Genomic DNA, 271,695 nt, shown 5'->3' with positions numbered 1-271,695 from the left:
TGGGAGATTCAGACTTTTGAAAAATCTAGACTTCTTTGATCGAGGACAATTTCATTTCTATAAGGGCGGGGCGGACGTTCAGTAAAATGGTATGATACTAGGACAAACATTACTGGTTCTGAGCATATATCTTCAGAACTCGTGAACGTTATTATCTGTCTCCGTTTAGGCGAACCGTTCCAACAAATATAGCTGTATGTAAATCGTTTGCGCATCTGCCATTACCATTTGTGAAAACACACATTTATTTTGTAGGCTTAAAGTTCGGATACTGACATTGATAAAACTAACATATGTGGTGATTATTACCAAGGATGGTGACACTGTCATACGAAAGAACTAAAGACCTAAATGTTTTCGTTGCTATTTTGCATGATAAATGTTGTTTTTTTTATTTTATATATTTTGTTTTATCAATCTTTAGAAGTTCTACATAATCCCATTAAATCACCTTACAAAGTATCAACCGACATGGCAGCAAATCCCTTGTGCTCAAACTGTCGATCCTGTTTACCTTACTTAATGCGCGTTACAGCTTCCAGCAGTTGCGACGTTACATCAAATTCGTGCTGTAAACAATTCACGCAATAGGGAATGCACAGAACGGAGACGTTGAGTAAGGTATTGTAAACTGCGTCCTGTAACATAACAGGCAAGACCTGATCAATGAAAGCCGAGAAGGAGCAATACCGGCATACGCTGGTTTACGCTGAAAAGGGAGGAGCTTGATAAAATCGTCCATTGGCATTAATGCCCATGTCAAATAACAACCTTATTTGGACAGAAATACGAAATTTAGAAGGCGTCATATAAACGTCGGGGTTTTTCCAATGACCATATACGGAAAACTACCACGCCAAGCTATTTCAGAGGCTACACATGTTACACATCAACCATATAAAATCAGTCCGTCACCTGCAGCAGCAGCACACTGGGTACAACTCTTGACAATGGAGAAGGTAAGTTGTTTTCTTTATGTTATAAAGTTATATGTAAGGCTCACTAAAATATATTCTGCAGGGGAACCTACACTATGTGCGAGTATTTAAGGAAACCCTGAGCCTAGACCTGGAAAGGGGATGAGTATAGGCTACTACAGTGAAGAAAGGTTAATAGTGGAATAGAGGTGAATGTTTTATTAAATATATGTTCTGGGATCTGTACGAGACACAATGTTTACCGTTACCCACATACTTAAAATTTATACTTTGACTTTAATTTCGAATCTCCTTTCCTCACTCAACACATTGAGAGTTTCTTAACATTGCAGATTTTATTTTTACCTAGATGCCTATCTGCTGTAATTATTTCAGTGGAATTTGTCCAAATCTGACTTTAACTAATCCGTATCCCCACTAAATTAACGGCCCCGAATTAACCAAACTGCCGGGCTAAAGAAAGTACACATCCTTGTTTGTGTGACGTAAATGAAACAAACAAGAAATGGATATAGTCGATGGGGGTGTATTTGATACGGGTAACTTAGTCGTGTTTGGGGCCTTAAGTTGTCAGTGTTTTGACAACTTTATTTTCAGCCAGGTAACGTATTGATAACGTTTGTAATCCAATTTTAAGTGTTAACTTCTTTTGCCGGGTAGCTTACCTTCATTGATCACGAACTGAAATCTGCCTGATGCGGACTTCTTTTACTCTTAATTACTGATTGAAATTGTGGAACAATGTATTATCGCTCGCAAACTCGGAATTCATGGTTACACTCCGTCGCACATCCGGTAGGCTGCTTGTCAATATAGATTGAAGTCGACAGATGCCTAGACTCAAATGTAGCATTATATTACGGCTAATGACTAATAGAGGAAATTAACTCTTTGTCAAATCACATATACTCCAGTTTGTTTTATTTCTATCTGCTTGTTGGACTATATACCTACTTGTTAGCATATATACCTACTTGTTGGAATATATACCTGCTTGGTGGAACAAATACCTGCTTGTTGGAATAAATACCTACTTGTTGGAATGTATACCTGCTTGGTGGAACAAATACCTGCTTGTTGGAATATATACGTACTTGCTGGAAAATATAAACCCTTCCAAAAAAGAAACGCATAATTAAAAAATAAGGATATTTATTACGCGGATGTAAGTGTTTCTACACAGAATATGCGTGAACACAATCAAATGAAATTAGACACGTTTTCTTCCATCCCTTCGTTGAAGAGGAAAACGTGACTCATCGCTGAACCAAACGCGTCGCCAGTTCCTGAGATCCCATACCTGTACTCTGTTGCAACACCGGACACGTCGTTGACGGTGTATACGTCGCAAGACAGGTCCAACTTTTGGTCGTCTCGCTCGAATTCCCACTTCCCTCAGACAGTTTCTGATGGTTTGGTCGGAAATTCTTCACATACCAGACACTTGTCCTGCAGTGTCCGTTGCTGTAGCAAATCGATTCCGAAGGTGATGCAACCGGATGTACCGACCCTGAGTAGGGGTGGTCACTCTTGGTCTTCCACTCCTGGGATGATCTTTAGTCGAATTAGTTCGGGTATATCGATCCCATAGTCGGGCTTTGGTGAACGTTGAAGTGTCTTGCAACGGCGAACTGGGACTCCCCTGCTTCCAAACGTCCAGTGGCGATATTTCGGTCAGCTGCAGTTAATCTTGGCATTTTTCGATCTCTGTTCACGTCAGAAAATTTGTAATCAATTGATGAATTGTGTACGTTTTTTTATAGTCAGTGTCTCTACTCTTGTTTCCAACATTTTGCACGTGCATTGTGCTGAAAATATTTTCTGAAAGCAATGTCCGTGCATCCTTGGCATTTTTGCTGATAAACATTTACAAAAAAGACATTTTGAGATGTGTTTGCGCGCAATGCACAACAAACATGACATGACTAACGGGAATCAAACATAAACATTGTCTTAATGACGATTGCTGGAAAAAAAATATAATTGGAATTCTCAAAACACCTATGCGTTTCTTTTTTTGAAGAATGTACCTACTTTTTTGATATATACCTACTTGTTGGCATATGTACCTGCTTCTTCGAAATCATAATTTATGGATAACAACTTATTTAATACTGTAAACGTGACGTTTCCGTATAGATCCTTATACCGTTGTCAAGCAAGACTGAATGAGGGACATAGTACAGAATATATATGATTAACAGTAACAACAATTGCAGACATGAGTGGGATAACATGAGTAAGTAATCATGATCATGAACTGAGGGGCAACAGAAACGGTGGTTATCAGCTGATTTCTTTTTATGTTTGATTTATAATTGAAAATATCTGAAGTTAGCGATAAAAAAAGGAACTGTACTGATGCATTATCAGCGTCGAAAGAATACTTGGAAATGGTTATATTTTAAAAAGTATAACTTAATATAAACCTTTGAAAACTTAAAAAAAAATAATTCGCATAATATACAACTGCTGATGGGTATCTTAGATAAATTATCTTTGAAAATAAATATATTAAGATTTTTTTGGCTCAAATGTACATGTCAAACCTGGTAGGGGTCATGTGGTTGCAAAATCATTTCGTAGCCTTGTCGTCAATATAATTTTACACGAAATACACAGCCACAGATTACATTTTACAAACTGTTGGTTAAATAGACATAATCAACTTTGACAAAATTTCAATTACATAAAAAACACTTCTGCCCGTCAGTTATCTTTTTGGTTCGTATTTTCATATGATACTGATGCTGAGAATTGATAGAAAATAAATCTCACCACTTATGTCAACCATAGGTTTGCCTGCCTCGATTTTCTTATAAAATATAATTGCTATTATTTTAAAGCCGACTTTCAATTGTTTTAAATGTTGATTTTTGAAGGATCCGATAATACTGCTGCTTCTCCTGTTGATTTGTTACTCGTGCTACAGCCAGGGTAAGTTGGTTACTGTCGCTCACTCGTATCGAATATCTCTTGCCCTATTGACACTTTACGTGTTATTCTATGGAATAACCAACACCAATTAGTTTGAATAAAATCATTAGATCATCAAAGTAAGTTAGGTACGAAATATTGGCGTCCACATATTGAATCAGACGTGATCAAAGATCCGCATTATTATGATAAATGAATGTTATTATAGACCTGCTGCAATATCCCCATATCGAAAAAACAACCGGATTCAAACCTCTTGAACACATTCAGATGTCATCATTGGTGTGAGGAAATATGTGAAGTTTCAGCTACATCGATCACGTGGTTTCCGAAGAGAAGAACATTACGTTGGCAATCTCATTAAAACAGATCTAAGTTCTCGCTGCCGCAAAACAAAGATCTGAGGATATCCCATTATAGGGCACATCATAACGAACTTGCGCGAACTTTGACCAACGACTAAAATGACTAACAAGAAGTCGACATCAGTCAATTAGAAAGCAGTTTTCTCGAGCTTTACGGCACTCGTTTCAACCTGGCGACCTTAATTTCTGTCTACGCATGAAAAATATAATGACGCAGTTCTTGATTAACATTTCTAAAACTAAACAAGCGAACATTTTGGGATGTCTAATATATATGGTTGAGAGTGTATGGTGCTGTGCAACGTCTCCTCCGTTCAAATGTTAGTAGTTGATGGCTTCTAAATGGTCGGTTTCTGTGATTACGTTACTTCCGGTGTCGGTTTTACGTCATCAGAGGTCACGTGACCTGCGCAGGGCATTGTGGGTTATGCGCGCTCATCCAAGATGGCGGCACTTCCGTTTCCGGTGGCGCGAGCATCCAACATGGCGGCATTTTTGTTTCCGGGAAGCGTTCGCCTCCAAGATGGCGGCAAGTCCGTGTCGAAGGGGTCATCTCCCCATCCAAGATGGCGGCTCGGCGCCGAAAAGAGGGTTGGGGGGAGAGAGAGCGGAAAGGCGTGAGGAGGGAGCATTTTTTTTGTTTGTTTTTCTTTTGGGGGGGGGGGGGGGGGGGGGGGGGGAGGGAGGATGAAGAGGAGGAGGGAGACGGTGGTGGAGGAGGGAGGAGGGTTCTTTGTTTTGGTTTGAGGGTAGTCAATGCAATGGATGAACGCGTTCTTTATGATGGGTGGCCCTGAAAAGGGCCGTTGGTGTGGCAGGGTTTGTGTGGAGATGGCGTGTGGAGATGATAGATCACTGAGACGAGCTTATACACAGTCGATGACCCAGCAACTTTGTTGCTAGGCTGACGTCACATCGGCGAAGGATTTTGCAACAAAATTCCACAAATCATGTCATCGGGTATGATGATGTGATTGTAAACTTTGAGGTGCAAGGTCTCGTTCCACAAGGCGATCGTATTGTAGCGCAATGAGTCGTTCGTCTAAGTGAAAGTAGGTGAGCGGCGATCACCTTAGCGCTACGATCATGTTGTGGAACGGACGACTGAATTCGAAAGGTGAATCGACATGCACAGATATAAACGTGATGTAGGTATGCCTACGTGATGTTTTTCGTGTCTCCATGCAAACGTGCTGCCACGCGTGACTACAAACAGACGTTTATAAATATGATTATTCGTAATATTTATATTTATAAGGAGCGAGGGAGTATGGTTTTACTCCGCTTTTAGCAATATTCCATCAATATCACGGCGGGGGACACCAGAAATGGGCTTCACACATTGTACCCGTGTCGGGATTCGAACCCGGGTGTTGGGCGTGACGAGCGAACGCTTTAACCACTGGGCTACCCGCCCGCCCCGGATAGAGAGAGATCGGTAGACATACGTGGTGTTTTACTAGTGTCTCCATGCGAACGTGATGCCACTCGTGTACACATACCATCTTGGGTGGGGAGATGACCCCTCGGAAACGCACTTGCCGCCATCTTGGAGGCGCACGCTTCCCGGAAACGAAAATGCCGCCATCTTGGATGCGCGCGCCACCGGCAACGAAAGTGCCGCCATTTTGGATGCGCGCGCATGACCAACAATGCCCTACGCAAACCGAAACCGGAAGTGACGTCATCACATAAACCGACCAATCAGAAGCCAGGAGCGGTTCCAGGACGATGCTATCAACTACTAATGTTTATCCCACAGATAATTCGTGACCAACTCGTGTTATTCCGGGACAAGCTGAATACCGACTCGTGCCCCTCGCGTGTCTGTTTATGCTACCGGGTTCCGTCTTAGCGCAAACGGGCATACCCAAAACAATTGTAAACTCGTTGCGTAATGGTTCACATATATTTCCCCATATATGTTATATATTTCAGATGCAATTCAAATCACATCGGGACATACGGAATTATACAGAATGATTGAACACATTTATCTGTGTCTTGGGTATATTTTTAGATGCAAGACATATATTAAATCAAAACTTATTCCTGAGGGATGCTTTGATGAAGAACTCGAAGTCTGATCGGTTTGTCGTATTTTCGCTCATAACATTCATAGATTGGGGGACGAGTCTTCTTGCAGGTTACGGAAAGAGGCGAGAGATGACGAATGCACGGAAGCGAGAGATAGACGATCGTTTTGACGGAATCATTCGTACGGGCCGTAACTGACGTTCGGAATAACGTTTTCGAGGTTGCATGACTACAAAATACATTCTGACTGTCACTTTCATGATCTGGTAAGCGACGCTTTGATTGGTCGGATGAAAGGTCGTTCTGACGTGTGGGATGTCATCAGATCTTTGTTTAGCGATAGCGAGAACTATGATCTGATTTTAATGAGATTGATTATGATGAATGATGTTTTGTACTTTCCAGTATGGCGACTGGCAACCATATTGTATTTCCGATTCTCTTGAACTATTTTGGTACTTCATAAAGTGACTATCTCACCCACCACGTTTCTGACCAATGGTCATATAATGTTTTGAGGATATTTTTTACTGAAAGAACTATCAAAAATGGCTGGTTTCATATAGAAATCCCATTGTTCGTGCTTTGAATACACTTGAAACTCTTTATGGCAGCAAACACCCACTGAGTCCACTGAGTCCATGAAGCCAACCAGCACCTGAAGTTCACAAGATCGGTTCGACAATTGTACAGTTTGTGTATCGTAGTTGTTCCTCCAGACACATGTCCTGTTCGGATTCACCTGTGAAAAGGACAACGGACGAAATGTCGACAACGCCCGACCCACCAGTGGCGATTCTAATTTACCCACCATCATTACTTAGCTCGCAAGTGTGTACGGACAGTGGAATACGTTGTATGCACTTTTCAACAACCCATGCTTGTCGTAAGAGGCGACCGGTGGGAGTGATGGTCAGCTTCGCTGACTTAGTTGACGAAAGCCATCTTACCCAATAGCACAGACCAGTGCTTATGGTGTTAATTACTGGTATAAACAAACAAACAAACAAGCTCACAACCAAATACACAAACAGATTTCTGGGCACATCACTCCTTTTAAATCAGTAAACAGAACTGATTGATACTGACTTGAGCTGTGTCCTGTGTGATGCAGATCCGTGTGAAGACTTCACAGAACTTGACAACATCGAGTCTCGACAACCCACAATGACAGGAAATTCACTCACCATCGATGACAGCCAACTGCCCCTGGGGTGGTATGCGGCCCCAAGGAAATGGAAGCTGCTCAGCCGGGACCCTGGAAATGGCAGCATGTGTGGAAACTCAAGCCCGCTTTACAGAATGAGTAAGCCATGTGGTTGCATGGTGTGATGGTGTGTGACAACATAGTGGTGTGGTAACATGGTGTGGTGGTGTGTGGTAGCATAGAGTGGCATGATGTGACGGTGTGTGACAACATAGTGGTGTGGTTACATGATGTGGTGGTGTGTGGTAGCTCAGAGTGACATGGTGTGACGGTGTGTGACAACATAGTGGTGTGGTTAGAATATGTGGTGGTGTGTGGTAGCTTAGAGTGACATGGTGTGTCGGTGTGTGAGCGCAAAGTGGTGTTGTTACATGATGTGGTGGTGTGTGGTAGCTTAGAGTGACATGGTGTGACGGTGTGTGACAGCACAGTGGTGTGATTACATGTGGTGGTGGTGTGTGATTGAATAGGATGACGTGGTTACATAGTGGGGAAGTGTGTTAGTTTGTGCTGATGTGTTGTGATATGTGTTGATGTGTGTTAGTTGTGTTGATGTGTTCTGATGTGTGTTGATGTGTGTTAGTTTGTGTTGATGTATGTTGAGGTGTGGTGATTGGTGGTGATGTGTTGTGATGTTTGCTGATATATGTTGATGTGTGTTGATGAGTAGCGATGTCTTGTGTTGTGATGTGTGTTGAATGTTTGGTGACGTTTGGCGGTGTGTGGTGATGTATTGTGTTGTGATGTGTGTTGATTGTTTAGTGACGTTTGTTGGTGTGTGTTGATGTATTGTGTTGTGATGTGTGTTAGTCTGTGTCTATGTGTGTTGATATGTGTTGATGTGTTCTGATGTGTGTTGATGTGTGTAAGTTTGTGTTGATGTATGTTGACGTGTGTTGATGTGTGTGGATGTGTTGTGATGTGTCGTGATGCGTTGTGATGTGTTGCGATATGTTTTGTAGTATGCTGATATGTGGTGATGTGTAGTGTCGTGAGGTAATGTGTTATGATGCTTTGTGATCTGTGTTGATGTGTGTTACGTTGTTGTGAATGGTGGTTTTTTGTGGTGATGTGTTGTTTTGCGATGTGTGTTGAAGTGTGTTAGGTTGTTGTGAATGGTGGTTATTTGTGGTGATGTGTTGTTTTGCGATGTGTGTTGAAGTGTGTTAGGTTGTTGTGAATGGCGGTTATTTGTGGTGATGTGTTGTTTTGCGATGTGTGTTGAAGTGTGTTAGGTTGTTGTGAATGGTGGTTATTTGTGGTGATGTGTTATTTTGCGATGTGTGTTAGTTTATGCTGATGCGTGTTGATGTACAGTGATGTATTGTGTTGTGTTGTGAAATATGGTGATGTGTTGGGATGTGTGTTGATGTGTGAAGATGTGTGTTGATTAATGGATATGTGTGGTGATGTGTAGTGATGGGTAGTGATTTGTTGTGTTGTGTGTTAATTAGGAGCGTGAGGTTTCAAATGTTAAATTTAGTGCGGTTAAATCTACAGGTAACCTAGCTCTACGTTGAAAACACAGTATGTCTATCTCCATTCTACCATGACTAAATAAAACGCGAACTCTTTGGCGTTAGCAAATATACTGAGTGAAGCGGCATGGGTTGAGTTCAGTGTTTTGAGTGGGTTATCGATCTGAAATACGGAATCACTGAACTAAATATGGTGCTGTATATACTCAGGCAGTTTGTTAACACCGTAATACTTCACTCGAACATATGACAGGCATTGAAAGCATATAAGCACGGCAACTTGGTAAGCTAACATGAGGTGGGCATCCCTAAAGAAAACAAAGCAAGCTTTGCATGGCTTTCGCTCTACATCGCACGTCACCATTATGACGTCATATCGCTCATTGTGACGCAAAAGATATGACGTCACAGTTGTATATTGAAACGCGCCAAAATTCCAAGCTCTCTGTTGTCTCCAAAACGTAAATACATTCCCTTTGTTGATTTCTGTCGTGTTTTTTCTGCAAGAAATGTATTGCCACACATCCTTTGAATATTGTAGTAACCGCATCCGTGCATTTTGTAACCTGTAATTGTAGATATAGTTATTTAAATATGCCTACCGACAATGACTGAAAATAGTACTATTCTATGAATATTAGCTTCCGCGGTGATGCGGCCGTCAAACCGGCTGTTTCAATCAGAGGGGGTTTATTGTGATTAAATAGCCTCTGATTGACCAATCAGAATCGAGTAAATTCCAAATTCATGGTAGAATGTGTGTTGATGCGGTGTAGTGTGTTGATGTAGGTTGATATGTGGGGGTGGTGTGTGGTAAAGTGTGTTGGTTGGTGTTGATGTGTTTGTTGGACTGTGTAAGTTTGTGTTGATGCGGTGTAGTGTGTTGATGTCTGTTGATATGTGGGTGTGGTGTGTGGTAATATGTGTTGGTTGGTGTTGATGTGTTTGTTGGACTGCGTAAGTTTGTGTTGATTCGTTTTGATGTGTGTTGATGTGTGTTTATGTGTCTGGTGGCCTTTGGTTCATTGTGTGATGTGTGATGAAGTGTGCGATATGTGTTGATGTGTTGTGTATGTGTTGATGTATGATATGTGTGTTGATGTGTGTTGATGTGTGATATGTGTGTTGATGTGTGTTGATAGGCGTGATGCATGTTGAAGTTTGTTGATTTTTGTTGGTGTATGTTCATGTGTGTTGATAATTTTTCTGTTTGGTGTTTTGTGTTATCTGCTTTCACTGTAGTTACATTATCAGGACACTATTACACGGCTTTCTGTATTTCATCAATATATTTAGTGTACTGTATTTACTACTGTACAGAAAGTCATAACTGAATGTTTGTTTCTAGGCAAATTTGGGACCACGTCTTTCATGTGTGTTAGGACTAATGGAAGTTGTACCTATGAAGCTGTGATCATTACGAGGATGTGTGGCGGTAGAGAAATATATGCTCTCAAAACGACCTCAGTAAGGACAGCATATTGCTTTGGTAAGTCTTCGGGTACTACTTTACTTTGAATTGTCACCTATACTTGTTGGATAGTGCATAAATGATGTCAGCAGAGTAGTTAATCAAGAAAACAGAAACAGAAATGCCATGAATTCATCATGCGTCCTGCGCGTCCTGATCATCACCCCCCAAGCCCCATCACTCCATCATCACTGTGCAATGACGCCCTGTTTCTCACCCCATCTGCACTGTTATCGCAATGACACCTGATTCTCACCCCATCTGCACTGTTATGGCAATGACACCCTGTTCTCACCCCATCTGCACTGTTATGGCAATGACATCCTTATTCTCACCCCATCTGCACTGTTATCGCAATGACACCCTGTTCTCACCCCATCTGCACTGTTATCGCAATGACACCCTGATTCTCACCCCATCTGCACTGTTATCGCAATGACACCTGATTCTCACCCCATCTGCACTGTTATCACAATGACACCCTGATTCTCACCCCATCTGCACTGTTATCGCATTGACACCCTGTTCTCACCCCATCTGCACTATTATGGCAATGACGCCCTGATTCTCACCCCATCTGCACTGTTTTGGCAGTGACGCCCTGATTCTCACCCCATCTGAACTATTATGGCAATGACACCTGATTCTCACCTCATCTGCACTGTTTTGGCAATGACACCCTGATTCTCACCCCATCTGCACTGTTTTGGCAATGACGCCCTGATTCTCACCCCATCTGCACTGTTTTGGCAATGACGCCCTGATTCAAGGCCCCTGGAAACTGTCACAGTGACCACAGCCTGCTTTTCTCCACCTTGGAACTGTCATGGCAATCACATCCCGATGCTAACCACTCCAAACTGTCATAGCGACAACACCCCGATTCTTATTCCCTCCAAACTGACATAGTGACCACACTCTGATTCTTATTCCCTCCAAACTGACATAGTGACCAAACTCTGATTCTTATTCCCTCCAAACTGACATAGCGACAACACCCTGATTCTTATTCCCTCCAAACTGACATAGTGACCACACTCTGATTCTTATTCCCTCCAAACTGACATAGTGACCACACTCTGATTCTTATTCCCCCTTAACTTTCATCGTGACCACACCCTGATTCTCACCCGATCTACACAGTCATAGCTAGCCACATCCTGATTTTCACATGACCAAACTGACATAGTGACCACACCCTGATTCCCAGCCCTCTTAATTGTCACAGCGACCACACGCTGATTCCCAGCCCTCTTAACTGTCACAGCGACCACACCCTGATTCCCAGCCCTCTTAACTGTCACAGCAACCACACCCTGATTCCGAGCCCTCTTAACTGTCACAGCGAACACACCCTGATTCCCAACCCTCTTAACTGTCACAGCGACCACATCCTGATTCCCAGCCCTCATAACTGACACAGACCTCACCCTGATTCCCAGCCGTCTTAACTGTCACAGCGACCACACCCTGATTCCCAGCCCTTTTAACTGTCACAGCGACCACACCCTGATTCCCAGCTCTCTTAACCGTCACAGCGACCACATCCTGATTCCCAGCCCTCTTAACTGTCACAGCGACCACACCCTGATTCCCAACCCTCTTAACTGTCACAGCGACCACACCATGATTCCTAGCTCTCTTAACTGTCACAGCGACCACACACTGATTCCCAGCCCTCTTAACTGTCACAGCGACCTCACACTGATTCCCAGCCCTCTTAACTTGCACAGCGACCACACACTGATTCATAGCCCTCTTAACTGTCACATGGACCTCACCCTGATTCCCAACCCTCTTAACTGTCACAGCGACCACACACTGATTCCCAGCCCTCTTAACTGTCACAGGGACCTCACCCTGATTCCCAGCCCTCTTAACTGTCACAGCGACCACACGCTGATTCCCAGCCCTCTTAACTGTCACAGCGACCACACGCTGATTCCAAGCCCTCTTAACTGTCACAGCGACCACACCTTGATTCACAGCACTCGTAACTGTCACAGCGACAACATCCTGATTCCCAGCCTTCCTAACTGTCACAGCGACCACACCCTGATTCCCAGCCCTCTTAACTGTCACAGCGACCACACCCTGATTCCCAGCTCTCTTAACTGTCACAGCGACCACACACTGATTCCCAGCTCTCTTGTCATGGCAACCAAACCCGTATCTTCATCCCCGCGAAGCAGTCATTGCCACCACACACTGATGTTCAACGCTTCAACTGTCATGTTGTCCAGACACTGATGGTCAACCCTTCAACTGTCATGCTGTCCAGACACTGATGGTCAACCCTTCAACTACCACGCTGTCTAGACACTGATGGTCAACCTTTCAACTGCCATGCTGTCCAGACACTGATGGTCAACCCTTCAACTGTCATGCTGTACAGACACTGATGGTCAACCCTTCAACTGTCAACCTGTGCAGATACTGAAGGTCAACCCTTCAACCGTCATGATGTCCAGACACTGATGGTCAACCCTTCAACTGTCATGCTGTCTAGACACTGATGGTCAACCCTTCAATTGTCATGATGTCCAGACATTGATGCTCAGCACTTCAACTGTCATGCTGTCCAGACACTCGTTGCCAACCCTTCAACTGTCACGCTGTACAGACACTGATGGTCAACCCTTCAACTGTCATGATGTCCAGACACTGATGGTCAACCCTTTAACTGTCATGCTATCCAGACACTGATGGTCAACCCTTCAACTCTCAATCTGTCCAGACACTGATGGTCAACCCTTCAACCGTCATTATGTCCAGACACTGATGGTCAACCCTTTAACTGTCATGCTATCCAGACACTGATGGTCAACCCTTCAACTCTCAATCTGTCCAGACACTGATGGTCAACCCTTCAACCGTCATTATGTCCAGATACTGATGGTAAACCCTTCAACTGTCATGCTGTACAGACACTGATGGTCAACCCTTCAACTGCCATGATGTCCAAACACTGATGGTCAACCCTTCAACTGTCATGCTGTACAGACACTGATGGTCAGCACTTCAACTGTCATGATGTCCAGACACTGATGGTCAACCCTTCAACTATCATGCTGTACAGACACTGATGTTCAACCCTTCAACTGTTATGCTGTCCAGACACTGATGGTCAACCCTTCAACCGTCATGATGTCCAGACACTGATGGTCAACCCGTCAACTGTCATGCTGTCCAGACACTAATGGTCAATCCTTCATCTGTCATAATGTCCAGACACTGATGGTCAACCCTTCAACTGTCATGCTGTCCAGACAGTCATGTTCAACCGTTCAACTGTCATGCTGTCCAGACACTAATGGTCAACGCTTCAACTATCATGTTGTCCAGACACTGATGGTGAACCCTTCAACTGTCATGCTCTCCAGACACTAATGGTCAACCCTTCAACTACCATGCTGTCTAGACACTGATGGTCAACCCTTCAACTGCCATGCTGTCCAGACACAGATGGTCAACCCTTCAACTGTCATGCTGTACAGACACTGATCGTCAACCCTTCAACTGTCAATATGTGCAGATACTGAAGGTCAACCCTTCAACTGTCATGTTGTCCAGACACTGATGGTCAACCCTTCAACTGTCATGCTGTACAGACACTGATGGTCAACCATTCAATTGTCATGCTGTCAAGACACTGATGGTCAGCAATTCAACTGTCATGCTGTCCAGACACTGTTGGTCAACCCTTCAACTGTCATGCTGTACAGACACTGATGGTCAACCCTTCAACTGTCAAGCTGTCAAGACGCTGATGGTCAACCCTTCAACTTTCATGATGTCCAGACACTGATGGTCAACCCTTCAACTGTCATGCTGTCTAGACACTGATGGTCAACCCTTCAATTGTCATGATGTCCAGTCACTCGTTGCCAACCCTTCAACTGTCACGCTGTACAGACACTGATGATCAACCCTTCAACTGTCATGGTGTCCAGACACTGATGGTCAACCGTTTAACTGTCATGCTATCCAGACACTGATGGTCAACCCTTCAACTTTCAATCTGTCCAGACACTGATGGTCAACCCTTCAACCGTCATTATGTCCAGACACTGATGGTCAACCCTTCAACTGTCATGCTGTACAGACACTGATGGTCAACCCTTCAACTGCAATGATGTCCAAACACTGATGGTCAACCCTTCAACTGTCATGCTGTACAGACACTGATGGTCAGCACTTCAACTGTCATGATGTCCAGACACTGATGGTCAACCCTTAAACTGTCATGCTGTACAGACACTGATGTTCAACCCTTCAACTGTTATGCTGTCCAGACACTGATGGTCAACCCTTCAACCGTCATGATGTCCAGACACTGATGGTCAACCCGTCAACTGTCATGCTGTCCAGACACTAATGGTCAATCCTTCATCTGTCATAATGTCCAGACACTGATGGTCAACCCTTCAACTGTCATGCTGTCCAGACAGTCATGTTCAACCGTTCAACTGTCATGCTGTCCAGACACTAATGGTCAACGCTTCAACTATCATGTTGTCCAGACACTGATGGTGAACCCTTCAACTGTCATGCTCTCCAGACACTAATGGTCAACCCTTCAACTACCATGCTGTCTAGACACTGATGGTCAACCCTTCAACTGCCATGCTGTCCAGACACTGATGGTCAACCCTTCAACTGTCATGCTGTACAGACACTGATCGTCAACCCTTCAACTGTCAATATGTGCAGATACTGAAGGTCAACCCTTCAACTGTCATGTTGTCCAGACACTGATGGTCAACCCTTCAACTGTCATGCTGTACAGACACTGATGGTCAACCATTCAATTGTCATGCTGTCAAGACACTGATGGTCAGCAATTCAACTGTCATGCTGTCCAGACACTGTTGGTCAACCCTTCAACTGTCATGCTGTACAGACACTGATGGTCAACCCTTCAACTGTCAAGCTGTCAAGACGCTGATGGTCAACCCTTCAACTTTCATGATGTCCAGACACTGATGGTCAACCCTTCAACTGTCATGCTGTCTAGACACTGATGGTCAACCCTTCAATTGTCATAATGTCCAGTCACTCGTTGCCAACCCTTCAACTGTCACGCTGTACAGACACTGATGATCAACCCTTCAACTGTCATGGTGTCCAGACACTGATGGTCAACCGTTTAACTGTCATGCTATCCAGACACTGATGGTCAACCCTTCAACTTTCAATCTGTCCAGACACTGATGGTCAACCCTTCAACCGTCATTATGTCCAGACACTGATGGTCAACCCTTCAACTGTCATGCTGTACAGACACTGATGGTCAACCCTTCAACTGCCATGATGTCCAAACACTGATGGTCAACCCTTCAACTGTCATGCTGTACAGACACTGATGGTCAGCACTTCAACTGTCATGATGTCCAGACACTGATGGTCAACCCTTAAACTGTCATGCTGTACAGACACTGATGTTCAACCCTTCAACTGTTATGCTGTCCAGACACTGATGGTCAACCCTTCAACCGTCATGATGTCCAGACACTGATGGTCAACCCGTCAACTGTCATGCTGTCCAGACACTAATGGTCAATCCTTCATCTGTCATAATGTCCAGACACTGATGGTCAACCCTTCAACTGTCATGCTGTCCAGACAGTCATGTTCAACCGTTCAACTGTCATGCTGTCCAGACACTAATGGTCAACGCTTCAACTATCATGTTGTCCAGACACTGATGGTGAACCCTTCAACTGTCATGCTCTCCAGACACTAATGGTCAACCCTTCAACTACCATGCTGTCTAGACACTGATGGTCAACCCTTCAACTGCCATGCTGTCCAGACACTGATGGTCAACCCTTCAACTGTCATGCTGTACAGACACTGATCGTCAACCCTTCAACTGTCAATATGTGCAGATACTGAAGGTCAACCCTTCAACTGTCATGTTGTCCAGACACTGATGGTCAACCCTTCAACTGTCATGCTGTCTAGACACTGATGGTCAACCATTCAATTGTCATGCTGTCAAGACACTGATGGTCAGCAATTCAACTGTCATGCTGTCCAGACACTGTTGGTCAACCCTTCAACTGTCATGCTCTACAGACACTGATGGTCAACCCTTCAACTGTCAAGCTGTCAAGACACTGATGGTCAACCCTTTAACTGCCATGTTGTGCAGACACTGATGGTCAATCCTTCAACTGTCATGCTATCCAGACACTGATGGTCAACCCTTCAACTGTCATGCTGTACAGGCACTGATAGTCAAGCCTTCAACTGTCATGCTGTCCAGGCACTGATGGTCAAGCCTTTAACTGTCATGATGTCCAGACACTGATGGTCAACCCTTCAACTGTCATGCTGTCCAGACATTGATGTTCAACCCTTCAACTGTCATGCTGTCCAGACACTAATGTTCAACCCTTCAACTGTCACGCTGTCCAGACATTGATGTTCAACCCTTCAACTGTCATGCTGTCCAGACACTAATGTTCAACCCTTCAACTGTCACGCTGTCCAGACACTGTTGGTCAACAATTCAACTGTCATTATATACGGACACTGATGGTCAACCCTTCAACTGTGACGCAGTCCAAACTGTCAAGGCATTTACACACTGCTTACCAGCATTTAACAACTGTCATGGCGTTCACAAACTAATTACCTTCTTTAAAAAATGGCATGGCGTCCTCACCTGCTTATTACCCTTTACAAGCGATCATGTCGTTTACACACTGATTACCATCTTCAAAAACTGTCATGGTGACCCAACCTGCTTACAAACTGTCATGTCGTTTACACACTGATTACCAGCCTTCAACATCTGTTGTGTCGTTTACACATCGATCACCATCTTTAAAAACTGGCATGGCGATCCAACTATAACCCTTTAAATAACGGACATGGTGACCACACCTGCTTATCACTCTTTACAATCCGGTCTGCGTTTACATACTGATTATCAGCCTTTAACAACTGTCATGACGTTCACACTCTAATTATCAGCCTTTAACAACTGTCATGGCGTTCACACACTAATTACCATCCTTTAACGACTGTCATGGCGTTCACACACTAATTACCAGCCTTTAACAACTGTCATGGCGTTCACACTCTAATTACCATCCTTTAACAACTGTCATGGCGTTCACACACTAATTACCAGCCTTTAACAACTGTCATGGCGTTCACACACTAATTACCAGCCTTAAACAACTGTCATGGCGTTCACACACTAATTACCATCCTTTAACAACTGTCATGACGTTCACACACTAATTACCAGCCTTTAACAACTGTCATGACGTTCACACTCTAATTACCATCATTTAACAACTGTCATGACGTTCACACTCTAATTACCATCCTCAAAAACGTTCAAGGCGACCACATCCTGATTATCGCGCTTTAAAAACTAGTATGGCGACCACACCTTGATTATAAGAATAAACAAAAAAAACTGTCATGGCATTGAGATACTGATTAGCAACCTTCGAAAGCTATGGGCTGTAACTTTTTTTATTCTTATTTTAAAACTCTTTCTGGAAACTAATTAAGCTTATTTTTTGTCAATTTGCAGAGGAATACGTCTGTGATGAACAGAAACCTTGTGCTAATGGAGGCACATGCACGGAGATATGGAACGGCTACAGCTGCGCCTGTCTGCCTGGTTTTTCGGGCGTGAACTGTACAGGTAGGTTTCAGAGTGGCCATGATGGAATGACTTCGCTTCAACGCACCTTTAAGACGTTTTGAGCTGCATGACGGCGTGTCAGATTGTTTTTATGTGTTTGTATGTTTGCTGTATGACACCACACTCAGTAACATTCAAGCTTGATTATCACCATTTAAAAACTGTCATGGCGTTCACACACTGATTATCACCACTTCGAAACTGTCATACCAACCACTCCCTGAGATTCATGCTTTGGAAACTTTCATGGCGATCATATCCTGACTTTCAGCCCCTTGATACTTTATTTTCGATTATTCGGAACTGTTATGAAACCATGCCCTGATTATGACCCTTTAAGAGCTGTCGTGGCGTTCACACCCTGATTATCACAAACGAACTACCACCCTTTACAAACTGCCATGGCAATCACATCCATACTTTTACCCCTTCAAAAAACAGTATTGGTATTGACTTTTACTCATTCAAAACTGTCACAGCGACCACATCAAGATTTGCAACCATTCGTAACTGTCATGGAAACCATCCACTGATTTTCATCCCTTCACAACCTTGATCTTTACCTCCTCAAAACTGTTTTTTGCGTCCATATCTTGATTTCCACCCATTCGAAACTTTCCTTGTGACCACACCCTGATTCTCACGCCTGCGAAACTCTCACATTGACCGGACACTTATTTTCACCCCTTCAAAACTGTTTTGGCGTCCAAATCTTGATTTTCAAGAACTCAATCCTGCCATAGAGACAATACCCTGATTCTGATCCCTTCAAAACTCTCCTGGTAACAATAATCAGAGACAATACCCTGATTCTGATCCCTTCCAAACTCTCCTGGTGGCTATATTCAGAGACAATAGGCTGATTCTGATCCCTTCCAAACTCTCCTGGTGGCTATATTCAGAGACAATAGGCTGATTCTGATCCCTTCCAAACTCTCCTGGTGGCTATATTCAGAGACAATAGGCTGATTCTGATCCCTTCCAAACTCTCCTGGTGGCTATATTCAGAGACAATAGGCTGATTCTGATCCCTTCCAAACTCTCCTGGTGGCTATATTCAGAGACAATACCCTGATTCTGATCCCTTCCAAACTCTCCTGGTGGCTATATTCAGAGACAATAGGCTGATTCTGATCCCTTCCAAACTCTCCTGGTGGCTATATTCAGAGACAATAGGCTGATTCTGATCCCTTCCAAACTCTCCTGGTGGCTATATTCAGAGACAATAGGCTGATTCTGATCCCTTCCAAACTCTCCTGGTGGCTATATTCAGAGACAATAGGCCGATTCTGATCCCTTCCAAACTCTCCTGGTGGCTATATTCAGAGACAATAGGCCGATTCTGATCCCTTCCAAACTCTCCTGGTGGCTATATTCAGAGACAATACCCTGATTCTGATCCCTTCCAAACTCTCCTGGTAACAATAATCAGAGACAATACCCTGATTCTGATCCCTTCCAAACTCTCCTGGTAACAATAATCAGAGACAATACTCTGATTCTGATCCCTTCCAAACTCTCCTGGTAGCTATATTCAGAGACAATACCCTGATTCTGATCCCTTCCAAACTCTCCTGGTAACAATAATCAGAGACAATACCCTGATTCTGATCCCTTCCAAACTCTCCTGGTAACAATAATCAGAGACAATACCCTGATTCTGATCCCTTCGAAACTCTCCTGGTAACAATAATCAGAGACAATACCCTGATTCTGATCCCTTCGAAACTCTCCTGGTAACTATATTCAGAGACAATAGGCTGATTCTGATCCCTTCCAAACTCTCCTGGTAACAATAATCAGAGACAATACCCTGATTCTGATCCCTTCGAAACTCTCCTGGTAACTATATTCAGAGACAATACTCTGATTCTGATCCCTTCCAAACTCTCCTGGTAGCTATATTCAGAGACAATACCCTGATTCTGATCACTTCCAAACTCTCCTGGTAACTATATTCAGAGACAATACCCTGATTCTGATCCCTTCCAAACTCTCCTGGTAGCTATATTCAGAGACAATACCCTGATTCTGATCACTTCCAAACTCTCCTGGTAACAATAATCAGAGACAATACCCTGATTCTGATCCCTTCCAAACTCTCCTGGTAACAATAATCAGAGACAGTACCCTGATTCTGATCCCTTCCAAACTCTCCTGGTAACTATATTCAGAGACAATAGGCTGATTCTGATCCCTTTCAAACTCTCCTGGTAACCATAGTAACTATATTCAGAATTTCGCACCTTGACAGTTGCTACTGGAACCACTACCTGGTCTCCAATCCTTCGAAAGTATTGTCCACTCACTGATTGTCTGAAAACTGAAAACTGTTTTGGCGTCCATACCTTGATGTTTACCCATTCGAAACTCTCACAGTGACCACACCCTGATTGTCATACAGGAAGAACTATCACGGCGGATATACTCTGATGTTCATACAGGAAGAACTGTCATGGCGGATATACCCTGATGTTCATACAGGAAAACCTATCATGGCGGATATACCCTGATGTTCATACAGGAAGAACTATCATGGGGGATATACCCTGATGTTCATACAGGAAGAACTATCATGGCGGATATACCCTGATGTTCATACAGGAAGAGCTATCATGGCGGATATACTCTGATGTTCATACAGGAAGAACTATCATGGCGCATATACCCTGATGTTCATACAGGAAGAACTATCATGGGGGATATACCCTGATGTTCATACAGGAAGAACTATCATGGGGGATATACCCTGATGTTCATACAGGAAGACCTATCATGGCGGATATACCCTGATGTTCATACAGGAAGAACTATCATGGCGGATATACTCTGATGTTCATACAGGAAGAACTATCATGGCGGATATACCCTGATGTTCATACAGGAAGACCTATCATGACGGATATACCCTGATGTTCATACAGGAAGAACTATCATGGCGGATATACCCTGATGTTCATACAGGAAGAACTATCTTGGCGGATATACCTTGATGTTCATACAGGAAGAACTATCATGGCGGATATTCCCTTGTGCTCATACAGGAAGAACTATCATGGCGGATATACCCTGATGCTCATACAGGAAGAACTATCATGGCGAATATACCCTGATGCTCATACAGGAAGAACTATCATGGCGGATATACCCTGATGTTCATACAGGAAAAACTATCATGGCGGATATACCCTGATGTTCATACAGGAAGAACTATCATGGCGGATATACCCTGATGTTCATACAGGAAGAACTATCACGGCGGATATATCCTGATGTTCATACAGGAAGAACTATCTTGGCGGATATATTCATTGAAACTGCCATGGCGACGGTGGACAAATTTTCCCTCATTCGGAACTGTTATGGAAACCATATTCTGATTATAACCCCTTTGAAGCTGTCATAGCGACCACTACCTGATTATCACCTTTTACAAACCGCCATGGCGTTCACACACTAATTCCTTTACAAACAGCCATTGCGTCCAAACACTGATTAACAACCTTCAAAAATATTTACGGTGTTCACACACTGATTATGACACTTCAAAAACTGTCATGGCGCGCAGACACTGATTTCCACCCTTCTAAAACTGTCATGAAGACCATGTCCTGATTATCTCAACTTTTACAATTGTTGCCTCTATGAACAGTGGTTCAGTAACACTAGTCATAGGAAGTGCACTCTTCACGGTTGAGAACTTATTTTTGTAGCAGAAGTAGTTGTAGTTGCAGCAGCAGCATATGTGGAAGATGCTCAATACATTTAGTGTCAATAATAATTATAAACTCCAAAATAGCCATATCAAGGAAAACCTTCGGTAAGAATATAAATGTAGACTGAACGAAATCTGGAGTTTAGAGCTGAATGCTCGCAATAAAGTTGAAGAAACAAATCCTTTTGCTATACCTATCCTTTCGTATTCTTTTGGTGTTTTTTATTGGACAAAACAAGAAATTCACGGTATTGACACCCTCACACGGAGAATCATTTCAGACAATAGAGCCAACCATCCTCGTTCTCCTTAATCGCTTATATTGATAAATTTATCTTTCTATTTATCCTATCTATATATGTGTAACATTTTAACAAACAACAAAGTCCCTTCATCTACAAACTAGGAACAATCTTTACCTATTGTACGTTTGTTTTCCAGTCTCCAGTGCCCGGAAGCTAGACATCCTGATTGTAGAAGATGTGTCGAGCTCCATCGGCAAACCCAACTTTGACGAAATGAAACGATTCCAAGAGAGTATGGTAAACTCTACCACAATAGGCCGTGATGCTGTTAACGTTGCATTGATAGCGTTTTCTTCAAACGCTAGGGTGGTATTCAGATTCACTGAATATAGCAACAACAAGTCGGGGGTTCTGGCAGCTCTCCAGCAGCAAACATACGAAGAGGGTCCCTCTACGAACATTGGAGATGCCATCAAGCTGGCTACAAGTACAATTATAAATGGCGACCGCAATGACGCTGACAACAAGGTCATCATGTTTACCGATGGGTACACCACAATGGAAGACCGGGGGGCCATTGCTGCCAGTATTAGTTCTCTGAAAGCCAAAGCTGAGGTATTTGTCGTTGCTATCTCGGAAGTAGATGCCAATTCTACAATCCACCTAATTGCTTCGGGACCGTCCAACATCATCCAGATTGGCTCCCCTGATGCAGTCAGTGCTGTCGTACAGAAGATGATGGCTCCATCAGGGGAGATGAAATAACTGCACTAAATGTTATTTCATAACCAATAAATGATCTGCATATGCTGCGAGTTTGTTGTTTTGCGAGTGATAAGGGGAAGCGTGCGTGCGTGTGTCAGGGATTCCACGTGTCACAACAACCGTCTTCCCACGATGTTTATCTTATAAACAAATTCTACTGCAGAATAAACCTCACCATTCATTACTGACTGTTTAGTAAAGGAACACCAACAGCAGAGACACAACTGACTGTTTAGTGAAGCACAGCCAACAGTGGCATTACTAACTGTTTAGTGAAGCACAGCCAACAGTGGCATTACTGACTGTTTAGAGAAGCACAGCCAACAGTGGCATTACTGACTGTTTAGAGAAACACAGCCAACAGTGGCATTACTGACTGTTTAGTGAAGCACAACCAACAGTGGCATTACTGACTGTTTAGTGAAGCACAACCAACAGTAGCATTACTGATTGTTTAGTGAAATACAGCCAACAGTGGCATCACTGACTGTTTAGTGAAGCACAACCAACAGTGGCATTACTGACTGCTTAGTGAAACACAACCAACAGTGGCATTACTGACTGTTTAGTGAAGCACAACCAACAGTAGCATTACTGATTGTTTAGTGAAGCACAACCAACAGTGGCATTACTGACTGCTTAGTGAAGCACAACCAACAGTGGCATTACTGACTGCTTAGTGAAGCACAACCAACAGTGGCATTACTGACTGCTTAGTGAAGCACAACCAACAGTGGCATTACTGAGTGTTTAGTGAAGCACAACCAACAGTAGCATTACTGACTGTTTAGAGAAGCACAGCCAACAGTGGCATTACTGACTGTTTAGTGAAGCACAGGCAACAGATGCATTACTGACTGTTTAGAGAAGCACAGCCAACAGTGGCATTACTGACTGTTTAGAGAAGCACAGCCAACAGTGGCATTACTGACTGTTTAGTGAAGCACAGCCAACAGTGGCATTACTGACTGTTTAGTGAAGCACAGCCAACAGTGGCATTACTGACTGTTTAGAGAAGCACAGCCAACAGTGGCATTACTGACTGTTTAGTGAAGCACAGCCAACAGTGGCATTACTGACTGTTTAGTGAAGCACAACCAACAGCGGCATTACTGACTGTTTAGTGAAGCACAACCAACAGTGGCATTACTGATTGTTTAGTGAAGCACAACCAACAGTAGCATTACTGATTGTTTAGTGAAGCACAACCAACAGTAGCATTACTGACTGTTTAGTGAAGCACAACCAACAGTAGCATTACTGATTGTTTAGAGAAGCACAGCCAACAGTGGCATTACTGATTGTTTAGTGAAGCACAACCAACAGTAGCATTACTGACTGTTTAGTGAAGCACAACCAACAGTAGCATTACTGATTGTTTAGTGAAGCACAACCAACAGTAGCATTACTGATTGTTTATTGAAGCACAACCAACAGTAGCATTACTGACTGTTTAGTGAAGCACAACCAACAGTAGCATTACTGAGTGTTTAGTGAAGCACAACCAACAGTGGCATTACTGACTGTTTAGTGAAGCACAACCAACAGTAGCATTACTGATTGTTTAGTGAAGCACAACCAACAGTGTCATTACTGACTGTTTAGAGAAGCACAGCCAACAGTGGCATTACTGACTGTTTAGTGAAGCACAACCAACAGTAGCATTACTGATTGTTTAGTGAAGCACAACCAACAGTGGCATTACTGACTGCTTAGTGAAGCACAACCAACAGTGGCATTACTGACAGTTTAGTGAAGCACAACCAACAGTAGCATTACTGATTTTTTAGTGAAGCACAACCAACAGTGGCATTACTGACTGCTTAGTGAAGCACAACCAACAGTGGCATTACTGACTGCTTAGTGAAGCACAACCAACAGTGGCATTACTGACTGCTTAGTAAAGCACAACCAACAGTGGCATTACTGACTGCTTAGTGAAGCACAACCAACAGTGGCATTACTGACTGCTTAGTAAAGCACAACCAACAGTGGCATTACTGATTGTTTAGTGAAGCACAACCAACAGTGGCATTACTGACTGTTTAGTGAAGCACAACCAACAGTGGCATTACTGACTGCTTAGTGAAGCACAACCAACAGTGGCATTACTGACTGCTTAGTAAAGCACAACCAACAGTGGCATTACTGATTGTTTAGTGAAGCACAACCAACAGTGGCATTACTGACTGTTTAGTGAAGCACAGGCAACAGATGCATTACTGACTGTTTAGTGAAGCACAACCAACAGTGGCATTACTGACTGCTTAGTAAAGCACAACCAACAGTGGCATTACTGACTGCTGAGTAAAGCACAACCAACAGTGGCATTACTGATTGTTTAGTGAAGCACAACCAACAGTGGCATTACTGACTGTTTAGTGAAGCACAGGCAACAGATGCATTACTGACTGTTTAGTGAAGCATGAGCAAAGTGGGAACGTGTTATATCAACCACAAGGGCATGGCTATAGTCGGAACATGGTACATCAACCATAGGGGCATGGTTATAGTCGGAACATGTTATATCAACCACAAGGGCATAGCTATAGTCGGAACATAATACATCAACCATAGGACCATGGTTATAGTCGGAAAGTGCTATATCAACCATAAGGGCATGGTTATAGCCGGAGCGTGTTATATCAACCATGGGGGCATGTGTACAGTCGGAACGTGTTGTGTCAACCAATGGTGCATGGTTATAGTCGAAACATGTAATGTTAACCATGGGGGCATGAGTATAGTCGGTACGTGTTATATCAACCAATGGGGCATGAGAGAAGCTCGAACATGTTATATCAAACATAGGTGCCTGCGTAAAGTCGGAACGTGTTGAATCAACCATTGGGGCATGGTTATAGTCGGAACGTGGAATATCAACCGTAGGGACATAGTTATAATCTGAACGTGTTATATCAACCATAGTGGCATAGTTATAATCGGAACGTGTTATATCAACCATAGTGGCATAGTTATAGTCGGAACGTGTTGTATCAACCATAGGGGCATAGTTATAGTCGGAACGTGTTATGTCAACCAGGGGGGGCATTAGCAAAGTCGGAACAAGTCATATCAACCAAAGGTGCTTGCGTATAGTGCAAACGTGTTATATCAACCAATGGGGCATGGTTAAAGTCGGAACGTGTTATATCAACCATAGGGTTATGGTTATAGTCAGAACGTCTTCTTTCAACCATAGGGGCATTGTTACAGTCGGAACGAGTTATATCAACCGATGGGGCATTGTTATAGTCGGAACGTGTAATGTCAACCAATGGGGCATAGTTATATTCGGAACGTGTTATATCAACCATAGTGGCATAGTTATAGTCGGAATGTGTTATATCAACCATAGGGGCATAGTTATAGTCGGAACGTGCTATGTCAAACAATGGGGCATGAGCAAAGTCGGAACATGTTATATCAACCAAAGGTACTTGCGTATAGTCGGAACGTGTTATATCAACCAATGGGGCATAGTTATAGTCGGAACGTGTTATGTCAACCATAGGGTATTGTTATAGTCGGAACGTGTTATGCCAACCAATGGGGCATAGTTATAGTCGGAACGTGTTATGTCAACCATAGGGCATGGTTATAGTCAGAACGTGTTATATCAACCAATGGGGCATGGTTATAGTCAGAACGTGTTATATCAACCATAGGGGCATGGTTATAGTCAGAACGTGTTATATCAACCAATGGGGCATGGTTATAGTCAGAACGTGTTATATCAATCATACGGGCATAGTTATAGTCAGAACGTGTTATATCAACCATTGAGGACATGGTTATAGTCGGAACGTGTTATATCAACCAATGGGGCATGGTTACATTCAGAACGTGTTATATCAACCATTGAGGACATGGCTATTGTCGGAACGTGGTATGTCAAGCCATGGGGCATAGTTTTAGTCGGAACGTGTTACATCTATCTGTTTGTTCTCGACTCAGTGAGTTAAAGTACGCCTTCATACAGGGGGATCACTGCTGAGTGCACCATGAAACAACAACAACAGCAGTATTATAAGTGCTGTAAGGTACTTAAGGTACTTACTAAGTCAAACTGTGAAGGATGTAGCCTCCACCCAGAGAACCTTGCACGCTCACAGCTTGCACTGAATCACATACAGATAACTAGGTATTCTTGGTTGATATAAATATACTAAACCGCAAAAGAAACGTCACCATGGATAGATATATGAGAAACCGTATTTGTCCAAACACAGTAAATATACTTTGAGACATTTGAAAAAGATGAAACTTGGTGCCCATCTACTGCCTACTTCTATAAAGTACTGCCCACTAAATGTCTGATATAACACATTCCAGCTTCGCTCATGCCCCTAATAGTTGATATAACACGTTCCGACTACACTCAGGCCCCTATGGTTGATGTAACACATAACGACTATACTGATGCCCCGATGGTTGACATAACACGTTCCGACTATAACTATGCCCCTATGGTTGATATAACACGTACCGACTGTAACTATGCCCCTTATGGTTGATATAACACTCACCGACTATAACTATGCCCCCATGGTTGACGTAACACGTTACGACTATAACTATGCCCCTATGGTTTATATAACACGTTACGACTATAACTATGCCCCTATGGTTGACATCACACGTTCCGACTATAACTATGCCCCTATGGTTGACATCACACGTTCCGACTATAACTATGCCCCTATGTTTGACATCACACGTTCCGACTATAACTATGCCCCTATGTTTGACATCACACGTTTCGACTATAACTATGCCCCCATGGTTGACATAACACCTTCTGACAATAACCTTGTCCTCAATGGTTGATTTAACATGTTCGGACTTAAAGTATGCAACTGTGGTTGATATAACACGTTCCGACCACATTCATGCCCCTATGGTTGATAGAACACATTCCGAATATAACTATGCCCCCATGGTTGACGTAACACGTTACGACTATAACCATCTCCCAATCGTTGATATAGCACTTTCCGACTATAACCATGTCCCTATGGTTGATATAACACGTTCCATATATAACTATGCCCCTATGATTGACATAACACGTTCCGACTATAACCATGTCCCTATCGTTGATATTGCACTTTCCGACTATAACCATGCCCCTATGGTTGATATAACATGTTCCGACTATAACCATGCCCCTATGGTTGATATAACACGTTCCGACTATGACTATGCCCCATTGGTTGATATAACACGTTCCGACTGTAACCATGCCCCTATGGTTGATATAAGACGTTCCGACTATAACTATGCCCCTATGGTTGATGTAACACGTAAAGACTATACTCATATAGTCTGACTCCCAAATAGTATATATTATCAATGAAGATACCCATCGTTTCACATACTATTTTCTCAGTAAAGCTCACTAAATTGACCCGAACCTCTGAGGATATATATGTAACTATGTGTACGGTCATCCCGGTTTGTCACTAAACCCCATAGATCAAGGAATGATGTTTGTCCTTATCTTTGTCATGTTGCACAGAAGTAAAGTGCACTTTCGCTTTCTTTCCAATCTGTATACCTGTACTCTATCATTCCAGGTGTAGCGTACTTTAACGACTGTGCTAGCAGTTACCTCCTAAACATATATCTGATTGTGCAAGGTGCACTCCTCATCATCTTCCCTATCCCGATGTGCACTGCGTTATGCTGTGGCCCTCGTATGAGGGACGTATACTTCTACACCGTATGTGTCACGGCATGACTTCTGTGTATACTTCTACACCGTATGTGTCACGGCAGGACTTCTGTGTATACTTCTACATTGTATGTGTCACGGCAGGACTTCTGTGTATACTACTACACTGTATGTGTCACGGCAGGACTTCTGTGTATACTACTACACTGTATGTGTCACGGCAGGACTTCTGTGTATACTACTACACTGTATGTGTCACGGCAGGACTTCTATGTATACTACTACATTGTATGTGTTACGGCAGGACTTCTGTGTATACTACTACACTGTATGTATCACGGAAGGACTTCTGTGTATACTACTACACTGTATGTGTCACGGCAGGACTTCTGTGTATACTACTACACTGTATGTGTCACGGCAGGACTTCTGTGTATACTTCTACATTGTATGTGTCACGGCAGGACTTCTGTGTATACTACTACACTGTATGTGTCACGGCAGGACTTCTGTGTATACTACTACACTGTATGTGTCACGGCAGGACTTCTGTGTATACTACTACCACAGCAAAAAAAGTGTAGGTTTCCGTCTTCTGGAAACCTTCCGGAAACCTTCCGGATACCTTCCCATTTTGGATCCGGCCCGGATACCTTCCGGAAACCTTCCGGAAACCTTCCCCAAAAAATGTCAAAATTTGGGGGGTGCATTTTGTTCACTTAAGTGTGAAACACATAAAAAAATTAACTTGAAAATACCAAGCAATTTGAAGGTTGTTGAAGGCATCTGGAAGGTTTCCGGAAGGTTTCCGGAAGGTATCCGGATGCAAATTTTCTTCATGACTTGCTTCTGGTAAATAATGTTAGCCTGTGCATTACAGGTACCTGTTGTAATATTCTGTGTCATTTTAATGGTAAATATCCTCCTAAAACATTTTTGGAGAAGAAAATTGTTCAATTTCATATTTTGTCTTTTTCGGATGTTAATGGTATTTAATGAACAAACATCAGTTCTTGTATAATGATATCCTTAAATTTCATGTCCAGACTTCCAGTTTGTACTGAGAAAAAGAAAAAGTTACAGGTACCTGTTGTAATATTCTGTGTTATTGTAATGGTAAATATCCTCCTCAAACTGAGATATGTGGGCATGCATTGTTCACAAGTTGTTTTGCGACATGGGTCCAATGTGTGAAGCTTATTGCTGGTGTCCGCCACCATGATATTGTTGCAATATTGCTAAAAGTGGCAAAACAGCATTCTCACTCAGAAAAAAATGGAAAGTCATTGGCTATGTGATTTGGCATTTGGCCCTGGTGAGATTAACAGATTAGTTCGGAACGGTATCAGTACTTGTTATATCGGGACAGTGTAGTTTCATGGGAATATAAAACAGAATACAATTGTCCCAAATTGGTGCATAAGACTAATGGCATCCATAGAAAACACCTAAATAAAGTACAGAAAAAATATCAATGTCATTTGTCTACTATGGTGGAACTACAACTTTTGTTAAGTATTTATAGTAGGAAAACATTCAGGGCATTAGTACATTTCATATTTGTTCAGCACCTATGTTATGGCTGATCAGTATTATATATCCTTATGCTAATGAAGCAAAACAAATCATGTTTTTGGAAAAAAATCTTATTTATTGATTATATGGCATTTCATTGGTACATATCACAAATTGAAATTTGATTAAGCAAGAAGAGGAACTAGCATAAAGTAACCAGTGGTGTTTGCAAGACCTTACAGAACAGACGCTTCAATGCCATTTTCTAAATAAACAAATTAGTCAAATCTCAGAAGAATTTTATTGAAGAAGAATATCTAAAGTCAATTATGTTTCTGCAGTAAACCACAAAAGTCATTCAGATTTGTATGGTCAGCATCGGTGTACACAACCTGGACATAGTCACAGTGCTTTGGCATAAATTCATTCAGACTTCATTAGTGTCATAATAAAACCACCTACAGTCACATTAGTGGCAATATTCATTCAGAATCAACACTTTCTGAGGTGAATCTGTTGGTTGTTATTAGGAGTACTGTTCATCTTCCGGCGAGTCCCTTGTCTGAATTGTGTGAGCAAGATCTTCTTAAATGTAGCTGGTGTCAGATTGTGAAATCCAGGTACCTGAAACATTTCATAACATCTTTAGAAACTTGTTAGTCAAAAGTTATGAAACACACACATATAAATTTACAAATGTTTAAAGTTGTTTTCTCAAACAGTGAGGTATTGACAATTTATCTTGCAACTGATATTTAACCAATCTTTGAACATGTAAATAAGCCATTGCAAACAGAAAAGTGTTCAGAAAATACAAAAATGTATGCGGTCTTCGAAAACAATACCACAAGGTTCACCTGAATTTTGCTTGAGTGTTTGCATTACATCAAAATGTAAGGAAGGGTAAACAAGACTATGCAAAACTAAGTTACATAGGTTTTTATACATAAATACATAAATGCAACTATTCATAATTATCAAAACACATGTCATGTAAGTGATCTCAAAATACAACATAATGAGCGAGTGAGTTGGTATAGTTTCATGCAGCTTGTTAGCAATATTCCAGCTATGGGCTTCACACATTGTACCCATGTGGTGAATTGAACCCGGGTTTCAGAGACTGTTTCACCCACGAGGCTACCCTTGCACACCAAATACAAAAGAAAGTATATTAGGAATTCAGACAATAGATATTCTCACCAAATTCATTAATTCATTAATGGAAGCTATATTGAAATTCAAATTTTGACAAATTAGGATGAGACTGTAGAAGCATTTATCTAAGTTATTATGGATATTAAATATCTACCGTTAATTGGTAGTCCATCATAGACAGTGATAAGAAATTCAACTGAAAAGTACAACCTGAACCATCAACTAAAACCTATGTATATTACATTAAAGGGGCCGGTCATGTATTACCGGTATGTTCTCATTCATTTTTGACACAACCCTCACTGAAAGAAAATACAAGGCACTTTATATTTTATTGTCCGTTTTGTCAAAAGTCTCCCCTAGAGACTCTCACATTTTGGGGTGACCCTCCCTGTTTGTTCTGATCTGAATTCAAATATTCATGACTCATTATCATATTTTATCATTCATCCTGTCTTTTTTGAAAATTAACTAAATGAAGATTAACAATAACATGCAAATCTGCCAAAATATTGGCCTGGCAAAGTTTAAATTAATCATAATTACTGTTATAAAGTTTTGGATCCATCGTCTGTTTCTAAATACAGTGAAACCCAACTTTGACTTGTGTGGCATTGTTGAATCATCTACCCAATGTTCTTTATGCATTGATATGCATCTGCACAGAGTGGTCAAAGTCTGTGTCTGACACATAGTGTGCTACAAGGGAGACATCAGTTTCTGTCTAGCCAAACTGTCTGATAATCTCAAGGGCTGCCTTGGTAGCATCAAGGGATGTAGCTAATCCTAAATAAACATAAAACAAGTGACATCATCTCTTCTACAGAACACATGATCAAAGCCTGCCCCACCTTTGATGTTTATTACCTTGCTACTCTAAAAACAGCTAATTAGCAAAATGAACTCAATGTCAACTCATTGTGGACTAGGGATTAACAGGGCAATTAGTGTCGGGTGGGTATTAGTACTTGCAATTGTCTGTTAATTACTTAATTGAGTAGTGACGGCTTAGTCAGTTGTGCCTTTACAACTGCTATTCAATTATCGAGTCAGTTTACTATGTAACATGCTTCTTGGGACCAAGGAAATGTATCTTGCTGGATAACAGTTTTTTTTCTAATTTATCAGAGATCAGAAATAATAATAATGACGTTTTTGATGTGCATTTCTTTGTTGTGTTCACTAGGATGATGGTGATGGTGTTTGAATTATTAGACACTATTTATTCCAAAAGAGGAATAGGGTTGGCGAAGAGGCAAAGCTTATTTGAACAAAATATATATTGAATAAACAGAAACTGTACAAAAAACAGATTAACTGTATCTACAGTTGAAACTATCATGATGCAAATTTTCACTGAATCAAAGTCATATCTTTGACAAGACTCAGATCAAGTTGTAGTGATTGAAGGTCACATTAAACTTGCTAATTTCAAATCATTCATCCCACACTTATGATTTGGTTTGCTGTTTTATGCCGCACTCAAGCAATATTCCGGCTATATGTAAATAATCGAGTATTGGGTTACAAATATCCCTTGTAAAACCTTTCAACATGTTCAAATGACACATCGAAAGGCCATTGTGAAAAATCGTACTTACTTACTTACTCACTTACTTGGGAGATTTAACGTGCGCTTTCCGACTGATGCGTATTTCGCACACGGGCCCGGCCAGGCCATTTAATGTGTTTCCGAAAGGGGCGAAGGTGGTCTGTGCAACCCAAGAGGGGGCTTTTAGGGGTTGCTTATATAGAATTTGGGAATTTTGAGATTTGGAATAGATGCCGATGGGATTGGGGAGGAGAACTAAGGGAGCTGGGTATGGTGGATGTTTGTTTGTTTATGTGATTTTGATTTGGTAGGTTATTGTGTTTTTAGATGCGTTTTATTAGTTCCGTTTTTATTAAGAATACGCCTAAGGCCTTGAAGTTTTCTAGTTTATTTTGTGGGTTTAGTATTTCTTCTAGAGTTAGAGCCTTGTTTAGATTAAGGGTGGTTTGTAATGCGGTTCGATGTGTTAGGTAGTGTGTGCAGTGGATGAGTGCGTGTTCTGGGGTTTCTGGTTGTTTGCAGTGTGGGCAGTTACCTGTAGTGTGTTTTTTAAATTTTTTTAGGTGGTTATTTAGGTTGGTGTGTCCTGTTTGGAGTTTAGTGATTACTCTGTCGATTTTTTTGGATGGATGGAGAATTTTTGGTTTGGTTAGTGGTTTGCTGAGCACTTTTTTGATTTGGCTATTTGAGTTTAGATATAGGTTATGCCATTTTTTTGTGATTTTTTGCTTGTTTACACTTTTAATTTCTGATTTTGAGATGGGTAAGTTTAAGCTTATTTCTGGGATTTTGAGGGATAGTTTAGCTGCTTTATCGGCGTTTTCATTACCGTATATTCCTACGTGGGCGGGTATCCACAAGAAGGTTATTTGTTTGCGTGCCTTAGTTAGGTCGTTGGAGCTTTTAAGTATTTGATTTATTAATTTAGGTCGGTTTTTGGTATTTTTGTTTTGGAGGGCTTGCAGTCCACTTAGGGAGTCGGTAAGTATTAGGATTTTTTTGTGTTTTTTGGATTCTTGATTATGGAGGGCTGAGGCCATGCCCATTAGTTCTGCCGTGAATATTGATTGGTTGTTTGGGAGTCGGAAGGATTGTGTGGTTTTAGTTGGTTGTGTGGTATGGACTCCGAAACCTGTGTGTTTGGAGGTCGGATTTGAGGATCCGTCCGTGTAAACGTGACACCAATTTGGCCAATTTTCGTGTATGTATGCTAGTGTGGTAGTTTTAGCTATGTTTGGGTCGGTTTGTTTATTTATTTGGCTAGCTAGTGTTGTGTCTATTTTGGGTATTTTAAGTTTAGGGGTGAAGATATTTGATTGTTTGCAGTTTTGTTTAAGATTTTTAATTTGGTGTTCATTTAGGTAGTTTGTTATTCTTTGGGATATTGGGGTAAGTAAGGGGTGTTTACTAGCTAGATCTTGGTTTTTGGGTCTGATGTTTTGGTTTATTAAGTTTTGGATGAGAGGGTTTGATTGGGACGCGGCCCAGAAATTTAAGCTTAGCTGTTCCCTGCGTAGACTTAGTGGCATTTCTCCTGTTAAGGCCTGAAGTGAGGTGTAGGAGGTGCCATGTTGGGTGCGTGTAATTAGTTTGAGAGCCTGATATTGTATTGAGTCAAGTTTTTTAGATAGAGAGTTGTTTAGGGTGTTGTATATGGCGCAGCCGTAGTCTAGTTTTGATCTAATTAGTGATATGTAGAGAGAGAGGAGGGTATCTTTGGATGCTCCCCAGTTAGAGCCAGTTAGGCATCTTAGGGTGTTTAGGTCTTTACTGCATTTAGTTGTTAGGTTTTGAATGTGAGCATCCCAGGTGAGATGTTCATCGAAAATAAGTCCTAAGAATTTGGTTTGTTTTTGAAATTTGATTGTTTGATTGTTTAGCTGGAGGATTGGGGAGGCGGGTTTCATGTTTTTATGTTTGAATACTATTCCTGTTGTTTTTTCTGAGTTAAGGGAGAAGCCCCATTTGTCAGCCCATTGTTGTATTTTATTAAGAGATTTTTGGAGTAAATTTTGGACCATGTTCATGCTTTTAGTGCGGATCCAGATGGCTCCATCATCCGCGAATTTTGATGTGTTTACTTTAGGGGATAGGCCCTCGAATAGATCGTTTATCATTTTATTGAAGAGGGTGGGGATGAGGATACTGCCCTGTGGAGTACCATTTTCTAGGGGACATTGGTCCGATAGAGTTTGGTCTATACCCACGGTTATTTTACGATTGTTTAGGAAGTCCTGGATGTAGTTTATTATCTGACCTTTGAGTCCTATTTTTTTAAGTTTTTGTATTAGCCCATCGTGCCATACCATGTCGAAAGCTTTAGAGAAGTCTAAGAAGATGCCTGTGGAAAAATTGTACCATGTTAGGATTCTTAAATACAGTTTCAGCTTGACATTGAGTACTTTAAACTTTAATACATTCACAACAAGTGAGCTGTTTCTGCCAATCAGAGTCGGTGAGTAAATTGGAGTAGGGGACTAATTTCGAAGGTAAACTTGTTTCAACGTTTAACAACTACATGCATTTGTGTTTGTATGAGACGATGTGTGTTTAATTCCATATATTTTACTTCAAAGCATGTTATCACAATAAATTGAGTCGGGTATAGGATAAGTTGGAGTAGAGGCTAATTTCTATTGTAAACTTGTTTTAACATTTCACAATTATTGGTCTTTGCAAGTTATCAATCCTAGTTTAATTTCATTTATTTTACCAAGGTAAAAAAAAAATAAGGTGTCATTTTCGTCAAGCAATAATCGCCGTTTTCGCTTTCGGCGAGTATTTCGCCAGTCAGTGCTGTTTTGCTAAGGTGTCGTTTCAGCTATAACCCGCTTATTGCACATTATTAGTTTCAATTTATATTTATAATCATTTTAACCACTGTAATAAGTAAAAAATGAAATAAAAGTATATAGAAAATAAACAAGCACTTCTTATAAAATGTGCATCCGCAGGCAATATTTATAAGATAATGCTGCATGTAGCTGTGGCCATCACACTGAAGATGCACTTCACTTCTTTCTCATATGTCCAAATTACAATGATTTAAGACAGAATATGTACTATTATGTTAAGGGATATGATCTAAATTCAATTCTATTAGGTAATCCTGAAAGGACGTCAAAAATAAACTTAGAAATTCTTAAATCAGTAGAAGACTACATTCAGCTATCCAATAGGTTTCGTGATTGTACATAGCATCTTAAATTTATAATACTATTCCTTGCCGTATATTGCAGTACACTATTACTACTAAAAATGCGACCTGACAGCGCCGACAACGTAGTTTCTATAATAAGAACATGTATATAATTGTATTCCTTGACTGTACTTTTGTCATATCATATTGTATTCTAATTCTGGAGCGGTATTCAAATAAGTTTTTGCTTGTTTACCCATCCAGTTCACATATAAATGTTTAAAACAATATTTAGTAAACAAATAATTTAAACTCATGCAACAACATAGTGTGTGGAGACGATAGATTCTAAAGGTAGGCCCAAAATTCTACACAATCCAGTGATTGATATTGTGAACATCAATCCACACTGTTAGATGGTCATTGTCAGATGCCATGAACCAGGTCACTGAGCCTGATCACCTGATCTATTAGGTTATCTCTTATGGGTGAGGCTAAAATGGCACCTCAGCAAAATGTCACTGATTTCTCCAACGAAAACAGCACCTTGGTTTGGCAAAAAAGGCTACTAATTGTTGTCTGTTATCTGGAGAGACATGTTGATTCCTGGCCGAAATATATATAAATGAAATTTCTATAAAATTACTATTTATTTCCTACTTACTAAAATAAATATGACATATATAGTATACCTGTTGTCCAGTTTCTTGACATTTTCGCCAGACTCAGGTTCAGCTTGACATTGAGCTAATCTGAGTAAAGCTACTTAAAACTTCAAAGCATGTGATCTTTCAATGATAAGTTTAGTTGCACCTCCCAATCAGAATCATGAGTAAATTTGAGCAGAGGCTAATTTCTAATGTAAACTATTTTTAGGTGACTAACATTTAACAATTATTTGTGTTTGCAAGTTTAATTGCATTTATTTTACTTCAAAGAAATCAAAGCATATTATATTTTCACAATAAGTTTAGTTGCATCTCCAAATCAGAGTCGGCAAGTAGATGTTAGTTTTTAATGTAAACCTTTTTGAACATTTCTCAGTTATTTGTGTTTACAAGTGACCATGCAAGTTTAATTTCATGTATTCGGGCATATTCAGACCCAAGGTAAAAAAAAATAACAAGGTGCTGTTTTCACCAGGCAATAGTAGGCGAGGTACTATTTCCCTTTATAGTATAACCCTCTCTTACAACTAGCATAGGTTGATGGGGACCAAGTCCAACCCGGAATCCCCAAATGAGTGGGTATGGTTTTACGCTGTTTTTAGCAATACCTCAGCAAGGGACACCTGACATAGACTTCACACATTGTACCCATGACAAGAATCGAACCTTGGTCTTCAGCACTTCAACCACTAGGCTACCCCACCGCCAAAATTCCCAACATGATAAAGTTGTCATCACGGTATTCTTCAACAAGTTCAAGTGAAAATATCCATACCTTTCAAATGTCTTATCTTCCACTTCACAATGTTCACTGTTGCAAAACTCCTGTCATTTAATTTGTTCTTGATTATTCACACCTGCAAAAGTAAGTTTAGTCGGTACTGTATGAACTAAAAAAATGAGTCACTATAGAGTATCTAGATAGAGGAATATAAATAAGCAAACATATTTCTACATCATATACATTAGCAAGGATTAACATAAGTTAGGTAGATTGCTTATCCTACAAAAATTAAATCAAACATTTACTAACATATATAAAACAGAATAAGTGGCTTACAGAAGATAAATAACTTTAATACGTGATCAATATTATTAACATATTCCTTACCTGAATCAGAGACCATATAACAGTCTATGTATTATGGTCTCTGTCTGAATATGTCACATCTTCAGCTCCCTGCAATCGAGGTTGTGAAACATTTCTGCTGTAGGAATATTACATCCGCTGGGATATCCCTTGTCACACTGCCTGGCATGGTAGGCAAACGCATATTCCATACACCACATAGGTATACTTCCTAATACACACTGTCGAAATCCCCGCGGCTCCCAATATGGCCTGTATGAACTGTAATCGGCCAACCTCGTCTCTTTCCGTAACTGCTGCAGAAATGACCGCTCGTCATTCGTGACCAACTCGTGTTATTCCGGGACAAGCAAGTCTACCCATAATTCCCTGTATGGCCGAAGGCGCCATTTTGGAACACAAATGTAAACAAACACTCAAACCTCGTGTAATCGATGTACACCGTGATGCTTGATTGCGATATGCTTACCTCGTGTATCGATACATTGTTCTCAATCACCTCTAACTCCCGGTCGAAATCCACCTGAGCCATCCACAACGAGGACGTCAAGTATTTCGAAAACTCGATTGACAGCCGAAGGAAGGAAGAGCAACTTGCAGATGCCAGGTACGTAGCAGGGCTTCGAGACATAATGTTCCATGATTTCTATACAGAGATCTTATGGAATGGATTGATTTAGATATTTTCCTGATCTCCATGTTACTACTGTAAACGTCAAGGGCCCTTTTAGTTTTGTTGTTTTCGGAAACCCTTTGTTATTATTATGATCAAGTGTTTGTTGTGACATGATATTTCTATTTGGGATTGCATAAGAGCTACAGGTGCAGGACTTTTAAGGGTCGTGTCCTTATTCTCAACATAACGCTGGGATTTGATGATGAGGGTTAGTTACCAAGGGTATAAATCTGGCAAAGTGCATGTCAAACAAAACGTGGCATTCAATTCCAATCATGTGTTGCCACCTGAACCACCTGAAAGTGAGATATGGATTACAATGAATAATGACAGCTTATCAATCTTTAACAAATTCACACTGAAACATTGAAAGGATAAAGACAAGTTAGTTGTTTTCTGTTTCAGCATGTTCAGGGTTTGTGGGGAGGTTCACAGACATCCTCAGGGAGGATACCAAGTATTGAGTGAGTATTTTTGTTTGTGATAAATACAAACTACATGTATTCATCATGGTATATTTCAATGTAATGTGAAACATCACACTCACAATAGTCCAGCTCTGTGATGGCAGCCTGTGAATAATTGAACATGGACCAGGCAATCTAGTGATTGTTATTTTCAGCAAAGATCCATGCCCTCAGAGTATGATGACAACCTAGTCTGACCACTCAATTCATTAGTTGATTAGTGTTTGCAGCGGTAGAAACTAACACTTTCAGTCCACTAGTCCTAAAATGATAGCATATAGCAAAACCTTTAAAATGTCAAAATGACTAGTGCCAATTTCTAACCCTGGTGTTTGGATGTTGTGTTTGTGTGTGTATGTATGAGTGTATTTAGGTTGGTTTGTTGTTTAACGCCGCACTCAGCTATATGACGGCGGTCTGTAAATAATCGAGTCTGGACCAGACAACCCAGTGATTCATATCATGAGCATCGAGCCACAGAATTTAGATCAATGACATGCATCAACCAAGTCAGAGAGTCTGACCACCCGATCCCTTTAGTCGCCTTTTACGACAAGCATAATGGCCTTTTACGGCAAGCATGGGTTGCTGAAGACCTAGTCTACCCCGGAATCTTCACGGGTCGAGTGTATTTAACTTAAATCATGAATCTTATACTTGTTTCTCTGTGCTTTTACTATGTAACCCTAATTTTCTCTGGAATAATTTATATCATTTCTGAACAAAGTGTCATATCAAGGTTAGATCTCTGTCAAAACAGTGCCATGGAAAAGCCAAACAAATAGCCTAGAAATAAAAGTAAATACTGCATTGCATTAATCTGCATTTCAAGAAAATGTGGCAATAATTCATGGAATGATATTCACCTCGGTGAGGATCTCTCTGCATTGTCGAACAAGTTATTTCCTATGTAATGTATGTGTTGAATGACCCTGACTTTGTTGTCAAAATATTGTTTTAACATTTGTTAAATATGGGGATAAATGTCATCTCTGAATGTTTGACATGAATTATTATGATTAGGGTAGTTCTAAGTCGGAATCACAACCGGGTTTTTTTCATTTGAATCAAATGTACAACATGTACAGTTTGGACATTTCTGTGATGTGAATGCTACTTATGTTTGTAGAATGTCCGGATGAATAAAAGAGACAGTCATCCGTGCAGCATCAATGCAAAGAAAGACCATAGAAGAGCAACAGTGAGTGGTAAATATTTTGAAATTATTCTGTTTGGTTCATATGGTTATTTTGCAAATATGTCTTCAGTTTGTTCCTTATCGCTGTAGGCACGGATGTCCTATTATCTAAGGCACTACAATTTTCTGTGCAGAGTTGCATCTCTTGGGCTTAGCAGAAACCTATAGTCATGGGTTCAAATCCTGGTTCTCCCCGATTATGTTGCTAGGTTTGTCAGCATTATACACATACTCGTGGGATTCATCAAAGACCTGCATCACTTAGGACTTTCTTCCCACATCAAACTAACATGCGGTGATATATCTGGAATACTGTTCAAAGCAGTGTTAAAGCCAAATCATTTATTTAACACTGCATCCAGCAATAGTTTGGCTATATGACAAGGATTGTGAATATATATTTTTCCATGTTGATGAGTTGAAACAATCACTAAATGACATCTCTTTAAAAGATTCCCAGCATTCCAAGCCTCATTAATAGATAAGGTTGTGATTGAGTAGGCTCATTGATCACATGTAATCATACCACAGTGATGTGGGATATTGTCCATAATAGTTATCATCGGTTTGTCTGGACCGAGTTCATAACATTAGTCACTGGTTTGTCTGGTTGAGATTTGAGATGTGATTATCTTAAATGTTTAGCATATAACAAGACTCACATATGACAACTTAAGTGATTTTGCTGCCTTCTATCTGTAAGTACATGTGGCAACAATTCTTTTTGATTGCTAAAATCTTTTTACATAATGCTGCAGAAACTGAAGTCCTGCTTGAGATCCCTGGATGAGCACTCCAGGTTGACAGTCTGGAAGGACCAGACAAGGGAGTCCTAAACAGAGGCTGCACCCCTTCAGATATCAGAGGTGATTTGCAGACAGCGATGATGAGGGTCCTGTTATTTCAATGGAGGCCGACCGAGAAATTGTATGCCAAATGGTACTGGGACACACAAAGGCTGGTCTTGCTAATGTGAGAAGACCAACCAATGCCAAGCTGGAGTGTAATTCTTCCAGGACATTCAGGAAATTCTTGTAAACACTTGAAAGGAATGATAAATGGGACTTATTGTCTTTAAATGTGGACCCAAACACCAAATGGAAAGTTCACAATTCTACTAACACAATGCAGCAGAGATAGAGTCCAACTGGTATCCCCTCATCCTGGTTCCTGTTCATCCATGGCAATAGAGAAAGAAAAGGAGGATTGAGGGAAAGGAAGTTATCTGAACTGGTGAACATAATCCGTAGGTACTGTCAAGCAAACAGTTATCACACTCTGTTATGAGTATTGAAGAATAGGATGAAATTGCATACTGCATCAGGAACCATCATGTGAACACTGTTCAATGTGCGATATACTATAGGCATATGAATAAAAGAAATTGATAATTTGATTGTTGCTTATGTTTCATTTACCAGCTGTGTAATTGGGGATGTTTCATGATTTTGCCTCAGTTTAATAGCCACACTTATCTTATGAAACCATGCATTGCTTGGGCATCTCAAGATGAATAACACGTGTTTCCTTTGCTCTGAAAACGTCTGATGACACATTGATCTGTTATGTCAAAGGTTAAAGTCACAACCAGACAAAAAGTTTGTTTGTGGTCTAACTCTTCCTTTGGGCAGGGGTCGAAGTTGGAAAAAGGTCGTGTGTGATCTATATATACTACATTTTCCCTTAAATTGCCTTTTCTACAGAAGTCTTAGTAACTCTTATACATATACTGGTTACATTACTTCCATATTTTGGTCAATGATATGTTGAATTCTACCAAAGGACTGCATATTTGGTTTATGTGCTGGATAGCTCTTTGAAATGTTTTTGAAATATTTATCACTGATATTGAAGGTCAAATTCACACTCAAAAGTGATAACTCATGAGGGGTTGAAGTGTAAGATCAAGGCAACAGTGAAGGGGCCATTCATAAAGTATTTCTGCAATTTTAACTAAAATGCCTATTTCTGGAGATATTTGTGAAGTATTAAGCACATCGTTGTTATATTATTTGAATACACATATATGTGCAGTGGTTACAACTCCAGTGTCAAATTAACTGTCAATCCCTTTTGATAAAATAATTCACAGTAACTGAGGAAGAGCTTACTGTAGTACCATAAAACTAGGGTGAGGCAAATGTCAGTGAAGTTAGTATTTTGGATATAACAAGTACATGTACCGTTACAAATAGTCTTATTATCATCTCACTAGGACCAAAGGCCCAAGTGAGTACATTGTCAATGACTTTTTCTTTTTCTCAGTACAAACTGGAAGTCTGGACATGAAATTTAAGGATATCATTATACAAGGGCTGATGTTTGTTCATTAAATACCATTAACATCCAAAAAGGACAAAATATGAAATTGAACAATTTTCTTCTCCAAAAATGTTTTAGGAGGATATTTACCATTAAAATAACACAGAATATTACAACAGGTATCTGTAATGCACAGGCTAACATTATTTACCAGAAGCAAGTCATGAAGAAAATTTGCATCCGGATACCTTCCGGAAACCTTCCGGAAACCTTCCAGATGCCTTCAACAACCTTCAAATTGCTTGGTATTTTCAAGTTAATTTTTTTATGTGTTTCACACTTAAGTGAACAAAATGCACCCCCCAAATTTTGACATTTTTTTGGGAAGGTTTCCGGAAGGTATCCGGGCCGGATCCAAAATGGGAAGGTATCCGGAAGGTTTCCGGAAGGTTTCCGGAAGACGGAAACCTACACTTTTTTTGCTGTGTACACTGTATGTGTCACGGCAGGACTTCTGTGTATACTTCTACACTGTATGTGTCACGGCAGGACTTCTGTGTATACTTCTACACTGTATGTATCACGGCAGGACGTCTGTGTATACTACTACACTGTATGTGTCACGGCAGGACTTCTGTGTATACTACTACACTGTATGTGTCACGGCAGGACTTCTGTGTATACTACTACACTGTATGTATCACGGCAGGACTTCTGTGCACTGGCTGGTTGATCGCAGGTTTGTCTATGACGTGGTAGACTTGTAAACACTAGAGTCACGTACGTATAAAAGCGGCCACAACAACAAGGAGATGCTGAGGTCATATTCTGACAGAACTGCTTGAAACTGACATTTTTATCCAACTTCGTAGTCATAGACGGCCTTATATCATGAGAATAGAATTGGATGAACTTCGGTCATTTGCAATTGAACGTCATATCAGAAATAAATAAAACACCAATATATGAAGATGAAAAGTTATCTTAACTTTTATAACATTAATTGTTTTGACATGCTCTGTTATGCAAATATATCACAATTAGGACATTTTGAAGAACAACTTAGGAACAATTATGTTCAAGAGTATAAGGTCTAAAATCCTATGGCAAATGTTTTCTGTTTTCAGGAAGTCACTGGCACGATGTAAGTGAGTGCAGGTCGTCTACGTTATACAAGATTTCCCTCGGGGCCCTTGTGGCCACCTGGCTGATGAATGGTGCCTTCTTGGTTTTGGCAAAACAACCATGTCCATCGATACTGAACAAAATGACTATACATGTACAATTCTGACATATTTTTCATGTATTAAAACAAACACCATTGCGTTTTGTCGTGTTGTCATCGACCCTCCATGAAAGGGTCAAAATTTGGAATGACAACCCATGTACGTGCGTGGCGCTATTGCGTGAGACAAGGACAAACTGTAGGATTAGGTGTCACTCAAACCAGGTCAAAATGAAAACAACAAATTGTTTAATACATGTGTTAAACATATTAAATCCAGGGTAGAGTTACCAGCATTCAAAGCAATAACACCTTACTGAGGAGTATGGGGACTTATCTGCTACTGCTCCCTGCTTGATTCCCCTGCAGGATTTATGCCATCACTTTGGACACGAGTGATAATATGGAATGCTTTCCATTATACAAAAACATCACAAACTATAATCAAAGATCTAAAACACTAGTCGATATTATATACTGTCAGAGTGGCAATAATTGTATACTACTTTACCATGTGGACCCGTGTTTTAACACGAAACTTGGTCACCTTGTAGGCATCCTAACCAGTGAGAAGACAGATGCGCTTTGGAAGCCGAATACATAGCATGTGATTTCAGCACTTTCACCTGGCCATTTAAATACGATCTACGAATATCATGGATGTTTCTCTCATGGACATTGACTAACACTGTGAAGGAAAATTGATATTCGCAACAAAATCGCAATCATGTATTTGCACTCTATTTGCCCTTGACCTGACCACCACTGATTACCGAGCTGGTATCATTCTCGGGAGAGATCAGCACTTTAAACCCCGAAAAGAGTTTACACCAATTTGTAACATTGACACAATGAGTGAATTGTTCAATGTCTCTACACCATGTGACTGGGGTATTGCTACCGGCCGCGGAACACAGAAGTTCCAGTTTCCTTCAGCTTTTAATACATTTGCCTGTCAGGTTTTCTGGTGTCACAAGGATGAAAGTCGTTATGCGCTGGAATCTAATCTAAGGAAATATTTCCTGATTGTTCTAAACAATGACTTAGTTTCACAAAGGTTAAGCTATACGATCTGGCATGTAGTGAGAATCGCGTGAACCATTATTTGCAGACCAGCCAACATATTGATATCGTATGTTTAATAGATACACGTGACAAAGACCGATGATAGTGGGTTCGAATCCCAGATTTGGCCGGATTCTGGCTCTAGATTTGTTACCACCGAACCACGGTAGACGTCTATAAGTGAAGTGCTGCCCACAACTGATTGAAACAAAACTTGCACATCCATATGTGAGTGAGTGCGGCTTTCAGCAATATTCCAGCAATATCACGGAAAGGGACACCATAAATGGGCTTCACACATTGTACCCATGTCGGGAATTGAACCAGAGGCTTTGTGTGACGAGCGAACGCTTTAACCACTAGACCACCCGACCACCCCTCGTCCATATATAAGCCAAGTTACGTGGGCCAATTGTATGCATATCAAGGAGCGTGGTACTGGTTGTGGAGAAATGATATAACCAAGCATGGCCAAAGCTATTGGCTCAATGTGTAACACCTATATATGATGTGTCTGGGTTATTACTCTCACTCCCGCACTAGTTTCAGTTTAAAACACAAGGAAGCAGTTTACGATATCATGTAGTGCATCATATATTGAATGTTTGTGTGTCAGTGTTTTTGTTTTTTTGTTTTTTGTTTTATTTCAGGCGTTTAGAAGTGTGCTCTTCTTTTATTTGAAACCTGACAGAAGTACAAAAAGACCAGATAAGGTGTTTTACTTCACGTCCGCCGGACACTTTCATATCGGACAATGGTTATTTCACTTAACAATGTGTCATTTAAGGACACTCATATAAGTAAAAATCCTTATTGAATTGAGAGTGTATTCATGATAGCGTCTCAATGATATGGCAATGCATGTCATGCATGAAAACGGCCGTCCAGTCACGTCAATTATATAATTTTCAGTAAGCTAAAGGGTGTTAAGGCGTTCTTTTAATCATGAAACCATTTTCAAGTCGTAGAATATTAGCATACACTAGTATTGAAGATTCAACTTTAAAGGTTTAATATCACCACAGAACAGGAAGTAATGCAGAGCAGGCGGAAACAGTTTACGACTATTTGTAAAATTGACACGATGAGTGAATTGTTCAATGTCTACACCATGTCACTGGGGTATTGCTACAGACCGCAGAACACAGCAGCTCCAGTTTCCTTCAGCTTTACATGCAGCTATAGAAGGCTCGTCCTTGCTTCTAACATATGCAGATATTGGCCTTGTATTGTCAGCACGATGTTCGCGCTCGTTGAATCACAAGGTATTTAAGGCCTCTAGATCCTTGACTAAAATCTAAAATAATATGATCCAAGGTGATGCAGCAATAGTTTCATCCCGCGTTCGGTTGACAAATTTGGGTTTTATCTAAACAAGTTGAACAAACTAGAACGGTGGTCGCTCGCAGCATTTCAATATGTTGCCACTGTGAAACTTGATGCGTAGGTGCAAATCTGCAACTGATACGTCTTCATCCTCTGCTTCTATAACGTCATGATTTTTTAAATACACGACGTAGCACCTACACGCCCACAGGTCATTTATGAGGTTCCCGGTCCAGCTGTGTCAGCATCTTCCAGACCACGTGATATGGTGGTATGCTGCACCGACCTCAGCCCCACATACCCGGAACGACTGTCACAGCCTGCTTGGCCCTCACCAGTGAGCGCATCATACATCTTTACTTCGTCAACAACATCATAGTGAGGAGCATCACTGACCCCTGTTGGAGCATGCATGCTGTGGGTAGGCGTGACGTACAGCTGGAAGCTGAAAGGTGAAATGATTGGTTAGCTTACTCACGTGATCTTAAAAGTAATTGCATGCAAGATTTCTTCACTGAAGATAAATCATGTTACGAGGAAACAATGGAGATATAAGTATCCTGACGGAAAACGAGACTGAGAATATGATGTTTGTTTCTGATATATTTCATTTGTTGTTGTTTTAACCCCATGCTCCGCAATATCCAACTGTATGGCTAAATCGAGTCTGGATCCGACTATTCAGGCAATGATTAGCATCATAAGTATCGATCTACGCAATTTGGCTACGATGACATGCATCAACCAAGTCACGAACCTACCACCCGATCCCGTAAGTTGCCTCTTACGACAAGCATAGTCGCCTTTTGCGTCGAGTGTGGTTTGCTGGTGCCTATCAAGATCTTGTATGAGAGACTAAAGTCACATGTGAGTCCAGTATTTCAGTTTTACAACGTCATGTCTGTGTCACTCACTCACTCACCTGTCGTTTGTCAAGCCTTGACAATAACTGCAGCACCAGGCCACGACAACCATCACAATGAAAACCACAGATGCTGTAGCTAGCCCTGTAGATAGTGCTACCGTCAGTTCCACGTTATCACCTAACAAAGAACAAAGTTAATTTGTAAATGCAGTAGCAGGGGCTTCTTGAACAACTTGACCCAACGAGGAAGATCGTTACGATTCAAGTGGCAGCTCCTGTCGACGGTCCGACATTACCACTGTACATGAATATGAACCCTACAATCACACACAATTCAAATAACCCTTGGGGAGAATATACAATATAGACTTGGGGATAGTATTAGTATTGACCTTGTTATATGTCAACCACCTACCAGATTCACAGTCGGTCCCGAAGTAGGAGTCTACACATCCAGACACACAGGAGGAGCCCAGCTGACAATATCCTCCATCACAACCACCTGGACATGCTGTACAGTTACCTCCTGGACTGTCACATGGCATGTTGCATCTCCTGCCTTGATATCCTGGGACACATCCCTCGGTACAACGTCCACCACCGTCGTCTGACTGAGTACACAGGTTATATTTACAATAACCATCGCAAAAAGACAAACATTTCAGATCAAAATACCCAGAGTCACACTCAGTGAGGCAATGTCCCATCGTGTTGTCACAGTCTGAACAGTGTTGGTTATCCTTACATTGACCAGCTGAAAGTTAAGATGTAGGTATTCATTAATGCATTTTTGAACATTATGTTATGGATAATAAGCACAATGTTTAACATAATGGAAACATGCCTAACTGTGGTAAATAGATTATGCGACTGATTATTCATTAGCAGTACTATTCTGTTGACTTTGATTTTGAGAAAAAAAATTAATAAATATGGAAATGTAATTATTATTTACAAATGACTATATATTTGGAGTAATACTATACTTTACAACCTACATGTTAATATTGATAGTTTAGTGAGTGTAAACTAGTGAATGGAAACTTAGATATCGAATTATATATCATGAAGTAGCAAACAAGTAGTTAGACAAACTCTCATGTAACTGTTGGTGTATTATAATGACTGTTGTCACAATGGGGTCTGCACCCACTCAGCCACCGAGGCCTCCACAAAAATGAATGTCCGACAAAAGCCCCGGTTGCTGAGTGGGTTAGATCACTGACTTTGTGTGCAGGCGATTAGGTGCCTCACTCTGGCAGTGTGGGTTCGAATCCCGGATGGGACTCCCCCCAACCCCCTGCAAGTCGGAGGGTGTGCACTGACAATGTTGAGACAGGAATAAAAGATTAAAATTATAAAAGAGAGGGATTGTAGAAGTTTTGAGATTACCATCGTGTTCCGCGATGCCCTTCAGCTCTTACGTTCATTGCGCAGAAACCTTGTAATAACAGGCTTAGAAACACCAACAGTTACCTGATGGTTTGCTGCACAATATCTTCTCTACTTCATGACAATGTCTGAAACTATGTTGACGAGTTGGGATGTAGAAATAAACAACGTTCATGCCATTTAGGACGAATTGACGTTTTCTGATTTAAATCTCTATTTTACATTTCATGTGTACGATTTCGCAGCAAACGGAATATAGTAACTTTATTAGGTAGGTGATATGTTAGGTTGAAATAATATTTGACATTCACACAACGTCAGCTGAAGGTCGTTCATGCAATTGCCTGACCGCGTCATACCAAAATACATAAAGGGGGCACATGCTGTTACCTTCCGCTCGGCATTAAGTCGATAAAACAAGGACTGGTCAGCTTGTATTCGGTATGCAGTGTCGGAGTGGGGTATCAATGTGATATTGTGACATGGTATCTCAGTGAACTTGGATTACAAAACGAAGTCCGGGCTAGTGCATACACACGTATACACGTTGCTATTTAAATGAAATAGTCTTGAACACGACGATAAACACAATTTAACCTTATCTCGTTAGACAAGCCTGTCTTCAATAATATTATATACTGATGTAAGGGTAGTACAAATAATAAAGACTGGATTTGCAAAGTTAACAATACAATGTTTTACCTTCAGCAGCAATGACCAAGCATGTCATCCATATCAACAGCGAGGCGACCATTATGATGACAGAATCTGATGCGATAGAACAATGACGTAATCAACACAACAATGAACATACACAAGAAAACAACACGTGTTTGATGCCGAAACGTACACAATAAATGGGTATGCAGACACCAAAGAGTTGCGGGGTTAGGCCAGAAGAGGGTGGCACTTTGTGTACTCACTAGTCTGAGAATATACACAGGGTGGCCATTGCAAGGAGCCGAACGCCTTATCAATACTCATCAGTATCACATTGTTTAGTAACACTAGTTGAAAGATGGTACCTGCTGTTTCCAATGGCATAAAGGGGATAACACAAGGTCGGCATTAAACTTCATTCCACAATACATATAAATAACACAGACATACTTAGAGTACAACACATACTTCTAGTACAGCATATACTTACAGTACAGCATATACTTACAGTACAGCCTATATTTACAGTACAACATATACTTACAGTACAGCCTATACTTACAGTACAACATATACTTACAGTACAGCCTATACTCACAGTGCAGCATATATTTACTGTACAGCCTATACTTACAGTACAACATATACTTACAGTACAGCCTATACTTACAATACAACATATACTTACAGTACAGCATATACTAACAGCACATCACACATTTACAGTACATCATATATTTACAGTACATCATATGCGTACAGTACAACATATACTTACAGTACAGCCTATACTTACAGCACAGCCTATACTTACATTACAGCATATATTTACAGTACACTATATACTTACATCACAGCACATATTTACAGTACATCATATACTTACAGTACAGCATATACTTACAGTACCAGCATATACTTACATTACATCATATACTTACAGTACCAGCATATACTTACAACACAGCATATACTTACAGTACAACATATTCTTACAGTAAAGCATCTACTTACAGTACAGCATATACTTACATCACAGCATATACTTACAGTACCAGCATATTCTTACATTACGACATATACTTACAGTGCAGCATATACTTACAACACAGCATATACTTACAGTACCAGCATATACTTACAACACAGCATATACTTACAGTACAACATATTCTTACAGTAAAGCATATACTTACAGTACAGCATATGCTTACATCACAGCATATACATACAGTACCAGCATATACTTCCATGCAAATGTTGGATTCTAGACTCTTGTCACAGACATACAATCGTCAACAATCACCAGGAAGTTGAGAATATAACAGGATGGGCACTGATCATGTCATATTGCGTTGAGTCTAGTGGGAAACAATAGCCCAATAATCGTCCGTTCCACACTTGTGTCAGAGGGGCTGGCGATCTATGTTCTGTTACACAACTAGCACATTTCTTTCCTTATCACATTTTACATCCTATTGAAAGTAACACTTACCTCCTAGCCAGGCGGCGGATATACACCACTGTCACGTGAAGAACAGGACATATTTCCATGCATTTGTGTCTAAACACTTTATTATGAACATGATGTATATTATATTAATGGTCTGTTTTATAATCATTTACCACAAACAAAATATTCAGGAAGATAATATATTTTTTTTCTTGTAATAATACATGTTTTTTCTTTGTTAAGATTCCTTCCTTTTACCACCATGAATATGTCTAAATTAACTCTTCAATCGAGACTAATCATTTTGCAAAGAGCAGTTTTATTGTCACTAGACAGACTTCCTTCGTTTCCGACAACGGCCTCTTGGGTTAGAGAATATGTTTCGTGAAGTTGATTTTTTATATAATGGTATGAAAATGTATGATACAAATTTTTAGTGACATCACATTTTTGTTACACACCTACTCATCTCTACACCCACACCTCGCCATCTCTACACGCACACATCCCCATCTCTACACCCGCACGTCCCCATCTCTACACCCGCACGTCCCCATCTCTATACCTGCACCTCCCCATCTCTATACCTGCACGTCCCCATCTCTATACCTGCACCTCCCCATCTCTACACCCGCACGTCCCCATCTCTACACGCACACATCCCCATCTCTATACCTGCACCTCCCCATCTCTATACCTGCACGTCCCCATCTCTATACCTGCACCTCCCCATCTCTACACCTTCCCATCCCTACACCCACACCTCGCCATCTCTACACCCGCACGTCCCCATCTCTATACCTGCACCTCGCCATCTCTACACCCGCACGTCCCCATCTCTATACCTGCACCTCGCCATCTCTACACCCGCACGTCCCCATCTCTATACCTGCACCTCCCCATCTCTACACCTTCCCATCCCTACACCCACACCTCGCCATCTCTACACCTTCCCATCCCTACACCCACACCTCCCCATCTCTACACCCACTCCTCCCCCATCCCCCCCCCACACACACACATCTCTACATCCGCACATCCACACCCCGCCATCTCTACACCCGCACCTCCCCATCTCTACACGCACACATCCCCATCTTTACACCCCATCTGTACACCCCACCTCCCCCCCCCCCCCCTCCATCTCTACATCCGCACACCCACACCTCGCCATCTCTACACGCACACATCCCCATCTCTACACATGTCCTTCCAATCTCTACACCCGCACCCCGCCCCCACCCCAACCCCTACCCCATCTCTACATCCGCACAACCGCACCTGGCAGAGATGAGGAGATGTGTCAGCGTAGAGATGCACTAACACCTCCTCATCTCCACACCCGTACCTCCCAATCTCTACACCCGCTCCTCCCACTCTCGAAATGAATACTAAACGAGCTCCCGTGTAATACCAATTTTAGGAAACGAGTGTAATACCTAGTTTAGGTCACGAGTTTCATAAACTTGGTTTTACAAGGAAGTGAGTTTAGTTTTTTATTACTTGCTATTTATAACGTTTTTGGAATTATACTGTTGAGTGTGAATAGGCTGACACCTACACGATCCATAATTCAATTAAGCTTAACAGAATAATACTTCAAACAAGTCAGAAGTTGAAACGCATGATTTTAATACCATACAACGATCCACCTTTAAGCACCATTCACACTTGCGTTAGTAGCTGTAGTTATCCTTAGAGATATTATCGTAGCCAAAATAACACTAACGTGTCGAAATATGTAAAAAAAGCTTGACTACGTGGAACAACGTTTCTATATCGAAGTGTTACCAGGAAAAAGTCCGTCAAAATACCAATATGTACGTTGTACTAGAGTCAACAACATTGAAGTACGAAAAGGGTGCTACACATCATCTACGTTTTCCTACGTTAAGCTACTTTAGACGACAGTAAAGTACGGTAGCTAGTACATTCAGGGACGCTGAACTACATTTAAAAGCGTTACATTACGTTAAACTAGGGTAAACAACGCCCATCTCGCACAAAGTACAGGGTATATAAAGAGACATGTGGTGTTCATAATTCTTTCACTTTTGAATTCCTGACAAAACACATGTATATTGCATTCCTTTCGTCATTTTGGTCTTGGTTAGGGTTAACTTAACTAAACTCTAGCTATGATGAAAACAAGAAACGGGAGAGGTCAAACCCCAGCTTCTAACATTGCTGAGGTTACTGAGGTCCATGATAATCCTGAGGTTCCTGGTGTTTCTGGGGTTGCTGAGGATCCGATCTATGAAGGCTTGCAGGACAATTTCATAAGCATCAGACCTCAGTTCTCGCTACCGCTGAACACAAATCTGACGAAATCCCATTAGGCGTCACGTCAGAACGACCTTTCATCCGACCAATCAGAGCGTCGTTTACCAGATTTTGAAAGTGACAGTCAGAATGTGATTTCTAATAATCCAACCTCGAAAACTTTAAAACGGGGTATTCCGAACGATAGTTACGGGTTTAACGACTGAATCCATACATTCTCGCACATCTTTTAGCCGTTCCAGAATATTATTTTGTTCAGGTTTCAAATTTGTAACAGAGAATTTGTCAAAATGGGTTTCGCCAATTTGAAATTAGTGCCGTAAAGCACAAGAAGGGCTGCCTTCTGATTGGTCATTCCATTGGTCGGTCAAAGTTTGCGCAAGGCCGTTCTGACGTGCCCCGTAATGGGATGTCTGCTGATATTTGTTTAGCTGTAGTGAGAACTATGATCTGATTTTAATGAGATTGACTTGTAGGATACTGATAAAGTTGATGCCACTCTCCAAGACCCAGAAAGCTCTCAGAGTTGCAATGTCCAGGAAGAGGCAGCTGGCTCAAGCAAAGGCACATGTACATCAACAACAGTCCTAACCTCATCCACATCAGCTATCACAGACGCAAGCACAGCATCAGCAGCCAAACATTACGGTTTCACAGCAGCAACAGTGCCCAGCGAGATGGATGCCACCCTGGTAGCATGTTTATCAACCGCAGCAGCCACAGCAGGGACAGTCAGAGCGGCCTTCAAGTGCACCTCCAGTACACTCGCTACAGGACTTCCTTCAATTCTAGAAAGTAGGTTTTGAGGAATATATTGACCTTTGTTCCTGTTTGGCAACCACTGTCACCACTGCCTGGAGGATCAAAGACTGTTGATGCTTCCCTGTATTTTTAATTTGTATGTTTGTTTGTATTTTAAACATAAAGACGAAATAAAAAATACAAATGTGATGCTGTTGATATGATATGATATGAAAACAGCCAAAATATTAACGAAAAGACTGTGTGCTAACAAACCAAAACAACTTGCTTGTTCCTATTAAAAGGCCATTCGAAACAATTTTGTAAATGAGGTCCTATTTTCAAATATAGATATAATCTAAATTGAAAATAGATGTTAGAAGACCCTCACTCAATTATAGGTAATGCTTGATATAGTTAAAGCTGCTTCACTGTATTGAATCGGTCAAATCTTACCCTTAAAAGGTTTTCCATCGTTTTGATAGAGAGATCTTTGTTTAGTATTCACGCAAAATCTGAGATCATTTTGTCGAAAAATAAGTGGTGAAAAGGAGGGTCAGAACTATTGGGTCGTACTCTACATCTTGGCTGCAAAGATTTAATAGCACGTGCAACACTGGAATGGTTTCATTAGCCAACTCTACATGGCAAAGGCATCATCTGCAATGATGTAATAAGGTTTATCAACATCATCAACTGTAAAGGCTCTGCATCTGGTATACCCAATATTCCCTGTTGTATTGTTTGGTGGAGGGCACAGTGGTTCCATATTTGGCTATCGGAGCTGGACCCAACATCACCAACCTGAATCCATCGGAATTTGTAGTCTGCATCAACCAGGCCCATTAACACAATGGATCAGAACCCCTTGTAGTTATAATTGGAAGAGCCTGAATTCGATTTTTCTTTTATGGCGATATGCTTGCCATCAAAAGCACCCAAGACAGGTGGAAATTGCCATCTTCCTTGAAATCGCTCTGCCACTTCTAACCAATTTTAGGGTTCGATAGGAGTCTTCATAACCTCGGCTTCCATGATATCCAAAAAAAGCCTTAAACACGGAAACATTAATCCCTGAGATGGTATTGTGAGCAAGTCTTAAATTATACATCAGTGAGGGGTATGAGTCTCCAGTAGCCAAGAACCTTAATGTCACAGCCAGCTTGAGTCCAGAAGACACAGGATCACGCCATCGTGTCCTATTCTTGGTGAGCCGGTCCTCTACCCTTGCTAACAGTTCATGGAATGTGGCCATGTCCAAGCGCAGAAAGTTCATGAAAGCTTCAGGATCCTCAAGTTATTCTTCCATCAGGGCGTCATACTGACCATGGATTGATCTGCGCAGAAGCCAGGCACGAGCCCACCATCTTCTCTGTTTTCTCTGCCTCTCTTCGCCCTCTTCAAATTGCATGAGAAACTGGGCAGAACATAGCAGCTTTTTGTTGACAGCAGCCCAGAACAGACTCATATTTACTCTTCTATCACTCATGTTGTGTCTGCAGAGTTCAGACATCAAATGATCAGACTGATGTCATCATGGGTTATAAATATCACGTGTATCAACCCATACTTGCTACCTATTTATTTGTAGTTTATCTTAGTTTAACTTATTTGAACGTATTTTAACTTACTTGAACAATCATGTGCAAAGAGCACACCTAGCAAGACGTGATATAGCATTTTCAAAACGAAGATTACTTTAGAAATAGTTCGTTCACTGTACTGAAACATTATTTAATGTCAATAAGGTAAATTTAGTGTAGTTGAGTATAACCGGGTCATATGAAGTTAAATAAAGTTAGACGTAGTAGTTATTCGTAGATATTTTATGACTTGATAACTACCATGTTCGTTACCTTGGGCTACAGTATTCTATGGCTATAACTACGCCAAACTACATCTAACTACATTAAACTAAGTTACTTCTACGTTAAGAAAAATGTCAGCTTACGTGGCTATCTGTTGTGCATGCAAAACAAATAAATCCCTAAGGACGCTTTTTTTTCACGTAAATGGCTACGTTATGGACACAGATACCCACGGACAGCTACGATGAACCACGTATGAATACGTTACACTACGTAAGATTTTTCGACGCTTAAGTACCTTATTTAACGCAAGTGTGACTTAGGCTTTGGAATTCAGGCGTCCGTTACACACAATTATTGTAGAGCTAAGGTTATCGCAGCTCACATACTTTAACGTAGACTGACGACTGTTGTTGCGCTACAATACGATCGCATTGTGGAACGGGGCCTTGCGCCTCAAGGTTTACAATCACGTCACAATACCCGATGACGTAATGTGTGGAATTTTGTTGCAAGATCCATCGGCGAAACAATGCCATGTCACGTCAGCAAAGCAACAAGGTCATCGAGTGTGCATAAGCTCCTCTCAGTGATCTGTCAACTCCATACGCAATGTCGTTGAATAAGCCAAGGGATGTTGAGAGTTTTCAATATTTGTTCGTGAAACGTGTTCCGAGAGTACATAAGCACGCGTTTCGGTATTACACAATGTGTAATACAGCTGTATGTTTATTAAACGGGTGATCTCTTCACGGGAAAGCAATAATGTCAAATGTTTAACAGTGGAAAAATAGACTGTTGGATGCAATAATGTAGTCAGCTACACTGGAGCCTGAGTGACTGATGTGCAAGTATAATCACCTATGTCTAAATCCCTAAATACACACCCAAAATCTCACCATTTCCACACGCACACCTCCCCATCGCTACACTCGCCCTTCCCCACCTCCAAACCCAAAATCTCACCATTTCCACACCCACACCTCCCAATCTCTACACTCGCCCTTCCCAACCTCCACACCCAAAATCTCACCATTTCCACACCCACACCTTCTCATCTCTACACTCGCCCTTCCCCACCTCCACACCCAAAATATCCCCAGTTCCACACCCACACCTCCCCATCGCTACACTCGCCCTTCCCCACCTTCACACCCAAAATCTCACCATCTCCACACCCACACCTCCCCATCTCTACACTCGCCCTTCCCCACCTCCACACCCAAACTCTCACCATTTCCACACCCACACCTTCCCATCTCTACACTTGCCCTTCCCAACCTCCACACCCAAAATCTCACCATTTCCACACCCACACCTCCCCATCGCTACACTCGCCCTTCCCCACCTTCACACCCAAAATCTCACCATTTCCACACCCACACCTCCCCATCGCTACACTCGCCCTTCCCCACCTCCACACCCAAAATATCACCATTTCCACACCCACACATTCTCATCTCTACACTCATACCTCCGCAACTACATCCCTTCCTATCTCTACATCCACCACATCCTCCATCAGACTCTGTTGTGTGGAAGTGTCATGGCCTTCCAGTGTCTTATCTTTAGTCCTGTGCGTCTGGGGGCGGTCGGGTAGCCTAGTGCTTAAAGCGTTCGCTCGCCACGCCGAAGATCCGGGTTTAATTCCCGATATGGGTACAATGTGTGAAGCCCATTTCTGGTGTCCCCCGCCATGATATTGCTGGAATATTGCTAAAAGCGGCGTGAAACCATACTCACTCACTCACTCACTCCTGTGCGTCTGTTTGTTGGCTGGTCGCCTATACATCGATCCACTGAAAAAAGCCTTGTGTAAAAGGGAGACAACCATGTATGCCCTACTTGAGAGTCATTGTTTGATTGATGCAGAAAGTCTACCTGACCTTGTTTCTGATAATGTCTGGGTTTTTTCCCCCTGGAACACTTTGTACTATGTGATACACTGAAAAGTGGGGCATGTGTCGTTCCTGAAATACACCATCTCCTAGCTTGTTTGATGAACATTTCTAGGTGGACTTTGCAATGGCTTTACTCACAGAACGTCGTTGCTGTGGAGTAGTAATAACATAAGACAGGTGACCAGGGGGTATGGGATATAGAAGAAAGAAAGAAAGGACAGTTACAAAAACACTCCAAATCTAAAAAAGACACGATAATGACGATAATGTATGTGTAATGCACATGGAATTGAATTCATTTTAATTGTTTGAACATGTTGACCTGAAAATGATAATATACAATCGACTATCTTTATTGTATTCAAGGCCATTGGTCCACATACAAAGATACATTATTCTTCAATAGGCAATAAGCAATAGAGGGACACTTCATTAAGATAGTGCAAAGGAATACTTATAAAAAGTTATTATCTTAATAATAATTTCAGTTTACAGAACTTATTTAGATTGACTGCAACGGAGGTTACAACACAACAGAATTAAATGTACATAATATATAATTAATTGAATGTAATATATTTCTGTAATATATAGATACATTTATAACATGAACAGTTTTCATGTCTTGTGCTAAAATGTATATACACCATGCCCTGTGCTTGTCGAAAGGGTCAACACAATAATTATATCAGGACGACCAGCTCGGTGAAGTGGTTGATTCCATGGCATTACATACCATCTGCGTGGTGCCATACTCCAACAGTAAATCACTGGATTGGCTGGTCCAGACTTGAGTATTTACTGACCATCGTTATTTAGCCGGAACGTTGCTGAAGCGTTAAACATCAAATACTACATAACATGGATTGTGTTCTCTGCCATGAAATAAATAAACACGTTGAGTAAAATCAGTCATATCCCTGATTATTTCATTCAAGTCTACAGTTACAGTAGTATTGTTAGTAAATATTTGATGTTGTCATGATGAAGAAAAACACTCTGAATCAGTGTTACTTCTCACTGACTTCTTGATCGGTCACGTCTCTACCATCTCTCATCCTGTTATTAAATCACTTTTAATGTTTTCTAAGTAACAATGTCTGTTTCATTAGCTAATCACTGGATTGATTACTTTTGTCAGATTGATAGAGGTTATCACGCGTGTGTGTTTGCGGATGAAAATTATCGTGTATTAAGAATAAACAATGTATTTAGATGAGATCAGTTGTTCCCTTACATATTTCAGCCAACATATATAAGTAATATGCTATAGGTATAAGGTGGTCGGGATGAAAGCATCTCTGAAGAATAACGTGCCTGTGTACTGTCTACAGTTGTTTACACGCAATTGACATACACTCTTATATACAAAGGTTGCTCAAATCAATGCCTACATAACTATGTTTAAGATAAAATGTAAAATCAAGAATGACCTATGAATATTGGTATTGTGTTCTATAAGGACCAGTTTTGAAAAAAAAAAACGCAGGAGTATTAATCTCCTCAAGTAACCTAGATGCAAACTGGCATGAATGAAGTTCGGTGTTTGTTTAGTAACTGTTCAAAACGACTATCTGTTAGAAACGACCAAGTATCATGTTTTCTGAACGTAGACACTGATATTGAAAGAATGAGTATAACTGTGATGCCTCTCCACCAGACAATGAAGACTCAACACCTGATGTGTGCTACACTAAATATAAACTTTCTACACATGACTGTAAAGGTCACAAATTTAATTGACAAGAGTCTACACGTTCTTTTGAAAACTGACCCCGTGCATGTATGTTTTACAGAAAATTTTGTCCTGATATTTTGAACACGCTGACATTGAGCTCGTCTGCCCCTCTCGTCCCTCCTGCTACAATTTATGGACTTGGTTTTGAGATCGTTGAAGGAAGGTGGGGTAGCCTAACCATTACAGAAAGTGTTTGTCACGCAAATGGCCAGGGTTCGTTTCCCTAAATGGTCGCAATGTGTAGGATTACATACATTGTACCCCCTTTGATAAACAATCATTTAAACTGGTTACTGTGATGTTTAAACAGGATATTGTATAATATTGTATTGTGTTAACAAGGTAATCGAACGTCGTTTGAGCGATATATTAGTTTGTTTCAACTAATATATACATCTTATTGTTCTTTCTAATCAATGCATGGAGATATTCGGCTTTCATAGTGCATGCGCCCCCAACAGGAATGTGTCAAGGGAACTTTGGGAACATTTTCTTATAAATACTTCGGTTTCCAGACAGGTGAAGAAAACTGATACAATATTACTTAAAACACATCTGGCACAACGTCAGAGTTAACAAAAATCAATATTTTTTTAGCAAACAATTATTTTCGTTCAAATAATTCAAGAGTAGGTAGTACAGACACCAAAACGCACAAGGGAGACATTGACGTCTATTTGACAAATACAGGATACCGAGTACATGTACATGTCATTTTTACAATAGACATATATCAATCAACGTGAACAATTGAAGGTGCATCGAACGAGAAAATAGTTAAAAATGGAATAGATACACTCACATACATAGGTTATGTGCAGTAATAGTTATATGTATTGAAACAACATTTCTTCTTGGTCCAATGTATCTGGTTAAATATCCATTTCTGATTTTATGTATCAATGGGGGAATATTTGAATTCATGAGTAAATTCGATGTTTATACATGGTTTTCATTTCTAAGAAACAAATATTAAGTAATTATTTCTTTGCCATCTCCTGCTGAACAAGAATGCCGATATCGTTTGTCAGACACTAGTAGCAGTAAGGCATGTAGTCCCTTTACCACCAGTGTCTAGTCATACCAGTCTCGAACATCTAGTATCAGATGTCTTCTGGACATGCCACATGTAGTAATGTGTCTCCTTGTTTTAGGACATGATCATAGCTGTTGGTTCTGTTTTTCAGGTTGTGCACTAGCCCTCTCACAGATGTCTTCTGAGTAGCACTGGTGGGGCTGCATTGCCTTCTTATCAGGGACAGACACTTTACCAACACACGGATTCATCGCCGCAGACAATCGCTTGACCTTCCTGTCTGCCTCCAGTAGTTTTATGATTTGTCTGCATCCTACTTTATGAGCGTGATCTAAAGAGTTATTCCCTGCATTGTCAACTAGCGACAAGTCTGCCTCCCTTCCTCGAAGATATTCGAACGTAGCGACTTTGCCATATAATACTGACGTCATGACAGGTGTCAAACCAGCCTTGTCTTTAGTGTTGATGTCAAAAGAGTCTATGATGTATTTCACTATATGAAGCTGACCATGCTGAGTAGCAAGATGTAGAAGAGTGTGTCCATCCTTGTCCACCAGAGATTGGTCAGCACCACGGGACACCAAGAACCGGAACACAGCAATATGTCCTCCACACACTGCCCTCATTAGCGGTGTCTGGTCATTCCTGCCTCTGATGTTGATGTCAAAGCTCTTTTTCTTGACATCATTCTTTAGCGGTAGACATTCCACAATGGAACTAATTCCACCCTGACATGCTAAATGGAACACAGAATCGCCGTGGTTATCCTTCATGGAAACATCAGCTCCTTGGGACACAAGCAGGTGGAACACGCTCCTTCTTCCATAAGCAACTGCATTCATAAGTGGTGTCCAGCCATCTTTTCCAGGTACGTTAATGACGAACTTATGCAGGAGGTCGTTTACGATGGAACGATTCCCACCCTGACATGCAAGGTGAAGTGCATTGTTCCCGTACTCATCGGTCAGGGTGAGATCTGCATTTCTTGACACAAGTAAGTTGAACACATTCTTCTGTCCTGCCCTCGCTGCATACATTACTGGTGTCCAGTCGTTCCTTCCCCGAAGATCGACATCAAATATTGTCAAAAGATATTCTACAATAGCTGTGTTCCCTCCCTGGCATGCCATATGTAGAACATTGTCTTTGTATTCATCAGTCGAAGTGAGATCAGCTTTCTGACTCACAAGCAAAAAAAAACACATCCTTCCTACCAGACCTTGCTGCATTCATAACTGCTTTCCGGCCATGTCTTCCGTGAGCATTGATGTCAAACTGTGGCATGAGATATTTCACAATAGATTGGTTTCCACCCTGACACGCAATGTGCAAGACCGTGTCATTATAATCATCAGTCAGTGTGGTATCAGCCTTCTTTGACAACAGTAGTTTAAACAGAGTTGGTTTTGCAAGCAGAGCTGCAATCATTATAGCTGTTATCCCGTGGTTTCCCAGACAATTGATGTCTGTCCCTGACAGTAGATGTTTCACTATGGAAATATTTCCACCCTCACATGCTAAATGGAATACATGATTGTTGTAGTCATCCCTCAGTGTGAGATCAGCCCCCTGTGACACAAGCAGTTGGAAAACACTCTCGACTCCACTGACAGCTGCACACATCACTGGCGTCCATCCGTTGTTTCCCCGACTGTTGATGTCAAACTGTGGCAGTAGTAACATCACAATGGAGACATTTCCCCCATGACATGCAAGATGAAGGATATTGTTGTTGGTGTCATCTGTTAGTTTCAGGTCAACATTAAGCGTATCCAGGAAGAGTCAAAATAGATCCGCCTTTCCATTTACAGCTGCAGTCATGACTGGCGTCCATCCATGTTTTCTCTGAATGTTAATGTCAAACTTAGGCATTATTTGCACTACAAGGGACATATCATCAACATGGCAAGCCACATGAATGAGGCTGTTGTTGTCATCATCTGTCAATGTGATATCAGCATTGTGAGAAACAAGAAGGTCGAGAGTTTCCTTTGTCTCAGACAATAATGCACACATCACTGGCGTCTGTCCATTGTTGCCACGTGTATTTACATCTGTGTTGGGGAGCAGACTTTCTACAATTGATGTATGTCCATACCGACATGCAAGATGAAGAGGTGTGTTGTTTTTGCTATCTCTTAATGTTAAATCTACTTTTGTTTGGATAAGATAGTCTAAAACATCCTTCTTGCCAGAGAGCACTGCACACATAACTGGGGTCCAGTCATGTCTTCCTCGAGCATTAAGATACAAATCAGACCGAAGTTTCTTGAGTACCATGCTTATGTGTTTTACAGTGGGCAAAGATCCATGCTGACAGGCCAAATGCAGTAAATTGTAGTTGTTGCTATCACATAACGTAATGTCAGCTTTTCTATTCACAAGGATGTCAAAACAACCCATCTGCCCTGAGACAACTGCATACATTAATGGTGTCCAACCATACAGGTCATGCCTATCAATATAACAGTAGGGAACAAGTCGTTCCAAGATATTCTTGTTCCCAGTGATACAGGCATATTGTAGAATGTTGTGCTTAGCATCATCAGACAGGGCAGCTGGTTCTTTGATCATTTCACATAGGCTGTCAGCTATTTCGTTTTCCTTTAACGTGAGATACATTATGTATTTACTGAATGCACCACTAACAATAGCATCAGCCATCCTCTTAGCAATTATTCCACTGTAGGCCCCTGAGAAAGGAATGCTGAGCTGGTGTTCATTAAGAGGAGTGTCCATGGCTTGCTGGTCTTGTACATGCTCAAAGAGGAACGTAATACTGCAATGTTTAAGAGTAAATTCTGGGTCAATACTGAATAAAACAGAAGCACAGACATCATAAATCACAGAATGTGAAAATGTTTTTGTGTTTCCTTCCGTACAGACTGTGCCACAGAAAGTTCTGATAGCTTTCACAACATCCTTTCTTGCTGCCGTCTTCACAATACTTGAAACAGCCTTGAAGTGAGCCTCTAGGCCGGGGTCAGATGCAGCCTCCAGCTGGCTGATGTTCAGCTGTCCTTCGCACAGCAGCAGCAGGATAAGAGCAGCTGACTTGTCGTCCAATAGGCTGATAATCGTATGAAGTTCATGTTTAATATAAAAATGAGGGTCCTCGAAAAAACGTTCACTGGATGTTTGAAAACCAGTATATCTGGAGAAAAGTTTACATGCTAGAGGAAATCCGACAGTTGTTTCCATGAATGCAATAATTTTGTTCACATCAACATCTGTTCTACATTTGTACTGACGTTTGTGTTTCAACCATATTGCTTTCCTCTCCTCGTGTGTATAGCAAAGAGGTGTAGTCTTTGTCAGGATGATCTCTGAAACGGGTTTGAATAACCGCTGGTCTTCTAGCATTGACAGTGCATGCTCAAGGTTGTTAGTTTCAGAAGTAAATATACAATAGATGTTTGAATAAATCATAACTCTCTGTTCCGCTCTTGATTCCTGCCTCAGACTCTCATATCTTCTCTCAGACTTGGACTTACACTGTTCTAGGAGCACAAGCAGGTCATACAGAAAGTGTGTAAGACGAGGCACATCCGTGTATGATCTGAATGTCTTAAACATGTCGTCAAATATGACACACACATCTCTGTCTTTATCTAGAAAATCAGACAACTGCACTTTATCTACATCTTCAACCAGTACCAGCTCATACCCCTGCCTCCTGTATTCACCTCCCAGCATCAGGGCCATGGATGTTTTACCAGATCCTGGAGCACCGCTTATTGTCACATGGCCAACAATCTGCAATCTTTCTTTCACATCTTCAAAGGCCTCAGTTTTAACAAAGACCCTTTGAATATCCTGTATCTTCTGTTCGTGCGTTTCTGTAAAGGTAGATACACACGTTTAAATAATAAGAAACAAAGTGAAAAATTCAGCATTACCAGTTATAAATATGCAAGATACGGATATATACACATGCACACGTTCATAATTATTGTCTCACTAGATATTGGGACCGTGGGTTAGCCGAGTGTTTAAAACTCAATTCCAACATGAATGCAATAGGTGAAGCAAATTTGGGGTGTCCCCAGCTGTGATACTGTTAGAGTATTGCTAAAAGCGGTGTAAATCATACTCACACTCGCTCACTCCCTACATGTATGCATATTACTATTTGGTTACTATTATTATGAGCATGACATATGAGCGTATATTGTACAGTTACATCGCCAGAGCACTGCCTCGTGTGTTACGTAATACACTCAATTTGTTTTCAATAACGCACGTTCAAAAATACTTGTTTGAAGGCAATTATATTTTTTCAAGGTTACTGATTCATCTAATTCCTCATGATGCAGTTGTGATACATAGACGTATCAATGCACGAAGAAATACTTGAATAATCAGTTTCGATAAAGATATCATGTTCTTACCAGACAGCAGGTTTACATCATCCACAAAACTGCCGGAGAAACCATCGTCTCTCTTTACTGCTGGTGAGATAATTGCAATAAGTGGATTATATAGATGTTTTCTGGTTGTTGTTTTTTAACAATTGTACTATATATACACATTAGCATAATTCACTGCACAATACAATGATGTAGACGAATTTTGAAAACATAGCAATTGCAGCATTTTAAGATATCCATCGTGTTCCATGTATTGGGTTACAGATTATGGAACACGATATCTATTCAATTACTTGTACCTAAGACTCTTGGTCAAAAGATCCAAATCCATTAAAAAGTCACCTTTCAAAATGCTGGCAAACCTTGCTCCTCCTTGCTTTGCCACGAAGGGTTCTAAACATAATAAATATGACTGTTGGATCAAACATCTGCAACCTAAGCTTGATTGTCAATTTTTAGTTTGCATAATATGTTGTACATTGTTCTGAAAAAAGATCATTTCGACGACATTTGTAAGACAGACGGTATTGAAGCTTGCGTCAGAATGTTCAACAATCATGAAGACAAATTCTCAATATTTACTTGTCAGTCTCTTATCAAGATTTTTGTTCTAGCCAAAAGCTAATGAAGTCATACTTTTTTTTTTTAAGGCAATAAGTGCATATGATCAGACTTATTTTTGACTTTGAGTAATTATAAATCGCCTATATAAACACAAATAATAATACACTCTCGCTTTTAGGAGAATTATATAACTGTGTATGCTCACCATATTCACCAATCCTGTAAGTAGAGAATACAAAAAAATCAAAACATTTATAAATCAACTGATCAGCATTAATATATTCAGGAATGAGACGATCATCATTGCATATTTGCGCTTATAGTATATGTTGTTTCTATGTCTTTTGATGATTGACCGTACAAATTAAGTGACGATGATGATGATGATGCTGATGATGATGATGACGATAATGCTACTGCTGATGATGATGATGACGATAATGCTACTGCTGATGATGATGATGGCGATAATGCTACTGCTGCTGCTTATGGAAACGATGATAAAGAAGAAGACACACTGCCTCACGTTCTATTTCTGTATAATCTTTTAGCTGTAGTGGTTCTTCTCCAGCATGGAATTATAGCTGTCACTGCATTGGTATTCCGCCAGGTTTCTCCTCTTTTCCGTTTTCGTCTATAAAGAATGCTGAAGATACACCGACAACTAGTGATGGTTACCAAAGGATATGTAAACTGTTTCGTTGCAATTCAAAAGAGCAGCTCACCTCACACTGGTTAATACGTACTACATTCACGAGAATACGGTAATCTTTACAATACTCTCTTATTATAACCAAAATATTGTAATATTTATGTCGAATGACCTGTATCTAGGGAGCAGAATGAACACTTGGACGTCGACTTACTCAAGAGCTGTCAGCATATGTGATGTTTTCAACAAACAAACAAAAACACGACAGAATGTTGTGCATTAGTTAATAATCTGGACCTTTAAAATATTTTGCCAGGCAAACACTTACAGTATTAACACTACGACAGCAAGGGCAACCAGGATGAGGAAAACAGGGACAAGTATCGCAGCCAGGTCCGGTGTTGTCTGGCCTGGCCTGGATTCACTCTGTGCTATTGAGGATGTGTCTGTGACCCAGGCTTAGGTGAGAAACATAAACAAACAACAAAAAGACGTTCAATATTATCATCATTCTCAACGTATCCCTAGGTTAGTGATTATGTAAAGATTATGCAAAGACATTTAGGCAAGAAGGCATCCTCATGTGCACAAACTGTGCTACCCTTCTTGTGGATCCGTATGTTATGAATCCGAATTTCTTCTCAGAATAGCAAGGTTGAAACAATGTTATTTAACTTAAGCTTATGTCAGCAAGTATATCGAAGACCTGATGTCATTCAAAACATCAAATAGCCAATTCCCTTTCACTGATTTAGCCTCTTGAACTAGTAATTAAGGCGACCGATGAGACCACCTCATCTCTTTAATATTTAGATCTATGGATATCAAGTCAGAAAACACTCATCATGAGATTGTATCACAAGAGGGTGAGCTCAGCATTCCAATAGTCAAATCTGGTGTTTACATTTCACAACGTTTGAGGAACAATCGAGTATGTTCTTTCTGACAAGATTACAAAGACCGCCATACGACCCTTGCTCAGAAGTTGTTGAGTAAGGTCACAACATGCAGTGACTCAAACAAATTACATAAAGCTGTGAAAACGTTTTGTGGTAGCTATGTGGAGGACATTTCCAAATTTGTCGAACAAGTGACATAAAATCATCCACCTTATGTTTCCGTGTTTTTGTTTCAAGTAAACAGTTGATTTGCTGCATTTGCATGTGTTTGTGATACGTGCCACAGGTGGAGCTGGATATGTTCACCTTTCGAAAACACCTGTATCATACCTACTTGACTGATTCATTAGCACATGCTCATAATATAGGCGGAATCGTACAATATACTCACTATCTTTTGATAAAGGAAAGGGTTTTGTAGCGATTAACTATTGTACTCACGTGTTCTGTATTCCCTGGGAGCCGTCGCCGCCGTCACTGTGCAGACATAAATGAAGTTTGCATTATACGTATTCACAGAAACACCACTACCGCATGCATATGTAGTTGCCATGTTGTTTCAGTCCATGACATTCTTAACGTTTGAGGAAATAGGAAGAATTCATAACAATTCATTTTGGTACCTAATATATATAACTTTAATGTTTTAGATATAAAATGATGCTACAGAAGCAATTTGATGAAACATTGCATAACTGTATTTCTCTGGGCACCGTCATCTTAGAATCGGTTGTTTTTTCAGGCACACCTAATTTGATCTGTTTCCTTTCTGGCAATGTTCTCAGAAGAAATGTGATTAGATAATGGTTTCAAATTCGAGTTACTTTATAATTGCTTATATGCCATTCTTAGGATACCATCGAACAAATCAGTAAGCGTATATTTTATTTGATGCATAAATGTATACCAACTGCCTGATTATGTAATAAACAAAAATAGCTATTTTCAAAAATCATGATATTGATGCTAGTTTGTAAGTTGTTTAACACGGCACTAAGCAGTATTTCAGCTATATGACGGCTGTTTGTAAATACTCCAGTATTTGACATCATGATGAGCATCGATATGGTCAAGGATATCGGTACATGCATCAATTAAGTCAACGAGTCTGACCACCCGACAATCCTGGGTTGCTGAAGATCTATTCTGGCCAGATTCTTCACGGTGAAGATTATGAACATGGCAAATGCTGCATTAGGTGTTTTGTGTTTATATGTGGCATTATTATTCCGAAACAGCAACAGCCTGCTGTAGCTACACATCACCATGCACTATTGCAGGTTTAAACATTCAATTTGTTGTCACACCTGGACTTATGTTGCAATAGTCTCCTGTGTAGTTTCCACTACAACCAAACGTGCAGATGCCATTTTGGCGAATACAGATGTTTCTCAAGCAGTTCTTGCTGCAAGCGTGATCACAGATATCCTCGAACCACCCCGGCACACAACCCTCAGAGCATTTCCCTGTCTCCTTGTGGCAGTGGGCGAGCTTTTTTACTGGATGAGGGATGCAGTTTGAAGGGCAATCTTTGTCGCACTTGTCTCCATATTTCCCCCATCCACAACTATCTTCGCTGTATGCTTCAAATACTAAATGTTAAAATAGAAGAACATTTAAATGTTTCCATTCACTGAGGTGAAATCGTAAGCTACAGTTCATTAAGATAAGGTTGACTAAGCTTCAATTTAAGTTAATCAATATAATGGTGAAACAAAAGTATAGCTCGCCAATTATCATGTCCAGCAGTGTTTCGTTAGTATCGTCTGTACGCTAAATTTACATTTAGCTCTACTTTACCTCACAAGGATAAGTGAAGAAATCAATGAATCGGTTTCTTCTGATACTGCCAAGGTAAATGGTGCATCTACCCCTTTCTGGTGGTCTTGTCATTCATGTATATTAGGGAATGTAATCTCGTTGCAAGAGGGCAACGTCTGTTGACTCCTATATTCTACCCATATATTGATCATGTTTCCATAAAATGATTCCTCGATGTTATTGTCCGTTTCGATTCCCCAAACGAGCAACGGTGCCCTGTTATACATCTCAGTCATACGTGCGACGAACCTTTAAGATGACAGCTAGCTATGCAAGTACATATGCCTGAATGAGTTACAAAGACGATTCACAGGACTGGTATAACGCCTTATGAAACTTGAAAGTACCGCCATGCATACACCTTGCAGGTGTAGGGAATGATGATATCAAAGTAATATGTTTTATTGACATGAAGTTGATATGATGAAGTTGGAAGATGTCATTTAGGGGATTTTTAGGAAGAGCGTTGTTTGGATTTTTCGCAAATGTTACTAATATTCCCGAAATAACTAAAGTTGTGTACTCATATATGGAGAAACCCATAGGCGGATATAATGTACCTAACACATATCAATCAACCTACATTAAGCTCAATACCCCACCGAATTTGTTAATATTAAAAGGAAATATATCAGTATTTAAGTTGAGAGAAACATAACGTGTCATCCTTTTGGTGAACACTCTGTTTCAACACTGATTTTCAGATATACCTGCTAATAAATTGTATCACAAATTAGTTTTTTACACTCAATATAATATGTATATTCACTTGCGCTGACGTTTGAAATTGCTGTACTTACTGAATATCAGCAGAACGTGATGAAGTATATGCATGGCTTGAGAGGATGGTGTGTAGCCTGCAGAAACAAATGAAATGTTAGAATGTTTAGATTATGATGCAAATACTTCTAAACAATGAGCTTTATTTTTGTCATAAAGATGATACTTTATACATAATGGAGATTTTTTCTTATTTTGATATTATAGTGAGTGAGTATGGTTTTACGCCGCTTTTAGCAATATTCCAGCAATATCACGGCGGGGGACACCAGAAATGAGCTTCACACATATTTGATATTATAGGAATCAACAGGCAACACATAATAAAACCATGACAAATGAAATCAAAGGATCATTTATTTCTTAGCATCGCTCAACCCAGTAAACTTCGATGGGATATATTTGCCTCAAATACAATCACACTCAGTATATCAACTGATGTCGTCAATCCCATATTGCCTTGCTATCCATAATTATCAAGAAATGATCAGTGAAAATCAGATTTGAGATACACATATGAAACGACTTGGAGCCCCAAGATGTGAATATGAAACTACGTATACTGCGTAATATCTTGAAATTATTTTTTGCAAGGCTGGAATCCGACCCAGAAGACCAGTTACCGTCCCTGTTTTGCAACAGATCCGTCGACAGTGACGCCTGCGTTGGTGCCAACCTTACAGCCTTGGAATTTGAGAAACTGGAGACGAGTGTGGTTTTACCAGCGAGATGGAAGTCAATGTGCTTATCGTCGTCGAAATGAACGTTGTGCCCCACATTGTGTACGCGAATTCGACAATTTCCGTGGCGATGGTGTCATGGTGTGAGGGCCATATCCTAAACATTGCGATCTGACTTGGTTGTGGTTCAGGGACATTTGACAGCAAATCGCTACATGAATCAAATTCTTCAACCTTACCTCCTTCCAATCATTGACCGCCAGAAGGAGTTTTTTTTTTCAAACAGGACAACGCTCCATCGCATACAGCTCGTGTCATGGTAGACTACCTCATAATGCCAACATCAACGGCTTGCCTTGGCCTTTGAAATCCCCAAATCGCAACCCAATCAAACACTTCTGGGATGAACTCGATCGACGTGTACGTCAACGTCAGAGCACGCCGCAGACACTCCAGAGTGTCCAACGCGTTACAAGCAGAATGGTGCAGAATTCCGCAGGACAAAGTTTGTACACTTATCCAGTCAGAGCCGTGATTGCGGTCACAAGAGATACTGAGTTCAGCGCAACCTTGGGGCCTTATGTGACATGACTATGAACAGTTTTAAATGCCTTTGTCCAACGACAACATGTGACGATCAAGCTCCAAAGTTATCTATGATATTAAATTAAATATATCGTCTTTATTAAGTACAATAAAATTTGCTAAAAATCTATTTCTGCGGGTTTTTTTTGTGAAAAGTGTACACGGTTTTGAATATAGTTATTTATGCACGGCCATATGTTTCTGACTCACCAGCTCTACAAACGCACCTTTCAACTCTACAAACACACCTCACCAGCTCCACACGCACACCTCAATTGCTCTAGACATACACCTTGCAAGCACCACACATACATGTCTATTAAAGCCCATAGCCCTGTCCTGTGCCACAACGACCTTACCGATCGTTGTTATCCAGCTGTTACACGTTCGCATGTTGTCAACTGCTGTTGTGTCACAACTACGTCAATAAATGCAGTTGTCGAGGTGTAACACGTTCATATAGTTTTACCGCTTTTTGTCTCATACGCCCAACGCACTGTGTTTCAGTCGACAATCAACACTGCTTCTTCTCTTGCGTCGACGTTTCACATTTCCATAAAACGATCTGCCACTACTACAAAGAACGTATAATCTTTGCTTTGAGGGGTGATAGGGTAGCGTAGTGGTTACTGCGTTTGTTGTGTGTCGTAAGTCGATTCCCATCATGGTAACAGTGTGTGGAGCCCTTTTCTAGTGTCCCCAGCGTTGATATTGCTCATATGTTGATATTGATTGTCATTTACAGTATTCCATAGCTATCGAAAGAAACTAAACTATCCGATTTTCAATCAAAATATAGCTAGCTAGATGCAATACAATGATACATCGGATATCTATATTAAGAAGAGGTGAAACGTGGACGTTAATAATGAGCTCATAAATATTTCTCGCAGCTCACACCTGTATCATTTTAACATTTTAGCTCACAAAGTTCAAACTAAGTTTCCCTAAACTATATCCCATAAGCAGAACCTGATCAAAGCAACTGAAGTTCCATTTCCTAACCTTTGAATATTTTTTAAATGTTTACGACTCTCATTCAAAGTGTGGACTAGAATGTTGAATTCTGGATTCAACCCTTCTTGTGTCATGACCAATCCAGTATATCATGAATATATTGTGACTCAGGGAACCAATGCATGATACATGTTTAACTTAATTGACTACAGCGTATGCACATCTGCAGAAACATGACATAACCCTTCGTGTGTATGTGTAACGAATGCCCCAGACCGAATGTAATTAACTTTTTTTTTTAAAAATAACAACATTTGGGTATTAATGATTTCCCCGAGAACAGCATTCCTGGTTAAGGCTGGATTCATATTTTACCAGGAAATGATCAATATAAACTGGGACAGATGTACATATTTTGATGCGCGTCAGATGCGCGTGGTCGATGAACAATGCCCACAGCCATTTGACCTGCTTAGTTGCACTTCTCAAGACTATTTATGTGGCAAATGCCAACTTCCAGATAGAGGTACACAATTCTATAGGAATGTCAGAGTTGGGACCAAGTCCAATGTTCGATATAGCGCTATGTATCTGCATGTGTTGATTAAGGGGGGGGGGGGGGGGGGGGGGGGTATGTAGGTTACATTTCCTGTATATTTATTGTTTATAGGGAACATATGCGGTATGTTTTTCACCAAAATAGAAAGTGAATAAGTAACTTACATACTTTGTATTCTGAATTGCAGACACATTAATTACTATTACAACAGGTGCACACGATGACTCATTGAGACGTATTTCCCGGGAAATGTTCAAACGATTGACAACAAGTGTTTTTGATGTGTTTCTTTGTGGACGAAGTTAGTCATGTTGCAAGTGAGCTCTGTCCTTGACTTCATCCCCTTTCCACAGTCTGTATCTAGGAGCATTGCTCACAACTATTTGACCTGCTATTTGACCTGCCACCCAAAACTATTAATGTGCCAAATGCCAACTTCGAGATAAAGGGACACAATTCTATAGGAAAGTATCTGATTCTCAAAGTGAACACATTTGTTTGTATTATATTGCGAGATGGTCGGGACTGGTGAGTATGTTCGATATATCGGTGCATTCGAGATTATGGCTCTCGAGATTACGGCTCTCGAGATAACGGGTTTCGACTGCTATGTGTAACTGAAACATTATGTACTGTGTTGACTTCAGCAGAAGCCAAGTTTGGCTTCCTCGTCAAATGAAGCGATTCATGAAACAAACAGTTTTGATGAAAAAAAATATTTTTCAGCTTTACCTGCTATAAAAAAAACGGCAAAAACTATCTAGTTATTGGAGAAAAAATAACATAGAAGTTATACTAATAATATTCCATTTATGCGGTGGCCCATAAGGGACATGGAGTCTGTTTTTCAATATTTTGATATTTCACTTTTATCGTAACCTTTAGCAAATTTACACAATTTGTCATACCATTATGTGATATATCATGTATAAAAACAACAGAAAACATGGAAAATGTCTTTTCAAGTAGCTATTGATTAGCTGAAATGTGAAGCGAAAAGGTCAAAAACTAAAAAGGAAATGTCAAACACAAAAACGAAATAGTCAAAAACCGCGGTGGTGATATTATCACCCCAGTGGAAATAGTTTTCTGTATTTTCATTTTAGTTTTTGACATTTTCGTTTGATTCGGAATATTTGAACATGATTGTGTGTATTTACATTAATACAAACGCTATTCCAAACATCAATATTTTGTTGTGCCATGTCATGAGACATTTCGGCCGTGATGACATTACCAAATGTTGGAAAGTTGGTGTGTACCGTTTAAATAAACACTTATAGTGTGTTGTTACACGTTTCACGTTTTACTCACCAGAACAGCAGGGGAAAACATGTAGTTCCTGTAAGTCTTACAACAGTCCCTTAGGTGTGTTCACGTTGCATCCCTTCATTCACCACCGCCGACTCCACCTTTTCCCAAAGCATCGAGTCACTCTATTCATCTGCAGTAAAGCTCATCGCAGGTGTTGCACGTCAACATTGCGAAACGTGTCACGCGATCATTTCATATATTATTCTACATGTATAGCCTTACAGGTCACATTAACCCAGTACTGGTCACAACTGCATTAGCGTAGCACCATTCTTGTAGCATTCTATCAGTCAAAAATATAATGGCCGAACTTATCCAGTCAATCATATCTGTGGTATGCCGCTTCATATTTCATGGTGCATCCCCTTTCTCGTATGTCTAACAGTATTCAAGTCGCACAGGGCAGCCGAATAGTGTGAAAATAGGACAGCATTGGTGACGTTTGCACTTTCACTATCAAGATATTTTTATACCTCACCGAAACATAAAGACAAAGACAGTAAACTACTTGCGAAGAAGTCTGAAAACGTTCCAACCGCCACTGACACATTATGCATTACAAAAAAAAAAAATAACCACTGTGCAATCAGTGTCTAGAATATCCACCCCTTTCTCGGATGACACTGTGAATTAGTGGGGTATTGATGTTATACCGCAGCATGTTAACTCAGTTGGCTAGAACTTTACAATCGGCATAAGTCCGGACTAGTGTAAGCAGGCAGACATGCACACTCACACACACAACAGACACACAACACGCACACACACACAACACGCACAAACAACACGCACGCACACACACACACACACACACACACACACACACACACACACACACACACGCACACGCACACGCACACACACACACACACACACACACACACACACACACACGCACACACGCACGCACGCACACACGCACACACGCACACAAGCAAACACGCACACACACGCACATCACTTCATAACTGCAATAAACATGGACGCGACGTTAAACTCCATTTCACCTCACCACTTGGCAGCATAGCACCGAACAATGATGTCATACTAATGAGAAAGAAACTTGAAGAATGGCAGGAGTATCTGTAAGCACTGACGCTAATGTCTTATGTAGACCCGAGATATCTTGACAGATTTGACCCTTGGAATGTTTATGGTATAAGGTGGCATCACTCTGCCAAACAAAATTCAACTTCATGTCGCAACAAGGACGTGTCACTAGACAAATACTATGTTGTGCCGTTTTGCTTGCTTGTTGAGCCAAGACCTTTCCCCCATTGAACAAGTCTGGTGTATGGCAGGGGGACGTGTGCGTCAACGTCATATGCCGCCTACTACGTGGGTTGAATTTGGCCATGGGCTGCAAGAGAAATAGAACAGACTGCCTCGAATCGCCATGAGACTTATACGCAGTACACTTTGTAGAGTGAATAAATGATGGCTGTGCGTACTATAGATCTAAAAGAGTCAACTTGAAATTTATCGTCCTTCAAGGTCGGTGACGGTCACCACATTTACTGTCTTACTTCACAACCGGCTGTAATGTGTTTCACATTCCTTCATTTTTATCATAGAACTATAACTAAAAAGCAATATATGTTCCAATCTTGGAAAAATTTTAAATAACATGTATATCCGATTATTCCCTCTTTTTCAAGAATGTAGTTCACACACTATAGCAAGGAAACACAGACAAAACAGTGTTATGTGGTCTTCGGCAGAATATCAACTTTCCTAATTATACTGGCACAGATGTTGCTGCTTCCGTGTATTGCGGCGTGATATATCAAGTGTCAGAGACAACACAGCTTGAACCACGTTGTGTTAGAGCTGGTATTGGAAAATATAGTATTGTATACCATTTGGCTGGATGGTTCGAGAGACTGGGAAACGGACAGATGGACGCATGACGGACATGCTCTGTTCTGTCTTCAGGCCACTTGAGCTGAACTGACTGAGTCAGTGAGTGAGTTGGGTTTAACGCTGCTTTTAACAGTATTTAAGTTATATCACGGTGTGTCAGTTTTTAATGTTGGAGATAGGCCCGAAGTGATGCAGGTCCCAGGCGTTTATCACTTCTGTGAAACCCACGAGCACGGGTATGGTGCCAAGCAACATAATCGGAGCGAACCGGGATTCGAATCGACAATGATAGGTTTCTGGCGTGTCCAAGGGACGCAACTCTGCACAGCGAATCGCGGCGCCTTAGACACCCGTGCACCCCTTGAACGGAACTGAATATTAACATGAACTGAAACTGACTCAAAGTCAGTATTTTAGAGTGGCATCTGATTCCGTGACATCACGTCAGCTCTGCCACTACCCAAACACTCGCAATAATAGCATTGTCACACATTGAACGTTAGAATCATACCCGGTACTGCGATATATGACTGAATATTAAAACAGTAGCAAATATAGCGCCGTAAAGCGTTGTCACGTAACATATAAAAGTTGACTCACATTGATTAGGACGACTCACATAAATGAAGGTGATACACATTGATGAGGACGACTCACACTTATGAAGGTGACTCACATTGATAAGGATGCTTCACATTGATGAGGATGACTCACATTGATAAGGATGCTTCACAATGATGCAGATGACTCACATTGATGAAGGCGACTAACATTGATGAGGGTGACCCACATTAATGAGGGTGACTCACATCGATGAAGGTGACTCACATCGATGAATATGACTCACATTGATGCGGGTGACTCACATTTTTTAGGGTCACTACCATTAATGAGGATGACGATCATTGACGAGGGTTACACACATTGATGGGGGCGACTCACATTGATGAGGATGGCTCACGATGATAAGGGTGACTCACATTGAAGAGAGTGACTCACATTAATGAGGATGACTCACACTGATGAAGGTGACTAACATTGATGAGGGCGACTCACATTGATGAGGGTGACACACATTGACTAGGGTGACACACTTTGTTGAGGGTGACTCACATCGATGAATGTGACTCACATTGATGAGGGTGATCCAAATTGATGAGGTTGGCTAACATTAATGAAGGTGACTCACATTGATGTGGGTGACACACATTGATTAGGGTGAGACACTTTGTTGAGGGTGACTCGCATCGATGAGAGTAACTCACATTGATGAGGGTGACTCACATCGATGAAGGTGACTCAAATTTATGAGGGTGACACACATTTTTGAGGATGACTCACATCGATGAATGTTACTCAAATTGATGAAGGCGACTCACATTGATGAGGGTGACACACATCGATTAGGAGGACACACTTTGTTGAGGGTGACTGCAGGGATGAATGTGACTCACATTGATGAGGGTGATTCAAATTGATGAGGGTGATCCAAATTGATGAGGGTGGCTGACATTGTTGAAGGTGACTCACATTGATGTGGGTGACACACATTGATGAGGATGACACACTTTGTTGAGGGTGACTCACATCGATGAGAGTGACTCACATTGATGAGGGTGACTCACACTGATGAAAGTGACTCACAGTTATGAGGGTGATCCAAATTGATGAGGGTGACTCACAATGACCAAGGTGAATCACATTTATTAGAGTGACCCACATTGATGAGGGTGACCCACATTGGAGAGAGGGACTCATTTTGATGAGGGTGACCCACATTGCTGATAATGACTCACATTGATGAGAGTGACTCACATTGGACGGTGATGATTCAAAGTGATGAGGTGACACATTAATGGGAGTGACTCACATTGATGAGAGTGAATCATACGTATGAGGGCGATCCACATTAATGAAGGTGACTCACATTGATGAGGGTTACTCAATGTGATGAGGGTGACTCAAACTGATGAAGATGATTTACAATGTGTAACCTACAAAGCCATTTGTTGTTATTTTCCAATGACACAATAGACAAACAAACTTTATATTAAAACCTAACTCAAAAAGAATACAAAGCAACACATTGATGACAAAACGATCAAAATGTCAAAGTCAGTGGAGTTGAATTATGATAAGAAGCTTCATGTCCCACACACGTGTGTTCAGTGAGTGATGAGGCTAACAGTGAGTTTTTTTTAGGAACATTGAAACTGGATACTTACGATATGCAAGCATTACTCACTGTGTGGTGTATTTCATGAATATAAATAACATACGAGTGAACGTAACAACGCACATATATTATATTAATCATGTTCATTAAGATCACATTTAATATCAAAGATACAAATAGGACATTTTGGAGCTCGATCGTCACAGGTTGTCGTTGTACAAAGGCATTGAGAACTGTTCATTGTCATGTGACATAAGGCCACAAGATTGCGCTCAGCTCAGGATCTCGTGTGACCGCCCTGGGCAGCAATCACGGCTCTGCATCACCGCTGCACTGACTACATGAATGTACGAATTCTGTCCTGCGACATTTTGCGCCATTCTGCTTGTAATGCTTTGGCTAGTTGTGGGAATGTCTGCAGCGTGTTCTGACGTTGACGTACAAGTCGATCGAATTCATCCCAGAGGTGTTCGATTGGGCCATGGCAAGTCGTTGATGTTTGTACTGTGAAGGTAGTCTACTCTGACGTGTTGAAACAGCTCCCTCTGGCGGTCAATGATTGGAATGAGGCGAGGTTGTAGAATTTGATTCATGTAACGAGTTGCTGTCAAATTTCCCTGAACCACAACCAAGTCAGATCTCCTGTTGGACATGGCGCCCTCCACCAAGACACAACCGCCACCGAAATTGTCGAATTCACGTACACGATGTGGGGCAAAGTGCTCATTTCAACGACGATATACACGTTGTCTCGCCTGACAGTGTTGTCCGATATCCTCCTGAAACCAGTGATGCGTCCTGCAGTCTCCGTAGCTGTGGCATTGCGATGACGTAGGTGAACCAGTCGAATGTAGCGATCATGTGCAGGGGTGGTAACTCTTGGTCAGCCGGTTGCCGGACTGTCTGCAGTGGAATTAAACAGTGCGTATCAGCCCGCAAGCAGCAAATGGTGCTGTGGTGGATGTTGAAGTGGCGTGCAACAGAAGACTGCGATTCCCCTCTTCGGATACGTCCTATGGCGTTGATCCGATCGGCACCACTGAGTCTCGGCATTTTCGAACTTGAAAAATGTTGACTATTGAATGACATATTATTGGCTTATATGCTTGTCTTTTCATAGCCACTAGCACGAGTTACGAATACCATAAGCTGCACGTGCATTTTGCTTTACAATTTTCCTCCATGACAATTTGGACTAAAAATAATGCAAGTTAAAGAGATTGCAAGTCGACAATGGCTGCGTTTTGACGCACACTTTGTCGAATATCAGGCCATCAACGTTTTCCAATAACATATAGCCAATTTATATACTGGATTTACTGTGTAATCAGGTTCAATGAACCACATACGACATGTGCGTTTCTTCTTTTGTATCTGTGTACGATGCAGCATAAACAGTTAATTTTAAGAGCCAAACAATAGTCATCTATTCCTTCAATCACCACATTGGGGGCGGTCCGGTAGCCTAGTGGTTAACGCCGAAGACCCGGGTTCGATTCCCGACATGGGTACAATGTGTGAAGCCCATTTCTGGTGTCCCCCCCCCTCGTGATATTGCTGGAATAATGCTAAAAGCGACGTAAAACCATACTCACTCACTCAATCACCACATTGTATTGGCTAACTAATAGTGAATCTCAGATCCCACTATTGAGAAGCGTAGCTATTATACATAAAATGCTTGGATTTGTACGTTTTTACAAAAACAAATTCCTTAAATCGTGATGAGCGGTTTGCACTTAATTGCATGTCATCATACATCGATTGCGTTCATCGTTGTTCATAATATCAATCACTGATTTTTCTTGTTCACGGTTGATCAGTTGTAGTGCGGTTGGTGTACATAGAATATGGATGAGGCGGTAAAACAACAGACAACTCTAAGCCACACAAACTCCCAAACCCACCCATCACCGATATCATACTGCACACGCTTCTGTATTGATCTGTACACTGACTTCAGGCTGAGGGTTATACCAACATGTACTGGTATGCCACGCCACATGCAAACTGACGGTGTAATGGGAGACAACTATGTATGTCCTACTTGACAGATCTTGTAGGACTGACTGACACACAACAATGGGTGGTTTCATCAAGGAAAGAAAAACACGTATTTAAATATGTGAATGTCGTCCCATTATAGAACGTCGTTGTTATGTCACAGTGAAACCGCGTGACTGTTGGGATAGGAGGAAGGCAATTTTCTAAGTACAAACACTCTGACTCCTGAGTAATGTGCATATATATGCCTTAAACTACAAATGACCTGTTTTCTTGCCTTGAATCAAATCAGTCACGTGTCTGGGTGGTTCTGTCAAGTGAGCCCGGCACATAGTAACCTGCACTAGTTCAGTTGTATCGTTGATTGACAGCTTCATGGTGACAATCTGACAGGCTGAGGTCTACACCCATGTGACTGGTATGCCACACGCTAACTGACTGTGTAATGGGAGACAACTATGTATGTCCTACTTGACAGATCTTGTAGGATTGACTGACAGACACCGATGGGTGGTATCACCAAGGGAATAGAAACATGTATGCAAATGCGTTAATGTCGTCCCATTATAGAACGTCGTTGTTAGGATTGCCAGCTTCATGGTGACGCAAGTTGTACACGTTTACCTCGGTGAAACACACGGTTACAGGCATGGTGCCTACATTACAAGGATGATGACAAACGTAGACATTCGTACCCATCAAACGTAGATATACTACACTATACCTTCACAACTATACCTGCCCATTCACAACATAACACCAGCCATCACTCATCCTTAGACATCCACCTCCCTGCACTTCCTCATCACTACAGCCAAGAGCCCCACCTCGAATACTCACGTCTCTCTACACCCTGAAAAGGAACAAAAACAAAACACAAGCAAACCAACAACAGACGAAGGCATCAACAACGAAAACAAACAAATAATACAAAAACACAAACAAACAAAAAGCAAAAAGACAAAACAGAAAAACACAAATTACACACATGCACTTATGCACACCATACACGCTGGAGCACGCGCGCACGCACGCACACACACACACACACACACACATACACACTGTTTTCATCAACACTTTTCCATCACCAACACATCCCATCTCCACACCCACACACCCTGACCTCAACACACATATTTCCTGCTACGTGTAGGAGTAAGATTGCTGCATACGTTGTAAGTGTCACACCTGCAAAGTGTCACCTCAACATATGCGTACCGCGTTTCCCCGAGAATTACCGAGTGGGCAGCCCCGTCAGTTGTTGGAGCTCTGTGTACATATATATTTGCATCTTCACAGAGTGAAAGTAGGACCCGGAAGCAAATTAAGTAGTTTGTATGTGTTATGTTGTGTGTAGGACACCACATCATAATTGAGCTCTACAGGTTTCTGTTGTAGATATCACTTCTCCACTAATCTACCTTTATGAAAGCAGTCGTAGATTCAGGCTGATTATATCCTGAGTGGATGAAGTCAAGTTAATATAATGTCAGTTGTCATGAATTGTATTTGTTGAATAACAGAGATGTCTTCATGTGAGGCTGAACATTTTGTCAATGAATACTTTGTAAAAAATGAATTTACGATAACACAAACTTGACAAATATTTCCTTGTTCAGCCTATGTTGTGTGTTGTTGACTTCGTGCATGCCGTCTACCCACAGTCAGTCACTGGCAACACACGGCGTGTACACAAGGAGGTCAAACAAACAGGTCGTTTTACCACAGCTGGGACGTGAATATGACTATATATGTAATAATAATGACACAGTATACATATAGAGTTGTTTTATTAAACGTGTATAATGTAATATAAAATGCATTCAATGATTAAGATGTACCTGTTGTGTATGTAAAATAAATTTATTTTCTAGGATGTCATGTTTTTCAAAATGCACGTGTTCTTTATACCTTACGGAAACGATAAATATTGACTCCAATGTTGATGGTTATACCGTGTGAATGTTTAGCTGAGTGAGCGACTTTGGTTTAACAGTGTATTATTTCAGTTACAACACGCGAGGAAAGCTCAGTGATCATTTTGTAAGAGGTTATTTCCAATGTGAAATACAAACGTTAACACAGAAATCTTTACATAACTGTCGCATAAATAGTCATGCATATATTACAGCAGGAAAATAACAGGGAAACAGTACATGACATTCATCAATGGGAATGAATGTAACTTGTTTCAAGTGACTTGTCACAATACTTACAAAACAGATAATATGCATGTTCATACCATGTGAATCATATCACATGAAACGCAGTGACAATACTTTAATTACTTCATGTTTTGTGCGTTTATATTTTGATTCATATAGTGATATGCTTTTACTAGGTGAATCACGTGTTCGTGTTACCGTAACAGTCCGAAGTAAGTTATATTGAAAGTGATGTCTAAACTTATTCAGCTACGTTGGGTCATGGCATTTCATACACACACATTACAAACAACTTTAACCAATGTCCCTGTAACACAGTTCGGGCAGAGACACAAATAAAGCCTGGTGAAGACGAGAAATAGCAACCAATTTCCGTTTTCTCGTGACCCTCACGTGATATGTTACAGACGCCAAATGTTGGTAGATATTCACAATCTATGTATGAACCCATGTCAATGTCATTGAACTCACTATATGTGTCATTCGTGTCACAAAATGAATCAGATATATCCGACTTCTTTCCTATCCTTTTCACTTCCTCATTAATATATCCGCACACCCCTACCTCCATACCGCACACTCCATTTCCCCCACCTGCATAATCATGTATGTACACCCATAAATCCCCCTCACCCATTTTCACCTCTCTATCTGCTCATCTTCACCCGCCAGTGTCTACCCTATGTCTCCTCATCAGTTAATCCGCACCGCCGCTACCCCCTCCCCCTCCAAATGATACACACGCGCGTACTCTCTCTCTCTCTCTCTCACACACACACACACACACACAAACACACACACACACACACACACACACACACACACATTCTCCACGTCTCCATTGCCTATGTCCACATCCGACATCCGTTCCTTTCCATTTAAAAAAACGCATCTCCCCATCTCTTCTTAGGTACATCCCCACCAATACATCAGCACCTTTCTCTACAGCCGCACATCCTAACCCCCACACACATACTGCCTGCTTCGTGCAGGAGTGAAATTACTGTATATGTTAAATGTGTCTCACAATTGCAACAAGTCACCTCAACGTGTGCTGATCTTATTTCCCCGAGAATAAAGTGTGGGCGTCCCAGGCAGGTGTTGGAGCTCTCAGCATTTGCATTTTCACAGCGTGAAAGTAGGACCCTTGAAGTAGGACCAACTGTATTTTTTATGGTGTGTGTGAGAGGTCTCAGCACAGCTGACCTGTACATGTTTCAGTTGTGTTTCGAGTACTACAGTTTCACCAATATCAGGGCAGTTGTAGATCTGGACTTTTACCTCACAGCATTATTTAAATTGAAGAGTGGATAAAAGCAGATGTCGTCAGGCTACAATACAACGGGAGATAGTTTTCATGGCTAAGATAGAATCATAGTTAACAGAGACCTCGAACAGCGTCAACACAAGACTTGGACTTGATGTCGATCGTATTGAGCTAACGATGCGAGGCTGCCTAAACAAATTAACTGTTTCTTCGGGCACATTTTTTATCACAAAATTGAGGATGTCGACAGGGCTTTATAGAAATAAAATCTATAAATAAATCTAACTATTCTCTTCCTTCTGTCAGAATCTGTTGTGGTGCCTGCATCATAAATGTTCACTCAGGCACATACTAATATTCAGCATAATAAAGTCATTTCTCCGATGTTGGTAACTGGTATTGACCTATCACAACTGCACACATCATGCATTATACAGAAGCAAAGGGGAAGGGAAATATCATGTGATATGTATTAACATATATGAATAACATTAGTTTCAAACTTTCTCGCAATTTGTGGCTCACAATTTTCCCCAAAATATACCATGCACATTCTTACAACACTATTGAAATTAGATGTAACACAGTTAGTAATACTCTCGGTATGGCAGGTAGTTTAGTACAGTCGAGGGGGAAATATCGTTCAACTATTAACTGTTGCTGACATCATATGCATCAAGTTAACTGCAGAGTTAGAATCATCATTTGTAGTGTAGTGATTGAGTGAGTATGGTTTTACGCCGCTTTTAGCAATATTCCAGCAATATCACGGCGGAGGGCATCTGAAATGGGCTTCACACATTGTACCCATGTCGGGAATAGAACCCGGGTCTTCGGCGTGACGAGCGAACGCTATAACCATAAGGCTACCCGACCGCCCCCATTTGTAGTGTAATATATATGATGATGTTATTTTTATAGATCTCTCTCTATCCCTCTCCCTCTCTCTCTCTCTCTCTCTCTCTCTCTATATATATATATATATATATATATATATATATATTAGGTAAACTGCGGTAATAACGAAGTCAAACGGACCACTAGTTTTAGTTCGTTATAACCGAAGTTTGTTATGAGCTTACATACAGCATATATATAGCATATGGCTGGGACTAAAGATAAAGTTCGCTATATCCATCAGTTCATTAAAAGCTTGTTATTTTCAAACGTAGTCTTCTGTAAACTGAACAGCAAAAGAAACGAAATTGTAGGTTATGGTAGATAAGACACTGCAATGTGAACATATTGCGGAAATGCAGCAGTGTCATATCCTTTTGCAAATGTTGCACGTGTAAAGTTACACAAATGTAAATCACGTCTAAGTGTTCTGCGTTACCGAAAACTGCGACTGTCCAAGGTTAAGTCCAGTTTCGATGCGCTTATGTTGGCCCATACATAATATTTAGCACCGCCAGCAACGCCTTTAGTCGTACTTACAACAATAACGTTGGCGACGTACCCAGTGACGTCAAATCGTCTCAGATGAATGTAGATGGAGGCATGCGTGTATGGAAACGTCGAAACTAGCATTATGCTGACTGGTGCGTTCCAATTGATGATGAGGAAATGGTTTCATGGTGTGGGTGGATTTAGTTTTCATCACACAGCCTAGGCTACACATCATCCATCAACATATGACTGCAATGTTCTGCAAGGATAACACTTGTTCCCACACAACTAGGGTTTGCATGGAATCTCTGAGTCATGACATGGCCTTCTCTGTCTCCATTAAAACATGCCTAGGATGATATTGGACATCAACTTGAAGCTGCTTCGGTGCAGTAGTGGCACCAGGCTCCACGGACTACACATGAACTGAATGAGTGCGTGCATGAGTATGGGGGCAATATCGGGGCGGGGAACACTAGAAATGACCTTCACAATTTTACAGATGTCGGGAATCAAACCCTGGTCTTCGGCGTGACGAGCGAACACTTTAACCACTAGGCTGCACGACCGCCCCCAACTAAATGAGGCTTATCCGGAATGTCATACGCGTTAATGGGGCTTCAAGACGCTTGTCACATTGAGCATTACTTTTAGCATTCACACAATAACATGTTCTCAAAGTTGTTAACAACCACTTGACCTATCGGATAATTAATTAAAAATGAATATGTGTTTCCAATAAAACTTGTGTTTACTTTGCTGTTTAGTATTATATTATGTAACAGGAGTCATTATACACTCGGCGGAACTCCGCACAAGTTCCAGTTTCCTTCCTATTGTATCAAAAGAAGATTACAACATCAAATATTAGGTTTCCACTCTGTTTGTCAGCTGTTTCTTTTCAGACTGACCAAAGTTTCATATTCCTGTATGTGAAGCCTGACAGGAGAAATATAAACCAATTCACCTGTTTTAATTTTGCTTCCGTCTGACACTTTCATATCATTTGAACATATTTCCATGAAATCTTGACTTAGGCTGCTTGCCACAAGAGTAAGAAGTATACAGTAAACTACGTCTATAACGAACTCAAAGGGACCTTAATTCTAGTTCGTTATAACAGTAGCTCATAACAAGCATGTGTACAATATTTCCACACAAAATTGATGTGACCCAAAAAGACAGTTCGTTTCATCCTTCAGCTTGTTAAACGTGTGCTCGTCGTTTACTGTATTTCAAAATTTCTCACTAAACTAAGAATATAAACTAATGTATGGCCAAAGCTTTATTTAAATGTTACTTTTATGTTTTGAGCAATATTCCCCTCGACCTCTTGACATCATCATCATCATAGCTAAGTGCTCACTGCTGCTACACAAACTTAATACATAATAGTCTTAAAATTCCATTTCAGAAAAACAGGTGTTCAGCCATTGCCTGTTGGCAAACATGGATGAGCTGATTGAACTCTCAGCAGCTTTTCCAAAATCTAGCAACTGAGAGAGCACTGGTAAGTGGATTATATTTATTTTCATGTATTAAGTATGGGAAATTTACTCCAAGTTTTATACATATTGGAGATCTGATAGATTAGGTCTTCAGCAACCCATGCTTGCCGTAAAAGGCGACTATGCTTGTCATAAAAGGCAACTAAAGGGATCGGGTGGTCAGACTCGCTGACTTGGTTGATGCATGTCATCGATCCCAATTGCCTGGATCGATGCTCATTATGTAAATCACTGGATTGTGTTGTCCAGACTCGATTATTTACAGACCGCCGTCATATAGCTGGAATATTACTGAGTGAGGGATTAAACAACAAACCAAACCACCCGATACATGTTTCTGATTGAAATATTTATAAGCATATATTAATATCATGTTTGCCCTATCAAGGGCCCCTGACACTTAATATGGTAATCTTCCAAATGGAATTTCATGCTGACTTACTTTTGATGGACATACAAGAGAGATTGCACACCTAAAACTGTTCTCCAGCAAGATTGGGGGAGGGGGGTTATCATGTGGTTATTTGGGATGTTTATTGGGCTAGATAAATAGGGTGCTATGTCAGTTATAAAATAGTTTTTATTGACATAAGAAACAGATTAGGGACCTATACCATCCAATATTGGGAGTTGTTATGTTATTTGCATATATAATTACACATAATTCAATTTATTTATTTACACATATTATAAATTCATCAATTTACTTACTGTGATTCCAATAATTTTAGGGTGGGGCCTTCTGCTTTTAGCCCTTACATTTGGAAAAAGGCCCACATTTTCAAATATAATGGGGCATTTTAACACTGTGCTGTATGGGCAAGTGCGGGTGTAACTAGGGAATATATGAAATTGTCACATAAAGAGCCCACTTATTTTGTATGAAGTTATGGCCTTTGCTTCATGCTTTTTTAACTTGATGGTATGGGGAAAAAAGTTTGTCTCGCAAACGAACTTGAAGCCACATAAATGAAATTTTGCAGGCCAATATGAGGGGTATATGTTTAGACTGTGCTTTAAATTTGGATTTAAGAATATAAGTTTCACATCCGCCTTGTTGCAGGAAGTAACACTGTTTTCTTGTAATTAATAATAAGGTTCATTATTCTATTTTGCTCTTTGTGTTTAACAATAAGTATTAACTACACATGTATAAGGGTACATAAAAAATAGTACTGTAACTAGTGTAAGCATTATGATTGTTTTGTTCAGCTAGAAGTATTCATATAACTGACAGTTGGTTTTCAAAGTATTAACTAGGATAAAAAAAATAATTTTTTTAACAATTTTGTAATTTTTTTCAGTATTTTTTTCAGTTTTACCTTTTATCTTTGTAACTTTATCATCAGAGCTAACTGCAGCTTTTAGAACTGTTTAGTTTTATGTACCCTAACACTACACTTGGAAAAAGGTCTATTGTGGCATATTAAGATGAGATGTTGTCAGTAATGATTTCTGCAGGCAACTACTAAAGATGACATCAGCCTATTTAAGACAGTGGCAGATGAAAAAAACAACATAACATTAACAATTTAAGTTTGGATGTTTTTGACTATTTTTGAAGATATCAATAATTCTAAATGATTATTGCAAATTGTTAGCCATTTGTTTCACACTGAATCTATTTATTTTGAAGAAAATAAAAAACTGCCATCAAATATAATGAAAGATGAAAATACTGAACATGCCATTGTAAATGAGCGAAGAAGAGAAAGGGTGATATAGTCAGACAAGGCTGATTCTAAACCTGTAATTACTGTCAGGCCAGTGTCAACCTAATGCTGTGCCGTTGATTATTGTCGACGTTGGGCCGATGTCCACCCGATGCTGATTCGATAACCTTTGCCTATGTCTGGCCGATGGTGGCCAGATAATTATTTACAATGCTTGGCCGATGTCGATCTGATGAGCAAAACTTTATCGGCCCTACGATGTTTGCTGACCTTGGGCCAATGCTGGGCCGGTGCATTCCCGATGCAGGGCCGATGAAGTTTGCCGACGTTGGGCCGATGTTGATCCGATGAGCAAAACTTCATCGAACCGATGCAGTTTGCCTACGTTGGGCCGATGGTGTAGCCAACGTTGGGCCGATGCAGGGCTGATGATGGCCTGCTAGCTGGGATGCGTCATTATGTATAGATTTGATTAAAAACACAGTAAAGCTAGGACAGTTTCAAATCAATTTATTTCTCTATGACAAAGAGACTTTAAAAAAAAAAGACATAGGAAAATACACAAATAATTAAGATTGTGTAACCTATGTACATCAATAATGTATTTATATTGCAGATCATCTGCAGGTAATATGGAACTAAGAATTATATATTCAAAAGTATAAATTAAGTTCATCCAAATAACCGAAAAAATGTCATTGGTTAATTGGTTAACACTGATGTTATACCAAATGTGTCGATGTCTATTTACCATGCTATGTTGGTCAGCAATACAATTAACAAACTCCAGAAATGCTGCATGCAATGGGCCTGTGGCTTCACAGTTTTCTTTGGAAGAATTATCTTTCTAACAAAAGGAGAGGTAATTCAATTTCACCAAGTGCTCTTCATATTTGTTACAAGTGCATACTGAGAAATTCATAACACAAGCAGTAAAGAACGTTCATGAATGAAGCTTACAGACATTGAATGAGCAGTTCACGAACGGAGAGAAGCATTTCAATTCATTTTTTTTATGTGCAGCAAATCAGAGAGACAAGAGGCATACACACAAGCATTATGTATAGTTCACAACTGAGCACAGTTTCAATTCCGTAATTGACATCTATGCTTGGTATGCACAAACACATAAGTAAACGTGTATTTATTGCTATTCCTCTATACCGTCATCTCGTATTTATACCACACTTCAGCTACTTCTTCATTTTGTGTTTTGCCCCCGTAAAAGTAATTTCACTTCCTGGTAGCCAGGTCATCTGGATGGTTGATATATATCTATCACATCATGTCCAGAACAACTGGCAGTGAGTGCACATCAATGACATCATATTCTAGGCACGTGCATCCGACCTCAGCTCCACATAGCCGGCTCCAGAGGCCTGTTGTCCCTCATCAGTGAGTGCATCATACATCTTTGCTTCATCAACCTCATCATATACTGGAACACCAATGGCCTCTGGTGACAAATGCATGTCCTGGGTAGGCGTGATGTACTCCTGGGACCTGCAATTTGTTTTGTTTTTTATTGTCTTGCTAATGCGCATTTATGCTGTTATCATCTCTCGTATTTGTTTAAAATATGCATGTTGGTTATAGTTATAGTTCTCCAATTATTTACTTGCTTTCTTAGAATAAATTCAATATGTTTATTGTAGTCATCGTGCACTGAATACATTCTAGTAAGCCAAACATGTAAGGAATTATGTCACACAACCAGCACTATTCCATGAGATAGTCATTATCATAAAGATTTACATCAAAATTTATGTAACGAGACAAGAATCCATGATCTGTGGTTTGGAAGTAGTAGTTGCAATACGTGTTGAAAAAACCCAAACAGAATCGTGACCAAACGAAGAGAGCAAAATGTGTTCCTGGTGAGTTTCAAATGATGATTTTGATTTTAAATTGATTAGACACCCTGTCATTTGTAGATATCATTAGCAAAATGAAATATTACATACTCACCGTTTTTTATTCAAACACATGATGAAAGCTGTAAAACCTGTCACCAAGACGCAAAATACTGTAAACAGCGATGACCCCACTATTACAACGCGGACATACCTCGCGTTTTCATCTGAAAACAACAAGAGCTGATGGTTTGTTTTCATACATGTATCAAGATGTTTTATGCAACTTTCCAATACTTTTATCAAAACACATAGACCAATGCAACTTTCCCCGCGATTAAGAAGGTTCAATAGCTTAAATCATTTTACATCATTCCATCATGTTTTGCCATGGGCGAGGTCGCTATTGTCACATCATCATTCAAAATCTGACAACACATATTTTCTGTACAAATTTGAATGTTAACCCTCCAAAGATTTTACATGTGAACATTAATCGGAATGTGGGAGAATTGGGAGTGGTGTCTAAGAGATAGCGAAAGTGACAGTTCTAAGAAAAAAAGGAATTGGTAGCCTTCAGAGATAGGGGGAGCGTTAGGTCTAGTATATCGTGGAAGTGGTAGGTCAAAGAGATAGGATAGTTACAGGTTTTTGAGTTGGGGGAGTTGCAGGTCTCAGTTAGTGGGTGATGAGTAGGCCATGAGTTGGATGTAACAGTAGGTCTGAGTGAGTGAGTGAGTGAGTTAAAAGACATGGAACTCTTAGGTCTAAGATATGGAGCTCTTAGGACTAAGACATGAAGCAGTTAGGTCTAAGACATGGAGCAGTTAGGTCTAAGACATGGATCATTTAGGTCTAAGACATGGAGCTGTTAGGTCTATGACATGGATCAGTTAGGTGGAAGTAAAGGAGCTGTTAGGACTTAGACATGGATCAATTAGGTCTAACACATGGAGCAGTTAGGTCTAAAACATGTAGCTGTTAGGTCTAAGACTAGAAGCAATAAGGTCTAAAACATGGGGCCGTTTGTCTAAGACACGGAGCAGTTAGGTCTAAAGTATGGGGCAGTTAGGTCTAAGACATGGAGCTGTTAGGTCTAAGACATTGAGCAGTTAGGTCTAAGACATGGAGCTGTTAGGTCTAAGAAAAGGATCAGCTAGGTCTAAGACATGGAGCTGTTAGGTCTAAGACATGGAGCTGTTAGGTCTGAGGCATGGAGCAGTTAGGTCTAAGAAAAGGATCAGCTAGGTCTAAGACATGGAGCTGTTAGGTCTAAGACCTAGGGCAGCTAGGCCTTAGCCATGGAGCAGTTAGGTCTAAGACATGGAGCAGTTAGGTCTAAGACATGGAGCTGTTAGATCTGAGACATGGAGCTGTTAGGTTTAAGACGTGGGGCAATGTCGGTCTAACTTGAAATAAAAGGTGACTCTGCTTATCGTAAGAGGCGACTAACGGGAGCGGGTGGTCAGGCTCGAAGACTTGGTTGATGTATGTCATCGTATCACAACTGCGTGGAATCAAGCTCATATCAGTAGCTGGACTGTCTGGTCCAGAGTCGATTATTTATAAACCGCCGTCATATAGCTAGAATATTGGTGAGGGCGGCCTTATCAACAAACAAACGAAACACAATCACAAGTGATATCTTGCCTATGGGTTTTCCTCGAGTGTACCTTCTGTCATTATGTTTAAAGCATACACTCATAGTAAACAACTAGTAAACAACCTCGTATCAACACGATGTGATTTTGATTCGTCAACACATCCAAAGCGGAATCGTACATCATGATTTGCTTCAGACAGAAATGTGTTCTGATATGTTTCGTACGCTTTGAAAATACATCTTGGGCCCCTTGCAGTACGCTACTGAATTCATACTATAATTTTAAGTTCTGATAGACACATTCACATCTGAGGTCGTAACGTTACGGCTAGCTGGTCTATTACAACCAGACATGGGTTAATACCTACCAGATTTTTCTTGACAACCAGTCCTGTAGGATGATTTTACACATCCAGACACACAGGGTGATCCCAGCTGACAATAACCTCCATCACACCCTTCTGGACATGTTACACATGTATCTCCTAGACTGTAACATGCTGTGTTGCAGTCAATGCCTTGATATCCTAGGACACATCCATTGGTGCAGCCAGCATTGCCATTGCGTATAAGAATACATGTATTATTCTTACAGTTCTTACTGCAAACGGAGGCGCACTTCTGATCAAAATACCCAGTGTCACATTTGGTGAGACAATGCCCCGTCTTAACGTCACAGTCTGAACAATGCTGGTTATTCAAACATGGACTAGCGGAAAGAGAAAAAGCAGGTATTAATCAATATTTTTGTGAATAAGGTTTCTCTGTAAATGTAAATGTTCCGCAAATATGCCATTGCGTTACTAAATTAAATCAATTTAAATATACAAAGATGTATTCTTCCATACTACTATGAATAAACGACACTCAAAAAGACTATCAATGACCATATTACAGGCCATGAGTGGCGACGTAGTGGGTCGGGTGGTCAATATTGATGACCTGATTGACAGCGTGTCGACGTATCTCACTTTCTTGATTCCTTGCTCATTATATCAATCAATAGGTTCCCTGGTTATTTACAACCGTCAACATGCAATATCTGGGTGTTGGATCAACTGCAGTTCTTGGACCTGCTTTCGGCCTTGAAGGGGAGGGGGGGGGGGGGGGGGGGGGGGGGGGGCGGTACGGGTGGCCCAGTAGTCTAAGGAGCCGCTATTCGGTGTTCAGAGTTGCGTCCCTTTGGCACGCCAAAAACCTATGATTGTGGGTTCGAATCCCGGTTCACTCCGATTATGTGTCTAGGTTTCTCTGCACCATACCTGTGCTCGTGGGTTTCACCGAAGTGGTAAATGTCTGAGGCCTGCATCATATTAAGGTGACACGCTGCGATATAAATGGAATACCGTTAAGAGCGGCGTTAAACATAACTCACTCACTCACTCGGCACATGACGTGACTGATCCTATGACTTTCCTAATACAGACTCCTTACTACAAAAGAAACTCCGCTCATAAGTTGAACCATGTTGTCTTGTCTGTCTAACAAGATAAAATGTTCTCGAAAAACACTATTACCTTTCAAACCTGCTAAAATGTGACCTCTGAAAATAAAGTACATCGGAAATCTGGCAACAATAATTATCAATCAATGATCACAACGTTTTTATTTATTACCACAATCATGTACTTATGGCTAAGGAAGTCGTGAAACTATACACAAACACGGCAATACAAAACTATACAATAGTTACCTCCAAAAAAAATAACGGCAATATAAATACATGCAATGGTTTACCTTCAATAACAACAATTGTGTACGCTTTCCACAACAGCACCAAGGCGCTCATTCTGTTGACTGAAACTAACACGATAGAACAAATAAGTGATTACCCATTAAAGCTCAAAGAAAACGAACAAGAAAAGTTAACAGAATTCAATGTTTCAGACATTGATGAGACATTGACAGATGAGAATGCCAAAAACGGCTTGACACTGAGCATGAATTGTTTCGTGGAGTCAAGGGGGTGTTCAATATGAACTACATCATTTACTTACAGAATGGTAGGGCTGGCATATGTATTTGGGCACGATCCGTGTGTTTTCATACAACCAGCACCCTTCCTTCACAATCAAGTATGCTTCCTGATGATATTGCCCGCTTACCAGGAAGATAGAAATTAAAACCGTCTCGTAAAGAAAAGGAAATATTACCATGCACAGATGGCTGAAATATATATTGATGAGTATGTTGAGTGTGATATAAATGATCTGTTTCAGAATACATTTTCATAAATCTGTTCAGTTATTTTTCTTTTTTTTTGTGTGTGTGTGATATTTTAATGCAAATGTTTCTGTGATCAACATGTCACGATATACAGACGAGCGCAAGCGGCATGTGGAGAACACAGCCTATACGTTTATAGGTTTCCAAATTAAACGTTGAAACAGATCATACCATCCTTTAACTGTTTGTTCCTTTGTTTGTTTGTTATTTAACGCCTCACTCAGCAATATTCCAGCTATATGACGGCGGTCTGTAAATAATCGAGTCTGGACCAGACAGGGATTACAGTTCGTAGGGTTGGAACTGTGGCAATGAAGATGTGGGTTGGAGCTTTGTAGGTGTAGGATTGAGGGTGTGGCCAGAACTGGGAAGGGTAACAGCTGATAAGGCGTGGTATATGGGGGTAGGGGTGGGGGTATTGGAAGGCATGGGGTATTGCGGTTGACATTTAAGCTACAGCTGATAAAGTGTTGTGTCTGGCGAGTGGTGAGCAGGTTTTAAGTAGGGCACGAAATGTGGGGTAGGTAAGAACAATTACATCCTGGTAGGTGTGGGATATGGCGGAGGATACGAGGGCTGGACCTGTGTGGTCGTGGGATATTGCAATGGATGTGTGAGCAAAAGGTGGGAAGGTGTGGATATGACAACTAAGGATTAGAGATTGAAAGGTGTGGTGTTTGGCGGTGGTTGGTTTGGTCCAAAGTTGGTAAGGTCGGGGATGCGGCAGGGGAGGCGAGCATTAGAGCTGATAAGGTGTGAGCTATTGTGAGGGGATAAGGTTGTGATGATGTGGAGTATGGCGGTGATGATGTTTGCTAGACCTGGTAAGATGTGGATACGGTGGAAAGTATTGAGGGTTGTGATGATGTGGAGTATAGCGGGGGTGATGTTGGCTAGACCTGGTAAGATGTGGATAAGGTGGAAAGTAACGTAAGGTGGAAAGTAACGTAAAGTGGTGGATGGTGTGGATTACAGTGGTTGCAGTGGGAGGTAGAGCTGCGAAGGAGTGCACATGACAATAGATAAAAGCTGGAAAGTTGTGAGATGTGGTTGTGAAGATGTAGGCTACAGCTGGGTCCTTTGAGATATGTTTGTATACGAGGGTTACAGCTGAAGATGTGGGATATGGCGGTGGCGATTGATGTATTCTGCTGCAGAATAACGTCGGGGTTAGACGTGACTCGTCCTTTTTTAGCTGCAACTTCTTTGTGCGTCCTGACATTTTAGGTTATATCTACTTTTATTTGTATTCTTTTCAAAGTTTCTGTGAACATTTGAAGAGCACCTATACTTTCGGGATGGTCTAGTTTCTGCTGTAATTTTGTCTTTCTGCATTTCAGTTGTTCTATATCTATTAAATGTTCGACACATTTCCCATGTTTTGCCGCAGTGTCTCAGCTCACCCACCTTAACAGCATTGATGGGTGAATGGCCTACCGCTATAGAATATCTAGTATGTAGCAGCGAAAGCACGTGAAACCTGCCTGTGGATAAAGCAGTAAGACAAGCATGATTATATAAACACTTCGCCACCTTAGCAATGGCATGTCAATAATGTTCAAACAGACACAAGGCAAGGTGTTGCATATACCCTGCATGCAATTTACCACATTATCATTATTCAGGAATGTTGACATGAAAATGGGAGAAAGCAAATAACATAAGCTGTGTCTTTTTGGCTTCAAATAGACCGTGAGTAGGATATTACATCAGTTATGTGTCTGATTGCGTCTTTCAAGTGGTTCAAACACACAAGACAATGCAACAGTAGAGGAAGAAAAACACAAAGTTAACAACACTATTCCAGTTATATCACTGCCTGCCAACTATCGCTGCCAGAAATGGACTTCACACATTGTACCAATGTCGAGAATCGAACCCGGGTCGTCGGCGTGACGAGCGAATGCTTTAACCACTAGGCCACCCGACCAACCCAAACACATAAGTATACAAGGATCACATTACAAGGATCTTGACACGAACAAAATAATGAAGTGTGGATGTCTAGTGGGCCACCATGCCATGAAATAACAACAGCCTGCTGGAGTTTCTGTCAATTCTGACATTGATGATGTTAATATATACATATGTGTTTAACATAGCGCCCAGTGAGCAAACGCTGCAAATTCTTTAATGGGGTGGCACTCTCAACTGGTCTTTCCTAATCTGTTGAGAAGTGCACCAGTTGCTCTGTGTCCATGCGCATAATATCATTACAATTCCTTGTATCGACAAATGCTTCTCTCCAGGTCTACACTACCACCCTCCTATTTTGTATTCTCGCACTCCCACTTTCTCTCTCTCTCACATACAGACACACGCACGCACACACACACACACACACTCTCTTTCTCTCTCTCACACATACACACACGCGCACTCACACACATACACACATGCACACGCACACGCACGCACGCACAAAAACACTCACACACATACACCATATTTCTATCTTTCTCACATACACACACGCGCCCGCACACACACATACACACACGCAGACATGCACACACACGACACACATATACACACACGCATACACACACCCATACACCCATACACACAAACACACAAACACAGACACATACACACAGACACACCACCCCTATGCACTCCCACACACATACATCTACCCACGTCATCATCACCCTACTGTGACGTCTACACACTCACACTTCCCTACCTCGACACCTGCATTGCTCAAGTTGTTAAATGTGTCTTACAAATGCAACAGATGGCTGAACTACCTCAAAATATGCTAATCTTTCCTTCCCGATAATACAGTATGAGCGACCCAGTTAGCTGTTGGAGCACTCCTTTATTGAAACAATAGTAATACTTTCGTAAAGTGAAATTAATTTCCTTGATCCAAGCCATGTACTTGAAGTAAGGCCAACTGCATTCAATGTTTTGTGTGTAGGCCACCTCAAAACGAGGGACGTCCACGTCTTTTCGTTTTGATTATGTGGTTTGTTCTTCCGTAAAGCCAGTGTAGGCCGAGTGATAAAAAGTTATTTTTCATCAGTCCATATTAAAAGGCGACAGTTAGACTGAGATAAAATCATATTTAATGTATTTAGGATTTTTGTTAGAAACATGCAGTTGTTTCATTTGCTGTGCGTATGTACATATGTACATGTTTGTACCGATAGGAGAATCGAGGGATACCATGACAAACAGACAAGGAAGAAGAAAATAACTTTATTTCTATATCTACCTGTAAACACAAAAGAATAAAGCTCACCACTGCCGGAAATTGAATACATGGCATTGTGCAAATATATACAAACAGTGTATTAACCACTGCACAGGAGCAACTGGTCATGTGTCATTATTCAACTGTAAGCAACATTCTGTTCCTTGTGAGTTCTCCACTATACTGAATTATATACAAACAAGCACATTTGATAAACCATTGGTCTAGTGAGTCACCGCCATTACGTGCACAACGAGAGGCGGATTTGGTGCCTATATCTTGCAGGCTCAGTTATGAACATATTAGTATTATTCAAAATAGAATCATTTCCCAATTGTTGATTAACTGATATGGCCTTATCACAACAAACACACACCACGTATTATACAGCACAGAAATGACAGGTGAACATCGTATGATATACATCAACAGGAAGGAGTGAGTAAGTTTCAAACTGACTTGTCAGTCGGAGCTCACGATTTATGTCTCAAACAACAGTATGCGAATTCATACCATATCACTCATATCAGATAATATACTTTAAGTTATACTTTGGATCTACCAGGTGGTTTTGCACAGTTGAAGGAAGGTTTATCATTAAACCAGCATATACATAATGTTTCTGACAACACCACATTGTCACAATCTAGTTTCAAATATAGAACCAGTACGTAAAGGAGTGTAAATATACTTGACCATAACGTGCACGCTTTTGAAACGCTATCATCCCCAATTAAAGTGTATTGATATGAACTTTTCGAGTTGTTTTCCATTTCTGTAACTTCAGCTACAATTTAGCAAATGTTAATGATCAGCCATGCGACTTTGGGTTAACACTGTAATATTTCAGCGAGGAAGGCCCAATACCAGTGTGTGTTACGAGGTGATTTGCAAATTGAAGCAGAAAGGTTCTGAACTAAATCGTAAAATAAATATATCAATGCATTATATTCAAATACACCCTTTAGGTTTATAATCAAAAGGCAATACAAATGATTCAATTAAGTGGCAGCAGCTATAAGTAGCATGGGCCTTAGAATGTTCATACTTGTGTTACTGTTGTCAGCCTCAAAACATGCCATGTCTCTGTTATTACAACCTGAAGAGTGTTGGACGGTGGCAGTAAGTCAGTCTTCCCTAAAGGTATCCAACCGGTGAGTAGGTCTGTCTTCCCTAAAGGTATCCACCCCTTGAGAGTAGGTCAGTCTTCCCTAAAGGTATCCACCCTTTGAGTAGGTCAGTCTTACCTAAAGGTATCCACCCCTTGAGAATAGGTCAGTCTTCCCTAAAGGTATCCACCCCTTGAGTAGGTCAGTCTTCCCTAAAAGTATCCACCCTGTGAGTAGGTCAGTCTTCCCTAAAGGTATCCACTTCTTGAGTAGGTCAGTCTTCCCTAAAGGTATCAACCCCTTGAGTAGGTCAGTCTTCCCTAAAGGTATCCAACCCTTGAGTAGGTCAGTCTTCCCTAAAGGTATCCACCTCTTGAGTAGGTCAATCTTCCCTACAGGTATCCACCCCTTGAGTAGGTCAGTCTTCCCTTAAGGTATCCACCCTTTGAGTAGGTCAGTCTTCCCTAAAAGTATCCACCCCTTGAGTAAGTCAGTCTTCCCTACAGATGTCCACCCCTTGAGTAGATCAGTCTTCCCTAAATGTATCAACCCTTTGAGTAGATCAGTCTTCTCTAAAGGTATCCACCCCTTGAGTAGGCCAGTCTTCACTAAAGGTATCCACCCTGTGAGTAGGTCAGTCTTGCCTAAAGGTATCCACCCCTTGAGTAGGTCAGTCTTTCCTAGAGGTATCCACCTCTTGAGTAGGTCAATTTTCCCTACAGGTATCCACCCCTTGAGTAGGTCTGTCTTCCCTAAAGGTATCCACCCTTTGAGTAGGTCAGTCTTACCTAAAGGTATCCACCCCTTGAGAGTAGGTCAGTCTTCCCTAAAGGTATCCACCCCTTGAGAAGGTCAGTCTTCCCTAAAAGTATCCACCCTGTGAGTAGGTCAGTCTTCCCTAAAGGTATCCACTTCTTGAGTAGGTCAGTCTTCCCTACAGGTATCCACCCCTTGAGTAGGTCAGTCTTCCCTAAAGGTATCCAACCGTTGAGTAGGTCAGTCTTCCCTAAAGGTATCAAACCCTTGAGTAGGTCAGTATTCCCTAAAAGTATCCACCCCTTTGAGTAGGTCAGTCTTTCCTAGAGGTATCCACCTCTTGAGTAGGTCAATCTTCCCTACAGGTATCCACCCCTTGAGTAGGTCAGTCTTCCCTAAATGTATCCACCCTTTGAGAAAGTCAGTCTTCTCTAAAGGTATCCACACCTTGAGTAGGTCAGTCTTCCCTAAAGGTATCCACCCCTTGAGTAGGTCAGTCTTCCCTAAAGGTATCCAACCCTTGAGTAGGTCAGTCTTCCCTAAAGGTATCCTCCCTGTGAGTAGGTCAGCCTTGCCTAAAGGTATCCACCCCTTGAGTAGGTATGTCTTTCCTAAAGGTATCCACCTCTTGAGTAGGTCAATCCTCCCTAAAGGTATCCACCCTGTGAGTAGGTCAGTCTTCCCTAAAGGTATCCACCCCTTGAGTAAGTCAGTCTTCCCTAAAGGTGTCTACCCCTTGAGTAAGTCAGTCTTCCCTAAATGTATCTACCCTGTGAGTAGGTCAGTCTTTCCGAAAGGTATCCAGCCCTTGTGTAGGTCAGTTTTCCCTTAAGGTATCCACCCTTTGAGCAGGTCAGTCTTCCCTTGAGTCTTCCCTCAAGGTATCCACCCTTTGAGTAGGTCAGTCTTCCCTAAAGATATCCACCCCTGTGAGTAGGTCAGGCTTCCCTAAAGGTATCCACCCCTTGAGTAGGTCAGGCTTCCCTAAAGGTATCCACCCCTTGAGTAGGTCAGGCTTCCCTAAAGATATCCACCCTGTGAGTAGGTCAGTCTTCCCTAAAGGTATCCACCCCTTGAGTAGGTCAGTCTTCCCTAAAGGTATCCACCCTGTTAGTAGGTTAGTCTTCCCTAAAGGTATCAACCCCTTGAGAAGGTATGTCTTCCCTAAAGGTATCCACACCTTGAGTAGGTCAGTCTTCCCTAAAGGTATCCACCCCTTGAGTAGGTCTGTCTTCCCTACAGGTATCCACCCCTTGAGTAGGTGAGTCTTCCCTAAAGGTATCCACCTCTTGAGAAGGCCAGTCTTCCCTAAAGGTATCCACCCTGTTAGTAGGTCAGTCTTCCCTAAAGGTATCAACCCCTTGAGTAGGTATGTCTTCCCTTAAGGTATCCACCCCTGGAGCAGGTCAGTCTTACCTACAGGTATCCACCCCTCGAGTAGGTCAGTCTTCCTAAAAGTATCCATCCCTTGAGAAGGTCAGTCTTCCCTACAGGTATCCACCCCTTGAGTAGGTAACACGCAAGTCAGGTCGAAAAAAGGCCTCAAATCGCCTTCTTCACTCTCAGCCAGGCTTCTAGAAACTGTCCCATCTCGAACATCCGCAAGCGACAACCAGGGGCAGATAACTCTAACAACACGCTTCCTCTCACTGGGATCCACATTTCACTCGCATTTAAATCATATATTGTCAGCGACAATGACATATTAACAACACCACAGTCCGTCACATGGCGCAGCATTTGAGTTATATATTAGGTTATTGACGCCCAGTGCTTCTGTAAAACGTGTAATGCTAATATTCATACTAACCCCAAAACATCTTTTTTCAGATGTACATAAACTGATATGAACTTATTACAACAAACACACGTCATGTAGTATACAGGAAGAAAAAAAAAGGAAACATATGATATAGAAAAAAGGGAAGGTATGAAACTTGTTTCACACTGACTCAAACTCATAGCTCATAATAGTATGCATTTAATCCATATCAGATGAAACTCAATGAGTAATACTTTTGATCTGACGGATACATTTGACGGAAACATTATCTATAAACGAGTAATCATATGCTTATATGCTAATAAGCTAATACGGATTTTAACCAGTGATAAGCATAACGATCTTAAAATTTAGTTATATCGAAACTGAACAAGTCAAATTTATTTTCATTGCTCAAAGTTCAGATACTTTAATACGTTTGAGGCAAACACATACAATAATGACACATATTACATAGAAAGCTGATACAGTCCGAGCTGAGACGCGTATCAGGCCGCCAATCTCAGTTACTGCATCGCCCCTCCAGGAACACCACCACTGTACCCATGTCGCTTTCATTGACTTCACTGTACATTGCATTCGAGTGTCGAAATGCATCAGGTGCAACTCTCTCCTCCGCCAGTGCATTTGGCAGATAGTCATCTTCATCTTCCTGATGTGTTTCCTCTCTGCAACAGAAACATTTAAAACATGTTGACACTTGTGGCCAATACCAATGTATCTATGACACTTTTAGGATGCTTTCCCTTAGAATGTGCATGTATGCATTCATGAAACAATATATGTATTCTGAAAAACTTATATCGATATCTCACTCCTATAGTGAATGAACACTTTCAGCCTATTTCAATGACAGATAATGCTTATAACGTTAAGAAAATATATAATGTGTCTTTTAAATAACATGATTATTTCGTCTCATGACAACTCCTAAAGATATCACCTTTATCTGGTTAGTTGATGAGAAGTAAACATGCCATTTGACAATGGGATTCAAACATCCTGGTGGAGCACGGGTGGCCCAGTCGTCTAAGGCGCGGCGATTCGCTGTGCAGAGTTGCGTCCCTTGGGCACGTCAGAAACCTATGATTGAGGGTTCGAGTCCCGGCTCGCCCCGATTATGTTTCTATTTTTGTCAGCACCATACCCGTGCTCGTGGATTTCAACGAAGTTACTGTACCGTAAGCTTGTTTTATTTGTTATAGTCATTGTATATTGAAATCAATCTGATTAACCTGGTTTGATAAACATGTTACACACTTTGTCGCAGAAAAAGCTATGTTACGTTGGTATTGTATCAATTAACATAATTCGGAATTTTGCTAGACTAGAATACAATATCTGTTGTTTGGAAAAAGCATGGTGTTTACAAAAACAGGAATCAGTGAGTACCAACGTTTACAAGCAAAATCACATATTACATACTCACCGATTTCTATTCAAATATTTGGTGAAAGATGTATAAATTGTCACAAAGACGCAAAATACTAAGAACAACGATGCTGCCAGTAATCCAATGCGGACATACTTCCCACTTATATCTGGAAATAACAAGAACTGACGTTGTTTGTTTTTTTCTTGCATGTGTCATGATGCAACATGCAACTGTTGACCATTTTTAAGGCAAAACTCACGGACCTGCGAAGTTGTTAAGAACATTTGAGAAGGATGACACTCTTAAATAATCTTAAAAACATAAATCCAATGATGGGACATTTTCACACCATTCTATCATGTCTTTTCCATAGCGAGGTCGACTATTATACGTACTTGGTCACATCATTCCTCGCTGACGACATATGTAGTGTCTGTCCGAATTTTAGATAATTCACTTAAATCCATGGGTGCACTTATTGAAATGTGGAGTCAATATTGTGTAGACATGAACACTTGTTCTTGCTAACACTTCGTTCCGGGAGCACGGGTGGCGCAGGCGTTAAAGGCGCCTTGATTCGCTGTGCAGAGTTGCGTCCCTGGGGCACGCCACAAACCTGTGATTGTTGATTCGAATCCCGGTTCGCCCCGATTATGTTTCTAGGTTTGTCAGCACCATACCTGTGCTCGTGGGTTTCGAGACCTGCATCACTTCAGACTGTTCTCCTACATTAAGCTGATACAACTGGAAAACTGTTAAAAACTGTTAAAAACGGCGTTCACTACTGTTCGTTCCTGACAAATAATCACTCGTCTTAACAGCAGATTGAAAGTCACATATGCGTTATACGTGTTTTATAATTCGAGCATATTATGCATCGAAAAGCATCTCAAGTACCCGAATGTATGTACCTGCACCTACAGTATTACTAAGGGGGCTGTAGGTCAAATAAGTTTGAGGAGCGGTAGGTGCAAGATAGGGGACATGGTTGGTCTTTGTGATAGTGAGAATGGTTGGATTAAGTGCGAGGGGAAGCGGTCAAAGAGTCATGTGGAGTAATGATGGTCTACGAAATACGGGTGCAGATATGGAGGAGTCTATGTGATAGGGGCAGTGGTTGGTTTTAGTGATATGGGTAGTGGTAGTCTAAGAAATACGGAGCATGGTAGATCAAATATATATTGGGAATTGTAGTTTTAAGCGATAAGGAGAGTTGTATGTCTAACAGATGGAAGGGATGGTAGCTCTAATATATAGGGGGAGAGGTAGGTTTAAGAGATGATGGAGTGTCTGGTCTGAGAAATGGGATAGTGTTAAGTTTTTTAGTTAAAATATATATGATAGGTAGTAGTGCTTCTAAGAAATAGGGGGAGGGGTTTGATTTAGTGATAGATGGAGTTGTAGCACTATGATATAAAGAAGGTCTGGAAAAAAGAAGTTGCTGTTCCACCAATAATTGGGCGAGTGGTTGATTTAAGTGATAGGGTGAAGTTGGTCTTAGTGAGAGGGGTAGAGTTAGGTCCAAAATATAGGGCGTGATAATGATAATACGGGAGCACTTGTTCTGATCGAAATGGGGTGGTGGTAGATCCAAAAGATGGGTGTTTTGTAGGTCGTAGGCTCATGGTGATCTGTAGGCATAATAAACAGAGGAGGTGATGGTGGTCTACGAAATACGGGGCCAGATACTGTAGATATGTAAGATTAAGATATGAAGAAGGTCTAGAAATTAGTAGATGCTCTACGTCAAATAATCGAGTCTGCACCAGACAATCAAGTGATTGATAGCATGAACATCTACGCATTTGGGATACGATGATATGCTTACCCATGTGGGAAATTGAAACCTGGTCTTCGGCACGTAGAGGAAACGTTTGGCTAGGAGGGGATCTAAGACATGGGGTAGTGGGAGATCTAATACATGCACAGACACTCTGAAACACTGGCAGGGGTGAATTGGTCGGGATCAGAGAAAGGGGTCGAAACTTGTGTAACAGGAGCATATCGAAGGAGGAGTAGTGATTGGTAGGAGTTTTGAAACTTGTTTTCGTGGTTGGTGTAAAATGAACATGTTGAAGAGGGACTTAGCAGGTTTCTTTCTTTATGATTATGGACGTAATTTCTGTCACTTTAACTTCTAAAGTTAAGTCCTATGAAAATACTTCCTATGTGAGGCACCTTCTCGCATAACGTGTAATGCATACCATCATATAAAGGTATCTTGTTGCGCGCATAATCTGACTGACACGTGCACACACCTTATTACAACCAGGCATAAGATCATACCTACCCCGACCGCCTCCGTGGTCTAGTGGAAGAGCGTCCGCCTGGAGAGCAGAAGGTTTGGGGTTCGATCCCCGGCCGCGTCATAACAAAAGGGGCTTAAGGGGCTAAAACAAGGACTGGTCGGCTCGGAGTCAGTATACTGTGTCAGAGTGGGGTATTCATGTTAAACTGCGGCATGGTATCTCAGTGAGCTAGCACTATAAATCGGCATCAGTCCCGACTAGTACAAGCAGCCACACAAACACACACACGTACATTCACGTCGCTATATAAGTGCAATAATCTTGGACGCGACGTTAAACCCAATTTCACGTCACCTCATACCTACCCGGTTTTTCATCACAAGTTCCTGTCGTCCTGTTGCACGGCGTACATCTACTTGAACAGTTCTTACATCCAGTCCCGTAGTAGGAGTCTACACATCCAGAAACACAGGAGGAGCCCAGCTGACAATATCTTCCATCACACCCACCTGGACATGCTGTACAGTTACCTCCTGGGTTGTAACATAGCTTGCCACACCCCGGACCTTGATACCGTGGGACACATCCCTCAGTGCAATTGCCACTGCCAGTGTTGGAACTTATACATGTGTTATTTCTGCAGTTATCGCTGCACACTGAAATATTGAAAACATATTATTACTTGGAACATATGCAAGTTACAAAAGTTATATTGCAGTAAGTATTTCACATGTAAAGTGAACATGTATTTGAAAGAGTTTACCCTGAGATTACACTGAGTCCAAGGATAAGACACGTTTACGATGTTCTCCATACCAAGCACCTGCTGCAGAGTTACAATGGCGTAATGATGATGAGCCGAGCATCACTATCGGGGCGGACCAATCATTCCAATCATCGATTAGCAGTTCTGGCGGAAATGAGGAATGCGATTCTAGGAAGTTAAAACCTTTGAAAAACTTGAAGCACAGGCCCAACCACATGCATGTAGCCTGGGAGTGGCTCTGATAAATAGGGGAATCTTTCTTTTAGTGATATGTGGAGCGGTAGGTAGGATATATGCAGGATTGTAGGTTTAAGAGATAGGACAAGAGGTAGGTTTAGACAAATGGGGGATAAGTTGCATGCTCAAGATATAAGGGGCAAAATAGATCTAAGATATAGACTTGGTATGATTCCAGGTATGTGAAATAGATGAGTTGATGAGTTGCAGATCTAAGTAATTGGGGAAGTTGTATGTCTATGACATGGGATTAGAGGTGGGTCTAAGAGTAAGGGGGGGGGGGGGGGGGGGTCGGCCGGAGAGATGGGGGAGTTGAAGGGTTAAGATATTAGGCGAGTAGTAGATCTAAGAGATAGGGTAATTGTAGGTTTAAGATATACTGGCAATGGAAGGTCTTAGCAATGGGATAGTGACAGGATAGTCAGATGGGGGAGTCGTATATCTAAGAAATAGGGGAACTGTAGGTTAGTGGCCCGATGGAGTTGCATGAGTAAGAGATAGAGGGAGTGGCAGGACTAAGCGATTGGGTAGTTTTTGGTTTGTGAAATGAGGGAGTTGCGGATCTAAGGTACAGGATGGGCGGTTGGTAGGCCTAACATATAGGGAGAGTGGTAGATCTAAGAAGGGAGTAGTAGTTCTACGAGATAGGGGGAGTTGTAGGTCGAAGAACTTGGTTTAGGGGTAGATCTATGAGAGAGTAAGTGAGTGAATGAGTGAGCAATTTCAGCAATATCAATGTGGGGAACACCAGACATGGACTTCATGTGGGGTATCGAAACTTGGTCTTTGGCATGAAGAGCGAACGTTTGACCAGTAGACTAGCCCACTGCCCGATAGTAGATAGTAGATATAAGATATAGTAGGTTATCTAACACATGGGGCAGTGGGAGATCTCACACATTGGATCGTGGGAGATCTAATACATGCACAGACACACCGAAACGCTTGTAGAGGTCAGGAAGGGTTTCTTGAAGCCGTCGGCATCAGAGAAAGTGGGAGTAGTTGATGTGAAAGAGTGAGTGAGTTGGGTTTATCGCCGCTTTTAACAGTATTCCAGTTATACCGCGGCGTGTCAGCTTAATGTGGGAGGAAAGTGATGGTGGTCTCAGACATTTACAACTTTGTTGAAACCCACGAGCACAGGTATTGTGCTGATAAACCTAATAACATCAGGGCGAACCGGGATTCGAACCCACAATCATAGGTTTCTGGCTTGCCCAAGGGACGCAACTCTGCACAGTGAATCGCCGCGCCTTAGGCGACTAGGCGACTAGGCGACTAGGCCACCCGTGCCCCCAGATGTGAAAGAAGCATATTGAAGGAGGACAAATGGTTGTCAAGAATTGGTGAAGTGCCTGGCATGAGAGATAGCAGTTGTGGCTACCGAAACATATTGAATAATGGGAGGGGGTCGGGGGTGGTCGTTGTGGTGTTAGATGAGCATATTAAAGAACAGTTAGCAGATTATGGACGTAATTTCTGTCACTCGTATTTCTAAGTTAAGAACTATGACAATACTTCCTTTGTGAGGCATCGTTTCACATAATCTTTTAAGGCCCACCACCATATAAAGCTATCTTATTGAGCGCATAATCCGACTGACACGTGCACACCTTATTAAGGCCAGGCATAAGATCTTACCTACCCGGTTTGTCATCACATTTTCCTGTCTTCCTGTTGCAGGTCGTACATCCACTTGAACAGTTCTTACATCCAGACCCATAGAAGGAATCTACACATCCAGAATAGCAGGATGAGGCCAGCTGACAATATCCTCCCTCACACCCACCTAGACATGCAGTACAGTTATCTACTGGGTTGTAACATGGCTTGCCACACCCCGGACCTTGATACCCTGGGACACATCCCTCAGTGCAATTGCCACTGCCAGTGTTGGAACTTATGCATGTGTTATTTCTGCAGTTATCGCTGCACACAGACATGCATTTCATATCGTAGTATCCAACTTCACAGCCTGTGATGCAGTGTCCTGTTATGTTGTCACACTCTGAACAGTGTTGGTTGCCCTGGCACTGGGTTGCTGAAATATAGACACTATGTACTAATGCTTTGGACACATGTCACATGCAAAAGTAAAAGCAGTAAGCATTTCACACGTGAACCAAACCTACAAGTCACATTTACAATGTCCTCCATAGCAAGCACCTGTTGTAGTGCTACATCCAGCAATGGCCTGATGTTGATGAGCCAAGGATCACTATCGGAGCGGACCAATCATTTAAATCATGGAATCGCAGTTATGGCGCCAAGGAGGAATGCAATTCTACGAAATTAAAACCTTTGAAAACCTGACAGCACAGGCCCACCTTACTTGTATCCCTATGTAACCTGGAATTGACATTCGAAGCAGCAAATAATGTAAAACGAATAGATATTGAAAGTCCATCTGACAGCATAATACATACGTTTAACACCCTGACCAGCAGAATAGATGGTCAAGCAGCCAAAGCAGGTCATCGTCAACAAGCCCATAGTGTTCTGAAAAATAGAATAAACAACAGTTTCATGGTACATATACACTTTATGCAAGTCGCCTGAAACAATATATTAAAACAAACAAGCCCTACACCAAAATTATGATTTTGACTGATGTGATACCTCCATGAATGCTGATATGATCTTAGGATTTGCATGGCTACGATTGGTGGATTGATTCCTTAGGAGAGCTATCAGACAAGACACATAAATAACGAGTGTACATGATTTTTATTATATTTTTCTTTCCCTTCGTATGATCTATTTAAACCGAAAGCGCAGGTATCCCAAATCACCACTAACAATATACAGAGCAATGTGTATACTTACTGCTGTTAGGATGATGGCCATCTTGTAAAATCAGATTAGATAAATGAACACACTCATAACCAGTCTGAAACTAAAACTTAAACATGTTGATGACGAACATAGCTGCATTATAATATAGGGAAGATGATATTGGATCAATATGATTTTGCTACAGAAGGAAATATTTTCTCGGGGCAAAAATATTTCAGTAGCGTATTCAGGGTTCAAACATGGCAAACATATTTTTGTTAATACAACCAAGGTTCATAGGAGATAATTAATATAGTAACCTAGTTGACCTTGTATACACCATGTCCATAGCCATGTACGTTGTAGCCTGCAACCTCGGGGTATCGCAGTACTTGTTATGTACGCTAAACGGAACCAAATTTCCCGCGAAACATTTATGATTATTCGTGTTCTTTATATCAGATGCCATTTATTTTATCTAAATATGCATATCTTTCAGATAAAAGTTCGTTTATTTAAGTACAACCGAGTAAAGGCCGGGCCTCGCGCTCAGTTTGATATGGGAGAAAACTCCATCGTATCGCGGTACAGGGTAAAGCTGTGTATGGAGGTCCCAAGTGATCAGCTTCCATGTTCCCTGTAGTACATTACTATAGTACATTGGTCCTCCCCCAAAATGCATAGTAACATGTACAAACATAGAGTCACGACACACATGCAACGCCCGTGTCATGTCAGGGGAATATACAATAACACAAAAGCAAAACTTAAACTGGAGGGAACAATTATACCAAAAAAGTAAACCGTGGTAAAAGGACGTGTATGGTGGTTAAAAGAAAACAATTATTGAACTTCATGACTTGCTCAAACATCTTTGACACGTTCACTTGGCGATTTCAAAATATTTCCTCACACGTTTGTTTCTTGGTAATTTACTGACCCAAGTGAATGGCATTTGTTTTGTGAAGAGTGAGTGAGTGAGTATGGTGTTATGCCGCGTTAAGCAATATTCCAGCAATATCACGGCGGGCGACACCAGAAATGGGCTTCACACATTGTACCCATGTCGGGAATCGAACCCGGATCTTCGGCGTGACGAGCGAACCCTTTGACCACTAGGCTACCCGACCACCCCGTTTTGTGAAGAGATAGCAATAGTGCTTTTTGAATTATTTAAGTATTACCAGCCGTTGTTGTCATATGTTGAAATACTGTAACACTGGTTGTGTAACTTTTTGTCTTAATCTTTGTTTCTTCCAAATATACCACACTTGCCTTTTGACTATATTTAAACCACAACGGACGAATTCGTTTGAGAGAGTGGAAATGCTAAAAGGAAAAGAAAACATATGTTTGAAATCGTCATATTCAACACATCTAGTCGCAGTGTCCTGATTCATCTGAAAGTAAAAACAATCACCTCTCATTTACGCAAGGTAGTTGGGTATAATTTAAAACCATTAGTTTCGTTCCAACTTTCTTCATCCTTGATAGTAAAGCTAATCTTAAGGGAAATGCAAGCCTATAAATATGATATTTGAACAAATGCATAAGCCATGCCTTATGATACTCATTAATATGATGGTTCGTGTCCTATTTAATGTAAACACGCCTAAAATGTATACAAAATGCATCCTCGAACAGATAACTGTACACGCATTATGATATTAAACACATTGCAATAGAACAAAAGTGATAAGTGGATTTTTAAAGTAAACTGCCCACAATATATACTGTTACTGCAGGGGCGGTCAGGTAGTCTACTGGTTTAGGCGTTCGCTCGTCACGCCGAAGACCCGGGTTGGAATCCCGACATGGGTACAATGTGTGAACCCCATTTCTGGTATCCCCTGCAGCTATATTTGCTGAAAAGTGGTGTAAAGCACTCGATCCTGAGGATCGCTCAAAGCTGAGAAACTTGGCTCAGGTGAAGATGGGTGATGTTTTAAACCTGCGTTTTTAGTGCTAAGTGTTTGAGAAATCCTCCCCGACTTGATCAAACAATCACCCACTCTCCTAAGTTGTGTAAATGTCAAAATGTCAATAGAAATGTGAGGTAAAATTTAACTTCAGCAAATCCTTGATTACAAATCTAATATTTCAACCGAGTAACTGAAAAGTATATTAAGATAATGTAGTTAGTCTGCACCACATACGCTGATTTATATTGTTGTCTCCTATAGAAATATTGTGATCGCAATCACACTATGTGTGCTCACTTGACATAGTTTCAATGTGATAGTTATTTACGGTCATGTTTTGTTGTGAAATGTATTTCACCTTCCTTCTCACGGGGAAGTCTGCCTCCACGCTCAGATCCAGCTATCTCTCTTGTACCTGCCTCATGTGTAAAACATCTCGAAACAAGCTGTTTTGAATACATGAATTTTATTGCCAAGGGCACAAATAATATATTACAATGGTATTGATCAGGCTACGCGTTGTTTACATATTATACATAACTTCACATATGTTAGCAGGATGGCACCTGTCTGGTTACAGTACGTATAGTGAATAGTTAATCAAGCGATGGCTTATATTACATATATTACAGCATACAAATTACAATGTAACATTACACGTTTAGATAGTTTAACCATATCAAAAGAAATATAATATATACACCATTATCATATCATACAATAAATCTTATCAAACATTATTCTGCAATCAAAACTATCTCTGGGTGATAGATGAAACATCATGGATTGTTCAGAAGTTTCAGTACATAAATTAAAACAAGCTAATTTTTTTTGTCGATATATATTGGGTGTGGCAAGGATATATATTTTGTTACCAACCAGTTGAAAGGAGTAATATGGTGGGTTATCGGATCTCATTGTTTGTTAACTGATTGATGCCTTACGATAATAAATGTACATACAAATTGAAATGTTGAGAGCACAAAACTGAACTCAAGAACACGTGTCTCAGTACATTACAGCACTACTGATTTAAACCACCTCATGCATTAGCATATCATTTAACTTCAGCAGAGGCACCTTTGCACAATGACTTGCAATGGTACACGGTGCTACCCCCTTGTCTGCCACTGAGTATTAGATACATCTAATATAAGTCTCTCATTGTATGCCTCTCTGTTGATATCACTCCATCACAGTCACGTCTTAGTTGTCTTGCTTTCATTCTTTCATCAACGTTGTTTTCACACACATGAGTCGCCGATGACTTCGTATATTTGAGCATCGATGTCACACGGTGACACACGCGATTCGTTTGTAGGTGTAATGTAGGGCTGCACAAACCTGTTGGGATAAGGACATGACATAAGTAAAACAATCATTGACATGTCAGGCAAATGACTATCTTAAAACATATTTTGTATTACATCGGTATCATTTATCCACATGCTAATGACATTTGTATTTATTGAATACATCATATCACCATCTCTTATTGCATTCCTACAAGTTAGCTTCAGTCATTGATTGCAATGTTTCAATTTACTCTTTTCATTTCTCCCGATACTAGTCTTCAATTATATCTAACTAATGTTAACAAAAGTAGTCGTGTGCTACTACTTTAACATTAATGTTACTTTTAGAAATACTAAATGTACAGTTTCCTGAAATCTCACTTCATATGCCAGTAGTCTGAAACGGTAAATAATAGAAATTTGAGACAGTTTATTTAACTGGTAAATGACATATCTGCTAGTCGTTTGGCATCTTGTAAATTATATTTCATGATATCTGTGAAGGTAGGAACAGGAAGACTGTTGATTGCAACTTCGAAGATACTTTGCTTAAGGGTCGAAGGCGCCGACGGTACTTCATCCTGTACACTTATTGAGTTACGTCATAACTGACTGACGTTTTTGCGCTGTTCAAATTTCCTCCCTAGTAAGCTATCGTATCCTTAGTAGCATCGTTCTTCCATTACCGCCAAGCAGGATGGCGCATCCACATCATTTTTTGGTGCAATAGTTTCTTTTAACTTGTCTATTATGTCATAACCACATTTGCACCTGTTTCTCAGCATACGGCATTAGCAACGTACTGCAGTCAAACAACACGACATAGAGTAATATCACAAAGAGTAAATAATCCCTTCTCACCTCTGACAGTCTTCCGTCGAACGAGGCAGGCAATGGCAGCGAAGACTAAGGGAATACCCACCAATGAGCTCGCGATAATTATGGCGATGGAGGTAAATATCATATCTGTAATTTCTTGAAACAAAAATACAAATGCTAAACTGAAATCAGTAAAGCTGATAACTATCATGCTTTCAGTCGTAATATATCTTCATAGGCAATATGCAATTGGAACAATCATGACAGTTATAATAATTATATTTAATATGATGAAAGTCATTAATCTCTACTTATTTACAAAAACAAAATAGTACCTTTAGGGTGTGAAGCAATAATCAGTATATCAACATCTCGTTCATCGTTGGCAAAACTGAAAGTATACGCCCCGAAGTCTTCATCAGAAATGTTGGCAATGGTCAGTGTACACTGAAATGTGTTTCCTATTGACCACTTCATAGAGAGAGAGTACTTATTATTGTTTGTGATGTCTTTTGGAGTTTCATGTCTTTCAAAATGCATTTTCGTTACTACAGGTTCTGGGTAGGCACACAGAGTGAATGCAATTCTCCCAGAAGGCGCCTTTCCGTCGTTGGGAGTTTCAATTTCACAGTCCTTCACATCACGTTTCCTTGGAATTGCTGGGAACACAGAAACACAATGCATGTGAATCGCCAATTAGTCAATTAATTAGCAGGGTAGTTTCTGTTTGAGTCAAATTGTTAAGTCTCGGAAGCTTACAACTTTCCGATAGGGGAATGTTTTGTGCCGTATTAATAACAAAATTATGACTTGTTCATAGCACAGACTTGTGATTAAATGTCCCCACCAACAAAAATAAATAATAAATTTGAAATAAAACATATATGTTGCGTTTTACTTTCGTTTTTATGTAACCGTTCATTGAAATATATGAATCATACAATTAAAACATCACTAAAAGTTATAGTTACCAAGCAACTCAACCGCATGTAATTGTTCGTCAGTGCCAGTGGAGTTGGTCGCTCTGCAGTAATACCTCCCAAGTTGGGAACAGCTGCTGATACGTACAGCACGTTCATATACAGTGTTATTCTTTCTATCTATGTACATGGTGGGTGTGTTGTTTCCAGCATGGACGAGAAACACACCTGGTGGTGGACATCCCTGAACCACACACCGGAAGGTGACAGATTCGTTGTCACTAACCGTTATGTTCGTCATCCCCTCTACTTTCATATCGATTACTTCAGCCACAGCTGAAACACAAGGAAAGGGATGTATACATACTAGTCTATGCATCTGCCTAATTAAAAGTGCACTAAATTTGTTGCATATGTATTGCTTAAGCAAATCTGAAACAAAATGAGTTTACGGTGAGATGTTCTCTTTGAAGTCAGTGACCTTATCTTCTAGAAGGTTTTTGCCTGGATTTATCCAACCACGATAATCCAACTTAAATCAATGTATACAACGTATCTAAGGCTGACCCGGTATGCTACAATATCTTTCTCACATTTCATCCCTATGCTAACACTCACCATCAACACATGTGGTGTTACAGTATTCGCCATAGAATCCAGGAGTACATCCATTTTCACACGACCCATTGTTGTAAAAGCAGTTAAGATCAGCATGATTTACAACGTCTGCCAAAGTATCCAGAATCGCATCCTTCTTCACAATCACCTGTTTTTGTACATATAGCGTTAATGCACTTTGTGTTGCACTGAGAGGAGCATCGCGGTCCGTACCAACCAGCTTTGCATCCATGGACACATTCACCGGTGGTCCAGTTACAAACAGACGGGTTTACCATTGGCGACCCTGTAGCATGACTGAGACAAGTGTCACTGCATCTTTTACTGCAAAATAGACCATAAAACCAAGCAGTACAACGGTGGAAACAGGCTAAGTGACATGATCCCCCTTGACAGTGTTCACATGAGAACTCGCAGTTCGGACCATCGTACAGCGGATGGCATTCAGTACATGCACCTGTCGTCATGTTGCAGGATTTACATCCACTTGAACACGTCTTGCAGTCAGTCCCGTAGTAAGCGTCTACACATCCGGACACGCAGGAGGAGCTCAGCTGACAATATCCTCCATCACAACCACCTGGACATGCTGTACAGGTACCTCCTGGGTTGTCACACGGTGTGTTGCAGCTGGTGCCTTGATATCCTGGCACACAACCTTCAGTGCAGTTGTCAGAGCCAGTGTTTGACATTACACACGTGTTGCTTCTACAGTTCTTGCTGCACACAGACTTGCATCTCTGATCGTAGTATCCAGCATCACACTCTGAGATGCAGTGTCCGGATGAGCTCTGACAGTCTGAACAGCGCTGGTTATCATGGCACTGGTTGGCTGTAAAACAAAATGGAGTAATTGTCAGTTAGTTATACCAGTAGTTTCGGTCCGGTTTCACTTTTTACACTTTCTCAGAAAAAAAGCTTTATGAATTAGGTATTTTCACATTGTTTTTCGCAGATAGTGAAATAACAAATTATTGACATACTTACCGAATGTGGAAAGAGCCATGTATGCAATACAGAGATTGGTCAACACAGTCATATTTGATCTCTGAAACAACTCAAAACTTTATCTCATTGACACATGTGTAGTGCGCTGAAGACAGTTAAGTATGCGACCTAAAACAAGAGCAAAAATACATCGTATCATGTGCAACAATGAAATGAACACATACAATTGCACGTTTATTAAATGATTCGTTCATATCTAAGGAGGCAGTGCTGTAGTCTAGAGGTTAAAACGTTCACAGGTCACTCTGTATTCACGGGTTCCTTTTCTATTATTGATACAACGTGTCCCCCACCGTTATATTAGTGTTATGCTGCTTCAACCACGCCCTTTCACTCATTTCTGAAGTGAATGTTCTGACATCAAAAGCTGGTGTCACATATAGTGTAAATAAATTGCCCTGTGAGTGTTTTTGAGTTATGTTATGTGAGAGAGACGACAATATACTCACTTTTACAGGTGACTGTCTCTGGACCATCTACTTCTTAAATTTAATTAACTCTCACACTACACATTTCATCTTCCATGTAATGAGGAAGGCGAGAAAGAAGACGGAAGAAAATACTGGCGAAGTTAATAGGTATATTGACATGCTGGATACAATAAGGAAGAAGCGTTATTTCCCAAACAAGACTGGGTCGTGCAGGAGATAACTTTCAAAATTAATACATTTTCGTGACATTGTTGACATGAGAGAACGAACTGAGGAACATCAAACTGGTATGTCAACCAACTTAACGTTCTCAACAACACCTTCATAACGATACTAACAATAATGTCACCCATTTACTCATAGTGCAAAGATATTCAGAAAGATAAAAGGTACTTACACTTATTGATATTCAAAACTGTTCTTTCTGGTCGTTCTCGTGTGTTTGGTGTCTACATTTCACAACTATTTCAGGTACACTATCAGCACAGCTTTCAAAAGGAAGTATGGTAGACATGAGACGCATAGGTGACAAAAAATAAGTTAGATGCAACTCCTTATGTTGTCTTCACGTACATATTTTCATCAGAACGATTGACTTGCCTTTGTAAGTGTTTGTGACGGTGCAACTCATGGCGCAGTAATATGTATACCCATATTTTCTTCTAGCACTTTCACTGTTTTATAGTAATTCATAAACACATGCCGACATAGACGGCATAGTACATAGAAGTGTTTATACCACCGATTTCTTGTGATTATTGCAATGGACCTCAAAACTTTTGTTCACTTAGCACAGTTAATGATGAAGCTGACAAGGAGTATCACATATGGATAAGCCCATGATGCTAATGTGTTTGGTTAGTTGGTTTGTTGTTTAACGCCGCGCTCAGCAATATTCGAGCTATATAATAGCGGTCTGTTAATAATCGAGTCTGGACCAGACAATCCAGTGATTAATATCATGAGCATCGATCCACGCAATTGGGATCGATGACATGCATTAACCAAGTCAGCGAGCCTGACCACCCGATCCCGTCAATCGCCTCTTACGACAAGCATAGTCACCTTTTACGGCAAGCATGGGTTGCTGAAGACCTAGTCTACCCGGGATCTTCATTGGTTAATGTGTTTGGAGTTTGGTGTTACACCCGATTGTAATAACTGTAACAGGGCAGTACGTCGACTGTCGGTTATGTGTGTTTCAACCATGCAGGAAATGATTTCCTATTGTGACGCCACATGCCAGATTCATTTTTCTAAAACCAACACAATAAATCTCCACACAGTAAAGCGGACAAGGAAAGCTCACCAGAGTCACTTTGATGTTTGAAGCAATATTGCCATGTACCTCACTGCCGCAGTTGCAGTAACATATATATGGGAACACATATGTAAAGAACACCGGAAGGCTTTAGGCCTCTCTGTTCTTAGTTTCAGAACAAGAGCATTTGTTTACAAACGAGATAAAAGTCCGGTCACGTGACAAGCATACACCAATGGTGTGCTCAACGGGGCAGAAATAACATAACGCGAACAGAGCCGTGTAAGCTTGAGCGTATATCAGCGGTTGATTACAAACAAAGGGCGCCCCGTCCCTTTAAAGGAACAATGTGTGTGTGCATTTGTATTCTGACTGTGCTACGCAGATGAGTAATACCTAATATGCGGCGAGCATCATGTATGTGTTTTACCTTCCTTCTGACGAGGAAGCCAGATGCCTCAACACTCTGACCTCGGTATCTCTCTTGTCACTGTCGCATTTGTAAAAAGCATCACGAAACAAGCTGTGTTCTTGTGAATGAATGTTATAGCCAAGGATAAAAGGGTTTTATACAAGGGTATTTCAGTTTGATAACATTATAAATATCCACATGATTGCACCTGCATGGTTACAGCACGTGCAGCGAATATCAAATCAAACAATCATGTACAGCATATACATACACCGTAGAAATTACGATGTCACATTACATATTTGGATATTGTAACTATGTTATAGCAAATAAAAATTATAAAGTATAATATAATATATCATACAAGGAAGCCAGTCAAATATTTTCTTGTTGAAATATTGTGTGTGGCAATGGTTTGCATTTTGTTAATCACCATATGACAGGAGTGATAAGGTGGGTTAATGGGTTTACGCCTGTGAACTGACCGATGCTTAAGGAAGACATGCATACATGAATTGTATAATTTACGGTGATAAATACAAATACATAGTGAAATATGCATCTGCATTCGTTGTGATCAGGGCGACCATGTGGACAGCAACACGAGCCTCAGTACATTCCAGCACTGTTGACTTAAGTCATGCATTAGTATATGATGAAGTTTATTCAGCAGATGTTCCTTTGCACAACTGTTCATTTTGACACACAATGGTATACAATGCTATCCCACCCCCCATCACTGTCATGAGAATCACACTCTGGTGTCTCCAATGTCTTCGTAGCCTTGACCATCACTATTCTCCAGTGGCACATGCGTACTATGTGTAGGTGTAATGTAGGGTTGAACACACCTGTGGGGACAAGGATATAACATTAGTCATATACTTATAGACGTGGAGGTTATTGCACATGTGTACTATGTGTAGGTGTGATGTAGGGCTGAACACACCTGTGGGGACAAGGACATAACATGAGTTATATACTTATAGACGTGGAGGTTATTGCACATGTGTACTATGTGTAGGTGTGATGTTGGGCTGAACACACCTGTGGGGACAAGGACATAATATGAGTTATATACTTATAGACGTGAAGGTTATTACACATGTGTACCATGTGTAGGTGTAATGTAGGGCTGAACACACCTGTTGGGACAAGGACATAACATGAGTCATATACTTATAGACGTGGAGGTTATTGCACATGTGTACTGTGTGTTGGTGTGATGTAGGGCTGAACACACCTGTGGGGACAAGGACATAACGTGAGTCATATACTTATAGACATATACTTATAGACGTGAAGGTTATTGCACATGTGTACTATGTGTAGGTGTGATGTAGGGTTGAACACACCTGTGGGGACAAGGACATAACATGAGTCATATACTTATGGACATATACTTATAGACGTGAAGGTTATTGCACATGTGTACTATGTGTAGGTGTGATGTAGGGTTGAACACACCTGTGGGGACAAGGACATAACATGAGTCATATACTTATAGACGTGGAGGTTATTGCACATGTGTACTATGTGTAGGTGTGATGTAGGGTTGAACACACCTGTGGGGACAAGGACATAACATGAGTCATATACTTATAGACGTGAAGGTTATTGCACATCCCTATATATATCTTGTATCACACGCCTTACAATTTGTATTTGTTGAATACATCATGCCATCTGTGACTGTGTGTGTATAGGGTTTTAATGTTTCCAAAGATGCTATCTCAGGCAGTCCGATTTGTCGATTGATTGTATTGTTTCATTTCACTTTTTGCGTATTCCAATCTGATACTAGTTATCAAAATATATTAAAGTAACTTTACAAAAATAAGTCTGCAACTTTTTTCCTATTGATTATTATTTTGTTTTTATACTTCAGGGATTAAATATAATTATTTAATTATTTGAGGAAGAATAGTTTTTTTCCAGAACTCACCTGCAAAAATCTGCAAAAATAAACAATGGTCATTAAACAATCCAGACAACTGTTAATTACTTACCTTTGCTTGTAGTTTTGGAAAATGTGATTATATTAGATGATGATGGTGATAGTACTTTTTAGACTGTGGATTGCTACATAATCACTAATGGCTGCCAAGGAGTTTCAATGACCTTGTTTAGCTGAACATTTCCAGTAAACCACTTTCAGCTGATAAGAGAGAAATACGAGTCATAACGTAAAATATGAAGTACATTATTTTGACAAATTTGTAAAATGTATTATCACAAACATGCGGAAGTGATCTGACGTACGTTATGAGTTCAGTTTCTGCAAGGAAATAGTGCTACGATCGCTTTGTGAAAACAGCCCGTAGTCTCGTTTATCAGACGGTTATTAACGTCGTCGTGAATGAAAGCAAATAAGTTTAATAAACCTAGGAATGACGACGACTCACAGTAATATATATATAACATCTACTGACACGTCATTATACACACAGTTAACACGACATAGAGCAAAATAGATATAACACATAGTATTTAACTCATCCTTACCTTTGTCATTCTTCCAATGAAAGAGGCAGGCCACAGCAATGAAGACTAGCGGGATGCATACTACAGAGGTCCCGATACTAATGGCAATAGAACAAAAGGCGAGATCCGTACTTTCTGAAAAAAAGAGTGTTGTATCAAATAGAAACCACCTTAAACGTAACACTGGCTATATTGTTTCCATTAGTAATGTCCTCTGGTCGTTTAGCATCATACCTTTGGCAATTGCTATAAGAATAACGACACATAATTATTTTAATACATTACAAATCATTGATCTATACTTCAGTTCTTACCTTTAGGCTGGGAGGCATTGATGAGTATATCAATTTCGCGTTCGTCGTAAGCAAAGCTGAAAGTAAACGCCCCGAAGTCCTCCTCAGCAATGTCGGAAATGGTGAGTGTGTACTCGTAGATGTTTGACATTTACATCTTCATAGTGTAATTGTACTTATTATTGTGTGTGATGTCTTTTGGAGGCCCATGTCTTTCAAAATGCAGTTTCGTTACTACTGGGTCTGGGTAGGCACACAGAGTGAATGTTATTCTCCCAGAAGGCGCTTTTCCATTGTAAGGAGTTTCAGTTTCACAGTCATTTACAACGTGTTTCCTTGGACTTGCTGGAAAAATAGAAATGAAATGTGAATCGCCTCAATTGGATTAAGTACTAAGGTAGTTTCTGCTTGACTCTTATTGTTAATAGCCGAAAGTTTACAATTTCCCAAGAGGTGATAATGTTGTGCCATGCTATTAGTAAATGGTAATTTCGCAACTGTCTGATGATTTAACGCCCTCACTGAAAAACAAAGAAAGATGCACGTTGTGTTGTAGTTTCATTGTACTATAGACACAAGTAGAAAACCAAATTAGTCACATAAAATACTGAAGGTTATAATTACCCTGCAACTCTACAGCCAGAAGAGCTGGTCACTCTGCAGTAATACTTCCCAAGTTGGGAACAGCTGCTGATACGTACAGCACGTTCATACACAGTGTTATTCATTCTAACCATGTCCATTGCGGGTATGTAGTTTCCTGCATGGACAATAGACACGTTTGGTGGCGGAAATCCCTGAACAACACATCGGAAGGTAACAGTTTTGTTGTCAATAACCGTTATGTTTGTTATCCCTTTTAAGTTCATATCGATTACTTCGACAGCTGAAACACAAGGAAAGGGATGTATACATGCATCTGATAATGTACCATACTAAATTTGGTTTATTTGTATAGCTTCAGCCACCACTGAAACAAAGGAAAAGGACCATATTTATGCAACTGAATACAAATATATATCAAAACTTGTTTTATACAATTAGTTTACAGTGTGATGTTAACCTACCACGTAAATCCAAAATATGTTAGAAATATTATATATGTTTTTTGCCAGCATACGGTGCAAGACATTAGCAACATGTCCCTGTCAGCCAGTGACATGATTTACATGAACGTTAACAAGTCTTACCACAAGTTCCGTAGTAGGAGTCTACACATTCAGACACACAGGAGGAGCCCAGCTGACAATATCCTCCCTCACACACACCTGGACATGCTGTACAGTTATCTCCTGGGTTGTAACACGGCTTGCCACACCCCGGACCTTGATACCCTAGGACGCATCCCTCAGTGCAATAATCATTTCCAGTGTTGGACATTATACACTTGTTATTTCTGCAGTTATCGCTGCACACAGACATGCATTTCTTATCGTAGTATCCAGGCTCGCAGCCTGTGATGCAGTGTCTCGTTGTACTGTTACAGTCTGAACAGTGTTGGTTGTCGTTGCATTTGGTTGCTGAAATATTGACACATGCTAATGATATAGAGGGAAACGTACAGCTTTTGGGAAGAAGCTTATTTATAATTCTGGACATAGTTTTGTCACTTCTATTTCAAAGTTTCTTACAGCCAGCCCAATGGTAGGAGACTGCACATTTAGAAACACACGACAGTATTCAAATTGACTTTCTCATGGCCTTGATAATACGGCAAAATAACAAAATATCTTTAGCAGAAACTGTTAAATATATTTACCGAATATCGACACAGCCAGGTAGATGCTGCAGAGGTCGGTCAGCACAGTCATGTTTGTTTTCTGAAACACATGAACATATTATATGATGAACACACGCGCAGTACACTGAGCACATGGTTTAGCTGGTTGAAGGTGTGGCAACATGCAAGAAAACACGTTCTTGTGTTATTACACCATGTGCTACAACCAGACATGAGTACATTATAAGGCGAGTTTTCTTACTGATTATTTCAGAAAGGTTTACGCAAATGTTGGTTAGGAATTTTTTTCTCTGAGGGCAACGATATGGCTTTGACATACGGTGTCCGCATAGCTTATACACTGTCAACACGTCGTCTAATGAGTGTTTATAAACTATATTATTGAAGAAAGAAGTAGTATAATAGACTTGCTATTGCTGAAAAACGACTGTCTCCTGTATCCTTCTGTCTCACTATTATCATCTACTTTACATTTCAATTAATGACACACTACTACTTTCATCTTCCATCAAACGAGGAAAATGAGAAATATCACGGAAGAAAATACTATCAAATACATTGATATATGCAAATACTAAAACACGAGGAAGAAAGGTGATTTCGCAACCAAAGCTTGATCTTAGCTTTATATACTCACCGCAATAAGAAACGCGAATATCGTGTATGATGGTTAATATATGAAGATATGAAGACATGCTCATATTCAAGAGACAGAAGATAGTAGATTGGTCCTATGCGCAAACGAACATACGGGTATGTTGTGTCAACCGATGCTCATGAATGCATCACATGTGACGTGATAGATCCATGACCAGATTTGTCTCGTGCAGGATTAACGTGTTAAGTTTGGAAATCTCGTATCGCATATCGTAATAAGAAAGTCACTCCATGGTAACACTTGACTGCTTTGGAAACATATGCATAGCGTAGTTATCTCTCTATATGTTTCTATCGTTCGCGTTTCTTTTTGGCGGCGAGTATGTATTGATACGTTATAGTCACATTGCAGACATAAGTCAAATGTTAAAAAGCAGGATACAAAATCAAATTCAGAACTCTTGTCTACTGAAACACAATGACAATAACATTCCCATGTGAAACAAAGCGAGGGCCACATAACATGACAAGGACATTTAGCAGTTTTTATTGAGCAATTTATATGCTTATGACCAGTCACTACCTATGTTTAATCGAGTCTTGGGGCACGGGTGGCCCAGTCGTCTCAGGCATCACTGTGCAGAGTTGCATTCCCTGGGCACGCAAAAAAACTATGATTGTTGGTTCGAATGCCGGTTCACCCCGATAAAACAAAAACAAAAAACAACAACAGACAAAAAGCATCAAAAACGAAAACAAACTTAAAAAAACAAACACAAACAAACAAAAAGCAAAAAGACAAAACAGAAAAAAACATTAATTACACACATGCACTTTCGCACACCACACGCGCTGGAGCACGCGCGCGCGCGCGCGCACACACACACACACACACACACACACACACACACACACACACACACACACACACACACACACACACACACACACACACACACACACACACACACACACACACACACGCACTATTTTCATCAACACGCACACACTTTTCAATATCCACACCAACACATCCAATCTCCACACACACCCTGACCTCAACACACATATTTCCTGCTTCTTGTAGGAGTAGGGGACAGGGTGGCCCAGTCGTCTAAGGCGCCGCGATTCGCTGTGCAGACTTGCGTCCCTTGGGCACGCCAGAAACCTATGATTGTGGGTTCGAATCCCGGTTCGCCCAGATTATGTTTCTAGGTTTGTCAGCATCATACCCGTGCTCGTGGGTTTCACCGAAGTGGTAAACGTCTGAGAGCTGCATCACTTCGGGCTTTCCTCCCACATTAAGCTGACACGCCGTGATATAAATGGAATACTGTTAAAAGCGGCCTTAAACCCAACTCACTCACTCACTCACTCACTCACTAATCGAGTCCCTCGCCGCTGACCTTTATACCTTAGTCGTGATGCTGAAATCAAACATTACATCATTTAACCTGATTAATTAAGCTACGGCGAAGGGATTATTATGTTACCTCCAAACTGGGGTCGGATTATTGATGCTGTTGTCTCCCTTGTTCCCGATCCGTCCATCCAGTGTCCAGGCATAAGTTGCGCAGAGGCTTTCGTCCAGCTTCCTTTTCAGCTGGCACCATATGGAAGTCGGAAGTAACCTGTGTGTGTCTTCCTCTCTTCGCTGGTTTGGCTATAACACTCCTGTTATACCCTTTACATATCGTTACCAATTTCATAGCTACCAGCCCTATCATTATGACATGGTCCCCATGAGGTATGGCACCTTTCTACCAGTACCTTAGCCTGTTGACCTGCGTGCCTGTGTTGGTCCGGTTAACACATTTATAACAATGAGCATAGCATGTTGACCTTCGTGCCTGTGTTGGTCCTGTTGACACATTTATGCCAACGATCATAGCATGTTTACTTTCGTTCATGTGTTGGTCCTGTTGCCACATATATACCAACTAGCATAGCATGTTGACCTTCGTGCATGTACTGGTCCTGTTGACACATTTATAACAATGAGCATACCATGTTGACCTTTGTGCCTGTGTTGGTCCTGTTGACACATTTATAACAATGAGCATAGCATGTTGACTGTGTTGCCTGTGTTGGAGTTCGCTCGTTAATACTAATAATTGATGCATGTAGGCCATTTAGTCCAGTTGACACATTAATACCAATAAGTTTAGTCAGTTGACCTTCGTTCCTGTGTTGCTCGAGTTGGTACATTAATAGCAATAATTATAAACAGTGAGTGAGTCAGTCAGCGACTTGGAATTAACGCCGCTTTTAATAGTATTACAGCTATATCGCGGTATGTAAAATCAGTTGACGTACGTTAATGTGTTGGTTGAGTTGACACAATTACGAATCAGTAGAGTAAGCTGACCTGATTTAATGTGTTGGTAGAGTTGACACAATTACCAATCAGTAGAGTCAGCTGACCTGAGTTCATGTGTTGGTTGAGTTGACACAATTACCAATCAGTAGAGTAAGCTGACCTGAGTTCATGGGTTGGTTGAGTTGACACAATTACCAATCAGTAGAGTAAGTTGAACTTTGTTCTTGTGTTGGTCGGGTTGGCACAATACATACGTGTAGCCTGTTGACGGTCGTACATATGTTGGTCGAGTTGGCACAATACACACGTGTAGCCTGTTGACGTTCGTACATATGTTGGTCGAGTTGGCACATCAATACCACTGAAGCATTGGGTCGTAACGCCAAATATCTAGGGTCTATTCCCCACATGGGTACAATGAGTTGAGCCAATTTTTCTGGGTCCTCTGCCATAGTACTGCTGGAATATTGCCAAAAGTGGGGTACAACCATATTCACTCTCTCATTCGTCATTTAACTTGAATCATTACAATGCAATTGAATGGCGAATGAACAATTATTTCGTCATTCAAATATCAACTTTAAAACACATTAACAAAAACAAAAGACGAACATATTTGGTGAATGGTCATTTGAATGACGAATCCGTTTGTCTTTCCGTCCTTCCTTTATCATCATTTTGTCAGATATCATTCAACTTGAAGACAAAATACAACTGATATTTAAAGACAAATATTCCATTGTGAGTTAGCGATCGTGTTCATTGTTCACACAAGTTATGAAAATATTCAAAATCTTGCTGCTTTACATATTATTCTTATTTACAGTTTGTTGAATAAAGTATAAAGACATCACCACAGCCATAGTTCACGTGTTATGAGTATAAGCTAATAAAGCAATGTCTAAAACCAACGTATATGTACACTATATATGTCTATAGCTGTTAATGCATGATAACACCCACACCCACACACCCCCCCTTTATATAAAACATATTACTCAAATCAATGCCTATATGAATATCTTTAAGATAGTATATATATTGAATTAGGTGTTATAAGCATTAGTTTTGTTTAGAAACTAAATATGGATTAAAGCACTTCACTTTGAAGCTTATGTGCCACGCTGCTCTCTTGTGAAATGAGAGTCACGGGTGGCCCAGTCGTCTAAGGCGCGCGATTCGCTGTGCCGAGTTGCGTCCATTTGGCACGCCAGAAACCTATGATTGTGGGTTCGAATCCCGGGTCGCCCAGATTATGTTTCTAGGTTTGTTAGCACCATATCCGTGCTCGTGGGTTTCACCGAAGTTGTAAACGTCTGAGACCTGCATCACTTCGGGCTTTCCTCCCACATTAAGCTGACACGCAGTAATATAACTGGAATACTGTTAAAAGCAGCGTTAAACCTACCTCATTCACACACTCTTGTCAAATGTACGACCCTGATAAACGACACAATATATCTACGAATTAAGCAGTATTATAATCTTCAAAAGCAGTAAGTAATAAAGAAATAGTTAATCTTAAACAAGTGAAAAGTTGAAATATATAGCATAAACAAAATATATGTACATGTATCTGATCCTATTTCCTGATACGTCATTTTATATATCAGTAACTGTGAGCAAGAAAACGCTTTTTTTAAGACTATGGCAAAATTGTATAAAGGATTATGCTCACGAGTCCCTAGTGGAACAGAATATCATCATGAAAGTGTGAGTGAGTGAGTTAATACTTAACGTCACATCGGCAACATTTCAGCAATAACGTGACGAGAAGTAATACATTTAATAACACATGTATCATTTATTAAAAAAAACTTGTCATAGAACGACAGTACAATAACTAGAATATTACGGAGTCTATTTTAAACTAGTTGTGGAACTTTTAAAAGCAGAAAGAATTAACTACACAATATATAAATGGGCTGGTGATCACCATAATATGGACCATGGGGACTTACAGTGCCTAGCTTCCTGCATGGACCCCGGCAGGATTTATATCATCATCATGAAAAAGTACTGAACATCAACAAGAGAGCAACACTAAAAGTCTTGGAACAGGATACACATTGCTGTTCAATATAACAATATGAATCCACTATGACAGATTGGATTGAACGTACATGTATTTCTCTCATTTCACAGAAAACACTTTTTGTGTCTCACAGTGTGTGATGATGCCTTTGCTGTTGCCCCGCTGAGCTAGAGTGAGGATATCTTCTCCTGTATCTGCGACCAGGGAGAGATCTGCCTTGCGAGCCACCAGCAACTTGAAGACATCCTCATGTCCACACACAGCCGCCATCATCACCGGTGTCCAGTCATACCGACCTCGGACATTGATGTCATAGGATGGGAGCAGAAACTCCACACACTGTCTGTTTCCTCCACGACAAGCCAGATGGAGTAATGTGTCATTGAAGTGGTCACGCTGCCTCAGTTCAGGATCCCCGCAGTCGTATGTTTCCAGTAGATGCATTTGTGCTCTCACCAGTGACTTCATTAGCCTATTCCATGGCGTGACTTTGGCACTCTCAGGGAGAACGGGTGAGACACTTATTTTAGTCATGGGCTGGCTGTTCAGATCTGACTCTCCTCCAGGTGTTAGTTGTTCTATTATTTGTCTGCTTCCTACTTTGAGGGCAAGGGTATATGCATCATCACCAGTGTTGTCAGTCAGTGACATGTCTGCACCTTCACGTTTCAGATATTTCACCACAGCAGCTTGATCATATAAGATTGAGGTCATAGCAGGTGTCAAACCAACCTTGTCTTTAGTGTTGATGCCAAACTCATCAACAGAGCTTCTGATGTAGTTCACCATATGGATATGACCATGCTGACTAGCAAGATGTAGAAGAGTGTGTCCACCATTGTCCACCTGAGTTTGGTCAGCATGATGATACACCAGGAATTTGTACACAGCAACGTGGCCCCCACAAACTGCCCTCATCAGAGGAGTGTAACGATTCCGTCCCCTTGAGTTGACACCAAAGCTGTCAATGACCTTCTTGACAATGGCTGTGTTACCACCATGGCAGGCTGCATGAAGAACATTATCCTTCTCAGAAGTTGTCAATGATTGATCACCTCCCTTTGTTGCAATCAGATCAAAAACATCCTTCTTTCCACTGAGAGCTGCCATCATTATTGGTGTCCATCCGTTTTCCCCATGACTGTTAATGTCATATCTAGTCAGGAGATACTTTATGATGCACTGGTTTCCAGTCTGACATGCAAGGTGCAGTAAGTTGTTCCCAGAATCATCAAGCAGTTTCAAGTCAGCTTTTTGTGACAAAAGCATGTTGAATACGTTCTTCTGTCCTGCTGCAACTGCATGCATCACCGGTGTGCGGCCATTTTTTCCTTTAACATTAATGTCAAACATACTCAACAGCTGTTCCACAATAGCTGTGCTCCCTCCCTGACATGCAGCGTGCAGAACATTCTCTCTGTAGTCATCAGTTAACTTCAGATCAGCTTTGTGTGACACAAGCCAGTTGAACATATTCTTCTGTCCTGCCCTCACTGCATGCATAACAGGTGTCAAGCCATTATGTCCCTTAAGGTTGATGTCAAATACCGTTAAAAGATATTCAACAATAGCTGTGTTCCCACCCTGACAGGCCATATGTAGAACACTGTCTTTGTCGTCGTCAGTCAAACTGATATCAACTCTCTGACTCACCAGCAAATCGAACACATCTTTCCTTCCCGTCCATGCTGCGATCATGATTGGTGTCCACCCATGTCTTCCAGAGGCATCCATGGCAAACTTAAGCATCAGATACCGCACAATGGAACGGTTCCCACCCTGGCAAGCTAGATGCAAGACCTTGTCATCATAATCATCAGTCAGTGTGGTATCAGCCTTCTTTGACAACAGCAGTTTAAACAGAGTTGGTTTTGCAAGTAGAGCTGCAATCATTATAGCTGTTCTCCCGTGGTTTCCCAGACAATTGATATCAGTCCGTGGCAATAGATATTTTACAATGGAAATATTTCCACCTATACATGCTAAATGGAATACAGAATTGTTGTAGCCATCCCTCAGTGTTATATCAGCCCGTTGTGACACAAGCCGGTGGAAAACACTCTCGACTCCACTGGCAGCTGCATACATGACTGGCGTCCATCCGTTGTTTCCCCGACTGTTGATGTCAAACTGTGGCAGTAATAACATCACAATGGAGACATTTCCTCCGTGACATGCAAGATGGAGGAGATTGCTGTCGTTGTCATCAGTTAGTGTGAGGTCCGCCTTCAGGCTTTTCAGGATATTGAATGCATCTTTCTTTCCATTTACAGCTGCCTTCATCACTGGGGTCCAGCCGTGTTTTCCCTGATTGTTAATTTCAAACTTTGGCACTATTTCCACTAAAAGAGAAACATCATCAAAGTGGCAAGCCACATGAAGGAGGTTGTTGTTGTCATCATCAGTCAGTGTGATGTCGGCATTGTGTGAAACAAGAAGGGCGAACGTTTCCTTCTTCCCAGACATTATTGCACACATAACTGGTGTTTGCCCATTGTTGCCTTGAGTATTGATGTCTGTGTGGGGGAGCAGACATTCTACAATGGACTGATGTCCATACTGACACGCAAGGTGAAGCACAGTGTTGTTGTTGCTATCTCTTAATGTTAAATCTACTTTCTTTTGGATAAGATAATCTAAAACATCCTTCTTTCCAGAAAGTGCTGTACACATGACTGGTGTCCAATCACCTATTCCTCGACCGTTGAGATACAAAGCAGGATGACGTTTCTTGATCACATTCTTTACATGTTTTACAGTTGGCAAAGATCCATGCTGACAGGCCAAATGCAGCAAATTGTTCTTGTTGCTATCACATAAAGTGGTGTCAGCTTGGCGTTTCACAAGGATGTCAAAACACTCCATCTGTCCAGAGACAACTGCATACATCACTGGTGTCCAGCCATTCAACCCACGCCTATTGATGTCACAGTGAGGAAGAAGTCGCTCCAGGATATTCTTGTTCCCAGTGAAACAAGCATAATGGAGAATGTTGTGCTTGGTATCAAAAGACAGGGCAGCTGGATTTTTTATCATGAGAGATACTTTGTCAGCAATTTCTTTCCTCTTCCATATGGGATGCATGATGTATTCACTTGAAGGACAACTGGCAAGAGAATCAGCCATTCTGTTAACAAGTATTCCATTATAACCTCCTGAGAAAGAAACGATGAGTTTTTGTTCAACATTAGGAATTACTTGCTGATCCTGTACATGCTCAAACAGGAACTTAATACTGCAATGTTTAAGAGTAAACTCTGGTTTAGTATTGAATAAAACAGAAGCACAGACATCATAAATCACAGAATGCGAAAATATTGTTGGGTTTCCTTCCGTCAACAATGTGCCACAGAAGCTCCTGACAGCCTCAGCGACACCCTGTCTGGTTGATGTCTTCACAAGAGTTGCAACTGCCTTGAGGTGAGCCTCTAGGTCTGGGCTGGCACCTTCACTCTCCAGTTGACTGATGTTGAGCTCCCCATCACACAATAAGACCAGGATGAGGGCAGCTGACTTGTCATCAAATGAGCTAACAAGTGTTTGAAAGTGATTTTGTATGTAGAATACAGGTTTCTCGAAAAAACTGTCATCATGTATTTGAAAGCCAACATACTTTGAGAAAAGTTTGCATACCAGAGGAAAACCCACAGTTGTTTCTTCATGTACAATAATTTTGTTCACATCAACATTTGTTCCACATTGATATAGACGTTTGTGACCTAGCCACAATGCTTTCTTCTCCTTGCGTATAAAACCTAGTTTGACAACTGATGAGCTGTTGAAAATACCTTGGCCTCCTAGCTTCGACATTACTCGCTCAAGATCGTTGGTGTCTGCAGTGAATATAACACATATGTTTGGATGACAGAACATAATTTGTTCATCTCTTGGTTCTTGCTGCAGACGCTGGTATCTTCTTTCTGATCTGGACTCGCACTGTTCCAGGTGCACGTGGAGGTCGTACAAAAAGTGCTCAAGACCGGTCAGATCCATATATGATCTGAATGTCTTAAATATGTCATCAAATATGACACACACGTCTTTGCCTTTTTCCAGATAATCAGACAGCTGTACTTTATCAGCATCTTCAACCAGTACCAGCTCATACCCCTGCTTCCTGTATTCAGCTCCCAGTATCAGGGCCATGGTTGTTTTACCTTCTCCTCGAGCGCCGCTTATTGTCACATGGCCAAGAGTCTCCAACTTTTCTTTCACCTTCCTAAAGCTCTCAGTTTCAACAAACACCCTTCGGACATCCTTTATCCTCTGTTCTAGTGAACCTGTAAAAGATGATAAACATGTATAGACAATTGAAGCAAAGTGTGAAATCCAGAATTACCAGTTCAGATTCTATACACTTCTTGTACAGTTATATTTTAGGAGGGTCATGTCTGCATCAATAAATACTCATATATATATGAAACACTCACCCATATAAAACAGTTATATGTGATCAACATCATCGATTCACCTAACGATTCAGGTTACCAAATGCATGCAGAGGACGAACCTGAACGACACTCCTCATGTAATTACTGATGCTGATGAACATGTTCTGTTCTTACCTGACGGGAAGTCTTCATCTTCCAAGAGATCAAAACTGCAGGTGGAATCAGCATCTCCCTCTGATGATGATCAGAAAATAAAAGTAAATAATGTACATGCATATGTTTGCACAACTGAAGTCCAGTGTTTTATGTTTGCAAATTATCAACTGAAAATTCACTGCACTTTGACATGGTGTAGGCTAATTTAGAAAAGTTGTACATGGCAGAAAACGTTTAGTTTCCCCTATTATCACTACACAATGCAATAACTTACATGCGAACATAGCTTTAATGTGTTAACATATTGTAAGGTACCAACTATTGTTGTTCAATATATTCGGCTAACAGTCAGATATCATGAAACATATGCTCTGCACATATTCCACTGAAACGGTATTGTAATTGCATTACCAGTGAACATGTTAATTATCAAAACACTTGGCCAACATTATACAATCCCATATTTGTCATGATACAATGACAAGTTTATATGGCATACGGACACATTAAAACAATTTACATTTACTTCGTATTTATTCCTGTAACAACTTTCATTCATCACCCAGATACACCATTATATGTGTCCCATACTTACTGGCTCTACCTTCCTCTGACATGAGAAGTTCTGGAACATAACAAATATGATGGTTAGATGAAGCATGTTTAACCCTAATCTGCATTTTGATGTCCAAAGTACAACCTGACATGAAACTAACTGAAGATTAATCAATGCAACAAACATAATTATGTTTAAGTTTCCCGAATCACAATATCTTTTAATTTTTGTCACATAAAAAGGCGTTTATACAACCCCCCCAAAAAAAACAAAAAAACAAAACAATACAAAACAAATGAAAACAAACTAAAAAACAACCCCACAAAAACAAAAAACAAAACTGTCACCTTTAGTAGAATTAATTAATAACGAGGTGTATACTCACCATCTTCACCGGCACTGTACCTAAAATACAAAATCGAGATCATGACAAATGTATGAATCACCATTTCCGAATTGATAGTTTTGGAAATCAGGGGATTGCCATTTTATGAATGTACTTCGTTGTGTTTTGATATATAATTCTCTGTACATAGACGTGAGTGATGGTGATGAAGAAGACATTCTGCTTCAGGTTATATTTCTGTATTACCTGGCAGCTGTACCAGCTGAAGTAGTTGTTCTCCAGCATGGAAGTATCCCTGTCACTGCATCGATAATCCGTATGCTTTCTCCCCTTTTCCGTTTTCGTTTGTAAAGAAATCTGAAAATATGCATACAACCACGGCTTTTAACTGAGAAGTATGTAAACTGTAAAATAGAAACTATGTCACGTTGCAGCCAAATACATCAGTCCACCTCACCTCTTTAAAAATAACCTGAGAATGTAAACTTAAGGCTGTAATATTTATATTGAGCAGTGTGAGGTAAAGTGGGGTGCAAGATTATTGACTTTTATAGCAACGTGTGTATGTGTTTTTTCTACTTGTGCTATTAGGGACGAATGCCGATTATATAATGCTCGCCCACTGAGACACTATGCCGCAGTTTAACATGACCACTGACACCGTGCCGACCAGTCTTTATTTTAGCCCTTAATGACGAGCGCCGGGCAGATTAACAATACGTTCCATCTTTTAACGTACTTTGGTATGACACAGCCGGGGATTGAACCTCACTCATTCCGCTTTCCGAGCGGACACACTACCACGATACTACGGAGGCGGTGTTATATTGAGTGCGAACCGTCGACACAAATGCATAGATTCAGACATCACCTGTCAGTTCACAACATTTGTAAATACATACATACAGCAATAATCTTAAACTCAAACTGCTGGAGTCAGGTACACACTTACATTAGGAACACCACCACAGCGAGGACAACCAGGACGAGGAACACAGGGACAAGTATCGCAGCCAGGTCCGGTGTTGTCTCTGTGTTGGATTCACGCAGTGCTGTCGACAAAATACACAGTCACAAGTATTCAGTAAAACAATCATATCATATTACCAACACTATAGGAATACATATCTCAATTTGTGTTTTGTACCCACCTGTACTGTGTCCCCTGGGAGGAGGTGTCGCCGACGTACCTGTGCTGACACAGATCAATTCAGCGTTACTTGAATTCATACACGCAGATGTTTCACAGACTACGATGGCAAAGAGGATTATCCTGCATTTTTTTACTGCCCAAATGGCTTCAATATCAATTTCATACAAAATCAAAATGCTATGAAACATAACTATTATTGTATTGGACAAACTATAATAGAGTGAAATAATGCATAAATTTAATAAAACATCGCATAACTGTGCTTATGAATCCTACATCATGTTTGTGTCAGTAAATTTCCCTTGGCTATTAAAGTATCATCCTGTATCTGATATTGATAACATAATAATGGTAAGTAAAGTAAGGAATGGTAAAACATCGTTTGGAGCCCAAAGTTTACATTCCTGAGATAAATATATAACAAGTTAGTAAGTATGAATGTTTATAAATGATACTAATTACAAGGTTTTGCAATAAAAATCATCAAATACTCATAATGCCAATCTAGAGGTCATCTGTTATATTTGTTCAGAGAGCCACCCTTATAAATAGTATGGTGGGCAAGCTTTGTTATATGCCTTGTTGTAATGAATGCAATTACTCAAGATAATTCTCTTGCCTTGACCTTTTATGTTAAACTAAATAATATGTCTATGACGTGGCCAACATTAACTCATTGGCTGTGTGCCTACATGTGGCAACTATATCCCAGTTACAGCAGAGGACAAAGAAACGTCTTTCCAAACCTGCAGTAATGTTACAGAAGTCGCCTGTATAGTCTCCATCACAGCCAAACGTGCAGAAACCATTCTGTCGATTACATGTGTTTCTCAAGCAGCTCTTGGTACAAGCGTGGTCACAGAGATCCTCAAACCACCCCTGCATACATCCCTCCGAACATTTCCCTGTCTCCTTCTTGCAGTGTGCGAGGTTTCGTACTAAATCGGAGATACAGTTTGGAGGGCAATCTTTGCTGCACGTTTCTCCATACTTTCCCCATTCACAACTGTCTTGTCCGTGTGCTTCAAATACTGAAACATTGAAATGGAAGAAAACAGTAAAATTATTTTATGAATAGAATCAAACCGCATCGAATGATGACATAATGCAATATTTACTTAGCTTCATTCTCAGATCATCAATATGATGGAACAGAGAAGTGCAAACTAAACCTAAAATATCTAGCACGATTTGTGAAACTGTCATAGAACTGCAGCAGATGATGGTACATTATTTATAGTTTAGTTTGTATTGTCTGCATATCAAATATATACGTTTGCTCTAAATTAAGGCGAGGAAATCAATTAATCAATTACATCTGTAAAGTCACGGTTACCTCTGACTCTAATGGTGTTTTTGGTTTGTTAAAAACATTAACAACTAAATAAATCAGAGAGATAGCTTCCTGAATTATATAGCCGATGAAACCATTAATGTTTCAGTAGAGCGATATGTACTATTCTGTTCCTTTTGAAAAATACCTGGTTCGTTCAATACTCACGGACTATCAGCAGAAGGAGGAAGATCATCTGCATGACTGGTGGAGTCGGTGCTGCAGCGCCTGTACAGGAACACAAACTGTTAGTATGTTTAGATTGTGTCATAAATACGTAGACACATTTAGTATTTTCAGCAACAAACATCCCTTCTACCCAGACTTCCTCTGCCCTAACTGCCCTCCACATCTCTCCCCTACTCTAGCCAACCTTCCCCTACTCTACCCAACCTTCCCCTACACTACCCAGCTTTCCACTACTCTACCAAACCTTCCCCTACTCTACCCCACCTTCCCCTACTCTACCCAACCTTCCCCGACTCTACCCAACCTTCCCCTACTCTACCAAACGTTCCCCTACTCTACCCATCCTTCCCCTACACTACCCCACTTTCCACTACTCTACCACACCTTCCCCTACTCTACCCCACCTTCCCCTACTCTACCCCACCTTCTCTACAACGCCTTCCCCTAATCTTTAACGCCTTCCCCTACTCTAACCAACCTTCCCGTACTCTACCCCACCTTTCCCTACTCTACAACGCCTTCCCCTACTCTAACCAACCTTCCCCTACTCTACCCAACCTTCCCCTACACTACCCCACTTTCCACTACTCTACCAAACCTTCCCCTACTCTACCCCACCTTCCCCTACTCTACCCCACCTTCCCCGACTCTACCCAACCTTCCCCTACTCTACCAAACGTTCCCCTACTCTACCCATCCTTCCCCTACTCGACCCCACTTTCCACTACTCTACCACACCTTCCCCTACTCTACCCCACCTTCCCCTACTCTACCCCACCTTCTCTAAAACGCCTTCCCCTAATCTTTAACGCCTTCCCCTACTCTAACAAACCTTCCCCTGCTCTACCCCACCTTTCCCTACTCTAAAACGCCTTCCCCTACTCTAACCAACCTTCCCGTACTCTACCCCAACTTCACCTACACTACCCCACCTTCTCCAACACTACCCCACCTTCCCCTACTCTACCCCACCTTTCCCTGAACAAATCCACCTTCCCCTTCTCTACCCAACCTTCCCCTCCACTACCCCACTTTCCCCTACTCTACCCCACCTTCCCCTACTTAACCCCACCTTCTCTACAACGCCTTCCCCTACTCTATAACGCCTTCCCCTACTCTAACAAACCTTCCCCTGCTCTACCCCACCTTTCCCTACTCTACAACGCCTTCCCCTACTCTAACCAACCTTCCCCTACTCTACCCCAACTTCCCCTACACTACCCCGCCTTCTCCTACACTACCCCACCTTCCCCTACTCTACTCCACCTTCCCCTAATCTAACCATCCTTCCCCTACTCTAACAATCCTTCCCCTACTCTACCCCACCTTCCCCTACTCTACCTCACCTTCCCCTACTCTACCCCATCTTCCCCTGCACTAATCCACCTTCCCCTACTCTACCCAACCTTCTCCTACTCTACCCCACCTTCCCCTAGTCTAACCATCCTTCCCCTACTCTACCCCACATTCCCCTACTCTATCCCACCTTCTCCTACACTAATCCACCTTCCCCATCTCTACCCAACCATCCACTACTCTACCCCACATTCCCCTACTCTACCTCACCTTCCTCTACTGTAACCCACCTTCCCCTACACTACCCCACCTTCCCCTACTCTACTCCACATTCCCCTACTCTACCGAACCTTCCACTACTCTACCCCACATTCCCCTACTCTACCCCACCTTCCTCTACTTTAACCCACCTTCCCCTACACTATCCTACCTTCCCCTACTCTATCCCACATTCCCCTACTCTACCCCACCTTCCCCTACTTTAGCCAACCTTCCCCTACTCTACCCACCTTCCCCTACTATATTCTACCTTCCCCTACTCTACCCCACCTTCCCCTACTCTACCCCACATTTCCCTACTCTACAACGCCTTCCCCTACTCTACCCCACCTTCCCCTACTCTACCCCACCTTCCCCTACTCTAACCATCCCTCCCCTGCATTAATCCACCTTCCCCTACACTATCCCCCCTTCTCCTACACTAATCCACCTTCCCCTACTCTACCCCAACTTCCCCTACACTAATCCACCTTCCCCTACTCTACCCCACCTTCCCCTGCTATATGCCGCCTCCCGCTGCACTGCCCCGACTTGCCGCTACCCCTACAGTACTCCCACTTCCTCTTCTCCACCTCACCTTCCCCAGCCTTCCCCTACTCTACCCAACCTGTCCTTACTTTCCCCTACTCTATTGCACCGTCCCCTACATTTTGACCATTGGGACACTTACAAAATATAGTCCCTCCCAAGTCGTTTCAAGTCTGTTTCCAGTCTCGATATATAACACTCACCTGTAGTAAAGCCCAGTGCATGTCGATTCTGCCACTGGAGTGACTTGAATATGATGCAGTGTTAAACTAGCAGAAAGAATAACTGGTACATTCCACAGTGTAGAGTTTGTACTTACCACATAAATGCTAATAACACGCCTGATGTCCCGTCCGTGTCCTTCACACTTCCGTGTCACGAGAGCGGGTTATGTGACAACATGCTTCAGATAATCTAGGCCGTGTACCGGTGCACACGTCGAGCGGGGAATACCTGAATATGATTTCATAATACGTGCCCGTGGTTAATAGTAAAGGACGACTGACGGGATCGGGTGGTCAGGCTCACCGACTATAGTGATACATGTCATCGTATCCCAATTGCGTAGATTGATGCTCACGATATCAATCACTGGATTGTCTGGTCCAGATCCAATTATTTCCAGACTGGCGTCATATAGCTTGAGTATTGTTGAGTGTGGCGTTAAACAACGAACTGTATATGTTCTGCGTTATAATTAGTCTGAAGGAGAACTTTTTCAGACGTTTGGGGATGGTACTTCTTGTGAACAGAAAAGTGTCCAAGTGATGCTAACGCCGTGGTGTTTCACCGTGAACAGTATTCTAGCAGGTGAAAGGTGTGAACACAATATAAATGAAAGCTAACTAATGTCTGCATAGTTCGTCTTGTTCCTTATCTGCTTCATTAATTACATGTATGCGTTTGTTGACAATGCATTTAAGATAGATATATTCAAAGCACCGATGGTTGTATTTGTATTTTTCTGGTTCTTGTGTACAAATCCCAGGTGGCTGGATTTACGGTTGAGGAAACATGTCAAGAACAACTGAAGTTAATTGTGGCTTTCGGTATTCCTGACTTCATGTTATATTGATGAATGCATTGATGCCTGGAACATATCATGGGATACTAACTATCATGAAGGGCACTGTGCAAGTCCATTGTGAATATTCACACAGAACACGTTGCAGCGAAATCATAAGTCTCAAGGCATTTGACACAACTTTACTCCATCCCTCCACTGCTCCCATCCGTGTCCACCCTGCCTGGTCCGCAGTCGTATGATATCGTTGATGGACTGTCTTCTCAGAGATCAGAAACCCTACCTGATGTTCGGTGCGGATAACACAAGGACTGGTCGGGTTTGAGTTGGGTATTCATATTCACACACACACACACGCACGCACGCATGCATGCACACACGCATGAACATCGCTATAACAATTGATTTAATCTTTAACTCGTAACTCGTAACAATCCACCACGACTCCAACCCACCCCCGCTTTACCCTCAAATATTAACCTCCCGTCCCGCCTTTCAACGTCACTTACACAGACCAGCCTTTCTTCCGTATACAACAAGTACCTTTCAGTTGTGACACACAACCGGGTCTCTCTGACTTCTCGAGTCCCTTTCCCCGAGAATTCAGTGTGGGCGCCTGTCATGTGTGAGGGAAACACGACCTATTTCTGAGAAATGAAATAACAAGTCAGCCTTACGCACACAGGGAGAATGTAGCAGGTTTTGTATTTTCTGTAATTCAACCTGTCAGGTATGCATACTCAAGCAACTCTATCCTGCGATGGAGAGGTTATAGATACATTCACATGACCCAGATAACAAGGACATTTTGAAGCAGTCATGAATAGCTTCCGCGCCCGTTATTTTCAGCATGTGTCCACCTATATAATAAGCATGTTTGTTTTCAGGTATGACCACCAGTTAATTGCGAAATGTCAGTGTAACCTGCCCCACGCTATCCATCGCAAACGCAAAGGCAAGTACAGAGCTCACCTTTACACACCCGTGGACATATTCACAAACCGCATGTCCTCCACGTGTCTTCCACAACTGTGTTTTAATTTTTCGTGGAAAAATCCAGAAACCAAAAGCTGGAGCTGCTGGAATATTGAAGAAATGGAATGTGATTATTGTGAAGTTGGTTGTCATCGTCATCACACTCTCGTGAGGATAATCTTTATGCCTAGACTTCAACTTGTTATCAGTTTGAGAAAAATGTATCTGAAGCACACTCACACTCTATCGCCACCCAAACCCCGTGTTAATTTAGCGAGACGGTTGAACATTGCGACTGAACAACTTTACTAAGGAAGAATACCGTCACTAAGGAAGGAGTTCGCGCACACCCTCACCGACATGGCGTAGGGTATCCGATAGGCTGCAATCGTGCCTCATTTGAAAAGGAAGATTCAATCAGAAACACACTTTGATAACATCGGTAATACAGCTTTCAGCACACCTGGTCATGTTTTGTGAATATGTAAATTCATGGGAAAAAAATGACTCGACGTCACCAACATAACAAATAGACTGAGTTGACAACTGCAACACATTGCTGTAACTATTGGTGTCGGTGTCGTCATACACATCTATTCATCGGCGTAGCTGGCTTTCATTTCTCTTATACGTTATCTGTTCATAAGTGATCGTCTACTTCCACATGTATTGCTGATAATTTCAAACAGCTGTCCAACTCTCTGCTCTTTTGTGTTTAGTCCTCATTCGCCTCCATCTGTCTTGAATTCTATTCTAAAGAAACTAAATGCAAAAGGGATTGTTCAAATAGTATGTGTATTAGTAGAGTCTGCTTATGCAGCATGTTATAATAAAAATAATAATAATAATAATAATAATAATAATAATAATAATAATAATAGCAATAATGATAATAATAATAACAATAAGTGCATTTATAATGTGCCAGATTCCATTCACCAAGTGGATGCTCATTAGCGCTACACTATTATTACCCCGGTCAATGGATCAGTGAGCACTCTATTTTCATTCTCAGCTCTCTGGGAAGTATACAACCCAAGCTGCCTGTGAGGTGCTAGAAGGTTAAGAGCCACATTACCATCTCACTCTACTAGGTACCCACTCACTGCTGGGTGAACAGAGGCACATTTCGAACAAAGTCACTTGCCCAAGGAGACACAACATTTGGTACATGTGTTTCAGTGTGGGGCAGGACCGAAGCCCTCAAAACTCTCAGGCGTCAAGCTGCTGAACGTGGTCACCCATCCGACGTTGCTTAACTGCACCTGATTTGTAATCTATGTGCGTGCACAGGACCACGTGCCACCCTGCTGACATATTGTCATCACCCATGTTCTCAAATCCAGCTGACATAGGTAATTTAGAGTTATGCATGTGCGCATAATACAGGCACAGTCACACACAGCCTTGAAATGCTGACCCTGCGTCACTACTATACTTCAGCAGCGCAAATGACAACACCCCCTGGCAGAGTCGAGACTTGGTCTTTTGATCACATGTATAATACAGCGTGAGCACACCTGGACTTCTCTTGTATGCATGTAAATGATTTGGATTAGAGAGTTCAATATTAGCGAGATTTATGGGCCTTTATCAATGCCTCAACTGAAAGTCACCAATACAACACAAAGAAATGAACAGTGAGTTGGCAATTGCTGAAGATTAACATTCTACTAGCTTTGATTATTTGGAGTGGTGTGATCTTATAATTCTATTCATCGGATTTACTGACTTGAATTCTTCTCTGCAAGTGACTGAATGGTGTTTCTTTTCAGAGCAGATACCTGGTGACAACCGTGGGGGTGTGAAACTGCTTCTTTGCATTCAGTGTGAGTTTGAAGCTCACCACGATTGCTATGGCTTATAACATACTGGTCGGGAAGTTGAGTGGTTAACACATAACACATAATTGTTGAACCCATTCTTACTGGTGTTGCTTATACATTGACAAACGCGGACGCATATCTTTTATGATGACTGCAGCAGGGGTTGGCTCAAAGGATATGGAAACAAATGTAGTAACTAACATCCATTTTAATCATGATATCATGTCATCACTACTTACATAGTGAATTGGTAAGGCATATTGTACACTTTAGACCAAGGCATGTTGGTATAGGTGGCCATGTGCTCCTTGGTTATATCCAAGGTGGACTCCAGAGCTCCAAATAAATCCCTAATACTAACACAGAGGCACACACACTCACACACAGGCACACTCAGACACATGCATACACAGTCACACACATGCACACTCAGACACATGCATACACAGTCACACACACAGGCACACCCAGACACTTGCATACACACTCACACACAGGCACACAGGCACACTCAGACACATGCATACACACTCACACACTCGCACGCACACGCACACACGCACACACACATGCATACACACTCAGACACTCGCACGAAAACGCACACAGGCACACTCAGACACATGCATACACAGTCACACACGAACACACTCGCAAGCACACGCACACACACGCACACACACAAAAATGCATACACACTCACACACACACACATGCACACACCAAGCACGTGATTACACAAACACACAAATATGTACATATACATTGATATTTGCAGCATTTTAGGTACATGCTCTTTCTGAAAGGATTTCAAAGAGCAACACACTTCTCCCGCTCTACAGTTGTGTGTTAGAATATGCTAGCGAGGTGTGAATTTCCGTTAAATGCTTATGTGACGGGTGCCCTCGCCGGGCCGGATACGCTCACCTTTTCGCGAAAATCGGGTGTCATCACCATTTCATCAGCTATTCATAAATATGCTTATGATATAGTCGGAATAACATAATGATAGTTTCTTATGAAAGTGTAAACGATTTTGTGGCTTTTATGTATGTGAACTATGTAGAAATAAACAGTTTATTATATTTTTTGTTCTCTTCTAATAAGCCCAATGTATATCGTTTTTTTTCCGTGAACAGAAAACTAAACTGCAGGACTGGTGTTAATAATTGTTCACTCGAGTAGCAAGCATTTGGGGGGGGGGGGGGGTTGTTGTTGTCGTGAAAGTCGTAGACTATCGGACCACACGTAACACTGTGCCCATGTGTAGACGTGCTTTACATTTGACATTGTGTCACACTTACATGCATGCTGGATGTGCACGTTGTCTGTTTCGCAGATAATTACGCGTCACATCAAATACTATTCACAACATTTGAATGTGTTAAACCCCCCATGGTTGTTCTAAATAGTGCTCGAAGCAGCGAAGAAACATGGCATAGCCGTTGTTAGTGGGTAACTGTTGCATCATTCACGCTGTTGATATGAAGTTATACTGGGAATCTTGCCGTGCAATTCTGCTGGCTCTGTCGTCTTCATAACTTTACTGTCGTACACGCCGCTCAATGTCACCACGACCTGTCTTAGCTGCCTGCCATTCATTATTTCTTTGAAGGGTTGGTTGGTTGGTTGGTTTGTTGTTTAACGCCGCACTCAGCAATATTCCAGCTATAAGACGGCGGTCTGTAAATGATCGAGTCTGGACCGGACAATCCAGTGATTAATATCATGAACATCGATCCACGCAATTGGGATCGAGGACATGCATCAACCAAGTCAGCGAGCCTGACCCGATCCCGATCCCGTTAGTCGCCTTTTACGGCAAGCATAGGTTGCTGAAGACCTATTCTAACCCGGAATCTTCAGGGGTCTTTAGGGGAGGGTGTGGACGGAGTATGTGGGGTGTATGTGTTATATTAGTAGATATAAAATAAATTGCCAACTTGTTGCAAGGCATATTTGAGAAAATAAAAATTGTGCCTAATAGTTTTAAAAATAATTATGAGCTGTGAGTGAAGGATGGCATGATGAGTTGTTTCCTTTAAACATATCTCACAGTGCTAATTTATTAATTGAAATTAAAATTAACACCATATTTATATTAACCCACGATTTCAGAAACAATTTCAAAAATCACTATTTACAACAATATGTCTTTATTTGACTACGTTTCCTTCCTCATTCGACAATCAAAGAAAACTTTATTCGCTCCATCAAAGCCGACAAAGCTTGGGGTAACCAACGACAGCGTGCCTGCTCTCCATGAAAGCATGACTCAAAAGCGAGGGGTGACCTCCGCATGCCTTTGCACATCCATGCAATACGTCTGCAGCCTTCCACGGTTTGTCCCCCTACGTGTCATGTACACATTTCTATACAAAATTACATGATAGTTTCTTAAAGAACTTCATCCGCCATGGGTCTTAAAATAAACAAACTTGTTGGGTACAGGGTATTCATGGTCATGTACCGTATTGATGTTTCATACACTTTTCTGGATTTCGAGTTATTTTGCATTTCATCGTTCTCATTTGGAGTCAAACAGACTGAAGTGATGTCCCTCTTTGACGTTAACAAGGAACAAAAAAAGGGACAAACGTGGGAGGTGATGTCCACCTTTAACGTTAACAAGGAGCAAAAAAGGGACAAACGTGGGAGGTGATGTCCACCTTTAACGTTAACAAGGAGCAAAAAAGGGACAAACGTGGGAGGTGATGTCCGTCTTTGACGTAAACAAGGAACAAATGTGGGACAAATGTGGAGGTGATGTCCGTCTTTGACGTTAACAAGGAACAAATGTGGTACAAACGTGGGAGGTGATGTCCGTCTTTGATGTTAACAAGGAACAAATGAGGGACAAATGTGGAGGTGATGTCCGTCTTTGACGTTAACAAGGAACAAAAAAGGGACGAACGTGGGAGGTGATGTCCGTCTTTAACGTTAACAAGGAACAAAAAAGGGACAAACGTGGGAGGTGATGTCCGTCTTTGACGTTAACTAGGAACAAATGAGGGACAAACGTGAGAGGTGATGTCCGTCTCTGACGTTAACAAGGAACAAAACAGGGACAAACGTGGGAGGTGATGTCCGTTTTAGATGTTAACAAGGAACAAATGAGGAACGAACGTGGAGGTTATGTCCGCCTTTGACGTTAACAAGGAACTAAGAAGGGAGACAAGTACAAGACATTGTCTGTATCTGTTTTAGATGTTTACAAGGAACAAATGAGGGACGACCGTGAATATGATTTTGGTTTTATATGTTAACGAGGACCTTATGACGGAGAAACGCTGGTGATGCCAGCCTTTGACTTTAAGAGGGAACTAATGTGGGACGAACTTGGAAGGTGATGTTGGTGTTAGATGTAAATAAGGAACTAATGTAGGAACGTGAAAGTTTATGTTGATCTAAGATGTAAACAAGTACCTAATGGGGTAGAAACGTACGAGGAGGTGTCGGTTTACAGGGACCTAATGTTTGTTTGATTGTTTGTTGTTTACATCGATCCGCGCAATGACATTCATCAACCAAGTCAGCGAGCCTGACCACCCGATGCCGAAAGACCTAATGACGTAGAAACGCACAAGGTGATGGTAGTTTAGATGTTTGCATGGACCAAATGAGGTAGAAACGTACAAGGTGATGGTAGTTTAGATGTTGACATGGACCTAATGAGGAAGAAACGTACAATGTGATGTTGGGTTTAGATGTTTACAAGGACCGAATGAGGTAGAAACGTACAAGGTGATGTCGGGTTTAGATGTTTACAAGGACCGAATGAGGTAGAAACGTACAAGGTGATGTCGGTTTAGATGTTTACAAGGACCGAATGAGGTAGAAACGTACAAGGTGATGTCAGGTTTAGATGTTTACAAGGACCGAATGAGGTAGAAACGTACAAGGTGATGTCAGGTTTAGATGTTTACAAGGACCGAATGAGGTAGAAACGTACAAGGTGATGTCGGGTTTAGATGTTTACAAGGACCGAAAGAGGTAGAAACGTACAAGGTGATGTCGGGTTTAGATGTTTACAAGGACCGAATGAGGTAGAAACGTACAGGGTGATGTCAGGTTTAGATGTTTACAAGAACCGAATGAGGTAGAAACGTACAAGGTGATGTCGGGTTTAGATGCTAACAAGGACCGAATGAGGTAGAAAGGTACAAGGTGATGTCGGGTTTAGATGTTTACAAGGACCGAATGAGGTAGAAACGTACAAGGTGATGTCGGGTTTAGATGTTTACAAGGACCGAAAGAGGTAGAAACGTACAAGGTGATGTCGGGTTTAGATGTTTACAAGGACCGAATGAGGTAGAAATGTACAAGGTAATGTGCGAGGAGTGCTCATGTGATACTACCATAGCTACTTTTAGTGTTGTGATCACCTACACAAGAAGAATTACGTCAGCAACATTGTTCCAAGGACTGCTTTTTCAAGGAAAACAGTTATTAATAATTGACAAACAAATAGTAACATGCTAACTGTTGTATAGTTATCTTTTTATTTCGATTACTGTAGCCAATGCATCTAGTTAAACCATGAGTATTTTATTGGCAGCAAATAATAGAAGTTTAAGTAAAATGTCGAGTGCTGTCGGCGGCAGAGAGCGTTTAGAGTTATGCACCACTAGCTGATGACTGCAATCATCACAGACTTGATCATTCGAGATGTTTGGGGATGGATCAGTTTCTAGAAGGCTGACTGACTGCTCCAATATTATACCTCATATTAACTTGAGTGACTGTTTAACGTTGCAGTTAGTGCCATTCCAGCTTCTCTGGTACTGAACCGTCACACCATTTATTGAAATCACGAGCAACTGTCATGGCCTTTGATTCTAAATGACATTCAACATTTAATCACAGAGCGTGAACATCTCATCTCCATCTTGTTGGCATGCACGGCATCATTGTGACCAATTCTGAATACAGAACGACATAGTGGAAGGTAACTTTATTGAACACAACTTCACTGTTCATGTAAATAACATCATTCCATATCTAAACACACGGACAAACAAAAGGTTGGATATGGTTCCATATTTATTGGTATGTAAATAATAATTACACACATCATACTATATTCTAAAATATGAAGAATCTGTTCAAACTAAGTTGAGGTAAAAAATGGTTTAACTTTCAAGATAGTTGCACTGATATAGCGATGTGCATGCATGTTTCTCGAGCTATTCTAGTTTTATAGCAAGAACTCATTAAGATGCAATGCCGCTGTTTAGCATGGACATTGCAGCTTCAGAGACAATATACTGACTCCCAGCCCTTGTCCTCGTAATGCTGAATGCTTGTATCGAACCACCAACATTCCACAATCTGGGCAGATCCTCTTCCACTTTATCACGGACGCAAAAGATCAATGAAATAATAACATACTGGATAGACAGTGTCACTAGTTAACGAAAGACCTTTGCAAAACAAAATAGATACTAAGCATGTGACAATTTTGAGTAAATATTGCCAACAACACCAGCAAATTCCCTTTTGCCTTCATCTGCAACGTCATAAACATCATCCGCTCCACCACCAGCTCCACTTCCTCTTCCACAGTTTCCATCAGGTGACCCACATTGCATGGCTATGTCTTTCAGTGGTATCTCACAATACCATTCCAGCTCCACAACAGGGGCATCGCCCTTCTCGCCAACAGAGTCGCACACACCATCCTTTGTGTTGGTAACACTGTAAAAGTAAAAACAATGTAACTTGATGACATTAACAGTAGGCCCACATTTAAACATATCAGCCATGTGTCCATACTTGCAAAGTTATACATGTTTAAATAATCATAATGGTCAAATATAGTTGATACATGACTGATTTGATTGAAGGGGTTTGGGCTGTAAAACGACTTGAATATTTTTGTAAATGTCTGCCACAAAAAATACATTGTTGCTCATATTCTTAATTAGGAAAATACCGCCAAGGACATTTTAGCGTTCATCAAACATGCGTGTCAGACAGAGACATGCAAATACTCGAATATAGAACAAGTGACTGTTGTAATATGAGAGACAGCACCCCACGTCACAGTGACCACAGTGATCCCATGTCAGCCATTACGACGAGTATGGCACATGGTCCAAATATGAATCTGAATGTTGGAATATTGCTGACTGTGTTCAGCTCGTCTTTGAAAGTTAGAATGCTGAGTAAAGATGAAATGTATGGATAAACAACTTCTGTATTACAACTAGGAGAGACGTTTCGATGAAGGTTCAAACACCGTTATCAAGCAAATGATGTACGGGGTATAGTTGACAAGTATATATACAGGTAGGAGGCAGTGTTTATACAGTAGAGTAGACATCAGATGTAGTTACACTGGAGTATAAAAGCAGATTATCTACACAGAAGGGTAGTACACATATTGACCGTCCGGCCACGCAAGCAAGCACGCACCCACCTACTCACTCACTCATACATTCATGCACTCACTCACTCACCTGTCCTTTCCCAAGCGGTGACGGTACTTGCAGCACACAACCAGGAAGATCACTGTCATGAAACCGAAAGCTGCTGTGGAAAGTCCTACATGTAGTCCCACTTTACCACCTGACAAAGGACAATGTTGATGTGAAAGTTTGATTCATTTCCTTACATCAAGTGCGTGAAGAACAGCCAGCCACGGATAACTGATCATGTGATATTCTGAACTTGTATATTATTACTTTTACTGCCGGGATAAGACGCATGTGCTAAACACGTCAATATAATTATAATATGTATGAGGTATAAAGTAATATGAATACACGTTCGTGACTGATGACATTGTTCATTGTTGTTAATATGTTCTTCACTGGTTCGGCGGTCGAGTAGCCTAGTGGGTAAAGCATTCGCTCGTCACGCCGAAGTCCGGGTTCGATTCCCGACATGGGTACAATGTGTCAAGCCCATTTCTGGTGTCCCCCGCCCTGATATTGCTGGAATATTGCTAAAAGCGGCGTAAAATCATACTCACTCACTCTTCACTGGTTATGTCCTGTTAATAGGTTAATTTAAAGGGCTACCTTCTCTCATTATGTTAAATACATATCATCGCATCAAGTTATGTTAATGATAATGAAATAACCATATTCTGATAGACACATAAGCATCCTTTAGGAAGGTCATGATATTAGAACCAGACGTACGATAATACCCAATTTCTCACCACAGTCAGTCCCATAGTAGGAGTCTACACATCCAGACACACAGGAGGAGCCCAGCTGACAATATCCTCCATCACAACCACCTGGACATGCTGTACAGTTACCTCCTGGACTGTCACATGGTATGTTGCAGCCAAGGCCTTGATATCCTGGCACACAACCCTCAGTGCAGTTAGCACTACCTATACCTGATGTCACACATTTGTTATTCCTACAGTTCTTGCTGCAGGTAGACTTGCATCGTCGATCGTAATATCCAGTGTAACAGTCAGTGACGCAGTCCCCGGACTCTCTGTCACATTCTGAACAGTGATGGGATTCCTTGCATGGAGTGGCTGAAAGTTATATCACAGTCATTATTTGGTGGTTTCGCGAATTGGAAAATACGTGTCCTTTTTAGCCAAACTAGGAGATACCTAAGTATGTGAAATAAGTGACATGATTATGTATTCCTGAGCACCTAAATGTATATTCTGGGGGTTCTTCCAAGGAAACATCAACAGAACGTTAAGTACCTGCATGTATATGGAATATAACTGATTATACCTGAACAGCTAAATACAAAAGGATGAGACGCTAAAAAATAGCGAACACTTATACTACCTAAACAACGTTGTACTGACTTATTTGGCTTTGAGACACAAGATAGTTGATATGACCTGAGAAACTAAATGATAAATATGATGATTGCATATAGGACTAAAGACCTTGATGCAGATGGGATAAAGTAGTATATTACGCATGTATATTAATCATACGTCCAGTATACTCACTAGAGCAGAAACTCCCCTTTCACCTCACAACACCATCTTCATCAACACAATATCTTAATGATATTCTAGCGTATTGACATTTTACAGCACAGCACAATTTTGACGTAGCACTCATACACTAAAAATTGAAGTAGAAAGGCATAACATATAGCTAGATAATTGAGAATATGAGAGCAATGTAATTTAAATGTGAAAGGAGATGAGTTTCATTTTCTGTTAGTTTGTCCCAACTGCGAGCATGAACTACATATATAGAACCGCCTTTGTATGGACATCCCACTCAACATAAACCATAAACCATGTCAAACACTGATAATTGTACTCTCACAAGAAACACTGTCAATATGCATTTGTCATGACAGTAGAATATGATCTGTTAGACATATTTGCAACTACTCCCGAAAATCATGTTTTATGAGCCTGCGTCCTGTCAGTGTGGAATACAACTTATCCTTATCGAGAGCTCTTTGATTTACCTCCAGCAGCAACTACCAAGCATGCTATCCATATCATCACCAAGGAAACCATTGTGCTGACTGAAACAGATATGAAAGTGAAACAATATTAAGTGATAATGTGAGGCAGTATTTCAGCCATATCGTAACTATCAATGTTATAAATAACACATGCATTTAAACTATAAAAGCCTATCAACATGGGACAGTTAATTAACAAGCATATCACTAATTGTTATTTAAAACTAGCCTATAAGCATACAGATGTATCACTATATATCATAATAGATGATAAGAAGGGTTGTAGATCGCCAACAACTGAAGATATATCACCGGACTAAAACCACGGGGACTTGCATTACTTTTGCTTCCTCTATGGACTCCTCCAATAGGAATTCAGAAATCAAAGAGTTAAGGACTTTGGCCGTCAGAAAGGTGTACATGCTATACTCCCCACACTGATGATATTTATATGATCAATATTAATATCAGCAGCAGATACTTACGCTATGTTAGGACTTGATGTTTTCCGATGATTTGCAGACAAGCTGTGTGTAAACCGTGAACCAGCTGTATCATACATGTGTCAGAGGGGGCTGTGATCCATGGGTTGTCACACGACCAGCCGTCTTCTTTCATACTCACATTCCGCTTCCTGTTGATAGTATTGCCTTACCCCTACCCTCACACGCACCCTCCCCCCTAGACCCCACCCCCCTGAACCCACCCCCTCTCATCCCCTTTTGTTACAAGGAAGACGGAAATGATTACTGACACATATAATATTAACATGCATTGATGATTCACATTATAAATTAATGAGCTGCTTTGAACTAACTTTGCACAAAAGAGTTATTTCAGAAGTTTGTTTGCTATATTTTAATGCAAATGTTTCTGTGAAAATATCGAGGACGTTAAGACAACACCAGTTATGATTATAAAGGTTTTGGTTTGGTTTGTTGTTTTACGTCGCACTCAGCAATGATCCAGCTATGTGACGGTGGTCTGTAAATAATCGATTCTGGGCCAGACAATCCAGTGATTGACATCATGAGCATCGATCCACGGAATAGGGACTGATGACATGCTTCAACCAAGTCAGCGAGCCTGACCACCTGATCCCGTTAGTCGCCTCTTACGACCAGCATAGTCGCCTTTTATGGCATGGCATGGGTTCCTGAAGACCTATTCTACCCCGGATCTTTACAGGTATGAACGTAAAGGAGAAACAGTCATATTTGCTTCAAAATGAACAAAGGAAGAGATATGTTCTGAATATGCAGGTGACGTGTTTTAGGTAACGCTTGAATAATTTGATAAATAAAACAAATATTTGACTTCTAAAAATATATGTAAACGTGTCCGAGGATATCAATATACATTAACATTTGATACTTTCTCTCTGCTCAAGGTCACAAGAATGGTCACGGGTTATCAAGGTGTCTAAAGCAGAGTTGCGTGCCTGAGGTATGCCTGAAACCTGCAAACTTAGGTTTGAACAGCAGATTCCCTCGGATGATGTTTCGAGGTTGGTTAGCACCACCCCCGTGCTCGTGGTAATTATGTAAGACTTCCGTCATTTCTGACGTTCACAATTGTCGAGTCATGAAATACTGTTTGATCCAGCTTTGGGGGTTGTATTGTCGGCCTGTAAACGTATGTGCCTCTCACGCCAGCAGGTCGATGCAGTAATGAGTTGGTGGGATCTGCTTCAATCATTAATTTTGAAACAGAGGGTGACCATACTCAGGATGTTCAGGACCTCACGTTATGTCACACGGCACTTGTTCGTTGCTGCTACAAGGAAGATGTTAGCGAAAAGGTGCGCAATTCTGAGCTAGGATAACTGGCGGAAAAATGCCTATAACTGGCCTCAGCCCTCTGTCAAACTGTCCATCTTTCTTTCAAAGACCTCTATTTTACTCTTGATGTTTATGTTGTACCTAGTTATACCTTGTTGCAATTGTGTGTGGATTCATATTGAGGTTCTTGCAAACATGATTTTTGTGTCCAGATTCAAATGGATGTCGTTTCTAGGTACACATAAATGTGGTCGTGTCTAGGTATACATGAATGTTATCGTGTCTAGGTACACATGAATGTTATCGTGTCTAGGTACACATGAATGTTACCGTGTCTAGGTACACATTAATATTATCGTGTCTAGGTACACATGAATGTTGTCGTGTCTAGGTACACATGAATGTTGTCGTGTCTAGGTACACATGAATGTTGTCGTGTCTAGGTACACATGAATGTTATCGTGTCTAGGTACACATGATTTTTGTGTCCAGATTCAAGTGAATGTGGTGTCTAGCTACACATGAATGTTGTCGTGTCTAGTAGGTACACATGCATGTTGTCGTGTCTAGGTACACATGAATGTTGTCCTATCTAGGTACACATGAATGTTGTCGTGTCTAGGTACACATGAATGTTGTTGTGTCTAGGTACACATGGATGTTGTTGTATCTAGGTACACATGAATATTGTCGTGTCTAGGTACACATGAATGTTGTCGTGTCTAGGTACACATGAATGTTGTCGTATCTAGGTACACATGAATATTGTCGTGTCTAGGTACACATGAATGTTGTCGTATCTAGGTACACATGAATGTTGTCGTGTCTAGGTACACATGAATGTTGTTGTGTCTAGGTACACATGGATGTTGTTGTATCTAGGTACACATGAATGTTGTCGTGTCTAGGTACACATGAATGTTATCGTGTATAGGTACACATGAATGTTGTCGTGTCTAGGTACACATGAATGTTGTCGTGTCTAGGTACACATGAATGTTGTCGTGTCTAGGTACACATGGATGTTATCGTGTCTAGGTACACATGATTGGCGACGCGTCGAGGTACACATGCATGTTGTGTCTAGGTACACGTGAATGTTGTCGTGTCTGGGTACACATGCATGTTTTCGTGTCTAGGTACACATGAATGTTATCGTGTCTAGGTACACATGATTGGCGACGCGTCGAGGTACACATGCGTGTTGTCGTATCTAGGTACACATGGATGTTGCCGTGTCTAGGTACACATGAGTGTTATCGTGTCTAGGTACACATGAATGTTGTCGTGTCTAGGTACACATAAATGGTGTCCTATCTAGGTACACATGAATGTTGTCGTGTCTAGGTACACATGAATGTTGTCGTGTCTAGGTACACATGAATGTTATCGTGTCTAGGTACACATGAATGTTGTCGTGTCTAGGTACACATGAATGTTGTCGTGTCTAGGTAGACATGCATGTTATCGTATCTAGGTACACAAGATTGTTATCGTGTCTAGGTACACATGAATGTTGTCGTATCTAGGTGCACATGAATGTTGTCGTATCTAGGTGCACATGAATGTTGTCATGTCTAGGTGCACATGAATGTTGTCGTGTCTAGGTACACATGAATGTTGTCGTGTCTAGGTACACATGAATGTTGTCGTGTCTAGGTACACATGAATGTTGTCGTGTCTAGGTACACATGAATGTTGCCGTGTCTAGGTACACATGAATGTTGTCGTGTCTAGGTACACATGAATGTTGTCGTGTCTAGGTACACATGAATGTTGTCGTGTCTAGGTACACATGAATGTTGCCGTGTCTAGGTACACATGAATGTTGTCGTGTCTAGGTACACATGAATGTTGTCGTGTCTAGGTACACATGAATGTTGTCGTGTCTAGGTACACATGCATGTTGTCGTGTCTAGGTACACATGCATGTTATCGTATCTAGGTACACATGATTGTTATCGTGTCTAGGTACACATGAATGTTGTCGTATCTAGGTGCACATGAATGTTGTCATGTCTAGGTGCACATGAATGTTGTCGTGTCTAGGTACACATGAAAGTTGCCGTGTCTAGGTACACATGCATGTTGTCGTGTCTAGGTAGACATGCATGTTATCGTATCTAGGTACACATGATTGTTATCGTGTCTAGGTACACATGAATGTTGTCGTATCTAGGTGCACATGAATGTTGTCATGTCTAGGTGCAAATGAATGTTGTCGTGTCTAGGTACACATGAAAGTTGTCATGTCTAGGTACACATGCATGTCGTCGTGTCTAGGTATACATGCATGTTGTCGTGTCTAGGTACACATGAATGTTGTTGTATCTAGGTACATATGAATGTTGTCGTGTCTAGGTACACATGAATGTTGTCGTGTCTAGGTACACATGAATTTTGTCATGTCTAGGTACACATGAATGTTGTGTCTAGGTACACATGAATGTTATCGTGTCTGGGTACACACGAATGTTGTTGTGTATAGTACACATGAATGTTGTCGTATCTAGGTACACATGAATGTAGTCATATGTAGGTACACATGAACTTTGTCGTATCTTGGTACACATGAATGTTGTATCTGGGTACACACGAATGCTGTCGAATCTTGGTACACATGAATGTTGTATCTGGGTACACACGAATGTTGTCGTATCTGGGTACACACGAATGTTGAAACTGATCAAAAAGTCGTTTGAGCGAGATACTAATTTGTTAAAATGAAACTATTAGTCGTTCAAACAGGTGACGGGAAGTGAACTAAAAACTAAACGGCCTTCAATATAATACAAAAGTAAGCGTTGATACGTATTAACCCAAGACACAGGCTAACGACTGTCATTGAACTACGATCGCTTTGTGGAACGGGGCCCTGCACCACAAAGTTTACAATCTCGCGACCATGTGTCGAATTTTGTTCACAATGTTGGCAAAACAATGCCATATGACGTCTTCCTATCAACAGGGGTGCTAGAGTCATCGAGTGTGCATAATCTCCCATCAGTGAACTGTCATCTCCACACAAAATATAATTGAATAAACCGAGGGGTTTAGGGAGTTTTACATATTTTATTAGTAAAGCTACATATACAAAAGCCCTGTAGGACATAACCACACGCTTTGGTATTTTACACAGCGTAATACCTGCTTATTAATGTTAAACAGGGGCATCATATGTCTTTATTTGTTGCCCCTGTTCGGAGTGCGTAGTACTGCATACCTGCTGGAGTTTCTGGACAATAAGAACTTGTTTATTCGTGTCCTTTGGGAGTGATAAATTAGAAACAAATGTGTCACAATGTCCTTCAAAAACTATGTCAATTGTATCATATTATCTTTGAACTCATCTAAAACAAATACAACATATGTTTAATAGATTCAGTGTCACGTGTAAGTAACAGTGACAGTAGTAAGGCTATACAAGTGAAACATTGACACCTATCTGAAAAATATAAGATTCATACACGTAAGATAAATGGATGTCCTGTATTTCCTCCATATCATAAAACAGTACAATGTATACAATGGTATGACAACATGCACAGGATAAAAACACACACTCGGACACACACACACGGACACATCCATCCATCCATCCATCCATCCATCCATCCATCCATCCATCCATATATACATACATACATTTGGGCCAATCAATTGTAATACATAGAAGGATAGGCAGATGGTCTGAGGGAGTATATGGTATAACAGTACCGATGGTATAAAAACAATAAACCTATTCTAAACGCAACATCATTCACCGCATGTTTGATTCCACAGGTTCTTTCAACGGTGACGTTTGAGCTCATTCTGTTGTGCGATTCTTCTTGGATTTAAAAATACCCGAAAGCCTCGGTCTAGATAATCGTTTCATAGGTTTGGGTGGTGGTAATTGCTCTATGATTTTGCTGCATCCTATTTTTTGCGCAAGAGTCGCCACATCATCCCCTGCATTGTTCGCTGCTGTCAGGTCTGCACCTTGTTTTCTGAGATATTCAAATACATCAACTCTCTCATGTAACACTGATGTCATGACAGGCGTCAGACCAATATTGTCTTTTGCGTTGATATCAAACGAGTCTATGATGTATTTCACCATTTGAAGCTGACCATGCTGAGTAGCAAGATGTAGAAGAGTGTGTCCATCCTTGTCCAGCAGAGTGTGGTCGGCACCATGGGACACCATGAAAATATACACGTCCATATGGCCTCCACAAACTGCCCTCATTAGTGGAGTCTGATCATCCCTGCCTCTGACGTTGATGTCAAAGTAGCCACTCTCTTGTTTCACGGTGGCTTCCTTTCCACTTTGACCAACAACACAGATAGCATTATCATTCTCAGAGGAAGTCGATGATTGTATATCTTCCGTCGGTGCATTACTATGACAAGGATCTTTATTTCCACTGGACACTGATCTCTCTTCATGCATTGATTCTGGCGAGTTTTTCTTTCCCCGGCGATTGACGTTACAGAGTTTCACAAGCCATTCGACAATAGCTGTGCTCCCACCCTGACATGCTAAATGTAGAACATTGTCATTGTATTCATCAGTCAAAGTGAGGTCAGCATTCTGCTTCACAAGCAAATCGAACACGACCTTCCTTCCTGCCCATGCTGCAACCATGACAGGTGTCCGGCCGTGTTTTCCAGAAGCGTCGATGTTGAACTTTGATATTAGATAGTTCACAATGGAAGGGTCCCCACCATTACAGGCATGGTGTAAGACAGTACTATTATCATCATCAGTCAGTCTGATATTGGCCTTCTTTGACAAAAGTAGTTGGAACAGGGCTGGTTCTGCAGCCAAGGCTGTGATCATTATTGCTGTTCTCCCGTGGCTTCCCAGACAGTTGATATCAGTGCCTGGGCGTGCCAACAAATCTTTCACAATGGAAATATTTCCACCCAAACATGCTAAATGTAATACAGAATTGTTCTTGTCATCCCTCAATCTCAAATCAGCCCGCTTTGACACAAGTAACTTGAAGACGCTCTCCACTCCTTTGTAAGCTGCACACATGACTGGCGTCCATCCTTTGTTTCCCCGGCTGTTGATGTCAAACTTTGGCAGTAATAGTTCCACAATGGAGACATTTCCTCCATGACATGCAAGATGGAGGGCATTGTTGTTGTTGTCATCTTTCAGCGTGAAGTCCACTGTGTGTAGGAAAAGCGGAAATACATCCATATGTCCATGTACAGCTGCCTTCATCAATGGTGTCCAGCCATGTTTTCCCCGACTATTACTTTCAAACTTTGGCACTAGTGGTAGTAACAGAGATGCATCATTAACGCGAGAAGCCACATGAAGGAGACTGTTGTTGTCATCATCGGTCAATGTGATATCAGCCTTTTTTGACACGAGAAGGTCGAAAATGTCCTTCCTCCCAGACAATAGTGCACACATGACCGGTGTCTGTCCATTGTTGCCACGTGTATTGATATCTGTGTGGGGGAGCAGACTCTCTACAATGGATTTGTTTCCATACCAACATGCAAGATGAAGCACAGTGTTTTTGTGGGCATCTGCTAATTTGAAATCAATTTTGTTTTGTTTTATCCTTTCAAATGTTTTCCCTTTTTTGGTAATATAATCGAAGATATCCTCCTTCCCAAATGCCACTGCACACATAACTGGTGTCCAGCCATTTACTCCTCGTCCATTAATATACTGATTGAGATACAAATCAGGAGACAGAAGTTTCTTGAGCGCTTTTTTTACATGTTTTACGGTGGACTTTTGTCCATGCTGACAGGCCAAATGCACTAAATTATAGTTGTTGCTGTCACATGAAGTGATGTCAGCTTTGTTTTTCACTAGGATGTCAAAACATTCCTCTTGTCCAGAGACAACTGCATACATCGATGGTGTCCAGCCATTCAACCCACGCCTATTGATGTCACAGTGAGGAAGAAGTCGCTGCAGGATATTCTTGTTCCCATTGAAACAGGCATACTGGAGAATGTTATGCTTGATACCATCAGACAAAGAAGGTGGATCTGTGATCATATAAATTAATTGGTCAGATATTTCTCTTCGTTTCCATATGGGATGCCAGATGTACATACTGAAAGTACCACTGGCAATAGCATCTGCCATTCTGTCAGCAATTATTCCACTGTAGGCCTCTGAGAAAGGAATCATGAGCTGGTGTTCATTGACTGAAATACCGTCGTCTTGCTGATCCTGTACATGCTCAAGTAGGAACTTTATACTGCAATGTTTAAGAGTAAACTCTGGTTCAGTACTGAATAAAACAGAAGCACAGACATCATAAATCACGGAATGGGAAAATGTTGTTATGTTTCTTTCCGTCAATAATGTACCACAGAAGCTCCTGACAGCTTTAGCAACACCCTCTCTGGTTGATGTCTTCACAAGAGTTGCAACTGCCTGGAGGTGAGCCTCTAGGTCTGGGCTGGCACCTTCATTTTCAAGTTGACTGACACGGGCAACTTCCGTTTCGCATTGACTGTCTGGACTACCACTTTTAGTCTTCAGTTGACTGATTGGGTAGGCATCTTCCGTTTCTACTTGATTCCCTGGGTGGACAGCTTTAGTCTTCAGTTGACTGATTGGGCAGGCATCTTCCGTATCCCCTGGGTGGGTATCTTTCGTCGTCAGTTGACTGTCTCGGCTGGCACCTTCACTGTCCAGTTGACTGATGTTTAGCGGGCCATCACACAGTAAGATTAGAATGAGGGCAGCTGACTTGTCATCAAATGAGCTAATAATCTTATGAAGTTGATTTGTTATGTAAAGCATAGGTTTCTCAAAAAAACTGTCATGGTGCATTTGAAAGCCACAACAACTTGAAACAAGTTTGCATTCCAGAGGAAAACCGACAGTCGTTTTCTCATAAGCAAAAACGTTATTCACATCCATTTTACACTCATAGAGATGTTTGTACTTCTGCCACAATTCTTTCTTCTCCTCCTGTGTACAAGTCAGTTTGACATCTGATGAACTTTTGAAAATATGTTGACCTCCTAGCTTCGACATTGCACGCTGAAGATTGTTGGTTTCTGCAGTGAATATAACACAGATGTTTGGTTGTTCTGGCTCTCTCTGTTCCTCCCTTTGTTCTTGCTGCAGACGCTGGTATCTTCTTTCTGTTCTGGACTCAAACTGTTTCAGGTGCACCTGGAGGTCGTACAAAAAGTGGTTGAGACGGGACATGTCCAAATATGATCTGACTGTCTTAAACATGTCATCAAATATGACACACACGTCTTTGCCTTTTTCTAGATAATCAGACAACCGTGCTTTATCTACATCCTCAACCAGTACCAGCTCGTACCCCTGCTTCCTGTATTCAGCTCCCAGCATCAGGGCCATGGATGTTTTACCTTCTCCTGGAGCACCACTTATTGTCACATGGCCAAGAGTCTCCAACGTTTCTTTAGCCCTCTTAAAGCTCGCAGTTTTCACAAACACACTTTGGATATCCTTTACTTTCTGTTCTAGTGAACCTGTAAACGTTCATAAATAGTTGTAAACAAATCAAAACGAAGTGTGAAATTCAGCATCACTAGATCAACTCGTTTGACTCTAATTTCTTAGTTTGATTAAGATAAACTGTTTAGTTATAATATGATAGTGTCATCTCTGCATCAAATAGTAATTTCATCTTTATCAAAACAGAAGACCTCAGGTTACCTTTGTGGTACGTACGCGTGCATATATTCACGGATGAAGGACGTACTTCTCATTACTAATGTTGATAAAGGTATTCAGTTCTTACCAGACTGCAAGAGCACAACACTGCAGGGTGAATCAGCATCTCTCCCCAAAGCTGGTCAGAAAATAAAAGTATGTGAATATGCTTCCACAACTGAAATGCATATGATGTAAAGACGTATATACAAAGATAATAATAATGTGTTAACATATCGTTAGTGTTGTTCAGGGTATTTGGCTTACAGTCTTGTGCTCTGCACATATTCCACTCAAAAGGTAAGAGTTAATTGCAACATATTAATTATTAATACGCTAGACATTTAACCAACATTATATTTACCATGAGATAATTTTAAGTTTACATGGAAAACGGACAAATTAAACAATTGGCATTCACTACGTATTAGCTCATGTGACAACATTCATTCATCAACCCATACACCTGTATATGCTATTTGTATCCCATACTTACTGACTCCACCTTCCTCTGCCATGAGAAGTTCTGAAACATATTAGATGTGATGGTTAGATGAAACATGTTTAACCCCCTCTGAGTTGTCTAATCTCCATTTCGATATCCAAAGTAAAACAAGTAATGGAACTAATGCAAACATGCCAAACACTAGTTTAACCACGTTCAAGGGAAATATATACCGATCTTGTATTGTTAATGTTAATGGGTGTAACTTAGCTGCATAGATCATATATCACTATATACATATAAGACAGACGACAATGACTCTTTCCAAGTCTATAGTGTCGTAAACTAGGAAACAGTTTTCGTTTCTCAGGATTTAAAATCTGCTGTTTCTTAAAAACACTGAATATGTATATTCCCTGTCTGAGATGAATATTAAACAGTCCAAGAAACATAATTAGGATTTAGTTTCTTCTATCACAATTACTTTTATTGATTTTCATAAAAGATATAGCGTTTAGACAAACCCAATAATAATGTCACCTTATGTAGAATTAATGAATAACGAGGTGTATACTCACCATCTTCACCAGCATTGTACCTGAAATAAACAAAATCGAGATCATGACAAATGGATGAATCAGCATGTCCGAATTGATAGTTTTAAAAATCAGGGGATTATCATTTCATGGATGTACTTCGTTGTGATACATAATTTACTGTACATAGACGTAAGTGATGGTAATGAGTAAGACGTCCTGCTTCAGGTTATATGTCTGTTTTACCTGGCAGTTGTTCTCCAGCATGATAATATCCCTGTCACTGCATCGATGATCCCTGTGGTGTCTCCCCTGTTCCGTTTTCGTTTGTAAAGAATTCTGACAATACGCATACAACCACGGCTGGTTATTGAGGAAATTGTAAACAGTAAAATGTAAACGTTGTCACCAAAGCAAATACATCAGGCCATTTCACCTCCTTAAAATTAACCAAAGGATGAACAACTTTTAATGCAACCAACATGGTGTAAACTGTATATTGAGTGAAGTGGTGTTAGGTGAGGTTGAATGGGATTCACAGTCGCGTTCAAGATTTTTGCAATTATATAGCGACAGTGCAAGTCAAGTGAGATATCAAAATCAGACACAGTAAACTGACTTCGAGCAGACCAGTCTTTAATTTCACCCCTTAACGTCAAGCGCCAAGCAGGATCACTCCAATACCATCGTTTAACGCATTTTGGTATGACGTGACCGGGAATGGAACCCTGGACCTTCCGCCCTCCTGGCGGGCGTTCTACCACGAGACTATGAAACGGTGATATATTGAGTGCAAACTGTTAATACAAATGCATAGATTCAGACATCACCAGTCAGTTCACAACAATGAGTTTGTTTATACAAACATGTGGTAATAATCTTAAACTCAAAATGCTAGAGTCAGGTACAGACTTACATTAGGAAAACCACAACAGCGAGGACTACCAGGAACACAGGGACAAGTATCGCAGCCAGGTCTGATGTTGTTTCTGTGTTGGATTCACTCGGTGCTGCCGACGATGTGTCTGTGAACAAATACAGACAATGATACGAGACGCACACATCAGCAATAACAAGCAGATATGATTCTTAACATCATTATAACCCATATGAGTCTTAGTTTATATAGTGTACTCACATGTGCTGTATTCCCTGGGTGGTGTCGCCGACGTGCCTGTCAGACACAGATGTATTCAGAGTTGTTAGTATGCGCTTATATTCAAAACACTACTACTATAAATATAACTAGTCATCTTTTAGTATGATATGGTCGAGTTCTTGATCGTTTGAGAAAAAATGCATAGATACTGAAATCAGGTAGCGAACGAACATATATGTAACTTTATCTGAAATAATAGCACAGAGAGATGGCGATACAGGCAAATTGTATGAACCGTTGTATTTGGTGTTTGTGAGTGCATGGCCGTCATATATTCGGTTGGTAAAAGTCAAAAGTTGATTATCTGATCAGGTTCCTTTTCGACAATAACATGTGAAATGTAATAATAATAAGCAATGGCAACAATTTCGAGTAATAATATAACCAAAACTTCATTTGTTCATATCACATTCCTAAGATAACATCTGATATTTGTTTGTTTGTTGTCAACGCCGCAATGAGCAATTTTCAAGCTATATGACGATGGTCTGTAAAGAATCGTGAACCAGGCAAAAACATAATGCATATTGATCTATACTATAACGTAGACATGCCATTCATCAACGAGTGAGTGAGTGTGTATGGTTTAATGCTGCTTTTAGCAATATTCCAGCTCGGCGGGGGACACAAGTATTGGGATTCACACATTGTACCCATGTCGGGAATCGAACTCGGGTCTTCGGCGTGCCAAGCGAACGGTTTAACCACGAGGCTACCTCACCGCCCAATTCATCAACGAAGTCATCGTCCATGATCATCTGATTCGTTTATCGCTTCTTAAGACAGACATGGGTTGCTGAAGACTAATTCTTATACAAATCATCTTGGGTTGAAGATCTAAGAAATCAGTAACGTTGTGTAAATGTTTATTGGTATTAATTGCCTGATTTAGTAGCATTCATATATCCATAAGTATATACATACTATCCATTCAAAGTTCAATGGGTTATATTTCTTCAGATAGAGCAGCTATGAATATTATGCCTGTCGATATTAATTTTGTATAAAATTATAATGATAATTTCTTCTGCTGTTTTATGTTTTCATCCCCAATACGGAACCTGGTGATGGACAGCTGCCTTAACTATTTCAGATAAGAATCAGCTTGATTTCAAACCTGGAACAACGTTGCAAAACTGCCCTTTGTAATCTCCACTACAGCCGTTCGTGCAGATGCCATTTTGGTAATTACAAGCGGCCCCCTTACAGTTCTTGCTGCAAGCTTTATCACAAAGGTCATCGAACCACCCCGGCACACACCCCTCAGAACACTTCCCTGTATCTTTGTGGCAGTGTTTGAGGTTTCTGTCTGGGTTGGTGAAACAGTTCAGAGGGCAATCTTTGCTGCAGTTGTCTCCATATCTCCCCCATTCACAATTTTCCTGGCCGTATGATTCGAATACTGAAATATTTAAATAAAAGCAAACATTATAACTTTATTCATTGAATTTGTTTTAAATAGTAACTAGATACATGTACATAGTTGCAGCTCTACCTTCAAAGGTTAAGGACAAGTTGTGAACATAATCCAAATGTCATCCGAAGTTGCAGGTATATCGATGATTCTGATATCATTCAATGATGGTCAAATAACAAATTACCTATTGTAACCAGTACCGTCAGTTCTCTTGTGTTTATTTTTTGTTAATAATTGATTTGATTTTGGATGTGTTTCATCTTTTCGCGTACATCCAGTATTATCAATATTTATTAGTGCTTTAGAAACATATTCTTATCATATAGTGGGAATAGTATGATGGGCACTTTCTGAAATGGTGCTGTCGCTGCATTGAATTGAATCTAACTGTACTGCTTGATAATAAAGGTTCATGCTATCAATGTGAGGCTACAGTTAATCACACATAAAACTATGTTGTGTAATGTGTTCTACAATGTTCGAACAATGCAGCAGCTGATATTATATTAAGTGTTTGAGTAGAGTTGACAATACATAAAATATTGGTATTTTAACATCTTTTGACATGTTAAAATCTGTTGCCAAGGGAGGAAGTGTTTTTAATACTCACAGACTATCATCAGAAAAAGGAAGACTATCTGCATGACTCTGGTATATACGGTGCTGCAGTGCCTGAAAAGGCCAATTAAAACAATGCTTAGATGCACATGAGTGATAGTGTTACAGACACATAATTACTTATAGTGCGAGAGGTAGATTAGAACATTGCACTAGGTTCAACTATGAACAGTATGCTGTTTTATACATGATGTTCTTTATACATCTTTATACTGTGTTCAATCTTACTCCACTTATTTTATTATTACTACATATATTTGCTCTTAGTCGAACAGTTTGCAACTTTTTCACAATGACTCTGATAACAAAAATGTGGTTTAATATGCCGACCATCATGTCATCTGCGAAGATATTTCAACAATTTTAACATGTAGTGTTGACATCATTTGCACTATGGGATCTTCTCCGTCTGGCCCTATGGCTTTTTTTAAATAAGCACTTAAAACCCATCTTTTCAAGCTCCAGACCAACATATATTTATCGTAGTCCTTTGGTTTAAGTAGTCAGTTATACTAATATAAAAAAGGATACTTACGAATCATTTTCTCATAACAGCAATAGTAAATTTACTAACTTCCAAGTAAGTATGTGCTAACTGTTGTCAGCTGCCGAATAGCATTTGCAAAAGAAAACAAGTAAATAACAAACGAGATGTAATATAACATATAATGAGTTTTAGTGGCATTTCAAGTTTATTTACATAATAATGAATTATTTTGAAACTAATATTTAATAACACTACGAACGAGCGCGTGAAGAAAAAAACGCCTTTCTCAATGAGCGCCAGTGTTTCCTTGCACCCTCAGGTGCCGTTTCTCCAGCTCGCATATAAATATGTGTAGTGGCATTTTAAGTATAAAGCTGTACCAGTCGGATCCCATGTTTTATAGCTGAAATGGTCAGTTAAAGCCCGTACAAAACCATTCACGTCCCCACCACAACCTTGCATCTCCTCACAAAACAACTATTCATTTCATCATATCCCTTCAATCCTCACTTCAATCCATCACCTCCCCATAACAAAACTTCACCTCCCCAACACAACCCTTTACTTTCCCACCACAAACTCGCACCTACTCACCATAACCTTGCAATTCTCCAAACGCAACCACAGTTACACCCTGTACCTTCCCAACACAGCTCTTCACATCCCTAACAAAACACTGCTACTCCAAATTACAACCCTTAAACTCGCCATGATATATTCACCTCAACATCACAACCCATCACATACCTACCACAACCCTGCGCCTCTGTACCACAACCCTGCAGCTCCCAATCAAAATCAGTCAAACTCCATACTACAACTTCCATCTCCCCAACACCACCCTACACCTTCCCGCCACAACCCTCCACTCTAACAACCCTTCCCCTCCCCAAAACAGCCCTTCACCTTCCAATCACATCCTTGCACCTTTCCTGCGCACCCCTTCAAAACATGGCACAAGATGGCAAACCCTGCACCTTCCAACTTCAACCCTTTACCAACCCTCCACAACCATGCACCTTCAAATCACAACCCTTAAACTCCATACGACAACCCTTAACCGTCACACCATTAACCTCCACCGCCCCATCACAGCCCTTCAACTAACTAACATAACCGTACACCTCCCAAAATCAACCCTTCTACCAACACTCCACAAACCTGCACCTCACCATCATAACTCCTTCCACAAACCTGCACCTTTACTGCATAAACCTGCACTCCCATAACATAACCCTTCACCTGCCTAACACAACCCTGTATCTTCACACCACAACCCACTAAATTCCCTACGACAACCCTGTACACCAATACCATATCCCTCCACCTCCGCAGCACAACCCTGTCGCTCCACACCACAAACCTCACAATCACACCTATGCACCTCTCCATCACAATCATTCAGAACTCTCCATCACAACCCTGCACCTCTCTACCATAACACGGCGGCTCCCCACAACCATTCAAAAGTCTCTACCAAAACTCTGCACCTCCCAAAAGCAAAGCTGCACTTCCACATCAAAACCCTTCAAACACCCCATCACAACAATGAACCTCCCACAAACAGCCCTGCGCGTTCACACCACAACCCTCAACTTCCATCACAGCCCTCCATCTTGCCACCACAATCGCCAGACTACAACACCTCAACACCACAACCCTTCACCTATCTACTACAACACTTCACCTAAACAACACAACCCTGCACCTCAGCATCCCAAACCTGCATCTCCCCATCAAAACACAGCACCTCCTCAGGACAACCGTTCAAACTCGCAACCTAAACTCTGCACTTCCCCATAACAACCCTTCATCTTCACACCACAAACCTGTACATCCTCACCACAACCATGCACCTCCCAACACACACCTTCACCTACATACGCACACTGTGCCTAACAGCCATAAACCAACGACTCCCTAACTTAACTCCACTCCTTTCCACAACAAATCTGCTACAATGTTGCTTACTGGTAGGCATGTCTCCTTGAAATTAGTAGAAACATGGATATTAATGACAACATTAATGATTCAGAATTGTTCTTTGCTTTATTTCATTCGCCAACCTCCCACCCCTCTGGGCGATTCTATTCATTCTACATATTTTAAGTGTGGTAATGGCTCTTAAATCAGTTTTGATACCTTTGACACCACTTGGCCCAGATAACTGCGACTGTGATCACGCACAGTAAACATGCAATGTGGTGACTAGTTTTCAAGTGTATAGTTTAAACTTCAAGGACGTGTGCCAGACTTTTATTTTCTGAGTTTGGGTTCTGAAACTGATTGATATTTCTTTTTCTAGTCTACGAAAGTCCACCTTATTAATAATATGTTGCCATCTTGGTTGTGAAGTATATTATCATGTTAGTGACGCAGTTGACAGATAAGTTCACTGAGTTTACGAACTTTTTAACTGTTTCAGTCAGTGCAGGCACTCTTATCCTTTACTAATATGTGTAAAAAGAACAATTACGGAATACATGTTTGTGGCTACATTTGATCGGGTGTCTATCATCATGTCGGACATCAACATTTGTTTCTTGTGATCACTATTAATGTCAAATAGCATGTGTCGTTACTTTAAGGTATAAAACTGTCAGTCAAAGGCGAATCTGCGCCACCCCGAAAGTTCAATACACAACTAATGTGGGTACAAAACGAAAACCACCTACAGATACGTGCACACCGAGCAAGGTGACATTGAAGTCTACCCAACTGATAATGGACACAAGGTCATTATATAAGATTATGAATAGTAACATTGAGTGCAGTGTTTCTGCCTACATTTTACATCATAAGTTTGGAACCACTGAAGTAGCATTTTTGTGATAAAGAGAACTTATTACAAATTGAACTCACCACAACATTGCTAATAACAACGTCTTTGCCGCCACCATGATATCCTGTCCTTTCCTTCACACTGTTGTGTAATGTGACCTTTGGATATGTCCCAGCATGCATGAGGTAATGTGGGCTCTTAACCAGTGTACAAGTAACGCGGAGAATATCTGAAGCTTCCGTTACAAAAAAACTCATGGTTTGTATTACTACTTGGTCAGAATTGCTATGAATATAAAAGATCAAATGAGACGTTACTACTTCGCGTATTATAGCGGAGATGTCCATGTATATTTCATACAGCTCGCGTGATTATGCCTTGGTGTTCACTTTCAGTAGTTTTCCATCAGTTGACATGTCTGAACGATACCGCTCAACAAGATGACAGCTGTGGTTAACCAGGAAGTACCCTGTACTTATTTCTTACGTTTCCTTATCCGTTTTATCAATTGTATATATGAGTTTCTTGATAACGATTTCAGATAAATAGATAGTTCAGTGTAGCTACTGTACACATCATGAATGTGTGTCTTTGTCTAGTTGTGGTTATTAGTGGTACAGAGATACGGGGTTTCTGAATTTGAGATGAAGTGAACATGCCACGGGCACACGCTAATGTTCTCCTCGACCAGAGGATATCTAAATTATGTTTTGTCAAGAATAAGTCTTAAGAATATCATGGTATCGTGACGTGTGGGAACGGCCATTTTCTTTATTTGATAAACCAATGACGTCACACTATTATGAATGGAGTTATAAGCAAACTAAAACTTGTTGTAAATTGATCAATTGATTCAATGTAATTTGCACTATGTGTAGCTGTATACTGTACGACTTGTATAAATATGTCAATGTACACCTGATTCCTCCCTTCTCAACTCCACATGTACCGCCTTCTTAGTCTAATGAATACGACGTCTGACCGGTAGTGGGAGATCGGTGTTTGATGCCAAACATGCATGCACGTCACTCCATAAACGCAAATACTCGAAATTAATAACTAATAAGGGGGCACGGGCAGAGTTGCGTCCCTTGGGCACGCCAGAAACCTATGATTGTGGGTTCGAATCCCGGTTCGCCCTGATTATGTTTCTAGGTTTGTCAGCACCATACCCGTGCTCGTGGGTTTCACCGAACTTTTCACCTGCATCACTTCGGGCTTTCCTCCCACAATAAGCTGACACGCCGTGATATAACTTGAATACTGTTAAAAGCAGCGTTAAACCCAATAGATTTAATATAAATGAAATATAAATGTTGAATTTAGTTCATGTGAATTGAAACGATGAAATAATTGTTGTCCACCGCAAATCACACTGAGGGTCAGCTTATTATCGTACCCAATCACCAAAACACACCACCTTTTCAGAACATTAACACGTCATGAAAATTTCACATGGAAAAGAATCATAATGTGTGATGCGTGTGAACATGTTGAAAGTTTTGCTCCTAGATGAGGGGTTTCAAAAGGGATGATACCAGGGTAGCATTCGCTGTTTTGTGTTTTTTTTCCCGAGACATTCGATATGCCAAGATGGCGTGGAGAAGACTGAAATATCGTCATTGGACGTCTAGAGGTCGGAGAATCACATGCATCCATTTCATTGTCATTTTAATGTTTATCACAGCACCCTTTCACACATTTAAATGCGTGACCAACACTTGCAATCCACTCGCGACCGTCCTCGAACTTGTAGGCAAATGATTGTTACATTAGGGTGTTCTATCCTCGCAACAAGTCGGTCCCAGCAACTTAACCACAGGAAATGATCCAGGTCTATGGAGAGTGTCTGAACAGACAATACAAAATCGTCTACGAGAAAGTGGACTTCGTGCATGAAGACATTTTTGGACCTGTGCCGCATCATCGCCTGTCACGTGATCGTTGGTGCAGTAACGTCTAAAGATGGAATTCAAGAAACTGGCGGGTGGGTGAGGCAGTATCCTTCTGTCTGTCCTATATTCATATTTATCTGGTTCTAACTACCTCGGATTACTAGATGCAAGACCCCACCGAGGTATCTGAAGTATAGTGGCTATGAGGCAGAATGTTCCAAGGAATTATCATTACTTTTGAAGCGACTCACCTTGTTCCTTCTATTTGGATTTTGGCATCTGTGAGGATCGTGTGCTTTGAAAGATGTCACTTCATAACAGGGCTGGATCTCAATATTACGACACTAAGCCACCGTGTTGGACATATCAGACGAGCTTGGAGTGAGAACTAAAAGCGATACAGATTGTCATTCGTCTAGCGTACATGCAATAGTAATTCCAGTATATCCACCAATAATGAAACGTGTAAGCAAATTAGAGTCACACTGAAGCATGTGTTTTATTACAATGAGCTAGAGACAACATTTATATGTAATCTTAGAAAAGGTATATGTTAAAGAATAGTCTTTAATCATAAAGTAACAAGCCAAGCTTATGTATTATTGAGTTCTGACATAACTGCGTCATATTTCCTTAAATATACCTTCACAATATACTGGTTTATTTATCTGATATCTGAAGAATTAGGGCAACATTACATACATGTCTAATTATGTACACATAATTATTTGGTATGGTATCACTGTATTCCAGACCAATGATGAATATGAGCAAGACAAAAAATATACAGACAAATGCTGGAATGTTTTGATGAATACAGTACTGTAACACATTTATTAATCATCAACTGGTGATAAGTAGCAGACTAGTACTCCTGATGGAGCACAGGCAATAGGCCCTGAACAAGGATTTCCATTTGCGACTTCAACTGCTGCAGGACAATAATCTGCAGCTCCTTGATTCATTATCGGCTGTTGACAACGAATGGCTATTTCTTCTTCTCGTATTTCACAATACGATCTGCGGTCCGGTATTCAACAGCATGGTTCTGGTGACCCGCATGGTTGGCTCTGTAAAATTAGTAAGAAAGACATACAGACACAACATATCCATACCACTTACAACCGAGGGATGTTTGTTTGTTGTTGTGACGCCACACTCAGCAATATCCCTACAAGACCACGGCGGTCTGTCGATTCACATTATCAACATTGATAAACGCAATCTTCGCCTCTTACGACAAGCATAGTAACGTCTTACCTCTAGAGCAAATCTAACTCATCATTGTTTGCTTACCTAAAGACGTAAACTTACTAAGTTAAGCTAAATATATAATCCCATCTGTTTTCATACAATATATAATAACATGGGGATGTGCTTCACAGCATATAATCGCATCAGGTTTTTTGGACTTTTTAAAAGTTAATTTCGGAATATGGTCAACCATAATGGAAAAACTATGACCACGATGAGCCAGTACTGAACTAGTGGTGGTTACCTGTTGAGTATGCTGACACTGGAATTCACCATTGTGAAAGATGTTGTTTTCTGCAGCAGTCAGCAATAATCCAGTAACATAAAACTATGACCACGATGAGCCAGTACTGAACTAGTGGTGGTTACCTGTTGAGTATGCTGACACTGGAATTCACCATTGCGAAAGATGTTGTTTTCTGCAGCAGTCAGCAATAATCCAGTAACATAAAACTATGACCACGATGAGCCAGTACTGAACTAGTGGTGGTTACCTGTTGAGTATGCTGACACTGGAATTCACCATTGTGAAAGATGTTGTTTTCTGCAGCAGTCAGCAATAATCCAGTAACATAAAACTATGACCACGATGAGCCAGTACTGAACTAGTGGTGGTTACCTGTTGAGTATGCTGACACTGGAATTCACCATTGTGAAAGATGTTGTTTTCTGCAGCAGTCAGCAATAATCCAGTAACATAAAACTATGACCACGATGAGCCAGTACTGAACTAGTGGTGGTTACCTGTTGAGTATGCTGACACTGGAATTCACCATTGTGAAAGATGTTGTTTTCTGCAGCAGTCAGCAATAATCCAGTAACATAAAACTATGACCACGATGAGCCAGTACTGAACTAGTGGTGGTTACCTGTTGAGTATGCTGACACTGGAATTCACCATTGTGAAAGATGTTGTTTTCTGCAGCAGTCAGCAATAATCCAGTAACATAAAACTATGACCACGATGAGCCAGTACTGAACTAGTGGTGGTTACCTGTTGAGTATGCTGACACTGGAATTCACCATTGTGAAAGATGTTGTTTTCTGCAGCAGTCAGCAATAATCCAGTAACATAAAACTATGACCACGATGAGCCAGTACTGAACTAGTGGTGGTTACCTGTTGAGTATGCTGACACTGGAATTCACCATTGTGAAAGATGTTGTTTTCTGCAGCAGTCAGCAATAATCCAGTAACATAAAACTATGACCACGATGAGCCAGTACTGAACTAGTGGTGGTTACCTGTTGAGTATGCTGACACTGGAATTCACCATTGTGAAAGATGTTGTTTTCTGCAGCAGTCAGCAATAATCCAGTAACATAAAACTATGACCACGATGAGCCAGTACTGAACTAGTGGTGGTTACCTGTTGAGTATGCTGACACTGGAATTCACCATTGTGAAAGATGTTGTTTTCTGCAGCAGTCAGCAATAATCCAGTAACATCACGGCGGGATGCAAGAATTCGAATCTGAGCCACGTGAACAATGATCACCATTCAAAGTATGATGAGTTTTTCAATGACTGGTCATCCCATTGATCCCCATTCAAATGGCATGTATCAGCTCACATGACAAGCAATGTATTTGGACTAGTTGGCAAAACTGGAAATAATGCATTCTGTTGCTAAACCTCTTACTCGCCTGTTTTGTCTCAAGTGTTGACAATACCTGCAGCACGCAACCAGTTGGAAAATTAAATAGATTGCACCGAGTCCTAGAGCTTATTCAATATACAGTCCCTAATATACAGCTCCTAACAAAGACCACGATCCATTTGTAAATACTGTCTTGATAGAGTGGATGTCTTGGCAAAAGTAGCGTTTACATAGTGGCAGGGTAGGTACAGGGATAGCGTATGGTTGGGAGCAATGCAAGGTGCTGAAATGCAGGTATTGCACATGTCAGGCGAATTGATTTGATTATTGTGAATGTACATTTTACAGGTCAGAAAGTTTGCGTCATGTCCTGAGCGAGGTTAGTACAAAGGTGATGTAGTCTAAGATGCGTTCAATGACCTAACGAGAGAGCAAATCCCAAGGAGCATTTTAGGCATTTTCTCCAAATCTCGATCCTTCACAAAACATTGACACATCGTCTAAGACTTTGTGGAAAAATCTCCTGTGAACTCTTGATGAAGGATCCTTACTGTGTATTTAACGGACATTTTGTAAAGTATGTGTATAAAGACAACCCCTTTGTTGTTTTCCATTTTTATCTTGTCACTCAAAAAATGTCGATATTTTCCCCCTGATTCTTCCCAAATCGAACATCTACCTCTTTCAATTCTATGAAATATCAGGATGCTCCTCTGATCCTCCCTGGGGGCAGAGTTGCGTCCCTTGGGCGCGCCAGAAACCTATGATTGTGGGATCGAATCCCGGTTCGCCCCGATTATGTTTCTAGGTTTGTCAGCACCATACCATTGCTCGTGGGTTTCACCGAAGTGGTAAATGTCTGAGACCTGCCTCACTTCGGGCTGCCCTCCCACATTAAGCTGACACACCGCGATATGACTGGAATACTGTTAAAAGCAGCGTTAAACCCAACTCACTCACTCACTCACTCACTCTGATCCTCCCTGAGAGCGTCAAGTTGATGGTTAAGTCAATTTTAGTGGCCCTGTTGTTCGTACTTTTAAAAATGTCGTTCGAATTTGGAATATTCATTTCGAAGTCCGAAATAATTTTCATGATTTCACTTTCACTAAAACCGCTTTAACTTACCGATAACATTTTAAGGAGACACTTTCGATAGTATATGGTTAATGTTTAGTTTTGCAATGTGAGCTTTTCCTCAGTTTGGTCTTGGCATGATGGGTAATTATAGGGTTTATTCTCACTTTGCCACCATCACTGCATTTCTGGTAAAAGTCTGAATCATTAATTTCGGCGCATCTAGGTTACCTTTTCTCAGAATTAACACTGCTTTGGTAGTGATCATGTAGCTGTCCCGTTAGATGGACACTATAATGACAATCAAACTTGTTACTCAGTCCTTGCAAAATGACAAATGTTTGATTTGTTGCAAAATCTATTTGACATTAATTGTCTTACAATGAATACACATAACACAAGTTACACAACATTTATTTAACAATTTTTAGAACATTCTACACAATATTTAAAACACTTTTCATATTGCACAGTGGCGATTTATAGCCCGTTTTATTCTTGTCATTGTAATGTATAGTTCTCTTTTTTATGATTCGATTCTAGTTTTATATATTTTTTCTGTGATAAATCTAGTGTTTTTACTGTCCTTCTTTGGCAGGTTTTTATCATAAGTTCAAACTTTGATAGTCACGATATGGCTGAAATATTGCCGATGTGCCTTAACTCACTCGCTCACTCACTCATATTACACAGTATTAAAAACTGTTTTACACAACATTTAAAATTTGCAAATTTGCAATGATACTGTATTGTGTTTTCAAAATTAAAATACTTTTACTGATTACTTGTCAACAAGTCAAAACAAGCGTCTTAATTATTACAGTTTTCAAGTTGAGTGAACTGAGGTAAAGATATTATAGTAAACATCGTTCATCACTCACTAAAATGCTTGAAATAGCATAGTAACTATGGAGCTTGTTTACTAGTCTAAATTAGATTTTCATTGAAACATATATTATTGAAACATTGTAGAAAATCAAATTGTATATTTATTGTGTATATGTAAATAAGTTTAAAACAGAATATAAAAACAAATGTTATGTACACTTCATATATGAAATATATGAGTAACAGATTAACTATTGTTAATCTACCCATTGTCACCTCATTTACCATGGCTGACTGCAATTATAACCAGAACAATAGGCGGTGGCAAAACGGGAAGACCCCAATTAAAGTGACATTTCAATGTTGTAAACGTATAGAGTGAATTACATGAGATATATGGATGGTGCTAATTAACTTTGCAAAGTTAACTACGTCAGTTGGCCTTTGCCATGAAGGATAGTTAAAGTGATATTTCAATATCAGTAGGTATTTAGAATGAATTGCATGAAATATATGGCAAATATATGCAAAACATAACAAGGCAAATATTACATTAAACGTGTGAAGTATTACAAATTGTTCATTTTCACAACTGGAACAGTGCACAACTAAGTTGTCGGACGTTTCAACTTTAATCAAAACATCTTTTTGGAAACGTTACCTACATGATGGTAATATGCCCAAACTACAAATTTTAAGAAACGATTCGTTTGTCGTTAGTAACATAAGTCAGATGACTTGTTTACCAATCCAGATTCCTTTATTGAATGAAAGTATGTTTTCAATCAGGATGCCTACGTCACGTGAACAATACAATCCTGTGCGGTTGGTGAATCCACAAAATCGATACATCGAGAACCGTACGCAACCGGTAGAGGGAGCACGACTTCCAGCCATTCAACCAGTTTTGCTTCCTCGACACCGCTGCTTGGTGCAGACAATACTGGGACTGTATACTGGGATGAGTCCAGGTTTCATCTGGACAGCTATGAAGGTCGTGCAAGGGTTACCGGTTATGGGTTTGTCAATGAATTTGTTGTGATGACTAAACATTATGTTGTTATTGTCAATAACATTACATGCATAACAACTTAAAAAAATAGCCTTATTGGGTGCAAAACGGTTCCAAACGCTTTGCAATATGTTTTACAATAGCCCTTTAATAATTTTAGCAATTTTGTCGTAATACAACTCAATACAAGGTTTGATTTTAACCAGAAATTGATTTCTATTGTCAGTGTCCATGTGTGTATTTTCAGTTGTACCTTTGTTTAAGAATCACCACACAGCATGACACTATTTTTGTTAATTATCATTTGTATTGTGATAAAAATTAATGTACACATTAATGTGTCGCGTAACTTTCTGCATACCATATTAGCATACGAAATATGCATATAGCTGACTAATTTTAACTAGTCTACATCTCTGTATTGAGATTACACTTCTTTTGTACAAATTCCCGTCACTGACAAACCCAGAAACATAATCGGGGCGAACCGGGATTCGAGTCCACAATCATAGGTTTCTGGCGTGCGCAGGGGACGCAACTCTGCACAGCGAATCGCGGCGCCTTAGACGACTGGGCCACCCGTGCCCCCCTACAGGTTATGTGATATATATATTTATGTATAGTCTATATATAGTCATGAACCTAAACACTTGGCGTAGCACTCTCATGCTCGCGGGTCATTGGTGTTGTTTCTGGTTCCGCTGTGACTGCATGTTCCAGGTCAAGTGATATGCTTGAATGATGTGCCGACCTCAGTTGATCATAGCCAGAACAACTGGCACGTACTGGCTGTCTCTCACTAGTGAAGGGATCATACATCTTTGCTTCATCGACGACAGCATATTCTCGAGCATCAACGGCCTCTGGTGACACATGCGTGCACTGAACAGGAGTGACGTACTGCTGAAACCTGCAAGTTGATTACTTTTTGAGAATAATCTTCTCGAATTTCACACCCACTGTATGTGTACGTGTTTGAGTGCGTGTCCATACCTAACAATTGTACTTATGGTCTTTCTGGTAAGCATGCTGAAGGAGAATCTATTTTGGAGCAATTATTTCTATACTCAATTTTTCAATGAAAAGATATTACCTGAGCCTAAAAAAAAAGAAATATATCCAGGTTATGATTCCGAAATTATGTGAATTCTGTTTTGCAAACTGGGAAACTGAGAATAATATGATTTTTATTTTCGATACATATCATTATTGAAATTCACTGTTTGTGTCATGATGACTTGCTTGCGAGACTAAATGAAATGTGGATACACAAATATAGTCAGCACTGAATGGCTCTGCACTGCCCAAACATAATATGATGCACTAAAGTACTGTCGGAAATGTTAGAAAACTGCTTTTTTGGCCTCATGTAATAAACACGAGTCATATGACTATAAACAGAGCATTCTCACAGGCGCAAATGTCACCGAGTTGGGGGTGGTCTCAAAATATTGCTGTTGTACTTAATTCACATGTGCTTTTGTGGGGTAGCAATTTAGAATATGTACTGCGTTATATTTGCTTGGAAACATGATTGAATCGTTAACAGCTACCATACAGGGTGAGTATTGGAAGGTTGCGGTTATTGAGTTCAGAAGTATTTGTTGTTCTATAGATGTTATTTTGAGGTAGCATTTATCTCAGCTGATGACTTGTATGAATCTGTACTTTTGAATGGTGTGTATGTCTTGCCATGATCCAATACACTTGGCCAAGATGGACACACCAGGTTTGATCTTACAATGTCTAACTGGCGTATGCAAGACAACGTTACCGTGTTGTGTCGCCAGCACATATGTCTTGTACTTTACAGGGTTCTTATTCAGCCTAATATTCTCTATGAATAGAACTTTCGTTCCAGATGATCTGAAGTCGACAATGTCATATATTCCGGTATGGTCGCCTTCAGACTATTCATGGTTTGGGCGACAGTATCTGATTCCCGAACGTTATATTAACTGGCGTTGTCCATGACAATGACACTTACGATGTTTTTAAATGGGCAACAGCTGAAGCTCCAACCAGTCTATGAACACATCACCCCCTATAATTTCCTATAATGATAATCACCAGTTTTCTTTTTCGCCTCGAAAACTAGCTAAAATCCATCAATAAGCCTCATATCATGGGTTCCAACTTGCAAAACTATGACACGATTATCTTTACCTGATGTTACCCTGGGTGCTTTTTGTCCATCTGCCTATAGCCACATGTAGTCAGTTGAATGATTCATCAAGGTAAATTATCTGGACGCCCTGACTGTGATAGTTATGAATGGTTCGGAGATAAAGTGACCTCATAGACAGGATGGAATATGTTCCCCAGAAAAGTGCTCGGTCGTCGCCACGCGCAGTGTATTCAAAATCCAATCTCTTAGAGAGCAATAGTTAGTGCAGTTAACATTAATTGTATCTTTAATTCCTCCCTTCCGAAAGCAATGTCAACAAAACAAACGCAGCTTCATTTTGTCATTTTAGAAGATGCACATCCATAATTTTCTCAAAATGTTTTCTGTGTGTGGATTAGATGTTTTATGAAGACTACATTATTGTCATTATAACGGAGTCAGGTGTTGCAAGTTTCTATAGTCTGTTTCAGACTGCCATCATTGGATTTAGAATAAATGTAAACTTCCAGTTTTCGTTCGAATTTGTCTCCTGTAAACTGTGACTCCTTATGACTGAAATACTTCAAACCACAGGAAGCTCGATCGTTAGTTAATCGATAGTTCTATAACAACAGTCTGTGAAAAAATATATACTTCTTTAACAGACAAAATACAGTTTTCTAGCATTTCAACCAGTACTTTGGCGAGGTCTGTATTTTCATGACTTAGAGATAGGTGTGGCTGTGAATAATTGATGATTGCAGTGTTAAGCTGCAAGTTGTGATACATACCAAATGATGGTGTCTGTAGACACAAACTCACTTATTCTGTATTGAGAGTCACAATCGAGCATGATCTAGAGTTTGAAAGAGCGTCATACAACGTTTGCTCGCAAGCTGTTTTATCAAGTTTTCAATAAGCAAGGCATCAGTAAAACTTCAAATCGTTTCGTGCAAAGCATGTGAAGGACATTTCCAATGATGATGCATCATTTACAAAGTTTATGTCAGATGCAAAGAAGGTATTTTCACTTGTACCATATGATCCCGTATTTTGTTTCAGGTGAACAATTTCCTTATTCGTGCATGTACTTGTACCGAGGGACACCGACAGGGGAAGATACACCATGTATCATCACTATTTGATAGGGATACATGCACACATGCTAATGATATAGTTGTAATGGGGCAATCGACACTGCGCTAAGAAGAGCTTTTCTTTTATGGGTATGGGAAGAGTTTTGTCACTTTCTGTTAATATCTAGAACTGATGAATGATGACACAGGACTTCATCAATGCTTAAGTTGTTGAGCTGTTTCGTGCATCAATCAGCACCAGTCAAGTTATACCATGGTGGCCTGTCAATAATTGAATCTAGGCCAGGTAAACCAGGTCATGATCAACATCAAGTTAGGATGAGACACAGTCATCAACACCGTAGTGGCTGGCCGCCCTATTGGTCCCCAAGTTAGTAGTCTTCACTTACGGCAAGCGTGGTAGGGTGACTAATTGTGAAAATGAACATGGGGATACTGCAGACGGTGGCTTGCTCACATGCTCCATCACTAACCTGTTTCTCCTCGAGCGTTGACAATATCGGCAGTACACAACCAGGGAGATCGTAACGATGAACAGGAAAGCTGATGTAGCCAGTCCTATAGCTAGTCCAGTAAACAGTCCCCCGTTATCACCTGAGGACGAACAAGGTTCATTTGCAAATACTGTCTGGGTAGAATAGCGGTATTGGTAGGGCTAGGTTTAAGAGTCACTGTAAGGATATGGTTAGGGCTGAGTGGAAGGAATAGGGGAAATGTGTGGTTGCAAGTAGTGATAGGGGTTGAGGGCTAGGTGCAGCTATTCAACTAATGGGTAGGGTGGGTAATTGTGAGAAATGAGTGGTGTATGGAAGAACTAGAGATGGTGGTAGGTTTATAGTATGGTGAGCAGTAATATAGTATGGTGAGCAGTAATATAGTATGGTGAGCAGTAAGTGTGCAACATAGGAGGGATAGTAGATACTATCTTGCGTTCGTCGGAAACCTTCCCTGGTCAAGTGTAATATGTAACATTATGTAATCTGTAAGATCTGGTTGACACATATGCACCTCCTGTTGAAATCTTTATGATAATGCAACCTGACAAAAGATAATACCTACCAGGTGTCTCATCACAACCAGTCCCGTAGTAAGAGTCTACACATCCAGACACACAGGCGGTGCCCAGCTGACAATATCCTCCTTCACAACCACCTGGACATGCTGTACAGGTACCTCCTGGACTGTCACATGGTATGTGGCAGCTCAAGCCTTGATATCCTGGGACACAACCCTGAGTGCAGCTACCAAAGCCAGTGCTGACAAGTACGCATTTCTGATGCTTACAGTTATCACTGCACGCTGAGCTGCATTTATGATCATAATACCCAGTGTCACACTCAGTGAGGCAATGTCCCGTCGTGATGTCACAGTCTGAACAGTGTTGGTTATCCATACATGGGCCAGCTGAAAGTTAAGATAAAGGTATATATTTATACGTTTGTAAATAAGGTCAATGTATGCAGAATACGATGTTTAATACACATGGTATAAGTATGAACTTGAACAGTTGTCCCCTCTATGTGGCTGTGTACTCCAAGCCAACTAATGTATCTTTCTACCATGTTCATTGTTTACACCATTTTGAAAGCGAATGAAATCTGAAACCAGCACCAACTAAGGTCCTGACACTAATTTTTGTTTAGAATTTATAATTAGGGTTTGTGTATCTCGTACATCTTAGCAAATATGCATTACATGACTCCGCTTCAATGTGATAAAAAACTTTGCAGAAATAACAGATGTTGGTAATATGCAATATGCACAGATCATCAAGCAAGCATGCAATGTGCGGCAAACAATAACGCGCTATTGACTGAATGATATTGTTGTTGAGCACTTTCAACGAAACCTTGCAATTATTTGAAGCAAGTGTTTGTGGAGGGTGTCACCGGTGGGTCAAGATCTTGATGATTCTGCTACAGGCAAATCATTCTTATCACAAAGGAAACCATTGTGATTATCCTGCAAAATGACTGCCTTCGTGATACACCTTCTCTCGTCAAGTTTAGTGTGTACCATCATGTAATCTGTGAGATCTGGTTGACACATGTGCTTCCATCGATGGATTGGTGAAGTTGACAACGTGAGAGATAAGGGTAGTACTTGGTGTAACAGGCACATGTTGTAGTAGGGGTCGGGGTCGGACGTCTTAATGATAATGCAACCTGACAAAAGATAATACCTACCAGGTGTCTCATCACAACCAGTCCCGTAGTAGGAGTCTACACATCCAGACACACAGGAGGAGCCCAGCTGGCAATATCCTCCATCACAACCACCTGGACATGCTGTACAGGTACCTCCTGGACTGTCACATGGTATGTTGCAGCCCAAGCCTTGATATCCTGGGACACAACCCTGAGTGCAGCTACCGAAGCCAGTGCTGACAAGTACGCATTTCCGATGTTTACAGTTATCACTGCACTCTGAGCTGCACATCTGATCATAATATCCAGTGTCACACTCAGTGAGGCAATATCCCGTCGTGTTGTTACAGTCTGAACAGTGATGGGTTTCCTCACATGGGCCAGCTAAACATTAAGATGCAGGTATTTTAATAGTTGTTTTGTGAATAAGGTTGAATATTATGGTGATTACAACAAATTGAATTGGAAAATGTTTTACAAGACCACACCTGACAAGCTAGTATACGTTAAACTCTCAAGGGGAATACAGTTTCACGTACTCTCTCTGTGGCTAATAACACCGAGGCAACGGACATCATTCTCCACCATGTTTATGTCATTTACCGCATTTTGAAAATAAACGTTTATCCACACTGCTATTCTGACTTAGCTCCTGACAACAATTTATATTTGGGTAGGCTCTGTGCATCCAGTACATCTAAAGTCAATAAGTAAAATTTATGCACTACCTAATATGCGCTGTGTAATGATCTAGAGTTGCATAACTACAAGGATCGGTAATATGCCTCTTACAATGATGGTGATGCATATTGTTTTCATTTGTGCACTGCTATAGCGGGACATATGACAATTTATCAAAACTGAATTGACTAACATTTGAAGGTATTTTAAAGAATAAATAATGATAGGTATGGCGTTGAACGATAAACAATATGTGTGGAACTAAAATACTTTTTTGAAAGACTCATCCATATCTATTCATTGAACATGATTATGAATATTGCTATAAATAAGATTTGGTTAAGATCGTCATGGATATGTGTCTGATCAAATATAACTTATTCAATTGTTTTTTAAAATGTCAGGTACATGTTTTGAAAGCCATGTCCATCATTAATTGTCTGCATCCACACTGCAATGTCTAACTGACGCCCAAACAAACTATCAATTACCGATCTTATGACATAAACTGTCGAAAGAGATGACTTAGTGGATTGTGTGGTCAGTCTCGGTGACCTAGTTGATGGCGTGTCAACGTTTCTCGATTGCTTTGAAACGATGCTCATAATTTTGAACACCGGACCGTCTGGTCCAGACTCGTTAACAAACAATTACCCTCAAACTAACTGTGGTATTGCTAAGTCGGGCGTTAAACGACACACGCTAACACACACAAACACAAACGTGCACACGCACCATATGAAGACACTATAAAACAATCTCAACAATATATATAATACCTTCAATAGCAATAATTAAGTACACAATCCACATTATCAGCAAGGCGGCCATTCTTTTGCCTGAAACTGACATCAAAGAATACATATTTGATAACACACCCCTTACTCACTAAAACACAAATTAAGAGAACACTAAACAAAGTGTTGCAGAAGTATCAGACATGGTTACATTTGCCTACTCTCCTTGATACTGAGCATGCAAGTACAAATCGACAGTCAGCATGAGTTTTTCGTGAAAATGAATTAGTGATAGCGGTCACAAGGGTCGTATAAAACGCATTAACTATCCTGCAGGTCTGATGGATTGCACGCAGCAGAGGTGACAAATTGGGATAAATTGTTTCAGTTTCAGCGTAAAGACCACGTGACAATCTTCACTTCCGCCTTGGTCCGTGTCATTATGCGACATCGGGGTGATGGTTATGAGTCAGTCTGTTATGTACATATTGGCTTTGTAACGTTTCACAGCTTGTATTTGTTCATGCCTGATAAAAAATAAACCATATTTATTGCCTGTACTCAATGAAGAAGTGGGATAGTTAATTTTGTCAGTGTTAAATATATTTGAATCACCTGTCAATTACTTTTTATAGCAAAGAGTAAATAAGCCAATGCTTAACTGATTAAATTGTCGGAAAAAAAAGTGCTTCCACACTGATGCTAAGAAAAAATAATTTTCTGCCACAGCGACATAGAAGAAAGTTCATGAAATGAACAACTACATGTTAACTTACTATTAGTTTATGAAAAGTGAAATGTGTGTTTTCTGCAATACGTTTTAGTTTATTATTTGCATTGTACGTGCATGTGATGTGGTAGGTTTTTGTTCGAAGAAACGAACAGACAGAAAAAAAAACAAAACGTGTCTTATCTTGTTCAGGGATGTTTGCGCATAATAAGCACACCAACACGGGCAAGTCATAGTCAGGCGATTGATGTGCTCATGTTGGTCCTGTATGAATGGAATATTTGCCCAGGTTCTCGCATGTCATCACCCGAGTCGCCAAATACTCGCCGATCGCATTTCATGTGCATCATGCTGGGCCGACTCACACAGTGTTCTCACAGTTAACTCGTGCTTATCTTTTAAAATACGGCTATCAAAACAGTGTTGTTTAAACATTTCAGGGGTTAGGGTTCTTTGAATGAAAGAGAGCCATGGTTTAAATAGGTTAGACCGCTCCGATCTTGATGTTTAATCGTTGACAAGATCAGTTAAACCACTCTGGGATGACAATGTCAACGATGAAACATCGGATCTGAGTGGTATAACCTATACTTAAAATGCCTCCGTAAATCATATGTTATCTCTACCCTGCATTGTTTCAGGCATGTGGTATTACTTGTTTTTTGCAAATTGTAAACAGGGATTGCAGATTAACAGATTTCTGGTTTACTCATGTGCAAATTGATTGCATCATGTCAGGAAAAAGCCTGTTCATTATCACCAAAACTGTCTGACAGTCATCATGAGTTCATCTGGAGTCATTTGCCGGCAATCTTTTGAGGAATATGGCTGGGAAATAGAGATTTAAGCGTGGCGCCTAGCGGTCTGATGAAGCGACAGAATGCCTACTCTCAATTTCGGGTGACAGAAACTTTGAAATGCAACTTGAAGATGTAAAGAGTATGCGTGAGTCATCTATACAAATCTGTCAACAGACATGATTAGTAATGGTCATGAAACGGTAACACAATGTTGTGTCTGTATTTCTGGTCCGTCATCGTGCCTTGCACAACAATGACGTCTGTCTAAACATTCATGCCGTTGCCACCCAGGCCATCAAGGATCCACCGCCAAACGGATCGTGCTCCACAACTGCAGCGTCAAGGTAAGGTTTACCTTGCCGTCGAAAAAAGGTCTGCGGCCATCATTGAACAACAAATTGAAACGGGATTCATCCGAAAAAAAGTGCTTTGGGCCACCCTTGATACCGATAAACGTGTTCTTTATGCCTTATGATCTGGCTGTGGTGTGTCTGTTACGGAGGGCTGTCTCATGCAGATACTGGTCAGCCTGCCAATGTGGAGGATTTGGGGCTACCTGATGAAAGTCGATCACTCACGGAAAAAGTTTGTTGGAACCTAATCCTAGGTTAGATATAGTCGTTTTGGATACCTGAAAGCCGTCTTGGTACATATCGTTATGATCTGCCATCCTGCAGCAATGTCTTAGCTTGATTTCGAATATCTTGGCTTAAACTTCGACAATGACCAATGATGATTTGAACTGACTGTTGCATTATTTGTCGAACGCAATATATAGCCATGTGTTACAAGATGAACTGCAAGTGACTTTCACCACATTCTCATTGATTACACAATGGCTGATAAGCATTTGAAATTTGCACAATGACATCACTCAGTGTTCAACAGTGCTAGATTCAAGTTCTGAGTTCTGACGTTTACCGGCGGCTTGATGTGTCCAAACAATTTATGTTTTGTCTCAGATTCAGGTTTATTTTCGGTTCGTAGGCTGTGTTTAATCAAGGCAGTAAAATGCCTTCTTTAGTCTAAACTGTTGACTCAAAGTATAATTACACAGGCTGTTTGCACGTGGCAGAGGATCACCACCATCATCAACATGGTCGTCATGGTCACCTTGACTTGTCACCACCTGCATGTCCATGTGGCACTTGTGTCTCATTTCACAAAGGTGGCGGAGAACAACACACGCAGTTACAACTGTTCTGGTAAACTCTACACCAACTGGTCCCTAATTTATATGTTGCCCTTGTCCCTTACAACGCCCAAGGGTGTTAACGATGGACATCCGAGCCCTCATCTTGTTGTTGTTAAACAACCTCAGTGCTGCTGTTAGATATTTATGTTGGCTTTAGTGAACAGGTCCTTTGAGGAAAGGTCGCGTCATTATGAACTTGGTGGTTGGTAGATTGTCTTAGTAAATTGGGGAAAACACCATTGGTTTATCAGTTCACAAACACAATGGCATCATGCACGCTGCCCGGCAAACACACTTTTATGTCTGTGATGATAAAGTTGTCATCACATGTGGCCTGGACCGAGCACCGCACCCTTTGGTTTAGGCAATGGCTGATGCAACGATAATGATACATGTACCATCACATATCTTCGTAGAAGTGTTTCAGTCATAGAACTGCAGACTGTGTGCACACATGTCCACACAATTGCGATTCCAACCCCAAACAGATTACCAATAGGGCAGTATTCTGCATAGGGGGCTAACCAACATATCTCCGTGTTTGAGATCAATGGCTCTCTTATGGGTGCCGCACTGTCAGGGAGACATTGTCGAAACACTTGACAGAGGAATTGAGATGTGTCTTGTATCATGCTGACATTGTCTGTCCACTGTTGAGAGTTTCTTCAATGATTTTGATCCTTTGGATGTGTGAACGTTTCCTTGCCCACATGTTTGTCCTTCGTTAATACTAGGATTACCATGGACCTATACATAGGGAATACTGAGAGTCTCGCCTCTTTTTTCAGTTCAATCTACTAATTGTGCATACATATGTCTGATTTTAATTACAACACATGGTTCATAACTGAATGTCTCAACAGTTTGCAAATCAGATTTACTCGTATTGTTTAAATACTTTTACTCCTGTAAGTAAGTCCACTTCATTTGCTAATATACTCACAGAAGCCAATTTGGGAATATAAATGAGGCTTCAGAGGACAATGACATTCACTAAGTTATTAAACTGTTATGATACCCTATTAACATGCACGTCATAACATATGAGTATGTATTTGTATACCTGTATAACTATGCATATCCGATTAAACATGTCAGGTGAATGTGTGCACTCATGTGTAGGTGTAAATGTGCACTGTATGTATAGGTTGCAATAAAAAAAATGTTCATGCCCACGATCAAATTACTCTATATCTCATGCTTTGCCAACACAAAACAAATTGTCAACAGTTATGTATTCAGAAATTGACGCTATTTAATATACAGTAATAACAACTTTGATGCGGCCATCCAGAGCTAAGCAGACGGTGTTTTCTTTCGGTTTCAAGCAGTCAATAACGTGTGTACAGATTAAGTCAAACATAATTTGCCTTATGTGTCGAATTCTGTGAGGTAACTCTTTTCTCATTAGACATTGAAAACAACCGTTTCATATTGAAATCCAAAATACTTATTCATACGTGTGTCTTACACCATTGACACCTAAGTTAATTGCTATGTGACGCATAGTACATTTACATATACACACGTATGTATAGTTGCACATGTGCAAAATCACGTCCGTGAGTAATTGTTATACATGTGATATAGATATTAGTTACTATTTTTGTCAATCTGAACATTCTCTGAAGTTGATGTCTTATATCAAGCTTTTTAAATAGAAGTGTATGACTGTGTCCCATTGGTTGAAATTTTAACAAAATGTTGATTTCATGAATTCGGAAATAGTACAGCTCTCGGGAGGCCAAGTCTTCTCCGTTCAAACAGATTTTCCATCAAACACAATGTAGTCTGAGAAGTAAAATAAATTACGGATATGTTTTTTATTAAGGAAATGCATCCTCTCGTTGCATATGTTGTGCGTCCCAAGGTTAGTCTCAGATAAATCCAGTATTGATCAGCAAAACAACTTCCGATAATCATAAGAAATAACTGCTAAAACCAAAGTCTTATTATGAATTACTATGAATTAGTGATGATTCCATGTGTTCGCGAAAAGATTAGCGCATCCTGCTCCACAAGTGGCCCCCATCACAAATACATGCATATAGGAACATTTGTCTCATCCAATAGTGAACACACATTATACCATATTGCACACGTCTCAAACCTTAGTACACACTTCTCTTCAAGTACTAGACATTTGTAATCTATAATCAAAACGTTTCATCTTATAATAGACATGTACTATCCTATAACACACACGTTTCACCCTATAGCCAGACGTTGCATTATGCAGTAGAGGCGTATATTCCAATAGTAATCTCGTCTCACCCAATTGTGCCTATGCCCCAAACCATAATGCACACGTCTAATCCTAAAGTACAAAAGTTTTGGCTCAATGGTGTACACGTGTCATTTTACACTACACTATACTTTTCCCACACTACTACATACGTCTGATCCTTTAATACATACGTCTATTCCAGTAGTACACACGTCTCATCCTATAGGAACAATCGCCCTATATTATAGTACATACGTTTCTACCTCTAGAGACAAACGTGTCCTCTTCTCAGCATGTATCTCAGCATGTATCCCCAACAAAAGTAATTCAATTCATAAAGATGGTATTTACTATAACGCCTACATCTTCAGATAAACAAATGGTAAACAAATAATACATGTTAATGTTGAATATAAGTTACCTGCAAGTGGTCTGTGAATGTGAACTACCACCGATACGTGGGCAGCGCATCTAATGATTATCTCATTCCCAAAGATTACTCTTTCCTTTTTAACAGGAAGCAGGACATACTACATACCCACTGAGAGGTAACATGCTCATTAGGATCGAAATTAAACTCTAACTTTAATGCACATTGTCGTTTTTTATAGGAACCTACTCAGCAAACACACATTTCCCCGATTCACTTTCAGATTTATTGCGTTTAAAAAAAAAAGAGCACCAACCTAAACCTGACTTCTGTGTTGTCTTGCTACCATCAGCTGGCATGCATGTGTCTCTGAACATAGTTTACAGCTCCCAATGCAGTGTCCGCTTGAGAACCTGACGGAAACTACATAAAGTTCATGAAACTGTTAGGGACAAGATCGATGTTGAACAGACTCGGAACAGGCAATTTCCTCATTGAAACACCCTTCAATGGAAGTAAAATATAACATGGTAGAGAAATGTGTGAAAACCTTACAAACCTTTTTTTTGTGATTGATATGCATTGTCATCTCCAAAAAAGCACCATCGTAGGTATTTGTCAGGAGGAGATTTGAAAGTCCATCAGAAAACACTCCTCCCTTCAAAAGACAACGAAAACAATGCCCCAACATCTCTGAAGTCATGGCACACTTTATAACAACTTAACAAACTGATAAAATTAATTTCAGAATACGCACAATTAAGGAAATAAAACCACTGTTTCTGGACCACAACTGTTACATTTCTTTCAATCGCTGGCGTTGAATCCGTGAAATCTTGACATTGACAGGTCAACCTAGATCACTTATGTCAAAATAGCCCCAATGCGGCTGTTGTCATACTCTCGTTTCATTGGTTATGACATTGTACCAACAGGCTCATTACCAATAAATCTACTGGTTAATGTTGAACCACATAGAGTGGGGTTATCATTGTACCAACAGGCTCATTACCAATAAATCTACTGGTTAATGTTGAACCACATAGAGAGGGGTTATCATTGTACCAACAGGCTCATTACCAATAAATCTACTGGTTAATGTTGAACCAAATAGAGTGGGGTTATCATTGTACCAACAGGCTCATTACCAATAAATCTACTGGTTAATTGTGAACCACATAGAGTGGGGTTATCATTGTACCAACAGGCTCATTACCAATTAATCTACTGGTTAATGTTGAACCACATAGAAGGGGTTATCATTGTACCAACAGGCTCATTACCATTAAATCTACTGGTTAATGTTGAAACAGATAGAGTGGGGTTATCATTGTACCAACAGGCTCATTACCAATAAATCTACTGGTTAATGTTGAACCAAATAGAGTGGGGTTATCATTGTACCAACATGTTCATTACCATTAAATCTACTGGTTAATGTTGAACCACATAAAGTGGGGTTATCATTGTACCAACAGGCTCATTACCAATAAATCTACTGGTTAATGTTGAACCACACAGAGTGGGGATATCATTGTACCAACAGGCTCATTACCAATAAATCTACTGGTTAATGTTGAACCACATAGAGTGGGGATATCATTGTACCAACAGGCTCATTACCAATAAATCTACTGGTTAGTGTTGAACCACATAGAGCGGGGTTATCATTGTACCAACAGGCTCATTACCAATAAATCTACTGGTTAATGTTGAACCACATAGAGTTGGGTTATCATTATACCAACAGGCTGATTACTAATAAATCTACTGGTTAAAGTTGAACCACATAAAGTGGGGTTATCATTGTACCAACAGGCTCATTACCAATAAATCTACTGGTTAATGTTGAACCACATAGAGTGGGGTTATCATTATACCAACAGGCTCATTACTAATAAATCTACTGGTTAAAGTTGAACCACATAAAGTGGGGTTACCATTGTACCAACAGGCTCATTACCAATAGAGTGGGGTTATCATTGTACCAACAGGCTCATTACCATTAAATATACTGGTTAATGTTGAACCACATAGAGTGGGGTTATCATTGTACCAACAGGCTCATTACCAATATATCTACTGGCTAATGTTGACCCAAATTGAGCGGGGTTATCATTGTACCAACAGGTTCATTACCACTAAATCCACTGGTTAATGTTGAACCACATAGAGTTGGGTTATCATTATACCAACAGGCTCATTATCAATAAATCTACTGGTTAATGTTGAACCACATAGAGTGGGGATATCATTGTACCAACAGGCTCATTACCAATAAATCTACTGGTTAATGTTGAACCACACAGAGTGGGGATATCATTGTACCAACAGGCTCATTACCAATAAATCTACTGGTTAATGTTGAACCACATAGAGTGGGGTTATCATTGTACCAACAGGCTCATTACCAATAAATCTACTGGTTAATGTTGAACCACACAGAGTGGGGATATCATTGTACCAACAGGCTCATTACCAATAAATCTACTGGTTAATGTTGAACCACATAGAGTGGGGATATCATTGTACCAACAGGCTCATTACCAATAAATCTACTGGTTAATGTTGAACCACACAGAGTGGGGATATCATTGTACCAACAGGCTCATTACCAATAAATCTACTGGTTAATGTTGAACCACATAGAGTGGAGATATCATTGTACCAACAGGCTCATTACCAATAAATCTACTGGTTAATGTTGAACCACACAGAGTGGGGATATCATTGTACCAACAGGCTCATTACCAATAAATCTACTGGTTAATGTTGAACCACATAGAGAGGGGATATCATTGCTACGCATACAGACAACAGATCAGCAAGAAGGGGAACACAATTGTCTACTTTTTGCTTTAAATATGTTGAAGATGTAATTAGGGCAAATGCTGATAATGTGCTACTTGATGGGAATGTGAGTTGTTTGGGTGAGACTTATGTATATCATGCTGACGGTGTGACAGCTTTGAAGGTATGATCATACACTTCGGAAGTAAACCGCAAAAATACCACAAGGGCCACTCCAACCCTCGCTACTCATGCACTTCGCCAGCTACAGTTCACCTGCTCTACACACACACACACCTTACCATCTCCATGCACACCCCACATGCTTCACACATACATCTCAGCTGCTCAGAACAAACTGTACACACGCGCCTGACACGTATTAAGTATGCTTCTAAGCAGCTCTACACACGCTTCTCATACGTTTTACATACACATATCACAAATTCTACACATGCTTTACAACAGCTCCACACATGCTTTACAACAGCTCTACACACGTAAATCACCAACTCAACACACGCATCTAATAGGCTCTACACACACACACCTCAAAGGGTCGGCACACCCATCTCACAAGTTCTACACTCACACCTCAAACAGTCTACACACGCATCTTACAAGCTGTACACACGCAAATCACCAACTCTACACACGCATCTAACAGGCTCTACACTCACACCTCAAACAGTCTACACACGCATCTCACAAGCTCTACACACGCAAATATCCAACTCTACACACGCATCTAATAGGCTCTACACAAACACCCAAAAGGGTCTTCACACACATCTCACAAGCTCTACACACGCAAATCACATCCCTAAGGGTCTACACACGAATCGCACAAGCTCTACACACGCAAATCATCAAAACTATGCACGCATCTAACAGGCTCTACACACACACCTCAAATAGCCTACACACGCAATTCATCAACTCTACACACGCAATTCACCAACTCTACACACGCATCTAACAGGCTCTACACACACAAGCACACACACATCTCAAAGAGTTTACACACGCAACTCACAAGCTCTACACACGAAAATCGCCATTTCTACACACGCAAATCGCCAACTCGACACACGCATCTAACGAGCTCTACAATCACAGCCCTAAGGGTCTACACACGCAATTCCAGGGTATGAAACTCCTAAAAAATTCAGCCAGACCACAGGACTGGCTGGCTGAACCACTTGCCAGCCCTGACCAAAACCTGCCTGCCCGCTATAATCATATGTTTCTCAGGATAAGCTAACGGGGTTTCTTTTTCGTTACATTTTATCATTCATCTTTACATGTGAATTAATGCTTATCATCGGGAAATATTTATATTTTCACATATGAAATATAACCCGACCGTCGGGCAGGGGGATTTGAAAATCTGGCAGCCCGAGTTGAAATCAGCCCGTCCCGGACGGTCGGGCATGCAGGTATTTCGAACACTGGCAATTCATCAACTCTACACACGCAATTCATCAACTTTACACACGCATCTAACAGGCTCTACACTCACACCTCAAACAGCCTACACACGCATCTCACAAGCTCTACACACGCAAATCGACATTTCTACACACGCAAATCGCCAACTCGCGATCGACACGCACATCTAACGAGCTCTACACTCACAGCCCTAAGGGTCTACACACGCAATTCATCAACTCTACACACGCAATTCATCAACTCTACACACGCAATTCATCAACTCTACACACGCAATTCATCAACTTTACACACGCATCTAACAGGCTCTACACTCACACCTCAAACAGCCTACACACGCATCTCACAAGCTCTACACACGCAAATCGACATTTCTACACACGCAAATCGCCAACTCGCGATCGGCACGCACATCTAACGAGCTCTACACTCACAGCCCTAAGGGTCTACACACGCAATTCATCAACTCTACACACGCAATTCATCAACTCTACACACGCAATTCATCAACTCTACACACGCAATTCATCAACTCTACACACGCAATGCATCAACTCTACACACGCAATGCATCAACACTACACACGCATCTTACAGGTTCTACACAAGCATCTTACAGGCTTCACACACGCATCTTACAAAATCTACACACACATCTTACAGGCTCCACACACGCATCTTACAGGCTCCACACACACATCTTACAGCTTCTACACACGCATCTTACATGCTCCACACACGCATCTAACATGACCTACACACGCATCTTACAGCTTCTACACACGCATCTTACAGGCTCCACACACGCATCTTACAGGCTCTATACACGCATCTTACAGGTTCTACACACGCATCTTACAGGTTCTACACACGCATCTTACAGGCCCCACACACGCATCTTACAGGCTCCACACACCCATCTTACAGCTTCTACACACGCATCTTACAGCTTCTACACACGCATCTTACAGGCTCTACACATGCATCTTACAGGCTCTACACACGCATCTTACAGGCTCTACACATGCACCTTACAGGCTCTACACATGCATCTTACAGGCTCTACACACGCATCTTACAGGCTCTACACATGCACCTTACAGGCTCTACACACGCATCTTACAGGCTCTACACACGCATCTTACAGGCTCTACACACGCATCTTACAGCTTCTACACACGCATCTTACAGCCTCCACACACGCATCTAGCAGGCTCTACACACGCATCTTACAGCTTCTACACATGCACCTTACAGGCTCTACACATGCATCTTACAGGCTCTACACACGCATCTTACATGCTCTACACACGCATCTTACAGGCCCTACACATGCACCTTACAGGCTCTACACATGCATCTTACAGGCTCTACACACGCACCTTACAGGCTCTACACACGCATCTAACAGGCTCCACACAGGCATCTTACAGCTTCTACACACGCATCTTACAGGCTCCACACACGCATCTAGCAGGCTCTACACACGCATCTTACAGCTTCTACACACGCATCTTACAGCTTCTACACACGCATCTTACAGCTTCTACACACACATCTTACAGGCTCCACAGACGCATCTAACAGGCTCTACACACGCATCGTACAGGCTCCACACACGCATCTTAGAGGTTCTGCACAAGCATCTAACAGGCTCCACAAACGAATCTTACAGGTTCAACACACGCATCTGACAGGTTCTACACACGCATCTTACATGTTCTACACACGCATCTTACAGGCTCTACACACGCATCTTACAGCTTCTACACACGCATCTTACAAGTTCTACGCACGGATCTAACAAGGTCCATACACGAATCTTACAGGCTCTACACACACATCTTCCAGGCTCTACACACGCATCTTACAGGCTCTACACACGCATCTTACAGGTTGTACACACGCATCTTACAGGCTCCACACACGCATCTTACAGGCTCCACACACGCATCTTACAGGTTCTACACACGCATCTTACAGATTCTATACACGCATCTTACAGGTTCTACACACGCATCTAACAGGCTCTACACGCATCTTACAGCTTCTACACACGCATCTTACAGCTTCTACACACGCATATTACAGCTTCTACACACGCATCTTACATTCTCCACACACGCATCTAACAGGCTCTACACACGCATCTTACAGGCTCCACACACGCATCTTAGAGGTTCTTCACACGCATCTAACAGGCTCCACACATGAATCTTACAGGTTCTACACACGCATCTTACAGGCTCTACACACGCATCTTACAGGCTCTACACACGAATCTAACAACTTCTACACACGCATCTTACAGCTTCTGCACACGCATCTTACAGGTTCTACACACATATCTTACAGGCTCCACACACGCATCTTACAGCTTCTACACAAGCATCTTACAGGCTCGACACACGCATCTAACAGGCTCTACACACGCATCTTACAGGCTCCACACACGCATTTAACAGGCTCTACACACGCATCTTACAGGCTCCAAACATGCATCTCGCAGGCTCTACACACGCATCTTACAGGCTCCACACACACATCTTACAGGCTCTACACACGCATCTTACAGGCTCCACACACGCATCTTACAGCTTCTACACACGCATCTTACAGGTTCTACGCACGGATCTAACAAGGTCCATACACGAATCTTACAGGCTCTACACACGCATCTTCCAGGCTCTACACACGCATCTTACAGGCTCTACACACATATCTTACAGGTTGTACACACGCATCTTACAGGCTCCACACACGCATCTTACAGGCTCCACACACGCATCTTACAGGTTCTACACACGCATCTTACAGATTCTATACACGCATCTTACAGCTTCTGCACACGCATCTTACAGGTTCTACACACATATCTTACAGGCTCCACACACGCATCTTACAGCTTCTACACAAGCATCTTACAGGCTCGACACACGCATCTAACAGGCTCTACACACGCATCTTACAGGCTCCACACACGCATTTAACAAGCTCTACACACGCATCTTACAGGCTCCAAACATGCATCTCGCAGGCTCTACACACGCATCTTACAGGCTCCACACACACATCTTACAGCTTCTACACACCCATCTTACAGGCTCCACACACGCATCTAACACGCTCTACACACGCATCTTACAGCTTCTACACACGCATCTTACAGGTTCTACACACGCATCTTACCGATTCTATACACGCATCCTACTAGCTTCACACACGCATCTAACATGCTCTACACACGCATCTTACAGGCTCCACACACGCATCTTACAGGTTCTACACACGGATCTAACAGGCTCCACACACGAATCTTACAGGCTCTACACACATATCTTACAGGTTGTACACACGCATCTTACAGGCTCCACACATGCATCTTACAGGCTCGATGCACGCATCTTACAGGTTCTACACACGCATCTTACAGCTTCTACACACGCATCTTACAGGTTCTACACACGCACCTTACAGGCTCTACACACACATCTTACAGGCTCTACACACGCATCTTACAGGCTCCACACACGCATCTAACAGGCTCTACACACGCATTTTACAGGCTCCACACACGCATCTTACAGGCTCTACACACGCATCTTACAGGCTCTACACACGTATCTTACAGGTTCTACACACGCATCTTACAGCTTCTACACACGCATCTTACAGCTTCTACACACGCATCTTACAGGCTCTACACACGCATCTTACAGCTTCTACACACGCATCTTACAGGCTCTACACACGCATCTAACAGGCTCTACACACGCATCCTACAAGCTCCACACACGCATCTTACAGGTTCCACACACGCATCTTACAGCTTCTACACACGCATCTTACAGGCTCCACACACGCATCTTACAGGCTCTACACACGCATCTTACAGCTTCTACACACGCATCTTACAGGCTCCACACACGCATCTAACAGGCTCTACACACGCATCTTACAGCTTCTACACACGCATCTTACAGGTTCTACACACGCATCTTACAGCTTCTATACACGCATCTTACTAGCTTCACACACGCATCTAACATGCTCTACACACGCATCTTACAGGCTCCACACACGCATCTTACCGGCTCTACACACGGATCTAACAGGCACCACACACGAATCTTACAGGCTCTACACACATATCTTACAGGTTGTACACACGCATCTTACAGGCTCCACACACGCATCTTACAGGCTCGATGCACGCATCTTACAGGTTCTACACACGCATCTTACAGCTTCTACACACGCATCTTACAGGTTCTACACACGCACCTTACAGGCTCTACACAAGCATCTTACAGGCTCTACACACGCATCTTACAGGCTCCACACACGCATCTAACAGGCTCTACACACACATTTTACAGGCTCCACACACGCATCTTACAGGCTCTACACACGCATCTTACAGGCTCTATACACGCATCTTACAGGTTCTACACACGCATCTTACAGCTTCTACACACGCATCTTACAGCTTCTACACACGCATCTTACAGGCTCTACACACGCATCTTACAGCTTCTACACACTCATCTTACAGGCCTTACACACGCATCTAACAGGCTCTACACACGCATCCTACAAGCTCCACACACGCACCTTACAGGTTCCACACACGCATCTTACAGCTTCTACACACGCATCTAACAGGCTCTACACACGCATCTTACAGGCTCTACACACGCATCTTACAGGCTCTACACACGCATCTAACAGGCTCTACACACGCATCCTACAAGCTCCACACACGCATCTTACAGGTTCCACACAGCAAATTTTCTTGATTTATTCGCGTTGGAGATAATAACTTTGCACCACACAAAAACAGCTTGTAGAGTTATGTTGAGTGGAACAGGGTTATGGATTATTATGCCCTGCTTCACCAGGATAAAAAACCGCCTGTAGCTTTATCACCAGGAGGGGAAAACGAGTGGTAAGAACTGTCCTGACGAATATCAAATAGATCTGTGTTTTTTAGATATGTTTCTTGGAGACGGTTCTGGTTCCGTTTCGGGTTCATGTGTTGGTTTAGGAGTCAGAGATTCAACATTTCTAACAGTTTTGCTTTATGGAGGAGTCACAGACGAGGGTGTTACAGCTGTTTTATGGAGTGAAGCAGTAGGAAGTGGCTGAACAGATTTGACCCATGTCAGATCAGTCTGGCAGTCGATAGAGGCAGTAGTGACAGGAGGACGAGAGACAGCAGCAGAGTATGATATAGAAGAAGTGGTTGCAGTAGAACTTTCAACCCTCTGCTTAGCTACATAGTAGGAGACGTTTTGTTCGGTCTTGATTTTCATAATATGTAATTCATGTTGCCACACAGCGCAGGATTTGGAAGAAGCCATATCCTACCACAGTTTGAACACTTCACATCCTTCCTGCAGTCAGTGGCTTCGGGTTTGTCACCACAGCGGTAACAAACAGCAAAGGAACGGCAGGACATGGTCGGTTCAACAATCCCATTCTTCTTGACAGTAAACCACTTCACAGCTGTGACTGACTGTTGGACAAGTTCTTTGAAAATTTGTTCTTCGGTCATGTCAGACAGGCAGCGTGCTCTGTAACGGACAATGCCCTTACACGAGTTTAGTGTGTGATGCTCAGAAAAGCAACCTTGATGTTGACAAACTCCTCCAATTTGAGTAGATTGACGGATTGAGGTTTCCTTGCACACTTCATGGAATTAAACCCACTATTGGTTACACCTACTTGGGTTGTCAATCCAGATATGATGATGTCATTATGCGATGAAGTCGTATAGGCCACAGCAGATCCTCCGTTTTGTATTCCTTGTGGTGAGAGAAACACAGTCAAGCACGTCCTGCTTGACTGTGTCGATTTTTCAAATACAAGGGATCAAACGTGTCAAAACAGTTAAGGACCTTTTTTAACAATGTTAATTCATATTTAATCATTAACTTTTTTTAAAGATATATAACTAATTCTCAAATTTTGCTTGTGTTGTATAAATCGGTAGTGTATGATTATTAACTGAGATTGTTCGTCCCTATGCCCTCAACGGGGGAAGTCACGATATGGCTGAAATAATGCTGATGTGACTTTAAATTTTCACTCACTCACTCACTCAACGGGGGTTGAAGTAGCGTACAATTATTGTCCCCATGAGAGTGTATGTAAGACCACCATTTTCAAAGTATATTTATATCTACCTCTATTTTACCTGCAGAATATTTGCTGATTTTAATATCTGGCTAAACTTGCAACAATCACCAGTAACTTGGGTAAAGGTGTAAATGCTGCTGGGGAACCATGCGTGTAGCAGAGGTACCGTAAGTCCCCTTGGTCCCTTGTATGGTGACCTTAACTTTGTTGCTGGTGATCTATAGCCCCTTTTTATATTGGGTCATATCCTAATAAACAGATAGTTTTAATGTTCTACAACTAGTTTTAAGTCAATCTGTGATATATTGCTAGTTATTATTCTTTCCTTCGTCGACAGTTTTTATTAATATTGTCTGACTCGTCCATAGGCACATTATGGCTGAAATATTGACAAAGTGACTTTAATTAAACTCACACTCTACAAGGAGAGAACAGGGACGAAATTTAATGACATTTATCACCTCTCCGCAGATACCAGCGATACATTTGGAGATTGCAAAAGGATTAAGCTGGATTGGTTCTTTGTCACATGCTTCAATTACCAAAAGCGTGGCCAATAGTCAGGTCGAATGTATGTATTCTCGTCAGACGAGGTATTGTCAGAATCTATGTGTCTTCATTTTAACCAGGGTGTTGGGAAATCATGCCAAAAGGAAAAGCATTCAGCATCCCTTTTCCCCACCTGTCATGGAGTGTCTTCAAGAACAGTCTTATGCTGCAGCGGATCTCCAAGCTGCAAAGCCCGGGGATAAAGGGGTGGTATACTCAAGCAAATGTGACGGGGAAAGCTATAACTATCTACCAAATTAAGGGTCAGGCTGGTTCGGCACATGACAATTAATTTGAGACGTGCAGATTTCGGAGGTCAGCATCACCAGATGAGCCACCGCCTTCTGGGCATAGGGCTCTAAGTAAGTTTATAGATTCATATACATTTACAATAGACATTAAGAATAAAATTTTTTTTAGGTATCAAAAGTTTGTGCAAAATAGTGTATGCACAGGACATGACATGACCAGCCGATTGATAGAATCGGGCCCATTATACCGCCCGTCTAGGCAAAGTTAGGGTCGAAGTGGTGTGTTGGACTAAGGAGCACTATTGCCGGCTCCGTCACCCTCAACCACCAGAATCCCTTCCTCTGCCGACACAGGGTCGCAGCCCACGGCAAACAGGCTGCCCACTTCGGTCGCCTTTTACGTCCAGCATTGGGGGCTGAGGACACATTGTTGTTTATCTTCCCCGGGTCCCCATGGAGAGCAATTGTATGTAGATTAATTTTAAGGTTCTTGTACACATGGCTGTTGTGTCCAGATTCACAGGGATGTTGTATAAAGGTACATCGGGATCTCGCATCCAGGTACACATCCATGTTGTTGTATCTAGGCACATATGGATATCGCTGGGTACAGACTCATATTAATGCTGGTGTACCCAGATACACATGAATGTTGTATCTAGATTCGTATGGATGTTGTGGTACATCGGGGTCGTATCTTGGTACGCGTGAATGTCGCTGGATATAGGTTCATAGTAATGCTGTTGTGCCGAGGTACACGTGATTATTGTGGTCTGTAGATTCATAATACGGTTGTTGTGTACATGAAAGCTGCATCTAGATTCATTTCCTTTGGGATGTCGTATCCAGGTAAACATGGAAGGTGTTTCCTCCAGACACATGTAGATGTTGTTAAACATATAGGAACATAGCGTCGGTGTAAAAAACATACTGTGACGCTCTTTGTGACGAGCGTCGCCGCGGGGGATTGCACACGTGGAAATAAACAGGCCTTATCCCGAATTGAGTGATGATTTATTTGTTTGTTTGTTGTTTAACGCCACACTCAGCAATATTTCAGCTATATGACTGCTGTCTGTAGATCATCGAGTCTGGATCAGATAATCCAGTTATTAATATCATGAGCATCGATCCACGCAATTGGGATCGATGGCATGCATCAACCAAGTCAGCGAGCCTGACCACATGGATGATGTTTCCTCCAGGCACATGTAGGTGTTGCTATATACTTCTGGGCGTACGGCAGAATTGTTGCTTTGAATTTGTGTGTAATGGTACAGGGACATAGGCTCATTATAATTAAGTTTTGTCAACCAACTAGTTACCGTACGCAAGTTAACTACAATAACATAACACTACATAAAGCGTGTATGTTCAGTAAGGAGAGTAGGAATCCATCAGATTCCAGTTGGTATTAGCATGGAGATACAATGTTGAAATACCGTGTGCACTTAATTCGTTATTTTTACGTATCATATTTGTTGTTTTGGTTAGGAGAAAAGTTGGTTGTAACGAGATTTACCCCAACTTACATGAAAATACTAGCTTCTGATTAGTAAGGAACTCGCGATTAATTTCATTGAAGCAATGCAATCACACAATCTCGTTAAATTGATTTACAAGCTCGACTGAGTATCATGTTTTACAGATGTAATAATATATTTCGCGGGACGAGTCGAGGTATGCTCCTTTTTCTTGACAAGGCAAAAGAAGGAATATAAAAAAACTACTTGGACGTCGTGAGCTGGTATTGGGATTTTGTTTCTGCCCCATCTGCCCTTCCTGCTAACATTTCTAGAGATGGCATAGCGATCGTTTGGGGATGATAGGGTAACTTAAACATGTAATCGTTGTTATGCCCTGCCGAATGCCCAGATTTGATTCCGAATCGTATATTATGAAATCCTCCCTTCACCACCTTTCTTTATACGTTAATTAAACTTGATACGATGTTGTTTAAACTTATCCAAAAGTCGTCTGAACGATATGATAATTTGTTAAAATGAAACTATTAGCCGTTCAAATGAATGAAGAAGTAGTTTAACTAAGACTTACATAATACTAAACACCATCACGTATAATACCTAATATATTAAAAAATAAATATTGAATAGTTCGGATGTCTGACGAACGAAAGTAAGTCATTTACTAGATCCATTCAAGAGGTTAATCACATCGTTATTACACGGGGTTGAGTTCGGCGTTTTATTTATTATTTGCCGTTGAAGACTTGTTTTTAAAATGTGTAAACAAGCAGACATCAAAGCGACCCATAGCATACAAGAAATGTTTAACAGAATAATAGTTCAAATACATTCATAGACATACGACTATCGTTGCGCTACGGTCGCTTTGTGGAACCGATCCCGTTACAATGTCAAATGACGTCATCCTATCAACAGGGTTGCTAGTGTCATCGAGTGTGCATAATCTCCCCTCAGTGAGCTGTCATCCCCACACTGAATAAACCCAGGGGTTTGGGGAGTTTTACATATTTACTATTTACTGTATATGCCTAGGCCCTGTAGGACATAACCACACGCTTTGATATTTTACACAGTGTAATACCAGCTCGTTGATGTTAAACAGAGGTTTCGTTAATGCAACAACATATGTTCAACAGATTCATGTCTTATGTGTTAGTAGTAGTGACGGCAATATGTCTATACAAGTGAAACATTGCAACCTATCTGAAAAATATCATACACTAAAGATATATAGATGTCCTTTATTTCCTCCATGTCATAAAGAGTACAAGGTATACAGTGGTATGACAACATGCATAGGATAAACACACACACACACACACACACACACACGCGCGCGCGCACATACATGCATACATGTACAAGTATATTACAAGCGTATGCTTACTGACAATATATACTATGTATAGTATAAGCAGCTTTGGATGATTTTACCTCACCTTTTAACTGCACTCCTAATATCTATCATGTTTTCTTCCCGTACATTGGAATCTAGTGTGTATCTCTAAAGCTTTCTTCTATAACAAAGCTTCGTTTGTTTACACTTAACATAGATATGAACATTCTTAGCATGTGACTTGCCGTGTCGTCTTTTACTGCGCATTTCATCATGTGATACCTTAAGATTGTGTTTTTGGTAGGGTTGATGGGATACTCATGACAGGCGTGGAGGGCTTCTAATTATATGGTTCATTATATTCACTAGCGGATCCGAATTGGGATTAATTGTATACGTCTTTACGAGAGTAATTTTCAGTTTCATAACGGTACGTCATGAGATCAGTAAAACATGGTTACCTTCCATTGAGCTTATATATTTTTAGGCCAATCATTTGTTATACATAGAAGGATAGGCAGATGGTCTGAGAGAGTATATGGTATTCCAGTAGCAATGGTATAAAACAATAACACATATTTTAAATGCAGCACCGTTATCACCGGCGTCTGACCTGGGTCATTGATGGGAGCAGATAATGCATACATTATGAGCCAGATGTAATACTGTGCCTCCACACTCATCTCTGTGGTTTAGGCCAGGACGACAGATGTTGTATGTTTTCAGATTCCACAGGTTCTTTCAACGGTGGCGTTTGAGCTCATTCAGTTGTGCGATTCTTCTTGGATTTAAAAATACCTGAAAGCCTCGGTCCAGATAATCGTTTCACACGTTTGGATGGTGGTAATTGCTCTATGATTTGGCTGCATCCTATTTTATGCGCAAGAGTCGCCACATCATCCCCTGCATTGTTCGCTGCTGTCAAATCTACTCCTTGTTTTCTGAGATATTCAAAAACATCAACTCTCCCATGTAACACTGATGTCATGACAGGTGTCAAACCAACTTTGTTTCTTGTGTTGATATTACTCGAATCAACCTTGTCTTTAGCATTGATGTCAACCGAGTCTATGATGTATTTTACCATATGAAGCTGACCATGCTGAGTAGCAAGATGTAGAAGAGTGTGTCCATCCTTGTCCAGCAGAGTTTGGTCGGCACCATGGGACACCAAGAACCGGAACACAGCAATATGTCCTCCACACACTGCCCTCATAAGTGGAGTCTGATCATCCCTCCCTTTAACGTTGATGTCAAAGTAGCCACTCACTTGTTTCACAGTGGCTTCCTTTCCACTTTGACCAACTACACAGATAGCATTATCATTCTCAGAGGAAGTCGATGATTGTATATCTTCCGTCGGTGCATTACTATCACAAGGATCTTTATTTCCACTGAACTCTGATCTCAGTGCATGCATTGCTTTTGGCGAGTTGTTCTTTCCCCGACGATTGACGTCACAGAGTTTCACAAGACATTCGACAATAGCTGTGCTCCCACACTGACATGCTAAATGTAGAACATTGTCATTGTAGTCATCAGTCAAAGTGAGGTCAGCATTCATCTTCACAAGCAAATCGAACACGACCTTCCTTCCCGCCCATGCTGCAACCATGACAGGTGTCCAGCCGTGTTTTCCAGAAGCGTCGATGTTGAACTTTGGTATCAGATAGTTCACAATGGAAGGGTCCCCACCATTACAGGCATGGTGTAAGACAGTGTTATTACCATCATCAGTCAGTGTGATGTTGGCCTTCTTTGACAAAAGTAGTTGGAACAGGGCTGGTTCTGCAGCCAAGGCTGTGATCATTATTGCTGTTCTCCCGTGGCTTCCCAGACAGTTGATATCAGTGCCTGGGCGTGCCAATAGATCTTTCACAATGGAAATATTTCCACCAAAACATGCTAAATGTAATACAGAATTATTTTTGTCATCCCTCAATCTCAAATCAGCCCCCTTTGACACAAGTAACTTGAAGACGCCCTCCATTCCTTTGTCAGCTGCACACATCACTGGCGTCCAACAGTTGTTTCCCCGGCTGTTGATGTCAAACTTTGGCAGTAATAGTTCCACAATGGAGAGATTTCCTCCATAACATGCAAGATGGAGGAGGTTGTTGCTGTTGTCATCTTTCAGCTTGAGGTTCACATTCACTGTATGAAGGAAAAGGTGAAATACATCTATGTTTCCATGTACAGATGCCTTCATCAATGGTGTCCACCCATGTTTTCCCCAACTATTGATGTCAATCTTTGGCCCTATTTGCTTTATGAGGGATACATCATGAACCTGACAAGCCACGTGGAAGAGGTTCTTCTTGTCATCTTCAGTCAATGTGATGTCAGCATTGTTTGACACGAGAAGGTCAAACATTTCCTTCCTTTCAGACAATAGTGCATACATAACCGGTGTCTGTCCATTGTTGCCACGTGCATTGATATCTGTGTGGGGGAGCAGACTCTCTACCATGGACTTGTTTCCATACCAACAGGCAAGATGAAGCACAGTGTTTTTGTGGATATCCGATAACTTGAAATCAATTTTCCTTTGTTTTTTTCTCTTAAATGCCTTCCTTTTTTTGGTAAGATAATCTAAGATATCCTCCTTCCCAAATGCCACTGCACACATAACTGGTGTCCAGCCATTTACTCCTCGTCCATTAATATACTGACTGAGATACAAATCAGTAGAAAGAAGTTTCTTGAGCGCTTTTTTTACATGTTTTACGGTGGACTTATGTCCATGTTGACATGCCAAATGCAGCAAATTGTAGTTGTTGGTGTCACATAAAGTGATGTCAGCTTTGTTTTCCACAAGGATGTCAAAACATTCCTCCTGTCCAGAGACAACTGCATACATCACTGGTGTCCAGCCGTTCAACCCACGCCTATTGATGTCACGGTGAGGAAGCAGTCGCTCTAGAATATTCGTGTTCCCAGTGAAACAAGCATACTGAAGAATGTTCTGCTTGATATCACCAGACAAGGAAGTTGGATCTGTGAACATATGATTTAATTTGTCAGATATTTCTCTTCGTTTCCATATGGGATGCCAGATGTATATACTGAAAGCACCACTGACAATAGCATCTGCCAGTCTGTCAGCAATTATCCCACTGTAGGCCTCTGAGAAAGGAATCATGAGCTGGTGTTCATTGACTGAATTACCGTCGTCTTGCTGATCCTGTACATGCTCAAGGAGGAACTTTATACTGCAATGTTTAAGAATAAAGTGTGGTTCAGTATTGAATAAAACCAAAGCACAGACATCATACATGATCGAATGGGAAAATGTTGTTGGGTTTCCTTCTGTCAGCAGTGTACCACAGAAGCTCCGGACAGCCTTAGCTATACCCTGTCTGGTTGATGTCTTCACAAGAGTTGTAACTGCCTGGAGGTGGGCCTCTAGATTTTGGTGGGCACCTTCAATTTTAAGTTGACTGATTGGGCGGGCACCTTCCGTATCGAGTTGTCTGTCTTGACTGCCACCTTCAGTCTTCAGTTGACTGTCAGGACGGTCAGCTTTAGTCTTCAGTTGACTGTCAGGGCGGTCAGCTTTAATCTCAAGTTGATTGTCAGGACGGTCAGCTATAATCTCAAGTTGACTGATTGGGCTGGCACCTTCCGTATCGAGTTGACTGTTTGGACTGCCACCTTCAGTCTTCAGTTGACTGACAGGTCGGTCAGCTTTAGTCTCCAGTTGACTGTCAGGGCAGTCAGCTTTAGTCTCAAGTTGACTGTCAGGGCGGTCAGCTTTAGTCTTCAGTTGGCTGTAAGGGCGGCCAGCTTTAGTCTCAAGTTGACTGTTTGGGCAGACATCTTCAGTCTTCTGTTTGCCGTCTGGGGTGGAATATTCAGTCTCCAGTTGACTGATGTTCATCTGACCTTCACACAGCAAGATCAGGATGAGAGCAGCTGACTTGTCATCCGATGAGCTAATAATTGTACGAAGTTGATTTTTAATGTAAGACATAGGCTTCTCGAAAAAACAGTCATGGTGCATTTGGAAATCAAAACAACATGAGAAAAGCTTGCATTCTAGAGGAAAACCGACAGCCGTTTTTTCATAAGCAAAAATGTTCTTCACATCCATTTTACACCCATAATGACGTTTGTAATTCAGCCACAATGTTTCTTTCTCTTCCTTTGTACAAGTCAGTTTGACATCTGATGAACTTGTGAAAATATGCTGGCCTCCTAGCTTCGACATTGCATGCTGAAGATTGTTGGTTTCTGCAGTGAATTTAACACAGATGTTTGATTGTTCCGGCTTTCTCTGTTCCTCTCTTGATTGTTGCTGCAGACGCTGGTATCTTCTTTCTGATCTGGACTCACACTGTTCGAGGCGCATATGGAGGTCGTACAAAACGTGTTTGAGACGGGGCATGTCAAAATATGATCTGACTGTCTTAAACATGTCATCAAATATGACACATACGTCTTTGTCTTTTTCCCGATAATCAGACAACTGCACTTTATCTACACCCTCAATCAGTACCAGCTCATACCCCTGCTTCCTGTAATCAGCTCCCAGCATCAGGGCCATGGATGTTTTACCAGATCCTGGAGCACCACTTATTGTCACATGGCCAAACGTCTCCAACCTTTCTTTAGCCTTCTTAAAGCTCTCAGTTTTAACAAACAGCCCTTCGATATCATTTATCTTCTGTTCTAGTGAACCTGTAAAAATTGATAAACATGTAAAACAATTGAACACATTGACATTCAGTATCGCCAGTTCAACTCGTTTGATTCTTAATTCAACATATACCCACATAAAAGACAGTAAAATGTAACTAAAGCCATTAATTCATCGGACGCCTCGGGTTACCTTGGTGGTACGTACACCTGCATATGCATTCTTGAAGGACGTGCCAGGAAAAAAATATATCTCGATGATTACTAATGACGGTATTCTGTTCTTACCAGGTGGAAAGTCATACTCTTCAAAGAGAACAAAACTGCTGATGGAACTTGCATCTCCCCGTGTTGCTGGTCAGAATATAAAAGTAAATAATTTACATGAATGTGCTTCCGCAACTGAAACGCAATGTAGTACATGTATTTATGCAGATTACCAGTTCAAACATCACTGCACGATGATATGGTGTAAGCTAATTTGGGGAGATGTACATTGCGACATTAATGTCATATATGCCTATTACCCACATCGCTTAAGGCAATGCGAACTTATAAGCGAATTTAATATAAATTGATCTACATATGGTAAGGTACCAATTATTGTTCAGTGTATTCGACTTATGGTCATATATTACGAAACATATGTTCTGCACATATTCCCCTCAAAGGGTAATGTATTAAATATATAAATATTAAATATTGATAAACAAGACATTTGACTGACATTACAAAATCACCATTTTCACTGTGACATAATGTGCAGTCTACACAGTAGAGGACACATATGGAGAACTGACATTCACTTCATATAAATTCATTGAACAACATTTATTTATCAACACATATATAATATGTAATGCATTTGCTCATCGTATCTCATTTGTTGGTTGTTTCTTGTTTCTTTGTTGGTTTCACACTAAATTATGTTACATCCAGATAACTGGGTTAACATATTGTTTCATTCATTAACACATACACCATCATAAGTTACTCACTTGCTTTATGATGAGATGTTCTATAACTTATTATATGGTAAGATGAAGCCTGTTTATCATCCAAAACTGGCTCCCACAGGAGATATCGCTTGGGTGAGATCAGGTGATATCTACACTGAAGATATCGCTGTAATGAAATTGCATCACAATGCTTTGCAGACCATTGTGACGTCATTAGTTACCATGACGTCACAATCATATGACATCACTAATGGCTCTGCTACTGAAGCTATAAGCAGTACTTTTTACACTTAAGACACTGCTAAGTACTGTCTACAAACTGAAAAAAAGTTGGAGGAATGATGTTGGATGATAAATAAAATATCACCCTCATGTCCTTTGATATCAAATATATCAACACTCGTTGATAAAAGTGGAAAAAATCCTCGGAAAGCCTCGGAGTTTTCCCACTTTTTATGAACTCGTGTTGATATATTTGATATCAAAAGACACGAGGGTGAGATTCTCTATTTAACCCACTCTTATATACCAAAACACAACTAATTTGCTAACATTATTGTATGGTACCACCAGAGCTCCAGATAACTTTTTGAGCAATTGAGTTTTTACTCTAGGGTTTCTATATTTATTGGGTTATTATAGTTTTCACTGGGTAATCAATATTTATTTTTCACTCATCTATTCATCACTTTATTGGGTATTTCCCCAAAAGAGTGGACATTTTAAGATTTGAAAAAAATGAAATAATGTTTTTGATGTACATAACCATGATAACTGTTCTAAGTATTAATTTAGCTCGTAATTGTGTTTCGGAAATCAACTCCTGTGTATGCATGCTAAACAAGCTTCATTGGGTATTTACATGTGCTGTTTTTACACATTTGAGTTTTCCATTTAATGCATGCGTTTCTGTAAGCAAGTTAATTTAAAATATTTGTTTTTTACTATTTTATTATTCCTTTATTTTTTATTATTATCATTTTTCATTTGTTATTATTTTATAGTTATTTATTATTATTTTATCATTATTTATTGTTTATATATATATTTTTTTTATTAGTTATTTTCTGTACGTATTTTACGTAAATACGCCGCTTATCTGTTGCTCTGTACGAATTATTGTTGTTCAGTGTGTTGGACTCATAGACTGATCATATTCCCGCCAATGGCTAATATGATTGCCACACCAGTGAACACATTGATTGTTAATACACTTGGCTAACATCATAAAATCACAATATCCACCATGATATAATGTGAAGTTTACAAGGTACACGGACAAGTTAAAAGAATTGACATCCACTTCGTATTTTTTTCCTGTGACAACATTCATTCATCAACACATACACAATTATATGTATCCCATACTCACTGGCTCCACCTTCCTCTGCCATGAGAAGTTCTGAAACATAACAAATATGATGGTTAGATGAAGCATGTTTAACCCACTTTGGATGGATTTTCCAATCTGCATTTTGATATCCATGTAACAACGATAACATGTTATGTCAACATCACAGGTATTCAAAGAACCAAAGGACAACCAGTAATATAATCAATGTAAACATGCTTAACCCTTTTTTAACCTTGCTCAGAGGAAATATGTACCAAGTGACACCGATGCTTATTGTTATACCTGCATGTATATATAAGAGCTTTCCAAATGAGAAGATGCATGCAACACTGAAAACTACAAAACAACCCTGTGTGTCGTGCCGAACTTTGAAACTGTTTCTGTTTCTGAAGATTAAAAATGTGTTGTTTCTAAGAAATGATGTCTATGCTAGCAGATTTACGTTATGGGGAAATGCTCAACATTCATTTTCCCTGTCTTAAGTGAAGATTAATCAATTTAACAATCATAATTATATAATTTTAGTTTCTTGTATCACAATTACTTTGGATTCTTGTGCAATAAAATCTCGTTTACACAAACTCAATAACACTATACTGTCACTTCAAATAAAATTAAATCGTAACGAAGTGTATACTCACCATCTTCACCGGCTCTGAACATGAAATAAACAAAATCGAGATGATGACAAATATATGAATCACCATGTACGAATTGATAGTTTTAGAAATCAGGGGATCATCATTTCATATGTGTACTTCGTTGTGTTTTGATATATAATTTACTGTACATAGACGTAAGTGATGGTGATGAAGAAGACGTCCTGCCTCGGGTTAGATTTCTGTATTACCTGGCATCTGTATCAGCTGTATCAGTTGTTATCCAGCATGGAAGTATCCCAGTCACTGCATCGATAATCCGTATGCTTTCTCCCCTTTTCCGTTTTCGTTTGTAAATAAATCTGAAAACCATTGTTGGTTATTGAGAAATGTGTGAACTGTAAAATATAAACGTTGTCATCCCCGTAAAAAATATTAACAACTTTCAATGCAAACAAAACGGTATTGAGTGAGGTGAGGTGAAATGGGGCGTAAGGTCACGTTCAAGATGATTGCATTTTAATAGCGACGTGCATGCACGTGTGTGAGTGTGTGTGGCTGTGTGTCCTAATACGGACTGATAGTGCTAGACCAATAAGACACCATGCCGCATTTTAACATGTATGCTCAGACACACTCCGAGCCGACAAGTCCTAGTTTTATCCCCTTAATGCCAATCACCAGGCAGGGTAACAACAAGTACCATAACGTCTTTTGCTGTGACGCGGCCGGGGATCAAAGCCGGTTCCTCCCGCTATCCGGGAGGACGCTCCACCACCAGCCCATGCTATATAGATTCAGACATCACCAGTCAGTTCACAATACTGTTTTTTTTTTTAATACATACATACAGAATTAATCTGGACTCCATCTCCTTGGGTTAGGTACACACATTTACAGTATGATCACCACCACAGCGAGGGTTAGGTACACACTTACAGTATGATCACCACCACAGCGAGGGTTAGGTACACACTTACATTATGATCACCACCACAGCGAGGGTTAGGTACACACTTACAGTATGATCACCACCACAGCGAGGGTTAGGTACACTCTTACAGTATGATCACCACCACAGCGAGGGTTAGGTACACTCTTACAGTATGATCACCACCACAGCGAGGGTTAGGTACACACTTACATTAGGAACACCACCACAGCGAGGGTCAGGTACACACTTACAGTATGATCACCACCACAGCGAGGGTTAGGTACACACTTACAGTATGATCACCACCACAGCGAGGGTTAGGTACACACTTACATTAGGAACACCACCACAGCGAGGACAACAACCAGGATGAGGAACAAGTATCGCAGCCAGGTCCGGAGTTGTCTCTGTGTTGGATTCAGTTGGTGTTGTCGGCGATGTGTCTGTGACAAAATACCATCACGTAATATCAAGCAATTATGATTTGCACATTATCTTAACATATATGAGTCTCAGGTTGAATTTGTACTTACATGTGCTGGATTCCCCGGGAGTTGTCGCCGCCGTCCCTGTACAGACATAAGTACAGACAATGTAGTCATGTACAGAGATATTCCAAACACTACTACAGCAAAGATGACTAGTCCAGCTTGATACACTCATGTTTGAGCTTGATTGTTTTAGAAAATTAATACATGAATATAATTGTATCTTATATCGCATCATATTTATATCCATTTACAGACACAGATACAATACAGTAAAACATTGCATAACAGTGTATATAAGTGTACCGCCATGTTATATTTGGCAGATTGAAATGGAAACAACAAAACCCTTTCCATAATCAGTAGAAATATCTGCTAAAAGCAGAGTCGGTTGTACAATTCTGACTATATCATGAGCGTGTGTTTATGAAGCATGGATATTTGAGCATCAAATAGTGATGACGCCAGGTGGACTAAAAAAGGTGATCGTATCCTGCCCCACCGGTGACAAATGTAATAGAAAATACTGACACAAATAGCCTTACACGAGCAAGGCTAAAACCCTTACACGGCTGAGGCTAAAACCATAGCTCCATATGTTTATCATTTGTTTATTCTTGAGATAGAATCCAAACATTAGCCAGAGTCAGCAATATTCCAGCTATATGACTGTGTTCTGTAAATAATCGAGTCTGGACCAGACACGCCAGACACTAGGGTTACGATGACATGCATCAACCAAGTTTGAAAGCGGTTTGTTGTCTTGAAAAACACAGGTTGCTGAAGATCATTTTTTTTTCCAAATCCTCATAGTTTAACAGCTAACCAATCAGTACGTTTGCATATATACTCAACTAAAAGGTTAAGAAACACCCTTTAAAACTGAAATATAACTACCATACCTTCAAACAATGAATAGCAAAGTGTTTTATTGATTCAGAGCAAGTTGAATCACGCCGAGTTACCACCCTTGGCAGCATAAAACAGAAGTCAGTCTCCATTTTGTGAACCACCCACAGTCAGTCAGAATCATATCATAAACAGACTATCAATGTAAAACCTCGATTCCGATGTCATGAATGTTCACAGCAATGTCAGTATCAAATGTGGCCTCCGCAAGCTCTGATCACGCCCTGACACCGCCAAGTGAAGATTTGAAAGAGGTTCCTGAAAGCAGCTTGAGGGATTCGTTGCCATTCATCTGAAGGGCCCAAACTATGGATATCGCCATTTAACTAACACTGTTTTTTGTATCAGAAAATATTAGTGGTCCCTAACTGATTTTGTTAAGCATTAATTGCCTGATTTGGTAGCAAAACAATATAAAACCGTATATATATATCCCACAGCAGATCAGCATCAACTATTACTAATTTAAATCAACTTGCTCTACCTGCTTTTGTAAAAGAGAGATTTGCCTACCTTGCATTTTGCTTCTGTCAGTTGTGTATACGTCAGAGAAGTCACACCCGTTAAAGGCAGAAAAGTTCCCACAAAAGTACACCATGAATCTCATGCTGGGCATGCCCTCTCACATCATGCGCGTGCACCACGTGGAGTTACATAACTTGTTGGGGGGCCAAACTATGTATATCTGTTTGGGCTATCATTACATAACTAAACCTGTTTTTGTGACAGAAAATATTAGTGGTCCTTAACTGTTTTTGTTGAGTATAAAATTGCCTGATTTGGTAGCAAGACCATATTAAAAACCTTTTTATATGTGAAAACTATATCCCACAGCAGACTGTTGTTACTGCAGATGAGCACCAACTATCACATATTTGAATAAACTTGTTTTCAAACCTGGAGTAATGTTACAGAAGTCCCCCGTGTAGTCTCCATCACAACCAAACGAGCAGAGGCCATTTTAGCGAATACAGGTATTTCTCAAGCAGTTCTTGCTGCAGTGTTGTTCACAGAGATCCTGAAACCACCCCCGCACACACCCCTCCGAGCACTTCCCTGAATCCTTCTGGCAGTGTGTGAGGTTTCTTTTTGGGTCAGGGATACAATTCGAAGGGCAATTTTTGCTGCAGTTTTCGCCATACTTCCCCCATTCACAGTTATTCTGGCCATGTGTTTCCAATACTGAAAGATTGAAAAACATGCAGTGAGGATAACGAAAGGAAGGAAACCGGACAGTATTATTTATTCACAACTGATCAATGTTTTGGTACAGGGTAATGACAAAGAACAGTAGAATTTTAAGTAATGTACTCTACGGTGTGAAAAGAATGTACTGAGTTGGGAGATATGTTCAAATATGTGACAGCCGAAAAAGAAAGTGTTCTCAATACTAACTGACTATCATCAGAATAGGGTAGATTATCTGCATGGCTCTGCTGGACGAGGAGTTGGAGTCTCTGCAAAGCAAATATATGGTTTTGTGATACAAACACCGGTATACATCAAGCTGATTTTAGTTGTGAGCATTTATGCTGTTTCATACGTTTTTTGTTTGAAACACATATTGTGCTTAAACGTTTACCAAATGTTTGCTCCATGTCATTTGACACGGATGACAGACATGGGTTAACTAGGTGGTCATCAAGACAAATGCAGAAATTATGGAAAATAGATACATGTAGTAATGTGTAAAATGTCATGCATCTCACTTGTTCGGCAACATCATTGGAATACTACTCTCACAGAGAATACATGTTGTTTTGTTTTCTTCCACAGCCCCTTGCCATGTGCAGGATCAGTGAAAATAACATTTGCGATATAAAACTCCCATTTTCAATTATATACCGTATTCGAGACAATCAGCCCCCAGGGCGCTCTCAAAGTTAGAAATAGGGGGCTCTTATTAGAATATTATATTGGTGAAAAACAACAGAGTTAAAAGATCGTAAATTTCGTGGTTTATGCTGACAGCCTGAAATGTTTATATACGACAGATATGTTTGTTCCAGAATTTAATTTCCCATCATTATGAATGCATATAACATACGTATTATACACGAATAAATAAGTCCTGTGTTCATTGATCAACCGGAAGGTGTGCTAATTGGGATTGTTCGCTAGCCCATATATTAGAAAATTATTAGAGCGGGACGCTGATTACGTCGACTACGGTATCATTCACACACACACACACACACACACACACACACACACACACACACACACACACACACACACACACACACACACACACACACACACACATCGGACATCGGGATTTGGTATCAACAATCACAGGTTCCTGGTGTTCCCAAGGGAGGCAACTACACAAAGCGAATTGTGGCGGCGCCTTTGATGACAGAGCCACCCGTGCTACAGGTATGGTGATTTATTGTAAATGTACCACATTTTATTCAGCTTTTAGACAAGCATGGGTTCTTTTCAAGCATTCATATTAAATAATGCATTTTTCCAATTTAAATGTGATAACTTCATAATATTTGTATTGTTTTAACTGTCACGTGACATTAATTTCATGATAGGAATCCAGACAAAAAGATTATTGCTGATGACCTTTTTATAAACTTGTTCTTAATTAATGTACTCAAGGGAAGGTCGGGTAGCCTGGTGGTTAAAGTGTTCGCTCGTCACGCCGAAGACCCGGGTTCGAATCCCGAAATGGGTACAATGTGTGAAGCCCATTTCTGGTGTCCCCCGCCGTGTTATTGCTTGAATATTGCTAAAAGTGGCGTAAAACCTCACTCACTCACTCACTCACCCACTCACCCACTCACTCACTCACTCACTCATGTACTCAAGCATCAACTAAGTAGTAGTAGTAAGAAGTCCAGCATGGGAGTTGTGTATTTCTCTTTGTCTGTAGGACATATGTTTGTCTGTAAGACAACAACATCTGTTCCTAGTGATCACATAATGTCATATGATATATGTCGAAATAGATTTTCCAGGTCCAAATGCACGTTCGAGACTGAACTGCGCCACCCGACTGAGCAATACACACTGAACGTGGACGTGGAACGCAGTACACAACTACATCGACGACGAAGGGCAGCGTGACCTGAACTTCGATCTGTGACAGGTATAAATTCCTTATGTGAATTATTTATAGTAAGGTTGGGTATCGGGTTTCTGTCTGTGGTTTATATCATAGGATTTTTTACCACTGAGTCATAGACAAAATAAACCATATACATGTCAAAGGCTTATGTGCACCAAACTGAATGTAAAACACACCTTTAAGACGGAAGTGAATTGCAGTACACAAACATGTCTTGTGTTTGACATGACGATCGATAATACTGAAACCCTAGAACCATGTGAAATATGGATATTACGTTGAGTGTCGGGTGTCTGTGAATAACATAACATTATTGTAAACAAATAGCATAACCTATGAGGCTATATTTATCCTTTCCACGTCTCGGAATATAAATATTATTCAGTGCATTCCGGTGTTTGTGCTTCCCGACCCTGTTTCAGAAGGTGAATTGAGATGAAATATCGCTTGTGTGGTACATTATAGTAAATGCAGATTTTATTTACCACTGTGATGCTGAAATATATCCTTTAATCTTTCACCGTGATGTCCCAGGCCTTCACCCCATACTTCTGTGTCCTGGTGTCGCGAGATATGTCCCAGCATGCTCCAGTTCGGCTCTTAACCAGATCATGAGGAACACAGAATATGTAATGATTTCGTTACACAATCATCCTCATGCTTCGTTTTTTTTATTTATTAAGATGAACAACATTGAGACGTGACTACTTGTCAACTGTAGTGCGTTTTTGAGGAGATATATATTTCATGCAGCCCGCACGATTAAGCCGTGCTGTTCACTTCATTGTCCTTCAGGTGACATATATATGCTATTGATCCTCCATAGGGGGCCACGGGTTGCCCAGTCGTCTAAGGCGCCGCGGTTCGCTGTGCAGAGTTGCGTCACTTGGACACGCCAGAAACCTATGCTTGTGGGTTCGAATCCCGATTATGTTTCTACGTTTGTCAGCACCATACCCGTGCTCCTTGGTTTCACCGAAGTGGTAAACGTCTGAGTGAGTGAGTGAGTGAGTTGGGTTTAACGCCGCTGTTAACAGTATTCCAGTTATATCACTGCGTGTCAGCTTGATGTGGGGGGAAAGCCCGAAGTGATGCAGGTCTCAGACGTTTACCACTTCGGTGAAACCCACGAGCACGGGTATGGTGCTGACAAACCTGGAAACATAATTGGGGCGAACCGGGATTCGAACCCACAATCATAGATTTCTGGCGTGCCCAAGGGACGCAACTCTGCACAGCGAATCGCGGCGCCTTAGACGACTGGGCCACCCGTGCCCCCGTAAACGTCTGAGACCTGCGTCACTTCGGGCTTTCCTCCCACATTAAGCTGACACGCCGTGATATAACTGGAACACTGTTAAAAGCGGCGTTAAACCCGACTCACTCACTCACTATTCCTTCAGGTGACACATACAGTACACTACGGTTATAACGAACATGATTATAACGAACTGACAGATATACCGAACTATTTTTGGGCCTGTCAGTTAGCTGTAAATAGTCCGTACATTTGCTTATAACGAACTACGGTTGTAACGAATTAAAATAAGTGGTCCTTTTGCGTTATAACCGTAATTTACTTCATATGCTTTTATTCCTCCATAGGAGAGTACAAAACATGTTATAAGTTAACAGGGAAGAGGAGAGATTTTACATGGGTTGTGAGTCACTTTGGAAGTTGAACATATCATACAGTCTGGTTATCACAGATATTTGGACCAGAATGAACTTGTGCATGAAACACACTCCATCATATCAACTGTCAGGAAAGACATCGTGGTCATTCACGTAGAACACGTTCAACTGGGTCTGAATGCATTTGATGCATCTCTATTAATTGCAGACGTCCTCTCCTGTCTCAGGGTATTCCCATCCTGATAAAGCCGCTACCCACTAACCCCCTTTTTCCTACCCTCTTCCTTCACACCACAAAACAACCACCCACAAACTGTATTAACCTCAACACGTTGTGCCCGCCAAACACGAGCTCAATCCGTCGTCCCCGCTGGTACCCCACTCTTGCCATCTCCCGATCCACCACGTTTCTAACTTCTTACATGTACACAAAACACACAGCCATGTCTGTATAACAGTTTTAAAGATCAATCAATCAATCAATCCCAACCAGGTAAGTCAGACTTGTGAAGCCGCCTTCGTATGGAATGCAAGATGGCTGCGTCTTATATGTGTAGGGGAATCAGCATGTGTCAATCAGGGAATATTGTGTCTATTTACCAGAACTAGTTGACCAATAGCGTGAACTAAGTTAATATATATAAACATGACTGTAGAAACATGAATGATTTGTTTGTGTTTTTTTCTGTTTTCTTTTATTAGGGGAAAATGTCAACTACCTTGCGCCCCTTTAGGGCATTGTACATACTTCCGAGAAATGACATGACACGCTCGGCTTGATCAGTAGTAACATGTCAGCGAGCGACCTTGCAGCACACAGTAATTGGAGCCTGACAGATATACAGAGTCAGGTCACATTGCCCTGCACCAGAGTTGCGTTAATGTCACTTCACATGCTCCAGATAACAAGTACATTTAGCTGGTCATTGATAGATAAGAGAGAATGTCGAGGTGGGAAAGGTCGGCTGTGACAGTTCTGTGTGTGTGTTATTTACCGCCACACTAAACAATATTCCAGGTGTATGACGGCGGCCTGTAAATAATCAAGTCTGGACCAGACATCTCAGAGACTGAAATCATGATCATCTACGGAATATTAAGATCAACAAAGTCAGCGAACCTAACTACCCGATTCCGTTAATCGCCTTTTGCGAAAAGGTTGCTATATTCCTACCCAGAATCACCAGGGATGCTTTGACTGTAGTTCAGTGAATAGGTGCTGATGTTTCATGAATCAATATAGTGCAGAGTTTGCGATCTAAAGCTTGAGTTTTCCTGGACGTGTGCGGTGGGCGTATACTGTTGATCTAGTATAGAAAGGCTTCCGCACAGCCTTATCGTGCGATAGAAGCTCGTTGCCCCAGACTATACCCTTAAACTGTACATACCATTCGTGACTCGTGAAGATCCAGGGTAGAACAGGTCTTCAGCAACCCATGCTTGCCGTAAAAGGCGACTATGCTTGTCGTAAGAGGCGACTAACGGGATCGGGTGGTCAGGCTCGCCGACTTGGTTGATGCATGGCATCGATCTCAATTGCGCGGATCGATGCTCATGATATCAATCATTGGAATGTCTGGTCAAGACCTGACCGCCGTTGTATAGCTGGAATATTCCTGAGTGCGGCGTTAAACGACCAACCAAACAAGCAATCTTGTGATTATACTTTCCATCCAAACCAAGTTACTGCTTAATTTGCGGCAATATCACTTCCTCTACTTTAATGCAACACATGATAATCGATCGATGGGATCTAAGATAAAAATAAATGCCAGATACGCAATGAAGTTTAGATTCCTCAGTTCGGATACAAGGACAAGTAAAGTTTTGAATGGTTTATGGAGATGTTTATATTTAATAATGTTAATTCTTCTTTAGATGTCAATAAACAAATAACTCATCATACACATACATATTACAGGGGACGCATTGTGATGGTTAACAAATAACGACCTTACATACGTCGCCGCAATTAGCTGTACCTGGGAAGAAACGGTTGACTGCTGTAGCTCCAGATTCCTCAGTCGACAAATACACATCGTGTAATATTCTGTGGTGCAAAGTTACATGAATGATTAAAGTCACCATGTCAGTGTGCCCCTGCAAGGACACAATCGCTAGGTTTTCCGCTCTGATAGGGAAGGACAATGTTTTATTCATTGTACAACTAGCACGCAGGTATCACAAGGGTATGCTGAAGGGCTATGCGTACAGCACAAAAGCTCAATGTGACTACTTTACTGACGTAAAGTTTATAACTAGTTTTGCAATTATTTCCGTATCACTTTTATTCAATTTGTGTGCCGAACACGCCACATATAATATACGACACTTTAAACAACCAAAAACTCTTATCACCGTAACTATGGAGCCGAGGTTGAGACGCCTAGTGGTTAAAGCGTTCGCTCGTCAAGCTGAAGACCCGGGTTCGATTCCCGACATGGGTACAATGTGTGAAGCCCATGTTTTGTGTCCCCCGAATTGATATTGCAGGAATATTGCTAGAAGCGGCGTAAAACCATTCTAACTCACTCACTCTGTGGGGCCGGGTATAGTATGCGCGTGTGTTGTTAGGGTATGTCTGAAGCAGTAGCTGTTCTATGCATTTACCACAACGACAATAACGCAAGTACCACGTGTTGCAGGTGATCTCCGTATGCAGCTTCGTTGTCAGCATTCCACTTGTCAGGACAGCTCCAGGTGACCTGCTGTTTCACTGCATGTATCTATTGTACACCCGTTGTCAACATTCCACTTGTCAGGACAGCTCCAGGTGACCTGCTGTGTCACTGCATGTATCTATTGTACACACGTTGTCAACATTCCACTTGTCAGGACAGCTCCAGGTGACCTGCTGTGTCACTGCCTGTATCTATTGTACACACGTTGTCAACATTCCACTTGTCGGGACAGCTCCAGGTGACCTGCTGTTTCACTGCATGTATCTATTGTACACACGTTGTCAACATTCCACTTGTCAGGACAGCTCAAGGTGACCTGCTGTTTCACTGCATGTATCTATTGTACACAAGGCAGAAGGTCAAGCGGAGTTTATCTGTTAAGTCTTGCCACGTTGAGATACGGGCTATCCATTGTCCTATTGTTTTACACTCGCCGTGCTCGGTGACGCCAACCTTCAGTAACAATGCAACTCTGTCAGGAACAATTCCAGTGACATCACTCGTTATTAACAGAAGCATTCTTGTGACTAAATATATATGTTTCTGACTGAGCGGGTAAGTATTTACGAGTCCACTGTTTTACCATGTGAAATATTAAGGTGTTATGAAAACCAGACGTTTGGGTCCGATAAATTCTAACCCAGGACATTTAAATGTATAATATTGTTGAGTTGATGACTCTGTTGCGTTTGTACCGGATGAACTATGTGCAGTTTTCCTTCAACAAATCAGTAAATCAAACTCGCACTAGAACGAAACAGGCACAGTTCTACCCGGAAATACAACCTATTGTGTTATGGTTTCAAATCTACAAATATGTTCGTTGTACCTACCTTGTGCATGTTTACACCTTTGATATTGTTGACTTTTTTAAAACGTTTAAATTGTCTAGATACACGATGGAAATATAGGATATACAGTTTTATAATGAAAGACAAGTGAGGCAAATTTAATTGCACCCGTGAAGATTCGGGTTAGAATAGATCTTCAGCAACACATGCTTGCCGTAATAAGGCGAAACAGGATCGGGTGGTCAGTTTCGCTGACTTGTTGATGCATGTCATTGTATTCCAATTGCGTAGATCGATGCTCATGTTGTCAATCACTGGATTGTCTGGTCCAGACCCGATTGTTTCCAGACCATCGCCATATAACAGGTATATTGCTAAGTGCTGGGTTAATCAACAAGCAAAGAAATAAAGACAATCTAATTGCTCATCGTTAAAGCCAGTCGTGAACATAAGTGTTCGAATGGGTCTAAGGAACCCATGCTTTTCGGAGGAGGCGACTAACGGGATCTAATTATCATGTTTGGTGATTTGGTAGAAGCGTGTCATTGTTACAAATAGCTTGGACCGATGTTCATGATGTCAACCACTGGATATTCTGTTGCAGACTCGCATCAACCATTTTTGTAAAATTATACAGGAACATATACGAGAGCAGACCTGCATCCAGACATGGTTGTGTCAATGTCTGTACACCATGTGCAATGTATTACACTATAAGGAACATCGTTGAAGACTATGCCGAATAGTTCCAGAATGAACTTCCAACCCATATAGGGCTATAATACATTGGAGTGTATTATATTCTTAAGTTACTTTGTTCGTCAAATCACCCTTTAAAACTAGTAAATAGACGTACCACACAGCAGCTACATTAGTTGTGTTGGTTTAATTGATACACCTGTTTTTCATCAAAGTTTAAAGAGAAATAATAACAAACAGCAGCATGTGTACAGTGTAGAATGTTTAATACTATAATGTACAAATATATCACACCTGATTTTGGTCAACCTTTTCAGAAAATTAAAACTTAGTGTGCACTTTTTGCAAATTTAAGGCATATTAGTACAAACAGACACATCACTGACCCGAACCGACACAAGTTTACTTTCAGCAAGGTGCTGCAGCCATGATGCTGCTCGTCTTTCGTGACTGTGACACTTGTTAACACAATACAAATAGCATTCTATACACGTTTAATGATAACAACGACTTTGGTTTCATATAAACATTGCTGATAGACACACGTATTATCAGATGGTAGTAAAGACGTATATTGTATAGGGTAGTGGCATCAACGTTCATTGTATCATCATCGGTGTGAAGCTCACCATATATACGTCACACGTTTTTAACGTTGCTGTTGTAGTATAGTGCCGTATACTTTGGGAACAGAGTCAGCTAAATGAAGGCGGAATAACAAACAGAAGATCACCATTGATAAAACCGACAAAGCAACGCCATCAACAACTAGCGCGACCTGGCGCTTGAAAAAAGTAGAATTGATAGCTCAATAGACAGTGAACAGTTGTGTTTAGATAAGTCATACAACATAAAAGAGGTTTCATATAATCAGCGGTCACAGGAACACAATGGCGGGACCCTTCTCGCCATCGATAACGTCATAATAGGCATGATTCGAATGACGGTTAGTATTAAGTGTATCTCCCTGTACTGTAGGTAAGTACTGCAGATACTCCACCTCATCTTGCTGCATCTGATCCTGGTGCTCCTCCTGTTCCCTGCAACATAGATATATGTATATATTTAGGATCTTTGTGCATATACTGCATTTTCTCATGCGTACATTACCTATTATCGTTTTGGTCACCAGATACCCGCGAAGATTCGGGGTAGAATAGGTCTTCAGCAACCCATTTTGCCATAAAAGGCGACTAAGCTTGTCATAAGAAGCGACTAACGGTATTGGGTGGCCAGGCTCGCTGACTTGATTGATGCATGTCATTGATCCAAATTGCATGGATCGATGCTCATGATATTAATCACTGGATTGTCTGGTCCAGACTAGATGTTTTACAGACCGCCGTCATAAAGCTGGAATATTAAACAACAAACGAACCAACCAATCCTCACTAGAAGCATGATCTTACATTTCTGATCTGTTAAAAAGCGTCGAAACGTTCACTAAATCTGCAATCATATACGTTAGACAGATATTCCAGTATTGATTTACACATTCAAGAACATCAGTGATTAAAGTTTTGGGAATCATCGAAGCTAGCAACCGATCCTGCTTCTCTCAGAAAAGGATCGACCTTTCCCCCACCTTGTGGTATACTATGATGCATGTTGGTTCCAAATCTCTTCTCGTAATCATATCAGCAACTACTGATACTAACGTACATGGTGCTTATTTAAATGTACATAGTCATAATCAATTCAATAGATCTTCCAGCTACCCATGCTTGACTATGCTTGTCGTAAGAGGCGACTAACGGGATCAGGTGGTCAGTCTCGCTGACTTGGTTGATGCATGTCATCGTATCCCAATTGCGTTGATCGATGCTCATGATGTCAATCACCGGATTTTCTGGTCGAGACTCGGTTATTATCAGACCGCCGTCATATAGCTGGAATACTTTTGACTTCGGCATTAAACAACAAACACACAAACATTAACCTCAAGTGAATATTGCGCAATAATAACCCCGTAGGGGAGTTAACTGTCTTCTATTGACAATGAGATAACAATTTCCTCCATTGAACATTTTAACTAAATTACGTTGATTTGATCAGTGGAAAAATGAAGTTTTGACGTGTATGAATTACTAGCATATCATGACAAAACTCCAAAATAAGTCATATTGGTGTGAATAGTAAGTATGGTTTGAAGCATGAGTCAATTGTTTAGCCCCAAGTACAATAAACATACTGCACACTACAGGGGTCGTGTAGTGACTGTTACCATAACACTGCGACAAACTCACCTTTGTTTGGGGAAACGCTTGCAGTAACAGAGACAGAGTGTCAGCAAGATGCCCGATACAGGGAGTAGCAGTGATGCCAACAGCCAAGTCAGCACACTGCCTGTCTTCTGATCGTCATTCCCATCTAGCAAAAAGACGAGCGACTAAATATTTAAACATGTTTAATGAACTAGTCATTAGTGTCATGCACACTAGATCAGCTCTTGTTTCATGTCCTTGAGCAAATAAATAGCGAATATATCAGGTTCACCTTAATAAAGAACATGGTCATACAGCGCCAGGAAAAAAGTATACATTGTAAAATATTAAGGTACTTTACACATGTGCGTGGCACACATGTAGATAATGTGCCTGTGTGGTGTGTTTTTTAACGTCGCTCTGAGCAATGCTCCCGTTGTAAAACGACGGCCTGCACGCAATCGAGTCTGGGCTAAGCAATCGAGTGATTTATTATGTGCAACTTTCTGTGTACCATGACAGACTGGCTTTCGAGACTGACATCCCGATCTATTTAGGCGTCCTTACTTCAAGCATACGTTGCCGGGGACACATGCATAGTGAAGTACTGTATTGAGCAAGTAACTGAGTTAAGCAGTTTTACAAGTGTGACTTTAGAAACTGAGGATTTAGCGTTTTCACAAAATTCATCTATTAGCAAGGTGTCTATATGAGGGAAATGTACGCCTACGTAGTGTCCTTGTACACGTTCCTGTCATCTGATGAGAAACAACATTCAGATAGACTTCACAAGTATGGTAGTAGTTTTACCGTAACATCCAGGTATACAACCATGCATACAATCCCAGGTAGCCACGTATCTTACATGTTTACCGCCTCCGTGGTCTAGTGGTAGAGCGTCCGCCAGGAGAGCGGAAGGTCCGGAGTTCGATCCCCAGCAGCGTCATACCAAAAGACGTTAAAATATGGTACTTGCTGTTACCCTGTCTGGCGCTCGGCATTAAGGGGCTTACACAAGGACTGGTCGGTTCGGAGTCAGTATACTGTGTCTGAGTGGAGTATTCATGTTAAACTGCGACATGGTATCTCAGTGAGCTACCACTATAAATTGGCTCTAGTCCGGTCTTGTACAAGCAGCCACACACACACACACACACACACACACACACACACACACGCACATACACACAGACACGTGTGTATTGTACGCGACGTTAAACCCCATTTCACCTCACCTCACATCTTACATGTTTAGAGCTACAGAAGGAGTAACATCTTGGATGAAATGAATATTTTTCAAGGATCCTTCATAGGTGAAGGGTTATTAGGAACGTTTACCCTCATTTATATCAAAGCTTAGCACACATTGTTCATCACAGACATACTCACACGATGCGTGTTTACAGCCTCCCATTTCACAATCTTCATAAGTTCCATTGCAGGGTGGACATTCACACTTCAGACCAACATATGGAGCGTGACACTCAGTACATTCTCCTGCCGTCCTGTTGCAGGACTTGCACCTACTTGAACACGTCTTACAGCCAGTCCCGTAGTAGGAGTCTACACATCCAGACACACAGGAGGAGCCCAGCTGACAATATCCTCCATCACACCCACTCGGACATGCTGTACAGTTACATCCTGGATTGTCACATGGTATGTTGTATGGTATTTCGCAGTAGGTACCCTGGTATCCAGATACGCAACCGTCAGTACAGTTGCCATTGCCGTTGCTTGAAAGTGTGCATTTCCTTTTCAAACAATTCTTATTGCAAACAGAACTGCATCTCGTATCAAAATACCCAGCAGTACACTCGAGGCAATATCCCGTCGTGCTGTCACACTGTGAACAACGTTGGTTTTCCTTGCATGGTGGGGCAGGAGAAACGGAACTTGTATTCATCGCTGAGAACTGAATTTAAACACTTGTGTTAGTATGCACGATACATTCAAGTATATTATATAATGGATAAGATATGTCGACATCTGAAAAATGTCAACGTCAAACTTGTCTTGTTTTGATAGAGACACTTAGAAAAAATGAAACGGAAACGACTGACTCATATTGCCGTCACTGTTGATGTGTGATACATCCTACCAACATTACATCAAAGCCTACTGTAGGTTTATTAAGGTGAACTATCCTCTGTCATTCTCACCTTGTGCGGAAACAAGAGACATCAATGAACTCGATCATACTTGTTCTGAGGAAAAATATGTGATCATGAATATATACAATAAACATTGCATGCTATTGTTAGCTAAGATAACAAACATGTTCCTGCCACACTATGGGAATAAGACACAGCTGGATGTAATGCTACTTACTTGAATCCCGGATAGCACCTGGGTGGGAGAAAACATACAGCGTAGTTTGTTCGTTGCCCGAGCTTATTTGTGAGACTTGAAATTTCATCGAATTAGTTGGATTCACTTTTTAATTCCTTATTTACAAGGAAATCTTACCACACGCTTTTATCGAAAAATCAACTGCATTTGAATAAACTCATGCGATCGACATGTCCGTGTTTGTATTTAAAGGTTTACTAACCACTCAAATTCGTCATTGAGGAACAATGTCAGAGCACGGTTAAAATATCAAATGAAGTATATCATGTGTTGGCTGTTTAACGTCACACCCGTCAATATTGCACCTCCATGACGGTGATCTGTACATAGACGAGTCTGAACCGGGCAAAACCTGTGATTACATCATGCATATCAATCCATGACATTGGGAAACGATGATATGTAAGGAACCAGGTCAGCGAGTTTTATCACACTTTATCTGTGGCATATGAGGTGCGACGTATGTGATACGTGAAATGTGTCATATGATATGTGACGTGTAAATTGTTGCATGAGATATTTGGTATTTAAAATGTGGCATGTTATATGTGATATGTGAAATACGGCATGTGGTATCTGTCTTTTGAGATGTGGCATGTGATATGTGATATGTGAAATGTGGCATGTTACATGTGATATGTGAAATACGGCATGCGGTATCAGGTATGTGATATGTTGAATGTGATGTGTGATATGTGAAATGTGGCATGTTTTATGTAATATGTGAAATACGGCATGCGGTATCAGATATTTGAGATGTGGAATGTGATATGTGAAATACGGCATGCGGTATCAGGTATGTGAGATGTTGAATGTGATATGTGATATGTGAAATGTGGCATTTGATATGTGATATGTGAAATACGGCATGTGGTATCAGGTATTTGAGATGTGGCATGTGCTATGTGATATGTGATATGTGATATGTGAAATGTGGCATGTGATATAGGATATGTGAAATACGGCAGGTGGTATCTGGTATTTGAGATGTGGCATGTGATATGTGATATGTGATATGTGAAATGCGGCATGTGATATGTGATATGTGAAATACGGCATGTGGCAAGCGGCATGTGATATGTGATATGTGGCATGTGACATGTGACATATGATATGTGATATGTGAAATATGAAATATGAAATATGAAATGCGGCATGTGATATGTGATATTTTAAATGTGGCATGTGGTATCTGGTATGTGAAATGTGGCATGCGATATATAAGTGCCGTGCGACGTGTTATTTAGTAGGTGTCATGTGTTATGTCATGTGGAACGTGATATGGTGTATGTTTCTTGTGTCATGTGTCATGTGGTTATTCTGTCACGTGGCACATAACATTCGTCCGTTGACATGTCCCAAGTATCATCTGACATGGTATGAGACATGTGTCATGAGATATGTGGCAATTGGCATGTGGTATATAATATGGGGTATACGATATGTATGGCAGGTGTCACGTTGGGTGTGATATTCTCACTTGGCATGAGACACATGCCATGTGATATGTGGCATGAGACATTTGTCATTTGTCATGTGATATGAAAAATGCGTCCTTCATGTGGCATGATATGCTTAAAATACGGCATGTGATATCTGGTATTTGAAAAGTGGCATGTGAATTATGGTATTTGAAATGTGGCATGTGATTTGTGATGTGTGAAATACGACAAGTTTATATTTTCAAGTTTACCGAGGATATTATATATATATTAAATGAAATCAGTTCACTTGCTCATAATCAGTTCACATACACGCTAAAAAACCCTATTTGCATATGGTAAGGATGTCCTCTTTCACGTCGTCGGGTTGGGAGAAGAAACTTGGTGACTCACAAATCTGGTGATATCAGATTCCTGCTGTGACGGAACACTTCTGTTTGTGAATTCCTGACCACAAGACCGAGCCACTAAACACAACCGTAGCTACATTATATGTTTGTATGTGTGTAAAACAATGTTACAACAATGTTGCAACAATATTAAAACACTGATAATAATAAGTTACGTAGCCATAATCGCAGTTCATGTGGAAGGGTCAGGTTTAGGGACTTAAATCTCGTACACACATCAAGTGTGAACATTTATAGGGTGGATTCATGTAACAACATATTTAATTGGTCGTTTCTAAATTCATGTTGAAATATCACCTAGAATCAGACATGGGTACATTTAATTTTTCTCGTTATAACGAGGTGGTATATACGCTAACAAATCAGTAGTTTCATGTATAAACAAAACAGTTTGATTAAAAGATCCAATACCCGGCTAGCAAAATTAATATCAACTTTGTAAAATGTATCTAATTTGCTCTAGTTGTTATACGTCAGAGAGTAGGACCTGATTGTAAGTATCATAACCCATAATCATATGTTTCAACTTGAGTATTAAAATACTACTAAAGACGTTAAACAACAAACACATACACTAACTAAAGGCATGGCTCACATATCAAGCAGATGTGCTGTAATTTTCAGAGAAATTAGAATCAGTTTGCATGTATGTGAGCAACCGATGACGTTCCAGTGTACTGTTACCATCTCCTGATTGATTTTCTGGTGTATGTTACGTACACAACTGAAGTGTTGTAAATCTTGCAACACACGCTTTGTAACAGAAAAACGCTACTTCCTGGTACACAAGCTTGTCGTTAGAGATGGAGTTGTCAGGCGCGCTGACTTCGTTGATGCGTGTCAGTGAATCTAAATTCCGTAGATCAATGCTGATGATGTCAATAACTGAATTTAACTGGTCGATAATCGATTATTCACAGACCGCGGTGATACAGATGGAATATTGCTGAGTACGGCGTTAAATAAGAAACAAAGACACAACAAACTTTCCTTGTAAAGGTAAAATAATTTCGCAAGGGAAGAAGGCAGGGCTGTGTAGATTGCATCAACTTTGATCGTAACAGTATACATAAAGGAGTACGATAGTTGTATTGAAATCCTGACACTATTGTGGGAACCACCCATTGCTAGCATCTTCAATACGGGCTGATGGTTACTGAGAAGGAACAAACGTCTGCAGGGAGGCCGGAATAAAACGACATGAATGACTAAGGTTCTATATCATGCATGTGTTTGTTGCATAAATAACACAACTACTATGTCCAATACATATGAGTAAGTATCCATGGCAGAGGATTACAAGATGAGTGATAGATGTTGGCGACCGTAGAGCGAGTGTCCTGCTAATGACGCTATCGTTGCTGTGGAAACGGATATAACCAACATCGCGTGCTATGTCGTCTACCTTCTCTCGGGAAAGACGGGGGTTACCGAGTTGTGAAACCAAATCTAAATAAATGAAATTTCAAGTTCCTGTTTTGTTTCACACACGTCAGCATACATTGATATGCTGAATATATGTTGAATAAAGACAACGTAATGTATTATAATATGTCTTAACATTCATCTCACCAATCACCTAGTACAACATACACACACTCCCTGCATGGTGACAAATGTCATGAACTAAGGAGCAATCAATCACAACTCAAACTGATAAAACAGACAATTGCATCAGCTGTTACTTCCTTGACACAGACGCACTGACTTAGCGACTCATCGAGGGGTTTTCTCATAATATTAACGATCTGGCATGTCCTGCTTCTATGCCCTGAATTTTCCACCACAAGGGATACAGATTTCAAAGTTTCGTCGCTAAAGGATATTTCTTACAATATGAGTTCTCATTTAATTAGCGTTTTTAGACATACATATGTTCATAGGTCTTTCTTATAAATTGATAGTGTATAATTATTGACAGTGGTTGAGCTGTACAAATGCTGTGCCCCCCGAGTGGGTAAGACCATACCCTTCAAAGTAGGTTATTCGTACCATAGTTATAATCGCACTGGATTTGTAAATTTTATTTGTTCGCTAAAATTGCGCATAATCGCCAGCAGCTGAAGTGATGGTGAAAACCCTGCTGGGGAACCATGCAGGCAGCAGAAGTATCGTAAATCCCCACGGTCCCTGGTATAGTGGCCTAACATGATTCCTGATCATGACAGTCTTATAGCCCGTTTTTATATTGTGCTGTTGAATGATAGTTTATTATTTTACAGGTCCTCCAACATAACTTAGATATGTGATAGTGTTGTAGTTTACTGTCCTTCGGCGACAGGTTGTTATACAGACTAAATATATTTGTTGTCAATATTTAACTTCATCCTGTCGCGATATGGCTGAATTATTGCTAATGTGACGTTAAATTTAAACTCACTACTTAACATATTTAATTTATAAGGTGACAATTCTCTTTTGGAGGAAAACGGTTTTCTGCACGACTACCTCTCACAAGGAATAAGCTTGTTTCTGAAAGTAGTGTATAACTACTCCTTAGCTGATAGTACTTACAGTTGTGTCAAAACTGTGCTTTATAATTAAGCCACTGTGCTTTATGCTGTAAATCATATGTAGAACAGTTACACACACAAACTGGCTGATATAACCAGGACTGTATGTAATACTATTCCCGATGCACAACTACATAATATATAATGCCTCATGTCTCTCACTACATATAGATTGGTGCATGTAACACTATTCCCGATGTACAACTACATAATATATCATGCCTCATGTATCTCACTACATACAGACTGGTGTATGTAACATTATTTCCGATGCACAACTACATAATATATTATGCCTCATGTCTCTCACTACATATAGATTGGTGTATGTAACATTATTTCCGATGCACAACTACATAATCTATCATGCCTCATGTCTCTCGCTACATATAGATTGGTGTCTGACAGCTTAACATACAAGATCCAAATTCAACCCATTTCATACAGTGTACCATTATATGCAAATATGACATGCTCCTCGGGTATAAATAAACCGATTTTACCCATCAAATAAAATATTACATTTGAAAGTGGGTGGATGACTATTTAGTTTTTGTGTCCCGACTGTTATATTTTTACCTGGCGAATAGCAAATTACGTTTGTTTTATGATAGACAGAACAGCTTACTTTACATGTACATATGACACTGCACATCTATTTATAATGCAACCTTGTAAACTGTCAACTCTACGTACAGCAAATGTATTGTCTACCATTGGTTGTTATTCCTGATTGTTACAGTGAGAACAGTTATAGATCTGTTCACTCTATTTATAACATTACAAAACATGACCCGGACAACTGAAAAACTGTTCACATCAACAATAGTTTCTATCGCCGTTTTTCATTCCTAATAATTGCAGTGAAAGAAGAGGAATGCTATTCAACTGTAATATGTTCAAAGAATGACAGAGACGGTGAGAACATTTATCGGCGATAGGTTCATGTGATATGTGTAAACATGCATTTCAGTTGTCATGGAAACGAAAACAACTGTTTTGTGAATTGTGTTTTATTTCTAGAAGCAAAAGTGGAGTCATGAAAATAAAATAATATGATATAATGACGGTTGAGTGGATAGTGATATTAAAGAGGACAAACCTGTTTAAATTATATGAAATAAGACCGGCAGTGACATATATCATTCTCCCAAAATTCAAGGCGCCTGTGCTAGAGAACTGTCACTGTCTCAATGTCACATGTCTTCCTCATATTGCTTCTGCTGTGTCCTTATTAACTTCTTCTGGAAGACTGTCACTTGGCTCCATGTCCCGTGTCTTGTGTACACTGTAGGTTACACTGTAGTTATTGTGCTGTGTCCTCATCAACCTATACAGGGAGAGCCGTTCTAATGGTCTGGTGGTTATAGCGTCTGTCCGGAGATTGTCCGCCTGCGTCATACCAAAATACATTGGAAAAGATGGCACTTGCAGTTTCTTTTGCCGACGATGGACATACAGGGGCTACAACAAGGACTTCTACATCTTCAAGCAAGCACACTCATACCTTTGCTTTCCCGTTGTGAAATAACTGCAATAATCTTGAACGTGATGTCAAACCCGATTCCATCTCACCTCACATCACGTTTACATGAAGGCTATCATTACACCCATGTCACTCTCGTCTACATTCCATAGTCTAAGCTGTGTCCCTGTCAAGATCTACAGGAAGACGATCACTTTCCTCATGTCACTCTCGTCTACGTCTTATAAAAATCGATGTTAGCCTCTCTCTGGTCGGTTCATCTCGGTATTCAACAGCCTCCTCGCCTGGACTCTCTCTACAAATTGCCCAAAACGCCACATATATCGATGTCACATGATAAGTTGATACTACGAACACTTATATGGATGAACGATTAAAATGACTTCCTATACTATTGAATAATTGCACTAAGTCAAGTGAATGAATGAATGAATGATACCTTACCGCTGTGAGGCCATAATTCGGCAGTAACAGACGCAAACGGTGATCATGATGCAGAACACAAAGAGGCACAACACTGTCAACAGCCCCATGTTGATGGACTGATGGAGATCCCGGTCATCACTCTTCTCTTGATCTACATACAAACAAAACAAGAACCAATAAATGTTCATTTTGAATATGTCCTGTGTTAACGTTGTGTTGACATCAACTACAGCGATGAAAGTGTTTAATGAGGGTAGAGACGTTATCAGTGATTCACACGCTCAAGTCTAACCTGTTCAAGTACAACATAGATGGGTGATTCCAGTCCATTCATGTATCAACACAGAACAGGGAATGGACAGCAGAAGCCTTGCACCTGCATCACAGTTTGACATGTAGATTAATTCATTGGTTATGCGGGATCTCCCCTCTATTTCTATCAATGCAAAGACATTATATTCACCTTGTGGACATGTTGTACATTCAGCTAAAGTACACTTGACTCTGCAGGAAGGTTCACATCCATGTGTGGTCCTGTTACACCCTCGGAAGCACATCCCTGTCATCTGATCACAGTCTCCTTCAATACACACACCACATGTCTTGTTGCAGTTTTCACCATAGAATCCTGGATTACATCGTTTATCAAAGGGTTCGTTCTTTGGGCGAGAGGTCTTATTGAGACATTTGTCAGAACAATGTTTGCAGTCTCTGTCTATATGTCCAGGTACACAACCACCTTCACAACCTCTGTTAGTGTTCGTCTCCTGTTCACAGTTCGGACCGGGAAATGAAGGATGACATTCTGTGCATGTTTCTGTTATTCTGTTGCATGCCTTACATCCTCTGTGACATGTCTTGCAGCCAGACCCATAGTAGAAGTCTACACACCCAGACACACAGGAGGAGCTCAGCTGACAATATTCTCCATCACATCCACCTGGACATACTGTACAAACACCTCCTGGGTTGTAACATGGCCTGCTACACCCCAGAACTTGGTATCCCGGGACACAAACCTCAGTGCAATTATCATTGCCATTTATTAAAAGTTTGCATTGCTTGTTTCGACATTTTTTGTTGCAAATATAACTGCACTTCTGATCAAAATACCCAGGTTCACACTCAGAGATGCAATGTCCTGTGGTGCTGTCACACTCTGAACAGTGTTGGTATCCTTTGCATTTGGCAGCTGAAAATGATGGCAAAAATGTATATAACTGAAGCACGTTTCTGCAAAAAAGCGTTAAAAAGCCAAAAATATATGTATACAATGTGTAAATGTATTCTGTTAAATAATTAAAACTGGCCCTTGTGATTGACGATATGACATCCTCAGTAACTACAGCTGATCATGATACAAGGAGGAGTGATGTTATCTATAGAGCAGTGCATGTTACAGATATAAATGCATTACATGTCAGAAGTCTAGAAAGCTGAAATAATAAAATCTATCATAAAGGAAATATTCATAATGTCTTTACCACGAGTGTACACCATTATGCAAACTACGCACAGAATTGTCATCGGTGCCATATCACCTGAAACAAAACGTATACAATAAATATAAGATACATATAGTTGTTCGGTAAGACGTGCATGTGATAGTTCTGTCACAAATCACAGAATGTTGATATACATCTGAGCTTGTTCCATTACCCTTACTTTTTATAACAAAACAACTCGAAATGCCCACTTGGTTAGAAACACACGTTCGTGCAATGAGTATAGCAGTATACTTGCTGTTGTTAGCGGCCGAGCTCCACCTCCCCTTATAACAAAACAACACGAAATGCTCACTTGGTTAGAAACACACGTTAGTGTAATGAGTATAGCAGTATACTTGCTGTTGTTAGCGGCCGAGCTCCACCTCCCCTTATAACAAAACAACACGAAATGCCCACTTGGTTAGAAACACATGTTAGTGTAATGAGTAAAGCAGTATACTTGATGTTGTTAGCAGCCGAGCTCCACCTCCCCTTATAACAAAACAACACGAAATGCCCACTTGGTTAGAAACACACGTTCGTGCAATGAGTATAGCAGTATACTTGCTGTTGTTAGCGGCCGAGCTCCACCTCCGCTTATAACAAAACAACATGAAATGCCCACTTGGTTAGAAACACACGTTCGTGCAATGAGTATAGCAGTATACTTGCTGTTGTTAGCGGTCGAGCTCCACCTCCCCTTTGACAAAACAACACGAAATGCTCACTTGGTTAGAAACACACGTTAGTGTAATGAGTATAGCAGTATACTTGCTGTTGTTAGCGGGCGAGCTCCACCTCCCCTTATAACAAAACAACACGAAATGCCCACTTGGTTAGAAACACACGTTAGTGTAATGAGTATAGCAGTATACTTGCTGTTGTTAGCGGGCGAGCTCCACCTCCCCTTATAACAAAACAACACGAAATGCCCACTTGGTTAGAAACACACGTTCGTGCAATGAGTATAGCAGTATACTTGCTGTTGTTAGCGGCCGAGCTCCACCTCCGCTTATAACAAAACAACATGAAATGCCCACTTGGTTAGAAACACACGTTCGTGCAATGAGTATAGCAGTATACTTGCTGTTGTTAGCGGCCGAGCTCCACCTCCCCTTTGACAAAACAACACGAAATGCTCACTTGGTTAGAAACACACGTTAGTGTAATGAGTATAGCAGTATACTTGCTGTTGTTAGCGGGCGAGCTCCACCTCCCCTTATAACAAAACAACACGAAATGCCCACTTGGTTAGAAACACACGTTAGTGTAATGAGTATAGCAGTATACTTGCTGTTGTTAGCGGGCGAGCTCCACCTCCCCTTATAACAAAACAACACGAAATGCCCACTTGGTTAGAAACACACGTTAGTGTAATGAGTAAAGCAGTATACTTGCTGTTGTTGTGCTGTTGGCCGAGCTCCACCTCCCCTTATAACAAAACAACACGAAATGCCCACTTGGTTAGAAACACACGTTGATGCAATGAGTATAGCAGTATACTTGCTGTTGTTGTGCTGTTGGCCGAGCTCCACTTCCCCGGGATCTCAGTGTGCAACGTCTGACTGTGTCTTGTGACTGTGAAGCTTGGAAGTGAGGATGTTATAACTTCCTTCATTGAAACACACTAGCTATAGGGGTTTGTGGAGGAAATTATTTCTCCACAACAGGCGACATGGTGTTTCAAACCACTTGCTTGGTCAATGAGAGGAAATTACCTTTTATGGGCCAGAGTTTTTAAACGTATGTTCAAAGCCAATCTTTGGTCGTGAAAATATATGTAGCCACACAAATCCCATGTAACATTGTTTTTGTAATATAACATAATGTTCAACAGTTCTCTTTTGTAAATGTTCGCCCTTGCAAAATACGAGTTCGTTTACAGTCAAGCATTTTGGTGAGGTTACTGTGTGTGCACTTATAGTTCAGTGTCAGTATATGACATAGCACAGTTTCTCTCCAGGTAACAGTGTTTTAGAAGCACAGCCCTGCTGACGGATGGACGTGTACTGTATTGGTCAGGCAAAAATTGTCCCTGATATACATCCGCATTTGGACCCGCCGACCAACAATGACATTAGTTTCGAAATTAAATTCAACGGAATCACACAATGTGTTTATGTAGACCTATAATAAATACGAACAATTACACGCAGAAAACACGGAAATTAAATTTGATGTCATAATGTAGTATCACTTGAATGTAGACACAAATACAACGTGGGCTGTATGGGGCATGCAATAATTAAAGTAAACATAGAATCCCGTGTGGTATAGGTTTTAGCTTACAACTGATGCAAACATACATACACATCAGCACATATACTATACCTGGCGCTGGTCATCAAAGTGATAAATAAGTAGGGCATTCATGGTGAGTGAGTGAGTGAGTGAGTTAAAATTTTAAGTCACATCGGCAATATTTCAGCCATATCGTGACTATCAAAAGTTAAATATAATACATATAATGAAACGTATGTAAAAACCTGCCAACGAGGGACAGTAAAACAACTAAACGTATCACAGCAATACAATTTAAAACTAGTATGTAATAATAAAATCAATAGCACTATCATATACATTACATTTTAAAAACAGGCTATAGATCGCCAGCAACTGAAGGTAGATCACCATACTAGGGACCATGGGGACTTACAGTACCTTTGCTACCTGCATGGACCCTAGCAGGATTTACATCATCCCTTCAGTCGCTGGCGAGTGTACATAATTTTAGCCACAATTAAAATGACAGAAATTCTACGTTTAAAAGCGTAGTAAATGGAAATATTCCGTGAATGACAGGGACTTACGATACCCTCTCAGGGGGACAATAATTTTACAGTACTTTAACCCCCTTCAAGGATACTGCCACTAACAATCTCAGATATAAATTCATTCTACTAATTTTAAAAAAGTTATTATACACAAAACAGATTAACAGAATTTATGATACAGTTCAATTTCTTTTAAAAAAACAATAACTAAATGAGTACTTATAGTATTAAAAAGATCCTTAATAGTTTTGACCTGGAAATAGTTATCCCTTGTGATGGAAAAATCAATGCAGTCAAGCAGGACATGCTTGACTGTGATTCTTTCATCACAAGGGACACAAAACGGAGGATCCTCACCTTTTAATATATACTCATGTGTATATCTACTGTGGCCAATACGACATCGTCGCATTATGACCTCCTCAAATCTGGACTGACAGCCCAAGTAGGTGTAACCGATAGTTGGTTTAATTTCATGTAATTTATTGATACCTACTTGAGTGTCCCACTTCTTTTGCATTAGATCACGGATGTAAGATCTTATCACGGGTTTATAATCACTGTAGGGAAGAAGAAGTGGTGTCACAGATTTGTTGAGAGCTGCTTTTGCAGCAGCATCAGCCATCGTGTTACCAGTGATTCCAACATGGCTAGGTAACCAACAGAAAACGATGTCGTATTGGCCAGTAGCAAGATCAGTAAACAGTTCAACAATTTCCATTAAAAGTGGATGCGTGGAAGACATGTTTTTAATAGCTTGAATGCAAGAAAGAGAGTCTGAAAAAATAATGAACTGTTTATATTTAGTTTGGCTGTGGATATATTTTAGAGCTGTTAAAATAGCATTTGCCTCCGCTGTGAAAATAGAACATTTATCTGGTAATCTGGTTGAGATAGTCCTGGATCCAATGACGGTTGCGCTGGCAACAGCGTCATCATCCTTGGATCCATCTGTAAATATAGATCTGTGAGTATCATACGTGTTACGTAATTCATTATATTGCTGTTGATAAATTAGTTGATTTGTGTCCGATTTTTTTAGTTTACTTAATGTCAGGTCCACCTCTGGCTTGATTAACTGCCAAGGCGGCGAAGTGAACAGCCGAGTGGGGGCTATGGTGTCAAGATTGATTTGGGCAGCAGAAACATCAGATTGTATTCTTATTCCAAGTGGTGGAATAAGAGATGTCTTTTTATTATAGAGATTTTTGTACAGAGGATTAAAAACACAGCCATATGCTGGATTTGATTTAGTGGAACATAATTTAGAGATATACTGTAAACATAATGTAATGCGTCGTTGTTGAAGGGATGGCTCATCAGCCTCCACATACAAACTGTGAATAGGTGAAGTTCGGAAGGCTCCAAGACAAAGCCTCAGGCCTTGGTGATGAATAGTGTCCAATAATTTTAAATTGCTCTTACAAGCCCCACCATAAATGATGGAGCCATAATCAAGTTTAGAGCGTATAAGAGCTCTGTATAGCTGGAGGAGGGTTTTCTGATCCCCTCCCCACTTGGAATTAGAGACAACTTTTAACAAATCTAGGGCTTTCAGACATTTGTTCTTTAAGTATTTGATATGAGGTAAAAAGGTTAAATGATGATCAAAAATTATACCCCAAAACTTCGCTTCTTTTACAACTTTAATGGGGGTGTTATCTAATATTAGTTCAGGGTCTTTGTGAGGTTTATATTTTCTGCAAAAGTGAATACAGTTAGTTTTAGATTTGGAAAATTTAAAGCCATTTTCTAAACACCATTTTTGGATTTTATTTAAACACAGTTGCATTTGCCTCTCAATCGTATGCATGTTCCTACCACGGCAAGAAACATTAAAGTCATCCACAAACAACGATCCATCAATTGAATCGTTTAAAACCTTTGCTAAACTGTTGATTTTAATACTAAACAAAGTGACAGACAAAATACTGCCTTGTGGGACACCCTGATCCTGATTATAATGATCAGACAGGGTTGAACCCACGCGGACTTGAAATTGCCTGTCAGTTAAAAACTTGGATATAAATTGAGGCAAACGGCCTCGCAATCCAAAATCATGTAAATCTTTTAAAATACCATACTTCCATGTAGTGTCATATGCTTTTTCTAGATCGAAAAAGATAGACACTGCATGTTGTTTGTTTATAAGGGCATTCTTAACGAATGACTCCAATCGAACTAAATGGTCAATGGTACTGCGATTTTTACGGAAGCCACATTGAATATTTGTGATTAAGTTATTGGATTCCAAGTACCATGTTAATCTATTATTGACCATGCGTTCCATGGTTTTGCAAACGCAGCTAGTCAATGAAATGGGTCGATAATTGGAAGGAACTGTATGGTCACGTCCAGGTTTAGGTATTGGAACAATGATAGCTTCACGCCACGAAGAAGGAAATTCTCTTGACGTCCAGATTTTATCAAATAATATCAAAAGGGTTTCCAAACAGGATTGCGGTAAATGTTTTAAGAGTTGATAATGGATATTATCAGACCCTGCAGCAGTGTCATGAGCCTGTCCAAGTGCTGTATTGAGCTCATGAATGGAAAAGACTTCATTGTAATCTTCCCCGTTATCTGAATTAAAATGTAAAGGTTTCTTTTCCTGCAGCTTTTTGAATTTTTGAAATTGAGGGACATAATTAGAAGAGGAAGAATGTTGAGCCAGAGTTTCACCAAGTTTATTTGCAATATCTGATGTATCAGTTAATGATTGATCCCCATCTTTGAGATGGTGTATGCTTGACTTAGAACCCTTACCTTTTATTTTCTGAATCATGTTCCATACCATGGACATTGGCGTCCGTGAATTTATCTTGGATACATAATTTTGCCAAGATTGACGTTTGTTTTGTTTGAAAGTGCGCCGGGTTTTAGCATTAACAATTTTAAATTTATTGAGATTATGGACCATTGGATGGCGTCGGAAATATTTTTCAGCCTTTTTCCGTGCCTTCCTAGCTTGTTTGCAATCAATGTTGAACCATGGTTTACGTATGTGAGGATTTGAGGAGGACTTCGGAATACATTCATCAGCTATTTTAGTGAGTTCATCGGAGAACAGTTGTATAGAGTCGGGAACATCAAGAAATACGTCAGGGTTTAGTTTGTTAGAACAAAGGACTTCATATAATGCCCAGTTGGCTTTAGTAAAATTCCAACGTGAAGATGGGGGAACATCAGATGGAGTCACAGATTCTAAAATGGTCGGAAAATGGTCACTTCCACAGAGGTCATCGTGGACTGACCATTCAAATTCACTTAGTAAGTTAGAATCTACAACTGATAAATCCAGACAAGAGTAAGTACCAGTTGCTGGATGTAGATAAGTGGTTGAACCGTCATTAAAAATGCATAAATCATTATTTAAGAAAAATTCCTCAAGTAATTTACCCTTTGTATTGCTGTCAGTACTACCCCAAAGTGGGTTATGGCCATTCAAATCTCCCATGAGAACACAGGGTTTAGGGAGTTGGTCATAAAGTGCCTGAAGATCGGACTGTCGCAGAGAATAAGAAGGTGGAATGTATAAAGAACACAATGTAAATACAACATTCAATGTGACACGGACTGCAACAGCCTGAAGAGGAGTATTTAGAGGAACAGGACTATGAATGACGCCCTGCCTCACCATAACAGAAGATCCTCCAGTAGCTTTATCTCCCGGAGGAGAAAAGCAATGGTAGGAATCATACTGTCTTAAATTAAAATTATCTGTTGATTTGAGGAAAGTTTCTTGAAGACAAAATGCTGATGGTTTTAAATCCTGAATTAATAGCAGAAGGTCGTTAAAATTGGTCCGAAGTCCTCTACAATTCCATTGGATTAAACTGGGAGAACAAATCATGGGGGCTCAATTGGAGATCGTGAGCGGGGGGAAGGTCCTCTACGCTGTAATGGCAGCGATGGAGCAACCTCCATATCCAGAGGTTCAAAAGGGTTATGAACCTCCAGAGGAACAATCAAGGGCAAAGGCACCTCAACATGTTTAAGGGCCCTTGCTTCTTTTTTACGTTGTTTCTTTTCACTTTTCGAAAGCGGTCTATTTTTTCTCAAGTCGGGTACAGTGTCTGGTTCAGTGTCTGGTTGAATGGTAGGATCGGGCAAGGTTACAGATTCCGGCAGCGGTTCAGTTTGGGAAGCTGATGAAGAGGAAGTGCTGGTGTCATTAGTATCAATTTGGTACAGTATTTTTTGAACATTCGACACCCAGCTTAGAGCTGTTTGACAACCATTATCAGCTTTGATAGGAGAAGATGAGATTGCAGCAGAATAAGTCAATGAAGAGGCAGAAGTGGTTGGTTCACTGGTTACCAGTTTCTTTGCGTCTCTAAATGAAATATCATTGGTGTACTTTAGTTTCAGAATTTTGGTTTGTGTTATAAAGGATGGACATGATTTTGAAGTGGACATGTGAACACCGCTGCAGTTTGCACATTTGATGGTATTTGTGCAGTCAGTGCTATCATGAGACTCACTACAGCGGAAGCAAACTTGGGTGTGATGACAGGATCTCGCTCCATGTCCAAATTGTTGACATTTAAAACAACGGAGCGGATTTGGTATATACACATCCACTCCGATGTTGAAATATCCTGCTTTTATTGAGGTTGGAAGCTTTGAGAGATTGAACGTAAAAAGGTACGTATTAGTTTGGATGATGTTGTTACCATCTTTCCTGCTGAACCGTTTAACTGAAGATACACCTTGAGGTTTCAATTCTGCTACAATTTCATCTTCTGACATATCTGAGAGGCACTTCGCACGGTCACGAACAATGCCTCTACATGAATTGAGTGTTTTATGCACAGAGACAACAATCTCTGTATGTGCAAAATGATCAGCATTGAGTAGATTCAGAGACTGCTGTCTCCTTGCACACTCCACGAGCAGTGAACCGGAACGAAGACGAGTGACATTCTTCACAGTACCACAAATACCTTCGATAGATTTCGAAACTACAAAGGGATTGAGTTTGAGAGGCTCACCATCAATCCCTTCAACAACCAGAAAACGAGGCCAAGAGTCAATATTTTGTACAGAATCCTCATCAGAAGATATTGCAGGATCTGTATCAATATGCCTTCTTTTGTTTTTTTGTCGAGAACCAGTGATCTGTTGGGTAGCCATAATGGAAAGAGGATATTCGACACCTCTGCTCCCCACCCACCATGGAGTGTCTACAAGGACGGTGCTGCAGTGGAAACCGACTACAAACACCAGGGTTACAGGCATGCTATACTCGAGCAATACAGACACGGGAAGCTAACAGAGTCAAACAGAATAACGTCAGGCTGGTTCCGCCCTTGACAATTTTCTGAAGACAAATAGAACCCGGAGGTCAATAATGCCAGATTGGCCCATGAGCCACCGCCTTCAGGCATGGGACTCTAGGCAGATTTAGAACATACAATGTTTGATGTTTTCCAAAATAATTGTGTGGAATATCAGTAAATATATAGTCAACATCAAAGCGGACCATGCACAGGGCATGGCGTGACCAGCCGATTGATAAAACCGGGCCCATTCTACCACCCGTCTGGGTGAAGTTAGGGTCAAAGTGGTGTGTTGGGCAAAAGGAACACTGTTCCTGGCCCCCAGTGCCCTCAACCACCAGAATCCCTTCCTCCACCGACACAGGGACGCAACCCACGGCAAACAGGTTGCCCAATTCGGTCGCCTTTTACGACCAGCAATGGGGTGCTGTGGAAATATTCTACCCCGGTTCCACACGGGGGAAGAGCTATTAGCGCTACCCAGCACTCACCACGAGGAGGTTACTCTTCACGAGTGCCCATTCATGGTGAACTGCGCCGTGGTGCTTCAATGGACATGCTCTTTCAAACAAGCAGAGGGAAAGAGGGAGAGAGAAAGAGAGAGAGAGAGAGAGAGAGAGAGAGAGAGAGAGAGAGAGAGAGAGAGAGAGAGAGAGAGAGAGAGAGATACACAGTGTGTTTTGTGAGGGTTACCATGTGAGGAATACATCCAACGACTGTGCAAAGAACTGACCGAGTGATTGTGGATTCGAACCCAAATTTAAGCTATGTTATGATTACTGCTTGTCGGCGACACTATACGAGTAGTGGCTGCTAGATCAAAATACTAAGTGTTGTTCTTTTTGCAAAATAACAAAATTATTTTAGTAACAATTGTTGTTGATAACTAGAAAATGAATTAAACGAATAGAACACGTGTCTAGTATATGAAGCTAAAAAAGTCAGTTATCAACAACATGATTTGCCATTTCATATTACCAACAGATGTGACAAACATATTATGGCTCATTTCGAAAGCGAAACATATTTTTTTCAGCTCGTACAAGCGAACATATACATTGCAAAAGGCACGGAGACTGACCACGATGAAATGTTTCCTTCTGAAACCACAAACATCCCACTGCCTGGGACCCTGGCTTGTGTACAACTCATTCATTTATTGTTATCTTCGACTTAGGGTATGGATGCTGTGTTAGTCAGTGGTATCTTTAGGAGGCTATGTCCTGCTCTCTGTTTCATGGTGTATTGTACACTACGTATCTGAGTATGGATGGCGTAGATGTCTGTGATATCTACAGAAACCAATATCCTACTCTGTTGATGGTGTATTGTACACTACGTCTCGGTGTATGGATGGCGTGTATGTCTGTGATATCTACAGAAGCCGGTCTCCTACAGACGACTGTAGTGCTAGACCATTGAGACATCATGCTAAGGACTGACACTTCATTGTCTTCCTCTAGTCTTAATCAATTAAACCCTGATTATAACTCATTCCCGCCACCCCCTTCCCCTTTCCAACGTTTTCACGAACCATCTTAGACACATACTTTTGTTATCCTGTCTTTCTATCACGTGATGTCTGGGAGAGCAATTGACTCGAGGAGGCAGAGGGGAAGAACTCCCGTTGTGTGAGAAACATGTACAGTAAGCACGCAAGGGCGATACCAACGTCGAAACCTGGTCCTGCTGTATGAGGGATCAGGTCTACACAGACCATTGGCCAATGTTCACAAAGTAGAAACACGTTCAAACATCTTATCGCATGGCCAGGTACACGTGGTCATCAAGTGAGAGAGAGAAAGACACACAGGGAGGCAGACAGACAGACAAACAGACAGACAGACAGAGATACAGACAGACAGACAGAGAGACAGACAGACAGACAGACAGTGGCAGCCACTGTAAATAATTGCCGTTAGCATTGCTATTTAGATATTTTATATACTACAGAAAAAGGTCTTAGCAACAATGAAACAAGTAGCTGTTAACCCATAATGTTTCTAAATATACATACATCATGTAATTGTTGCCGTGCGCGCCATGGATATATCATAATTCAGAGTTGGTCAAACATGACATTAACACAAATCACTTATTTTTTACTTAACCATGGAACTAAACGTAGTTCTTTATTTTTAATATGAACGATTTACAAGGAACAAAACGGTATTCTCTTAAGTACGCGGATATATTTAACAAGAAGATCAAACTTGTTCAAAGGGCAATGCGACTCTGGTCATCTAACACCTCTCTGATCTTGACTCGGAATAAACGAATTCAAGTGCCCTGATGGCAGAAACCAGACATTCACTTTACACGTCCGGATTCGAACTGAGACCGTGAGTGAGTGAGTATAGTTTTACGCTGCTTTTAGCAATATATCAGCCTAGGACACCAGAAATCGGCTTCACACATTGTACCCATGTCGAGAATCAAACCCGTGTCTTCGACGTGACAAGTAAATGCTTTAAGCGCTAGGGTACCCGACCGCCCCGACCGACGAGTGAACGTCATAGATGTAACTAATGTTATATTTGGGACAACATTTTCTTAGTAAAGTACAGATTCTAGTACTTGTTTAGTACTTTTTCGGGGTTGAGTCCCGTCCGGGATTCGAACCCACACCTGCCAGGGTGAGGCACCTAATCACCAGCACACAAAGTCAGCGTTTTAACCCACTCAGCCACCGAGGCTTCCACTAAAATGAAAGTCCTACAACTTGTAGTCTAGATCACGTACTTTGAGTACCCCCCTGACAAGTGTAGATGTAGATGAAGCACAGGAGGAAATGTATTCAAGTTTTCAATTATTTATTGCTGATTGTAAAGTATACACAAACTGTTGTAACCAAGACATAATCAAAATATAACATTCTGGTTCTTGCTCTGGCATATTGTAACGATTTCATAACATACAGCATATGGCAAAACTAAAATGAAATATGGACTTTACAAATCCCTTCGTATCAAACACCATCTGCTGTGAAAGGATATGACACATAGTACATTGTTTAGCGTTGGTTCTGTTACACTTAGACTGAGTTACCCTGCACACTTATCACACAAGACAAACACCTGATTTAATTACAAAGTATATCTAAACTACAATAACACAATATGGTAGAGACAATTTGTTTGTAGCATCGCAGCTCCTTACTCGATGTTGAATGCTTATATATGGAACAGAGTTGCTTTCTACTATTTCTATTTGTTGATTTTGTTAATGACATTGGAGTTAATAAGTAATCCCTTTCTTGTTTTATGTCCCACAAACTTAAAACTGTGAACAAATGGGACGAGATTGAGTAGTTATTTGTCTATGACCAAATCTAAATATTGAAAGTCGGGAATATTTTGAAACATTTAGTTTTAAATAAGAGCACCACCACCAAGGAGGGAAAGTGATGGTAAAGCACCATAGAAATAAAATAGAACGTAATACAACCTGCAATTCTTAAACTGTCAATTAATCGCAAGAAAAACGTCCTTGTTATGAAGTATAGTATATATCATGCTTGGAAGCCCCTATAATGTATCAGGTACTACTGTTTGTTTCGTGGGTGTACACAGTGCTGGGCATTCACCATCAAGAAGGAGTAAACTGTCTGGTGGTGGCCCTGGTACCTTGAACATGGATTCCTCCACGGAAGCTGTATTTCACACATTTTGATACAGCGCCACGTGTATGCTTTTGTGATGGTATGTGTCATTGCAATACAGCTGCTTCTGTTATAAATGTGCCACGTGTATGCTTTTGTGATGTTATGTGTCATTGCAATACAGCTGCTTCTGTTATACATATGCCATGTGTAATGCTTTTGTGATATTATGTGTCATTTCAATACAGCTGCTTCTGTTATATATGTGCCACGTGTAAAGCATCTGTGATGTTATGTGTCATTTCAATACAGCTGCTTCTGTTATACATGTGCCACGTGTAAAGCTTCTGTGATGTTATGTGTCATTGCAATACAGCTGCTTCTGTTATACATGTGCCCAGTGTAAAGCTTTTTGTGATATTATGTGTCATTGCAATTCAGATTAGGCTTCATAGTATATACATTATTTTAACTTATACATTATTTTTCCAAGTACAACAAACAAAACAACGTCAAACCTTATCGCTGCTGCATTCATCACTGGTGTCCAGCCCTTGTCACAAGTCACACAGAAATTATCTTCGAATGTTTTGTTTCAAACATATTCTACATATGTAATGCTTCTCACACAGGAACCCGTGCACAATCTATATTGGTATGCATCCCAATATAAAACAAATGATTTTTGAAAAAAGGTTCTTGTTCAGATATGTTTTCAACACTATCAAAGAAACTTCGCAAGCTACACTTAATCACCTATGCATTTGACAATATCGTCACCACAGCCCCTGTGGGAAATATTCTCCTGTGTTTGAGACAAGAGACGGATCTGCCTCGTGAGACGCCAGTAGCTGGAAGACATCAGCATGGCCACACGCAGCCGCCACCATTACCGGTGTCCAGTCATCCCGACTTCGGACACTAACACAAACAACTTGAGAGTGTTCAAACTATGTACAATATGTACAATTCACTGCCACTAGCGTAATTAATTCTACTACTACTTCAAAACTATAGAGGGTATGACAATAACACAACTAGTACATCCAGAAGCATTAAACTTCCGATTGTCACAAGACTGGTCCTTGTTAGAATCTACGATGGTAATAAGTGTTCAGTGTTTGTCCTGTAATTTTTCTAGCACATGCGTTGTATTCTTTTTACCCGACAACAGCATGAGACACTTGTTCCTGCGATGCATCACTTGGCATTTGTCTTGTCAACTAAATGTCAGACGACCTTCCATATTATTAACCATCTCAAACAGTTATGTACACAGCAGAACTTGCTATTCATTTATGAATACAATTCCATAGCAGCTATTTTATGCTGATATTGTATTGAACTATATTCTACAAAGTCAACAAAACAATTATTATGGCAAAACAAATATACCAACTGAATAGATGTGACTGTGCTTCACATAAAGTTAAATAAATATATATTTATTCTGAACTTGAATAATGCACAGTTTACACGTGCACACACTTTGAATGAGTTAGCATGAGGAGAGATACACAAGTTAGTGTTGTTGTTCAGTGAGTGAGTGAGTGAGAATAGTTTTACGTCACGGCGGGGGACATCAGAAATGGGCTTCACTGTTGTTGTTTTCAAATGTTAACAGCACTCAATGCTATTAGGTGTTCATGACATACTTTTGTTATCCGTAAATGAAGGTCGTTCACGTGTGACCTCACGTCAGCAAGGCAGTCGTATTCGGTTGGTGCATCTACGTAATCGATACCACACTGCCAGATTAACAGCTCAAACCATTCCCAACCGGTTGAGGGAGCACAACATCCGCTGCCGACGTCCCAGCGATGCGCCCAATGTTGCTTCCGAACTCCCGAAAGGACAGTATATTGTTCACAAGTGAGTCCAGGTTTCATATGGACGTATCTAATGGTCGTACACGGGACTACATGCGTCCAGATGAACGTGTCAGCGACGCTTGCATTGCTCAATATCGTTAGGTTAGGTTTGCAAGTTTAGTGGGATGTCGACGCCTCAAAACTCATGGGAGAACGCAACTCGTCAGTGTTACTGGCAATTGGAACGGCGTACGCTACCCTTTGTGCAAAAACGGGGACAGAACGCCACGTTGCAGCACGTGTTGTAACATACTCTTTGAGACGGTATACTATTGACACTGTCATGGCCGTCTGTTTATGCAGACCTCTGCAACATTGTGCCCAGCTTAGTTGGGCCAATCTTCGGTTGACATTTAGGACAGCATTCCCCAGGTTGTTTTAAATCATCGTGTGTCTTTAACGCGCCATCACTTCCTCCTCTGCATCAACGCAAATTATATGTATATTAGTTCTGTAAAGGGCGTGTCGCTCGGTCTCGTGTTACGAGGTAAGGGTTTTGTCAATGAGTTTGGTATGATAAAACATTGATCAGACAGAGGACTTAATAAGGTGCTGTTATATTTAATGGCATAAACATTTACACCACTTTATATGAAGCACAGTTATTTTTTTCTCCGTTAGTACACATACATGTAGGTGACAAATCTTGCATACAGTTACGTATTGTCCATGAATGACTGTTAAGGGTATTTATAACTCAGTGAAACTGTTGATTCACTTTGGACAACGTTCATAAACATAATAGGTATAATATTGTCTTTAATAATTCAGAAAAAAAGTGAATAAATCAAATTTTATGACAAAATTGAATAAATGAATCAAAATATCATTGAAACCCAATATATCAAAGAAATAAGTATTATCTAGGAATGAGAGTCGACGACACAACTACTTGCAAATAAGCTTCATCACGTGTGTTTTAAGACTTCTCCAATAAGTACTGGACAATGGCATCGCTGTTGCCCTGTGGAGCCAGAGTGGTGATACCCTCTCCTGTATTTGAGACCAGAGACAGATCTGCCTTGTGAGACACCAGCAGCTGGAAGACATCCTCATGTCCACACACAGCCGCCATCATCACCGGTGTCCAGTCATAGCGACCTCGGACATTGATGTCATAGGATGGGAGCAGATACTCCACACAATGTCTGTTGCCTCCTCGACAGGCCAGATGTAGTAAGCTATCTCCAAATTGATCTTTCTGAACAAGGTCAGGACTTTGTTGTGAATATGTCTTTAGGTAGTCCACTTGTGATGTCACCAGTGACTTCATCAGTTGATTCCATGGTGTGATGCTCTTGCCTGAATGTTCCTCTCGTCCTAACTCCTTGATGATTCCCCTGCATCCTCCCTGGAGGGCCAGGGTATACACATCATCTCCTGCCCTGTCTGTCAGTGTCACATCTGCTCCTCGGCCTTTAAGATATTTAAAAACAGCAAAGTTTTCCTCCACAGCTGCCATTGCCAACGATGTCCAACCAAAGTTATCTCTGAGGTTGATATCAACATATGATATTACGCGTTTCACCATATCTAGGTTACCGACCTCACAAGCCAAATGGAGGAGACTATCTCCACCATTGTTCACCATGTTGACGTCAGCACCATGGTCCACCAAGAAGTCAACTACATCAGTGTGACCTCCACCCACAGCTAGCATCAGTGGCGTGTGGCCATTCTCTCCTCGTGCGTTGATGCCAAAGTCACCAATGATATGTCTAACAATGTCAATGTTTCCACCGTCACAGGCTGCATGGAGAACAGTCTCATTATCATCACCAGTGAGTGATGGGTTAGCTCCATTTAACAGGAGGAGATCAAATGTACCCTTATTCCCACTGGAGGCTCCTTTCATTACTAGTGTCCAACCTTTGTTCCCCCGACAGTTGATGTCAAAGTCACCAATAACATGTCTAGCAATGTCAATTTTTCCAACTTCACTGGCTGCATTGAGTAAAGTACCATTGTCTGCACCAGTGAGTGATGGGTGAGTGAGTGATTGGCAGCCATGTGGCCCCCGACTATCAATGTCAAACAATGGCAGTAGATATTCTACAATGGAGCTATTTCCACCTTCACATGCCAGATGAAGTACAGTGTCATTGTCGTCATCAGTCAGTGTGATATCAGCTTCCTTTGACACAAGCAGGACGAAAACATCCTCATTTGCATTCTCAGCTGCAACCATTAACGGTGTTCTGTCATATTGTCCCCGACTATTAATGTCAAATGATGGCAGTAGATATTCTACAATTGACCTATTTCCACCTTCACATGCCAGATGAAGTACAGTGTCATTGTCATCATCAGTCAGTGTGAGATCAGCTTCTTTTGACACAAGCAGGTCGAAAACATCCTTATTTGCACACTCAGCTGCAACCATTAACGGTGTTCTGTCATAGTGTCCCCGACTATTAATGTCAAATGATGGCAGTAGATATTCTACAATCGACCTATTTCCACCTTCACATGCCAGATGAAGTACAGTGTCATTGTTGTCATCAGTCAGTGTGAGATCAGCTTCCTTTGACACAAGCAATTCGAAAACATCCTTATTTGCATTCTCAGCTGCAACCATTAACGGTGTTCTGTCATATTGTCCCCGACTATTAATGTCAAATGATGGCAGTAGATATTCTACAATTGACCTATTTCCACCTTCACATGCCAGATGAAGTACAGTGTCATTGTCATCATCAGTCAGTGTGAGATCAGCTTCTTTTGACACAAGCAGGTCGAAAACATCCTTATTTGCACACTCAGCTGCAACCATTAACGGTGTTCTGTCATAGTGTCCCCGACTATTAATGTCAAATGATGGCAGTAGATATTCTACAATCGACCTATTTCCACCACCACATGCCAGATGAAGTACAGTGTCATTGTCGTCATCAGTCAGTGTGAGATCAGCTTCCTTTGACACAAGCAGGTCGACAACATCCTTCTTTGCACACTCAGCTGCAACCATTAACGGTGTTCTGTCATATTGTCCCCGACTATTAATGTCAAATGATGGCAGTAGATATTCTACAATCGACCTATTTCCACCTTCACATGCCAGATGAAGTGTAGTGTTATTGTAGTCATCAGTGAGTGTGAGATCAGCTTCCTTTGACACAAGCAGTTTAAAAAATCCTCCAGTCCAAGCAGCACGGATATGCTTGTTGGTGTGACACCCTCTGTTCCTTTACTGTTGATGTCACAAAAAGGAAGAAGTTGACGTACAAGGTATATATTTCCTGAGAAGCAGGCATAATGAAACATGTTGTTGCTATGTTCATCTGTCACTGATGTATCAGTCCGGGTGGGTTTGAGTTCAGCAAGGATCCTATCCACTACATCATGTCTTTCCAAAATAGGATGCATGATAGACATCCGATAGTTCCCCTCCCTCACAGCCCCTGCCAGTCTTGAAGCAATGATGTCATTGTAGGCATCTGATACATAGATGACATGCCTATCCTCATCAGTCTCGCATGCAGGTACTGTTTGGGCCTGAACACGTTCATACAGGAAGTGTATGCTGCAGTGTTGTAATACAAATGCACAATTGATTTTGCAATAGACAAAGGCGCAGGCATCATAGATTGCTGGGTGTGAAAAACTTGTATTGTCTCTTCTGGTAAAAAATGTACCGAAAAATCCCTTCAGGCAACTGATAATCTCTGCACGGTCAACACCACCAACTACACTTGAAACTGTGGAGAGATGTTTCTCCAGAGCTTGACTGCCTGATTCCAGATGGCAAAGGTTCAGGTTACCTTCACAAAGCAACATCAGGATCAGTGCTGCTGACTTGTTATTCCTTTCGTTTAGCAGATATTCGAGTTCTGCCCTGAGATAAGTTAAAGGCGTCTGAAAAAAATCTTCATATTGGTCATGTGATTTGGGAAAACTGAAGAACAGTTTGCATGTGAGCGGGAAGCCAAACAGTTGATCCTTAATGCCACATATTTTGTCTAAATCAAAATAACTACTGTTACTGTGATATTGTTTATGTTTTATAAACATCTGTTTCCTTTCTTCCACTGTGTAGCGACACTCAGTCTGTGTAAGATCAATGACCGAATCTCCTTTGAAAAACACACACTCTTTTACTCCCAAGTGTGATTTTCCCAGCTCAAGATTGTATGATTTTGTGGTAAATATGACATGAACGTTTCCCATGTTTCTCTCTCTCTGAGCTGAATGCGACTTACGTTTTCCATTAGATTGGAAGGGTTTAGAAATGTCAGATGTCATTTGCTCCAGCCAAGAGTTGAGAATACCTAAAATCTGTCTGAGGTGAGGTGAATCCGTTGATATACCAACTGTTCCAAATATGTCATCAAATATGAAACACGTATATTTACCTTTTCTTGCACTACACAATTTGAATTCTGAAATGCTGTTGACAAAATATAGTTCATACCCTTTCTTCTGGTATTCTGACCCCAACTTCAGCGCCATTGACGTTTTTCCTTCCCCTGAAGCACCAGATATTGTCACATGTCTAAAGTTCTCTAAACGTTCCTTGACTTTATTGTAGATAGCAGTCTCTTCAAATAATTCTTCTGTCTTCTGGATCTCCCACTCCAGCATACCTGGAAGACAACATGGAGACATTCAGAAAACAAAATGGATAGACAAGGTAATCATAATCTGTAGGGTCCACTCAACCCCTAGGCTCCCGATCGACACTACTGTTTTTCACAAAACACCATAGATGCAAAAAAACCATTGACGTGTTTTACTAGAATAAGTCAATTCCGGCCCTTAGTTTTTGCTGTTGCTAAAAGCAGAACTCGCAAACAATTACGTTTGAAATAAAGATAGTGCAATGACTCTCACTTTGCATTGTCCACGTGTGGGTGTCGTGGAATTATTGAGGTTCAGAGCATCAGTAAAACACAAAACATTATGTCGAACGATCCTCACTGCAGACCAACAGTCATCGCCGACTACTTACATATAGATAAATAGCATGCTGGTTTGTATGAAATCACACAGCCAACATGACGTCACGAGATCGTCTCGCGGGCTCCCCTCACGGTTGGCCTTCACTGAACCGAATTAAAAGCCGACTTTTCATTGAATGCAGATGTTTCTAACTTGGTGATGTCTGTGTACATAACTGTTTTTATGAACATGAATTTAGAATCGGCATCTCATCTTGGAGAAAGCACCACATTTTATTTCCAGTGAGCACCTTGAGAAAACTTTCTATGATCGAATCATCAGCTGAGAATGTTGTAATTATAAGACATTACTAAACCATCCATAGGCCATCCATAAGCCACCCATAAGCCACCCATAAGTCACCCATAGGCCATCCATAAGCCATCCATAAGCCATCCATAAGCCATCCATAAGCCATCCATAAGCCACCCATAAGCCACTCATAGGCCATCCATAAGCCATCCATAAGCCATCTTAATCCACCCTCATTTTTTTACAATATGTTTTTTTTATAACGTTTAAGTCAATTATAAATAAATGACTACGCTCGTTGCGGATAGACACCGTTTGTATTACAACACGCATTATTCAAGGCGTTTCTTACGAGCGAAAGCGATTTAGACACGTTTTGAAATACACGATTTATTTCTCTAGATTGATTCTATTTGAAATACACAACACAACACATAAATAAACATGGATTCTAACGCGGACTCATTTAGTTATCTATATATATATATATATACATATAGCGTTTATATATCATACACATATAATATACTGAACAAAAAAATCCCTGTGGCTTTGAATAAGATTTAATGCAAAGTTATGTTTTTACCAAATCTGAAACAATTTCGTTTTGCAACAGATAAAAGACTCCTGTAAGTGTTCAAATGGTTTAATTTGCCACACTGACTTCAGAAAATGTGTGATTTCATTAAAAAAACAGAAAAAAACATGAACATGCCAACGTGTCAATTTACAAATCGATAGCGTGTGTCCACATCTGGTTGCGATGCAAGCAGCACATCTTCGTCTCATTGAATGGACCAGGTGTCGCACAAAGTCCTGTGGGATATCTGTCCATGTCTGCTGGAGCATGTTTCGAAGTTTCTGGAGTGCCTGTTGAACACATGGTTGACGTCGAAGACGCCGATCCTTCTCATCCCATTTGTGCTCGATTGGTGAGAGATCAGGGGAGCGAGCCGGCCAGGGGATGGCATTCATGCTGTTTTGTTGAAGAGAATCCTGAACAAGTCGAGCAATATGAGGCCGGGCATTGTCATGTTCAAAGGTAATGCCTTGGCCATGACGATGCAAAAACGGTAGGGATGATGATCTCGTGGCGGTAGCGCTGTCCATTGAGATGTCCATGTACCATTATCAAACGGGTCCTCTGTCTTGCTGTAATACCATCTCATACCATAATGCTGCGCCACGAAACCGATCTTCTTCCAAGACACAATGATTGACGTAACGTTCACCTCGACGTCTGTACGCTCGACTCCCTCCATCGCTGTGACTGAGGTGAAAACCAGACTCGTCAGTGAATAGAATTTGTCCCCACTGCATGGCCGTCCAGCGTAGACGCTGTCTGCACCACTGTAGACGTGCTTGAAGGTGGTTTCCTGTCAAAATGGGACGTCTGACGGGTCTTCTAGCAACAATACCTGCACATCTGAGGCGACGACGTACGGTTTGAGAAGATATTCATCGAAGGCAAGGGATGCTTCTTGAGGTCACTGTTGCTGGCTGGAATCGATTTCGTAGGTGTGTTGTTCGAATCCAGTTGTCTTGTCGATTATTGGTTACGCGTGGCCTGCCACTCCGAACATGGTCACTGACTGCATTCGTTGTTGCCAACGTTGCCATTAACATCAAGTGGTGTTTATGTGCACGTTGACTCGATCCTGCTTCAAGCATACAAATGGCTCGCAGACGCTCATTTTCGGACAGGCGTAGCATTTTGTAGTGTTGAAAAATTGTGTAATTTTGTTGTTTTTCTGAGTGGTTGCTGTCAGCACGATGCTAAACAATGCATATGGAATCCCGTTAACGCACACGTATTTATACCCATTCTTGGGTGGTGAAATGCATGGGGCTTGCATAAAAGTGATTCCATACATGTACTACAATATTTAAAAAAAAGGTTACTTGTTTGAAAAATACACTAAAATATTTTTGACACAGTAACTTTTGTTGTTGAGTATATTATAAAGAGGTGATATTCACCAGTGTACAACAGCACAGGTAAAGAGACATTCAGAATATACACAACATTGTTCTATATGTTTCAGTTGTATCACACTGCCTCTGCGGCCTAGCGGTAGAATGTCTACCTGGAGACCGGAAGGTTCGGGGTTCGATTCCTCATACAAAAAGACGCTAAGAGAGCTCACCATGTCTAAAACAACGACGGGACGGCTCGGAGTGGTGAATTCATTTTAAACTACGGTATCTCACTGGGTTAACACTTTTCGGCATTAGTCCGCACTACGACAAGCAGCAAACACACACACACACACATGTTCATACTCTTAAATCCCATTTCACCTTTTCTTCAGTTTTATCAGTTTTCTCTTTAGGGATAGTGCCTGTTCAACCATGTTATAATTATCTACTTACAGGTGGACACAACATGTCAATGATATATGTTTGTATTTGGCTCTATGCATGCTAATAGCAGTATTCATTATTTTTAAAAAAAAAAGAATGTCTTAAATCATATTTCCTTTCCAGCTGCATATTTGTTGAGCGCTTTGTTCATGACAGGAGTACCTCTCTGCAGTGTCAGGCTTTAAATACTTACCTTTTTGACGCACATCCTGTGAATTGGCGGATATTACTGGTAGGGTAGGGCGTGGTCACCCTTTTCGCGAACACCTGGTGTCGTAACTTACTTCCATTCATATAATTTTCACATTCATTTTTACCCCACACGTCAAATGGAATATTTCGGCGGAAAATCTGGAATGATTATTCTTTTGCATCGACAATTTATATTTAGCTGTTTTGGGATGTGCATTCTGTACGATAAGCACCCTGTTCGCCAATGTGCTCGCCATGACACCCTTGGCATTTTATAACATCTTGATATGTATTGTTGAAGATGCAGGTTAGAGGACACGTGAAACTGTTTCCTTTTTGTGAATTTTATACATGAAATTTCAACTACATATTCACAAGTTCCACAACGTCCCCATTGACATTTGATACACTGAATTATGTGGACATAAATGGGTCAAATATGGCGGGTGTTAAAATGTTTATTTTAAGCTATGGCTTTGATGCTTACTTTTGATTTTCGTATCATTAGCCGTAACTTGATTCATCAGCAGTTTTAATCGGAATATTTTGTCTGATGTTAGGCACAAGCAAACGAACAACAACAGGCAGGGGAGCCTCCTGTTTCATTCATTGTGGACCATGCATATGCACGAATGTCGCTTAAAGGTCATGTGGAGAAATAGAGGACTATTCCCTCTACTGTAATATTGGGATTCCCTGACATCAAATAGTAATAGTGTTCTGCGGCTGAGGTTTTTACATTCATTGGGAGATGAATGCAGTATAACGTGACCAATTCAGCTAATCAGAATGCAAGATTACAATGAGCACAACAAAAATAAAGTTTATTCCCACCTCTCTCCATGACACCTGCATACTCCTCTTTCGTTTGATTATTGCCGATGGAAAGTCCTGCTGAAAAAAATATATTTGTATGTACACATGAAAACACGATATCCACCTTCTTGTTACACTGTTTCAATATATCGTAGGAATTCACATTTCATTGTTTGCAAGGTATAACGTAGCCAAATTATTTTCAACTTAAGCAACCAACATCAGGACCTCTGCATGGTAAAGTCAGGAAATCAGTGACATGAAATTGTTTTACATATTTTTAAAAAGAGATTACATGACTCTCTCTGCCAAACTTGGCACCTATCCCTATGCACTTCATAAATGTCAATACTACTCGCAATACAAGTTCTTATTCAATGCTGATATATGTTTATCATCATCTGAACCCCTTGTATTACAAAATAATTATCTTAAGATTCAGATGTAACACCTTCAGACTAACAATTGGAAGTGGAAGACACTCGAAGACTTCAGCGTAAGGAACAACTGTGCCTGTACAGCCTTGATAAGAATGTAAACCTTATCGAGGACGAATATCATGTGTTTTTAGTGTTACCCACTCACAGCTCAGCTGTGACGTGCATATCTCTATTGTCCACTGGTTGCATAGGAAACTCTTAAATGTATTCGCCTATTTCTATCCAAAGCTCCGTGGCTCTAATAACGTTTAAACTACAAACTATTAAGATGTTCCTAGATCATATTAAGGCTTTGCGCGCATGAAATGTATCGTGTGCTTTTGTGTTATTATCCATAAGGCCATGAGTACTGATTAAACTCTGTCTGTCTAATTTAAAATCAAATTTACTCAAGAGCATATTGTCATCGAACTGTCCTCATTGGCCAAAATAATTCCCAATATTACCTTATCTAATGAACAGTTTCACTTCACTAAGTGTGGAGGAAGAGGACCTAACTGATATCATAATGTTGTGAAATGACTTAAGCCACTCCAAACACGAGGTATAAACATTTCCGGTTTGTAACATTATTCTGGTTTGAATATGTACATGTCCATTGTGGTACACTTTTAAAACAGGAAAGTATGTTCCTGCCGCAAACACGAAGCCCTATGGCTCAGCATTCCCGGTTTAATGACATCCCTTCTGGTTTTGAAAGTGTTTGCCTAATACAGTAGAACTTCGAAGGTTCAATTCCTGTATCAACCTCAGGAACAAAGGTATAAGCACTCCTGGTTTATCGCTATGCCTTCTCTTTGAGAAAATGCACGTCCAATGCAATAACTCAAAGTGAGTGAGTGAGGTAAAATTTAAAGTCACATAGGCAATACTTCGGCCATATCGTGACTTTCAAAGGCATAATAAACATAATAAGTACATGTAAACTATAAAAACCTGTCAACAAGGGACAGTAAATCACTAGACTTATCACAGAGCATGATTTAAAATTAGCATGGAACCATAAAAATACACCACTAGACAGAACATTGCATAATAAAAAAGGGCTATTGATCGCCAGCAACTGAAGGTAGATCACCTCACTAGGGACCATGGGGAATAACTCCAAGATTCAAATAAACCACACAAAAAAACTTTGATAGTAAATATATTCCTTCAGTCTCACATACTCACATGCATCCACCTTTAGCAACATAGATCAAGTTTATGGGGAGCTTTTTGCACCTTCAAAACAAATGACATTTACTTGTTTGCACAATGACGCATACTTTAATGCGTCATTCTCCCAATTTTTAAATGTCCTTGAATGTAGGTGGGAATCAGCAACCACCAACTCATTAGTGTACACACGAGTTCACCAGTAGCATGTTGTGTCCTGTAACCCCAGCTGCTGCTGCACTACTTATGATACATATACCGCCATCATCATCTACGTCTCTACACCTGCGGGGCGGTCGGGTAGCCTAGTGGTTAAGGCGTTCGCCCGTCACGCCCAAGGCCCGGGGTGGATTCCAGACATGAGTAGAATGTGTGAAGCCGATTTCTGGTGTCCCCCGGCGTGATATTGCTGGAATATTGCTAAAAGCGGCACAAAACCACATTCACTCACTCACTCTCAATACAACTGCAGTACTGAAGGTAAGCTTTCATTAGGCATTGACAATGTGAAAATCAAGTCAAATTCTATTGATGTTAGTTTTCCTTACACAATGTTACGGAATATGTGAGAATACATATAACGTCATCGTTACAACACAATTCTGTTGTTATGGTTACCTACTTGACAGTAAAGGCACGTCTTCAGGATTCTCAGGGTCAGTGCCAGCTGGAAAAAGAGAAAAGGAAAAGCACATAAGGGCATAACATGCGATAATATTAATATGAAGTTAATCTAAAAATAATTTTAAGATTTAACGTAACCTATTTTGTGATTCAGTGGAATTGGAGATAATAAGCTTCCAGATGGTGCTGAGTCAGTGGGTAGGCTCATCAATATAATATACATTGACAATGGAAGAGAATAATCCGCCTAGATTTTCTACCAAAACAGATTCAACTTGGCGTAAAGGGCAATTGTGTGTTCGCGAACAGGGTGAGGATGTCCTGCTCTACCGGTAGAACCCGCCATTCATACAAATTGCATAACAAAAGTAAGTATGTATTTCCTGACGCAACACAGCAGTACCCCTGCCATGCAACGTCAGCCTGTAAACAAACCAGACAATCAAGTGATCGATGACCCAGAACATATAGTGACACGAGAGTACCATTGCTGATCTTGTTGAAACTAAAGAGTCTGTTATTGTTAGGAGTTTGTGTTCATGATAGTTGAAAACACGCCTTATGCAACTGTTACAACTGTTATGACTCAAATATTGGCAGAGGCCTGACTACTGTTTTGGGTGAGTTGACGTCACGTAATGACTGATACAGTTAAAGTAGGGATATGCATCGCCTATAAATATTTGTTACTGATGTGTCAAATTTGGAAATGTCCAAAAAATGAACTTTGGAATGTGTCAATAGGCTCAATTCAACTGAATAATAGTGTCTTTGCATTAAAGTGAAAGTGTTAATGTATATTGATTCTGACATATATTCGTGTTCTATGTGTGGTTTGTCTACCTGAAGTGAGTGACCCTGAGGACGAGGGTTTTCCCCGGGGCTATGTGACGTTGGTCTGTACATAATTGTGAACAGATAATCTAGTGATCTCAGCAAATGGGGAACGACGCTATGCACCTTTTACGTCAGGGATGCTGATCACCGTTACGACAAGCAGGTGTTGCTGAAGACCAGTTATATCCCGAACCTTTACAGTAGTAGGTTACAACAAGCATGTGTTGCTGAAGACCAGTTATATCCCGGACCTTTACAAGAGTAGGTTACAATGAGGACCAAAGAGATACAACTAACATCAACCACCAACCCGACCCTACTCTGTACATCAGCCACTGAAGGAGATAACAGAAATGCATCTTGCTAACTATGGTTGCTTTTTCATCTAAAAGAACAAAATAGAACAGGGCTTCTTCTTCTTATATATTTTGAGAAAGCCTTTGATACAATTTCCAAATCATTCATAATAGACGTACTTAAAAAAATTGGTTTTGGATCCTAAAATTTTGATTGGGTAAATATGCTTATAAACAATAGTTCGTCCTGTGTCATACAAAATGGCCATATTTCCTCTTTCTTTGAAAATGAAAGAGGATGTAGACAAGGTGATCTCATTTCCCGATATCTTTTTATTCTAGTAGCTGAAATCCTAAGCATATTTATTAGAGAGAATACAAACATTAGAGGTATAGAGATGCATGGAAAAGAACATAACCTTGGTCAATATGCAGACGACACTGAACTACTCTTAGATGGTACTCCAGAATGTCTTAATGCTGTAATTAAAACACTTAACGATTTTTACCACATGTCAGGGCTAACAAGTAATATAGATAAAACAAAGGCTTTATGGATAGGCGCCCTCACTGGGAGTAGATGAAAAATATGTGATCAGCTCAACTTGGAGTGGCACACTGGAGACTTTGAAGTTCTAGGTATTATTCTTAACCCGCAATTAAAATATTTATGGGTAAATAATACTCGTAAAATATTAGAAAATATCAATAAACTTTTAGCAAACTGGAGAAAAAGGCTTTAACATTCATTGGGAAAATTACAGTTATTAAAACACTTGCTTTACCACAGCTAGTTCACATATTCACGGCATTCCCAAATCCGCCTGATGCTTTTATGAAGAAATTAGATAAACTATTTTTTGATTTTCTTTGGAATGGAAAAACAGATAAAATAAAAAGAGAAACTATTAAGAGAGAATATAAACATGAGGGACTAAGAATGCCTGATATTAAAACTTTGTGAAATCTCTAAAAATCTCCTTTTTAAGTAAATGTATTAAACATAAAAAATATCAACAATATGTCATTCCAGTAAAAGATTTACTAAGATTAGGTACAAATGTTTTTTTTTATATTCCCCAAGCATTGAAAACAGCAATTAAAAAACAATTTGATGTAGATTTACACTTTGACATGTATATTCTTCCTTGTTATCTGGACTTATTGATTTGTAAAAAAAGGTTCACAACTCTTTTATGATAAACTTATTTTTTCTCACTCACAACCTAAAATATGTAGGGAATGGGAAATTGAATTTGGTGAATGCTTAGAATGGACTAAATGTTTTGTCTCTTTTAGAAAAGACATTAGAGATGTAAAATCGATAGATTTTCAATTTAGATTTCTGCATAGAATGATATATACAAAAAAAGAACTTTATAAAATGAAACTTGTCGATGATGATATATGTGAATTTTGCAAGATAGAGAAAGAAAACTTGATGCACATATTTTATGACTGTGAATATGTGTTCGAATTCTGGCAAACCTTGGAGTCTTTCTTGAATTCTGTTGAAAAAAATCATATACCTTTTACAAGATTTAATGTATGTTTTGATGAAATAAGTGCAAAACTTGCAAATAATCATATTATTATGTTAGCTAAGAATTTTAGTTCTAGTTTAAAGAAAAGGAAACCCTCATTGGACGTTTTTAAACAAGTATTAAAATATGCTATTTATTTGGAATATCTGTCAGCAAAACTAATAATAAGCTTAGCACTTATAACAAAAAGTGGATATTGTATTATGGTTTACATGATGCTTTGAATCTTACATAGATTGCTGACTGTGTGTTATTATTGACTGTTTCCAATCTCTTTGACTCTATTGCCAAAGAAAGACTGCAATGTTTTTTCCAAGATAAGGATTACAATACTATAATATGGTACTGTTTATTCTTCTATTATTAGATTATCTTTCTACGATTGCTCATAAATATGGTGTTAACTACTTTCATGCCAGAACATCTTGTTCGATCCTACAGGATCAAGGTCTATCCTCCAAATAAGCGGTGTCAAAATGTTAATAATACTATATATGTATATATCACTGTGTATGTAACCATTGAAACTGGAATAAAAATGATTTGAAAAAACTATAAAAAAAACCTAAAAAAAACCTATGGTTGTTGTTGTGTTGCATAAAATCAGCCTTCATCCATCATTGTGGGACAATGACATACTGAGTACAATTCTAGAGTTGTAAATATACATGTACCTGCTGGATGTAAGTTTAGGCCTACTGTTCCCATCGTGAACAAAATCGACCAAAGACACACAACAACCCACAAGCATAATATCCTACTAACATAGGTTCACTTAAAGCAGGCCTCTGTTCGAGTACAACTGGTAATATATTTCTGAGTCAATTTCAAATAGTGACGATGTTTCGAAAGGTTTTGGAATCTGTTTCCCAGGGGGCAGGATGCAGATTTGGGAATCAAAATAGCGGTTTCCCAGGGGCAATTACCCAGTAGCAGTTACCATGTGTGAAGATATCTAACCCTCTAATGTTGTTTGCTATGTTACCTTTAGGCCTCCCGGTTGACTTTCTTCTGCAATTAATAAGAACATATCATTAGTTCTGAGAGTAATTTGATAAACACAACCATGGTCATCAAGTTGATAACAAGTACGCTATACGTCCATTGATGTAAAGGTCCCAAGACGTAAGTTTATAGTAAGGAATCACGACTGTCTCATCCGCCTTCCCACAAACTCGAATTGTTTTACCATCTCGTGACATTGAGGTTATCCAGACGTTTATTGTAAGAGATGTAAAGATAAACCTATTATGGGAACAGCTCTTTAGAAAACAAAAACAACAACATCAATTAGACAGCGCTGGCAAGATGTCATTCATGTCCACTTTACTAAGGAACAATCGTTGTCATACGTATGTGAAAGAACAATTATTATTAATGGTTCACTGGAAAAACATAGAGGGTATTTAAGCTGTGTTTAATACATTGCTTATATTATTGGCGTTGTTCAGATTTTCACTTGTGGCATCGAGTACGGGGTAATTCCAAATGATAACCTGTTTTGCAAAATGTATTAGAACTGAGTACATTTATTAGAACCCCACCGTGACCATTCTCGACAGTAAAAATAACATTTCATCATGACTCGTATATTCACTGCAACAAAAATATAACTTGCATTTGTATTTTTAAACCCTAGTCTTAGTACTATCACAGAGTCATCTTCTTTTAAACCATGCAGGCTTTGTGTGAGAGTACACAGAACGAATCTTAGAAATGCAAGTCACGCTTTCATGAAGATTATATGAAATGCTGTTTAACTTACCTGTTGTCTCCCTGGCATCGACGTGTTATGACGACGGTTACGACGTTGATAACAATAATGGCCACAAGGGGGATTATGATGATCACTGCGACGTGTGCCGTTGACAGTCCTGTTGTTTCATCTGTTTTGACCTTGACGTCTGTCGAAATAAACGTTGCCCATGTACAACTGTACAATTGAGTCATCTTGTTAATATAGTTTACGTGATAAATGGAGGTTTCCCTTGTAGTATGTTATTAATGGTAAATTCCAATGTTGTTGTAACGTTTTGCTTTGTAATAATATTGTACAATTATGAATAAACTTAATGATTTATGTGTTCGTTCAAATAGGTAGATAATATGTACTAGTGGTTGACAAATACGTAACAATGAAACCACTGTTAAACTTTTGTTTAAGTTACTTGATACAAGCAGATTTTGTATGCATGAGTACTCATTCAGGAACATACCACATCCATTTGGGATCAAATGTGCGGTAAGACCTATTTACTGCAGATGTTGCTGAGTGAGGCGTTATACAAAATGAGATAATATACAATTCAGACTAAAAGAAACCACAAACATATTTCTAACACGAAGGATGATATTGAATTTATTTTATTTTTTTTGGTGTAAATTGCAAAACCCAACAGTTGTTTGCACTGAGGAATCATTGCATGAAAATCAGAATTTCTATTGTGCCATCAATCAACTTATGTGTGGTGCCAATCAAACACATGACAAATTAACAATGTGAAACCGGTTAGCATCCCACACCTTCAGTGACCTCACAGAAATCCCCTATTTGGTTTCCACTGCATCCCCTTGTGCAGTGTCCATTCCCATGATTGCAGACGTTGTCCAGACAGTTCTTGCTGCACAGTTGGTCGCATTGAGGATCATACCATCCAGTGATGCATCCATCGGAACACTCTCCTGTTTCCTTGTTACAGTGTGTGAGGTTCCTCTGTAGGTTAACCTGGCAGTTTGGGGGGCAGCGTTTGTCACAATTCTCCCCATATTTGCCCCACTCACATGCTGTGACTGCATGAGTCAGTGCTGCTGAAACTGTCAGGAATAAACATGACCGAAACTTAGAAAGGAACACATAACATTGATACTGTCTCGATGTGCATGTTGCACTTGCTGCAGTATGTATAAAGTAGCATTTTCATTTCTGTTTACATCAACTGAACTATTACGTGCAATAATTGCATTATTGATTACAATATTTCTTAAAAACAGTCTTGCGACAAATCAGTTATGCACATGTGTTTGTTAATGTACAACATGACCTGTAATCATAATACTATCACAGGATTATTGCCATTCCATTTTATCTAGTGCAGCGTACAACATTTCAGGGACATTATTGTAGGAATATTATGGTAAATGGGACATATTGTTGTTGTTTCATTAATAGTTCTCGTCTAGTCAAAGCATCGATTTGAAACACAGTGATGTACTGAAAGGATGAACTCACTGAATATCAGGACCGTGCCTGGCGCCAGCATGGCTTGAAGATATGGCTATTTTTTTTCAAATACTACCTGTTGAGGAAGAGACAATTCATAATTCAATTTGCATTTTATTCAAGCTTGTATATTATATCCAACCGTTTAACATCCAAATATGTCAGTATGTGCGAGTTCACAGTCAGTAGTGAAAAATAACCAAAACTAAATTAAATGATCTAATCGAAGGAGCGTTCACCATTAACGTCTTGTGTTAAACAATTATGTTTAAAACATGTGCACATACCATTATACTTCATGCAACACTGCTACTCAATCTGGAAGTAACCTGAGATTTCACACAGAAATGAACCATGAACCATGGGTTTCAGTGACAAGTTACACTTATCTGCTGTTCGTTGAACTCGATACTTTGGGTGTGCTCTAGGACAGATAGAGGACTCCCCGTAGTACCTTAGCATTATATAACGGAAAACTTGCCCCACCTCGCCGTTTGTACTCAAAAGTGTATATAAGTACTGATAAGTACTGTCATCTGTTCACTATTAAACCTCCCCCCCCCCCCCACCCACACACACACACACCCACCCCCACCCCACACACACAAGACCACAGTATCCTGGTTTCTGTGACTGCTAACGTGATTGCAATGTCAGTTTTGCCAATGGATGCACTAAGCAGGAGGTTTATGCATTTAGATATGGGAACACTATTTCCGAACATCTCAACTACATACGTTTGCCCACCCAAACAGTAAGTAATATTTTTTACACCAGGGGTCAAACTTGTCATTTGAAACTTTGAACCTTACATTTGCTCAAATTATATCTTCCCTGACACAATCACTTTTCTCCACCTTGCATGTATGAGAGAGGGTCTTTACCTGATATGCATCATAGATACCTCTGGGGATTTTGTTCTGACATATGAATGGATGAAGCTGGACATTTTATGATCGGAACGTGATGAAACTTGGTATACATAAAATCTAAGGCAGTCTCGACACCTGCAACTTGTTAGTTACATCTGTCTAATCGAGGAACTTTCTGTTTGAAACTTGGACTAAGTTGGTCATGTTTTCCCAAATTGGAAGTGCTGTTATTAAACTGAAAGTGTTTGCTATGTTTGCATTGATGTAGTTAGAAGCATAGTGCTCTCATTTTCTAAACCGCAATGCGTTGACCATATGTTTTGTGGTGGAATTAAAAGGAAGTGATTATGAATTGTGTTCGTCCAGGGTAGATATAGCACCTGGCTAAGTCATATATAACATTAGAGTCAAAGATGAATATAGCTAGATATTGGTTAGGTCAACTGTCACTTCGATAAAAATAATGTGTTATGTTTCTTGTGGGAGGGTTTGCAAACCCCCTATGGTGGGGATGGCGCTGCTTCCACAGTTTCTTTTTATACCTTTCCATCTCACGTAGGTAAAGAAGACCCCCGGTTACACATTGCATACTACTTATTATATACTGCAATTATACTAGAGGGTATTATTACTGGATAATAACTGTACTATTCAGAATTAAAAAGCATTATTTGAGACTGCATCTAAAATATGTTTACAGCTAAGTACAGGAAAAGAGGTGAGGTGAGGTGAAATTTGGTTTAACGTCGCGTCCAAGATTATTGCACTTATATAGCGACGTGCATGCACGTGTGTGTGTGTGTGTGGCTGCTTGTACTCGTCCGGACTGATGCCAACCCACTCAGATACCCTGCTGCAGTTTGACATGAATACCCCCCTCAGACACAGTATACTGACTCTGAGCCAACCAATCCTTGTTTTAGCCCCTTAATGTCGAGAGACATCTTTTGGTATCGAGCCCCGGACCTTCTGCTTTCCAGGCGGACCTTCTACCAATAGACCATGGAGGGGGTTACAGGAAAGGAAGGGCATTAAACATAATTTCGCTTATGTGAAATATACACACAGCATTGTCAAACACAAGTACAAGAGTAAATAGGGTACAATTCCATGGGCCAAAAATAATGATGTTCTTCAAACAGAACAAAATGTAGGAACCCCACATACACTTTCAATTCATTTTTTAGAATATGTTGATGAATATATATATATATATATATCAGTGTTTTTTTAAACAGCCGAGATAGGCGAGATTTGCATTAATCCTTGAATCTCGAGTTTCTGATAAGCTAAGAGGAAAATTTACTGCTTTTCGTGGATTTCCATCGGCTGATAGATATATGTGCCAATACTGACACGAATGACAAAATGTCACAATAAATTGGTATGTATCTATTGTCTATATTGCTTACGAATTTTATGCTTCGTAATATCTGTTGTTGTTTTTTCTTTTCGTGGACGTTTACAGAACTGTCGAATGTTTTCTGAAAGTACTGCTTGGGGTTTGTAAAAAGTCATAGTAATAATGGAAACACAAAAATTATGATTGGTCAATTGTGACAGGCAAGATAATGACCAAGTGCATGAAACCAAAATGGCGGCAGCTAATTTTCCCGTACCCGCATGCAAGAAGGGATTGACGATCGAGAGGCACTGAGAGTGTTGATGACATACTATTGTTTGGTATGTGGATGGCATAACTTAAGCAAGGGTACACGTTTGATTGGGAATCACCGGCAACAAAAGCGCAATGGAAAAATGAATCGCTCTGCACGGCCACGCTTAGAGCCACATTGCCAGTGTTGAATTTATCAGATGATGGATAACAATGACCAGTGAAAATTATTAACGCTCTCCTAAAGTACTATTGAAACAGTGTCAATGTACAAGTCGAGAGAACAAATGTGGGGAGAATGTTCAAAACAAAGGAGAAAGTGTCAGTTCCTGGGAGAGTAGGGTACAAGAACAGGCTGCTGACTGTGAGTATGGAGATTTCTGAGACCAGGCGACTAGATATCTTTGTATAGTTGGACTGACAGATGAAACGCTACAGGCATAGCTTAACACAAATGTTCACAGGGATGAAGAAGGTTGCAGGAATATAAAAGAATATGAATCATCCATGAACACTAAAAGACTTATGAGATTGGCAGGAATTTATCGGAGACAAGTAAACTGGACTAGGGGACGAACCACAAATCAGGGTTCAGTGTAGATAAAAGGAAATGCAAACAGCAGTTACAAACCAATTTTCGATTCAAACACGCTCCAACCTAGTAAATGAATCAGCAGGGACACTGTCTGTACTGTGGAGATTTCCCAAGTCATTCGAGGGGCAGATGCAAAGTTGTGCAACTAAAAAGAACACATTGCACGTAAGTATTGTCGAATCAAAGAAATAGACATGCTTTGTAAAGTGAACAGGAAGTCTACACAAGTGAGGAAGACGTGTGGCACAAGCCATTATTATTATAACATCATAACTTCAGTGTCAGATAAGAAGTGGACAAGTTATTTGCGGAATTATAGCTCTCTGTAGTGAGAGACGAGTTTATGTGGATTAAGGTGCAGTTAGACTCAGCATCAACGTCTAAGACTGGTGAGGTAAGTAAAGCTGAAGAACTGCGTTCGTCAGGATATCCCACAGACAAGTTAATTCAGAGGTCCAATGGTGTCCTCAAACCAGTGGGCAAGATCACTTTTATGTGCGAAACAAAAGCCATATTCCATGTTCTGAGTAAGGAAAATATGGAAGGCAAACCTTCTCTGTTGTGTTGTACCAGGTTGGGCGTGACGAAAGAGACGGGCCATGACCTAAATAAGGATAAAGACAACATGATGACCGTTCATGAATATGCATTTGCTGCAGCAAACTGCAAGGAAGCATTAGGTGACAATGTCACAGGGGAGGAGACAGTTTCTATGCCGGTCACTGCAGGAGACCTCACTCAGCACAAAGCAATGGAAATCTTCAGCGACGTCCATACAGGATTCGGACAACTTGAAACACCACTCTCCATGAGCTGCATCCTAAAATTACCCCTGAACACGCACACCAAAATAGATGTCCGGTGATAAAGGAGAAAAACAAGCAGCAGAGTCTATCAGAGATTGGGAAGTTCACAAGAGAAGCTTGAACCAGAGCAGGTATTCGGTGTTAAAACTCTGTGTGCAATTAGATCAGAACTACAAACAATGGGATTGGAAAACAAATCTCCAGAAATGCTACCGGAAAACTAGAGTAAGTGCGCATTGAACAAGGGCGGATCCAATGATGGACTGGTTTGAAGTGGATATCCTCGATCAGGACACAGCAAAACACATCATATAGTTGACGAAAGGCCATAACAGACAATGGACGCCAATGACTGGAATTGGTGTTCGAACAAATCACAAGTTCACCATACAGTGCACAAGCCGCAAGAAATATTTGAAGAATTCAAGTCTGTTTGTTGGTCTACTGGAACACAGTAACACTCCACCTCAGAATCAGACTTACTTGCCAGATCAGAAGTTTTCCTTCAAGCACACTAGGTCTATGCTGCCCACAGTGAGGTCACTGATGACACAATACATCCCTCCAGTGCAAGTAGTCAAAGAAGAACTGGTCAGCAGACGTCTGAAGGCAAATATGCAGTATGACAGTATGACATGTATGCTTAAGCTGATTTAAGGAGTTATATGGTTATTGAGTATCCCGTCTTTGTATTAACAACGGTAGAGGTGCTCAGGATGGACTAGCTTCTTCTATATGAGTGATATTATTTGGTTAATGGGATCAAGCTGTAATGATAACTTCCTGGGCAAGCAATGAACCCGGTCCCCACAGGCTCTTGCGCAATAAGTACTAAAAGGGGTTTTACGAGTTGTGTTAGCAAATGAAACCACCTGGTTGTTTTTACAGGACAGTGTTTTTGACAGAAAGCTTAACACCTGGTAATGAAGCGTTTCCACACATAGTTTGATAGTATTAGGTATTCTCGACTGAACATGTTTCACAATGCAAATTTATGTGAAGTTAGTGTCACATAGTAAAATATGTTATTGCTACGATGTAGTAGTAGTAGTAGTTGTAGTAGTTGTAGTAGTTGTTTCACACTGTATTCGACATTCAAATCATTCCATGTAACTGAAAACATTGTTTATGTTGAAGTGAATATTTTTTGCTTTTCTTTCACAATAATGCTATGCACTTATATATATTTGTGGTATCTCATAGTTTTTTTTCTGTCATGAATATGAATATTGAAAAAGTGATGATAATAATTTTAGTCGACAAGGTAGTGTTTATCAAGTTGTTTAAGTTGATGTGTTTTCTATGTATATCAACGGTACTGAAGATCATTACATATACTGTATATTCGGAGAATAAAACAATAAACTAAGTTTCTATGTTGGTATATATGAATAGTTAATTTTACCCTTGCTTCGCGTTGATAGAGATTTCCTATGCTAATGGTAACTGTTTTGACACATTTCTCAATCCATCATCAAAACATACGAATCTGTTGTTTTTCAAGCTCTTGGCTGTCCATTTTGAAATGAAATGTGTTCGCCATATTGAAGCTACAACTACAGCTGGTCAAGACGAATCCCCTTAGTTTAGGGGCTTGTGATTTCCTACCTCAACCACGGCCTGTGACAGATTGTGATCTATAAAATCTCTCGGAGCAGACATTGGAGTCGCAAAAATACACATATGGATCGACGTGCACTAACTATGTACTTAGCTGATATGGTAGCCATAGAGAAGGGCACAGTTCAAACAGTCAGGGCGTGTTCCAGGTGTTTTATCTAATGTGCTAGTGTGCATGACACTGTCAGTTTCAAGAGTATGGTGAATGCTGTGTCATGGATGCCTGTAAGTGATTGATTCCACTCTCGGTAAACAGCGGTTGATGTCATGATCAACTCAATGTAAAACAGTGGTTGATGACATGATCAACTCCTGGTAAATCAGTGGCTGTTGGCATGGTCAACACCTGGTAAATCAGTGGTTGCTGGCATGATCAACTCCAGGTAAATCAGTGGTTGATGACATGAACACTTCAAGGTAAATCAGTGGTTGATGGTATGAACAACTCCCGGTAAATCAGCGGTTGATGACATGATCAACTCCAGGTAAATCAGCGGTTGATGACATGATCAACTCCTGATAAATCAGTGGTTGAATACATGTTCAACTTCTGGTAAATCAGCGGTTGATGACATGTTCAACTCCAGGTAAATCACTGGATGTTGACATGATCAGCACCCGCGAAATCAGTGATTGATGGCATGATCAACTCCAGGTAAGTCAGTAGTTGCTGACATGATCAACTCCAGGTAAATCAGCGGTTGATAACATGATCAACTCCTGATAAATCAGTGGCTCCAAAGTGTATTGATGATAACACTACGTTAGATGACTCCACGCCCTGCTACATACTTTCCCGTCAACAGAAGGCGCGAACCGGCCCGCATAGAAGGGTACTGAGACTCATTTAGTCAAATGTAATATGAACGTGTTCAGCCCCACGTTAGGCGACAATGTAGCGGCCATAACATTTCCGAGTCCTGTGGTGGGATTCGAACCACGGGCATTCAAGTTCGGTTATATATATTTGGACGAGGGACTCAAAGTGAGTCATAATGCACGAGAAAAAGCATGTGCAGTATTGAAAATCTTTTCATCACCTCCAACTAGGTAACAAACCTAAACGTATCATGACAGATTTCAGGTTCGATTCCCGTTATCCATAATGAAACATTGCATTTCTTGTCTTCGACTTCAGAGCATTGGACGTTTGAAACACCCGCTGTATTGCCCGTAAACCGTGAGTGCACGTGTGGCGAAACCTCCAACGATAGGTATAATTATTCATATGGAAGCAATTGTGGGTGAGTGAGTGAGTGAGTGAGTCTCCATGTCGGTAATCACAAGGCAACTTCATCTCTCTCTTCAGCGGTTGATGGCATGAACACTTCCAGGTAAACCAGTGGTTGATGGAAGGTACAACCCAAGGTAATTCGGTGGTTGATGGCATGAACACTTCCAGGTAATTCGGTGGTTGATGTCATTAGCAACTTCAGGTAATTCAGTGGTTGGTAATATGATCAATTCCAGGTAAGACAGTGATTCATAGCATGCCAAACTCCTGGAAAATAAGTGGTTGATGATAGGATCAACTCCAGGTACATCAGTGGTAGATGGCATGATCAACTCCAGGTAGATCAGTCGTTGATGTCATGATCCACTTCAGGTAAATTAGTGGTTGATGTTATTAGCAACTCAAAGTTAATAAGTAGTAGGTGCGATTTGCTGAAATGTGTGTTCAAATGGCAGCTAAACGCCTGGCAGACGGGTTCCACACAGTGAGCAATGATGTGCACACATGTTTTCATCACGCGTCTAGAGGAATTGGCTTCCTGGCAATGTTTATGGCATCATCATGTGCGATGACAATTTTGGGATCGAATCCAGAACAAGCAAATAAAATATCATCATAAAACCAAGTGTATGTCAACATGCCATGTTCGTGACTGTTTCAAGTCATCATCAATGAAACTTGACATTGAAATCAGATGTATACATTATGAACAGGTTATGAACAGTTGCGGATTGAGTCATAGTGCACGTTGACCTCAAGGTACTTCATATCACTGCAGGTATAATAATGTTATCAAACCTCAGCGTGACACTGATATAGATGTGGCACGTATTGCGACACAAGAATATTCCTGCTATCGCCATAAAGGATTCACACATGCCCTGAACAATGAAATTGAAAACCGGGGGCAAAACCAACTATGCCGCTCAGTTGATTTCAACATGTGGTTGACTTTCAATGAGAAATGTCTCAAGTTAACAACAACTGTACTGAGTACTTCTATAAGGTTAGATTATGTCAAATATAATTTTATTCACGAAACAGATCATACCGAAGGTCATTATAGGGAATTCCATCGAGCAATGGTTGAGAAATAGACCTATGACTTGTAACTCATATTCATAACAATAAACATCTTTCTGAACAGAGGGGATGCACATTGTTCAAAAACAAAATGTGGAAAACAACTAGTATATCATACTGTGATAGCGACGTTTCGATAAAGATCCGCGATAAAAACGCCGCGCCCAGATAACAACACACAGCAGAGACTACCATATCCTGGGTGACGGTGACCTGTTATTTCACTGCATGAACGTCAAGTACAAGGTCCAGGGAAGCTTATCTGTTGAGTCTCGCCAGATATGACCCACTTGTGATAACTGCGGGGTATTGAGTTGCACTCGCCTTACTCATGAGGTCTTCTTTCACCAACGACTCTGTTTGTTGTTTAACGCCGCACTCAGCAATATTCCAGTTGTATGACGGCGGTCTGTAAATAATCGAGTCTGGGCCAGACAATCCAGTGAATGACATAATGAGCATCAATCTACGGAATTAAGATCCGATGGCATGCATCAATCAAGTCAGTAAAATTGATTTTCCGATCCGTAAGTCGCCTCGATTACATGGCCCAGGGAAAGTAATGTGCAGACAGCCGTCAGCTAGCTGGAATAAGTGTAACGTTAAACAACAAACAGTGCCGAAATTTGAATCCTCGTGGTGGTCTATTGGTAAACTGTCCAAATGGAGAGCTGTTTAAGCCGCCAAATATTCTACATATTCCACGTACTACTTCCTTAACAACAGCATATGTCCAGACAACATTGGGACCTCAAACGGTTTCTAATATGACTGAAATGTAATGTCACAAATTGATGTGCTTTAACATATAATTTTAAATTTAAATTTAAATGAGTCTTATAAGACAATACAAGGTTTAATTGTGATGTCAAGTTGATTTCCGATGCCAATGTCCTTGTATTTACGTCCAGTTTAAACATAGACCTATTCTCCCAGGACATAGTGTGTATCATTCAGCATTAAACTGTGCATTACACTTAGAACATATGTTTTAAAAATAAACGACACATGCAAAAAGGCAACATTAAATATAGCTGACACATTGACCAAGTCTTTTGGCAGTTTTAGAAACAAACCACTGCTGGGATCATTGATGAATATCTGCAGCATCGTAAAACATGCGGTTTCTGAGGAGAAGTGGAAGCATTATAAGGCAGTGGCTTATTTCATCGGTTCAGGTGAGGTAAAATGTTCAAATTATTACAGATGCTAGTATAAGATATGTCTCTACTTTGGTACAAAATATTATTCTCTGAGACTATCGGTTGTCAACAGTTACTGTACCCATACATGTGTTAGTTGATAAAGAAACACCATGTACTATTTTATCGGTGTGGTACAGCATTTCAGGATTGATTAAAAATACCATGTCAATGTACCCCAACACAAGGACACAGTGACTGGGGCCGACCGAGATAAGACCTAACACGCACATAGTATGTGAATCAGAAACCTGTTCATGGGGCACATAGGCGTTTCATTGTCGTATTGTGTTGCACTCGCCACACCCACTGACGCCTACTTGTGCAACGAGTCTGTTTTCTGTTCTGGTTTGCAAAACAATCTTGGCAACAGAGCAGACACAATTTATGGACAACAATTTCTTTCATAACTGTAAAGGTATGCTGAAACGTCGCTTTTACAGTAATTCAAGAAGTTGTTATCCATAAATTATGTCTGCTTTGTCATTCGTCAACCTCTTAGTAATGTCTATCAAATAAATTGATCTTGACAACATTATTTCAATAATGATCAATACTTAGGCCTCCAGATCCGCAAAGGACAGGGTGCGGATGGATAATAGTAGAAGAACCGTAATATCAGTCTATGATGACACCAGGAGTTAGGGTAGACATTTCCCTACTCTACCTGTAGGACCCGCATCTAACGATGTTCATACACAAAATGTAAGTGCGTTGCCTGGCATAAAGCTATCGGTTAGGGACAGTAAAAGTGGTCAGTATCGACGGAGTACGACGCCAGCTGTCAACCAAGTCACCAAGCATCACCTTTCTGCTGTGGACGACGTCTACAACACCAGGAAGTACGACGTACGACAGTCGTAGTGCTAAGGTTGTTTTGTACAACGACACCCTGATACCTTCAATTGTGGGATGGCAACAGCATATTTCCTGAGGGAAACGAATAAGGGGACAATGAAAAATGTAGGGAAATAAGCTTTATCTGTACATTTGAAATAGCACACATTCAAATTCAACACACGCCAGAATCAAATGGCGAGATGTGTTTCCAGCACGTATTTGGTGGAAACCCATGATATCAGATCATTTCAATGTGTTAAACCAGGTGTTCCTTTAATCATTCCCATATTTCAAAATTTTACAAATCATCTGAACATAATGTTGACCTCTATGTGTCTATGTCCAGACTGTTCTCTCGTTTGTTACTCACGGTACAGCCTTGCTTACTGCTTTTCCCAGCTTGCTTCTGCTGTCAGACTACCAGTGTTGCCCTCCCTGCAAGCGCTACAGGCTCCCCGTCTACCGGGTAAATGTGCATGTACTGGGTTCCCTGTCTGTTATCTTTGTGGGTCTCTGCTGACTGACTGCCAGTGTTGTCCTCCCTGCAAGCGCTACAGGCTCCCCGTCTACCGGGTAAATGTGCATGTACTGGGTTCCCTGTCTGTTATCTTTGTGGGTCTCTGCTGACGACATGCAGTCTTAACTATTTTGAACAGGGGCATGTCTCAGAGCTCGGGTTTACTTATTTATCGGGGTCGGAAACCCATTTTGACAAGGCTGGAATGATAGCAGCTTGCTGCTCCTCGACTTGGGGTGGTTTTAACCAGCCAAATGCGGAGCTATTTTTTTCAAGTGTGCGAGAATTGCGCTCACGCGGCACTAGATCCATTTCCGGCTATAAAATCAGGCAGATATGTAGAATACTAAAGTTACTATCGAATGGTGTGATGGTGGGAATTAAACTGCAAATATTACACTAGTTGTATTAGAAGACACTGCTAAACTGCTTTAATGTTTTGTTATGCGTTAACAAAAGCAAATTTCGCCACTGCTTATCATATGCCGATAAAAGTAGTTTGTTACAATTTTATTTGATTTGTTCGTTTATTTTATGTAAGAGTTTTATGGAAACTGTGAGGAAAGGAAATATTGACTTATATCCGAGGGACGCTTATATATACGAGTCGTAAGTATCCACGGGAACATACGATAAACTGACCTTGAAATATCAGATATGTGTACCTGGCAAGTTTCATGCTTGGAACGTTGTTTGTCATTAGATTTGCTGTGTGTGAACTTGTGGCTAGACTGCTGCACACTTGTCTTCAGACAGGGTACTAGCTAATATGCCTGCTGTGTGTGAACTTGTGGCTAGTCTGCTACACACTTGTCTTCAGACAGGGTACTAGTTAATATGCCTGCTGTGTGTGAACTTGTGGCTAGTCTGCTACACACTTGTCTTCAGACAGGGTACTAGTTAATATGCCTGCTGTGTGAACTTGTGGCTAGTGTGCTACACACTTGTCTTCAGACAGGAAACTAGTTAATATGCCTGCTGTGTGTGAACTTGTGGCTAGTCTGCTACACACTTGCCTTCAGACAGGGTACTAGCTTATATGCCTGCTGTGTGTGAACTTGTGGCTAGTCTGCTACACACTTGTCTTCAGACAGGGTACTAGTTAATATGCTTGCTGTGTGTGAACTTGTGGCTAGTCTGCTACACACTTGTCTTCAGACAGGGTGCTAGTTGATATGCCTGCTGTGTGTGAACTTGTGGCTAATGTGCTACACACTTGTCTTTAGACAGGAAACTAGTTAATATGCCTGCTGTGTGTAAACTTGTGGCTAGTCTGCTACACACTTGTCTTCAGACAGGGAACTAGTTAATATGCCTGCTGTGTGTGAACTTGTGGCTAGTCTGCTACACACTTGTCTTCAGACAGGGTACTAGTTAATATGCTTGCTGTGTGTGAACTTGTGGCTAGTCTGCTACACACTTGTCTTCAGACAGGGTACTAGTTAATATGCCTGCTGTGTGTGAACTTGTGGCTAGTCTGCTACACACTTGTCTTCAGACAGGGAACTAGTTAATATGCCTGCTGTGTGTGGACTTGTGGCTAGTCTGCTACACACTTGTCTTCAGACAGGGTACTAGTTAATATGCTTGCTGTGTGTGAACTTGTGGTTAGTGTGCTACACACTTGTCTTTAGACAGGAAACTAGTTAATATGCCTGCTGTGTGGGAACTTGTGGCTAGTGTGCTACACACTTGTCTTCAGACAGGGAACTAGTTAATATGCCTGCTGTGTGTGAACCTGTGGCTAGTCTGCTACACACTTGTCTTCAGACAGGAAACTAGTTAATATGCCTGCTGTGTGTGAACTTGTGGCTAGTGTGCTACACACTTGTCTTCAGACAGGGTACTAGTTAATAT

General features: G+C 40.7%; 11 protein-coding genes, 2 long non-coding RNA genes and 3 pseudogenes across 14 annotated transcripts; 2 read left to right on the top strand and 14 right to left on the bottom strand.

Annotated features, from left to right (window-relative positions):
• The first annotated feature begins 939 nt into the window (after positions 1-939).
• LOC139460927 (collagen alpha-3(VI) chain-like) lies at positions 940-22,873 on the top strand. Its single transcript, XM_071242403.1, has 6 exons — positions 940-959; positions 3,821-3,875; positions 7,392-7,583; positions 10,311-10,451; positions 17,992-18,105; positions 22,262-22,873. Exons 1-6 carry the CDS (start codon positions 951-953, stop codon positions 22,828-22,830), a joined length of 1,080 nt encoding a protein of 359 aa, XP_071098504.1. The 5' UTR covers positions 940-950; the 3' UTR covers positions 22,831-22,873.
• A 7,701-nt stretch (positions 22,874-30,574) lies between these two features.
• LOC139460972 (uncharacterized) lies at positions 30,575-37,884 on the bottom strand. The gene is made up of 3 exons (XR_011652858.1): positions 37,651-37,884; positions 37,315-37,396; positions 30,575-30,646 (listed from the first exon to the last, which is right to left on the bottom strand). It is a non-coding gene; the product is annotated as an uncharacterized lncRNA (long non-coding RNA).
• A 282-nt stretch (positions 37,885-38,166) lies between these two features.
• LOC139460967 (uncharacterized) lies at positions 38,167-40,927 on the top strand. 2 transcript variants are annotated; one of them, XR_011652853.1, is made up of 4 exons: positions 38,167-38,236; positions 38,711-38,769; positions 39,902-39,980; positions 40,729-40,927. It is a non-coding gene; the product is annotated as an uncharacterized lncRNA (long non-coding RNA). The 2 variants fall into 2 exon arrangements; XR_011652852.1 differs by lacking the exon at positions 38,167-38,236 and having other exon boundaries at positions 38,261-38,769.
• A 5,137-nt stretch (positions 40,928-46,064) lies between these two features.
• On the bottom strand, positions 46,065-48,859 carry LOC139460948 (multiple epidermal growth factor-like domains protein 10). The gene is made up of 4 exons (XM_071242422.1): positions 48,808-48,859; positions 47,129-47,467; positions 46,771-46,891; positions 46,065-46,293 (listed from the first exon to the last, which is right to left on the bottom strand). The coding sequence occupies exons 1-4, from the start codon at positions 48,857-48,859 to the stop codon at positions 46,065-46,067; spliced, it is 741 nt and encodes a 246-aa protein (XP_071098523.1).
• Positions 48,860-58,458: 9,599 nt separating this feature from the next.
• LOC139460957 (uncharacterized) lies at positions 58,459-72,933 on the bottom strand (annotated as a pseudogene).
• Positions 72,934-88,285: 15,352 nt separating this feature from the next.
• LOC139461304 (angiopoietin-1 receptor-like) lies at positions 88,286-106,993 on the bottom strand (annotated as a pseudogene).
• A 3,058-nt stretch (positions 106,994-110,051) lies between these two features.
• Positions 110,052-113,498, bottom strand: LOC139461303 (uncharacterized). The gene is made up of 7 exons (XM_071242929.1): positions 113,447-113,498; positions 112,953-113,291; positions 111,893-112,165; positions 111,257-111,580; positions 110,964-111,077; positions 110,484-110,499; positions 110,052-110,151 (listed from the first exon to the last, which is right to left on the bottom strand). Exons 1-7 carry the CDS (start codon positions 113,496-113,498, stop codon positions 110,052-110,054), a joined length of 1,218 nt encoding a protein of 405 aa, XP_071099030.1.
• A 2,809-nt stretch (positions 113,499-116,307) lies between these two features.
• On the bottom strand, positions 116,308-120,159 carry LOC139460923 (uncharacterized; annotated as a pseudogene).
• A 3,825-nt stretch (positions 120,160-123,984) lies between these two features.
• LOC139461302 (serine/threonine-protein phosphatase 6 regulatory ankyrin repeat subunit B-like) lies at positions 123,985-135,634 on the bottom strand. Its single transcript, XM_071242928.1, has 9 exons — positions 135,588-135,634; positions 133,145-133,204; positions 132,297-132,674; positions 131,443-131,542; positions 130,737-130,847; positions 130,530-130,549; positions 130,184-130,213; positions 129,607-129,666; positions 123,985-129,321 (listed from the first exon to the last, which is right to left on the bottom strand). The coding sequence occupies exons 2-9, from the start codon at positions 133,176-133,178 to the stop codon at positions 125,141-125,143; spliced, it is 4,914 nt and encodes a 1,637-aa protein (XP_071099029.1). The 5' UTR covers positions 133,179-133,204; positions 135,588-135,634; the 3' UTR covers positions 123,985-125,140.
• An 8,903-nt stretch (positions 135,635-144,537) lies between these two features.
• Positions 144,538-148,153, bottom strand: LOC139460942 (platelet endothelial aggregation receptor 1-like). The gene is made up of 5 exons (XM_071242417.1): positions 147,994-148,153; positions 147,509-147,568; positions 146,262-146,594; positions 145,555-145,663; positions 144,538-144,790 (listed from the first exon to the last, which is right to left on the bottom strand). Exons 2-5 carry the CDS (start codon positions 147,558-147,560, stop codon positions 144,538-144,540), a joined length of 747 nt encoding a protein of 248 aa, XP_071098518.1. The 5' UTR covers positions 147,561-147,568; positions 147,994-148,153.
• Positions 148,154-153,097: 4,944 nt separating this feature from the next.
• On the bottom strand, positions 153,098-164,525 carry LOC139461301 (uncharacterized). The gene is made up of 11 exons (XM_071242927.1): positions 164,477-164,525; positions 161,120-161,181; positions 160,210-160,494; positions 159,072-159,107; positions 158,850-158,958; positions 158,180-158,272; positions 157,976-157,995; positions 157,449-157,478; positions 157,041-157,091; positions 155,941-156,768; positions 153,098-155,907 (listed from the first exon to the last, which is right to left on the bottom strand). Exons 1-11 carry the CDS (start codon positions 164,512-164,514, stop codon positions 153,098-153,100), a joined length of 4,362 nt encoding a protein of 1,453 aa, XP_071099028.1. The 5' UTR covers positions 164,515-164,525.
• An 8,179-nt stretch (positions 164,526-172,704) lies between these two features.
• On the bottom strand, positions 172,705-178,925 carry LOC139460929 (scavenger receptor class F member 1-like). Its single transcript, XM_071242406.1, has 5 exons — positions 178,874-178,925; positions 177,453-177,797; positions 176,326-176,670; positions 175,740-175,860; positions 172,705-172,972 (listed from the first exon to the last, which is right to left on the bottom strand). The coding sequence occupies exons 1-5, from the start codon at positions 178,923-178,925 to the stop codon at positions 172,705-172,707; spliced, it is 1,131 nt and encodes a 376-aa protein (XP_071098507.1).
• A 19,966-nt stretch (positions 178,926-198,891) lies between these two features.
• Positions 198,892-214,793, bottom strand: LOC139461300 (uncharacterized). The gene is made up of 8 exons (XM_071242926.1): positions 214,737-214,793; positions 206,977-207,086; positions 206,608-206,643; positions 205,961-206,071; positions 205,752-205,765; positions 205,129-205,158; positions 203,086-203,151; positions 198,892-202,839 (listed from the first exon to the last, which is right to left on the bottom strand). Exons 1-8 carry the CDS (start codon positions 214,791-214,793, stop codon positions 198,920-198,922), a joined length of 4,344 nt encoding a protein of 1,447 aa, XP_071099027.1. The 3' UTR covers positions 198,892-198,919.
• Positions 214,794-217,316: 2,523 nt separating this feature from the next.
• Positions 217,317-230,863, bottom strand: LOC139460924 (scavenger receptor class F member 1-like). Its single transcript, XM_071242401.1, has 5 exons — positions 230,764-230,863; positions 229,243-229,299; positions 228,222-228,950; positions 219,172-219,295; positions 217,317-217,965 (listed from the first exon to the last, which is right to left on the bottom strand). Exons 1-5 carry the CDS (start codon positions 230,861-230,863, stop codon positions 217,803-217,805), a joined length of 1,173 nt encoding a protein of 390 aa, XP_071098502.1. The 3' UTR covers positions 217,317-217,802.
• A 9,713-nt stretch (positions 230,864-240,576) lies between these two features.
• LOC139460910 (putative ankyrin repeat protein RF_0381) lies at positions 240,577-247,030 on the bottom strand. Its single transcript, XM_071242390.1, has one exon. The coding sequence runs from the start codon at positions 245,739-245,741 to the stop codon at positions 243,693-243,695; it is 2,049 nt and encodes a 682-aa protein (XP_071098491.1). The 5' UTR covers positions 245,742-247,030; the 3' UTR covers positions 240,577-243,692.
• LOC139461299 (uncharacterized) lies at positions 246,166-258,873 on the bottom strand. Its single transcript, XM_071242925.1, has 6 exons — positions 258,773-258,873; positions 258,000-258,167; positions 257,220-257,245; positions 253,556-253,600; positions 246,973-247,356; positions 246,166-246,296 (listed from the first exon to the last, which is right to left on the bottom strand). The coding sequence occupies exons 1-6, from the start codon at positions 258,871-258,873 to the stop codon at positions 246,166-246,168; spliced, it is 855 nt and encodes a 284-aa protein (XP_071099026.1).
• Positions 258,874-271,695: the final 12,822 nt, after the last annotated feature.

Source organism: Haliotis cracherodii, unplaced genomic scaffold, assembly GCF_022045235.1.
Source record: "Haliotis cracherodii isolate W230 unplaced genomic scaffold, xgHalCrac1.p SCAF_14, whole genome shotgun sequence".
NCBI lineage: Eukaryota > Metazoa > Mollusca > Gastropoda > Lepetellida > Haliotidae > Haliotis > Haliotis cracherodii.
The sequence above is the reverse complement of the archived record's forward strand: the minus strand, read 5'-3'. Positions and strand labels throughout refer to the sequence as shown.

Bases quoted from the DNA above. Each gene is read 5' to 3' on its own strand.
- LOC139460929 (XM_071242406.1), bottom strand. From the start codon at position 178,925: ATGGCCGCCTTGCTGATAATGTGGATTGTGTACTTAATTATTGCTATT. The intron at 175,861-176,325 runs GTAGGTATTATC...GTTCGTCCTCAG, and splicing joins TGGTTGTGATGAGACACCTG to GTGATAACGGGGGACTGTTT. The intron at 172,973-175,739 runs GTTAGTGATGGA...ATCAACTTGCAG, and splicing joins CAACGCTCGAGGAGAAACAG to GTTTCAGCAGTACGTCACTC.
- LOC139461300 (XM_071242926.1), bottom strand. From the start codon at position 214,793: ATGTGTATTTGTCGACTGAGGAATCTGGAGCTACAGCAGTCAACCGTT. The intron at 206,644-206,976 runs GTAAGTGTGTAC...TCATACTGTAAG, and splicing joins GCTGTGGTGGTGTTCCTAAT to TGTGTACCTAACCCTCGCTG. The intron at 202,840-203,085 runs GTAAGAACAGAA...CAATTTTTACAG, and splicing joins AGAGTATGACTTTCCACCTG to GTTCACTAGAACAGAAGATA.
- LOC139461302 (XM_071242928.1), bottom strand. From the start codon at position 133,178: ATGCAGATGATCTTCCTCCTTCTGCTGATAGTCC. The intron at 131,543-132,296 runs AGACATATTATT...TTTTGTCGACAG, and splicing joins GTTAATGTTGGCCACGTCAT to CACTGCGTGAATCCAACACA. The intron at 130,214-130,529 runs GTGAGTATACAC...GTTATGTTCCAG, and splicing joins GTACAGTGCCGGTGAAGATG to AACTTCTCATGTCAGAGGAA.
- LOC139460910 (XM_071242390.1), bottom strand. From the start codon at position 245,741: ATGGTTGCAGCTGAGTGTGCAAAGAAGGATGTTGTCGACCTGCTTGTG.
- LOC139460927 (XM_071242403.1), top strand. The intron at 3,876-7,391 runs GTAAGTTGGTTA...TGTGTGATGCAG, and splicing joins TTACTCGTGCTACAGCCAGG to ATCCGTGTGAAGACTTCACA. The intron at 18,106-22,261 runs GTAGGTTTCAGA...TTTGTTTTCCAG, and splicing joins TTCGGGCGTGAACTGTACAG to TCTCCAGTGCCCGGAAGCTA.
- LOC139461303 (XM_071242929.1), bottom strand. From the start codon at position 113,498: ATGACTGTGTTGACCAATCTCTGTATTGCATACATGGCTCTTTCCACA. The intron at 113,292-113,446 runs GTAAGTATGTCA...TTTGTTTTACAG, and splicing joins CATGGCTCTTTCCACATTCG to CCAACCAGTGCCATGATAAC. The intron at 112,166-112,952 runs GTTCAAGTGGAT...CTGTGGCTGAAG, and splicing joins CGGGACTGACTGCAAGACGT to TAATCGATATGAAAGTAGAG.
- LOC139460942 (XM_071242417.1), bottom strand. From the start codon at position 147,560: ATGGTTTCCTTGGTGATGATATGGATAGCATGCTTGGTAGTTGCTGCT. The intron at 146,595-147,508 runs GTAAATCAAAGA...TATAACTTTCAG, and splicing joins CTTGGTAGTTGCTGCTGGAG to CCACTCCATGCAAGGAATCC. The intron at 144,791-145,554 runs GTGAGTGAGTGA...TTACTTTTACAG, and splicing joins CACCGCTTGGGAAAGGACAG to TGTTACCAACACAAAGGATG.
- LOC139461301 (XM_071242927.1), bottom strand. From the start codon at position 164,514: ATGGTGGCGGCAAAGACGTTGTTATTAGCAATGTTGTG. The intron at 161,182-164,476 runs GTGAGTTCAATT...TGGCCTTTTCAG, and splicing joins TTGTTATTAGCAATGTTGTG to GCACTGCAGCACCGTATATA. The intron at 157,479-157,975 runs GTGAGTATACAC...AATATGTTTCAG, and splicing joins GTACAATGCTGGTGAAGATG to AACTTCTCATGGCAGAGGAA.
- LOC139460924 (XM_071242401.1), bottom strand. From the start codon at position 230,863: ATGAAGGAAGTTATAACATCCTCACTTCCAAGCTTCACAGTCACAAGA. The intron at 229,300-230,763 runs GCACAACAACAG...GTTTTGTTTCAG, and splicing joins GAAGTGGAGCTCGGCCAACA to GTGATATGGCACCGATGACA. The intron at 219,296-228,221 runs GTGAATATAATG...TCTTTTTGCTAG, and splicing joins ATGTACAACATGTCCACAAG to ATGGGAATGACGATCAGAAG.
- LOC139460948 (XM_071242422.1), bottom strand. From the start codon at position 48,859: ATGGTCGCCTCGCTGTTGATATGGATGACATGCTTGGTCATTGCTGCT. The intron at 46,892-47,128 runs GTAGGTGGTTGA...GTTCTTTGTTAG, and splicing joins CGGGACCGACTGTGAATCTG to GTGATAACGTGGAACTGACG. The intron at 46,294-46,770 runs GTGAGTGAGTGA...TTCACCTTTCAG, and splicing joins CAAGGCTTGACAAACGACAG to CTTCCAGCTGTACGTCACGC.
- LOC139461299 (XM_071242925.1), bottom strand. From the start codon at position 258,873: ATGCGACCAACTGTGCAGCAAGAACTGTCTGGACAACGTCTGCAATCA. The intron at 257,246-257,999 runs GTAAGTTAAACA...TATTAATTGCAG, and splicing joins CGATGCCAGGGAGACAACAG to AAGAAAGTCAACCGGGAGGC. The intron at 253,601-257,219 runs GTAACATAGCAA...CTCTTTTTCCAG, and splicing joins GTCAACCGGGAGGCCTAAAG to CTGGCACTGACCCTGAGAAT.